The 288,358-nt window shown below is 38.9% G+C and overlaps 8 protein-coding genes and 1 long non-coding RNA gene across 16 annotated transcripts; 3 read left to right on the forward strand and 6 right to left on the reverse strand.

Annotated features, from left to right (window-relative positions):
* The first annotated feature begins 10,384 nt into the window (after positions 1–10,384).
* LOC137089973 (macrophage mannose receptor 1-like) lies at positions 10,385–41,842 on the forward strand. Of its 3 annotated transcripts, none has more exons than XM_067453593.1 (33): positions 10,385–10,727; positions 11,705–11,840; positions 15,434–15,671; positions 15,826–16,209; positions 16,554–16,730; positions 17,472–17,624; positions 17,719–17,832; positions 18,078–18,215; positions 20,518–20,697; positions 20,801–20,958; positions 21,082–21,198; positions 21,314–21,429; positions 22,824–22,972; positions 23,065–23,264; positions 23,392–23,513; positions 27,382–27,454; positions 27,544–27,697; positions 27,796–27,831; positions 27,931–28,097; positions 28,241–28,302; positions 28,379–28,479; positions 28,647–28,789; positions 28,984–29,086; positions 29,306–29,448; positions 29,579–29,623; positions 29,704–29,794; positions 29,903–30,132; positions 30,349–30,514; positions 31,825–31,983; positions 32,078–32,191; positions 32,340–32,528; positions 37,662–37,694; positions 37,879–41,842. In XM_067453593.1, the coding sequence occupies exons 3-33, from the start codon at positions 15,608–15,610 to the stop codon at positions 38,091–38,093; spliced, it is 4,296 nt and encodes a 1,431-aa protein (XP_067309694.1). In that variant the 5' UTR covers positions 10,385–10,727; positions 11,705–11,840; positions 15,434–15,607; the 3' UTR covers positions 38,094–41,842. The 3 variants fall into 3 exon arrangements, with proteins under 3 accessions (XP_067309694.1, XP_067309696.1, XP_067309695.1); XM_067453595.1 differs by having other exon boundaries at positions 15,461–15,671; XM_067453594.1 differs by having other exon boundaries at positions 10,385–10,713.
* cacnb2b (calcium channel, voltage-dependent, beta 2b) lies at positions 40,124–92,828 on the reverse strand. 2 transcript variants are annotated; one of them, XM_067453597.1, is made up of 13 exons: positions 91,237–92,828; positions 67,574–67,651; positions 63,428–63,550; positions 62,699–62,838; positions 61,035–61,096; positions 60,791–60,813; positions 60,600–60,680; positions 53,269–53,327; positions 53,049–53,158; positions 49,715–49,866; positions 47,821–47,916; positions 47,200–47,373; positions 40,124–44,385 (listed from the first exon to the last, which is right to left on the reverse strand). In XM_067453597.1, exons 1-13 carry the CDS (start codon positions 91,282–91,284, stop codon positions 43,717–43,719), a joined length of 1,815 nt encoding a protein of 604 aa, XP_067309698.1. In that variant the 5' UTR covers positions 91,285–92,828; the 3' UTR covers positions 40,124–43,716. The 2 variants fall into 2 exon arrangements, with proteins under 2 accessions (XP_067309698.1, XP_067309699.1); XM_067453598.1 differs by lacking the exon at positions 91,237–92,828 and adding an exon at positions 79,213–79,632.
* An 865-nt stretch (positions 92,829–93,693) lies between these two features.
* Positions 93,694–97,005, reverse strand: tmem236 (transmembrane protein 236). Its single transcript, XM_067453010.1, has 4 exons — positions 96,691–97,005; positions 96,251–96,323; positions 95,231–95,354; positions 93,694–95,147 (listed from the first exon to the last, which is right to left on the reverse strand). The coding sequence occupies exons 1-4, from the start codon at positions 96,936–96,938 to the stop codon at positions 94,537–94,539; spliced, it is 1,056 nt and encodes a 351-aa protein (XP_067309111.1). The 5' UTR covers positions 96,939–97,005; the 3' UTR covers positions 93,694–94,536.
* Positions 97,006–99,739: 2,734 nt separating this feature from the next.
* stam (signal transducing adaptor molecule (SH3 domain and ITAM motif) 1) lies at positions 99,740–111,613 on the reverse strand. Its single transcript, XM_067453602.1, has 14 exons — positions 111,266–111,613; positions 109,349–109,433; positions 109,184–109,259; positions 108,978–109,073; positions 108,746–108,892; positions 107,470–107,560; positions 107,185–107,383; positions 106,117–106,211; positions 104,862–104,950; positions 103,300–103,387; positions 103,144–103,198; positions 102,449–102,602; positions 102,212–102,345; positions 99,740–101,336 (listed from the first exon to the last, which is right to left on the reverse strand). The coding sequence occupies exons 1-14, from the start codon at positions 111,303–111,305 to the stop codon at positions 101,129–101,131; spliced, it is 1,557 nt and encodes a 518-aa protein (XP_067309703.1). The 5' UTR covers positions 111,306–111,613; the 3' UTR covers positions 99,740–101,128.
* Positions 111,614–113,835: 2,222 nt separating this feature from the next.
* colec12 (collectin sub-family member 12) lies at positions 113,836–154,762 on the reverse strand. Of its 2 annotated transcripts, XM_067453601.1 has the most exons (11): positions 154,504–154,762; positions 154,268–154,410; positions 151,361–151,411; positions 128,600–128,722; positions 124,448–124,534; positions 122,605–123,648; positions 117,628–118,119; positions 115,736–115,878; positions 114,910–115,019; positions 114,611–114,753; positions 113,836–114,499 (listed from the first exon to the last, which is right to left on the reverse strand). In XM_067453601.1, the coding sequence occupies exons 2-11, from the start codon at positions 154,272–154,274 to the stop codon at positions 114,480–114,482; spliced, it is 2,220 nt and encodes a 739-aa protein (XP_067309702.1). In that variant the 5' UTR covers positions 154,275–154,410; positions 154,504–154,762; the 3' UTR covers positions 113,836–114,479. The 2 variants fall into 2 exon arrangements, with proteins under 2 accessions (XP_067309702.1, XP_067309700.1); XM_067453599.1 differs by having other exon boundaries at positions 154,268–154,762.
* A 3,581-nt stretch (positions 154,763–158,343) lies between these two features.
* On the forward strand, positions 158,344–191,492 carry clul1 (clusterin-like 1 (retinal)). 2 transcript variants are annotated; one of them, XM_067453604.1, is made up of 9 exons: positions 158,344–158,390; positions 160,635–160,756; positions 160,867–161,015; positions 183,433–183,603; positions 184,609–185,041; positions 186,751–186,873; positions 189,046–189,260; positions 190,084–190,262; positions 191,140–191,492. In XM_067453604.1, exons 2-9 carry the CDS (start codon positions 160,654–160,656, stop codon positions 191,153–191,155), a joined length of 1,389 nt encoding a protein of 462 aa, XP_067309705.1. In that variant the 5' UTR covers positions 158,344–158,390; positions 160,635–160,653; the 3' UTR covers positions 191,156–191,492. The 2 variants fall into 2 exon arrangements, with proteins under 2 accessions (XP_067309705.1, XP_067309704.1); XM_067453603.1 differs by having other exon boundaries at positions 158,351–158,390; positions 160,614–160,756.
* On the reverse strand, positions 179,995–183,018 carry LOC137089981 (uncharacterized). Its single transcript, XR_010907808.1, has 5 exons — positions 182,607–183,018; positions 182,173–182,371; positions 181,453–181,609; positions 181,116–181,305; positions 179,995–180,087 (listed from the first exon to the last, which is right to left on the reverse strand). It is a non-coding gene; the product is annotated as an uncharacterized lncRNA (long non-coding RNA).
* A 264-nt stretch (positions 191,493–191,756) lies between the features above and the next one.
* Positions 191,757–237,306, reverse strand: yes1 (YES proto-oncogene 1, Src family tyrosine kinase). 2 transcript variants are annotated; one of them, XM_067453632.1, is made up of 13 exons: positions 236,890–237,306; positions 218,837–219,124; positions 214,255–214,354; positions 211,980–212,078; positions 210,504–210,607; positions 210,251–210,400; positions 207,315–207,470; positions 206,944–206,979; positions 205,570–205,749; positions 203,870–203,946; positions 202,960–203,113; positions 201,463–201,594; positions 191,757–194,003 (listed from the first exon to the last, which is right to left on the reverse strand). In XM_067453632.1, the coding sequence occupies exons 2-13, from the start codon at positions 219,114–219,116 to the stop codon at positions 193,795–193,797; spliced, it is 1,677 nt and encodes a 558-aa protein (XP_067309733.1). In that variant the 5' UTR covers positions 219,117–219,124; positions 236,890–237,306; the 3' UTR covers positions 191,757–193,794. The 2 variants fall into 2 exon arrangements, with proteins under 2 accessions (XP_067309733.1, XP_067309734.1); XM_067453633.1 differs by lacking the exon at positions 206,944–206,979 and having other exon boundaries at positions 236,890–237,299.
* Positions 237,307–242,344: 5,038 nt separating this feature from the next.
* adcyap1b (adenylate cyclase activating polypeptide 1b) lies at positions 242,345–247,960 on the forward strand. 2 transcript variants are annotated; one of them, XM_067453605.1, is made up of 5 exons: positions 242,345–242,659; positions 243,067–243,171; positions 244,160–244,294; positions 244,707–244,811; positions 245,327–247,960. In XM_067453605.1, the coding sequence occupies exons 2-5, from the start codon at positions 243,068–243,070 to the stop codon at positions 245,508–245,510; spliced, it is 528 nt and encodes a 175-aa protein (XP_067309706.1). In that variant the 5' UTR covers positions 242,345–242,659; position 243,067; the 3' UTR covers positions 245,511–247,960. The 2 variants fall into 2 exon arrangements, with proteins under 2 accessions (XP_067309706.1, XP_067309707.1); XM_067453606.1 differs by lacking the exon at positions 244,707–244,811 and having other exon boundaries at positions 242,358–242,659.
* Positions 247,961–288,358: the final 40,398 nt, after the last annotated feature.

Consider the following 288,358-nt stretch of genomic DNA (forward strand, 5'->3'; position numbering starts at 1 on the left):
AGAAACTGCCTGAAGAGCTCAGAGACCGAATTGTGGCAAAGCACAGATCTGGCCATGGTTACAAAAAAACTTCTAAGATGCACAGTGGCCTCCATAATCCTTAAATGAAATACATTTGGGACGACCAGAACCGTCAAGTACAGGGATATCTTGGACAAAAACCTCCAGAGTGCTCAAGACCCCAGACTGGGCCGAATGTTCACCTTCCAACAATACAATGACCCTATGCACACAGCTAAAATAACGAAGGAGTGGCTTCACAACAACTCTGTGATTGTTCTTGAATGGCCCAGCCAGAGCCCTGACTTAAAGTCCTGTGGGCAAAAATGCCTTGTTGATGCTAGAGGTCATAGGAGAATGGGCCGACTGATTCAACCTGATAGAAGAGCAACTTTGACTGAAATAACCACTCGTTACAACCGAGGTATGCAGCAAAGCATTTGTGAAGCCACAACACGCACAACCTTGAGGCGGATGGGCTACAACAGCAGAAGACCCCACTGGGTACCACACATGTCCACTACAAATGAGGGTACAATTTGCATGAGCTCACCAAAATTGGACAGTTGAAGACTGGAAAATGTTGCCTAGCCTGATGAGTCTGAGACATTCAGTTGGTAGAGTCAGAATTTGGCATAAACAGAATGAGAACATGGATCCATCATGCCTTGTTACCACTGTGCAGGCTGGTGGTGGTGGTGTAAAGGTGTGGGGGATGTTTTCTTGGCACACTTTAGGCCCCTTAGTGCCAATTGGGCTTCGTTTAAATGCCACGGCCTACCTGAGTATTGTTTCTGACCAAGTCTATCCCTTTATGACCTCCATGTACCCATCCTCTGAATGCTGCTTCTAGCAGGATAATGCACCATGTCACAAAGCTCGAATCATTTCAAATTGGTTTCTTGAACATGACAATGAGTTCACTGTACTAAAATGGCCCCCACAGCAGGGTATATACAGCAATCTTTAAGTTAAATTTACTACTTTTTAATACCTTTTTACTACCTTCAGAATATTTTTTAAAACCATCACGACACTGAATTGCAAGTGTTAATCAGTGACCTTTCTATTATTTACATAGATTTTGACATATATAACATAGGGGCCTACAAAAAAGAATAGATTTAGAATCGACACCAGGAGGAAATCAGTAATGCTTCTCCTTAACCAACAGAAAGGTTGGTTAAGGAGAAGCATTACTGCATACACATTTGATTTCAATTGGTAATTCAGCAATTAAATTATTTAGTGTTTTTTTTCCAACAACAAAACCTGAGCCAAATATTACATTTCTATAACTGTGATAAGTTTTTGAATTTAACAAAATACTAAAAACTAGTGCTGTCAATCGATTAAAAACTTTAACTAGATTAATCACACATTTTTTCTGATGAAAATAAATGTTTTTGTACGTTTTTAATATAATAATTTCACAGTTAATCAAATTAATGTAGAAACAATATAAAGACAGTATATTTTAAATACTTGTTTAAATGGCATCTTTTTATGAATGAAGGCCAGATTTATTATTAGGCTTCAAAAATATAACCGTTTTTAATTTTAGTAAACTTAAAACAATGCTAACATAAACCCATAATAAATGCCATGTTTACTCCTGCCCTTCCTGTCTGAACAGTTAGGAAATATACAGAAATTTAATAAAGTTATCAAAGTTATATGCAGTCTGGCCTGCACTGCATAAACTATAAATTAAATAGTTAATCCTTATTAAAGCTACAAAAGTTATTTAGTCAAGAGCAGCGAGTCATTTTCTCTGTTCCCTTTGTTCTTTAACTTTACTGACAGGAAGCTTTATTGGCTGCTGTCCCTTTAAGAGCAGACAGACACGCGGATCTCACTGTTATACTGTCTATGGATCGCGCCTCATTCTCTCACAACTCTTTTTGTTCATTTTAGACTTTATATAAATAATTTAAGATTGCTCTTATGAGGATAGTCGTTGAAGATATGCCTTGAAGCAAGTCTAAAATAAAACGTAAGCCAGCCACTTCTGTTGAGCACGCGCGTAGTGTTCTGAGATGCCGAACGACCACTGAATATGACGTCAGAGACAAAAGATCTTTGATTATGTGCCCAGATATGCTAAAGCCCATATTTAAACAAACTAATGCGAACGCAGATAGAATTTCAATCAGAATAGGACACCTGATAGTCTGAAAAAATAATACCTAATTTGGAAAAAAATAATACCTCTGAGATGACATTTAACACTTTTAATGGCCTTAAATTTGACAATTTGGATTTATCACTTTTTAATACTTTTTAAAACCCCGCGGACACCCTGCCACAGGCACCAGATCTCAACCCAATAGAGCATCTTTGGGATGTGGTGGAACGGGAGCTTTGTCGGCTGGATATGCACCCCACAAATCTCCATCGACTCCAAGATGCTATCCTATCAACATGGGTCAACATTTCTAAAGAATGCTTTCAGCAACTTCAGAAGGCAGTTCTGAAGGCAAAAGGGGGTCAAACACAATATTAGTATGGTGTTCCTAATAATCCTTTAGGTGAGTGTATATTACAGTGCAGCAGTAACTGTACTCAGTTTTATCAATCCAATATCTACAAAGGCATTTATGAGGTATATACAAATGCATAGAATATTTTTTAAGCTAAAGTGTGGTCACAAACTAATGCGTATTTACAGTTTCACAAACTAATGCATGACTACATATTAGTCACTATCTTTTTATCACTTACCATGTTGTTGTACAACAACATGTATTTTCTATAATCATTGTACTTATTTCACTCAAGACATTTGAGTTTGCCTTTTTACTTTATGAACAACATTTTTTTTTTTTTTTACATTTGATATACATACTGTATGTATTTAAACAAACATTTTGAAAATCATACATGCTGCTGGTTGGCTAAAAATGATCACATTGTATATATTATGAATGCGGAAAAACAAAATGTGTTCATAATCATAAACATCAACATTCTTCATTTGCAATAATTTTGCATGAGCAAAGGACATGGCTTGAGAGTTGACTTAACATGACATATGTTAAAGGTCAGCTAAAGGTCTTTGTATTGACACAAACAATCCATTAATAATGAATGAAATTTACTGAATACTTTAGTGATGTCCGGTTCGCGAACGAATCGTTCTTTTTAACAGGATCTTTATAGTGAACCGGTCGAACTAGTTCACCAAATCGAACTGAACCGTTATAAACGGTTCGCGTCTCAAATCAGGGCTGATCCCACAAATACTGTAGATATTAACTTTCTGCCATCAGTGACAGTCACTCAAAATAGAAATAAAACGAATATCTTGAAGTAGATGCTGTAACTCCAATCGTTAGCTGAAGTGAGACATGTTTTGCTGTGAGATCTGATGAACTCATGAGCAGCCGATACTGAGCATGCGCGTGTAACCGAACGTACCGGTTGTCGGATCCTCGGATCAGCAGTACAGAATCAAAAACCGTTTCTGTCGGACACGTTCGATACTGAGAACCGATGAGCTGCGCCTGCGTGTTATTTGTTCAGAGGAACGAAATGCAGGTTAAGTTTATTTAAAACTAATCACGTTTGGAAACATCATAACAAAGCTGTCACTGTATTATTTTAAAGTTTTGGAAACAATGGATTGTAAAATGGTCAAATTAAACATTTATTTGTTTTATCAATAATGCATGATATTTTCAGGAACAGCTTTTATCTTATTTAATTTCTAAGTTGATACAGATTTTAAAATACATGTAATCAAAACAGTAGGTTTGAAATAGACTATTCAGCTTGCAGCAGTTCGCAGCTCAGCACCCTGTGCTCAGCACACACACACACACTGATACAGCGGTTCTCGAGTCAGATCGACCGGTTGCAACGGATCACTGGTACAGAATCGAGAACCGTTTCTATCGGACACGTTCGATTCTGAGAACCGGTGAGCTGAGATACTGAGCATGCGTGATAGCGTCGTAACCGAAGTGTTTCTCTCGGACTGGGACAGCTGATGCTGATAATACATGAGCCCGGGTGAACAATGAGGATTTGTGTAAGTAGGCCTATTATGTCAATGTATGTTTATTTAATCCGTGTAAAACATCAGTGTTTGCACGACAGTGACAGTCTCTCAAACTAGAAATAAAACTAATATCTTGAAGTAGATGTTGTAACAATCGATTCAGTTCGATTTGGTGAACTGTATTTAGTGCTGTCGCAAAACATAAATGAACCAAAAGTTTCCAAGATGATGACGATGTCAATTATAATTATTAATATACTAAGTTTTAATTACAAATACTTTATATGGATGTGTTTGAATGTATTTTCATCCGTCGGGATGATAGAAATGACGTCATTACGTAAAGACGTAAAAGAACCGGTGATCTGTTTTTTTTAACCGGATCATGGAAACGAACTGTCCGAAAGAACCGGTTGGCGGAAAAGAACCGAACTTCCCATCACTAGAATACTTTATGACAATCTACAAAACCTGGACTAGCTAAACACTGAACGTGTAGCCTGGATGCCAGCCGAACTTAGCCCCGCCCACACATTTTTTAGGTCAGGCGGTTCGGTCTGGACTTGATCCATAGAGGAGTAATTATCCCCAAACAGAAACTGTTCAGACCAATGAAATCATCAGGGCGGGCTTTAGACGATGATGGACAGATGATAAACAGTAACGTAATCATGCACGTCATTAAAGGGGCTTGGATTATATTTTTTCGGATCCTAAACGGAGAGCTTGTTTGTATCTGCATTCACCTTCACAATTTCTCTCAAAAATGACCATCATGTTGGGTAAGTACTCTGTGTATTATTCAATTCTTTTTTTTTTTTTTTTACAACACCGGCAAAGGTCGTTTATTCCAGCGCACGTGCAGACAGGGTTGCCAAGTTTTCTCCGGGAAAAAAATGGTGTTTGGGGGCTAAAATGTGTGTTATTTAGGCAAGGTTGCCTGCTAAAATTCGCACTCATGGGTCTATATATCACATAATAGTCGCTTCAGCCCACGGACATAAAAAACAACTGGCGGAAAAAAACGCAGACTTGGCAACACAGTGCAGTTGAGCTCTGATGATATTTGACAATGCGTCGCTTCGTTGCTCTGATTGGTTGTAGGTCTATCCAATTGATGTCTTTCCTGGTTCGGTTGAAACACGCCCCATAATCACAGCCCAATGGAGCAGTTTCAGACTCATATTCTGACTAGAATTGAGTATGACCATGTCAGGCTACTGAACATGTATAGCTAACGTGAAAATGAAATATGAAAATAAAAATATCACAGATTATTCTGTGTCCATCTGAAATCTGTCTGATTATAGAGTTAAATATTGTAATTGCTTTCAGGGAACGTTTTTTTTTTCAAAACGATCCCCGTTCACACGAAATCTGTAAAAATTGTTAAACTTTTTTAAATTGTATAACAAAAAACACTGTTATATATGCCAGGCAAATAGTTGCCAATGTCACTTTGTAAAAAAACACTGCAGGGCTATAGACAACCTAATACGCGCATAACATATTTGTGGTTTTGTTGTTTACACAGAGATGATAATGGCATTGTCTTCAAAAACGTGCACTTTGAAACCCGTTATCAAAAACTTGTTTTCAGGCACCCAAAACAACATTAGTCGCGTCAATTTCACAAAAACTATCATACATTGTTCTGCTGAACTTGTAAAAACATAGTAGTGCCACTGTAGTGAGATGGGCTTTGTAAAGATGTCTTTAGTGCCTTTATGGGTCTTGAGAGAGGAAATTACATTGGTGTCAATGAAGGCCTTTCTGAGCCATCGGATTTCAACAAAAATATCTAAATTTGTGTTCCGAAGATAAACGGAGGTCTTACGGGTGTCAAACGACATTAGGGTAAGTAATTAATGAGAGAATTTTCATTTTTGGGTGAACAAACTCTTGTTTAAATTTATTTTTAAAGATTAAATTTATTTTTACATTTTGTCTTGAAGTGTTTTGGGGGTGCTGGAGCTTTAAGTGCAGGTTGAACTTTGTCACTATTAATTTTCTTCATTTTGAAGGGGATATCCTGAGGCTCATCATCTGATGAGTATATTTTCCTTCTGAGAGTAAAATCAGGGAATTACGAATTACAAATCTGGATTAGATGATTAATACTGCCTTCTGATTTTGATTCTGTTTAGATGATTAATAAAACCTTCTGGTTTTATTCCAACCAGAAGCCCTGGATGAATAGAGAGGTTAGATCTCTCTTAAAAGACCGTAATGCTGCTTTTAGGTCAGGAGACAAAGCCCTCTATAGTGCAGCTAGATCAAACCTTAAAAGAGCTATCAGGAGTGCAAAAGCAGAGTACAAAAGAGAGATTGAGGACCACTTCAACCCCAAGGACCCACGTCGACTATGGCAGGGTATCCAACATCTCACAAACTTCAAAAGCACCAATAACAAAACTATTGATGCTAAATTCGTTGGCAGAACAACTCAACTATTTCTTTGCCCGCTTTGAAATGAATGCAACACAGACGTTCACACCCCCCATACCGGTTCCCAACGGACATGCACCCCCGTTCATAATACAGGAACACAGGGTGAGGAGTATGCTCAGGGGTGTTAAAACTAGGAAGGCGGCGGGACCGGATTGTGACAGGAAGAGTGCTCAGAGAATGCGCAGACCAGCTCTGTGCAGTCTTCACAAAGATCTTCAACCTGTCCCTGTCAACAACCACCATCCCATCTTGTCTGAAAACAACTACAGTTGTCCCAGTACCAAAGAACCGTTATTAGTGATATTAACGACTACCGTCCAGTTGCACTTACCCCAATTATTATGAAGTGTTTTGAAAAGCTGGTCCAGCAGCACATCAAAACCAGCCTCCCGGATACCTTCGACCAACAGCAGTATGCCTACAGAACCAACAGGTCTACTGAAGATGCTATCACTACTGCCCTGCATACAGCATTGTCACATCTGGAGTGCCAAGGCAGCATGTGAGGATGCTTTTTATCGACTATAGTTCTGCGTTCAACACAGTCATCTCAGATAGGTTGGTAGCTTAATTGTTGGATTTAGGCTTTTCCACCTCTATCTGTCTCTGGATTAAGGACTTTCTGACCAACTGCCCACAGAGAGTTAGGTTGGGCCGCCATTCTTCACCCACATTGATTCTCAACACAGGTACTCCACAAGGGTGCGTGCTGAGTCCGCTTCTCTACATTCTTCACACTCACAACTCCACCCCAACCTATCCTGCCAACACTATTATCAAATTCGCAGATGATACAACCATAGTTGGACTCATCTCAGGAGGAGACGAACTGGCGTACCGAGATTAAATACAGAGACCGACAGAATGGTGCGGGATAAACAACCTGGCACTGAATGCATCAAAAACCAAAGAGCTTATCATGGACTTTAGAAAACACCACACGGAACACACACCACTGCACATCGAGGGGGTTTGCGTAGAGATAGTCCCAGCCTTCAGATTCTTGGGTACGACCATATCTAATGATCTCACCTGGAGCACAAACACATCATCATCAGCAGTCAAAAAAGCACAACAGCGACTTTATTTCTTAAGGATTCTCAGGAAGAACAATCTACAATCACAGCTGCTAGTGTCTTTCTACCGATGCTCCATTGAAAGTGTACTAACTTACTGTATCTCCACCTGGTGTGTCTGCTGCTCAGTGGCAGATCGGAAAGCTCTATAGAGGGTCATCAATTCAGCACAAAAAATCATTGGATGCCCTCTGCCTTCCCTTAAGGAACTTTACACCACACGCTGCCTTAGTAGAGCGGAAAACATTTAAAGGACCGGCCCCATCCTGGACATCAACTGTTTGAAATGCTGCCTTCTGGCAAACGCTTTAGGTACATTAAATCACGAACCAACAGACTCAAAAACAGTTTTTACCCCAGTGCAATAAGGGAACTGAACACTGCAAGCGCGCTCTCACACACACACACACACACACACACACACACACACACACACACACACACACACACACACACACCCATACTCATACACATAACCGAATCATGCACTAATCTAATGGGACTTCTTATATTTATACTTATTTTGTGTGTAATATCATGCAGTTCGTACTGCTTACTGTGCAATATCTGTGTGGAATATTGACTATTCGCCTAGCTGCACTGTTTTTGTGTGTATTATTTTATATTGTGTATGCCATATAAATGTTTTAGTTGCACTAATTAAAGGTGATGGCACTGAATGGATGGCACTAAATTTCGCTATACTTGATATAGTGACAATAAAAGAATCTTGAATCTTGATACTAGGGGTGAATTCAAACAAAACAACAACAACAACAACTACATTTCTCTTTGTTACTCGCATAGATAGTATATAGATTTAAAAGATTATGAATATGGTTGTTTTTAAATTACTTTTCAATGTATCTATTTTCAAAATAAAATATGCATTTTGACAACTTACTTGTTAATTTTTTTTTTTCAGGAACTTCAGATCCGGAAATGTCAGAAGTGTAGAATGCCTTTTTCCATTTTCTTTTTTTAAAATAAATATTGTCAAAAGATGCTGAAAGAAACAAAGTATCTTAACTCAATTCATGAAAGCATTAGGCCATGGCATGTGATGTAGTTTTAAGTGAGGTTTTAATGTTTATTTTTTTGTAGTTTAACTTACCTGACTCATGCAGAATTCTTGCCTGATGTTTGGTTCACCCTTTATCTGGCTGTGGTGCCTCCATCGTCCTGACATTCTTCAGCAACTGGTCCAAGTCTTTGAATGGGGGCCACCACAAATAGCCATCTGCGTACCAGGACTTTGCTACAGGTCCAGTTGTCCCTTCTCCCACAAAGTCCACGTGGTTTTATTTGTTTTTAAGCTGCAACAACCTAAAGCCCCATAATGTTGAATGACATTCATTAAATTTCAGTTGTTCATATCCATGATTCAAATACACAAAATATTTGTAACAAAACAAAAAACACATACATTCAAAAAGAAAAAGAATAATTATTGGGTGTGTAAAAGAGGAAATGAAACAAAATAATAGTCATAAGGTACTAAGAAAGCTTTCCTTTCAATGTTGTCCAGCTTGCAGAAATTGGTTGTTCTTGAGGTCATCAACTAGATGAATAGCAAGTGCCAAGGATAAAAGGGGATAGTCAAAAAAAAAAAAAAAAAAAAAAAAAAGTTAATGATTGTTGAAGGTACTGTAGTAGGTCACATACATTTAATCCCTCACTAAAATGATATTTCGCAGCTTTGAAACTTTAGCTCAATGTAAACAAAACTGTTAGCCTGGTCCAGTTTGAGAAGAGCATTTCTTTCTCTGTAGTGTTGTGAAGCTCCATGAAAAGATTTGGGCATACCAGCTTTTCTGAGCAGCTGTGTTTTTTTTCTTTCTTTTTTTCTTCACTTTTTATTTTCTGCAATTTTGCATTTCAGAGAACCTTCTTAATCTGAATTAGTGGACATGTAGGTTTTCACAGGAGTCTCCAGCTTGTGCAGGCGGTACTCATACTTGAAAGCGCTGAAGTTGTCGAGTACGCCATGGTATTTTGAATCTTCTGCGAGATGCACAAGGCAGAAATCATTGTAGGACAGGAATTTGGGGCCGTATAGATCTCCAAACTGTGTGACAAGAAGTGGCAGAATATCATGGGCATAGTCTTTATGATCTCCAATAAGGCTACTGTTCAAGATGAAAATTGCCACAAAAAAACAGTAGAAAGTTTTTGTACACTTCTGTGGTGAGTAGATCTTTTAGCATAACCGGGCAAGTGTACAATAGAACATTTTTATAAATTCAGTCACCTTCCATCGATCTATTTCCCTCAGTGCCCTAGTTTGCCGGCAAATTCCATGGGCATTTTTTTTATGGGCACCAACTAAACTTTCGGTCAGCAAAGATGCGTTTCAGGCAGGTTTTTGAGCCCTTAAGTTCCGACTTCAAACCCCGAATCACGATTTAGTCGCCAAAGTGACCAAACTGACTGAGCTAGTGCAAGGAATCGCGGTAGCTAACTGTTAGATGTAAACAAAAGAGGACCATATGGGGATAATGCTCATTTACAATAATTTCTGTCGCCAAAAGTAAGGGAAACTGTGGAGAGAAAAACGGCGCATTAAGGCAAGATAAGCTGTTAACGTTATACCTTTTATGTTATTTGTATATTTGGACATTTATTAATTTATTATTGCACTCAATGGACTGAAAACTAGAAAGGCTGCTGGTACTGCATTACATTAAAAAAAAAAACAGATAAAAAAAAAAACGTTAGAGCAATACCTTATTTTAATAAACGATTTGTTTTTTTTTGTGATTGATTTCCATAAACACCGCATCCGTACAGTAGGGGCTGCCATTGACCGGTGTTTCGCGGGCTATGTGACGACAAGAACTCGTAACTGGGAGTAATGCTGCCCTCACGTGCTTTCGGAATGATCGTAAATACGAGTTTTCTAGGCAAACATTTCACTTGAACGCCCTCACATTTTGAAACGTGAATGCAATGATCTTGTAATCACGTCTTCAGTAGTCGGAATTATCAAATGTCCGATAGCACGTGAATGCAGTAAAGTTATTACTTTACATCGATCTAGTACGAGTTCACAAGTCACGGGTTTAACGGCCGTTTCAGTCCACTTTCACGGCTATAGGTCAGGAAAACACGGGTTATGGGTTGCCTGGAACAATCCTGACAGCCTGCAGGTGAGAGGACCCAGCCGAAGCCAAGAGCGAAGAGGTAATTTATACCAGGTAGGTTAACGTTAGGTGTGGAGACCAGTTGAAGCTAAACTCTGTAACGTTAGTAACGTTACAGTTAGCCCTGCAGAACCGAGTTTGAGTTTGGACACACATTATCGCATGTTTATATGGTTTGTTTCGTTAGTTTTAGTGTTTATTAATCTTCCAGGCCGCTGCTAAAGTTTATGCTACTTTTCTCAGCAATGGTGGGCTAAACAAATCATAGTTAAGTAGAGCAACGATTAAAATCTTCCCTCCCCGACCTGTGACTAAATGGTGATTATTTAAACAGGACGCTATCAATCAGTCATCGTTTTTTTCGGGGAGAGAATTTCAACATGTTTTGATGTCAAAAAGGCTGATTAATACTTACCAACAAATTGCTGAAAAACAATTAAAGCAGACTTAACCAAATAAAACTTTAAATATGTAACCAAAACCCCCCCGAACATTTAATAAATAACAAACAGGAACGCTATATATACAAATGTTAGTATTTACAGATTACTGAGGTAAATTGCGAACGAAATGTCGAGGGTAACTTTACTGTAGTAAATCCCAACGGTCATCTGATACGAACGAATATAACGGTAATCTGAGACAAACGGCTTTGTGGTCACGTGATTTAATAATGGCGACGTTTAGTCATGTTACTATTTATAATATATGGTTCCTCGCACATCCACTATGCTTTTTGTATTTGTGTAATTTTGGTAGTTTAAAAAAAAAAAATATATATATATATATATATATTTTTTACCTTGGTTAGGTGGGTGTTTTCATCTGTTTTGTATTTTGTAATGTTAACAGACGAAACGTAATTTTTTCATAAGGTTTCATAAGACTGACTTAAATTAGCTTATTTTAAAGGAGGTTCAAATTTCTGCCATGTGTTTTTTTTTTTGGGGGGGGGGGGTAGTAATGTTGTTAAAATAGATAGAGACTTTGCCATCTGTTTAAATAAGGTTAATTCTGCTTACCTGTTTCAGAAATCTGGCCTGATGTTTGGCTGTGGTGTCTTCTTCATCCTGACACTCTTTGAATGGCCATCATGATCGGCCATCTAAGTACCACCGGTTTGTTACAGATCCCCCAAACTCCTAGCCTACCAAACTCCAGTTTCAGGTACCTTTTTTTTTTTTTTTTTTTTTTTTTTACAAAGATAGGTGAGTGAAGTGGATAGTTACAAAAATTGCAATTACAAAAAGTAATTCTTCAGATAAATCTTTGATCTAATTTTATAAAATTTAAACTTCTTAATAAAAAGGTACAAAATGTATAAAATGTTCTTCTAAAATACATTTATGAAGAACAATTTATATTAGATTTATATCAATATATGAATGTAAATAATTAGGCCTACACAAATAGCATAAAACCAGATGTTTATTGTAAATGTAATGTGCAGCTTTTTAATGGGGCAACAAAGATATGATCGATACAAGAGAACAAGATGGGCTTTTAATAAACCCTCAGTGTACAAAACCGCTAATATGAAATGCACAAACTGCTTAAGTGCAAAATTATGTGCTTAAAGCAACATGGAGTCAGAGTGTGTAGCACTCGCTAGTGCGTATTGAAAAGCTCATGGCACAAAGAGTTATTGATAGCCTACTATAAAGTTGATGTCAGTATGGGGCTGGTGGGGAGTGTGTTTTCCGAAATCATGGGATCTGGAACGCACCATTTCAGGAGTGATGTGCTCACATGCATCTGACAGCTGGTTCTCAGTAGGAAAAATAATAGATAGTAATGACATAACAAGAAGTTAGTATAAATGTACAAAGGATGGGTGATAGAAGGCAAATCTGTGAAAAACATATTTTTATGTAGATTTATTATTTATAAAGTAACAGACGGGGTCACAGACAGTGACAGTATTAGTGCCGTATATGTTCTAACATGCTTACAAGCAGAACAAAATTCTTGTGAGGTAAACTGCTGTCATCACAAGTTTTTGCACAGGATGTGCAGGAACATGAGTACAAGGCATAACAGGAAAAGGGGAGCATTCAGATAATACATTTTAAGTATAATTCGTTTTTTCCCTATTGTTGTGTATGCTGACAGGGCAGAACCATTGCTGGGAAAAAGTAATCAATCTCAGTGATTTAGGAGGTGAAGGTTTGTCTTCATCTAGATGTTCTGTGGTGAATTACTGTATATCACCAAAATGATGTGTTCCTCAAATACCCAAACTAAAACTAACCAAAAAGCTAAATAAACTAACTATAGCCCTATAGATACACATTCGCACGGGACTAGTATTATCTAGGGACCTCTGGTGATTTGTAATAGTTGCAGAGAATGTCTGTGATCTTAATCCCGTGCGAATCGGCCATGTCTGTAATTTGTAAAGTAAAAATTCCCCCGCAAATTCCCTACCATATTTCGCCGAACACGAGGTCCTGTGATAATGGTAGTCCCGTGCGAATCGACATCTCTGTGATTTGGCCAGAATTAGGTGAATCGTATATTATTTTTTCCAAGTTTTATTTTTCTGTGAGCATTTCTAACTTTATCCTTCACAAAGAACGTCTGCATTCATAATGCGCACCGTTATGAATTCCTGTGCTGCCGCACGGATTATATTTTGACTTTAGAATGAGTATCAATTTGGGAATAAACTTATTGAATGGTGTGTTTAACCCTCTGGGGTTCTTCATTTATGGGTCACACTCACACAAAAATGTGAGTAAAATCAATGAAAAATATTTTTTTCAATAATATTTTTACTTTTCTTTTTTTGGTGTTTTGACATAATTTTATGATTTATTATTAATCTTTATGCAATAATTATGACCCATTTTTTCCCATTGAAAATAATAGAAAATTTATATTTTTTTTATTAAATTCTTTTTTATTAGTAAAGCTGTATTTCATTTTAGAGGCAAGCCTAGGCCTCATGAAAACATTTTTTTCAATTTTATTGGCAAGCCAGACCCACATCAAGATGTTTGGTCTGGAAACTCACCATTGACAGCTCAATCCGAGAGGCGGATAAACGGTTGTCTTTCAAACTCCCTCTGCACGCGATAGGATAGCGATACAACCAACCAGAGCAACGAAGGTGAAGCATGGCTAGTTAATAAATTAAACATTCGCCGCATCCGGTCGGAAAATATTTGAACACATCTTCCCTTTTTAAGAATGACTTCAGTACCGTTCTTTTCTCAAAGAAAAGCTTAACTCCAAGTCTTCCAGAGTCGCGGTCAAAGCTGATTCGTATGCAAGCACCTTGATGTCTTACAGTCTCATGCTTTTATTGCTGTGTATACCTTCTAGGGCTGTCATTTTTGAAAAAAATCTTATTCGAACAGATATCAAATATCAAGCAATGTATTCGAATATATTCGAATATCTACGACCCACCCCCCATTTAAAAAAAAAAAAACGGACACTGCCGTAACGGAGATTCAATCAAAAATGCATTAACAGTCTGACAAGACTCAGGCCACAGCCTGTATGGAAAAATAAATTGTTAACTTAATGTTTGAAACAGCAGGTTATCAACTTAATTGATATGAAGTGCCACTATGCGATCATCACAGCTTTCAGTTTGTCTACGGCATCAGATGTTGACGCCGTTCGCTCCAGCAGCTGGAATTTGTTTACGGACTTATACGGTTTTATAAAAACTATTTATTTGTTGTAAAGTGTAATAATCATCTCAGAAAAAATACATTCTAATGTCAGGCGCAGTTGAAGTAGTTGATTCTTTGCTTACATGGGTAGGTTTAGGGACAGTGTCATTATACCAACATTATCTTCATAACTTCTTACGAAATTAAAAGTTAATCCCTCAGAAAAATGTAATGTAATCCGGTCAAGTCGTGTACATGGTGAAATGTTTCGTTTGATCGATTCATGAAAAGGTTTATCCCACCCATCTCAAAACGATTACAATTTCATTCAGTTTGGGCATTTTTATTACGATTGAGGTGTTTATATGGAGCATTTTCATTCAGATTGGACTTTTAAACCAATTACAGTGCTCCATGTAAACACACCCGACTGTAAAAAAATTGCGCTACATGGCACTTTAAAAACCAGATAGCTTATTTATAGTTCGATTGCGGATATTTCATGTCATGTTCGAATGCATATTCGAATATCGAATAAAAAGTGACAGCCCTAATACCTTCATATACCAAGTACCAATAAAGTCACCAAGTTTCGGACCATTCCGATGAAGCTACGATTTAAAAAAAAAAAATTAAGCGCTTCGGGTCGTTTTTGACACGAAGAACCCATCAATACTATTCTTAATGAAAAACAGAACAGAACAGTACAATGACAAGCTTGTTATGAGCGCTTTTACATAGCATTGAAACTGAATCTTCCACCGTATTGTCAGCTTCTCACTCGTGATACATGAAATCAGACTCCTGCCGCTGGTCAGTTCATGGTGTCTGTTCTGAACGAAATTATGTTTATTTGTTACTATAAAATTATCAAAACGATTTCAATGCCTGTTTATGATTTCATACAGCCATATCTATAACAAAGTTTTGACATCATATCCAGGAGATAAGTCAGTAAATTTGAGTAAAGTCACAGTCTTTGCTTATATCCCGTGCGAATAAGCCACGCAAAACTCAGATGTGGGGGAGTAATTTCTAAATCACAGAGGTCCTTAGATAGCCTAATACTAATCCCAAGCTAACAGTGCTTAAGGCCATTTTCAATTATTAAGATGATTCCTTCTCCTTTTCCAGTGAAAACTTGTGACAGTGTTTCAACAGTTCTGAAGAAAGAGACGTGACAGGATGTACTTCTGATTGGAACAATCGGACCCGTTTAAAGGGCAGGTCTGCATGAGCAAATCTGACACTGCAGAAACTCAGCCGAAGACTAAACACATGAGCGGCATAAAATAGATTTCAGTCAAGATGAAAACAATAACAGTAGTTATTTTACTTTTATTAGAACTTTCAAACTGCTTTGCACAGTCAGGTATGTATTTTTTTCTTTAATCAATCTGAAAATGTAACAATATTAATCATAATAGTAACATTTAATGTGAAAAAAAAAACACTTTTTTAAAGAGCTTGTCTTTATTGAGTGTGAATAGCTTAACACTACATCATCTCATCCTATTTTTGTGCAGAACGAAACTTTTTAATATATAACGTGGATAATAACAAATGCATGTTAAGCTCCCTGGAACGGCTTACCACCTGTGACTTCTCCAGTAACACACAACAGTTCCGCTGGACTTCAAACAATCGCATTTTGAACACGTACACAAAGAAGTGCCTTGGAGTAGGAAGTATATCAGTGGGCAAAAAACTGCAGTGGCTGAAATGTGAAGATGACAGTGTTTTGCAGAAGTGGGAATGCCACGGTGGTACATTGCTTGGCCTAAAGAATGAGTCTCTGTACCTCGCTGTAAATGATAACGGTGTGCCAGTGATCACTAAAGACACAGGAAAAAAGAGCAAATGGACAATTCATGGAACACAGGACAGCATTTGCTCTCGGCCTTATGAAGGTATGTGTCTCTATTGAACTTTATTGTCATAAAGTGACAATGCTTTCAATGCAAATGTGTGTTATTTCATCAGGGAGTAAAATACAACAGCCTCGTAATAAGCAGGACAATGCATCTTATGCAAGTGATTTCCAACTTAAATTCTATTCCATTTAGCCAATTATATTATATCAACCTACACTCTTTAATATTTAACTGAATGATTTAATTAAAGTAATATCTTTGCTTAAATTAATACATAGTTTTATAGTGTAGTCCATATTTTTGTGCATAATCTGATCATTTCACCAGCACTATAAATCACAGTGTAAACTACTGATCAACTCTGATATTATTTTTAACAGAAATGTACACCATTGATGGTAATGCATTTGGGCGGCCATGCCGGTTTCCTTTTCTTTATGAGAAAAAATGGTATGCAGATTGCACCAAAGATGATAAGGCCGATCAACGTCTATGGTGTTCCATTGAGGCTGACTACAGCGTTAAACAGCTGTGGGGATACTGCCCAACACAAGAAAGTAGGTTTACTTCCTCTCCATTTTATGATTCAAGTGTTACCTGCACAATAATTCATAAATCATTGAGCCTGCAGTTGTTACCTTACCATCATCAAAAATGTAACTAATAATAAATAATGATTGTGAAGACTTGTAAAATGCTACAATGAAATGCAGTTAAATGGTTTAAATTTTCTGTGCTATATATGGTGAATAACTGTACTAGATCTAATCTTACATTTAATTTAGTTTTACAGTAAAATATTGTTAAATTTACAGTTTTTGGAAGTAAAAAAGGTCATTTAAAAAAAAAAAAAAAAAACTAAACATTGCAGAGTATATATGGAATGACACCTTCCATATATTAGTATTGTCCTCCTATAAGCTGCTTGTAAGCTTTGATTCATCATATAACTCATCTACACTGTGAAATATAAATCTTGTATAAATCAAAGGTACATAACTGATATTGGTAATTTAATAGGTGGGTAAGTTTGGTGTCGGTTTAAAAAAAAAAATGTTATTGTCAGTTTTTATAGTACATGTAAGTATAACATTATAAATCTTAAAATTATATACTTTGGAACTTTAAAATAGACAGTAAACTAAGTGCTATCCCGTAAAACCTAACATGTTTCTACTGTATTTTTACTGTACATTTTTACTGTATTTTTCAAAATAATTATTATAGATTTTTTTTTAACATGATGTAACAATTAAACATCGGCTTGCATATATTGATGATTAATTATGCTTTTTCAGCTGCATTTTGGTCCAAACATCCTCTGACAAATGTCTTTTACCAAGTAAATGATCGCTCGGCCCTGACATGGTACCAGGCTAGAAAGAGCTGCCAGCAGCAAGGTGCAGAGCTGCTGAGTGTCTCTGAGCCTCATGAACACACATTTATAGCAGGTACAGTCCCATCAAAGACACACTCTGAGTAGAGCTGGTCATCACTATCCAAAGAATAAAATGTGATTAAAGTGCTCGTTCTCGCTTTGTTTAGGAATAGTTCAGAAGACACAAGTCGCACTATGGACAGGACTAAACAAATTAGATGTGTCCAGTGGATGGCAGTGGAGCAATGGACAACCTTTACGTTATCTGAAATGGCTCAGTGGTAAGACTCTTTCAATCAAAGGATTCAGTCTTGTTGAATCACTGTAGCTCAATTGATGAACCAGATAAAAATTAATTTGTTTTTTAATAAATGTCAATGTTGCATGAATTGAGAAAAGTCCATCATTTATCATATCCTAGATGTTTTTGGCCTGTACTGAATAGCTGAACAAACTAAATAAAACCAGCTTTCACTAGCTAACTGAGCATAATTGACTGAAATGGTCATTTCTGTCTTTGTTGAAGGATTCCCGACCACACAACCAGGCTACAGTTGTGGTGTCCTGAAAAACGATTTGGGTTCTGAATGGTCAAACAAACCTTGTTCTGACAAATATGGGTACATCTGCCAAAGAGGCCATTTTGTTCCTACTATTCCACCAGGTATGCTTTCCAACCACTTTTTTATTCCACATAGCAGCGGTTCTCAAACTTGGAAGTGGATATTAGTGAGTCGAGCAGTGTCAGAATGGTGCTGTGCATGCAGAAAAAAAACATATTCTTTTTATACGAACATAGTTTCAGTTTTTAGACTGAAACTGAAAGGGGACCGTGACTTTGTCAGTGCTGCACCAAAACTTTGGAACAGCTTGCCTGGTTCTATTAGAGCTGCCTCTACATTGCACAAGTTTAAAGCAAACTCAAAACCTATTTTTTTTTCTCTGGCTTTTAATTGTACCTGATTTTAGCTGTGCCCGTTCTGTGTCCTAATTCATGTCTTACATGGTGCTATATTTTGCTGATATTTGATATAATGTACAGCATTACTTGGTCAACAATTGTTGTTTTTTAATGGTGCTATATAAATAAAGAGTTGAGCGTTAAGTATATCTGTGTACTGTGATTAACAAAAAATAATTTTTATGAGTCGTTCTTTTAATTATTTATTCATAAAGGCCCACCCCACACGCTTGGGTGGCTCTCATATACTGCATCCCAATTTGTATAGGCTACTATACACCCTAAATAGTATTCAAAATTTGAATTAAGGGGGGGGGGGGGGTGAAATGCTGTTTCATGCATACTGAGCTTTTTACACTGTTAAAGACTTGGATTCCCATCCTAAACATAGACAAAGTTTCAAAAACTAATGTTGGACGTTTGATGGAGTATTTCTGTGTCAAAAATACTCCTTCCGGTTTCTCACAAGTTTTGGAGAGTTTTTTTCGAGTATGGGTCGGCTTGACGTCGACAGAGCGGAAGGTCCTTGTATGGGGTGTACGGGCTCTTCTCCCGGAAGGGTGCGCGCGCGTGTGACTAGAGTGAGAGAGGAAATGCACACCCATAAACAATCTCTCAGGTGCAGATCCACTCGTCCGTGAACACTTCTATGGTCGCGCCGCACTCCACTTTATTTCTATGGGTGACCACTTTATTCCTATGGATTTGAACGCAGAAATGACAGGAAGCTTCATAACATCACGCTTTAGTTGTCACAAAAGTGGATCTCAATAGTCACTGCTGTCACAAGACTTCACGAAATCAACAGTTACCAAAGAAGTGTGTTTTTGACGGAGCAGTCCCACTCCCAACGATACAGGTTCGGTCCTGCTTTGGAAGCAGGCGGTGAGTAAAAGTGCTTCAAATGTCTGTTGTTGGCTATCGTCGCGTGAGTAAACATCAGTAAACGACACGATCGTGAGCTTTACTTTCATAGAAATTAATTTGAGAATTTAAAACACTTACATTGCTTAGCATTCGTTTAAATGAATGCCTGCAGCTGCGAGCTGTGCTGTGAGTGTGTAACCCATCCCCATGTGTGGGTTGAAAACATGTGGAAATAGCTCTTCTGCTGGCTGTAGTCTTTAGCCTATTCCTCCTCACGGGAGGAATTTGTCTATAAATAAAATGCATAAACGTCTTGTCTCGGGGGATATGAGGTGGGGAAGCACAATCATTCGAATATACTCCAGGGTTTCTACTGATACAAAGCCATATGCTAATCGCTGAAGTAACCCTTTAAGTAGAGAGGTTAAAGGGTTTTGAATGATTCATAATTATTTTCTAACCTCATCTTATTTTCTAAGATGTTATCCACATTATATTTCATCTGCAACAGCATTGAACTTTAATCAAGATTTGGTCATTTTGGTTAATTTTTAAATGCAAACATATGAAGAGTTCTCGGCATGAAAGACCAATGACTGGCAGATCAATGTGGTACTACATTTTGCTATTCTTTCAGATACAGTAAGAAATTAAATGCAAATGACTGGAGGATTTTAACTGTGACAAGATGATTGAAGGCAGTTTAAACAGTGACAGGATGCAAATAACTAAGCGACAGAATAGTCCATTAAAGTCACAATTATACATCTCAAAGCACTTCTGCTACACACTCAAACGTATGTACTTTTTCTTCACAAAAAGAGTACATTTAGATAAATATAAATATAGACGAATTGGGATGTAGCAATATATTTGACTGACTTACTAAACTGCATGTAAAAGCGTCATTAGCATAGACTGTTAAAAAATAGGGTAATTAGTCCACTTCAGTATAGGCTATAATAATTTGATAAGGAAAATCAAAATGTTTTCAAATGCATTTATATCTCATACTGTATTTAACTGTAAATGTTTTTGGTATGTCGTAAGATTGATTAAACCTTTCAAGATGCATGAAACCTCTGCTATTTAGAATAAGTGCTGATAATATGTTCTCTTTGTTTTGTTTTTTGGACAGTGGTAAACACTGGATTTTGCCAAAGCCCCTGGATTCCATATTCAGGCAACTGTTATCTGCTTCATCGCAACAAGAAAACATGGATGGATGCGCGAGATGCGTGTCTGCGGGAAGGAGGAGACCTGCTGAGTATCCTCAACACAGAAGAGCAGAGCTTTGCCATCACACAGCTTGGATACTGTAAGTTTTGATCTTCGGCTTTTAACTGGAATGCATTTGTAGGAAAGACGGAAGTCGCCCCTGTATGAGGCTGCTAGTCCATCATCTGCATCACTATTCTCAGTGAAGACAGACGCGCTGTGGATTGGTTTCAATGACCGCAAAACTCAGATGCTGTTTGAGTGGAGTGACCAGTCTAGTGTCCCGTTTGCCACATGGGAGGTGGGGGAGCCGAGTCACAATGCTGTTCATGCTGAGGACTGTGTGTTAATGAGAGGAGAGGTTAGAACTTCATACTGAAAACATGTTGCACATTATTTGAGAAGTCATCTTAAATTCTTATTGCGTAGTTTTTCTCATAGCATTATCTGTTGCTAAACTGTGTAATGACTGTTTCTCCTTTAGGAGGGAAAGTGGGCCGATGACATTTGTGAGAAGAAGTATGGATTCATCTGCAAGAAGAAGTCCAGCTCTAAAGCCTCGAATAATGACACCGTGATCTCAAGCCCAGGATGCAAACCAGTATGTATATTTGTATAATAAGAAAATAACCTAAAATTGTAGAGTTGTCTTCTATGTTGTTGGACATCAGGTGGTGAAATGTATGTGTTGACAAGTGTCGTATTTTTCAAAACAGGGTTGGAGTAAGTATGGATACTACTGCTACATGGCAGGATCTGAGACAAAGACCTTTGAAGAAGCAAAACAGATGTGTGAAAAAGCTGAGTCTCATCTGGTTGATGTTTCCTCCAGGTTAGATCACTTCTTCATTTACATGCTTTCTGTCCATTCTACATCTGACACTGCATTTGTATTAAAGGGGGGGTGAAACACTCAGTTTCAGTCAATCTCATGTCAATCTTGAGTACCTATAGAGTAGTATTACATCCTTCATATCTCCGAAAAGTCTTTAGTTTTATTATATTTATAAAAGAAATATGGATTGTACCGAGTCTTTCCGGGAAAAAACGAGCGCCTGGAGGCGTATCGTGTGGGCGGAACTAAAGAATGACGATCGCGAACAAAGCGGTGACGTCCTCAAGCGTGGAGAAACTCATGGCTATCTCAGCTAATACAGATAATGATCCACAATCAAATCTGAGGGAGAAATAAATTGAACAGGAAAAACAGCAACATCAGGACGTCCGTCTCTGTGGTATGGACTGTATTTAGTGGCCTTTGTGTGTCTTTACTCCCAGTTTATGAGGACATGATTCGGTTTATGGACTATTGTATGCGACTAGACCTTAGAAGTAGCAAGCAAAACGATTTTGCACGTCAGACTAGTGTAACGTTATACAGAGAACAGCAATGGAGTAACCGTTAGCGCATTTGAATGACGAAGCACACGATCGTGACGTTTACTGATGTTTACTCATGCGGCGGTAGCCAATAGCAGAGAAATTTGTTTTACTCACCAGCTGCTTCCAAAGCAGGACCGAACCTTTATCGCTGGGACCGCTCCGTCAAAAACACACTTCTTTGGTATGATTTGGTGTCCTGTGACAGCAGTGGCGTGTAAATCCACTTTGAGATGCGACTGAAACGATGGTGTGAAGCTTCCCGTCATTTCTGCGTTCAAATCGGTTCAAATGCAGCGCTGCCTTCCCAGAATGCTGTGCTGAAACGTTGAAGTCGCTAGACGTCACCCATAGGAATAAAGTGGAGCGCGGTGCGCGACATAAGTGTTCACGGACGACTGGATCTGCACCTGAGAGAGTGTTTACGGGCGCGCACCCTACCGGGAGAAGAGCCCGTACGGCCCATACAAGGACCTTCCCTTCTATTAACATCAAGTAGACCCACACTCGAAAAAACTCTCAGAAACTTGTGAGAAACCGGAAGGAGTATTTTTGACACAGAAATACGCTATCAACGTCCAACATTAGTTTTTGAAACTTTGTCTATGTTTAGGATGGGAATCCAAGTCTTTAACAGTGTAAAAAGCTCAGTATGCATGAAACAGCATTTCACCCCCCCTTTAAATTGAATAAAACCTTTAAGCAAATTCTTAAATAAAATGACTTTTATAATGTACAACTGAACAGATTTTAGTGTCAACCTCATAAAAAAATAAAACTGCATATATTTAAGGCAGATATCAAGAGCCATTAATACTTAATATTTTCGTCTCTCTCTCCTATTAGAATAGAAAATGCGTTTTTGGTTAGTCTAGTAGGAGCCCGGCCAGAAAAGTACTTCTGGATTGGATTTTCTAATCAGAAGGATCTGCACACTTTTGAATGGACCAACACTAAAAAAGTCCCATTCACTCATTTCAATGCTGGGATGCCAGGTATTATGCCAAAAAGCCCGTCAACTAAATTATTCTGATTGCTTGTAATTATAGTATTATTACATTTTAGAATCACTTTTTTAATCTTTCAGGAAGAAAACAAGGCTGTGTTGCCATGACGACTGGACTTATTGCTGGGCTTTGGGATGTGCTCAGCTGCTCAAATAAGGAAAAATACATCTGCAAGCAGAGAGCTGATGGACTAGTTACAACTCCAGCCCCATCAACCCATCCTCCTCTGGGCTGTCCTGAAGACTGGATGCCACTTGCGTCTAGAGACTTTTGTGTCAAGGTTAAATGGTTTTTTATTGATTTTATGTTGAATTTTGTGGATATTTGCTATTTCAACTAAATCATAGACAGATTGTGCAACATTTCATGACAATATTTCCTTCTTTCTCTTTTCTTTCTTTTGTCAGTATTTTAATGTACCTTCGAGTCAAATGAAGACTTGGGATGAAGCTCTTGAATTCTGCAAAGAGATTGGTGGCGATCTTCTGAGCATCCATCATGAATCTGATATTCCTTGGAAACAAGCAGGGTAACATCTATCATTCCTTGTGCATAATGATAAATGTCTTGCTAAACAATATGTTCCACTATTGTAACAGTGCCACATTATCTATAACGGTATATTAATCCGCTTCAGAGAATTTTCCACCATCTGACCATTAGCAGTCATAATCCTCAATTAATTATCCATAATTAAGCCACAATTCATCCATATATATATATATATATCTCAACTTTTTTTATATAGCGCTTTTACAATCACAATTGTGTCAAAGCAGATTCACAGTGTCAAATAGGACCATATTGCAACAAAATTAGATTAGGCTGTACATCGTCGTTCTGGAGAAAACAGTAATGTTATCAGCTAATTTTAATTTATCATATCGCGACAATGTTGGCAGATCTGTATTATGGTTTATAGAATTAATTAAAACCTAATTCATAATTTTATCTGTATAATTGGTTGAATAAATTTGATCATAATTTTAGTGTCCCCAACTGAGCAAGCCAAGCCAAAGGCGACAGTGGCAAGGAACCAAAACTCCATCAAGGCATGATGGAGAAAAATAAAACTTGGTAGAAACCAGACTCAGTCGGGGTGCCAGTTCTCCTCCTGCCTATTAACGCACCCGCACCGTGTATGATTATTATTCTTGCAACCTTACAGGTCAGAAATCATATTAGATTGGAATATTCAAAATTTCAGGGTATCACGCAAGAGAAGGGTTTATTTAGGATGGTGCGTCGATTACACAAGAGTATGAATACATGAAAGATCGGATTTATTGCGCCGGAGACGGGTTTTTTGAGCATGACGTGCTGGTGAGGCAAATTCAGAGGAGACACCAATTGACACGGTCTCAGCAGACACTCCAGGATGCGTTGGTCATGTCCAGGCACAGTTCCACCATCCGATCCGGACATGGCCCGGATCCAGGATAAACCTCGGGATAAACAGAGAGACTAACATTAGCGTAGATGCCACTCTTTTTATGATGTAACGAGTACATCAGGTGTTATGGGTAGTGCTCCCGGTTCCGGCTGACCTAGTTAATGCAGCCTAACAATCAGTCAATTGATTTGAATAATGAAAGTTAAAAATGTTCTATGTGTATGCCATTGTAAAGAAATGCGTTTTTAGTCTAGATTTAAACTGACAGAGTGTGTCTGCTTCCCGAACAATACTAGGAAGACTATTCCAGAGTTTAGGTGCTAAGTAGGAAAAGGATCGACCGCCTGCAGTTGATTTATGAACTGGCCAGAGTTTTGAGACCGCAATAAACGGGATGGAGTTTGTTTATTAAGCGAGCAGGGCAACCACCCAGTAGAGCATTACAATAATCTGGCCTTGAGCTCATGAACGCATGTACTAACTGTTCAGCATTTTGCATTGAAAGCATGTGCCGTAAACAACTCGGATGTAGAACTCGGATGTAGAACTTCAATTCATAATTTGTTTGTTTATTGGCGGTATGGAAAACGACACTACAACTCTTTGGCATGATTGTCCCGTGTATTTCAATTAGCGCTAAGGCAATGTTTTCCCCACGGGCTAAATTCACATCACGTGACGGAGCGTTCCCGGGGTGTCCTAGACAACCGTCTGTATTTATACCTGAAGGAAGTTGTAACTAGTAGGAATATAGTGTGGCCCCTTTAAGATCTGCACGTTTTCTATTGAACTGCCGGTATTTTTTGTGTGCACGCCGAACTATGCCGCGATTCACGTGAACAGTTTGAGAAACATGGACTCGGGAGCACTCTTGTTCAGAAAAGTAACCTGCGTATTCGTTTTAGCCAATTGTAATGTATTTAGTTCAATAAAACACATGTAGTGTAAGTGGTGATGTGTTAATGATTTACCTCGGATAAAAGTGAGAGCAAGCTTGCAGTGTATTCGTACTCGAACTGCAAAGTATATGCTAAGTGTAAAAACGCACTTTCTTTTGAACTGGAGTCTTATAAGTTAAACAGAAAATATAGTAGCTTATGTAGGCTATAACTGTCCTTCTTTCAGAATAGCAATGTTACTGTTAACACTTTTCTTTTCCTATTACTATTTGCTGCTGCATCCTTTACATTTATCCCAACTACAGGCTACACCACGGATCAAACAGAAAATGTGCGCTGCGTTAATTGCGCATTAATAAAATTAGTGCTGTTAAAATTAATTTGCGTTAACACGTTATTAACTAGTTAATTTTTACAGCCCTAATATATATTTTATAATATATACAGTAATATACCTAATATATTATATACAGTGGGGCAAAAAAGCATTAAGTCTTTAGTCAGCCTGAGAGAGGCCTGTAATTTTCATCATAGGTACACTTAAACTGAAAGACAATCACATGATTTTTAAAGAATTTATTTGCCAATTATAATGGAAAATAAGTATTTGGTCACCTACAAAAAAAAAGCAAGATTTCTGGCTCTCACAGACCTGTAACTTCTTCTTTAAGAGGCTCCTCTATTCTCCACTCATTACCTGTATTAATGGCACCGGTTTGAACTCGTTATCAGTATAAAAGACACCTGTCCATAACCTCAAACAGTCAGACTTCAAACTTCACTATGGCCAAGACCAAAGAGCTGTCAAAGGACACTGATAATCTCCCTCGATCTGGGGCTTCACGCAAGATCTCATCTCGTGGGACCAAAATGATCACAAGAACCGTGAGCAAAATTCCCAGAACGACACGGGGGACCTAGTGAATGACCTGCAGAAAGCTGGGACCAAAGTAACAAAGGCATCAGTAACACACTACGCCACCAGGGACTCAAATCCTGTAGTGCCAGACGTGTCCCCCTGCTTAAGCCAGTACATGTCTGGGCCTGTGTGAAGTTTGCTAGAGAGCATTTGGATGATCCAGAAGAGGATTGGGAGAATGTCATATGGTCAGATGAAACCAAAATATAACTTTTTGTTAAAAGCTCAACTTGTGTTTGGAGGAGACACCATACCTACTATGAAGCATGGGGGTGAAAATATCATGCTTTGGGGCTGTTTTTCTGCAAAGGGACCAGGATGACTGATCTGTGTAAAGGAAAGAATTAATGGGGCCATGTATAGTGATATTTTATGTAAAAACCTCCTTCCATCAGCAAGGGCATTGAAGATGAAACGTGGCTGAGTCTTTCAGCATGACAATGATCCCAAACACACCACCCGGGCAACAAAGAAGTGGCTTCGTAAGAAGCATTTCAAGGTCCTCGATTAGCCTAGCCAGTCTCCAGATCTCAACCCCATGAAAATCTTTGGAAGGAGTTGAAAATCCGTGTTGCCCAGCAACAGCCCCAAAACATCACTGCTCTAGAAGAGATCTGCTTGGAGGAATGGGCCAAACTACTAGCAACAGTGTGTAAAAACCTTTTGGTGACTTACAGAAAACATCTGACCTCTGTCATTGCCAACAAAGGGTATATAATAGTATTGAGATAAACTTTTGTTATTGACCAAATACTTATTTTCCACCATAATTTCATAATTTGCAAATAAATTCTATAAAAATCAGGCAATGTGATTTTCTGGATTTTTTTCTCATTCTGTCACTCATTGTTGAAGTGTACCTATGATGAAAATTACAGACCTCTCATCTTTTTAAGTGGGAGAACTTGCACAATTGGTGGCTGACTAAATACTTTTTTTACCCCTATATATATATATATATATATATATATATATATATATATATATATATATATATATATATATATATATATATATATAATATCTCCACTAATGTTAGATTTGGCTGGGTTTTCTTTTAACACGTATGTTTGTTCACTGATGGTCATAAATACGGTGAATGTGCAGACAGGTCACATGACTGAAACAGATGAATACATAAATGTATGATTAAAAATGTAAAGAAACTGCATGGTTTTGCTTGTAGAGGATATCCAGCATGGATTGGTTATAGAATGTACGATCCCTCGGTGGGTTACGTTTGGAGTGATGGTTCTTCGGTGAGTTCACAAAGAATATGTTAAAAGACAATTAATGCTAGATATTTTGCAACTGATGTTATTTAGGGTTTTTTTCTGCCGTCTTCTAGTCTTCCTATCAAAGCTGGGCCAGTGATGAACCAAATAATTTGAACAACATTGAAAATTGTGTTGAAATGAGAATTTCAATGTGGGACAGGGATGGAATGTGGAATGACGTGAACTGTAATGACAGAAAGGACTGGCACTGTCAGATTCGAAAAGGTACACAATGCCAATTCCAGTTCTGCCATCACTAGATTGGAAAGAAAATTCTATTTTCCATTTTTAATTGACAGCTAACTGCTCTGCCTTCTCTTTAGGAAAGACCCCAAAGGAAGTAAATATTACAGATCTAGGTAAGTCTTCTTTTTCAAGAACTCAAATAAATATTTTTTGGTTACACTGGTGGGGTAAAAGCAAAGTTGAATTTAAAACATGTATTCCTTTTTTTCTAGTCTATAATGAAACAGAGGATGGTTGGATTGAATTCAGAAGTGACCAGTATTATGTGTCTCAGTACTCAGCAATGTCTGTTCACGAGGCACGGGCATTCTGTAAGAAATCACACGGCGATCTTGTGGTAATCAATGATGAGGAAGAGTGGTTGTTCCTCTGGCATAAGGTATGATGGGCTGAGTGACGTTTTCAGCATTTTTGGGGTGCATATCACACAACACTTGTATTAGTGTTATTTTGAGTATGCTTTATATTGCATTTACTTTCTCAGAACTGTCTCACTGAAGTGCTTTTTTCTGTGTGTTGCAGTCTAAATATATGTACAGTGATTTTATCATTGGTTTGACAGTTGATCTGGATGAGTCTTACCAGTAAGTTTAAAGAAAGTACAGTAAATAGCCCACTTACAAATGAACAAAATAAATAAATAATTGTTGCTCTTTATAGGTGGATGGATGGGTCCCCTGTAGTATTTCAAGCTTGGGAAGCAAATCAGCCGGCTTTTAAAAACAGTGAGGAAAGATGTGTGAAGATGACCACCTCTCAAGGTACATCATATCTTCTGATCTATGAAGTCTTTATGTGGAATGTTTTATTGACCGCTGATATATTTGATGAAGGAAATGTTTCTTTGTGAATGATTAAATCACTGTTAATATTACATTTGATATAGTGAATTAAATGATCTAATACAAAATAATTGTAAATGTTACAGGACTCTGGGAAAGCATCAACTGTGGTGATGAATATAATTTTTTTTGTAAGCGAAGTGAGTCTCCACCAGTTAATGCCACGGTGGCCCCTACACAAAAACCAAAAGGAGGCTGTGCTCCTGAGTGGACAAACTTTGAGGGAAAAGTAATTATAATCATATTCTAAAAATATTATAATGCTATATATTAGAAATAGATTGTTCAAATGTTTAAATATAAAATTTTATGGTTATAGTGTTAATGTAGTTTTTGTAGTTTTGCCTCAGCTCAATTACATTAAACTGTTTTAGTGCAAAATTATGTCTCACAAAATAAACAAAGCCTTTACTTATGAAATAGTGTTATAACATGAAGGAAGACATGAAAACATGGAAAGAAGCAAGAGAATACTGCAGAGAGCTTGGTGGAGATCTGTCGTCTATTATGATTAGACAACAACAAGGTAAAAAAAAATTCAGCACTGCTCAAAATGATGACCGTGTAAATATCTTGTCATATTCTGTGCATGGATAGATTAAAAATGTGACATTATTCTAAAGTATTGATCTGCTAAATGTTGATTTGGTCTGTTGTTGTTTTAGCAGTGCCCTTTGATTGACTTGATCATTTTTTATATATTGCATGTTTAATGTATTATATCAAATTCATCCATCTGCTGCAGCCTTTTTAACAACAATGATTAGAGATAAAACCACAGACTTCTGGATCGGATTCAGCAATTTGGCAAATGGGAGGTTCAAGTGGACAGATGGGAGTAATGTTGCATTTACAGACTGGGCCAAAGGGGAACCTCATAACTATAGAGTATGAGCATATTTTTGTCATTTATGAGTGAACATTATAAATCATTTTAACCTGGAGATGTTTTGGCATGACTATGGATTGTTTAGTTTGCTTTTAAATTTATTTTATAATTTAGTTGTTTCTCTTACAGTGGCATTCATACTATTGGACAAAATATCACTATTTAGAAGAACAGGTACTGTGATAAGCTAAGTACAAAAACTTTTTTTTTTTTGATAACAAAGGCTTCAGTCCCTGTGTTTCTTTTTCAAACAGAAATGTGTTGTTATTGGCATTGGTTCATCTGGCAAGTGGGTGGCAAATGACTGTAATTCTACTTACGGTTTCATCTGCAGTCGTGATGTTGGTGAGTTCTGCCAAGTGCTGTGGACTTGTAGAGAGATTGTTTGATCATCTGTAGACTTTTATCATTCATAATATTCTGCTTGAATTGTCTCTTTTTTCACATGTTCAGATCCTGGAATTGCCCCAGTGCCAACTGAACTTCCTAAAACCTTTGTCAAGCTTGGAAATTCATCTTTGAAAGTGATTCAAGAGAACCTAACATGGAGTGAAGCAAACAGTCGCTGTGAGGCAGAAGAGGCTCATCTTGCCAGCATTCGGCACTTGACAACACAAGCTTACCTTGAGCTGCAGGTCTTCAGAGCACAGCAGCCCATGTGGATTGGTCTCAACAGTGAGAAGGTACTGCATCGGAGTGAAAAAGGGAAAATCATAGCGTTACAATTTCAAGGAATAATCACAATATTCAATAAACATTAAACGTGTGTAAATAGCACATATTTTTTTATCTAGATTAGGCTTTTTTAAATGAAATGTGAACCATATTTCCTACTCCTCTGTATGTGTGATATATTGATGACTCAAACCAACTCATTATATATTTGTATTCATGAACAGTCAAATGGACATTTTTTATGGGTGAATAACTGGCCCATGAATATGGAGAAATGGGCTTCTTCTGAACCACGGCCCAACCACCCTTGTGCATACATGGAAATAGAAGGAGATTGGAGAACGACTCTCTGCAATCAAACCTACTACAGTGTCTGTGAGAAAACAACAGGTGGGATACAAAGTGTGTGTGTGCGTGTGTGTGTTCGTGTGTGTAGTATTGCTATTGTGGGCAATTAAAAATTCTGTGAATAACTCTGGATACCTTATTGTCCGAGTTATTTATATTTTTAGAATGCAGTGAATCTCATTAGTTCTCATGTGCTATGTCATGTGCAGATGCGGTAATTCATTCAACCCGCGGCTCTCACAGTGCATTATGGGTATTCTCTAGCTTTTAAGTGTACATCAATTGTGCACTCGTTATTGCAGTGAATTGTGGGAATGAATGAGCACACTCGATAACGTCCACTATGGCTTGGAACACCACTACAAATGTCTGTCCCTTCAAATAGTGCCCCATTTAAAGGGTAAGTTCACCCAAAAATGAAAATTAGACGTTTATCTGCTTACCCCCAGTGCTTCCAACATGTAGGTGTCTTTGTTTCTTCAGTAGAACACAAATTAAGATTTTTAACTCCAACTGTTGCTGTGTGCCAGTCATATAATGGTGTGAATGGGTAACAATTTTTTTTTTACCTCATATCCCGACGAGTCTCCTCAAGTTTTATATATTATTTAGATCACTTATGTGACCGATCCGCATCTATGATCGCGCCAGTTTGACCTTACCAAACGGAAGTAATAGCCAATGGGAAAACTTGATGAGACTCAATGTGTCATCAGGAGCAGCAGGGTTTTTGTGCACGTTGTCTAAGCATGTTTTTTTGTTTGTATGTTTTGCTCTCATAGAATTGTAACCCATTCACACCATTATATGACTGGCACACAGCAACGGTTGGAGTTAAAAATCTTTATTTGTCTTCTACTTTAGAAAAAAATACACCTACATGTTGGATGCACTGGGGGTAAGCAGATAAACATCACATTTTCATTTTTGGGTGAACTAACCCTTTGAGGGTATAGGGGGCGATTTCGGACACAGCAATGGTTTGTTGGTAATTTCCCTTTGATTTCATAGTTACTCATTTGATAATTGATTAACTCCACCTGTTCTTATTTTCTCCCTTTATTTAGTATATAGCCCTCATTTTCAGTTGTTTCTTTGTCCGTTCCTTTCAGTGTATAGCAGGTGGTATTTTTCCTGTATTTGACGTTTTGATCAAATTGTGATTATAAACGTGACTACTGCGATTAGATCCTGCATTGACTCTCCTTTACTGCATCCGGCTGTGACAGCAACATATATCCACGATTCTCATCCAATCATTCCACACTTAATAGATAGTGCTTCTTTTAATGGCTGTACAGTAATCCATCACTTTCTCTTAAACTCACTTTTCCATGTGACATTTTCCCCAGACATTCCCCCGACTCCTCCAGCTCAGCAACCTGGCCATTGTCCCCAGGAAGAGGATGAGGATGATCCTTTAAGGTGGATACCTTTTAAAGACAGTTGCTATACTTTTGTGACTGATACCAAATCATGGAGCAGAGCAGCTAGACTCTGTATGAGATGGGGTAAGGTTACAGATCAATTTTAAAAGCTGTTTACCCAATTGCATGACAGAATCAAGAGTAACAAGGTTTGCACTTCATTTTTCTTTCTCATCAGGAGCTTCTCTTGTCAGCATTAGGGACGAAGCAGAAGAGAAGTTTATAGAGGACAACCTCATGCTTCTTGAAAGTTACAAAGAGTTTTGGATTGGATTTTTCCACACCCAGAAAGGTAATGTGCCAACCTACTCACATACAGGAGTCTCTTCTGTTCAGCTCTTTTCCAGCGCCCCAGAGTCTTCACACAAATAGTGAATGAACTCATTTTTCTAAAAGGGTTTCTTACAAATGAACTCACCCTGGATTATCTAATTACACAGGACACTGGTTATGGTCAGACAACAGCGTGGTAGATTACACTAACTGGGCATCAGAAAACGATTATGAAGATGACTATGAAGACCATTCTTGGAATCCTGACTGCGCTTTAATCTCTACCAAATCTTACAAATGGAAAAAACGACATTGTGATTACACAAACTTACCGTTTATCTGCAAAACCCCCAAAGGTATGTATGGTAAAATTTCACAGTAGCATATTTTGTAACATGAGTAGTTGTGACTAAGAGTAAACGCAGTATCTCAGTAACTAATGTTTTGAGGCAAATGTCCAATCACATGATCCTCTAGTGGTGCTTATCTAGGCTTAAAAATGTAAAATACATTTGCAGTAAATTATCATCATATTTGTGCAGTGAACATTAGGAAACACAATAAAAACAGGCTAACTTAAGACAAGGTATAGTATACAGGAAAAATAAATAAATGTTAAACGGTGTTCTTATAGGATCCTGTATAAGAAATACAAGGGTTTCATTTGTACTGTTTTATTAATGCTAGGCAATCGATTAATCGCATCCAAAATAAAAGTTTGTGTTTACATAATGTGTGTATAATTATAATTATAATTTCAGAAAAATATTATATATATATATATATATATATATATATATATATATATATATATATATATATATATATATATATATATATATATATATATATATATATATAATTATACACAGTAAACACATATATTATGTAAACACAAACTTTTATTTTGGATGTGACTAATAACGATTAATGAATTGTCCAGCACTAAATGCAATAATTTCTGTTAGCTAAAAACAATGGTTGGATATTTCCATTGTTGGGTCTAGCTAGTTACTAAGTAATTACTTACTGTAATTTAATTACTTTTTCTTTGAAAAAATAAAGTAAGGGGTTACTCTTATTTTTGGTGTAATTTAATTACAGTTACTTCACAAGTAATTGAACTAAATACTGGGTAGAGACTGTAGAACAATTATATATAATACAATTAGCGGTATTCACAAACCCAGTATGCTTACAATAAAAACAAGGACAGAGACGTTGCCCGGCATGGCGCAGCTGGGTTGGGGCTCGTATGCGAGCGCCTGGCGGCTGGGCCTCCCCCCATGGGCAACCTCAATCAGCCCAAATGAGAAACGTGGTGCCATCTTCCCATGGGCTCACCACCTGCAGGAGGGATCGTATGGGGTCGGTGTGTAGTGGATCGGGCGACAGTCAAAGGCGAGACCCCAGACGACCCGATCTCTTGAAACTTGTGTTTTTCTGGTTTCACCTTATTCCAGTCTAAACAAATTTTTGGGGGGAATAATTTACTACACATTATCAATATAAATACTCAAAATAAATACATGAAATTACTCTGGATTATTAAAACTAATTCTTATTAACCACTCTTGTTTAAAGGTCCCGTTCTTCGCGATTCCATCTTTCAAACTTTAGTTAGTGTGAAATGTTGCTGTTAGAGCATAAATAATACCTGTAAAATTATAAAGCTTAAAGTTCAATGCCAAGCGAGATATTTTATTTAACCGAAGTCCCCTCTCAAAGCCTACAGCGAACGGCCGGTCTGGACTACAGCAGGAAGTGCAGGGATGTAATGACATCACTAGAACTGTTTGTTGACTAACCCTCCGCCCACAAGAACACGCAAAAATGGGGGCGTGGTCTCGTTGCTCTCCCACGTGGAGAAAAGCGCGCATTCAGCGCTTGCATCGCCCCGTTATAGTAAGAGGCGGGACCTGGCAAAGTGCGCTAAGCTGCTGTCCAATCACAACACGGGAAGCGCTGGCCCAATCTCGTTATGTCTTTCTGAAGGAGGGACTTCATAGAACAAGGAAATCATCAAGCCGTTTTTAGGACAGAGGAAACAGCGCTGTACAGATAAGTAAATTGTGTGAAAAATACTGTTTTTACACGCGAAACAACTCATGTTATATTGCACACTGTAAATATAATTAAAGCTACGAAAACACGCGAAGAACGGGACCTTTAATGGGGTAAACACACTTGCGTTCTCATTTCAGAGCAGTTGTGAGTTAATGATTACACACCAATTCGTGAGTTCAGTGTTGGACAGATCAGATCATTAAAATGAATCGGTTCAAATAAGTCATTAGTCTGCGAATCGGAAAAAAGCAGACGTGTTATGTGTGAACCCAGACTGTTACAATAAAGCAAAAGATTTGTCATCACAGGAAACACTTCATAAGGATATTTTTTCTGTTTATTTGAAAGTATGGTTCATGTCAGCTGCGTATGCAAAACGTCTGTCAAAAGAGGTGCGTTTTTTGAGCACAATTTAAATCCAGCAGTAATTCAGGGAAAATATTGTGCGAACGTGCCACGTGGAACATGGATTCAGTCTTCCGACCTTTTACCATTATGTCAGTTCAGTTGATTTTGATTGATATGTGCGAGTGAGAAAGAGCTCAGACGGTGATCGCTTTGAAGACAGAGAGTGCACGCGCGGGCTCTCTGCTCGTTCTCTGTCACTCAGTTAACATGCGCCCTGTCACTCGCATTAGTCATCTACATCGATTTATAAATAATTATAAATAACTTACAAAAATTGTTTTGGTGGCCGCCAAATAAATTTCAATGTAGGAAAAACCCTGGATAGTGGGGCTAACCTCCACGCACAGCTTTGGCTGTGAAACCACACTAGGCTGGACTCTCTACCACTCTGGAGTTGCCCATGGTGCGAGACAGCGGGCTGGAGTGGGTTTGCTTATAGCCCCACATCTCAACCACCATGTGTTGGAGTTCACCCCGGTGAACAAGAGGGTTGCTTCCCTACACCTTCAGGTAGGGCAGTGGCTCCCAAACCTGTCCTGGGGACCCCCCACCAGTGCACATTTTGTATGTCTCCCTCATTAGACACACCTAATTCAAGTCTTGCAGTCTCTACTAATGAGCTGATAAGTTAAATCGTGTGTTAGATCAGTGGTTCCCAAACCTGTCCTGGTGACCCCCCACCAGTGCACGTTTTGCATGGCTTCCTCATCTAACACACCTGATTCAACTTATTAGCTCATTAGTAGAAACTGCAAGACTTGAATTAGGTTTTTCTAATGAGGGAGACATACAAAATGTGCAGTGGTGAGGGGTCCCCAGGACGTGTTTGAGAACCACTGTGTTAGATGAAGCAGCCATGCAAAATGTGCACTGGTGGTGGGTCCACAGGACAGGTTTGGGAACCACTGGGGTAGGGGATAGGTCTCTCACTGTCGTGTGTGCCTATGGGCTGAATGGCAGTGTGGATTACCCTGCCCTCTTGGGGTCTCTGGGAGGGGTGCTGGAAAGTGCTCCAACTGGAGACTTCATTGTTCTACTGGGGGACTTCAGCATCCATGTGGACAGTGACACCTGGAGGGGTGTGAGTGGGCTGAACAGTCCCCCTGATCTGAACCAGAGCGGTGTTCTGTGATTGGGTTTCTGTGCACGGCTTGTCCATAATGAACACCATGTTCAAGCATAAGGGTGTCCATCAGTGCACGTGGCACCAGGAAACCCTAGACCGGAGGTTGATGCTAGACTTCGTGGTCGTTTTATCTGACCTATGTCTTAGAGACTCATGTGAAGAGAGGGGTGGAGCTGTCAACTGATTACCATCTGGTGGTGAGTTCTGGTGCATCCGATGGCGGTAGAGGAGGCTAGACAGACTCTGGTAACCCAACATACTGTGAGGGTCTGTTGGGAATGTTTGGCCAAGCCCCCTGTCAGAGAGATCTTCATCCTGAGGGAGTCTGGAGATATTGAGTCCGAGTGGACCATGTTCTCCATCTCCATTGTCAACGTGGCTGCTTGGAGCTGTGGCCGTAAGGTCTCCGGTGTCTGTCAAGGCAGAAATCCTAGAATCTGGTGGTAGACACCGGAAGTAAAGGATGCCGTCAAGCTGAAGAAAGAGTCCTATCAGGCCTGGGTGGCTTGTGGGACTCCTGAGTCAGCTAACAGGTACAGGCAGGCCAAGCGGACTGCAGCCCGGGTAGTTGTGGAGGTTAAAAATTAGGCTTGGGAGGAGTTCGGTGAGCCCATGGAGAAAGGTTATCATTTGGCCTTAAAGAGATTCTGGCAAACTGTTCAAAGCCTCAGGAGGGGGGTAGCAGTGCCCCACCAACACTGTCTACAGTGGAGATTGGCAGCTGTTGACCTAAACTGGGGATATCGTCTGATGGTGAAAGGAATACTTCGAGGATCACCTCAATCCCACCAACAGGTCTTCTATTAAGGAAGCAGTGGCTGAGGGCTCAAAGGTGGACTCATCCATCACCTGGGCTGAAGTCTGAAGTACTTAAAAAGCTCCTCGGTGGCAAGGCTCCGGGGGTGGATGATATTCGCCCTGAGGATCTCAAGTCTCTGGATGTTGTGGGGCTGTCTCTGAGAATTCGGCTGATAGTAGAACCTCAGATTCAGGAGGAACAATGGGGTTTTCATCCTGGTCGTGGAACACTGGACCAGCTCTATACCCTTTTCAGGGTGCGAGGGTTCATGGAAGTTTGCCCAACCAATCCACATGTGTTTTGTGAATTTAGATAAGGCATTCGACTGCGTTCCTCGTAGCGTCCTATGGAGGGTGACCTGGGAGTACGGGGACTGGGGCCCTCTGCTTAGAGCTGTTTGGTCCCTTTACGACCGGAGCAGGAGCTTGGTCCGCATTCAGACTTGTTCCCGGGTTGCCCTTTGTCACCAATTCTGTTCATAATTTTATGGACCGAATTTCTAGATGCAGCCAAGGGCAGGAGAGTGTCCGATTTGGGGACCATGCGATTTCATCACTGCTTTTTGCAGTGAGCACCCCCTGCTGGCCTCACTAACATTTCTATCAGCAGCTACCTGGTTTTCCCCAGTTGGTCTTTTCCCCAGGTACTGGCCAGGCTCAGCCCTGCTTAGTGGGAAACCAGTCTTGGGCTGCAGGGTGATATGGCTGCTGGTTATGTTATGTTGTCATGTTGGCCTCCTCAGACCAGGACCTTCAGCGTGCACTGAGATGGTTTGCAGCCCAGTGTGAAGAGGCTGGGATGAGAATCAGCACCTCCAAATCCGAGGCCATGGTTCTCAGTTGGAAAAGGGTGGCTTGCCCACTTCAGCTTGGTGGAGAGTTTCTGCCTCAGATGGAGGAGTTCATGTAAAAGAGCCATTTCATTTCTATCCTTGAATCGCTTAACTCGAGCTTGATATGGGATTTGGAATACATATGATGAATACATATGAATACGTATGCTAATTATGACTGTTTGGAGTAAAAGGGAGATGAAATAAAATTCCCAACATTTTATTACATTATCTATTTATCCTTTTTTTCCCTGCAGTAATAAGTCCAACCACTAAGGTTCCACAAACAGGTAATATGATGACTTATTTCTAATGCCTTTTCTTGTGCATTTTCTGCCAAAAAATATATAAAAATCACATTCCACACAATCACACAGCAGCTTCTCTCAAATGTTTTACTATATGTAATATAGTAAAATTGTAGTTTCATATAAAGTGTATCAGTTTCACGGTTTTTCTTCTCTGTTTTCACAGGTCCTGAACCTCACAGGGTCAAAACCGGTTTGGCTGTGTTCTTCACTATTGCAGTGGTCTGCATATTGGGTGTTCTGGGATACATTTACTACAGAAGTTCAAATAGACGGTTATTGCCTACATTTGAGAATCCCATGTATAATAACACAGAGACTGCTCATTCAGATAGTAAAGATGACAAAACATTGCTCGGCCACATTGAGATTGCTAAATAGACCTGTTTTATAATCTAAAACTTACTACTTGTATGTAAGGGATACTATACATGCTCAGCCGATCATTATCATAAAATAAACAATGACCGAGATCATCAGGTTTATTTTGCGATAATGGCTGTTCTTTATGCTGCTTTGTACATGGCCACTCAGCAAATTTAATTTTATGTGCGGGGAAAAATGCAGCTACGTAGGAATCAGTTGTCAATTATGCAGTTTATCAGTCATTATGCAAAAATAATAAAATAAAAATCGGACTGCATAATAGTGCGTATGACTAATCAGACTCAAATATTTCAACCAACATGAAAGGAAACCACTGATTTAGTATGGCATTGTCCTGTATGGATCCCTGTGATGCTACTTTAAGGCTTTTGTACAAGTTTTCAGAAGTTTTTAAATAAATAAACTGTAATATGTACACTGTAATATGTTTTATTTTGAGCGAACCACCAAATTGGTTGCTAGTATTGAAAAAGAGTGTCATCTTTTGGGATGCAGTGCCAAAAAAAAACAGGATAAGGTCAGCTGACATTGGAGAATTTGGAGTATGTGGACAGTGTTGGACAACAATTTATTTAACCTTTTAAATTTTAAGGTTTAGAAATGTCTGCCCTTTTTTATTGAAATTTCAATTTATATACACACACAGATTAGGCATAACATTATGACCACCTTCCTAATATTGTGTTGGTCCCCTTTTGCTGCCAAAATAGCCCTAACCCGTTGAGGCATGGACTCCACTAGACCGCTGAAGGTGTGCTTTTTTTATTATCTGGCACCAATATGTTAGCAGCAGATCCTTTAAGTCCTGTAAGTTGCGAGGTGGGGCCTCCATGGATTTGACTTGTTTGTTCAGCACATCCCACAGATACTTGATCGGATTGAGATCTGGTGGAATTTTGAGGCCAAGCCAACACTTCAAACTTGTTTTTGTGCTGCTTAAACCATTCCTGAACTATTTTTGCTTTGTGACAGTGCGTTTGATCCTTCTGAAAGAGGCTACAGCCATCAGTTAATACTGTTTCCATGAAAGGGTGTTCATGGTCTGCAACAACGTTTAGGTAGGTGGTACGTGTCAAAGTAACATCCACATGGATGGCAGGACCCAAGGTTTCCCAGCAGAACATTGCCCAAAGCATCACACTGCCTCCGCCGGCTTGCCTTCTTCCCATAGTGCATCCTGGTGCCATGTGTTTCTCAGGTAAGAGACACACACACCGGGGCATCCACATGATGTAAAAGAAAACGTGATTCCTCAGACCAGGCCAACTTCTTCCATTGCTCCGTGGGTCAGTTCTGATGCTCATCATGTGCCACTGTTGGTGCTTTCGGCGGTGGACAGGAGTCAGCATGGGCACCCTGACTGGTCTGCGGCTATGCAGCCCCATACACAACAAATTGATGGACTGTGTATTCTGACACCTTTCTATCAGAACCAGCATTAACTTTTTTGAGCTCCGGTAGCTCGTCTGTTTGATCGGACCACACGGGCCAGCCTTCGCTCCCCACGTGCATCAATGAGCCTTGGCCGCCCATGACCCTGTGGCCGGTTCTCCACTGTTTCTTCCTTGGAGCACTTTTGATAGATACTGACCACTGCAGACCGGGAACAGCCCACAAGAGCTGCAGTTTTGGAGATGCTCTGACCCAGTCGTCTAGCCGTCACAATTTGGCCCTTGTCAAACTCGCTCAAATCCTTACGCTTGCCCATTTTTCCTGCTTCTTTGGGGACATCAACTTTGAGGACAAAATGTTCACTCGCTGCCTAATATATCCCACCCACCAACAAGAGCCGTGATGAAGAGATAATCAGTGCTATTCACTTCACCTGTCAGTGGTCGTAATGCCACTTTATTCAAAGAGGGCATACATTTCTAAAACATTTTTTTTTTTAAAGTTTTATATTCATACTTAATGTATGTTTAAAATAGTCTTTCATAATATCTCACCTTATTAATAATTATTCACCTTATTCTCAGGTGAAAACATGAGCCACATTTGGGAAAACAATGCACAAAATCATGAAATGGTAAATACGACGTGTGTGCATTATTGGTTCAGGAACATTTCAAAAAAGACAATGTACAGTCAGATCAACTGAATACAGATGTACATCTATAATACAGTGCAGCAGTATCTGTACTCAGTTTTATCAATCCAATATCTACAAAGGCATTTATGAGGTATATACAAATGCATAGAAACAATTTTCAAGCTATAGTGTTGTCACAAACTAATGCATAGAGTACTCAGGAAACATAAAGGTATAAAATGTAAATAAAAGTCCAGTTGCATTAAGAATATGTACAGATCTGAGTGCTTATATTAATCATCGCCATCTTTCTCTTTCCATTTTTAACTTAACTGGAAACAACTTTTACCATTCTGTTGTACAACAGGTGTTTTCTATAATCATTGTACTTATTTCACTCAAGACATTTGAGTGTGCCTTTTTACTTTATGAACATGAATGTTAGGATTAAGAAAAAAATGTAATCCATTTGATATACATACTGTATATATTTAAACAAACATTTTGAAAATCATAAATACATGCTGCTGGTTGGCTAAATGGCTAAAAATGATCACATTGTATATATTATAAATATGGAAAAACAAAATGTGTTCATAAACATCAACAGTGTTCATTTGCAATAATTTTGCATGAGCAAAGAACACCGTATGGCTCGAGAGTTGACTTAACGTGACATAACATGTTAAAGGTCAGCTAAAGGTCTTTGTATTATCCTTAAAGAATGAATGAAATTTACTGAATTAATTTTTGTCATGAGAATCTACAAAACCTGGCCTAGCTTAACACTGAACCTGGATACATTAAAGCCAACATGAAATTGAAATATGAAAATAAAAATCTCACACATTATTCTGTGTCGATCTGTAATCTGTCAGATTATAGTTTAAGATTGCAATTGCTCTCAGGGAACGTTTACACAACAACAATGTACTAAAAGCTGAAAAGTTTTTCCTTTGTGTTTCTCGCGTACAGTAGAAAATGTTGTCAAAACGATCCTCGTTCACATGAATCGGTGAAAACGAAAAAAAAAAAAAAAAAAAAAAAAACACTGTTATGCATGCCAGGCCAATAGTTGCCAATGTCACTTTGAAACACTGCAGGCCTATAGACTGAACACTTAATACACATGCACATGACAAATTTTCGTTTTTGTTGTTTACACAGAGACGATAACGGTATTGTCTACTAAAACGTGCACTTTAAAATCTATTATCAAAAACTTGTTTTCAGGCCCCCAAAACAACATTAGTCGCGTCAATTTCGCATAAACTATCAATCATCACAAAAAAGTTTTAACGCTTGCATGAGGTGGATTTTCAGGCAATTCCAAATCTTTTTTCCCCGCATTTACAGGTCACCTGGTGTACGTTAAAGTCGATCATTCTTTAAAGTCGACGCAGTATATTTGGACTGAAGACAAGACCGAGTTATTTATTAAACTCATAAAAGACAATAGAATTACAGGAATACTGGATTCTAAACAACAAAGAAATGCCACAAATGATCATTAAGACATTGAAGCATATATGAGGGAATAATACCCATAAACACCTCATAAGTTGCCGCTCAAGTATAAGGGGCTTCCCTTGCCATTAATGCTTGGATGTCACGCCTGCTTCACCTTCGATTAAAAATAATGGCTAATGCGGTGGCTGGGAAACAAGTAAACCTACCAACATACATTAGCATCATTTTTTTAATGACATTGCGAGAGAGAAAAAAAAAAGCATAACATTGGTAAATGGAAACGCCGTCATTTCGCAATAGTTTTTAATTGACGTTTAGAAAATATCGCAAAAGTTTTGCATAAATATGTAATGGAAACGCAGCTATTGTCGTGTAAATGAACGGCCAAAATGGTATCGTGTAAACGGCCCCTTAGTGTCAGCAAATGGAATTGCACAAATAATGACTTTTCAAACTTCTTGAACACATCACCCCCCACATCTGCCATTGGTCAGAAAAATATCTAGTGCTGCTGCCAAACACGTCATTGGTTGAGTTTATACTTTTCAGTTAAATCAATTTCTTGTTGTCTCTGTTTTAAGTAAGGATCGGAAAAAAGTATTATAACATCAAAAATATAAACTTATTTTTCAATACAAGCTATTTTCTCTGAATGTGCAAGCCTTTCGATTTAATAGCCCCTAGAGGTAAAAAACTGGACTAATAAAAAAAGTGCAGTAAATTTATTTGTGCTATGATTATTATATTAAATTATTTTAAATTTGCAATATCAAGTGTTATATTGTTTTTTTGTATAGCAAAAAATTGGAAGCCTTGCACATTCAAGTAAAAATGTCCCCCAAAAAAAAAAGATGAATAAAAAAAATTATTTGACCTATACTGTCATTGTTATTATGTTGAACTGGCCTTCCAATCATTTGAGATGAGAAGCCCAAGACAACCAGTTTAGTCTTTAGTCTAATTGTAATGCAGCCAATGGCAGCACAAAGTTAACCCATAATTCATTTTCATACAGCTTATTTGTGGGTAAATGCTAATACTTCTTGTTACCATCTTAAAACATTATTTTCTTAATATTTTCATCCCTATCACTAGTGTAGCAGCACATGTCCCTCAAAAGACCCATTTTAAATAAAAAAAGACACAGAAACTAAAAAAAAGTTATCTTTCTCAGGGGTGACAAATAAAGATGGATAAGAGATGGGTACGACAGTTTGCATATGTTCGTTTCATGAAATAATTTGAAAAAAAGGTGTATCTGATCGCTAACAACAGGGGAAATATCAAGCAAGGATGGAACCAAACAATTGGGAATGGAAGGACCAAATGTGCTGAAATTATTTTAAAAAATATGATAATCACAAGCCTGATAGCAAGAGGCACATAAAGCCAAGGAAACAGAATTACACGAAAGAAAGACTCAAAATCAAGGAAAGTTAGATGTCGACCAAAGTAGGCAATAACGCAGCAGAACGGATAAAGAAAGAGAAACCATGTTGTCCTGAGTACACGGTAGTCAGCATTTCACATAGCAGCATTAAAGGGTTAGTTCACCCAAAAATGACAATTCTGTCAATAATTACTTAACCTAATGTCGTTTGACACCTGTAAGACCTTTGTGCGCAAAAACAACAACAACTAAATAACGACTTATATAGTGATGGGCCGATTTCAGAACGTTATGAATCAGTGAATCGATTCATGATTCGGATCGCCAATGTCACGTGATAGCAGTTTGAGACGCGATCCGAATCATGAATCCATTCACTGATTCATAACGTTCGAAACTTTTGAAATCGGCCCATCACTATATAAGTCATTATTTATTTATTTTGCGCACAAAAACTATTCTCGTGTCTTCATATAATGATTGTAGAGCCACTGTAGTGAGATGGGCTTTGTAACGACGTCTTTAGTGCCTTTATGGGTCTTGAGAGAGGAAATGACATTGGTGTCAATGAAGGCCTTTCTGAGCCATCGGATTTCAACAAAAATATCTTCATTTGCGTTCTGAAGATGAATGGAGGTTTTTAGGGATGTCCAACGACATTAGTGTAAGTAATTATTGAGAGAATTTTTCATTTTTGGGTGAACTAACCCTTTAAAACAGCGTCCACCTCAGCGATGAATGTACATGTCTTCAGTCCACTCCTCCGTCTCCACACACCTGTCCCTCTCCCTGTCCCGCTCCCGTCCCTGGTAGTGATAGTGGTTGTGGTGTGGGTGAGCGTAGTGGTGTGATTGTTGGTGCGAGCGCAGCTGAATCGGCTGTCTCTGTTGCCTGTTGTGCTCATTGTGCTCCAGCTCATAGTCCTGCTGCCCGTGGTGGGAATAATCCGGCTGAATGTCCGTGGTTCCTCCGCGACGGTGGTGGTGATGTCGATGGTGATGATTGTGATGGTGGTGGTTATGATCCCTTTGAGTTGTAGTCCTGTTGTGGTAGACCTCGCTTTGGTCCGGCTCGCCCTCGACCGGGAGAGCGCGCCTGCTCCTGGGCTCCGGGTACGAAGCGTCTTTAGTGGGATGCTGGTGTTTGTTTTGGGGCTCGGTTGGTCTGCTAGTGCTGGAGCGGTTGTGATGATGATGATGGTGGTGATGGTGATGGCTGTGTCTCTTTGGCTCGCTACGAAGTAGCCTCTCCTCCTCCTCGGCCTCCTCCTGTACTTCCTCTTCTTCTTCCTCCTCCTCCTCCTCTCGCGTCTCCTGAGCCTGGGGCAGATGCTCCTGCTGATTCTCTTGAAATCCTTTTCTCTTGGTGGCGGCCGTCTTCTTGCTTTTCTGTTCGTCCTGTATATGGGATACAACAAATGAAAATGAGAGCGTTGTGGAGTTTAGACATGCCTGTTAGCTTTGAGGCCATTTAGAAAAGAAACAGACCAAAACATGTTCCATTTATTTTCTCCATAGGGAATTGATTTTTAACGATGACCTTTAAACATACTGACAGACCTACTGTGAGGTTTGAGATGAGGGAATATGCTTTTGTTAAAGCCACCAGTCTGCATTATTTAAACATATTTTTTAAAATATGCATGCTGAACTGTGGAATTCCTGGTGAAAAACTACATTACTGCTGATTTGAAACAAAATGTGTCTTTTTGCAAACGTCTGCTACCATGAAGGAGTCTGATTTTTAAATACTTTTTTGCTTCAAATCAAAGTTTGTAATGTGGTGATTCACCTTATAGCTGGTTGGTTTGGTTTTGATTTTCTCACATCATCACAGTTTATTCGCTATAGTTTAGAAAATGGTCATAAAATATGACAAACTATGTCAGAACAAATTCATCTCGATAATGTCAGATAACTTTGATAGAAAGGGATGTAATAGTCTGGATTACAACCAACCAATTAGCTGTTAAATGTAACTATACAATTGGAGAATACCAATTTAAGTCAACCAATGACCAAGCAATGCTTCATTTTGTTCAGTCTGTGGTGTTAAATGTTCCATAAAAATAAAAAACCTTCAGTCAAACATGCTCAGGTCAAAGTGTCTGAATCATTTTGGTCCCATATTTGTATAAATGTTACTGGTAGTCACTGTATAAAGAAGTTTTGGGTATAATGTTATCTTGCTATCCTCACTTACAGAAATGAACTATAGTGACCTGCACACACTAGTAAAATATATATCTGGTGTCTGAATCATTTTTGGTTTGACTGTAACTACTGCACTCTATATTAAGGATTTTTTTTCTATTTAGATGCTCTCTAGAATTAAAATGTCCTTGATAATGAAGCAACAGATAACAGAATACAGTAGAGCATGAAACTAGCAATGCCTAAGTCATGGGCTTGATTAAATATATACCTTTAATGCAATTCACTGAGGATAGAAGTGTCTACCTAGCAGTGTTGGGGAAAGTTACTATTAAAAGTCAGGCAGCGGCTATTTGCTCTAAGTGGATTCGAACCCGGGTCGATCGCGTCAAAATCTAGATCCGTCAGCCTTACGCTTACTGACTACAGGCCTACCAGTAAACAAATTATTCAGACATTACGACGAATCATTTATTGAAATATGTAGCAGTTTCACAAAATTCCTAGGTAAACCCCCATGTAAAACCAAATAATAGCCTCATAAAAACTACAAGCAACCAACTGCTTGTTTAGTCTTATGCAACTACACTAAACTACAAAAATGGCACTATTCTGCTCGACTATACAGTTTACTTACTACACCTAATAAGCTATCACTAATACGAATCAGTAGAACAAACTAGTAGGTACTGACACTAAAGGCATTTTACCTCAGAGACCACCATCTCACTCACCGAAGGGCCTTTAAGATCAAGTCTTCTTTAAATGTCCAAGAGAGTTTAGTAAGAGGTAGGGAGGGAATTGAAAATGTCACAGAACGAAACACCATTAAGAAATATTTCAAAAAGACTTTATGGAGCCTGCAGATGTTTCCAAGCAGTCATAATTTAGGACTTGCACAGAAGAACCAATGAGTAAACACATTTTTTAAAATATTTAGTGTATGTATATATATAACACAACAAAGTATAGAGCTAAGAACATAGAGCATACTTGGGATAAAATATGTGATGTGTAAGGAAAATAAAGAAAATGGTCTGTAATTTTTAAATGGCATTTGGTAAATTGTAAAAATATTTAATTGTGTGTATTTAGAATACATAAAATGTCAGCAAAGAGATAAGACAAAGGAGTCTGACATTTTATTACAGAACGCTACAGAATGCATAATAGGAGATTGCATATATTTAATATATGTACACAGGGTCCCATGTACAAACTAGCCCAATTGCTACTCAAAACTAACCGAAAACAAGCCCGAACGCTTTTCAGGAGGGGTCCCCCGCATTCTGGGGGGTAAAATCTGCATTGTTCGGCGGGGTTAACCGGCTAAAATTTGCATTCCAGGGGTTAAATATTACATCATTGTGGTCACGTCAGCCCACAGCAACGGTATTTAAGTAGCCCAAATTTTGCTGGAAAACTGAGGACTTGGCAACACGTTCAAAGGTAGTATCCTATGGGTCAGACTCAGCAGTATTTCTTTTTTTAATGAATGCATTCAGCTAGAGCACATTCAATTGATCACAAGTGACAGTAAAGACATTAATGTTACACATTGTTTTTAATAAATTCTTTATAAAAAAATCTGAAATATTTCAGGAGCACCAAATCAGCATATCAGAATAATTTCTGAAGGATCATGTGCCACTGAAGCCTGGGGAATGATGCAGAAAATACAGCTTTACCATCACAGGAATGCGTTAAAATAGAAAACAGTTATTTTAAATTGTAATAACATTTCACAATATTGCTGTATTTTTTTATCAAATAAATGCAGCCTTGGTGAACACGAGACTTTTTTCAAATTTAACGAAAAGTATCAACTCCAAACTTTTAAACACTAGTGTATATATCTACACTGTCCTAAGACAAAAGAAACTAGCGAGAGTGTGAAAGTTTTTTTTTTTTTATAAGGGTCAATTTTGTAAACATCCACAGGGCCAAAAATGTTTTTCTGAGAATGTTGTTTGAATGATTTTCGTCTAGAAATCCGTAGGCTCTATCTGCACATTAAATGCTCAATCTCAGTACTTCATCTCCTGAGTGTGTCCATACCTTAGCAGGTGTGGGGCTGGTGGGGAGTGTGTTTTCTGCCAGTTTCTCCAGCATGGGGTTGGCAGGTTCCATTTCAGGAGGGTGTGTGGCTTTCCAGTAGGTCTCCAGGTATTCAGCGATGTGTTCACAGGCATCTGACAGCTGGTTCTCATCCAAGATGACATCAAACAGCTCCTGTAAGAGAGAGACCAATGGTGACGTCACAACAAGGGTAAGTATGTGTGAAATGAAGCCAACCGCACTGCTGGGAGGCTAATCTATGTCAACAACTGCCTTGCTTTGCAACATTTTGATAATCGGATCAGTTTGTGATTAGGCCCTCCAGCTAGACTTGAAGTATAATAAGGGCAGTGTTTAAAGGAGGCTATCAAATGTGGGTGTTCATATTGATTTTCTAAAAAAAATAGTTTGTTGGAGGTTATATATCAGGAGCATAACAGGGTGACATTTTGTGTTTATGTCAACCTGAAAGTAGAGCTTATCATGAAAGATTTCCAAATCCTTCCTATGGGATATTGTGTAAAGTTAAAAGGGCTTGATTTTACCACAGAGTTAAAGCATTCAAATAGAACACTTTTGAACATCTTTGAATTGTTTTAAGCATACGGATGGCACACTTACATTAGGACACTGGGCCAGTTTGTCTGCGGCCACCATCTGGACATTCAAATGTTTGGTCTGAGATTTGCCCCTGGTCTTTATCAATCTTGTGAGAACCTGAACAGCAGATGAAAAGAGGAAGGAAAAAGGGACAGGAAGGATGAGTGGGAGGCATGGGGAGTGAAAGAACACTGGGTGTTAGGTCACATGAGAAAGGTTAGTGTTTTTGTGCAACTGGACTTCTCTTTTAAATGAGCGTTTTCTATGTGAATGTAATAGCTATACATTCATCGGCTTCTGGCCAGTGAATGAAAACCATGCTTTGTGTAGCCTTGTGACAGACAGACAGATCTTGCTCATATGACAGATGTTTTATCATTTTGAGTGATGTAGTGCACTTTGAAAGGAAATAAATTAAAAAAAAACTTTGCAGCCATCAGAACAACCGCAGGTTTATCAAACAAGCTGACATAATGCCATATCAGATATTGCTGTGCTGACAGAATAATCTTGTTTCTGCCTCCCAGTGGCTTTATACTTGAGCATACTAGCAAACATGGCATTTTTGAGCATTTTCCCAAACTAGGGAAAGGGCAGAGACCAGCTAGAACTGGTTAAAGCTGAATTAAAGTAGAATGAGGTTCTTTCTGATGTCTAGGTATTTAATTGATGACTAAGTGTTGTTGTTATTAACATACATTATGTTAGTACATTATTTATTTCATAATCAGAGTTGAACATAATTCTTCACACTGAATAAGTCTTGTTTTTGGCATTTAACTCTTCAAAACCTAAAATAAAATGTTTTATAAATCATTACCGCAGAATGTAGTGAATCTTCAAGCCAATGAGAACTAAGCACTAATACAACCATATTTATACATATTCATTTATGTTAACATACAAATGAAATTAAATATGCATCTTCATTTAAACATTTAAACAATTGATAATGGAAAATATACTTTCAATCACCTAGATCTTATTAAAAGATCAAAAGTGACAGGAAAGACATTTATAATGTTACAAAAGGTTTCTATTTCATATAAATGCTGTTCTTGTACATTTTCTATTCACCAAAAAATCCAGAAAAATAGTATCACAGATTTAAATATTAAGCAGTGCAACTGTTTTCAACAATGATAAGAAGAAATGAGCACGAGAAGAAGAGAATTCAATAAAACTTTACAATAAGGTTCCATTTGTTTACATTAGGTAACATGAGCTAACAATGAATAATACTTCTACAGCATTTATTAATCTTAGTTGATGTTTATTTTAACATTTATTCATATTTTTTTTAAGTCTAGAATTGTATTTGTTAAAGGGTTAGTTCACCCAAAAATGAAAATTCTGTCATTTAATTCCTCATTCTCATGTGAGTCCAAACCCCTAAGACGTTACTTTGAGAGTTCTCTGACCCCAAAACACAAACAGCAATGCCATTACCACTTTTAAAGACCCAGAAAGGTAGTAAAGAGATCGTTAAAATAGTCCATGTGACTCTAGTGGTTCAACCTTAATTTTATGAAGCTACGACGACAATACTTTTCATATGCAAAAAATGTATTAATCAAAAATAGAGTTATTAATGACAAAATTTCCATTTTTGGGTGAACTAACCCTTTGATGCACCGTGAACTAACATAAACAAACAATGAACAACTCTATTTTTATTAAATAACATCAACAGAGATTAATGAATGTTGTAAGAAATACATAGCTCACTCTTAATTAATACATTAACTAATGTTAACAAATGAGACCTTATTGTTACGAGAATTCTGTCAAACACATTTTTAAAACATCTTACCGACTGCATATTTTAAACAGTAGTGTTTATCTGATCTGTTCCATCGGTAAGCAATTAATTATTCTGAGAATGTTTGAAAGTTCTGTGAATATCATTTCTGACCTTAGGTGAGGAAATCTTGACATACACCAGGATCGGGGCCAAGGAGGTCTTGCTTAGTTGAAGAGGGTGGTTAATGGTGTCGGCATCCAGAACCACAAGCTGTAGGCTGCGGGCCAACTCAAAAATTCTCTCAACCTCCCCTTGGATTTGGGCTGTATGAACAGATAAAGATATAAATGAGGCTAGTCTTTGGGCAACCTAAATATCCTTATATGTGACATCTTCATAAAATATTATTCAACCAATGTACAAATCTGCTGAAACACAGCCAAAAGCACTTAAAATGCAATGAGATGGGAAGCTTTTTTATGTCCTGTTCCACTAATGTGTTAAAAGTTGAGTAAAGAAGAAATAAAGCTTCTTTTGTGCCATTTCATGAAGTTTTAGAACTGAAGAAAGGCGAATAGGTGAAAGTCCTAAACCTTTAAAACAAAAAAACATTCCATACACAGGTCATGCAATAAATCTTTGAAAATAGAGATGATCCGAATATGCTGACAGAACAGTTCCTCATCCACAGGAAGTAACAGAACAATGAGGGTTTAAAACTTGCTCTTTGCTCCGAATTGAGCAAAGCGAGTTTAAAATCAACTTACATTGTGATCATTATCTTTCACAACACACTGCAAAAATCATTTTCTTAATCAGTAGTTTTATATTGTTTCCAGGAAAAAAAATATCAAAAACCCACGTTATATTAGGTGGCCTTAACTACTATGTACTAACATTTAAATTAATAATTTGATATAATGTACTTATTGTGTACATACATGTTTTTACATTGTACTTACATTTTAAAAATTACCTGCATGTAATTATATCTGTAATTAATTTATGTAGTTACATTTATAATTACACAGTTGACACCTGTCTCTAACTTTACCCTTAAACTAACCCACACCACCACACCTGACCCTAACTTTACCCTTAAACTAACCCACACCACCACACCTGACCCTAACTTTACCCTTAAACTACCCCACACCACCTCACCTGTCCCTAACTTTACCCTTAAACTAACCCACACCACCACACCTGTCCCTAACTTTACCCTTAAACTAACCCACACCACCACACCTGTCCCTAACTTTACCCTTAAACTAACCCACACCACCACACCTGTCCCTAACTTTACCCTTAAACTAACCCACACCACCACACCTGACCCTAACTTTATCCTTAAACTAACCCACACCACCACACCTGTCCCTAACTTTACCCTTAAACTAACCCACACCACCTCACCTGTCCCTAACTTTACCCTTAAACTAACCCACACCACCACACCTGACCCTAACTTTACCCTTAAACTAACCCACACCACCACACCTGTCCCTAACTTTACCCTTAAACTAACCCACACCACCTCACCTGTCCCTAACTTTACCCTTAAACTAACCCACACCACCACACCTGACCCTAACTTTACCCTTAAACTGACCCACACCACCACACCTGTCCCTAACTTTACCCTTAAACTAACCCACACCACCACACCTGTCCCTAACTTTACCCTTAAACTAACCCACACCACCACACCTGTCCCTAACTTTACCCTTAAACTAACCCACACCACCACACCTGACCCTAACTTTACCCTTAAACTAACCCACACCACCACACCTGTCCCTAACTTTACCCTTAAACTGACCCACACCACCACACCTGTCCCTAACTTTACCCTTAAACTGACCCACACCACCACACCTGACCCTAACTTTACCCTTAAACTGACCCACACCACCACACCTGACCCTAACTTTACCCTTAAACTGACCCACACCACCACACCTGTCCCTAACTTTACCCTTAAACTAACCCACACCACCACACCTGACCCTAACTTTACCCTTAAACTGACCCACACCACCACACCTGTCCCTAACTTTACCCTTAAACTGACCCACACCACCACACCTGTCCCTAACTTTACCCTTAAACTGACCCACACCACCACACCTGACCCTAACTTTACCCTTAAACTGACCCACACCACCACACCTGTCCCTAACTTTACCCTTAAACTGACCCACACCACCACACCTGTCCCTAACTTTACCTATAACTCACCTCAATATCAGCAAAAGTGTTTTGCAATACAATATGAACACAATGAGTACATTGTACTTATTTTTTGATGTAAGTACATAGTAGTTAAGCCTACCTAATATAAAGTGTGACCAAGATTTTTCTTACTCCACTGAGAGGGGAAAAAAGTAAATCAGGAAGAAAATGATTAATCTTGGTTTAAAGATATTTAGATATTTTTTTCAGAAAAACAATACAAAAATGACTAATTAAGCAGTGCAAAACTTGCTCTTACACATACATTGAATACTTTGGCTTGCATTTGTTTTACCAATAAAATTCTGCACAAATTATGGAGATTTTGTGGTTACTGTGTCTAACACAAGCCGAAGCAGTGACCTTCACTAAAAGTATCAGGGTTCTTTGACACTTATAGTGTTCTCTAATAGGTAAAGCAGTTCTGACACCAACAGGAATGAGTTGGGGAACATAGACAGGCTACGGCTGTAATACATACCCGCGGCGTCTGAGGTAAGACAGCAAAATGAGGGACAGAGTGGAGAGAGCCAATCAGATCCCCTTAACAATGCTAGCTACACACCTCAGATGCACACTTGGTGAGAAAACACACCCACTCATGTTAAACGGCTTCTTAAAACGTTGTGTTGTGAAAATTGCAAGAATTTAAAAGCTGTGGGAGTTTTTCAGTGAGATCATTTTTTTCTAAACATTTTTTTTTATTAATCAGTATGATGTCTCATTTTCCAAATATTAAAAAATAAAACCAAATAAATAAATACTTGATAAAAAAAAAAAGAAAAAGTGTAAGACGTATAAGCACATAATATATCCTGAATTAAGTTTAAATTACCACACTAAATTACAGGTTATGCTTAAAAAAGACAAAACAACTTACCGGTAATATAAACTAAAGTCAAGATATATTCTCTGAAAATAAGTGAATAATATTTTGTGCAGTTTTGCTTATCATGTAATTGCACCTTGTTTTAAAATATGACATTATTACCTCAAATTAGGACAAAAATACAGTTTTTTCCCCGTTTACTATCAAGCTCTGGTCATTTTATCTCAGTGATAAGAAATTGTTGTTAATTATTAATCAGCTTTATCAATACATGAGCTGAAGTCTATGCATTTTTTTGGGTTCAATGACTAATAAATCATTTCTAGACTCTCTGTTTCTGAATAAGACTGATTTAATATCTCAAGTCAATACATTTACAATATATTATGCAATTGGTATGGAATGACATAAAACACTAAGAAAAGACGCAGTACTGCTTACCTAAACTCGAGCGGGTGTTGGAGCGATCCATTATGGCGTGCTTGCTGGGGTTGTTGAGGATCGACCGCTTGGCAAGTGCAATATCTGCCGTCACCCGGGTGATAGTTATTCTAATGATGGATTTATATATTAAAAACAACACTATTTGACTACACACAATTAATAGCAAATATTCCTTTTTCAATATAGTCTATTAACTTCCTAATCATGTGTACCATACCTTCCTTCAAATCTGTGTTTTAAAAAATCAAAGAGAGCTTTTTGCATCATGTCCGTAACCTGTAAATTCAAATACAGAGGAAATATGCAATTCATTCACAACACTTCATAAAAAGAACTACTAAAGTGTAGCTTCAGTTACGTACAGTAGAGGGCAGTACATATTTTTACATAAGTGTGGCATAAGAAAACATTATTCTCAGGTTCTGATAAAAGATTCATTATACAGGTCCTTCTCAAAACATTAGCATATTGTGAAAAAGTTCATTATTTTCCATAATGTAATGATAAAAATGAAAGTTTCATATATTTTAGATTCATTGCACACCAACTGAAATATTTCAGGTCTTTTATTGTTTTAATACTGATGATTTTGGCATACAGTTAATGAAAACCCAAAATTCTCAAAATCTCCATTTGTCCAAAATAAATAAATAAACTCAAAAAATTAGCATATTTCATCCGACCAATAAAAGAATAGTGTTTTATTACAAAAAAAGTCAACCTTCAAATAATTATGTTCAGTTATGCACTCAATACTTGGTCGGGAATCCTTTTGCAGAAATGACTGCTTCAATGCGGCGTGGCATGGAGGCGATCAGCCTGTGGCACTGCTGAGGTGTTATGGAGGCCCAGGATGCTTCGATAGCGGCCGCAAGCTCATCCAGAGAGTCGGGTCTTGCGTCTCAACTTTCTCTTCACAATATCCCACAGATTCTCTATGGGGTTCAGGTCAGGAGAGTTGGCAGGCCAATTGAGCACAGTAATACCATGGTCAGTGAACCATTTACCAGTGGTTTTGGCACTGTGAGCAGGTGCCAGGTCGTGCTGAAAAACGTCTCGGGTTACTATTGTAACCCTTGTTCCCTGAGAGGGAACGAGACACTGCGTCGTCGAGTGACGACACTCTGGGAACGCCCCCAGCGTGACGGCTCTGAAGTATGAATGAAATCAGCCACCAATCCGATTGGTGCAACGTCGTGACGTAACCGGCGACGGCGTACGCGGAAGCTATAAGAAGGCGCCGCCCCAAACAACAGACAGCCTTTGCGATGAAGCGAGCGCTCTACGTGTAGGTGTGGCGACGAGACGCAGTGTCTCGTTCCCTCTCAGGGAACAAGGGTTACAATAGTAACCCGAGACGTTCCCTATATCGAGGGAACTCAACACTGCGTCGTCGAGTGACGACACTCTGGGAACGTCAATACCCACTATGCCACACCGAGACACGCCCATCCTGGTGTGAAGCTGGATCCCAGGCACACTCAGGACGCAAGCACTCTAGCACCCGGCGTAGCCGGGAGGTCCAGCTTATAAAATCTTATAAAGGTGTGTGGATTAGCCCAACCCGCCGCCTCACAAATCTCAATAAGTGAGGCTCCCGAAAGGAGGGCCACCGAGGAGGCCAAGCCCCTCGTAGAGTGAGCCCTCACGGCCATGGGTGAAGGCATATTGCGCACCCGATAAGCCGTGGCTATCGTCTGCACGATCCAGTTACTAATAGTCTGTCTCGCCGCAGGCAACCCTTTCTTAGGGGGGCCAAAGCACACCAGAAGCTGGTCCGATTTCCTCCATTGAGCTGACCTGTCTAGATAGATCCTCAATGCCCTAACCGGGCAGAGCAGGTGCAGCCTAGCTTCCTCTGCCGTCGCGTGAGGCGGAGGATGAAAAGCCTGAAGAAATACCGACCCCATCCCTGAAGAAGGGACCTTGGGCACGTAGCCCGGTCTGGGATGCAAGATAGCCTTCACCCCGCCCGGGGCAAACTCCAAGCAAGTAGGCGTGACCGCCAACGCCTGGAGGTCCCCCACTCTCCTCAGAGAAGTGATGGCGAGGAGAAATGCTACCTTCAGGGTCAGATTTCTCGCCTCAGCCGACTCCAATGGTTCGAAGGGGGCCTCAGCCAACCCCTCCAGAACCACCGCCAGGTCCCAAGCCGGGACTCTGGGATGAGCCGCAGGCCTCAATCTCCTAGCCCCACGGAGAAAACGCACAACCAAGTGGTGTCTACCCAAAGGGCCCCCTTCCAAAGGCGAGTGGAAAGCCCCTATGGCTGCCACATACACCTTCAGAGTGGATGGGGTCAAACCAGCGGAGAAACGGTCTTGGAGGAACTCCAGTACTGAAGCGATTGCGCAGTCAACTGGGTTCACCCCCCTTTCTCTACACCAGCTAGTAAAGACATTCCACTTTAGGCTATACAGTTTCCTCGTAGAGGGAGCCCTAGAGCTGAGAATGGTCTCAACGACCTCTTGTGGCAGACCCTCCTCTAGGTACTGTGCCCCCTCAGAGGCCAGACCCAGAGGTTCCACAACTCTGGCCTGGGGTGGAAAATCACACCCCCTGCCTGAGACAGCAAATCCCTCCTCAGAGGGACCTGCCACGGGGTCCCGTCTAGAAGTGCCACAATGTCGGAGAACCAAGCTCGGGACGGCCACCGGGGTGCCACTAATAGGAGGCTGATGCCCTCCCGGCGGACTCGCTCTAGAACTCCCGGGAGCAGAATGATCGGGGGAAATGCGTACAGACGCTGCCTCGGCCACGTCTGTGTCATGGCATCCAGCCCTAACGGGGCCGGAGGCCTGAGGCTGAACCACAGTGGGCAGTGGGTCGTTTCTACGGAAGCAAACAGATCCACTTCCACTGGGCCGAACCTCTCGCACATGGCCTCCACCACCTCTGGATGGAGCCGCCACTCCCCGGGCCTCAGCCCCTGCCTCGACAGGACATCCGCTCCCTGGTTCTGGTCCCCTGGGACATACATCGCTCTGAGAGACGACAGTTTCCCCTGGGACCACAGGAGGATCTGAAGCGCCAATTTGCATAGTGGGCGTGACCTCAGACCCCCCTGGTGATTGAGATACGATACCACCGACGTATTGTCGGATCGTATCAGGACATGGTGGCCGTGAAGGTCTGGGAGAAAGCTCCTCAAAGCTTTGTAAACCGCCAACATTTCCAAGCAATTTATGTGCCAGGAGGAATGTTGGGGCCCCCACGAACCCCTCATGAACCGGCCTTCCATGACCGCGCCCCAGCCCGTGAGGGAGGCGTCTGTTGAAAGGATCTTCCTGCAACATAACGCTCCTAACACAGGCCCCTGGGACAGGAACCTCGGATCCTTCCATATAACGAGGGAACGAAGGCATCTGCGCGTTACCCTGATCATACGGAAAGGTTTTCCCCTCGAGGAAAACCCCTTGGTTCCTAGCCACCACTGGAGGGGCCTCATGTATAGCAGACCCAAGGGAATTACGTTGGATGCTGCTGCCATGAGTCCCAGCAGTCTCTGAAACTGCTTCACAGTGCGGCTGTGGCCTAGCTTCACCCTTGAGACCTCCGCCAGTATAGAACCCACCCGTGCGGGAGACATGCTCGCTCGCATCGAGGTTGAGTCCCATACCACCCCGAGGAACGTAGTCCTCTGGGCGGGTATCAACACGCTCTTGGCCGTGTTCAGTCTCAGCCCCAAGCACCTGAGATGGGCTAAAACGACATCTCGATGCCGAATCGCCATCTCGCGCGACTTTGCCATAATGAGCCAGTCGTCGATGTAATTCAGCACACGGATGCCCTGCAGCCTCATAGGGGCCAGAGCTGCATCCATGCACTTCGTGAAGGTGCGAGGGGAAAGAGCTAGACCGAAAGGAAGCACCCGATATTGGTACGCTTCGCCCCCGAAAGCGAACCTCAGGAACTTCCTGTGGGCAGGAAGGATGGAGACATGAAAGTATGCGTCCTTTAGATCTATCGTGACGAACCAGTCCTCGAACTGGATCAGATTCACGATCATTTGAATTGTGAGCATCTTGAACCTGAATCTCCTCAGAGACCGATTCAAGTACCTCAGATCTAATATTGGACGTAAGCCTCCACCCTTTTTGGGAACAATGAAATAACGGCTGTAAAAGCCCGACTCCCTGTCTGGCGGAGGGATCTTTTCTATCGCCCCCTTGACCAGCAGAGACTGTACTTCTTGTTCCATAACCTGCCTCTGGGCCGGGGGGACCACAGTCCAGACCACCCCGCTGAACTTCGGTGGTGGAACTCTGAACTGCAATCTGTACCCCCTTCCCACTGTACTCAGGACCCAAGCAGAAATATTCGGGAGCCACATCCATGCGCCGATATATTCTACTAGGGGAACCAGCCTCTCGAGGCTGGTCTCTGGTACCCACCGAACCCCCTGCCCGACCCCCTGAAGCGGCCACCCGGCAGAGCTTAGTCGGGGAGGATTTTCGGTGTGCGCACGCATTCGCTGCCCCGCCGCAGGTCGATTTCGAGGCGGCTGGGACAGCGCACGTACGCGGGAAAACGATGAGGCCCGAAGCGTTGTTAACGGCGGGAACACAACATCGATTTCCCCAGAGCTGCGGGCTCGGAACGACCTCGGTCGTCCGCCCCCGGGAGGGCCAGCTCTGAGCGATCCCGCCGCAGCTAGGACCGCTTGCCAGAAGCCTTCTTCGCCTGAAGGACTTCCCTCAAGTCGCCCTTCGGCTTAGAAGACTTCTGGCGAGAACGTCGCCTCCTTTGCCAGGCTCCCTCGGGAGGGGCGCGGGAAGCGACGCTCTCCTTTTGCGCCTGTCTGTGGGCGCTGGTGGAGGGCCGGGACTGGCCACCAGAGACCTCCCTGCTGGCTACAGGAGGCCCCTGGCGGCGAGGGAGATACTGCCGGAAAGCCGCCGACTGTTTCCTCACCTCCTGGAATCTCTCGACAACGCTATTGACTGCGTCGCCGAAGAGACCCACAGGAGCTATCGGGGAATCCAGAAGGAAGGATTTCTCCTTCTCCTTCATCCCCGACAGGTTTAACCAAAGGTGCCTCTCCACGCACACCATGCCAGCCATAAAGCGGCCGATAGCACGGGCCGTCTCTTTGGTGACGCGGAGAGACAAGTCGGTAGCTTTCCGCAGCTCTGTAATATCGTCCGGAGACGGACCCTCTCCCTCATCGAGCTCTTTGAGGAGCTCAGCTTGGTATGCCTGCAGTACCGCCATGGTGTGCAGGCAACTACCAGCTCTACCGGCCGCTCGATAAGCCCTGCCCACCAGGGACGACGTGTCCCTGCATGGCTTGGTGGGCAGGACAGGGGCTTTCAGGGACGCTGCTGCCTCGGGAGACAGATAGCTCGCTAGTGCCTCCTCGACGCGAGGCAGCGTCCCATAACCAGCCTCAGCCGCACCCACGACACACCCGAAGTCAAGAACTGGGGGTGTCGATAGGCGCGATGAGTATGGTTTTCCCCATGATTTGCACAACTCATTGTGCAAATCCGGGAAAAACGGCAAGCCCCTGCGTGGCGGCTGAGCACGCTTTTTGAAGAAGCGTCCATCCAACCTGCTCACAGGCTGGACTTCCACCTCTTCCTGTGGCCAGTCGATACTGAGTTTGGCCACAGCACGTGTCAGCACGTCCACCAGCTCTTCTTGAGCGGGAGAGTGAAGAGGTGAATTCACCTGCACTCCGCCCGCCTCCAGGCTGAACTGATCTGATCCCTCGGAATCAGACAGCATCAGCACTGGGTTATCGACCTCGTGGGAAGAAGCCGCAGCGCGGGCTTCCTCACGAGGCGGAAGAGCGTCTGAATCATCGGACGAGGATTGGGAAGATGCCTCAGCATGCCCGCCTCCCGTCGCGAGATCCAGTTGTGAGCCCCAGGATCTACGCCGCCGCGCTGCCTCAACAGACGCGGGACCAGACCCACGGGGCTCGCGAGCCTGACCGCCTTCGGTGAAGACGGCCAGCCGTGAGCGCAGCACCCGGAGCGGCAGCCTCTCACACTCGCTGCAGGCGGCACCCTCAAGCGCCGCCTGAGCGTGCTGCGCTCCGAGACACTGCACACACAGCTGGTGTGTGTCCGAGCCCGTAATGAAGCGCGGGCACGGATGAACACACCTTCTAAACTGCTCGCTTGCCATGCTTTCTCAGAGAGGGACTGATAATCAGACAGACAACAGTAAATAGACAAACAATATTCACACAGAGCGCCTCGCTGAAGAGCAAAGACTGTCTGTTGTTTGGGGCGGCGCCTTCTTATAGCTTCCGCGTACGCCGTCGCCGGTTACGTCACGACGTTGCACCAATCGGATTGGTGGCTGATTTCATTCCTACTTCAGAGCCGTCACGCTGGGGGCGTTCCCAGAGTGTCGTCACTCGACGACGCAGTGTTGAGTTCCCTCGATATAGGGAACCAAATCTTCATCTCCATAAAGCTTTTCAGCAGATGGAAGCATGAAGTGCTCCAAAATCTCCTGATAGCGAGCTGCATTGACCCTGCCCTTGATAAAACACAGTGGACCAACACCAGCAGCTGACATGACACCCCAGACCATCACTGACTGTGGGTTCTTGACACTGGACTTCAGGCATTTTGGCATTTCCTTCTCCCCCAGTCCTCCTCCAGACTCTGGCACCTTGATTTCCGAATGACATGCAAAATTTGCTTTCATCCGAAAAAAGTACTTTGGCCCACTGAGCAACAGTCCAGCGCTGCTTCTCTGTAGCCCAAAAGTGGCTTGACCTGGGGAATGCGGCACCTGTAGCCCATTTCCTGCTCACGCCTGTGCACGGTGGCTCTGGATGTTTCTCCTCCAGACTCAGTCCACTGCTTCCGCAGGTCCCCCAAGGTCTGGAATCGGTCCTTCTCCACAATCTTCCTCAGGATCCGGTCACCTCTTCTCGTTGTGCAGCGTTTTTTGCCACACTTTTTCCTTCCCACAGACTTCCCGCTGAGGTGCCTTGATACAGCGCTCTGGGAACAGCCTATTCGTTCAGAAATGTCTTTCTGTGTCTTACCCTCTCGCTTGAGGGTGTCAATGATGGCCTTCTGGACAGCAGTCAGGTCGGCAGTCTTACCCATGATTGCGGTTTTGAGTAATGAACCAGGCTGGGAGTTTTTAAAAGCCTCAGGAATCTTCTGCAGGTGTTTAGAGTTAATTAGTTGATTCAGATGATTAGGTTAATAGCTCGTTTAGAGAACCTTTTCATGATATGCTAATTTTTTGAGATTTCATGTTTCCGAGCTGTATGCCAAAATCATCTGTATTAAAACAATAAAAGACCTGAAATGTTTCAGTTGGTGTGCAATGAATCTAAAATATATGAAAGTTTGATTTTTATCATTACATTATGGAAAATAATGAACTTTATCACACTATGCTAATTTTTTGAGAAGGACCTGTATACCATTTGAGTTGAGAATGACACTTTTCATTTATATTTAAAGAGTGAAATATGTGTATGTCTGCTGAGCCACTGGGTCCTTTAAAGCACTAAAGTTGAAAATCCTTTGGACAGTGGATGGCTGAACATGCACATATGGAAACCCTCACCTCATAGCCCTTGAGCGAAGGCCCCATGAGGACCACGGGACGCATGGAAGGCACAACATCATACGCAGCCAGTTGCTCTCCCTGCATTTAAAAACACTTGGTAAAAATGTGTAAATAAGCAGGGAATCTATAAATATATTAACATTAATGTAGGTGTCGGGTCATAATGTCAGCATTATGTATTTGCTCACCGATTTCTTCTTCACTTGCTGAACTAAAGGTAAACATTTTGAAAAATTTGAATTAAACAGACACATAAAATGATAATATTATGCATGCATTCTAATTAAAAGCACTGATAAAATTCCAATTTAGTGGATGATAACAATTTAGCAATGACAGACACTATAAATTCAGTAATTTGTCTAATTTTAAATAAATACTGAGAATAATAAAACATGCACCTGTAAAGAAAGAAAGAAATATTCAGCGCACCTGTTGGAGGTGGAGCCGCTTTCTTTGTGTTCAAATCATCTTTGGCAGAACTAGCCGCTTTACTGTGATGAGAAAAAAAACACATTTTTTTTTTCATAATGAATGTTGGAGCCATTTATGGCCCTGTCCCAAATGGCACCTTAAACACTCATGGTCCTCCTGCTTTCCTACTACGTCTGCACTTTTGTGACGTAACACCACTTTGACTGTTGGGAAGAAGTCTGTTGCGGAGCTCGCTTCAGTGCGCGCTCGGCAAAAGTGTGCATCGAGGGTGCATATCGACCGCAAAGGGATCGCTTTATCTTAAAATGACAAATGGGACACCCTACGGTCTGGCTTAACGCACACACACGAGGCAGTGCATGTGAAGTGTGCCATTTGGGACCGGGCCTATGTACATTTAAGGGTGCTTTAACACTTGTACTTTTAGTGCACATCCGGGTTCTTCTGACATCAGAGTACGGTTCATTTGGATGATATAAACGCTGTTTTCCAAACTCAAGTGCCATGTACCCGCATAAAAAGAACGGTCTGGAATAAAGTCACGCATAAACGGTTCACGCATTAATGTGAACTCCGGTACGGTTCATTGCTGATATGAACGCAATTTTACTAAATTGCCACGGTGAGCCGCTCTTGCTGACATATGATTTGATAAGATTGTGGGTTACACTTTATTTTGATAGTCCACTTTAGACATTCTACTAACTATAAGTAACTTTGCAACTACATGTCAGCTAACTCTCATTAGAGTATTAGTAGACTGTCAGTAGACTGGTAGGTTATGGTTAGGTGTTAGGGTTCGGGTTAGTAGAATGAGTTGAATTGCAGTTGCCAATTTGCTTATCGTCAGTAGAATGTCTGTTGGGGGACCGACAAAATAAAGTTTTAGTAAATATTAATCAGACAGTCTACAAATACTCTAATGACAGTAAGTTGACATGTAGTTGCAAAGTTGCTTATAGTTAGTAGAATGTCTAAAGTGGACTATCAAAATAAAGTGTTACCAGATTGTGTTTTTAATAGGCTCATTTCAAAGGCTGCTTCCTCCGAAGGTCGCATTTGTGGGCCGTATATGTCATAAAGAATGTCTTATTTCAAAACAGAAACCATCATAAAATTGACCGTTATTCCTACTGAAGCGTAAATTGTTTAAATGTCTTAATGACTTTGGAATATAGAGGTAAGTTTACTAAAATAAATCACCAAGAATGATGCGTGCGGCTGACAAACCCCAGCAAACATTTGGACGTTTAATGACCTTTGAAAAGACGTCCCTCCGACACGCCTCGTCATGGTTGAAAAATAGTTCCAAAATGAAAGTGGAATGGACGTCTGATGTTATCTGCCCGTGAATTCCACGTCTTTTGTCACATTCTGATTTGTGCCATCCTACCGTGACAATTTTTGACAGGGACAGTGTTTTCTGGGATGCGACCCCCAGCTAATGTATATCTCATTTCTGCACACCTTCAGCAGAAATTGATTTACGTGTAGATGGACACAAGTGCCTTTATGTGCTGAATGCTTTGAAAACAACTCGGGTTCATACCAGGCAGTCAAACCAAGTGCGAAAGCTCCCTGAATGTCTGATTCATTCATGCAATTAGAACACAAAGATACTAAATGAAGACCCCATAGTGAATGAAATGAGTTTTGCTTACTTGGCCAGGGCTTTGGCGGCCTTCCTGGCCTGCACCTCTCTCCTGATCAGAATCGTCTCTAGGTTCACTGGGCTGGGGATAAAACCAACCTCTCCACCTTCCTTTACAGGCCGTCCAATCCACCAGTCATTATTAAACTTCTGTTAACAACAGGAACAAAACAATACCATGTTATAAATAAAAATCAGTCAAACCAAAAATGATTCAGACACCAGATATCATTTTTTTACTAGTGGGTGCAGGACACTATTTCTGTAAGTGAGGAGTGCAAAATAAAGTAAACTTTGACATATTATACTCAAAGATTCTTCATACAGTGACTACCAGTAAAATTGATACAAAATTGGGACCAAAATTATTCCAACACTTTAATTGCTAATGCAATCTTTGACACCACAGACTGAACAAAATGAAGCATTGCTTGGTCATTGGTTGGCATAAATTGGTATTCTCCAATTGTGTACGTACATTTACCAGCTGATTGTAATCCGTTACATCCTTTTTATCAAAGTTATCTGACATTTTCAAGATTAATTATTTCTGACACTTTTGAGTTTTCAACTCTAAATTCTTGTCACATTTCATGACCATTTTCAAAACTATAGCGAATAAACTGATAATGTGAGAAAATGCTGAATGTGTCTGAATACATTTTGGTTTATATTGACAATATTATAATTTGATTTATGAAATGTCATGATAGTGCAGGTGATCTGGGAACACACAGACCTCTTTGATATGTAGGAAGTCTTTCGCTTCAAAGGAAACCCCATGCCCTGGTATAGGGACGTTGTCATCATCTGCAGGAGTGTAGGTGAAGTTTGTGCGAACGGCGAAAGCAACAGGCTTATACTGAATAATAGCAACAAAAAGGTAAGACACTACATTTTGATAACACAAAACACATGAATGTGACATTTTCATCAGGATCCTTTGTGAACACATGAACTCCTGGTGTAAACAAAATCTCGCTGTGTAGTTCTACCATGATGGTTGAGAATATTTATAAATCTTTTAATGAGGTTGTGTATGAGTGAGCGTGTGAATGGCAGCAGGCAGATATTTTGAGGAAGGTACTGGAACTAAAACACTGCTGATTTGAGCCGCGGCACATGTGCTGCATTGCCCCAAGCAAGTTACTAATAATAGCTTTCATTCATTTACCTTCAAACCAATTGCAATGTGCACAAATTAATTCTTGAAGAGCTTCATATCAGCCCAGTGAAGGGTAATGCAGCTACATGAGGCTTGGGGACAGTACAGGTTTGAAATCATATGATGAGACTGACTGTACAATGACGTGTCCTTCAAGTGCTGTAAAATTTGCAAGGATAATTTATATGGAGTTCAGCAGGGTTAGCTACATGCGAACATGCAATCAGTTCTGATTCGTCCACATATACATACCTTTACAGTTACAGGACAAAAGGACAATTGTAGAATTGTGTGTTAGCAATTGAGATTTTGGGATACACATTCAGGGTTTTTTTTTGGGTTGTGCACTGCAAAAAATGCTTTTCTTACTTATTTCTTACGTATTTTTGTCTTGTTTCTTGTCCAAACATCTAAAAATTCTTAAAACAAGAAGTATTTACTAGACAAGCAAAAGTAATTGTCTTGTTTTGGGGAAAAATAACTCAAAATGAAGAGAGTTTTTGCTTAAAATAAGCAAAATAATCTGCCAGTGGGGTAAGTAAAATAATACTTTCCCCATTGGCAGATTATTTTGCTTATTTTAAAGGGATCCCCTGGTGTTGAGACTTGTATGGCTTAATATAGCATAAATGATGTCTCTAACTGAAATATGTAGTAGAAACCCCATGAAAGATCTACATTATTTAAAAAATCGATTTTATATTTGGACCATGTGCGGCGCCATTTTGATCTGGGTTGATGACGTAGAATGGTTGCACTCGGCAATCAGCTGGCGTTACCCGTAGCTATTTTTACCACAACGCAACTCGAAAATTGTTTCAGATTGAAACAAAACCAAAGAATTCCTTTGTAATAATACTTAAAACACACTCAAACATACATGTGCACACAAACTCTCTCTCTCACAGACTCACACACACACCAACAGATCGGCGCAAACACACACATACGCACTGCGTGCGCGGATACATCACCCTCATTCACTATCCCTGTGTTGATATCATAGATATACTGTTGATATGCAGTAGATTAACTGTAATGCCTAATGTGACCAGCAGAGGGAACTGTCTAGGTATAGGACCATGGGATAGCGAATGTGAGGAAGAGAGGCAGGATGTTTTGGTGATGTTGGTTGATTCGTGCATTAAAGTTTGAGCACAAGTTCAGTAATTTAAAACCTCAATCTTTAAACTTTCATCTTTAAGACACGAATAACATTCCCTACTTTTGTTCACTAATACAACTTGAAGGAGTGAATGAAGACGAGTGCGTGAAGTCGGACAGCTGTTGTGTGTAATCGGCTGTACACTCGTTATTGCGGTGCAACGTGAGACTGAATGAGTGCACTCGAACATGTCCACTGGTGTCGGACACAACTACAAATGGCCTTCCCTTCAAATAATGCCCTATTTCAGGGTATAGGGGGTCGATTTCGGATTCAGCCCCTGTCGTGGAGACTGAGCAGCCCAACATCTCGATTGAGACAGCTGTCAGTGTGTGCGCGCCTGCCGATCTGTTCGTGACTTTGTGTAGGTGAGTTTGTGTGCACATGTATGTTTGAGTGTGTTTTAAGTACAATTACAAAGCAATTCATTGGTTTTGTTTAACTCTGAAACAATTTTCGAGTTGCGTTGTGGTAAAAATAGCTACGGGCAACGCCAGCTGATTGAGGAGTGCAACCATTCTACGTCATCAACCTAGAACTCAAACAAAATGGCGCCGCCCATGGTCCAAATATAAAATCGATTTTTTAAATAATGTAGATCTTTCATGGGGTTTCTACTACATATTTCAGTAAGAGACATTGTTTATGTTATATTAAGCCATACAAGTCTCAACACCAGGGGATCCCTTTAAGCAAAAACTCTCTTCATTTTGAGTTATTTTTTCCCAAAACAAGACAATAATTTTTACGTGATAGTAAATGTTTCTTAATGTACATTTAGACTAGAAACAAGACAAAAATAGTAAGTAAGAAATGCATTTTTTGCAGTGTGTAAAAACTGTGGGATTTCAGTGTTGCTTTGTTAAAGGGAGAGTTCACCCAAAAAAGAAAATTAGCCCATGATTTACTCACCCTCAAGTCATCCTAGGGGTATACGACATTCTTCTTTCATGAATACAATCAGAGTTGTATTAAAAATGGCCTGGCTATTAATCTAAGCTTTATAATGCCAGTGAATGTCAACCCAAAATTTGAAGCCCAAAAAAGGGTATCAATGCTCTAGGAGCCATAAGGCTATAAATGTTGTTATTTAATGTCATTGATATATGTTACTATATTTCTGTACTCCCTCTGTGGTAAAGAGATGAATTGCACCCATTTTGAGGATTTCCTGTTGGTAGCCATCTTAAACAGGAAGAAGAAGAAGAAGAAGGAAGTGGCAATGATGTTAATGCGCGAAATCGATGCAAATCGCCAAAAAAGGAAGGAAGAAGAAGAAGTAGTAGTGATGTGGCAATGGGAGAGGGAAGGGAGTTTTTTTCTTCCTACATTTTACTACACTGTTTACATGATTCACAGTGTTGTCTTTGTTTTCACCTTTTGTTACAATACAATTTACAAGTCAAGCTTAAACTGGTTCATAGTGTCAAAGATGCTCAAAGATAAGCCTGCAAGCATGTGGTGGGCCGCATTCAAGGCCTGCACTGGGATAAACAAGGCATGAGTGGAATGGATCAACAGCTTTCAAAGGATTCTGAAATTCATCTGATTCGTGAGTAACCATGAGTGAACTTATTTCGAAGAAATGCTGTTGAGAATTTTGGCTTTGATCAAAGCATGATACAAGAAGCTGATGCTTATGTGTATATTGTGGCCCTAAGGATATCTGGATACTTGCTTATTTGAGGATGAGTAAATCATGGGCTAATTTTCATTTTTGGTTGAACTATCCTTTTAAACCTATAAAACAAATTTAAATACGAAAGGATGTCATTTTTTTCATTTATTTTTGTGAATGTCTTAAGAAAATCTGGAATGAATAAAAACATTTCATTGAAGGATTACTTGAGCCTTACTGTAGGTCACAATACATTTACTTTTATCTCTTTAAAAAAACAATGCTCCAATGCCAATGTATTTAAGCCATAACAAAATAATAAATAAATCAAACAAAATATGAATCTGAATATATTATAGTATCATTTGGTATTTAATTTAAAAGGAAGTGAAATGTCAACACAATTGCAGTCTGGCTGTTTATAGCCTGGTTTAAAAAGCTGAATCTCTGTGGGAGATGGCGGTCTGAAGCAGGACGTGATGCTGTCTGCTCAGTACCTTAATTAAAAAGGTCCTCAGGGAGCTCACTCGCACAGGCAGGGGGTTTCATTCAAGCCTAGCAAAAGTGGACTCTGTAAAGAGCCGATGATAAAACACCAAGCATTTGCCGTTGCTCATTCACAATTTCCTTGGATGCTTCTAATCATTTTTTGGACTGTGTAAGAAAACAGGAGAAGTGATGATTGTTGCCATCGTTTGTCAGTTGCGTGTAGACCACTGATTTTGTGGAGTACGAAATTTACCATTGAAGTACTGTTTCAACCAGGACATTTGGTAATTAGCTTTTCGACACAGCTACCTTGTAACTTTGTCAGAGGGAAAAGAGCCGTGCAAAATTTATGAGCACATCTAAAACCGTGATATATTTCGGTCCTTGTGGCCAACGTCACTGGTAGCAGGAAATGTGCAGCCGAGAGAATTATGGAGTTGCAATGTACCTTGGCCTTCTCGAGCTGGACTTGGGCATTCTTCTCCTTCTCCTCAGTGGCCCCTGAGTCCTGACGGTCCGCCGAACCCTACCACAGTCAAACAAGAGCAAGAACTAGCATCATTATTATTATTACACAGACTCGCTCTCTTTAACAAGACATAACTCTCCATTCTGTCTCATTCTGAGCACTTGCCTATGCACAGAGTCGAATGTAACACTCAGAAAAACAGAATTATGCTGAAATTATGCCTATGCTGTCTTTGATGATAAAATAATAAAATGAGGCACATGCTCAGATATGTTATTTTCAATAGAGATCACTCCGCTATCTAATGACAGTGCCATCAAAGTCACAAATGATCCCAAGCTTTCTCCTTCAGGGCTCCTTCATTAAATTTTATTAGCAACTCCTCACAAAGGGCACTGTTCAAAGTCAATGTCAGACCATAAGATATCAAAGTAAAACCGTTTAGCTCTGTCAGATTGAGCTTGTGAATTGATATGAGCATAACACTCCTTCTAATATATGGCAAAGTGCTACCACAAAACAAAGACTATGTTTATAAAATTCTATAAAATAATGTTCATAATGTTTTCAATCCAGTGATGTGAAAAGCAGTTATGATATTAAATATTTTATAAGTCTTGCTGACCACATGGAAGGGTTTGAGATTACATAATATACTACATGGCCTCTTCATGACCTTTTGATGAAAAAAGCTGTAGAAATGTGAATTCATCACATCGCAAAAAAAAAAACCTGTTAAAGGTTTCTGTTTTTGAGGACTCCTACAATAGGTTTACATGCATCAAAGTAAAAAAAAAATTCTACACTGATACAGCAATCAGGCATAACATTATGACCATTGACAGGTGACATGAATTACACTGATTTTCTCTTCATCACGGCTCATGTTAGTGGCTGGGATATATTAGGCAGCAAGTGAACATTTTGTCCTAAAAAGTTGATGTGTAAGAAGCAGGAAAAATGGGATAGTGTAAGGATTTGAGCGAGTCTGACAAGGGCCAAATTGTGATGGCTTGACGACTGGGTCAGAGCATCTCCAAAACTGCAGCTCTTGTGGGCTGTTCCCGGTCTGCAGTGGTCAGTATCTATCAAAAGTGCTCCAAGGAAGGAACAGTGGAGAACCGGCCACAGGGTCATGGACGGCCAAGGCTCACTGATGAACGTGGGGAGTGAAGGCTGGCCCGTGTTGTCCGATCAGACAGATGAGCTACTGTAGCTCAAATTGCTCAAGAAGTTAATGCTGGTTCTGATAGAAAGGTGTCAGAATTCACAGAGCATCACAGTTTGTTGCGTATGGGACTGTAAAATCGCAGACCAGTCAGGGTGTCCATGCTGACCCCTGGCCACCGCCGAAAGCGCCAACAGTGGCACGTGAGCATCAGAACTGACCCACGGAGAAATGAAAGAAGGTGGTCTGGTCTGATGAATCACGTTTTCTTTTACATCACGTGGGTGGCCGGGTGTGTGTGTCACTTACCTGGGGAACACATGGCACCAGGATGCACTATGGGAAGAAGGCAAGCCGTCAGAGGCAGTGTGAAGCTTTGAACTATGTTATTCTGGGAAACCTTGTGTCTGACAATCCAAGTGGATGTTACTTTGACACATACCACCTACATAAGCATTGCTGCAGACCATGCACACCTTCAGAGGTCTAGTGGAGTCCATGCCTTGACAGGTCAGGGCTGTTTTGGCAGAAAAATGGAACCAACACAATATAAGAAAGGTGGTCATAATGTTATGTCTGATCAGTGTACGTTGCACATCACCTCTATCTCACAGTGTTGAAACGGTTCAGTCAAGAATCTAGTCTCTCATTACCCCTCCTTTCTGAGAGCCTACTCTTGTAGGTCAGGTAATCTGATTGGTCAGATAGTCCAGTCTGTTGATTGGTTGGCCTCTTACAGCCTGTGCCAGAAACAAAATGCCCATTACCAAATCTGAATTTCAGCTCCAGAAACTTCCTCTGCACTTGTATTCACAGTGATATGAACAGTAATGAGTCCTCATCCTTTGTATGAGCATGCAAAGGTGATTTGCTTTCGCAGAGCAGAAAACATGTAGAAAACACAAACCAAACTCTTCCAGGCCTCAGCTACAACTGAAGTGTTTGAGGGCGGGTCAATGTAGAGCAGCCAATGAAGACCATAGGCTAGATTGATACAATTTGTTTTTACAATCTTGCGTGGCTTTGTGCAGGAAGTATGACTCGCATTACTGACGACACTTTCAGGCATTCAAAAGGCTATATTACACACTACATGAAAGCTAATATTCGAAAAAGCAATAGGGGCACTTCAATTTTTCCTGGCCTGTTTCTTGCATTCTTCTTGTCCCTAATCATTATTTATATTATGACTATATAAATGTTCAATTTAGCATATTATGTCACTAGATATGTGCAGTTTAAATTTACATTTCTAGTGTAACATCTCAATTTAAGTTGAAAAATGTTTCACAAAGTCAGCAAAAGTCATGAGGACTGAAATGCACCCTCACTCTAACACACTCTCCCAAAGGCACACCTACACATGCTCACATGCACACTAACACGCTGACAGTAATGGCACAGTGACAAGCCCCTCGAGAGACACTGGTGCTACGCAGTCTGACAACATCATATTGACCTTAATATAAGGCTGATAACCTTGCTGACAAGACAAGCACTACTGGTCACCAGCATATGCCATTTGATTTGGGTGCTGGAGTGCTGATAAACAGAATATCTGAAAAAACATCCCTTTACCAGCTAGACCAGCACCAAATCAGCTTGGAAATTCATGCTTTTGAGATCAAAAAGGCAAAATGAGACTGCACATGAAATTATCACATCAAAGCAAAATTTGAATTAATATTGCAAATGGTGTAAGTGTTTCATAAAGTCTGTCAAGAGCATCAATGTGAGCTTGAATGTCATTATTAATGAATATTGTGCTCACGAGTGTTTAAAACAAACAGACTTGGATAAACTGACTCAAGGGCATGCAGCAAACACATGAGCATAACGTAATTTGTGCTAGAAGAAATTAGGCTAATTAACAGAGAAGGTGGTGAAATGAGATTGAGAAAAGGAGTGAATAAAACAAGGAATTGAGGAGACGGGGATAATTGGGTTCCCATAGGCACAGTCATGTAGAGGTGCTCGCTTTTGTTTACTCATGTCCGCCATAGACATCTGTTCACTCAGTGCCGTCTCTCCTGCAAGTCAATGTCACGGAGAGAGCAGTACAAAACGCTGCTGAATTATTAACCAATGCCACGCTCACCAAGATGCTCTTCCAACCACAGGGTTTATTGGGGATTCGGATCATTTATAGGCCTTACATGTATTAATGTGTGATGCCTCTCCATAATCCTAAAAAGGAGTAGCTGATCTGACTGTCTCTCCCCATTCTTTCCTGCATTGTTCAAAGTACTGCCATGTTATGCAAATAAATGACAGGCAACTGCAGAGAAATTAAATGTAGCATTGTTTTTGTCACAAGAACATTTTTGGAGATCAAACTCTAGGGGCCCAAAACATACACCCTGTGCAATGTGGTGTTTTTGCAGTTTCAGGCCGACACGGTTATCATTTTAACGCCCATTAACTGGTCTAAATACGAGGTGTGTTCAGGCGCATTTTTGGTGCAATGCTATTTTGAGGCAACTGAAAACGACTGAGCAATTGACCAACAAAAACCGGGTCTTAAGTCAATAGTGCAGTATTTTTTTGTGTTATTTAAAGGGCACATTAGTAATCTGTGCCTATATGCGTGTGCACAATGCGCTTGTAACACACAAACATGCCAAATATTAAAAATAAAAAGATTATTATTGTGTACATAAAAATAAAATGTCTACATGTCATAATGGATAGTCATTGCATGTATCAAAATGACCTATTTGCAGTATTGTCCACTTATTTAACCAATCATGGCAATAAATACAGGTATATAAACTGGCTCGACAGATGGGGGTGTCTTCATTCCACCATGTAAATAACGAATCCACTATGGTGCGAGTGCATTAGTGATGTTACGTTCGTGAACGAATCGTTCTTTTAGAACTAATCTTTTAGGTGAACGAATACGCCCTTTACTGACCGAGAGGCTTTGAGTCTGACTCTGAACGAGAAATCTTGTTTGTGAATGAATTGGTACATGTCGTTCGTTCGTAACCGAAATGAACCAGTTGTTGAAGGATACTGATACCGAACAGCTCGGTTCGTGGAGGTCGCATTTTTGCAGCAAAGAAAGAAATGCACACTTTACCACTGTAATGAAAACAGTGTAATAATGCGGGTTGATGGTTAAATGATTACTACAGAGTAAAGTAAAGTGTGTTTGTTTTTTATTTTTATGTTTGAACCGTTTTCTTTATTACGTTTGAGTCATGTCATGCACTTCTCTGAAAACTGTAACCCTTAGGACAAACCCTTAGACCGGGCGCCAGGCAAACTGATTTTCCCCTTGTTAAACTAGCAAAAGTGGATTCGGACACTTCCTAAATGCACTTGCGCCATTGCGCTTTAGACCATGCACTTAGATCAATAAAATAGGGCCCTAGACTTCAGTGTCTCTTTATCTTCATAGGTTCATTATAGATGGCCCTGTGAGTGATTGACTTAGTTCAATGAAACCCAAATTAAGAAACAACAAAGTGAGTGACAGCTAGCCAAATTTGAATTCCCTGATCTGACCTACAGTAGATATTCCTCTTTGGAGAACTATTGGTTGCTAATAAACAAATCAAACTATGGTATATTGAACAAAGAGAGCAGGCTCATTTTAATGTTTTATTTTAATGCATTATCTTTGCCATACTGCTTTGAATAAACTGTAAAGTGACAGACTGCAAAGTCTTCAAAAGCTGACTAGGCCAATCCTGATTTTGTGTTTTGGATGATTTTCCAACTGCATCACCCAATTAGGCTTTAGCTTCAGCTCATGCACAGATGGTTAGACAATCTCTTTAAGAAGTGTCTAGAATATTGTAAATTATACAGTTCTTATTAATGCTTCAAAACACACCTACACTAGCAATATGATCTACTGCCAATATGATATTGTTACAGTGGAATGATGTACTCACTTCTCAGGAAGACCTGCATTCCCAGAAAAATTCCATGATTATTTTTCACAGGGCAAGAATGGGTAATTATAATAATGCTCAATAAAAATAGAAAATCTGTGAACTACTTTTCCCACACCACTCTAATATAAAGAAAAGGTATAAAAAAGTTCAGACCAGAAAGAAAGTGTATAATTTGTTGACAAATATTCACAGATTGCAATAAAAAGTATGTCGGTAGTTTTAAGGCAATATCAAAAAATGTCAAGTGCTGCTAAGTGTTTTTTAATTAGTGGGTCAGGTGGTCTTATGTAAAGACCTACTTCTCCTTTTATAATACTGGACTGACAGAACAGGCTTGACAGTCATGTTTGCAGATTGTAACATTTTCGAAGCCAGTCAGTCACTGCATTATATCTTAAATTATATTGTTTTTAACATATTTATTTGTCCGCAGTGTTTGTACACATTACACAACCATTGTGGTAAAAATCCCCCCACTCCATTTGTTATTTTCCCCATAAATCTGAAACAGTAGCTGCGTCCCAATTCAGAGGCTGCATCCTTCAAAAGGCATAATTGAAGGCCAATTGCGTGCGTTACAGCGCCACCATGAAGGCTGTCCCCAATTCGAAGGCTACTTCAAATGTGGCCTTCAAATGCGTCCTTCATTTCCCGAAAAATGAAGAAAACCTCAGATGGATCCTTCGATGCATAGCTTGCCTTCATTTTGCGCCAGAGAAAATGTGGAATTACACTTTTAATCGTAACTTACTCTAATGATACTAATGCTGTTTTCAGACAGTTTAATATAAAGTACAGGAGTGCTAGGCAGTATAACGGTACCGGTGTTTCCCTTGATTATATACCAGTGTATGTTGCTTAAATAATGTTTGGCAGGCGGCACAGTTTGAGAGGGGTCGCCTTTCACAGTTGTACTGTAGTGAGGACAATGCTGAGATCGCATTAGGCCAACACCCCATGGCTGAATCTGTAATTGCCCCCTACACCCTCATTCACTATTCCCACTAATATAGTTCACTTGAGGGAGTGAATGAAAACGAGTGTGTGAAGTCGGACAGCCGTCGACTGTATCCGTTGTGGACCTACACTCATTATTGCGGTGCAACGTGCTACTGAATAAGTGCATTTGGTAACGTCCACTATGGACAAATGGTAAATTGACTGCATTTATATAGTGCTTTAAACAGACCTATGGCCATCTAAAGCACTTTACATCTTGCCTCACATTCACTCATTCATTCATACATGGTTTCACCGATGGAACCTATGGTTTCGGACACCACTACAAATGGCTGTACCTTCAAATGATGGCTTTTTTGAGGGTATAGGGGGCGATTTCAGATTCAGCCCTTGATTACAGCGGAGAATTCGAACAGCACGCGGCGCTGTTTTTTTTTATTTTTTTATGGACATATATTCCAGTGCTGTAAACATGGACCATCAGCATGTATGCTACATAGTCTTCTTAAATGCAAACAAGGGCCGATACATCTGACGACCACGGTGGATTATTCTGCTACACCCAAGACAATGATGTAAGTAACAAAGGGTTACAAAAACAAAAACAATTCAAAGTAGAAAGAGCAAAAAAGTAAATTTGTGTTAAACTTACGTGTAATTTGTTCAGAGACTGTAGTGATTTTAAATGTAATGAAAATATCCGTAGACCTTGTTCTTCTGCGTTTCTCCCTCTTTTTGGCAGTTTGTTATATAGGGTTGGATTTTTTAAATGCTTAAGGTGCCCTCAACTCTGTTTTTCTTCTCTCTTTCCGTGGTCATATTTTAATATTCATGTGTCTGTGTTGAAAGTTTGGTTTTTTATTGGTGGTTGTATCCACACAGCATCATTTTGTGGGGCTTTGCAAACCTGCATAAATTCTAGAGAAGAATGTTTATGTTTCTATAATATTCACTTATTATGACAGTAAATTAGGGCAGTCTAAGTCAATCTACTGCAGTATTACCTCTCTGAATCAGTAGATGTGGTTAACACCCGGTCATGCTGTATGGATTTAAAAAAAACAAAAAACGTCACACCATGAAAAAGTATAATTTTGAAAAACACAGTGATATAAATTTTTGGTCATTCTGTCCAGCACTAAAGTACAGTACAAACGTTATCCCTTCTCAACGGCAGCTGTCACAGTTGATAGGCGAAAATAAAAATCTTCCGTAGGCTAGACCGCCCCATTTAACAAAGCTCTTTCTGACACTTGCCTTCGAAGTCTTGGTGCTTTTCCACTTCATGGTACAGTTCGGTACTCAAAAAGAATTGTCACTACCATTATATGCTTTTGTGACAGTGATATAGCGGTTGAGACCCTAAACACATTGCTAAATACAAGATTATATATTAAGATTACTATTGCTAACATATATATATTGATGATCCATAATATTAACATAACAAAATGTCATAGTTGTTAGGGGCCCACCCCTTGGATCTGTGACCGTGCTACACCCCTGAATATGTGATTTCTTTCCATGCTTTCCCTATTCAAGTTAACTTTGTATGTTTTTGTCATAACCTTAATAGTTACAATAAGCCGCAAAAATACATTTGTTTAATACTCACGCGACACGCAGTCTGACAGACAGCTTTCTGTGCATGTGAGAGTTGAGAAAACCATTCATCAGAAGTTTAAACTGATATGGTTTTTCAACGCATGCAAATAATACAAATTTAGGTTAATGAAGAACTGCAATGTCGTGTGAAATTATAATAAAAACTAAACATATTGGTTAGTTTTTGGCAAAGTATGCAAGGCACGAGCTGTAACGCACAGAACTTTTCTGGATAGGGGGTGGAGAGCTCATTTGCATTTAAAGACACATGCACGAAAATGACATGTTTTTGATTCCACTCAAAATGGGCATTTATTCAAGTATAGGTCTCACTCTCTGCAGGTTAGTAATAGGAGTTAGCATAGCAGTGGGCGAGGCCATAAACGGAAGGCTGTTTTCCGTTACCGTACCTGATTTGGCCAGGTCACAGTGTGGGCAGGGTTTATGGGTGGGGTCGGGTGAAGGGGATCATTTTCATTGTGTGATTTATAAACACCCATCAGTTTTAATACACCCACAAATATAGAAACCTCCACTTTTGTTCCGCAGAGACCTCATACTCCATTTATTTACACAGCGTGGTATAATAAATGATCTGTGGGGTATTTTGAGCTGAAGCTTTACGGACACATTCTGGGGACACCTGAGACTTATATTTAATCTCGTAAAAAGGGCCATAATAAAGGTCCCCTTTAAAGGAAATTCAGTGATTTTCTGAATTGCACATAGTCAAACATGACAAAAAAAATGAGTCCAAACACACTGCTGCAGCAAAGTATAGCTGAAAATATAGATTGAAGGAAAGATTACCGATTATTGCCTCGTTTTATATGAATATTCTTAATTTCCAAACAAGAGTATGACACCTATTTTTTTTTGTTTTTTTACGTTAGTTAAAGCTATAGCTAATTCAATTAGATGAAACATTACATTTAAAACATATACCATAAACGTAATTCGGATTGATGATATTATGAAATACAAGTGAGGCAAAATTATTTATCAATGCATCAGAGAAGTGTGTGTGCGTGTGTGTCTGCATTAAAAGCTGTAAGGTAAAGAGGCGAGAACAGAGGTTGCTATGGAAACCTCAAGAAAAGGAAATGTGCTGGCTATGCAGTAAATTTCTTATGAGGTATATGACTTCTAAATTCTAGGTTTCCCATTAAAGTACAATAAGTAATGAAAAAGTAATAGTTGTAGTTTTTTTTTTAATTCATACACACAACTACATTTATTGTTTTTTTTATTTTTACAATTAGGATAGTTAAAAGATTATGATTTAATAGACACGAGTTTGTCACAGAATCACTGTATTTTTAGTCTAGTGCTATAATGGTTTGAGTCCTGGGCCGCACTCCAACATCCACCTACTGCAACCTGTGTGACTCCTGCTACCGCACCACAGAACATGTCAGAAGATTTGGGTCAGATCCATTTAGTGAGTCAGCACCTTTCACTTCAACGCTGGGAGTCTAGCAGGAGCCACAAAGTTAGTGAAAAATATTCTCTCTGAAAAAAATGACTTCAGACAGTAGCACTACATGATGCTTTTATACAGTGTGATACAAAAAGTGAGCGTTTAATTAACTAGATTTGAGGCTAAGTTTGGCCTGAGGTAAATGTATGGGTGAGGACAAATCCGGATGGTGGAGCAGCACACTTTCTTATTCAAAACCTTCTCCTAATCTAATTAAGACTATAAGATTAAGATTTCCTGACTTTTGCTAAATGAGCTCTGGCAGGTCGCCCAGGTATTCAACTGCTCTCTGTATGCATGGCTATGCCAAATGTCACTGTTTGTACACTATAAACTAATGACTGTATAGATTTTTTTTGTGGTCAATTTATACTTGTGATGTTTAAGCTATCATCTATAAATAGAGAGATATATATGCAAGCACTAAATGTTATATCAATTTTATAATTCTGCTAGAAGTGGCACCTCTCCACTTTAAATAAGGCACAGGATATCATAATACATAAAAGCTCTGCTATTAACTGGCTGGTCTCTATGTTAAATAATTATCACAAATTTATCAGTTCTAATAATTTTGAATTAAGAATTATCAGTTTTAATTATCAGTTTGATAATTTAAGTGTTTTGCCATAAAAACACTGCATATTCCCAAAGCACTGAATAACTCTCACTTCAAAGACAAACATATCAAATGTTACATAAAATAGGGACTCGCTCTAGGGGCTTTTTATTTTTTTACTCAATCCCTGAATAATTTCTTACCCTGGTAGACAAAAACAATGTATTTCAGCCTGTATTTTTATATTATCTCAACACTAGTTATAGTATATTGTATAATGTATAGCCAGTACAGATCGGCCGTTCTGTAGGCCTACTGAACACAAAAACCAGCACACTGAGAACTGTAGGAGAGATGTTGGGCCAAGCTACACTCATGGACAGTATGTCTCTCTTTCTGGCTGTTGCTCCTGGTCATGATTGCTTCTCTGTAAGGAGATTAAGATGGCATGCGTCAATCCAGGATTTGGAGAGAAAGAGACAAATAGAAACTCGACCTGTCCAGCAGACAACACTGCAGACAGAGACCGTTTCACACGTCCTCACCTGCAGCTACAAAACATGGACTTTGCTACTAAATTTAATTTTTTTTTTTTTTTTTTCTGACCGAGCTTCAATTTTTCTAATCAATCTTATGCTCACCTTGTCTGCATTTATTTGATAAAAATACAGAACAAATATTGGGAAATATTATCATTTAAATTAATGGTTTTCTATTTTTCTAAGCTGAGCCAGCCATTCCTCCAGGCTTCAGTGTTCATTATCTTTCAGAAATCATTCTAATATACTGTTTTGATATTCAGTTATTATTAACGATGCTGGAAACAACTGCGCTGCTTCATATTTTTTTTGGAACCTGTGATACTTTTTTTTTCAAGATTCATTGATGAATAAAAAGTTAAAAAATAATAACATGTATTCAAAATAGAAATATTTTCGAACAATCTTATCATTTTTTTTATCAATATAATACATCATTGCTAATTTCTTTCTCCAAAAAATAATTACTGACCCCAAACTTTTGAACGATCGTGTATATTGTTAAAAAAAAAAAGATTTCTATTTTAAATAAATGTTCTTTTCAAACTTTTTATTGATCAAAGGATCCTGAAAAAAGTATCACCGTTATTATGAAAAAATATTAAGCAGCACAACTGTTTCCAACATTAGTAATAATTAATTCAGCATATTATAATTTCTGACGGATCATGTAACACTGAAGACTGGGGGAATGGCTGATGAATATTCAGCTTTGCATCACAGGACTAAATTACATTTAAATGTATATTAAAATAGAAATCCATTATTTTAAATTGTAGTAATATTTCACAATATTACAGTTTTCTTAATGTATTTTTGTTCAAATAAATGCAGGCTTGATGAACATGAGACTTCTTTCAAAAAAATATTAAAAATAGTAGCCTAATGTCTCCAAACTACACACACAATGGTATATATGCATTAGAAACCAACAAAAGGAACTCGTTTTGCCAGGTCGAGTGTGTTTAGGTAGGACAACCAGTTATCCAGGTATTTCCCCCGAGAAATATACACACACCTGTTCTATATTTAGATGTCATTTGAGAAACAGCTGAGTTTTGTAATCCTGACAATTGGAAAAGGATTACGTTCATAACACTGCTCAGCACAATTCCATCACTTTCAGCATTGCAATGATTGCGCAATCACGTGGTGGAGGTTACATTTCAGGACAATTTGACTTTAGACAGCATAGGTAGAGCCCTCGCTCTTTACCTCAGTACTTCTGCACACGCAGTGTATCGTCCATAGTACATTAAAGCAATGCAGAGCAGCTCAAGCTCACATGGATTACAGCTGAAAGCAACAGATGGCACTCTCCTCGAATGGCACTCTCATGTCTAGCTCATCATCACTCCCTCACACACACATAAATGCACTAACACCGAAGATATTTTACCTTTTTCTTGGGTGGCATGCCCACTTGCTCGTTTTTCTTTTCGTTTCTCCACGATTAACAGCTTAAGTAGTGGTCAATGTTGTGTTCTCACAGCCGAGATTGACCAACGACTGAGAAATATCCATGCGCTATCCGCTTTAATCTGTTCCGTCCCAGGACAGCCCGCCAACTTTGTCAGATGAACCCTAAGCAGGTTTACGGCATGTTTTGCGCGTAGTGAAATTTATAACGTCGCGAGGCTCAGGTTTATGTGATAGTCGTCGCAAACGATGCTGACCGAAAGTCTCTCCATGAGTGGACACACAAGCAGAATGAGCGCTGAGTGGAGTTTGTTTGCCACACTGCTCCTCCACCCTCCCTCCCCGCCATGAAAGGGCTTTATTCCACATCGTGGCATCTGTTGCTCCGAGCACGAGCTGCAAACCCGCGAGATTAGCAAAACTGATATTCTGTATAAGGTAAGGACATCTCATAGACATGACGGTTTTTACGCAGAGATAATGATGTTTGCCAACCACAAATCACAACATTTCAACTAAACTTAATCTCACAGGCCTGTTGAGCCTACATTTAAAATGGGGTGAATTCAGGTTAACTAAATCATGTCAGATATGAGCCTTTCAAATAGTGTGGACATCAAGTCGCCATCTTTGACTAGTGAGGACTTAAAAAAGTGTCCCTCAAAAATAAAATGGTTTCAATAAGGCTAGCCTTCAGAATTAAATCCTTCGCACCTCCGAGCCCTACGCGGATAAAGATTCTACTTTATTTACTTAGTTTTGTATTATATAGATCAAACAAGATAGTCTTTGTACAAATTACTTATTTTTTCTTTTACTGTCTATGATTTTTTCTGTCTGTTGAAAGAGAATTTGCACACAAAGTAAACTTAAATTTAGCATTTCTCTATTCTTTTTTCTGTTTGAGCTGCAACTTAGTTACATTTACTCAAAATTTCTATAGCCTACAGGAGTTCCTAAACTAATCCGGTTGACTATGTTATACAGTTACTAATTTAAAGGTGCATTGTGTAGTATTTATGAGAAAACATTGATAGAAATGCAATATACCTAACTATGTTTTCAGTGGTGTATAAAGACTTTACATAATGTAGCGCTATGTTTTTTAAAATTATTATTAGATTGAGGCGTTTCATATACGTACACCGCGGGTCCCTTTGCAGTGAAATCGCCATTTTACGTCGCCATGTTTCTACAGTGGCCCTAAATGGACAAACTTCTCTACAGAGCGCTAGTCACTCTCTTCTCTCTCCGAGGACGATATTTTTGTCCTATGGAGAGGTGAGCAGTGGGTGATTGCAATTCACAACCTCACCACTAAATGCCACTGAAATTTACAAACTTAGCCTTTACGAATACATTGGCTGAGCTCAAAATTGCCTTCTAGAACACTACTTTTACTATTTCTGCCATTTATTCCGATTTCAGCACATGATTATTGATGTAACTTGCTTTCCTAAATTAATCAGATGAGGGAAATGACTAATCTATAGAAAAAGTTACTAATACATGATACTAATAATAATTCAGTCTGTCTGGAAACAGAATGATAAACAGTGAAAAAGCCCTTTGCTCTTGGACCGTAATATCAACACGTTTAGAACGGCGCTTGACCAATCAGATTTGACCAGAACTAACAGTTGTGTAAAACTGTTTATTGTACAAAAGTATCAAAATGTTCTTAAAATCAGATATTTTTTAAATTACCATAAACCACATGGGCCCAATAACATCCAAATTATTCACACAACAAAAAATGACAGAAAATTTTAAATGCATAAACAACAGCAGGAGTATGATTCACACACCAACACATGGGAGCAAACAAAACACGGCCAAATATTACATTAGCATTAGCCATTATACAGTGACAAGTGAATTTGCACCAAAATGCTGCCAGTCTGATTGGACACACACCTGTTGTAAATAATGTAGACTCTATTGTTTTTATATACAATCAATTATAATTACTATAGACTAACACTGTAGCCCACTAAAGACCACTACATCTTTCTAGATGACCTATATATGGCACTAATCAGATGACAGAGTATTAAAGGTGTACACCTGAGTGAGCGATGGGGATCCTGTGTGTGTGTAGAGAGAGAGAGAGAGAGAGAGAGAGAGAGAGAGAGAGAGAGAGAGAGAGAGAGAGAGAGAGAGAGAGAGAGAGAGAGAGAGAGAGAGAGAGAGAGAGAGAGAGAGAGAGAGAGAGAGGAAAGAAACACAATTTCAGGGAAAGAAACACAATTTCACCCTTGGTATGACCAAAATTGATCATGCCACCAACTACACATACCTCGGGTTGAAATTCAATACAAACGGAAACTTCAGCTTGGCCGTGAATGAACTGAAAGAGAAAGCAAGAAGGGCTTTTTATGCCATCAAAAAATCAATCCAATTTGAAATACCAATCAGAATCTGGCTCAAAATATTCCAATCCGTCATAGAACCTATTGCACTATATGGCAGTGAAGTGTGGGGTCCTCTCCTAAACCATGAGTTTGACAAATGGGACAAAAACCCAATAGAAACCCTGCATGCTGAGTTCTGTAAGAGTATCCTGAGAGTACAGAGGAACACGCCGAACAACGCATGCAGGGCCGAATTAGGCCAATACCCTTTACTAATGCACATTGAGAAACGAGCCATCAAATTTTGGAAACATCTAAAAATGAGTGACCCCAACTCTTACCATTTTAAAGCCCTTAAAAACCATGAAGTGAACGCTGAGAAGAGTCCCCTAATTCAGCTAGTCATGAGGCTGCAAAAACAAACTAACACGACTAACAATAATCAGCCTCAGGACACCGACACGCTCATCCACACAATCTGGCCCAACCAAATGATTAAAGCACAAAAAGAAAACTACCTGACCTATTGGACTGAAACAACACAAAAACAAAGTAAACTGGAAAGTTATTTGGCCCTAAACAGAAACTACACAACAGCAGAATACCTGAGCGCAGTGAAAGACAGTGAGCTCAGAAGAAGAATGACGAGGTACAGACTGAGCAATCACACACTGGCCGTAGAGACGGGCAGATACAGACAGAACTGGCTGCCCAGAGAGAGCCGCATCTGCCCGTACTGCACTGCTGGAGAAGTGGAGACAGAGACACACTTCCTCACCAGCTGCCCTAACTATGAACAAATCAGAAACACATTCTATCCTAAATTCGAAATACTTTGCCCTGACTTCATAAAATCAAACAATAAAACACAACTTCTACATGTATTAGGTGAACAAAGAGATTGTATCCTACTTGCAGCAAGATACATTAATGCCTGTCACAAAAAGAGGGAAGAGTCGACCAATCAGTGATGCGCACACACACACACACACACACACACACACACACACACACACACACACACACACACACACACACACACACACATTCAAAATTGTTCCTAGAATTCTAAATGTTTACAGATTGTTCAACTTATTACTATTATTATTATTTATTTTATTTTATATAAATCTTTATTTTATGTATGTATGTATATGCACATGTTTGTTAATGCTTTGGCAATACATTGAAACAATTGTCATGCCAATAAAGCACATTTGAATTGAGAGAGAGAGAGAGAGAGAGAGAAAGACTTCTAGGATGTGTATTTCTCTTCAGTGTTTGCATGTTTCTTTGCTTTGATAGAAGGACTCCAGATAGCATGCTATAAAGAAGTCAAATACAAAAACAATGGGAAAGCAACAACACAGATCTTGCAGGGAAAAAAGTGAGATCAGAGCCATAAATTCAAAACACTAAATACTGTGCTTCCAGTTATTATTTTGACATAATAGTATATTTGGATCATTGTGAATGGATTGCTATTTTAGATGCTATTTTGGATTTATCAAATATATCTGACAATTAAATAGTCATGAAAATAGTTCATTAAAATTAATGTTGAATTCTACAAAGAATTAATATTGATGCATTCTGTGTTCTTATAAAATATAAACTCATGCATAAATAATGAACAAATATTTAATTCAAATGCTTGATTCTTGAGTACTCACTGGAAGTTATTTCACCTGCTTCTTTTAATTTCTTTAGATTTTTACTTTTTTTGTCTAACCTACTAAAAATGACACAAATTGTGTTATTGTCTAAGTAGCCAATATGTTTCTCACTTTTAAATGTCATCAACCCACACAAGCAGTCGTGATCATGAGTACACAGATGCACTTTCTAAATTACTAGGTGACAAATGTTAGCGTGAGACACTACGTCAGCCGCGCTAACTGAATTCGACCATAAAAATGTCTGCTACATTTTCTAAGTATAGATTGCATTAGCCTACATTGAAATCCAAATAGGGACACAGCTCTTATGCCTGTTTCTAAAATTATTTTATAGACTTTGCACATTTAAACATACATAAATATTACACACAAACATGATATATTAATGGGAATGAACATGCTCTGATATGCATGTGAAAGCACATGCAGTTGGATTACGCTTTACACACACACAGAGAGAGAGAGAGAGTGAATCTATAAGCCTCTTACAGAGGGGTGTGTGTAGTGTAAAGCCACGCTCAGTAATACACTGCTCAGAAGGGCACAACTAGGCAGACATGCACTGCTGGAGTTCCAGCTTCAGCACCTCGCTCCTCTGGTCCATTCAACCTCACACACAAAAACACATCCAGCTGGAAGACAAACATCTGTCTGACCTTAAAATCACACCAGAAAGGATCTGCCTTTCGGTGGGACCCTCAAAGCCTAACCATAACCCACTGTTCCTTAGTTCTTGGTGACAAGTGACAGTTCATGCAAATCAATCACTCACCCTCTTAAACGGTTTGATTGTCTTCTTAAAAAAAGAAAAAGAAAAGAAAAAGCATGCGTTTTTTTTAACTGTTTCCATACAATGAAAGTTTGAGGTCTAAAAAATGCCAAAAAAAAGCATAGTTCATAAGATCATATGAACTTTCTGAGGGATTCAATTCGGTTGCTGACTTTAATGATAAATCAAATTTAGTACAGTACCAACTGGAATATCTGCCTCTTTTTTGTACCTAAAAATCTGATTGTCTACTTACAATACTCCAGTCTCTAGAAGAGCTTAATTTGTGTTTCTGGGAGTTTTTTTTTTCCCTCAGTAATCCTTGTTCTTAACAGCATTCAGGTCACTCATTATGCCTGTTTGAAATGCGTCCTGGCATGAAAGCATCTTTCCCTGCACATCTGTTTGGATATGGTATTATAAATCAAACTTATAGGGTCTCCAGGGACCATGAAGCAATTTTTTGTCTCTCTGAGCAGCGTTTTGTGCATTTTCAAACCTCAAACCACTTTCGCAAGATCATTGTGCTAATAATGTCAAGCTAAATTATATTATGCATAAAGAATAATGTTGTGGCATAGGATGGGCTGCTATCTTTATATGCAAATTTTGACAGTCACATAATTTATCCACAAACTGGCCCTCTCTCACACACTACAGATGTCAATAAAGCGCTCATAGAGTTCATCTAAAGCCAAATGTCCCGACGAAATCCATGTGCCTTGAATGACAATTTAGCTCACACACTTACAATGTACTTCAGGGTTTACCCTTTTAGTGTCAGACAGTACTCACCCAAGAGACGTTTTTATTCTTAAGAGTTTTAGGCATTTCTGCAAAGAGGAGAAGGAGAACCGGCGACTGATGCCCTCAAGTTCCAAGTTCACCTCTGAGATCTGTGGCCCATTTGCGCTGGTGTCTGGTCCCACTGAAGTTAAGCTTTGATATGACACACACTGGCCCTCGGCCACCACCTACATTATGTGTACAGCAACTGGCATGACTGGGACATGACGAAAAACACAAAGTTTGGTCTTCTTGTCTCTATCATGTTCTCCCTCCTCAACCCCTCTGACTGGCAATGCATTAAAATACTGCATGAATATGCAACGTAACATCTGGATCATGCTCCGCCCCATAGTGCTGGAGGCAGGAACTCATGAGCGGCCAATCCAGCCCACCCAGCAGCTGGGAGAGGAGATTTAAAATGATAGAAAGAATAAGGTGGAGCACAGGGCACGTCCTGCCCAGAGTTGTCAGACAGATTGTATGTCTCTCTAAAACAGGATGAGCAATGCTCATAATCCCGCGGCACTGTTCAAACGCTCTCTGTCCTGCCTCTGGAATAGGTCAAAGTATACTGAAAAACAGCACAGTATGCATTTCATAACCATCAACTAAAACCTTCAGCCTTCTCTCTGTATATAAAGAGTTTGGTAGTAACGACAAATGAAATAGATCTGACCGAAACTGGAAAAAAACAACAAACAAACTGGTGAAAATACTGTAATGTAGCTTATTTTAATGGGAAAGTATGTGAACATCACTCTGTGCTGCGCCGGGATTTTTTGCGAGCTCCTTTATTCCTAAAGTGTACATTCCACAGTTTCTGCCAGTCTCATGTTAATCCTGAGTATCTATAGAGGAGTATTGCATCCTTCAGATCTCCTAAAAGTCTTTAGTTTGATCAGATTTATAAAAGGCAGATACGCTGTACTGATTCTTTCTGATGTGGTGTGCAGCGGGCTGAGCTAAAGAGACAAGCACGCCCACACACACACACACACACACACAATACATCATGGCATTATCCCTGCATAAATTTTGATTCACTATGTTTGTGTTGTTCACATTATATACACTTACACAGTGACTGCCAACAAAACACATTTAATGCATTTTTATTCACCGTCTGCGGTTTCGACTCATGACCGGGAACAAACACACACACATGCAGAACTCCGGAAAAACCAACACGTTCTCCCTCACAAATCGTCACACATATGGACGTTTGCTCAGGACCCCTCGGCGTCACATTTTGACGCACAGGGTACACCTTTAACGTCATTTTGGGCATATTATCGTAATGAAATTATATATTGGGTTATGATTTTGCCATTATCACATGTTGGAGTATATTTTTATTTACATTAATTTGTATTTACATTTATTTTTATTTACGCTAGTGACGCATTTGAACATGTGACCCAACCCATCCCATCCCTAAACCTACCAATTTGTGTGTTATATGATATAAAACAACGGATATAAAAGGCAGATACAACAATTTATTCAAAAAAGTGTTCCAAGGACAAACGATTGATTTGTGTGAAGAAAATTCCCAAAAGCGATCAGCGTCTCCATCCACCCAAGATCAGGCACACATCAAATTTTTTAAATTTGCCACACGAAGAAACGTTCTGTCAGTTTTCATAGTGAAATTTCATTGGCTCTCACGTCTCGTGAACAATTGCGTCATGCTAAAGAGTCAGGTGTATCATTTGAATGAGATATGAGTGTGTTCATGGAGCAGTGGGATCCTCATTTCAGCAATTAAAACCATTAAGATCAACTCTGTTCTTTACATGGAGATATCATATGACTTCAGAAGACTTGGAATGCAACAAGAGTTAATACTTTAGGTTAGTTGCTCCAAAATATAAAAGTAGCCTATAAATATTCATTAAATCATGTCTACTTTTACAAATGCAAATCTTGATCTGATGCATTAGGCAAACAGTTGAAAAGAATGGATCACCATGCTCATTAAAAACTGACGCTAAAGGGGTACCCCGTGCGTTAAAATGTGACTCCGAGGGGTCCTGACCAAACGTCAATATGTGAGGAGTTGGGAGTGAGAACGTGTTGGAAAAACAAACTGCATCCACTGTTCCCTTAAGGCTGGGTTATTTATGAAGCTGAACAAGGATGAAAAGAAATGCCCATACAAGCATTTCTGCCCTTTATGATGTCATACAGGGCCGTACTCGAAAAGAAAAAAAACTTTCCGAAGCTTATTTGGATCCTGAAGGAGTGTATTTGGCACAGAAATACTCCGTCATACATCCAACTCATATTTTGAAATTCTGACCAGCTTTAGCATGAGAATCAATTCTTTAACAGTGTAAATAAGTCAGAATGCATGAAATGGCATTAGCCTCCCTTAATCTTATGTATCTTGCAACTAATGTAATTTTTTCTCTTAATACTCAATGTTAATATACTTATTGGAGACCTGATTTTTTTTTACAGTGTATTATTAAATATCGACGAAAGCCACTCCTTTTACAATGCCTATGATAAAATATGCAACCTATCTGATTTCCATTGAGAATTTAGTTAAAATGCTTTATGGAAACATCAAACAGCCACATAATCTGAAAAAACTTAAGAGAAAACACCATCTTGCACCAAAATGAATTAGAAGGCTTTTTTTCCATGATCACACTAGAATTTATCACATTTTATTGTAGTTATGGTAGTCAATTTTGTCCACAAAATCAGCAAGTAAACATGTGTAAACACAAGCTTACTTAATTATGTGTGGATGTTAGGTAATCTATAATGCATTAAATAAATAACTCTAACAAGTGGATCCCCAATGTTCAAACCAAATCTACACCCTTGCTGAAGTGTATCTTTGCACTGGTGCTACATTCATTTCCTTAATTCAAAACCTCCTCAGCTTTGTCACTCATGTGACACATCATTCTTCACATAAAACAATAAAATACTCAGCGTTCCAAAGGGTTATGAAATACATGAGGACGTTGCTAAAGTATCATATACATTATTAATAAAAAATGTTGGGGTGTGTCGGTCAACTGTACAAAGTGTTAAAAACACTCTGAGTGAGCAAAACTGGCTTATCAAACAAAATAGAATAGGTTTACTCAACCTTTTCATTTAAATAATGTGGTGTATTGCAATGCCAGAAATTGGCATTAACAGAGTTATGTCCTTCATCCGTTGCCATCCTGTCTCCGGTATTCTGGCAGGATATGACAGAGACAGGTTCTCTTCCATTAGCCACTGCCAATAGCCAGATAAACACTTAATATAATTCAAGTTCACTCAAGATCAATATCTGCCAAAGAGTTGAACGTCGTATTGGAAGAACATTAAAGTCAAAGGTCATGTTTCCAACCCTTCCACTCATATTAAAGCCTTAATACTTCACCTTGTCAAGTTAAGCTGCTAAGTGATAGCATTTCCATTTAATGATTTCTTCTTGAAACTATAACTGATTAAGTCAGGTTCTTCTTCCTCAAAACATCACCCTTATGTGAAGCACATCTAAAAAATGTCACATAAAAAACAAATAGTACCCAAGGTATAACCTTTGATCAAGTTTGCAAATGCCATCACGAAGTCAGAGAATCTTTTTATCAAGGGAAGTGGTAAATGTGTCTACAAGAGGATGAAATCTTTTAGACATAAATACTTGCTGTATAATCCATGTTAGGGGATTAGATACACAACAGAAACCAAGAACACATGACATGGAATTGGGCCGCACTTCCCAAGTGCACTTCAGAGGCTTAACATGAAAGTTCAATCCATTCAACACATCAATATATCACACCGAGCTCTCACACTGTCCTGCTCTATATGTAGAACATCACATCCAATGTCTTGTTAGTCTTTAGTCTTGTTTTCTAATAAAAATATATCTAAAATCATTTCAGTAAACATGAAAATGCATTTGCAACTTGTTGTCCGTATAATGTGATGTAGGTCAGAGTGAAACAGGACATTCAATGCTTATTATAATTGCATACTTTTATTGCCGCAGTATACAGTACAGTGTGTGCAAATTTGCTTTATGCATATAATATTATACTACAAAGTTGTGTGAAATACTGCATCCCACAATGCAACGTACTTCACTTTTGTATGATTTCAGGTATGATTAGACTACCTCAAGTTAGGATATATTTTTTTTACAAAACTAGATTCAAAATACAAAATAACATTTGTGACCTTGGACAACAAAACCACTCATGCGTCTCACGTGTATATTTGTGGCAATAGCCAACAAAACATATTGGTCAAAATTATATATTTTTATTTTATGCCAAAAATCATTAGGATATAAAGTAGAACATGTTACATGAAGATATTTTGTCAATTTGCTACTGTAAATATATATAAAAATTTATTAATGTAGTAATATGCATGGCTAAGGATGTAATTTTGACAACTTTAAAGGTGATTTTCTCAATATTTAGATTTTTTTTTTCACCCTCAGATTCTAGATTTTCAAAAATAGTTGTATCTCGGCCAAATATTGTCCTATCCTAACAAACCACACATCAATGGAAAGCTTAATCAGCATTGCAGTATTTCACCCTTATGACTGGTTTTGTGGTCCAGGGTCACATTTGTTTTTATACCCTAGATGCTAAGACTCCACTTACTGATGATGAGCTCATGTGGCAATAGTCGTGATAAAAATGAAGCTGCTTGAAACATTTATTATGAAATGTTTATTTAAGTGATACACATTTCATAATAAATGTTTCAAGCAGCTTCAAAAAAATAAAAATGGTAGGCCATATACAGTTTGTAGTAGCCTATACAGTTTGCATACAGCAAAATATGCAGTAAGCTTTATAGCATTCCATTCTGAATCACGTTTGTTAAAACAAAGCCTGAATATTTGACTATTTGTAACGTATTATTATTATTACTATTATTATTATTCACATTGTCAGTGGCAAATAAAGATGAGAAACGGAACGAATTGCAGCAGTAATTATTTTAATAATCTCAAACTCAATACAAAAAGTAAAAAATACTCAGAACTAGAAAACCATGAACAGAACAATGACGAGAACAGACAATAAAAGAAACGCAGCTTAAAATCAAAGCAAACTAATTAACAAAATTAACAACAGGTGCAAATTTGATCACATCAATGAAAAGACAATTAATTAAAACAAAATCAATAGAAACTCAAAACTAGGAAACAGAACTAAAACCCACCCAAAACATACATAAACGCGGATTACCTGTAACTAATATTAATGTTATTAACATTACATGACCCAAGTGACGTCAGCTCAAGGAAATTCATTTTTCAGGGCCATTTGCTTCACACAGAGGAAGAACAATTGTTTCAATTCAATATTGCAAAGACAAAAAAAAAAAAAAACAATTCCCCCATTAAAATGACCTGGACAGATGACCTCCCCACATCCCTCCACGATAAAAACAGACAATTCCATTAAGAAAGTAAACAGAGTTGATGTTCATTTCATGTTGACTCTACTTGAGAAATTACTAGATCTACCAATCAAGGTCATTTCTTTGAAAGCAGTGTTAATTTCGTACGCAGTGCTAGAATACACACTGTATTTACTTACACATCACACTGGGAGTTAGTTTGACTACTCATAGCATAAGACATTGATCGTCCTGTGCCGAAAATACCAACGGCACATTTCTGAGGATTTGGAAACATCTGACGCAGCGGTTACAGTAAAAGACGGTGCTTTCATTTTTATGATTCCTTTCTTTGCACTTTGAGGTCTGCGCCTGACACCGCATACGGTGTGAGGCACGATAAGCCTATTTACTACCTGTTTGCTTTGACAGCTTTGGAGCTCAGTGTGCTTCTGTGTGACTGTGATCCCCTTCGCCTGCTCTGGGGGATTTAGGTAAGGCATTCATCATGACACACAGTGACTCACGCGTCTCTCATTCTGTTCTTTTACACACACTCTCATTCACTTTCTCTCCATGCGGCAACACAGGTGGCAGTAAAAACGTGGCTTATAATAACAGCAAGGATATTTTTAGACCTCAAGTTCCCGCTGAAAATACGTACTCGTGCGTAAAACGTTATGAATGATGCCGAGACATAGTCTACTGTGGTAGGTGGGATCTTTTCAGTTCGGACCTCTTAACTCAATGCTACTGAGGGAACAGGTTGCCATTTTAAAATCATTAAAAGTCCAGAACAAAACAGTCAGGACATTATTAATGACATGAACTTCACCTCTGTTTTTTAGCATTATAAAACACAAAAACGCACTCAATGAAAACTTTGAGGCTTAGAATGATAGCCTTATTTCACACTTTGTGATACTTTCTCAAAATTGTATGTTTACAGGTTATATTTTCATGCACAGCTCTGGTTTTCAACACAAAGCATCCTGACAGTGGAAGATCGCATCGAGCATGCTGCAGTTACTCACATAGGTGGACTGTTCTCTCCGCCAGTGTCCCAGACCACAGCAATACATCAAGAGAACATCCAGGGGGGTCCTGATGATGGTGCAGCCAAGTCTAAATCACTCTTTCTGTGACACACAGCCTCTGGTTCCCTTTCTGTAAGGGACAGCCATCACACCAGTGTGATGAGAGACACAGCAGCAGGTAACTGTCTCCGTTCCACGCAGCCTCCGGTCCAGCCCATAGGTTTACAGAGCGTGTAAAAAGAGAACATTCTGCCACAAACAGCGATGAATGCGATACAGGCAGTCAAAGTGAGCGCTTCACATCCTCCTGATGCTCGAGACCAACAGGCTCACAGTCTGCTGGCTCCAGGTGTGTGTGCGATTTGTTTGTTCCGCTCTTCCCCGTTGAGTTCCTCGCCTTATTTATTTATGCCCTCCCCAGACAAACCCACCCCCTCCCCACCCCTCCCACCGCACCCCTTTTTTCAAAGACAGACACAGGCTCAGAGTTTAAAATTGATACACGGTGTAAATGTCATTTTCCTGCCTGACTTTCTCTGCGTCAGCTTTTCCCCGCCTACTCCGGCCAATCAGAATCCAGAAGCGAGCCACGTCTGGGTTGCCTTGTCTCCAGTCCACACAGGCAGAGGAGGCTGGAGTCCACGTCTGCTGTCTCTCCACCCTGCTTTCTGCTGCTTCTCTACCTCCCTCCCCTGTGGATTCAGGCTCTTTTTCGGTCTCTTTTTCCCCTCTATGTCGTCAGGGGCGCTCCTGTGTTACCCCCTCGTGTCCTTTCTGTGGCTGTACTTTGCCATTTTCATTCTCTCCCTGATGCTACGCTGCATGCTAGAGCACAGAGTGGCGCTCGTAACGCAGGAGAAACACACACTGAATTCAAATGCGTTTCCTTCTTCCTCTCTCATTGAATCTCAGCCCCTTTTCGGTATCACGGGCTTTATCAGTCAGTCCACTCCTCTTCTTTATCTATATACTGTATCTAAATGTGTCCTTGCTGTCTCCTCTCCCCCTGTTGTCCCCTGCTGAGGAGGCGAACGAGAGCTCATGCAATTTCATCTGCAGCATCTGCTCACATGCTGACTGTCAAGTTTAAACGGAATGAATTAAAATGAAGCTCTATTCTGAAATCTGTGGGAGGCACACTGAGGCGAACAATTCAGTCACGCTCAGAGATGGCTTTTTAACATCTCCTTTCGAGAGGATAAATTACGCTTCATTGGTTAGATGGGAATAATGCTGAGCTGAGAAATGAGCATTAGACAGATAAAGAAAAATATGATATGATGTTTCATCATGAATAGGTTTGGGATTTCAGAAAAAAGATGGTCATAGACTTCACAAATATTTGGAGTTTAATATAATTTAATTGACTGTATATGTATGCATGTTTGAACGTTTAATAGAAAAATTGAATATTACACTGTAACATTTTTGTTGGTTTAACTTAAAAAAGTAAGTAACCTGGTTGCCTTCAAATTTTGAGTTCATTGAAATTATAAATTTGAGTTGACACAATGAAGGAAATTTGTTTAATAAATAGAAACTCAAAATATTATTGTATCTGAACCACATACAAATTTTGATAAATCATGAAAATAGCACTATTTGGCATTTTTCACTGCGTCATCGGAAATAAAACACACACAATTACCCAATAGGCTTACAAAATCTTTTAATATTATTTTAATAATGGTTGTCGAATCTCAAAAAATTTTCATTGTATTAACTCAAAATTTTAATTTCAATGAACTCAAATTTTTAAGGCAACCAGGTAACTTTTTTTCAGTGTAGAGAAATTTTGTAAAAATCTGTACCTTTACAATATACAGTAAAAAAAAAAAAAAAAAAACATTTAACAGGACAATTCATGCAGTTTATTGCAAAATACTGTAAAAACTTCTAATCTAATCTGCCTGCGAGTGTCGTCTAGGAACTCTCAATCCCCTTCTGAGCTGTAAACGCCAAACTCTTGCCGGGCCAATCACATCGTGTATAGAGTCGGTGGGCGGGGCCATAATGACGACGGCCGTTAGCGTTTGCGTGCTTCTAGTAAACACAGAAACTGGCGAACGGCGGCGGTCTTTCGAATCAGCTTTGACCGCGACTCTGGAAGACTTGGAGTTAAGCTTTTCTCTGAGAAAAGAACAAAGAACGGCACTGAAGTCATTCTTAAGAAGGGAAGATGTGTTCGGAGTTTTGCCGACCGGATACGGTGAATGTTTAATCTATCAACAAGCTCTGCTTCACCTTCGTTGCTCTGGTTGGTTGTAGCGCTATCCTATCGCGTGCAGAGGGAGTTTGAAAGACAACCGTTTATCCGCCCCTCGGATTGAGCCGTCAGTGGTGAGTTTCCAGACCAAACATCTTGATGTGGGTCTGGCTTGTCAGGCTAGTAAAAACTTATTCTGGAAGTAAAACATATTAATTACCATGTAATTTTCTGTTCAAATCTACAAAGACAAAACATGTTCTTTAATAATATTATAATTTGTTTTCTTTTCTAGTAAAAATTACTAATGTACATATCCTTATTATTCAAATTAATTAAAATATTGATATATATTAAAATGTGTTTAATAAATAATATTATCTACGATCTAGTAAAAAGAATATTTTACTATATGAGCTTTGTCACACCACACACTGTCATAGCTTTCAAGGTTACAAATGCAGTACTTGGTATCTTACAACAACAAGTCGAGTGTGCCCATGTATCATGAAATTAAAAAGAACGATGGATGGAATCATGGTTTGCAGAAAAATGAGGTTTCATTTATGAGATGAAAGAGGATTTCTGAACATTATGGAAAATTCAAAAGCTTCTCTGCGTCTTATGATATGCATCAGAGTTGAACCAAAGTATTACTGTTCAGGCTTTTTATGAAAAGCAATCAGTTTTTACATGATCAAAACACGTCCTGCCGTAAGATGAACTTGCATTACTTTAAGTCAATATGAACCATAGCTGCACTCGTATACTGAAATGAAATCCAACAATAAACGTTTGCAATATCAGATGTTCTTAATACAATTTGAAAACATGACATTTGGCATAATGAATTAAAATGTACAGTAATGCATGAATTGTGATGCACAGAAAGCCTTAAAACATGTAATACACTCAAAATATGAACAGAAACAGCATTTACCAATATATTTTTCAATAAATATTAATAGAATGACTAAACATTCAGATGTCTGTCTATAGTTTTGGTCATCTGTAAAAATAACAAATAAACATATTTACAAGTTCAAATACACAGGCTGTAAATCTGTATGGATTTTTTTCCCACAAAGCCTTCAGAACATGCTTCTTTTGTTCAGCAGCTTTAGTTTAGTCATAAAGACAAAGTACACAAAAGATACCACAGCAAGAATGTTCTTTAATATGTACAGCACGGGGGTAACATACCCGAAAACCGCCACCAGGCATATGCGCACCACCAGGAAGGGCAAATCTTGTGAAAGGACACTGGATGAAGCCAGAAGAGGACTGTCTGGAGTTATAACAGCGCGCAGGATGGACAGATATGCCAGTATGTAAATGGGAAACACCCACGCTGAGTAATACACCAAATCGGTCCCAGCCACCCTCACCATTTCCACGGTGTCAAACCAGAACACAAAAGTGGCCACAAAGAGGTCATGCCGAGGGTCTCGTATCCAGGCAAAGCGAAATGGACCCGAGTGAGAATGAGAGGAGTAAAGATACGCCGTGCTGCTGGTGCGAGGCGGGCCACGTGCATCTAAATCTCCCCAACGGCCTGATAGTGTCCCGTTCCCGACCGGAGACCTGGAAGATGTGCTGCCGTCCCGCCCATTAGCCTGAAGCTGTGCGGACACCGATGTCACCTGCTCCAAGTGAGTCAGAACCGGACCCGGCATCTCAAAATCCAGCTCTAATCCACTTGCTTTTTTTAAAAAGAGCATAAAAGCAGAGCACAGCTTAGACAGATCATTTAATTGGCCGTATTTATTGGTTATTATCGCTTACCCTGTCCTGTCAGGCAAAGAGGACGAATTCTCTCCACTATGTCCACACAAATGAGGGAGAACAAGACCAGAGAGACGGGGAGCTCAGTGAAGCGGTCATACCTAACGTCAGCATCAACCTGAACCTGCACAACCAGAAATAGGCCAGAAAGTTACTGAGAGAATGGTGTTAGGAGCAAAGAGCCTTTCATCATCCCAAGAGAACATAGAGGTAGAAGACTAAAAATACATTTTTGGATGATAATAACAAACGATATCAAAACCAATCAAAAACCGCTTTAAAAACTAGTAATGCATTGACAGGTAACACTCATCTGAAGACGACGGGCCTCGTGATTTTAACCAGAGACTAAAGTTGGCTGCAATACAGCTCCATTCACATTCCACAGTATATAATACCCCATCTTTGGGTTAATAGTAAATCTGCCGTTCTACAGTGAGTTACTGAGTACTGAATCTGTTTATGAAAGGTTTCTGTTGTGTTGATGAGCCCTACGGTTTTATTACATACCGAAACTGCCATAATATCTCTTATTCAGTATATATCGCTCCCTATACTTTCATACTGAGGTACAATACAAAGAAACAGCATGGTAGTTGTATATGTTCAAGTGAAAATAGACTTTTATTTAACAAAAATATAGTTCTAGAGTTTTGCAGTCTGATTCCCTTAAGACCCTTATTATTTTCTAGTTCTAGGAAACCATCAAGGTAGTGATGTTTATATCAAACCAATATGTTTAAGAACAAATAACGTAACATTAAACATATTTGAAACAAATTAAAAACCCCGCAGTGACCTTTTGAAGATTAATTTTAATGCACCATTGTTACAATGTAATTACACAAACAAGTACTGAGTAATTGTAACTAAACCAAACCTATATTAAGTACATGTTGTTAGTGTTAGTTGCTTGTAATTATGCATAATTAACTTCCATTAATATAGGAATTACATTAAAATAAAGTGTTGTTGTATGTTCATATAGTATATTCTTGATGAGAGTGAATAATGCATTACCTTTGAGCTGGCTATGATGATTGCAAAGCATGGTAAAGTGCTGAGAATCACATATGCAAGTGTAACAGGTCTCCTGCAGAAGAAATAAGAGTGGTTTCAGTGTTGAACGCCTTTAACATCACAAACTAAGAGGCAGATTGGAGATTAAAGAGCATGATTTCAGATTTTTTTGTATCTGAAGGGGGAAAAAACTGGTCTTATAATGCAGCTTGGTTTATAGCTAGTTGACATTACATTTTATCAGTTGCATGTACTAAGATATGCTATAATTCACTTTGTTAATTTTTATGACTATACTGAATATGTTAAAAATTGATATTATTACACGAGAACCATTTATGAAGGCACAAAAAAGCTGATTATGAATGGTATAATTACAATGTTAAGGTAAACAATGATCGGTCAGAGGACATAAGATGTGCGTTTCCATTTTTACTCACCAGTTAGTGACTTCTGAGAAGCGTTGAGTCTTGAGGATGAAGTACTTCAAAGGAACCCACACACACAGAGTTGTAGACGCCACATAGGCCACAGAGGCGGCCACAACCAGCCAGTAGGCTGTCGTACTCGACATCACAAGGCGAATGACTGAAGCGAAGCGCTCCATGACTACAAACACGGGAATACAGAGACATGCGAACTGCAGGAGCTCATAAAGGATGAGTTTGACAGTCTTCCACGAGGGCATTTTGACAGTATGAGTCTTCAGTAAATCCCCCTAAGAGTGAGCCGTCACTGAATGCATCCAGTGCATCTCCCACAGCACTGAGTGACTGAACGCTCTGGACTCTGTACGCTGGCACTGCTTACACTGCATTCCTACAGGTGCTCTTTTACGGCCACAGTAATGAAGCAGTCATTCTCTTTTTATGGGGTTATGGGAAGAAAAAAATTGTCATTCCAGTATAGCTGAAACTGAAACATTACAGTCATAATGACACGCTGCAATGTAATGGTGTTCTTAGCACAAGAAATGAGGATAAAAGTGTCTAATTTTATTTTATATAATATTTTGCATAAAAAAACTCCTTAACAGTAACTTTTTTTATTTAAAAAAATATCTAAACTCTCTTAAAACCAAATTTACTAAAATTATAAAAAAAACATGCTTCATGAATATAATAAACACTAGACTAAATAAATAATGTCTTCTATATATTTTTGTCCTCAAAGTTGATGTGTTAGAAGCAGGAAAAATGGGCAAGCGTAAGGATTTGAGCGAGTTTGACAAGGGCCAAATTGTGACGGCTAGACGACTGGGTCAGACCATCTCCAAAACTGCAGCTCTTGTGGGCTGTTCCCGGTCTGCAGTGGTCAGTATCTATCAAAAGTGCTCCAAGGAAGGAACAGTGGAGAACCGGCCTCAGGGTCATGGGCGGCCAAGGCTCATTGATGCACGGGAGCGAAGGCTGGCCCGTGCGGTCCGATCAAGAAGGTAGCCTGACTTGATAATCATGTGGATGGCTGGATGCATGTGTCACTTACCTGGGGAACACATGGCACCAGGGTGGATGAATGAATGAATGGTTCCTGCCATCCATGTGGATGTTACTTTGGCATGTACACCCTATCTAAGCACCGTTGTAGACCATCAAGGCAACGGTATTCGCTGATGGCTGTGGCTCTTTCAGCAGGATAATGAGCTCTGCCACAAAGCAAAAAATGATTCAGGAATGGTTTGAGGAGCACTGAGTTTAAGGTGACTTGGCCTCAAAATTCCCCTGATCTCAATCCGATCGAGCATCTGTGGGATGTGCTGAACAAACAAGTCAGATCCATCAAGGCCCCATCTCGCAACTTACAGGACTTAAAGGAGCTGCTGCTAACATCATGGTTCCAGATACCACAGCACACCTTTAGGGGTCTAGTGGTAGTAATAGTCCAGTAAAAAGAAATGCAAAAAAATCAAAAATATACATTTAAATCAGAAGGCATCAAGATCTGTAAGATATCAAACAATACAAAAAAGTAAATCTTGAATATTTTACAAAAAATAGCAATCAATGTTTGTGTTTACATAATATGGGTTTACAAAAAAACATTTTTTGTTGTGTTTATCAAGACAGCTGAGGTGAAAAAACAAAATTGCTCCACTGTACAACAAACGGTTAAGATGGAAAGACATTTTGTCCACTCCGGCAGACGTCAGCTCTGACAGGTTTTATGTCTGACAGAATCGACTTAAATGCTGGAGTTGACAAGTGCTCACAAAACTCTTTATATAGTTATTTAATACATATTTTTGCAAATGGGGAATTATTCTAATGTTATTTCATGATTTTATTTACATAATAATCTGGCCTGATTTACATACTTTATATACATATATTTACATATTAGTTAAAAATAGCCATGTGTTGTCTTGTCAATCATTTGTTGTAACCTCAGTTGGACCGGTCAGCTCTGTCAGTATTTTCTGTTTCTGTTTTTTGAAAGTAACATTTTATTCTTTTTTTACTTATTGTGTTCAAATATGAAAACATCAAATTAACTACATTATTTTATGTCTCAATATTAAAAAAATAATAATATTGTAGAGGATGTATTCCCTTGGCTCATTCACTGAACACAATTATTATTACATAATTAAAGACTTTAAACTGCTGTTGGATGGATTAAATTAAAATAGCATGCCTTTTAGTGCATCTGACGGAGCTGACACAAACTAAGCTGTGAAGTGAATATACATTATTTTTTTGTTTTTATAAAAAACTGTTCCCTTACATGGTTCATTAGCTGAGACCTGTGTCTACAAAAAGATATATTTCTAATACATATTAACATCTAATAAAAAACATGTTTTGTCCCATATCTCAATAAATCAATGAATAATTAATTACCAAGTCTGTATTGTCTTGTTAAATTAGCACACTTACAGGATTAAATCGAAGTTATTTTGGCCCGGTTTCACAGACAGGGTTTAGATCAGGGCTATTCAAATCTTACCCTGGAGGGCCAATGCGGTGCAGAGTTTAGCTCCAACCCGTATCAAACACACCTGAACATGCTAATCAATGTCTTCAGGATCATTAGAAAATCATAGGTGTGTATGATACGGGTTGGAGCGAAACTCTGCACCGCATTGGCCCTCCAGGGTAAGATTTGAATAGCCCTGGTTTAGATTAAATCAGGATTAGGCCTTAGTTTCATTAGGACATTTAAGTGGCTTTTATAAATATGCCTTACTGGAGTGGATCTTCAGACAAAACAACGCCGCTGACATATTTTAATATCCGTCAGTGCGAGTTACTTTCAGTTTAAACAGCTCAAACATGCCTTTTAGTCTGAGACTACCTGAAGCCTTGTCTGAGCAACCAGAGGTTCATTTCTTATTAACATTTCAGCGTGAGACTTCTTATACTACACTAATTGCAGGGAATGTCTTGCTGTGGTAAACCATCTCCTTAAGCAATAAGCCGCTAATAAACCACCTGTCTGCCTGAGCAAAGAACACACTAGTGACGCATAAACATGACACACAACAGGTGCTGTACATTTGGCCTAGTTTTATTGTGAATACTAATAATTAAGATGATTAAAATAGTACATACAAACAACTGGGTACATAGAACTGATACACCAAAAACAGTCATTTTCCCTGTGGATAAGGTTGACGTAAGGATTATCATCTCCGTGTGCAAATGCTAAGGTGTTACATTAGAACTGGCCCGTGGTCCCAATTTCCCAGAATGTTCTCTATGAAACGTTAATAACTACGCTGATAACACTGTAGCTACATCGAGACATATGTGGGGTCCTGCCTTAGTTTAGAGTAGGAGAATCAAATGAACCGAGTCCTCTCTCATTAGTGTCAGTCTCAGCCCTTGCTGACTTATAAAGTTAGTTCAATCATTTATCACGCTAGTGTGCATTTACACATGATCCTTCATTTCCAGGGGATACGTTTGCAACAGCCAAGACAAGTTGCATGAGTATTTCTATCGTCTGTTTTGAAACGGTTTTGGAAAACAGGGAAGGGTTAGAGTGCAGGTTTAATGCCATTCGGGTTCTTCGAGAGCTTAGGAAACGTACGTTTTAAGTGGACACATCTGAAATGAGGGTAATGAAAAAAGGTAAATTAAAAGTGCATGATGTGGAGTAGCATTACTCCTCAACTTCCCATGTGTCCTTTCTACAGAAGCAGCAGCTGCTTTGAACGTTACGCTCTAAAGACAGAGGTGAGCTCTTGTATATACACATCTGCACACAGGCAGAATATTACATCCTTCTATTAATGTACTGTCAATTAAAACAGCAAACGACAATCAAAATATAAATAAAACACACTAAAAAACATTTGATCTTTTTAACACTGAGAAGTGAGCTTACAGACATCGGGGTGATGGGCCACTGTCAAGACAATGGCAGTGTTTTGCCATATGGTTCTGGAGGAGAGATGCGAGATGACTTCTGTCGGCCTGAACACACTTTCTCTCGCACACACACACACACAGGGATGATAAATTAAAATGATGATGCGACCACCCCTTTATGACACACACTGGACTACAGGGGACCTTCATCTGAACAGAAATGCATGTACAACACAAGCATGCTCTCTGTGTTTTTCTGTAAGAAACATCCAGTTAATTATTACTATAATGAAAATACCAAATAAATGATGTAACTTAGTGTTTCTCAATGAGTTTTTATAAAAGAGACCAAAAAAAAGTATCAATCAGAACCGCTCTGTGAGAACACCACCGGTTAGTAGTCAGCAATCGGCACATCCTGTCATGATCAGAATCAGTGTTTGTTTGTGTGTAGTGTGTCTTAAAGAAAAGGAAGAGAAGACAATCTAGGAGATATCTGTGTGTGAGCTGAATGTTCTTTGTTTATGACTGTAAGTGTGTGTGTCTGTATGAGTCTCTAGGGGTCCTATAAGAGGGCTTTCTCAGGGTAAGGGTTCTGTTGGTTGTCTGCAGTAACCGGGTGGTTTTGGGAGGAGGGCACACTGTAGCCTGGGTTCTGGGTCATGGCCGCTGGAGCGCCGGCTTGGGGCTGATAATACTGGACATCAGATGTGGCCATGCTGCCAGGAGAGGGGCTGTAGACTGGAGGCTGAGCCATGTACATGTGGGCGTCACTGATAAACATAAATCACAAAAAACAAAATCACAAAAACAAATCAAGATATTTATAAAACTATGCAAATATGATAATAATATTCAGTATAATAATAATATCATAATCAATGCATTGATACAGTATTTTATTTTTGTTTATTTAATAATAGTTAAAACAAATTAATTTATATAGCTTTTTTGTAAATTCAACAACAACAATAATACTAAATAATAACTAAAATAATTGTATAAATGCATTGATGTTGCTTTTTATGTTAAGTTAATAATAATATCAATTAATTGATAGAGCTTTTTATTTTAAATGATTGTAAACCTAATACGAACAACAATATAACATTTATATAATTAACAATGCATCAATATAGCATTTTTTGTTTATTTAATAATAAAACAAATTAGTTTATATAGCCTTTTATTTTTATAAAGTTAATGATAACAATTATATTTTTTTAAAGCTTTACTTTTTTGTACATTTAACTATGACAATAAGAAATACATTTATTTTATAAATGCATTAATACAACTTTTTATTAAGTTCATAATAATAGCAGCAACGATAACAGCAACACTAATATCAATGAATTAATAGAGCTTATTACTGTAAATGTAACAACAATAAATAAATACAAAAATATAAACAGACTGATAAAGCCTTTATTTTTTATTATTGTAAATTTAATAACTACAATAATAATAATATATTTGTATTAATGCATTGATACAGCCATTTTATTACTGTAAACATAATAACAACAGCAACAATCATCATCAATGAATTGATACAGCCTTTTATGTTTTTAATTATTTTAAATACTAATAATTGAAAAGTATTTTGAATTTCTTTTATTTGTGAAATATAATAGCGTGTGATTACCTGTGAACCGGCTGCCCGGCCATCGGTGTTCCTGTTTGGTTCATTGCAGAGAGCTGCTCTGTTGGAACGTTGTATGCCGGTGCTCCTGTGCTACCCATCGCATACTGCCCTCCAGTGGACTGGCCAGGGTACACCTGAAAATAAAACCATTACCAGAACAATCAACAGCAAGTAGCCATCATAACACACATCTAGCAAACTTCTAAAACACACTTTCATGATTTGACAGACTCTCACCTGTTGTGAAGCGTTTGGGGTCTGCTGCATGTAGTATTGCTGGCTCTGTAGTTTAGCATACATATTGTATACTGGGTCTTCATTCATTAGCTTAGCATAGAGCGACAGTGATTCCATGACCTTCACGTTCAGGTCGGACAGCTCGGAGTGTTTTCTGAAAACAAGCACGACAGATTTATTACATGCGAGATCTATGGGGAATGACGTGTGCATTTGTTTCATTGGATTTCATTCCCTACAAATAGGTTTGTTTACAGGCTAGACTTTTTTGTTTTATTTAAAGGAAGTGTATGTCAGACAAGTGTTAACAAAACTGGAACTGCAATCACTATCCCCTCTCCCTGACTCGAGGTTGCCAGATTGGCTGCAAGATCAGCAGGAACATTTATAGCTGCAGCTGTGGTAACTAGTGCAGATCTGGCAACCCGGATGCGAGAAACTACTGACTTTGTGATTGGTCGATAGGTGGAGGGCGGAGCTTCAGGCCAAAACACATGTCAACATCAACATCAGCTGAGGGCTGCAACAACAACTTTTAAATGACAATATCCTGGCCGGACTACTGTTGGCAGTGATAAAAGTATTTGAAATTAACATGATTTCTTAATGTCTAGTGACAGATCAGGGCAATTTTATGATTAATTGAAATACATTTCTTACATACAGATCCTTTAAATGAGCTAAGATAGGAATACCTGTCAATGTCCTCCAACTTCTGATCAATGAGAGGACCCATCTGGTTGCAAGCAGCTGATTTTGGGAAGAGGAACAACTATGAATCAAAGAATCGATCTCCACAGCACAGAACCAACGTACTCTGTTGGAGCAAGTGGATCTGGTGTTCAACTCACCCTCCAACTGCAGGAGCTCACAGGTGTCTGATTGGTCGTCTGTTGGGTCCGCACTCTGGATCATCTGAAGCAGCTGGTCCATTTTCTCCTGCAGAACATTCCAGTGACATTAAAACCATGCTTGACACTTCTACGAGAGCTAATACTCTCAACACAATTCTCCAACGAGAGCATCAGACACCTTTGGGGCGGGAATAGTGAATAGTGGGTCATTCATTTCACTGCGATTTAATGTGCGTCTATGGTTGAGAGCGGTGTGTATGAAGTAGGGGTGGGCGATAGCTCGATATTTAAAATATATCGATATATTTTTTAAACTCGATGTGGATTTGGACATATCGTATATATATCGATATGTTGTTTATATTTAATTCTGATTCCGCCACTTTGCTTGTTTGCCTTCTCTGTGTTGTGCTCGCGTGCCTCCCGCCTCGTTGCTTTAGTTCCCCCTCCCCTCGCGTTGTCTCATTGAACACGGCGGCGTTCGCAACCAGGTTAGGATTAGTTATCATGTTAACTAGCGCGCGCGTTGTTCAAGACTCAGTTTAGAGACCATGATTTTTCTTCTAACACAACTGCTTGCTAAAATTCATAAAGAAATATTAAATGTTGATCATAGTTCAAATCGCAAGTTTCACCCACAGTCAGGTGATTGACACTATTGGTGCGAGACGCGGTCACAATCATGTCAGTTTATGATTTGTGTCAAACTGATCGCATGGTTTTCGGTTAAAATGTCAAAATGATTGCATATAATTTTTAATTTATTGCAATATCATTATTATTATTATTTTGTCAGCTTTATAACGGGATTATGATGAATAGGTCTATTCCATGTTTTAACCAAGAAGGAAATACAAGACATCCCGGGTGTCCTGAGAGAGGCTCTTCTGTAAGTTGTGCTGTAGCCTAAGCCTATCATATAGCCTACCTTCTAACATTCATATTTGGTTCTGTAACTGGAAAAGAAGTGAATATCGGCTCATGTGTACATGATCCGCATGATGAGGCGCTCAGTCACGCTTTAGTAAAGAGTGCGACATCTACTGTTTGAATTTTGATACAAATTTAGCAGGAAGTGGTGTTATGACAAAAATCAGTTTATTTAAATCTCAGTCATGCCCCCATCTTTCTGCAGAATGCTTACAGTTTACTTTAAGTGTAAAAAAGGAGTCTTTGATTCATCTTTTGAAAGCATGAAATGAATGAAAAGAAGGCTATGTATTATTTATTTTCTTTTACAGTTAAATTATTATTATTTATGTTATCAGGGAGGTTTTTTTTAAATGTGGCAAAAGCACTTTGTTCCTACATGTACTGTCTACCTCTTTGCACTTCAATAAAAAAAAGAATTTGTGGTATTTGGCATATTTGTTTTTGCTGTAGTTTTTAAGGGGGTTATTTTTCCTGTAAAATATCGAGATATATATATATATTGTATATCAAGGGATAGCAAAATATATCAAGATATATTTTTTGCTCCATATCGCCCAGCCCTAGTATAAAGCAAATGAATCAAAAGCAACATGCTGCCAAATACTGTGCGATATATGCAGCCTCACCTCATCAATGTAGACGGGCTCTGGCTCTGGTTCAATCGTCTCTACCTGGACATCTTCACTGAACTGCACAGTCTTCTTCTCGGTTTTCACTGAAGACGGACAAAAATTAAAGATAAAATAATGTAATAAACAGAGAACCAACAGCCAAGACAATATTATTGTGACAATGTACACTGGAGTCCAAAATCAGAGGCCCCATTGAATATATGGGATTCAAAATTTGGAAATAAACTTTTTAATATTAACAAAATGTCTAGGTGACAAAACAAGGACTTTGTGCCACTGGTCATGTGAAATCCTTTATACAGACAGTCAGATGTAATTGCAATGAAGCTCAAGATGCTCTTTTGTTCACTCTGAAATGATACAGGAGAACACATGCTCCTACAATTATCATTTTCTGATCATGATGCTGAAAAGTCATCATGCTGATTTGGTGCTCAAATAACATTTATTTTATCTACACTTAAAACAGTTGTGTTGCACAATATTTTTGTGGAAACCTAGAAACATTTTAATAGAAAGAACAGCATTTATTTAAAATAGAAATTAACATTAACAAAAAGGGCCGTGTGTCCACCAAAGTGTTTTTAGCCAGCTGAAAACTGAAAAATGCTTGAAAGCATTTTGGCAAGCAGCGTTTTTTCTCCTCAGTTGAGACTCTGCTTGTTGTTATGATACGGAAAATCCGCGGAAGTCTTTCTAATTTCACAGGTAGTTTGTTCCTGTATTGATACTATATGAAATTGCAGATACAATGTAAAGAATTTGCTCTGGCTTTTGTTTTAAATCATTTTATTCTGTTATTATTTGCTTGTCATCTGATGCCGTCATGCAGAATGTGGCAGTTGGTCTGTGTTGTGTTTGTCCTGCCCCTCCTCCACTGTGATTGGACAGCTGGGTGAAAAGTGACAGTGATGAGCGCTGCGTTTTCCTCAAAGTTGAACATTCTTCAACTCTCGGCGACCAGTAAAAAACGCTGAGCGCTCAGCGCGTGAGCGTGAAATACTCGTTCAGTGCCTCGGTGCGCTCCAGGCGTTCTAAAAACGCACCGCTCTCATTGAAAACAATTGAAAACGCCAGCCAGCAGCGTGAAAAAACGCTTTGGTGGACACACAGCCTTATTGTAAAGTGTAAAAAAAATACAACAAAAAAAACACGAATAAGAGTGTGAAAAGAGAAACTATTAGAACATACTGTGAGAGAGAAAAGCATTGAGGGGCTGCAAAAAGGTAGATGTGACAGCTTTACTCACTCATCTCAGGCTCTGCTGTCAGGTCCGCTGTCACAAAGTTTGACGGAAAAAGTCCAACACCCTGGTACGTCTCACCCTTCCACCAGTTAGGGTCACTGTGATAGAGAAGAGATGCTTAAGCCACCTCCCACTGAGTTTAAAAGACAAAGAAAAAACCTCTTTGGCTGTTCGGAATCATTCTCTCTACAAAGCGCTAAATGAACAAAGTTTGCCAAAAGATTCGCTTGTGAACTGTAGCCCAGATAGGTCAAAACACATGAGGAGAGGCTTTAGTATAATACAATATCAACAATCGCACACATTTGTATTAGATTTATCAGAAGACCGTAGAGTTTGCAGAAAAATAGGTAATTTGCTTTCCTGGAATTTTTACTGAGGTTGTATGAGAAAAACTCACACATGTCAGATTCAGACAGGACACACATATCTCTAACATTCTCCATGAAAACTAGTCCCATTCGAATAGGGCTAAAGGGAATTATTTTAAAGGGGTGGTTGCATGCGATTTCACTTTTTTTAACTTTAGTAAGTGGTTAATGTTGCTGCTTGAGCATAAACAGTATCTGCAAAGTTACAGCGCTGAAAGTTCAATGCAAACGGAGATATTGTCTTTTAAAGTTAAGGCAGTTTATTGCCTACAAAAACGGCCGGTTTGGACTACAACGAGCTTCTTCCTGGTTTGGTGACATCATAAACCCTTGCTAGTCTCCGCAGATGTGACTTCTGCCCGTAATGGGAAGGGACGTGGCGTTTCCGCAACCTGTGCTTGGCACTTCAGCCAATAAAAATACAGGAAACTACATTTGGCCATCTAACCAATCTAAGACCATTGCGTTTTTCGGAGGGATGAGCTTCATAGAAGCAGGAAGCAAACGAGCCATTCAAAGGACAGTGGAGACAGCAGTGTGGAATAAAGGGAAAATATAAGAAAAATACTGTTTAAAAAAAAGAAAAAAGAAGTATTAAGACGTTATACTGCGCCCCATAAACACAACCAAGCCTAGAAAAAAGCCACGGAACCACCGCTTTAAACACAGCCTGAACCATTCACGAACAGAACCACCTCACCTGTCATCCAGGATGGTTATGATCTCGCCTGATTTAAAGGTGAGCTCGTTGTCCTCAGCCGCCTCAAAGTCATAGATGGCCCTGACCTTTCTGCCATCAGTCTTGTGGGAGGTGAGGAGGCTGCTGGTGCTCGGGTAAAGGCCAGACAGAGAGACCTGAGGCTGCTGATGCCGCTGGTCCTTCAGAGACAGTTCGATCGCTGAGAAAGAGACACACACAGAGAGTTTACCTCTCTTTCTTCAAGGCCATTCTTTGCAGACCTCAGCATTACAGATGTGTGCCCACCTTTAGCAAGGTCTTCTTCCTCCTTCTTGTTTGTTGATGTTGCAGGGTCTTTAGCTACCAGTGCAGGGCTGGCTTTAGCTTGTTCTGCTGCCTGAACAAATAAAATTAAACATCTCATTACTTAAACATTATCAGACACATATTTTCTCCTTTTAAACCTAAAATCATTTACACAAAGTCTGTCACGACAGAACAGAATGTTACAAATATTCAAGTTTTTGTAAAATTGTTTGTTATTCCATTTGAACTGTCCTAAAAAAACAAAAACAAACAAAAACCTAAAAGTGCAGAAACAGTTTGCCTGAGCAGACCATCGCAATGGAAAAAATACTCCCCCACCCCGCAAAAAAGAAATAATAATAGTAATAACAAAGTAAGAATAATAGTAAAACAATTTTTTTTTTTTTTTACATACATACATACCACCGATCAAAAGTTTGGGGTCGTGAGAGTTTTTTTTTATATTTTGAAAGAAGTCTAGTATACTCACCAAGACTGCATTTACAGTAAAAATAAAAAAAGAAAGAAAAAATACAGTTACAACAGTAATATTATAATTTCATATTACAAAAAAAAATGTTTTCTATTTGAATATATTTTAGTCTAATTTATTCCTGTGATGACAAAGCAGATTTATTTTAGCAGCCAGTACTCCACTCTTAAGAGCATGATCCTTCAGAAATGTACATTTATTTATTAAACACAGGCAATAAACAGAAGTGCTACTAATACAAAGTTTCAGACATTGTTCAGAATAGTGAAGCTAAAATAAAACAGGTAAGAAATAGTGAAGGACTTTTTTCCCAGCGTGATGAAATCCCTCTAAAATGCTGATTTGATGCTCAAGAAAAATTTCTTATCATTGTCGATGTTGAAAATAGTTGAGCTGCTTAATATTTTTATGGAAACTGAATATTAAGCAGCTATTAAGCAGAATATTAACCCCCCAGGATTATTTGATGAACAGAAAGTTCAAAAGAACCGCATTTATTTGAGATATAAATCTTTTATAACTATCTTTTCTGTTGTGTTTAATCATTTAACGCATCTTTGCTGAAAAAGGTATTTTCTTTAAAAAAACAACAACTAATTACTGACCCCAAACCTTTGACCGGTATTTCCTTTAAGGTTAAGCATGTTTTTTTCTGTGCTGAAGATTCAGATTTGGTCTTTAAACTGAAACCGCACTCCTGACACACGTTCAATTCCCTACATATTTGTATAACAAGTAACAACAGCATTTCACAGAATCCAGTAAACTGACAGATCCACTCACCTGAGAGCCCACCGCAGGGAAGATGACGCCCTGTTCTCTTAGGTTCTTGATCATGGCCGATATGAGGCTGAGCTGGGGGTCATTACGGAAGTCCTCAGCCCATTCCACCATGAGAGCCTTCAGCTTCTCACACACTTTCGGGTGGCCCTTGAGAAGAAAGGCCTACGCATCAGTCTTGTACAACTGGACAAAACAATGAAGCACAGTATTTCTACAAAACAAAAGTACTTACCTTATTTAACACGTTGCTAACTTCACTAGCAAATTCCCTGGAGCAGACCTCTAAATGGAATATTTTTCCACAGTTTGACACACATGCACCAAGTAGCTATGGAAGCGAAACATGTATTTCATTCTTAACAGCTCATTAATGGCCTCTGATGTTTGCATACTTGATCTGCTCATCCACTAGAAAGCATTAAGAATAGCTCGTCTTACCGTCAACGCTTGCATGGCAACATGGGGATCCTTGTGATTCACTCTCCTCATTATAGATCGCAGGCATTCTTTAGGCCTTCAGAAGATAAGCATTAACATTTAACCTGTTAAACAGCCATTCATCTAAAAGACACTCAAAATCCTTCTGAGTGCTTGTTCACTAACCCAGTGCGAGACTGTCCGATCTTGTCACAAATGTCCAGAATGAGGCCCCAGTCCTCAGCTGTGTTCATCTCACTTGTCGCTTTCTCTGCAAAACAAGTCACTCAAATTTTATCCCTCATAAGGCCAAACTTTTCCTGTGATTTCACAGATTCAGCATAACATTTATATACTTTTCACATGACCATTCATTTGGGCTGGTATTGACACAAATTTCGATTCGATTTAGATTCACAAGTTTGCGATTCGATTCGATCCGCATTCGATTCAATATTGATCATTTTGAATGTATATCAGGAACTATACATGGCAAATTATCTCAAGATATCTGAACTAATGCTGTAGACTATGGGAGTCAGTTGAAGCCAACTATAATATTAAAGGTAAAAATGAACTGATTTGTATACAAACACTTAAATTACACTATGTTTTTTATTATAATAATCAAGTTATAATATTAACTTCACAATGACAATCATATTTCTACTCCAACTAGCTTTTTGAAAAATAAACATTTAAATGGTGGCTGTCATAAATACTTGCCAGATTTATTCATACAAGCATTAAATATTGAAGAACATTATAAATTATAATGAATAGCCTATGAGATATGGTTCATATATTCAGCAAAATGCTCCTCTCTAGAGTATTTTTTTCTTGCTGACAAATTCAATTTCGATTTAATAAATCCTTGCTGAATAAAAAAGTAATAATTTACTTGGAAAAAAAACAGATAGCTGTGTGTTTATATGACATTTAAGAATGCAGTTTTCAAAAACCTCCAGGTTAATGTATTCACTTGAGTGTTAATTGTTATGATATTTAGCAATAAATCATTATTTACAGCAATGTTTGGATTTTATATATATTTTCCTTGATAAAATGGTTAATTTATGATACTTACACTTAGCAATAACCCTGGTACAGAAGGTTAACCAGTGACCTACATTTGTTGTAAGATTCTGTTGATCAATCTAGCAAAGCTGTCAGAGGACAGAGGTTACCCTAAACAAAAACACGCCTGCCACGGTCAGTATCTAAGATCTGGTGCAGAGATTGCACTACAAAATATTAAAAAATAATCATAATTGACAAGGAGATTATAAAGAGAGAATATACTCCTATACCATCAGAGAGCCAATAACATCTGCAGCACCAGAACCTGCCAAAATCTCACATTTCCCACATCACCACGATTTCATCAGCAATGTCTGATCAACTCATATGTATGTATTAACTAGCCAACAAGGGCATGACATAAATACTAAATATAAGTGAATGCACGTATAATGTATCAACATATGCTGGCTGAGGTCTTTTAACGGTGGTCCAAGCAAAACTATAATCAACAGGCTCATAATACATTGATAATATAAACAATACACCAATGAAATCTTTACAATAGCCTATTGTAAAGGATAAAGTAATGCACGGCTAATAACATATAAGAGGAGCAGATGATGGGGACATTTGCAGCGTCACCGTAAGAACCGTTAGCTCGTGTGCGAAAGCTTCAAGTCGGGGCTGAATTAAACCATTAGGAGTGAGATGGCTCAAATGATCTGTAGTGAACTGCAAAGCACCTGTTTTTGCTCAAAAGTGCACTGTCAGTGCCATATAAACAGAGACAATTATATTCTGTTCGCTAACAATCATAGCTTCTTCAGCTACAAACTTGGCTAGCCATCAGGCTAATAACATACTCACTAGCTGTGAGACTGTTGTCATTAATGCCCAGGTTCAAAGTGCCACGGTATAACCGCTGATGGGAATTATTTAATCACCGGAATACCGTCGCGAAAACACCACAAATATTTAAAGTGAAATCGAAAGGAAATAGAAAGCCGGTGGGTTGCCATGAACAACAATAGACGGAGATGGGTCCCGTTAGCTCGCCTGCTAACTGCATGACAAACTTACCAACATCTTGATCAAAGGGATTTGACGTGAAGAGAGGCATGGCCGAGATATACACACACGAAATCAAAGCTCGATCCTCTTCTTGTTCGTCTCCCTGTCAGCACTTGGTTAAAAGTGAATTAATAAACATAATAAAATAGAAACTACAGTCAGTGTTGCTGATGGGATCCACTCCTCACTGACTTACTGGCAGACCTGCAGCAGTGCATTCTGGGTAACAGAGGTCTCGCTGGAGTGAGCACATATTACAGTCTATTGTTAAAACACACGGACAAACAGCTGGGCAATGTGGGCATATCCAAATACACATGAGCGGATGTAGGCAACTCTGCGATATGTATGTTATTCGACTATGGAATTTGTTAATGACTAAGGTTATGGAAAATACAGCTGATAAATCATATGACTTAATCACATGGTCCCTCTGACTCAGCAGTCACGAGATAATATAATTTTTTTTCTTTTTATTTGTTTGTCTTAATGGACACTTGAACATAATTTGTGACTTTTGTGATTGGGAAGACGGTGGAAGCTAGTGCTGTACTCAGTAAAAAAAGGGGTAAAACTGCAATGTTTTCTCTATCAGTGATTTTATGTTGGGTTTAAAGAGTATAATTCATACATATCATGATATTTTTGTTTTAGCTTTTAGGTAAAAAAGTAAACTACTTTTAGACAAGGGACTCCATTAATATATACAAGGGGACCCCATAAACAGTAGGTTTTATCATAAAATGCAACATTTAAATATATAGCTACATATATAAAAATTATGTTTTAGAAAGAAGTCTCTTATGCTTGTGTCTTATGGACTTTCCATAGACATAAGGATTTTTATACTGTACAAACTGTATAGTCTATCCCCTAACCACAACCCGCACAAAAAAACTTTCAGTTTTGGGAATGACCGATCCTTCATAGTGACCAGAGGGACTTCGAGCCATTCCTCTTCCAGAACAGTTCCAGGTCATTGTGATGCTGGTAGAGGAAAATGTTTTCTGACTTGCTCTTCCAAAATACCCCAACGTGGCTCAAACATATTGTGATCTGTTGATGTGCAGGCAATTGGAGATTGTGGTGATATGCCTCTGGATACTATAGCTCCCGATACACCACAAAGGTGTGCTGTTATGGTCACAGATGAGCCAGCGAGATGCGCACCAACAAATCTCTTATTTGTTCTGCCCTTGCAGATGGAATGTAAAATCAGTGAAGACTGGCCACCAGGCTGAGCATACACCAACCAAGCATAACATTATGACAGGTGAAGTGAATAACACTGATTCTCTCTCATCTGTTAGTGGGTGGGATATATTAGGCAGCAAGTGAACATTTTGTCCTTAAAGTTGATGTGTTAGAAGCAGGAAAAATGGGCTAGCGTAAGGATTTGAGCGAGTTTGACAAGAGATAAATTGTGATGGCTAGATGATTGGGTCAGAGCATCTCCAAAACTGCAGCTCTTGTGGGCTGTTCCCAGTCTACAGTGGTCAGTATCTATCAAAAGTGCTCCAAGGAAGGAACAGTGGAGAACCGGCCACAGGGTCATGGACGGCCAAGGCTCATTGATGCACGTGGGGAGCGAAGGCTGGCCCGTGTGGACCGATCAAACAGACGAGCTACCGGAGCTCAAATTGCTCAAGAAGTTAATGCTGGTTCTGATAGAAAGGTGTCAGAATACACAATCCATCTCAGTTTGTTGCGTTAGAGCTGCATAACTGCAGACCAGTCAGGGTGTCCATGCTGGCCTCTGTCCACTGCCAAAAGTGTCAACAGTTTGCACATGAGCATCAGAACTGGACAATGTAGCAATAAAAGAAGGTGGCCTGGTCTGATGAACCACTTTTTCTTTTACATAATGTGTGGCTGGGTACGTGTGTATTGGCTTACCTGGAGAACACATGGCACCAAGATGCACTATGGGAGGAAGACAAGCTGGTGGAGGCAGTGTGATCCTTTGGGCAATGTTCTCCTGGGGTACCTTGGGTCCTGCCATCGATGTGGATGTTACTTTGACACATACTAACTACCTAAGGGTTTTTGCAGACCATGAACACCCTTTCATGGAAATGGTATTCCCTGATGACTGTGGCTTTTTCAGCAGGATAATGAGCTCTGTCACAAAGCACAAATGGATCAGGAATAGGTTGAGGAGCACAACAAGTTTTAGGTGTTGAGTTGGCCTCCAAATTTCTCAGATCTCAATCCAATCGAGCATCTGTGAAATGTTCTAAACAAACAAGCCTGATTCATGAAGGCCCCACATTGCAACTTACAGAACCTAAAGGATCTGCTGCTAACATATTAGTGCCAGAAACCACAGCTCACCTTCAGGGGGAGTCCATGCCTCAAGGGGTCAAGGCTGTTTAGTCAGCAAAAGTGGGACCAAAAAAATATTAGGACATAATGTTATGCCTGATCAGTGGCATGAAAACTCCAACACTATATTGGTCAGTGTTTCAGTTTCATTGTCCAACACACACTCACACAGGCAAGGCAATACAACAGTGGAAACTGATGCAAGTGGGACATTCCATATTCAGACATAAATAAAGATAATGAAAATATTATCATAGAGTTATTGAAAAATATGAACTATATTTTATTTCAGATAAAAACATGGTCTTTCATGATGATTACATACATGTATTCAAATACACAACTATTTTATACATAGCTACTGCTTAATCAAATATTTGAAAAATTCAAAGCGTTAAAGATTTATTCACAAAATCGCATCGATGATGTTCAAGACTTAAGAAGTAAAACTCTGGTGTGAACTAATTTTGGATTATAGTCATCACAACATATCAAAATATTAATTTGTAGCTTTATGGTTGGCTGTTCAAAGCTTTATTTTAATTAAAGCAGCTACAAAGCTTCATTGTATTGCACTGGAGTAATGTGGCATCAGCTTTGTTAATGACACAGGTAAAACAGGTATTTACAATCACATGATTACAATACATTACAGCTTTTTCACTTATCTAAACATTAACATGACTGGTGATCAGTGTATTTAAAATAGTCTGCAGTCTTGACTTGCTCGTGGTTGTCAATGACATTTACTTTTGTGTCCATCACGTACATGTATGCTGCTCTCTGGGCAAAGCGATCGATCGTTCATGCTTTGTGAGAGGATACTGTGACAGAAGTCTTCTGAACTGTCTCTGTGATTGTCATATCCAATATACTCTCTGCTCATTCATAACAGATGCTATAAAACTGGAACTTTGGCTGCGAATAATGGAGAAAATACATCAATGAATTATATGAACTCAAGCAGATAACACATTTCAACAAAAAATAAGCTAGATATATATGCAAGAAACAAGAATTGGAACTTACATTCATTAGTTCGTTCACAAATGAAACCAATACGTTCTGTGCAGAAAAAGTCATTCCAATTGCCCTCGTGTATTAAACCTGCACAGTCTTCCCCATCCTCGTGACCGTGGCTCCAGTTATCAGGCTGTCCAATTTTCCATTTCCTTTCAATTCAAATCAGACAAGACTAATAGGAAATGTATCCTAACACTGCAATCTCTAATCTATAATACTCACTGGGTACACATTATGTAATATGTACACTTATATAGACTTAATGTTTTTTTTATTTTATTTCATGCTTTCAGTTATGTACTCACGTATAGTTGGGCAGACTCCCATCCACCCATCTCCAGATGTTTTCCTCCATGCTGTCTGTGAGGCCCAGCCAAAAGTAGCCCTTTCCAGCAATCTGTCTCTTTATCCATAGCTGTGATATATAATAAAGAGTGCATTGTGCCACACATATTTATATGATATTAGTGATATTAGATCTAAAACTCAAAAGTAATATAGATAATTCTGTTTATTTAAGACTGAAATGGTGAATTCCTAAATCTACTGCCGCTTGAATATACATATACGGTACCTATACATATATATCTCCTAATACATTTTTTTAGAATCAAATCATTAATCTATATTTATCCTCCTATATTATTATAATGATTTTTAAGGATTCTGTCCAGTTATGATAATGATACTGTTACCAGTTATGATATTTAATCAATAGACCCACTGATGGATTTTTTCTTCATATGTTTTCTAAAATTTGTATTTGGTCTCTGAGGAGTGACTGAGGGTCTGGCTTAGGGATGTGTCCTCATTTCTGGACACGTGCATCTGATTAACTGACAATGAGTGGAAATTTACTATGACTACCTATTTTCTCTTAGCCAATCAGAATTATTCCAACTACAGTAATGACGTGGCTAGACCTTAAAAAACTATAACTGTTGAGAAATTGTATGTACGAAAATCTGGTAGAGAGGAAGCGCTGCCTACAAACGCCTTGTGAGACTTGAAGCTGGCTTCTGCTGATGAAACTGCAAACTATTCTTCAGTAAAAAAATAAATAATTAACTTAACTGTTTTTCTCCTAACAAGACTTATTACATATTCAAGAGAATAGAATCCAAGATTCACCTGCTCCTCTTCATCATTGATAATCAGCATAGATGAACTCTTGTTGCTGCATCTTTCCATCGTTTCATTAAAGTTCAGAGTTTCTGTTGGAACTGAGAAGTAGTAACACTTGTCTCTGAAGCTCCTCCAATGAGGTGGGCACCCTTAGATAAAAATACAGAAGAAATATTGTCACATCTTCATTTGTGCTTTAACAACTGGTTATGAATATATTTAGTCTATGTTGAAAAATCAGTATGGAGATGCAAACTGGCATGTGCTATCATCTCTATGTGCAAAGCATCTTTGTAGGTTTTTATGTTTTTGTACTATCCCTATAGAAACTTTATATATATATATATATATATATATATATATATATATATATATATATATATATATATATATATATATATATATATATATATATATATATATTTATACACACACACTTACCTAAAGTATTATTAGGAACACCATACTTATACTGTGTTTGACCCCCTTTCTCCTTCAGAACTGCCTCAATTCTACGTGGCATTGATTCAACAAGGTGCTGAAAGCATTCTTTATAAATGTTGACCCATATTGATAGGAGAGCATCTTGCAGTTGATGGAGATTTGTGGGGTGCACATCCAGGGCACGAAGCTCCTGTTCCACCACATCCCAAAGATGCTCTATTGGGTTGAGATCTGGTGACTGTGGGGGCCGTTTTAGTACAGTGAACTCATTGTCATGTTCAAGAAACCAATTTGAAATGATCTGAGCTTTATGACATGGTGCATTATCCTGCTGGAAGTAGCCATCAGAGGATGGGAACATGGTGGTCATAAAGGGATGGACTTGGTCAGAAACAATGCTCAGGTAGGCCGTGGCATTTAAACAATGCCCAATTGGCACTAAGGGGCCTAAAGTGTCCCAAGAAAACATCCCCCACACCCTTACACCACCACCACCAGCCTGCACAGTGGTAACAAGGCATGAAGGATCCATGTTCTCATTCTGTTTACGCCAAATTCTGACTCTACCATCTGAATGTCTCAACAGAAATCGAGACTCATCAGACCAGGCAACATTTTTCCAGTCTTCAACTGTCCATTTTTGGTGAGCTCGTGCAAACTGTAGCCTCTTTTTCCTATTTGTAGTGGAGATGAGTGGTACCCGGTGGGGTCTTCTGCTGTTGTAGCCCATCCACCTCAAGGTTGTGCGTATTGTGGCTTCACAAATGCTTTGCTGCATACCTCGGTTGTAACGAGTGGTTATTTCAGTCAAAGTTGCTCTTCTATCAGCTTGAATCAGTCGGCCCATTCTCCTCTGACCTCTAGCATCAACAAGGCATTTTCACCCACAGGACTGCTGCATACTGGATGTTTTTCCCTTTTCACACCATTCTTTTTAAACCCTAGAAATGGTTGTGCGTGAAAATCCCAGTAACTGAGCAAGTAACTGTAAAAATACTCAGGCCGGCCCGTCTTGCACCAACAACCATGCCACGCTCAAAATTGCTTAAATCACCTTTCTTTCCCATTCTGACATTCAGTTTGGAGTACAGGAGATTGTCTTGACCAGGACCACACCCCTAAATGCATTGAAGCAACTGCCATGTGATTGGTTGATTAGATAATAGCATTAATGAGAAATTGAACAGGTGTTTCTAAAATCCTTTAGGTGAGTATATATGTGTGTGTGTGTGTGTGTGTGTGTGTGTGTGTGTGTGTGTGTGTGTGTGTGTGTGTGTGTGTATTTGTGTGTGTGTATATATATATATATATATATATATATATATACACACACATAATTATATATCATTTTAAAATCCACATTTATCCACATTACATAAAATTCGAATTACTTATTCTGTATAAACTATAAATTGCCTGTAAACAGTGAAAGAGAATATAAGAAAAGCTTGTACCTGGTGTACTTGTTGGGGGTGGCGCTACCTGGCGGTTGACAAAGCCTTGTGGATCTACCGGGGGCAAAACTACTGGTGCAGGAAGTCCTGGTAGTCCAGGAGGTCCAGGTGGGCCAATGGGGCCAACAGGCCCACGGGCTCCTTCCAGTCCTGCAGGACCAGCTGGCCCTCTGAGTCCCTGGGGCCCTTGTGGCCCAGAAGGACCTGGCTGACCATCTCTTCCAGGCAGACCAGTTGAACCGGGGTCCCCTTTGTCTCCTGAAGGCCCCGCCCTGCCCCCTGATCCTCGTGAACCCTTTGACCCAGGGCTTCCTCTTGATCCAGGTGGCCCTTTCAACCCTGGCACACCAGGAGGCCCTGTGGGACCCCTTTCTCCTTTAGGTCCAGCAATACCAGGTCCTCCTTTTTCACCACTTTCACCTTTCTGGCCAGTTTTGCCAGGCAGCCCCTGGGACCCTTTGTCTCCCCGGGGACCTCTCGGACCAGGAGGACCTGAAATGAACGACAAAGAAATGAACTTTCACTTCATTGTCTAAAAGCACAAAATGTTGGTGGTGAAAATGAGTTATTAGAATAGATTCAGAGATCCTGTCAAATCACTCATAGATTCAGCCTGATGACACGCCACATGATCACAAAGCCATATTTTGGTTGTATATTATAGCTCCAAATATCCTAATAACATTAGCATTAATTTGCTTGTCTAGCTAAGACTAGTATCGAGATCAAATCCTAGATCCTTAAAATCAGAAGTAAGGTGTGGAGTAAAATTACTCTGGTCTATAACGATCAAATCCACATTTTGTTTCGGCCCAAACTAAATCATTTGAGTTTTATCATCATTTAGGTACATATAGTTGTTTATGAGCCAAACTTTTAGTTCATGAAGACAAGCCACCAGTCAGTCTCCTAATGGCAGAGTTATCATTATGTTTTCTTGTAGAGTTGGTATCATCAGCATAGAAAGAGTACGATACACCAAGGTTATTATAGTTTTGCTTTTTGAAATTAGTTTTTATTTGAGTATCGTTTTCAATTTTGCTACAAATTTCAGTTTAGTTTTAGTTAGTTTTACAAATGGTTTTGCTAGTTTTAGTTTAGTTTTTATTTTGCAAATACATTTCTATTTAGTTTTTATTTATTTAGTTTCAGTTTTAGTTTTAGTAATTATAGTTTAGCAGAGTTACCATAATGAAGTGTAGAGACCAAATCAAGGTTTTTAATTTCAGCAAAGTTTAATGTTTGCACAGACTAGAGTTTAATCTTACTAAACATCCTTAAGTGAAATAACTTGATAAACAAGCATTATTGTTTATACTCAGGACGGTCTTACAAAACATGCATAAAGTTGGGTCTTCACCTTTGAGCAAAAAAACTTGAGTCAAACTATGACCTATACAAACAACGATCTGGAGATTAAAAATGAAATAAATTATATTTTGATATTAAAAAATTATATTTGATATTTTTGACATAGGCTAATATTCAGAGGATGTATCTTAAAGAATAAAATCAATACAACGTAAAAAAATATAAAAGTAAAAATTATAAATTCCAGACAAACTCATTCATAACAAAGATGAAATTTTGTTAAACAACTAAAAGCTTATTTTAATTTCTTCAGTAGTACAATGTAGACTAGCAGTGTAAGACCACAGCTAAAGTCATCTGAATACAGCCAACACACACTGTTGTGCTCTGTGTGTTGTGCTATAATTGTAAAGGGGACCAATGTCTTCACTTATCTAGTAAAATATTATGATAACTGACTAGTGAGGACATTTGACTGGTCCTCACTAGTTAAAAAGGCTTATAAATCGGCCAAAACATGTTTTTTTTAAATCTATTGTTTCGCACATTCTTGTGATGGGTAGGCTTAGGGATAGGGGTTGGGTTAGGGGATATAAAATATCATTAACCTGATCACCTGATAAAATCAATGGAAGTCCATGTAATGTCCTCACTTATATAGTGAAACAAACACGTGTGTGTGTGTGTCCTGTATTCCCTACTTTGTGGGGAAATGTCTCTACACAGATAATAATATTAGTAGTAGTAAATGATTATGATAACATCTTTGAGCCTGTCAATATTATGCAAACATGAAATCTCAAATGCACAGTAGCCTAGTACTTGCTACTATAGTTGCTGACTTTTGTGCCTGCATCTCTCGTTGAGTTAAAAGAAGTTAAAAGAAGTTCAACGTGCGTCGCATTACCTTGTGTTATTTCCCATTTCACTGCCACGGACGCATTGATTCTTTGTGAACTGCCGTTTAGGACTGGACTAGCGATGTGTTGCCTGTCTGCACGCGTCCGTCACAGGACAGCGGTTAATCTCCTCCTCAGATCACTTCACGCGCATTAGCGCAATATACAGACACTCCCTCAACCGTCACAGTCAGATTCTCCACCACATTAAAGAGAGCTTATTAATAACGAAAAATATTTATTTTTGCTAATTATTATTTTATTTCAGTTAGTTTTTTAGTAGGAGTAGTTAGTTTCGTTTAGTTTTAGTTTTTTATTTATTCAGATTTTTTAATTTTATTTCAGTTTACGAAAATGTTTTTTGACCAATAGTTTTAGTCTTAGTTTCAGTTTTCGTTTACGAAAATAACCTTGCGATACACCATCTACTATATTTACTCAATAGGTAGTATATAAAAGGAAATTAGTTTCAGTATTATGTATCAGTAAATGTTAAAATTAATTTGTTAGTTCATGTTAACTAATTGAACCTTATTGTAAAGGGTTATCTCTATTTATAACATAAAATAATATTTTAAAATATTTTATACAGACTACTTGATTCTGTATTCAGAATTGTATATATTTTATTAGATTTATTATGAAACCTTCATTAGGTTGTCTTAATCAGTTCGAATCAAATCAAATCCCAACATTTGTACTACAAGAAATTCTGTATGTTTTTGTTTGTATTTGAATATTTAGTAATAAATATGTAATACTGTCATTTATTTGAATAAATAATAATTGTATTGTTGTAATATAATTGTAATAATTGTTTCAATGATAATTGTATCATAGTTATGCTCGATTTTTATTATTAAACAAAAACATTTGAGCTGTTTCAGCAATTTAATTCTTCAAGATGGCAACGTGTTTGAGAAATGCTGTAATACAGCGGTCGCAACACTGAAAAAAATGAATTTTTTACTTAGTATTTTTGTCTCGTTTCTAGTCAAAATTTCTAAAAAAAATTCGTACATTAAGAAACATTTACTAGACAAGTAAAAATTCTTGTATTATTTTGGGAGAAAATTACTCAAAATTAAGAGAGTTTTATCTTAAAATAAGAAATAACATTTTTTAACAAATAAAAGATTATCAGCGGTCGGCAACCTAGGACAGGGGTTTTCAAACCTTACGATGCCAAGGAACCCAAATATGATGCACCTTTATGGGGGACCCCCTTAAATCCATCTATATATTTTTTTGTATGAAAAAACATTTAAACTATTAGATAAATAGTATGACATTTTAAATACAACATTGTTTTCAAATTTAAATTGGATATACTTAATGTTGGACGTATAAACCTGAAGAAGGTGTTCAATTAAAAATTACTTGTATAAGCAACTTTCACAATAAAAATATGTACTGGTAAGCAGCTTGCATACCGCATTAAGAATTCTGCTCTACGAACCCAAGTGAGCATGATAAAGGGGACTATAGTGAGAAAAAATCACTAGCAAGATACAAAGCAAACATACAATTCTGAAAGGTTTGTATATGGCAAACAAGGTGAGAAACGTTTAGAAATTAAACAGTTAGATTGGTCAGTAGACTTTATCCATTTTTGCTTTATCTTTTAATTATCTAAACATTTTCTGAGGACCCCTTAGAACCTTCTGGAGGACCCCTGGGGGTCCCCGGACCCCAGTTTGAAAACCCCTGACCTAGGACATACGGAGGGATAATCCCAGAAGGTCACGTGGATGGTTTGTCGGATCTGCGCGCTAGCTCAGGTTATAATCTGGTTTAATAGTATTTGAAGCTCCTCCTAACTTAATAAAAGGGCTGTGTGACTATGAGGAATGATTACCTCAAAATGTACGTCCGTTTGTAAGTTTGTGTGAAATACATACTCCTCTTTAGCTATTGTCATGTGCCAGTTATTATCTCTCCCTGTGCTAATGTTGGCACATGTGCCATAGGCCAGGGGTTTTCAAACTTTTTGTGTGTGTGGACCACTATTTGTAATCAAAAAATTTTGCGGACCACCTCATAACACATAATAAAATATGTCTACACACAGTCCTGCCTGAATCAATCCGCACCTCTAAATAGGCTTACTAGCACTAAAACTATAACTAGTCATCACATCAGTACAACAGGCTTGTTAAAGTAAAGTTTACTGCACACAACGGCTGCCACATATTTAATTTATTTATTTACTCAAGCGCCCTAATGCTAAATAGCTTTCACGGTATTTTCTCTTCACTCTTCTTTTCTTTGTTTTTTTATGACGAATCTGGCTCATAGATGCACCCGACTCACTGTCAATCTCTTCATTTTTTGTAACTTCCGCCGCTTTCTCTTTTCTCTTCAGAGAACCCGTTGCTATCCACCGATCCATAACGGCACTGAACTTGAACGTCACAGCTGAGCGCCACTAGGCCTTTTTAGTACAATAACACAATAACGCACAATAACTTGACAATTTAATACAAATTTTATATCAGTATAGGCCTAAATATTATTTTTACTTTTTATTTTTTATGGGAATTTCCTGGTAAAATTAAGGTAAAAAAATATTATTTTATTTTATTTAGCCTTTCCACGGACCACCTGCAGTACCCTCATGGACCACTAGTGGTCTGCAGACCACAGTTTGGGAATGACTGCTATAGGCTACTGTTGCCGACCCCTGGTGTAATATTTTGTATAATAATAAGAAAAAAATATACAAAGCAGTTTTTATTAAATGTTAGCCTATCGCCTCAGCTCTTACCCTGGAGGATAGTGAAGTTTGTGATGAGCTGCGAGTGTTTGCTGTCGACCAGTTTCATTTCCTCCATGACTATAGATAGGCTGCCGACCTCTTTGTCGAGCCTGACAGCGAGTTCCTCCTGCTGGGCTTTGAGCTCTGTGCTGTCTGCCTTAGTTTCTGCCACACTGTTGTTCAGCCCCAGAAGGAGGTCCGAATGCCGGGTCACCGTCTCAGCGCAGGTGCGCAGACCATTCAGATCCATGCTGATCGCTCCGAGCAGCTGCGTGGTAAAGCTAACGTTCCCTGTAATGCGGTCCATTTCCCCCTCATTGCGGTCAATACGTGCCTCTAGAGCATCGAACTTCATGGAAGTGGCGTTGTCGTGATCTCGCTGCTGGTCCATAAGTTCACGCAGGCTCTGGTCGTGGCCGTCTGTGATGACCGAGGCGTTCTGTACCTGCTCTGAAAGCGTGTTCAGGTGAGAGTTCATGTCCTCCAGAGAGTCACTGTTAGAGCGAGTCAGTGCAGAATTATTTGCAGCTAAGGCTTGGAGGTTCTGCACTTTCTCCCTCAGCCAGTCGGCATCCGCTTTGGTCTGCCTGGCCACTTGCTGAAGGCTCTGATAGTCATTCTTAAGCTTCTGGACAGCCTGACTAGTGTCCTCAACTGACCTCTGGAGGGTGCTGATGAGGGTCCTCTGCTGGGTCTGGGTGAAGTTTAGAGTGCTGATGCTGTGAGTGTTTCGTCCCTGTTCGTTCGCATGCACCTGAAGATCGGTCTGAAGCCGCACCGTGTCGGTCTTCAGTCTGTCGATCAAGCTGCTGTATGAGTTTAAGGTGCGGTTTACTTTGCTGATGACGTTGGCGTTGCTCTCCAGCAGATCTCGCAGTGAGAGGTGTCCGCTCTGCATGTCCTCGCCGGCTAGCTGTAGCTCATCCAGAACAGCTCTATTGCTAGAAGCCTTCACTGCAACGTCGCTGAGCTGCTTCTGCAAGGACTGAATTGCTGACTTGAATGTGAGGAGCTCACTGGTGGCGTTCTCCGACTTCTCTCCTGTTTGATCATCTGCACATCAAATACAGACATTCATTAGATAAAAAAATTAATTCAGAGCAGCTGAGTCAATGATGTATAAGTGTCCATTATAAATATTTAATGATTCATTTCATTTAATATTTAATGGCTGCTCTTAAGGAATTTTAATGACTGGTAATCATCAAGTAAAAAGTAATACCATCATTTCTTAAAAAAAAAAAAAAAAAAAAAAAAAAAAAAAAAAAATTATATATATATATATATATATATATATATATATATATATATATATATATATATATATATATATATATATATAATATTACATACATAGTTTTCAGTATTTTCAAGATAATTATTTTCCAAATATTATTAATTATTAATTAATAATTAAGTCACACAACATTCAATAATACAACCTATACTAGCATTACCCTGTCATAAAAGGTCCCACCTTGTGACTTTGATTTTTTTGAGAAAAGTTTATCAAATATAAGCAGATTTGAAAAAACTAAAAAATGAAATAATAATAATAAATACATAAATAATAATGGAATATAGTAAACTAACTAAGGTTTTAGTTTAAACAATTTAATTTTGATAATGAGTTTTTTTTTCTTCATTATAATATTAGTGCAGTTGTATCACCATCATTGTTTTTGACATAATATAAAAATAAAAATAAATTAAAAAATCATTTAAAAACACGCCCATTAGAAAATGGTGTATTCAAATCATTGATCGTTCAAAATGCATTAAAATTAGGATGGAAAAATGAAGCCAGTTATGAGATATCTATTGGGCAACCTCTCAGGTCTACTGGACTTACCAAGTTTCTTGAGGTCTGTCTCAACAGCCATGATTTTCCCTCCATAATTCTCCATACCTTCTGTTACATTATCCATCCTTTGGACAACTGTGGGACACACATTACACATGCCAGTCAAACCTTGTCTGTAATATGGACTACAAGTGTACTATAAATCCTGAAGTATGCGCAGGCTGCTTGAGACTAATCTCTGAGGTTTCCTTCAAAATGCTGATCGTTTTGACCCGTCTGGACATGATTCAACATTTTTAACTTGTCCAGTGCACATGCATAAATATACAACATACATTCCACACATAGAGTCATGCAGGAAATACATGACACTTCATTTCCTCTGGAATTTGGAATGGATTGAGGAGTCTTTATCTGAGCATCTTTGAGTCTTGCTGGCACCACTATAGATATTCAAGGACAGATTTTGGTCTTGTACAATAATGAAACCCCAGTGTTGGATGCCTAAGGGCTGAAATGTTAATATAACCTGCCATAACCAGAGCATTTATGTACAGTACTTGATTCTAGAGTGCTCACATGCACCACTAGAGGGCGCTTTGACTATGCATTCTCTTTTAGTAAGAGGTATATGATTAAAATACAAACTGTCACATTCATCTTTCTCTTTCCGTTCCGGTCAGAGTGTGATCTTAGAGTCTATTATGACAAAGTCCCTGAATGGCTTCAAATCCCCCTGTTGATCTCAGTGTTTATCCCATTGAATATCTCACTGGCGGTCAAACATGAATGAAAAAATAAAGTCATCATGTTTGCTCTCCAGTGTATTTGCTATCACTGTTTTCAACTCGTGTTTCATTCAGACATGGAGCACTCAGCTATTCGCTGCCAGCAAACCCAAACACATCAAAGATCTTGGGTGTTAGCATTCCTGACTGTGCTTGTGTAATCAAACACACACAAAAATATATATGCTGTGGGGAAAAACAAAACATGGAGGTCCATTTCAAAGGCTTCTTGGTCATTTTCACACTGGGAGTCTGTCAGCGTGAGGTCAACACTGCCAGTTCCTCCTCTCAGTCTCCTGCCCTCCTTCTCTCTCCCTCTCTTCTTTATTTCTTTCTTGTATGAGCCATGTTATTTTTTTAATGAGGTTTAGTAGAATGGTTAGCTGTATTAGGACTCAATTTAAATATGTACCAAAGACCTTTAAGAACCTAACTGGACTGAATCTGAGCATGCAGTTAAAAACGCTTGTTTATATCAGGCAGACGGTTTAGGAGTGATAGTGAATAAGCATGAAGTGACCAGATTCACTCTGGCACTGCCAACGAAGGAAACATGAACTGTATTCAGAATGCCACAAAGTCCCTGTCAATCAACCTGTGGGTTTCGGGACAACAAATTGCAGCTAAGGCATAAAATCTCGTCTGGAGCAGGTCTGCAGTGAGACACGCTGCTTTACATGGTCTTCTCATCTGGTTGGCATTAGTGCTTTAGAGAACCAGAGGACACATATGGACTTAATGGACACATGATCTGGACAATCAGATCACATTCTTTGAAAGGTAAACAAGCAAGGAGACATTTTCAAGTAGAGAGTTGGGGTGATTTGTAGAAGATACACTCAAAGATATTAGTGAATGAGTGTAAACTATACTGGTAGTCTTATTTTACTATTATTATATGATAATCATTTACATATTAATTGTATCCAAAGCGATAGATCTATCTATCTATCTATCTATCTATCTATCTATCTATCTATCTATCTATCTATCTATCTATCTATCTATCTATCTATCTATCTATCTATCTATCTATCTATCTATCCATCCATCCATCCATCCATCCATCCATCCATCCATCCATCCATCCATCCATCCATCGGTTGGTGTCACAGATTCTTTCTACACAATGTTTAGATATAATACATGCAACACAACACAATTCTACAAAAATAAATGTACTTTATAAACATAAATGAGTAAGTACACATATGTACTGATGTAGCTGCTGCTGTTTAGGATTGTGATGTTCCCTCATGCTCAAAAATGGTGAAAAAACCTGACTCGCAGTCTCCACTCTAATTCAGAGCTGTTCTATCAGGTTGAGCTCAGGACTCTGTGCAGGCCAGTCAAGTTCCTCCACACCCTGTCACTCATTCATGTCTTTCTGGACCTTGCTTTGTGCACTGGTGCGCAGTCATGTTGGAACCAAAGGGGACAATCCCCAAACTGTTCCCACTAAGTTAGGAGCATGAAATTGTCCAAAATGTCTTGGAATGTTGTAGCAATAAGTGTTCCTTTCACTAGAACTAAGGGGCCAAGCATAACCCCTGAAAAACAACCCCCACACCATAACCCCCCTCCACCAAACTTTACACTTGGCTCAATGCAATCAGACAATTACTGTTCTCATGGCAACTGCCAAACCTAGCCTCGTCCATCAGATTGCCAGACAGAGAAGTGTGATTGGTCACTCCAGAGAATACGTCTTCAATTCTCTAGAGTCCATTGGCGGTGTGCTTTACTCCACTGCATCCCACGCTTTGTATTGCACTTGGTGATGTAAGGCTTGGATGAGCTGCTCGGCCATGGAAACCCATTCCATGAAGCTCTCTACACACTGTTCTTGAGCTAATCTGAAGGCCACATGAAGTTTGGAGGTCTGTAGCTATTGACTCTGCATAAAGTTGGTGACTTCTGTGCACTGTGTGCCTAAGCATGCGCTGACCCCGCTCTGTGATTTTACGTGGCCTAACCCTTCGTTGCTCTGTTGTTGCTGTTCCCAAATGCTTCCACTTTTTTGGTATAATACCACTAACAGTTGACAGTGGAATATTTAGTATTGAGGAAATTTCAGGAATGGACTTTTTGCATGTGGCAACCTATCACGGTACCACGCTTGAGTTCTCTGAGCTCCTGAGAGCGACCCATTTTTTCACAAATGTTTGTAGAAGCTACTGCATGCCTAGTGCTTGATTTATACACCTGTGGCCATGAAAGGGATTGAAAACCTGAATTCAAGGATTTGAAGGGGGGCGCCAATACTTTTGGCCATATAGTGTATTTAGCATGTGTGTATGTGTTTGTTGCAATTTAACAAACATTCCAGAATTATTTATACAATATAACATGTCTGACATATTTTGATCACTGAATGGATCATTTTGCATGGGCTCACATGATGAAAGAATTTTAAAAGTTGTGATGAGTTTGACAGTTTCACTGAGAATCAACTCATCAGTTTTGATCAACAAGTGCATTCAGTCATTGTGCACATTCCCATTATTTTATTATTATTTTAATATTTACTAATACATTATTAAAATCAAAAGTTTTCTTTGTCGAAAAGAGGAACTGTTAGTATTAATGCACTATGAACAAACAACGAATGACTGTATTTACTGTAACATTAACAAAGATTGCTCACTGTTAGTTCACGTTAGTTAATACATTAAATAATGTTTAGAGATGATACATTACTGATAAGTGTTGCCAATTAGTTTAACATTAACTCTATTGACTTTAACTTATTTTATAATGCCTTATAATATTATCTCTTTTCTTCTCAAACATTCAATTAAAAAGATGCATACATTTGATCAGTTCATTTACTCTTGGGAAATAAGACCCGTTAGCACAGCTAGCTATATGAATGCTATAATTCTGACTAATATTACTTAAAAAAACAAAACTATATTCAAAAGCTAGATAAATATCTTTAATTTACCATGGCCTTCTGGAAGACAACAGTGTGCATTATCTTATCCTGATTTTTGGCACCAGACAAAATAAACTGTGATTCTCTGTTTCACAGTGCTCAGGTTTTCCCAGCTAATACAGAAAGCAGATGCCACTGCGATAGTCCGACTGACAATATTTGGAAAACTATCTTGTTTCTATGGTGCAATATGGTTGCCTTATGTCAGGACAAATAATAAAGTGAGCCAAAACTGAGTTCAAAACTGAACAGTAGAAATTACGGGGAATGTTAAATTAGGGCGCATTCTTGATACAGATTAGCTGGATATAAAAAAGTATAAACCCAATGAACCTAGATTTTCCAGGTTTCTGGTCTAAGCAACAGACAACATGAATTGTACTGTACTTTTGTTGATTTGCAGTCCTCAGCACATCTCACTCTAAAAGATGAATGGGAAGGTAAAAAAAAAACTTTGATGAGAGGACTTCCTACCTTTGTATCCCAGCACAGCCACAGCTATGGTGAGTAGTGCACAAAGCACATACAGAAGAGCAATTGCCACTCTCAGGGCCCAGTCATTTTTACATTTAGTGCATTCACTTCCCTCCTGGATACCTGCAACACAAAAGAAATGCTTTTCAGCATGATAAATACACACCCCTCAATCCCTCATTCTTAAATAACAACTCAAACTCAGAGAGGAACAATCAGGAAACTGCTTTTGGTTCACTCAAAAGTCATCTTCTTTTACTAACCCTAATGTTGTTCCATTACTTTTTTTTCTGCGTAACACAAAAGAAGATATTTTAAAGAATGTCTCAGTGTTTTTTGCTAATGTTGTTTTCAGAGGTGGATAGTAGTGTATTTTTACTTACTACTCAAGTACATTTTTCAGTTTTCAGTTTTTTAGGAAAACTTTTACTTCATTCCAAAGCATAATTTATAATGTCATACTTTTTACTTCACTATATTTCATAAATAAAAGTTGTTTTACCTTTAACTTTTAATTACATTAAACATATAGAACTTTCTTACTTGTACTCAAGTAGAAGTTTAATGACTTTTACTTTAGTAAAATATACAATACTACATTTTTAATGTAATTAAGTATTAAATGACATAGTTCAGTAAAAAGTAAAATATAATGTTTTGGTTTCCAGAGAAGAAGACTAATAAAGTACATAAACTGGAAAGTAAAAATACTTCACTACTGTCCACCTCTGGTTGTTTAGGACGCCATTGACTTTTACTGTATAAAGATAAATCTTTAAAATATCTTCTTTTGATATTTGCATATAGAAAGTAAATAATGACAGAATCTTTGTCAACAAACTTTTTTCTTGTGTTAGCATATCTTTGTAGTCTTTCTAATCATTACGTTTGAGAAAACATCTGAAACACCGTCAGGAAACTACTTGAAGAAAAAACAAATTCCAAGGGACAAACAACTATTTCAGCGATTTCACGCAAAGCAGCTTTCGAGATCACAGTGTTTCACCACATGATGGTGTGTGCGAATAACTGCGCCGCTGTTTGTTTTCAAGAGTCAAGCTGAAACTACACCATCGGGGGTTACTGCGGCCTGAGACCATGTGTCGTGCTTGTCCTGAACAAGAATGACTGATTTGTGTCAGTCTGGTTCAGATTATCATTGAGCCGAATTGTTTTCCCCTTCGATTTAGAGGGAACAAGCGGTCAACCATAAATAGTGTCCCACTAGGACAAACAGCAATTTTGAACAGTCCACAACCGGCTATGATGTCAGTTTCGCCACACGCTACATGTTTTTGAGTAAAGCGGACCCCTGTTGTGTTTAAGTTGAGGCTTTGCTAATAAACATGTCCACTATCTCCAAAAAAACTCCAGACATTCCACGAGGCTCACATCCTTGTTTGACTTATCAGCATATGGTCGGAGTGGCAGCCATGGCATCCAGGTCAGGCTAAAATGAAAGCCCCAGGAGAGAGCTGGGGGGTGGGCAGGTCGCTGAGGAGCTTGTCCTTAGACCCACACATCTGTGTAAACATCATGGCAGAGCGCCTCAAAGGGCCCTCCGAGCTATGGCCCCGGATGTAGGGGGGTTTACGTCGAGGGTTTGGTGAGGTGGTCTGTGCGGGGGAGATCAGAAGAGGCCTACCCAGCCTCACTCAACTATAATCAAACCGCACCATGTAAACAAGCAACATTACAGCCACTGGCTATGGGTCACTGGGGTGTGCAAAGAGAGAGAGAGAGAGAGAGAGAGAGAGAGAGAGAGAGAGAGAGAGAGAGAGAGAGAGAGAGAGAGAGAGAGAGAGAGAGAGAGAGAGAGAGAGAGAGAGAGAGAAAGAGAGAAGAAAGAAAACAATAAATGCATCACTTTTACATTGCTGTAGAGTGTTTATTGCTGTGTTTCTTTCACCTAATGAAAACTATTAACTAGAGATGGACAAATTGCTCCCGATTTACAGCACTGAAGCTATAGATTAACCACACAGCTTGCTTCTTTTTACACATGCTTTCACAATCAGGAAGGGAAAAGCTCATTTCACCGAATATGCTCTCACAGATAGCTGGAATTCCAAGACGGGACACTTACATGAGTGCGCTGAAACACCAGCATGTTTCATGCTTTTTATTCATTTTTTTATTTTTTATTTAATACATTCTGCAACTAATTTGATGTTTGGTTCTATTAAAGGGATTATTCAGCCAAAAAATAAAATTAGTCCATGCTTTACTTACCCTCAAGTCATCCTAGGTGTATATGACATTCTTCTTTTCAGACGAATACAATTTTATATGAAAAAAGTTTTGGCTAATCCCTGCTTTAAAATGGCAGTAATTTTTGCTTTATTTTTGAAGTCCATAAAAATGCCTCTGTCCATCAAATAACATGTTCCACATGGCTCCGGGGGTTAATAAAGGCCTTCTGAAGTGAACCAATGAGTTTGTGTAAGAAAAATAGATTTCTAAAACTTTTATTAAAAAAAGTTCCAGCCAATCTCCTTCCATGGAAACGTGTTAAAAGTGCCTTCTTGCAGTTCAAAATGCGTCCGCGACGTCTGACGAGCAGAACTGGTAGAGTAAGCCTTTTGAACTGCAGAGGCACTATTAACACCTTTTCCATAACTTGAATACGGAAGGCGAACGGCTGAAAACTTACTTTATAAAGTTTTTAATGGTTATTTGTCTTACACAATTGCATCGATTCACTTCAGAAGTCTTTATTATCCCCCCAGAGCCGTGTGGAGCACATTATTTGATGGACAGATGCATTTTTATGGACTTCAAAAACAGAAACAGCATTTACTGCCATTATAAAGCTTGGACTTCAGAATGTCTCTGAGCTTCTTTTATGCAAATCAAAAGCTTGCAACACAACCAGTGTAGTTCGATTCTGAAGAAATTCATTTTTTTCATTTATGTTTGTAAATATAAATGTTTTATGTTTTTTTATTTATTATTCAAATTATCATATGACAATAGAATTTGATTTTTAACTCAAAATATTTATTTCAGGGATAGTTCGATAGTTCTGTCATAATTTACTCACCCTCAAGTTGTTCCGAGTTTCTTTCTTCTGCTGAACCAAAAATAAGATATTTTGAAGAAGGTTTGTAATCAAACACAGTAGCCATTGACTTCCATAGTGGGAAAAAAGTCAACTGTCTGTTTACAATCATTCATCTAAATTTTTTATTTATTTTTTGTGTTGAATTTTTGGGTGATCTATTAGCCTGGATGCCAGTCGAACTCAGCCCCGCCCTTCTCGGGGGGTTTCTCCGGGAAAAAATGGTGTTTGGGGGGTAAATTGTGTGTTATTTTGGCAAGGTTGCCACTCATGGGTCTATTTATCACATAATAGTCACTTCAACCCGCGGACATAGAAAAACCCCCGCAGACTTGGCAACACAGTGCAGTTGAGTTCTGTTGACATTTGACAACTAACGTTATGCGTCGCTTCGTTGCTCTGATTGGTTGTAGGTCTGTCCAATTGAGGTCTTTCCTGGTTCGGTTGAAACACGCCCCATAATCACAGCCCAATGAGCATCAGACTCATATTCTGACTAGAATTCAGTATGACCACGTCAGGCTAGTGATCTATCCCTTTAAAGGTACAAAAACAATCGTTATTGGATCCTTTAAGGAACTTGTTCTATATAGGAATTTGAATCAGAATCCGTCTTTGTTCAGGATTCCCATGCATCTTTACTTAAAATGTTTTCTAGTTCAAACCTCTTACACATTTGCCAAACATATTAATGTACTCTATGTGGACCGTACATGACAACATTATCTATAAATATTCTGACAATGTTTGCAACTCACACACATGGAAAAACCTATAGGGAAAAGCAAACTGAGGCCCTGGAATAGATGACCATCGCTTCCCCTTTACTACAGGGCTTTAGGGAGGTTCTGGAAAGGGGCTAGTGTCTGTTTAAACAGGCCAGCAGTGACTGGTTCAGGTCCAGGAAATTCCCAATGAGAAGATAACTAGTCAAACAGTCCAAATGAAGTTATGTATAACACACAACAGCCGAATCCTACTGTATGGCAATGTACATTGGATGACTGCGTTCCTAGTCAGCACTTCAGAGTTTGAATTCTAAAGATCTTATGATGGATCATATTAAAAGTTGGAGAACAAAAGTGCTGCTTTAACTTAAACTGTGAGAGATGAGGTTGTTAAGCTGAGGCAGGAGAGAGAGAGAGAGAGAGGGAGAGAGAGAGAGAGAGAGACTGAGGCCTGCATCATGCCTGTGCAACAGCTGTGTTTCATTTAGACTCAGGAAGTCGCTCAAAGAAAATTCCTGTACTTCTCTTTTTTCTGTGTACCTGCTAGAAGACCCACTCACACTTGCCCAATGCAACAGAACACTTGTGATGGAAATTTCCATGGCAACAAAAATACATTTTTCCACACTAGACACAGAAAGTGGTCCATGTTTGAGTTGATTTCTGGGAATAAAATATAAGGGTGATTATTCAATTAGGGGATTTCTGTGCCTCTGAATGATTCAAAACATGCTCTTTCTAGTTGTATCATCCTAGTTTTAGTGTAAATTATATTACGTTTCTCTTTATTGAATTTTTCCTCATTTTTTTAAAGGGGTCCTATAATCCAATACAATAGAAGATGTAAAAGTCTATAATGTCCCCTGTGTGTGTGTGTGTGTGTGTGTGTGTGTGTGTGTGTGTGTGTGTGTGTGTGTGTGTGTGTGTGTGTGTGTGTGTGTGTGTGTGTGTGTGTGTGTGTGTGTGTGTGTGTGTGTGTGTGTGTGTGTGTGTGTGTGAAGTTTTAGCTCAAAATACCCCACAGAATTTTTTTTAGCGTGTTAAAATTGTTACTTTTTGAGGGTGTGTCATTTTTGTGTGTCCCTTTAAATGCAAATGAGCTTCTGCTGCCGGTCCCCTTTCAAAAAAGAGCTTCTGAAAGTTCTCACATCAGAAACTGTTCAGCCTTTCCTGTTTAAACCAGAGTTGGATAATGATGGAGAGACTCAACAGGACGTTTCTGAATGGTTAGTTGATGAATTGATGTACCTGATGTGGAATTAACTATCATTTCAGTCATTGATTAGCATATTCTGTCATGATAGTCTATAAATCACTCAAATGGGAACTGTTGTAAGATGCCTACAGAGCCAGAGAATATACAATGAGCAGGCATAACATTATGACCACCTTCCTAATATTTTGTTCATCCACCTTTTGTTCCCAAAACAGCCCTGAGGCATGGACCCCATTTGGTGCTGTGGCATCTGGCACCAAGATGTTAGCAGCAAAACCTTTAAGTCCTGTTTAAGTTGCGAGGTGGGGTGTCCATGGATCAGACATGTTTGTTTAGCACATCCCACAGATGCTCGATTGGATTGAGATCTGGGGAATTTGGAGGTAGTCAACACCTCAAACTCGCTGTTGTGCTCCTCAAACAATTCCTTAACCATTTTTGCTTTGTAGCAGAGCATTTTATCCTGCTGAAAGAGGCCAAACATTGCTCAAAGTATCACACTGCCTCCGCCAGCTCGCCTTCTTCCCATAGTGCATCCTGGTGCCATGTGTTCCCCAGATAAGCGACACACACTCACCGGGTGTGATGCTACATCCATGTGATGCAAAAGAAAAATTTGTTTAATCTGACCAGGCCACCTTCTTTCATTGCTCCGTGGTTCAGTTCTGATGCTCACGTGCCCACTTTTGACACTTTCAGCGGTGGACAGGGGCCAGTATGGCCACCCTGACTGGTCTCCAGCTATGCAGCCCCATATGCAAAAAACTGCAATGCATTGTGTTTTCTGACACCTTTCTATCAGAATCCTGCATTAACTTCTTGAGCAACTTCTTTGAGCTCCAGTAGCTCGTCTGTTTGATCGGACCACACGGCCAGCCTTCGCTCCCCACGTGCATCAATGAGTTTTGATAGATACTGGTAGATACTGACCACTGCAGACCGGGAACACCCCACAGGAGCTGTAGTTTTGGAGATGCTCTGACTCAGTCGTCTAGCCATCACAATTTGGAAAGTTTGAGCAGACTCCTAAATGTGCTTGACTACAACAACTATTCTTCGTCTCAACATGGCCTTTGTTGCGTGTTCCTGGGGCCAGCGTATATTTTAGGGTTAGTCATGTCACTAACCCGTGATTAAGCTTGATGTAGTTCCTACCTGCATAGCCGTTGTCGTCCTTAAAAATTGGTTTCTTTAAAAGAAAATATCTCCTTTTGCTTTAAACTTTTAGCGTTGTAACTTTGCAGATAGCAACATAATACACAAATGTGTGTAATCATAATCAGCCAACCCTTAAAGTATACTGAAATGCTTAATATGTCATCATTTATCTATTTTTGAGCTGTCCACTACCTAGACTCCCCCCCCCCCCATAAAAGTTATGCATTGTTTCTAAACAACCTAAAAAAATAAGATTCAATATATCTGGTATGTACAGTATGTGTACAGATTGTTTTATCTTACATCAAAAATAGCTAGCTATTATACCTAATAAAGGGATCATTATTGCTATCACACTAAGCATATTGCAAGCACCTATTAAATTTGGAAATTATCACACCCTTATTTTATCTAGAACAATGAGATAAATGTAGTTAAACGAGTATTTAAAAGTGAGAAATCACCCAAGATCTCCGAAGGTTATCTCACATAACAATCTTTTTTTAATAAAAATGTGCTTGCACATTTACTGTGGGTGGCTGATTTATAATTATGTTTAATGATTCCTTCCTTAGCATTCAAATATTTGAGCTATTGCGACCTACAGTTTGAAAGCTAATGAAGAGTTAAAGATATTAACCAAAAATCTGAGGAATGAAATCCTCAGGGTCCAATCAGAGTCCAGGCATTTGAGAAAAACAATTATTTTGTCATTTGATAATAATTATAGCCTTATCTGAATGATCTGCATGCAACAAATGTGCAAAAGCTGTGCTAATAAAATATTTCTTCACATTATTTCACTTAAGCAGTGCCTCTACTGATTTCATGTTGGCCATCGTTTTGTGACCGGACACATCTTAAAGACCAGAAGTACGAAATGTTTAAACAGAATGGATTGGCAGCCCTGAAAGAAACATGGTCAACTAGCAAAAACAGACAGTGAGTCTCTGAAGATGGAGAGGAAACCAACTCTTGCTGTATGTTATTGCGGTTTATTTCAACATAAGAAGAACAATGAGTTTCATTATGTTAAATATATACTGCATCTATGTGGCCACTGCTAACATCTGGAATCATCACTCACAGCAAGACTCCAATAAAATACTATTTGCATGCAATTCTTTTCAGTTGTGTAGCATCAGAAATAGCTAATTTTGTGTATCTGGTGAACATCTCTGGATCCAATCACCAAGCGTCCCTCATTAAAAGCCCCCTCTCTGGAATGTTAACAAGTAAACGCTCTAAAAAGGGGGTATAACTACAGAGACAAATTACTACACCATTATGTTTATAAACCTCTGAACTGTACTGCTCCACACCACTAGCATGCATCAACATTTTTGACAGCAAACAGGTTTATAACACTTTAAATGGGCACAACCATCTGGAGCTTATTAAAGAAAAAAAAGAGGAGGAGGGGGAATCAAAGGGTGCAAGAGAACATTTGATACATCATCCCTCCATGCCAAAGACTGAAGAACAAACATCTAAAATGTCAGCTCAGCTTACAGTTTGGATGCAAGGAATGCTTTCCTCAAAGAACCCTTTATATGACTGATTTTTAAATACATAGGAAGTGAATTGTATTGCATATTTTAGCAATTGTGTTAACTTGAACATACCACAAAATCTGGTGTATCCGTGTGGAACAGGTTTGGAGCAATAGCATTTTAATTGAGCAAGTAGATTCATGAGATCGAGTCTTCATGAAAAATCATGCCTTGAAATGACTAACAATTCAGGTCATAATTCCTCTGTATATTGTTATGCACTTATCACGGTTGGGCTACGACATGAAGCCTTTGTTCACATGTTTACTTGTCTCTGCTCAAATTTATTCAGACACATGCAGTTTTGATACAAACAAATCAACAGCAAGAAATTTAAAGAACGTCTTTGTAAAGTTTCTGGAACAGTTTTTTTTTTTATGACATCAGAAACAAAATAAAGGCAGAAATAGGAATAAATCCTCTCTGGAGTTCAGAGAGAGGCAATAAAGTCTTTCCTAAGACATTGGCAAAGTCACTGGGACACGTGTGGGCTGTTTTCAGCTCCAATTATTTCCTTATGTGATCAAGGCCATGTGCAGTTCTAGAAATCCAGTGAGACTCTGAAAGAATGAGAGCTAGCGATTGTGAAAAGCAGCTTCTCAACGGTCATTCAAGATAAAATAAACATATTTTGTTCTTGCATATTAGAATGGAATTATTGAGAAAAAACTCGATTGGGCATCCATATGTTGAGTCCTGGAAATCATACTGTATTACTGTACAAACACAATGTCGAATAAAGCACAACCTTAAGAGGAAATCATAAAAAAGGATGTATGGAAAATGTGTGGAGACAAAAACAAAGATAATTCACAGCCAGCTAGACAGGCAGATCCCACTCAGAATGGGAGACAGGAAATCAAAATCCGAAGCCAAGAGCCTCTGGCTAATGAGCTAAAAGAGAGATTCTGCTCTTCATATTGGTCTATTGCACTAAATAAATGCAAATATCCATTATTTAAAAAAAAAATTGGTTTAACAGTATTATGCTATTATGCTTATAACATTATATGAAGTTATTCATGATATGCTCTTCTTTTTATGTAATGTAATTTCTGCCTTGGTGATGAAGGCAGAACATTTCATTAAAAAACTATTTGGCTTTAAAGCATGCAGAATGTTGCAACTTTTTCTTGGCAATGACTTGAGTGAAGTGACACAAGGTTATCTTGTTCTTATTCCACACACAATATGTCATTTTTATTGTTGTTGTTTTTAACTGCACAATATAAATGCAAAACAGCTCTTTTAATACAAATGCACCTATGCTTTAAAAATAACTAACATTGTGTACAGTCATTGCATTGAGTACACTCTTACTACTGAGCGGCTAAGTATGGGGTGGGAATCATGGGATACCATCAAAGCCCAATCTTTTAGACTGCGTATATGATCCGTGAGCAGATTCTATCAGCATGTGTCTATAGGCGGTGTAGTCATTTGCTGGCATATCTACAGTAGTTGCTATAGTTTTGACATGAGTGTCAACCAATGCCAAATGAGTTTCAAATAAAATGGCCATATGGAGAGACCTTACAGAAAGGTGAATAGTTGCATGCTTATGTACACTATGGCATCTGGTTTCCTTAAAGCATAAACACAAGCCTCATTATCCCGACATTAGAAACATTAGGCCACAAGGGCACATGCCATTATAATCATAAAGGCTCATTACAGCAGTGCACTTATTAGGAAAACATTTGAGTAATCACATTGAGTCTGAGCTGCTTCCATAAATCTGCTTTACTGAGTACAAGCAGCACTGTAAAAAAAAACAAAAAGTATATACTTGCATACTCACAGTGACATCATAATGCTGTTATGGTATGTACAGTATATATACTCCGATCAGGCATAACATTATGACCTGACCTAACTGACCTGTCGGTCAGAGCTCATTTTCCTTCTGAAAGAGGCTAAAGCCATTAGGGAACACCGTTTCTATGAAAGGGTGTACCTGGTCTGCAACAATCCTTAGGTAGGTGGTACGTGTCAAACATCCACATGGATGGCAGGACCCAAGGTTTCCCAGCAGAACATTGCCCAAAGCATCACACTGCCTCCACCGGCTCGCCTTCTTCCCATAGTGCATCCTGGTGCCATGTGTTCCTCAGGTAATCACTGGACATCCACATGATGTAAAAGAAAATGCGAGTCATCAGACCAGGCCACCTTCTTGATCTGACCCAGTCATTTAGCCATCACAATTTAGCCCTAGTCAAACTTTCTCACTCAAACTCACTCCAATCCTTACGCTTGCCCATTCATTCCTGCCTAATATATCCCACTCACCAACAGGTGCCATGATGAAGAGATAGGCAGTGTTATTAACTTCGCCTGAAAGTAATTTAAAAAATGAAATAAAAAAGATAAAAGCACATAAGTAATGTACTAAAACAAACTAAAATTAAAAACTGAAAAAAACAACCTAACATATATAACTAATTTTTACACTCTTAATGTAACGTTCTATTGTTGCATACTGCATCTGTTTTCTTAAATTATAAATACAATTAAAAATAATTTAATTTTTCATTTTTAACAAAATCCTTAACTTAACTTTAACTTATTTAGATTAAAGCAGAATGTTTTATACAATGTACACTATGCATGTAGTACAAAAGTAAGCAACATAAAGCAGAATTCAAATGTAGTATAACTTAACAACCTCAAGGCTAAAACATTTATTTTAAAGAGTCTTGGGACTCAAACCATAATGACCTCAGTGATAGAAATTATATTACGAAATGAAGGTTTGCTTTCAATCTTTTATGGCTATGGTTTTATAAGGAACTGCGAGGAGAGTACACTGCTGGGGCTAATGAAAGAACACCACCTCCCACAAACGCACTGTTGCCTGAACCGATTTTCAGTACGGCTCATTGCTCTTGACAGTAATGTGATGTCATCTCGATGTATCCACGGAGATTCAAAACAGCCCCTCATTCAGAACAGTGTAATGTTCTGGAATCCGGCCCTGAACTTTCATGACAGAGAAAAGAGGGGGGGGGGTAAAGACCCTCTGAGGTAGTGCAGATTATTTTTGGGTCTGGATAAATGTAGTCATTTAAATGTAGTAACTCTCCTCAGAGACACTTGCTTGAAGGATAATTGAATTGTTATGTACATGTTTCTCTAATAGCACATAATAAGTGAACGATAAGAGGGTGACCACAGAGCCATCGAGTTATATTACACACTGATTTACAATATGATTCTGATGTCAGCTGAAAATCATGACTTAGGGTGAAGAGGGATACTGCTTTTCCTGTTTTCTGCGTGCACAATTACCGGGTGACATTTGTTTCACGTCTTTAGTCTCAGAGGCATGATCTCATTTCGTCAGTGTGTTTGCCAAAGAACATGCTTGGCCACAAAAAGGCAAGAGAGACCCTTGAATACAGTAAATTGCAGCACTAAACAATGATCCTTCAAGGAACTATTGGCATAGTTCAGAGTCAACAATTCCAGCATCCAAATTCAAACAGAGCAAAAACACAACAGGCATTAAAGGGTCAGTTCACCCAAAAATGGAAATTCTGTCATTAATTACTCACCCTCATGTTATTACAAAACCCATAAGATCTTCATTCATCTTTGGATCACAAATGAAGATCTTTTTGATGAAATCTGAGATTTCTGTCCCTCCATTGACAGCTACGCAACTACCACTTTGAGGCTTCAAAAAGTTCATAAAGAGATCGTAAAGCTAATCTATATGAATTGAGCGGTTTAGTCCAAATTTTCTGAAGAGACACGATCACTTTATGTGATGAACAGACTGAATTTAGGCTCTTATTCACATATATAAACATAGCCTGGTTGTCAGCCGAATTTAGCCCCGCCCATAACATTTGAGGTTGGGATGTTCAGTTTGGATTTACAAATTCAAGTAAAATTCAACCCAAGCGCTCTTTGGTGACCTGAACGATTACATTACTGTTGATCATCTGTCCATCATCGTATTAAGCCCACCCTGACATTTTGATTGGTCCGAACAGCTCTGGTTCAGACCAATCAAAATGTCAGGGTGGGCTTTATACGATGATGGACAGATGATTAACAGTAGCGTAATCATTCAGGTAACCAAAGAGCGCTTGGGTTGAATTTGTTTACTAAACTGAAAACTGTTTGCATATATGTATTAACCCTTACTATTTCTCTCAGAATTGATGATCGTGTTTGTACTCTGTCTTCTTAAAATCTTTTAACAACGCCAGCAAAGTTAGTTTACACTCATCTTCTTCTTCTACTTCTTCCAGCGTGCAGTTGTGATGACAACTATGTGTCACTCAACATACGTCCGTTGCTCTGATTGGTTGTAGGTCTACCCGGTTAAGTGCAGAGGCATTTTTTCCCCATAATCACAGCCCAATGCACTCTCAGAAAAAAAGGTACAGTGCTGTCACTGGGGCGGTACCCTAAGGGACAAAAGTGAAAAGGTACATCTTTGTACCTTACCCACCTCTAAAAGGTACATATCAGTACTTTAAGAGTGCAAATGAGTACCTTAAAGGTACATAGTAGAACCTTAAAGGTACATAGTAGAACCTTAAAGGTACATATTAGTACCGTTTCGGTTTTGTACCTTAGGGTACCGCCCCAGTGACAGAAATGTACCTTTTTTTCTGACAGTGTGGAGCAGAATCAGACTCATATTCTGACTAGAATCTGAGTATGAAGACGTCAGGCTGATATAAACATTTATCAACTTACCCATCAGATATGATAAATGGAAGCTCAAGCATGCTCACTTGACGTGCAAGAACCATTAAGGTTAATTTTTGTGTGTTACATACCACGTTTGAGCTTCCTTACAAACCAATGAGGTTTGTTCTTGTCCATCAAGCAGTTACTGTTGAGCTTCAGTTTGTGTTTGCTGTTCATATGTTAATAAGAGTCTAAATTCAATCTGTTCATCACATAAAGCGATCATGTCTCTTCAGAAAATTTGGACTGAACTGCTCAATTCATACACTTTCAGAAAAAAAGGTACAGTGCTGTGTACCCTAAGGTACAAAACTAAAAAGGTACATCTTTGTACCTTATTAAGCCCTATGCAACCCCTAAATGGTACATATCAGTACTTTAAGAGTGTGCATTAGTACCTTAAAGGTACATATTATTACCTTTTCGGTTTTGTACCTTAGGGTACCGCCCCAGTGACAGAAATGGACCTTTTTTTCTGACAGTGTTTAGATTATTTTTACGATCTCTTTATGAACTTTTTGAAGCGTCATAGTGGTAGTTAGAGTTCTCAGATTTCATTAAAAATCTTCATTTGTGATCTGAAGATGAACAAAAGTCTTTGGTTTGGAATGACATGAGAGTAAATGATGACAAAAAATTCTCTTCTCTTCTCTTCTCTTCTCTTCTCTTCTCTTCTCTTCTCTTCTCTTCTCTTCTCTTCTCTTCTCTTCTCTTCTCTTCTCTTCTCTTCTCTTCTCTTCTCTTTTCTTCTCTTCTCAAAGAGATAGTTTATCCAATTGTAAATTGTAAATTATGTCATTATTTACTCTATTTTCCCCTAGGTGTGTGTCACTAAACACATAGCAGAACATGTTGTTGTGTGTTTGGATTTTGTAGGTACACACCCCTAAAACACTAAAGAATTATGGTGAATACTTCTGTACCTCTTACTGAGAGAAAGCACGTTATCAGTATAATTTGGGAAAGTTTCTGGTCAGAACTGGAGCTCTATCAACTCCAACCTTGGAGTGTATCTGTGTATGTGCGCTAGAATTCTGTGTTTACAGATCAGTATTGAAGATGTACAACAGGCATCCTAGGGAGAGTGCCAGGATGTTCTGGACAAGCTGGCGCCTGCTCCAGAACTGGAAGGTCACTACGTGCTTAATTCCAGGGTGAAATTGTCAACAAGTGATCTATGGACAAATAAACCTGATTAAATGACAATGGGTGGAAATTTATGACTACCTATTTTCTCTTAGCCAATCAAAATGATTCCACCTACAGTAATGACGTGGCTAGACCTTAAAAAACTATAACTGTTGAGAAATTGTATGTCCGAAAATCTAGTAGAGAGGAAGCGCTGCCTAAACGCATTGTTAGACTTGAAGCTGGCTTCTGCTGATGAAACTGCAAACTATTCTTCAGTAATTTTTTCTTAAATTAATTGCACTCCTGACTCTTGGTCTTCATTCTTCACAACTGGTCCTAAACTGTTATCCCCCAAACAAAATCAAGAGCACAAAATGTCGTACCATACCTTTAAATTAGATTCAAAGCAATTTATCATGCAAAGCCTTCAAAAAAAATTCATATGGAAACACATGAACAACTTTTATGATACTTTTATGGTGTTTTTGTTCTTTTTGACAGCCGTGGTCACTAAGGACTATGTAAAAAATCCTTTAAAACTCTTTATTGTGTATAGAATATTCTAGCAGAGGCACAGTCATCTGCACTGGGGAAGGAGTGTGGGTCGGGGGTTTGGAGCAGGAAAGGTTCATGCTAGTGGGTGGCCTACCACAAGACCAGGATCCTGACTCAGCAATCAGGCCGTCACAGTGGAAGGCTGTTCGTTACCGCAGCGACTAAGCTTAGCCTGACATAAGCCAGAATAGCCTAAGAGCACTCACAAGCTTCATCACTTTACGCAGCCAATAAAACCACAACCTCTTTAATAAATTTCCACGCCAGGCATGCTTGACACGTAACAGAACAAAGTGCAACAAACACCAGGAAAACGGTGCCACTCCACCCACTGCGTAAGTAACTGAGAAACAAAATATAACACTAATTACACTGGGAGACATAAAAAACAAACTAGAAAATGAAATGGATGTGTTTGCATTATGTTACAACACTCAGTGGAGCCATGTCCAATTAAACTACAGATGTACCATGAAGAAAAATCCCATGTGCCATAGTTCAAAGTGATTACAGTCCAAATGTCAGCCATCAGTGGAAAAGTTCCTATCTTTTATATAATAATTTATAATTTATGTATGCTTATCTGAGTTAAATTATACATTAAAAATGTCAAAAACCGTAACCCGATCAAGAATAATACCATGCGTCAGTTCCCTTGACAGCCAAAGTAATCAAAGTCTCAGAAACAAAGGCACCGTGCCTCTGTCTTGGCCAGTTCCTCAAAACAGATTGCCAGTAAGTAGTACTCTGAGTCGAGCAAAGGAAAATACACATCTTTCTTTCACTCTACCTTTTTTTTTTAGGTCAGGAAGCGCAGAGTTGATTTTGGCTGAGTTGGGAGCCAAAAGACTTTCATTAATATATCAGACGCTGCACTCGGGGCCTGTCTTTTATTGGTAATGCCAAAAGAAAAGAGTTGGTCTCCATCAGTGACATGTATTGTTTTTGAATGAATGCCAGACCCTGTGGTGCAAGAAAAGGCACATAGTCCATCCATCATTTAGGTGTGACACCCTATCATATGACAGCATGTTACAGCGGGCAAGAACATCTCCGAAGACCTTCTGTAAGACTGGACGGATGCTACTCTCCTCACGCGGTAGAGTCCAACAGATGGTTTGTTTTAGAAGCTGAATTTATATCTATTTGTCAAAAGTGGAGAAGGAGAGCTTTGGTTGCATTCCTTGTTTACACGAGGAGACCGCCACTCCTGATCTGTTCCCTCTCATACAAAATAATGGACTACTGAGAAGCAGGAATTTAGTCAAGGCCTTCAACAACAAGTCAATTCAGCATAAACAAGTAAGATTTACTATAAATTCTCACTATGTAAACTACATTGTTCTACAAAGTATTGTTCAGTGGCTGCTTATGTCTCTTTCCAAAGATTCTCCACCACTGAACTCCAGCAAAGGTGCTTTTAAAGAGGCGAATTCAACTGGCCTGACCCAGCGTTGACCCAAGCGCTTTCCAGAATCCTTACAGCCTATGGTATGAACCTCCTGCTGGGAAGCGGCCATTTGTTAAAAAAATCCTGTGCGTGTGCCATTCTCATAATCTAGGTTACACAAGGTTTGAGATAAGGATAAAATCCTCCAGACCCCCCTTACAGCTCAACCCGCAGACCCTTTTGGCTGAAGGACAGATAAATGATCTTTTTCTATCTTCCTCCATCCTCCTGGTCTCTGCACGCATATTGAAAACACACAAGCATGTCACGTTTCAAGCCAGCATTACAGAACACCATGAAGACCCTGGGGGGTGCATTAAGCAAGAACTCATTCTGAAAACATTCTCTTCTACTAATAAAGAACTTGAGCCAAATCAAAAACACTCACTGTAGTACAAACATATACTATATCAAATGATCTTCACTACAAAACATGAAAGAAGATCAAAGACAGATACAAAAAAGTGACAGATTTACTAGAGAAACTAAGATAAGACGCTTATTTTTCAACTAAATTTTTTTCAATTTATGCTTTAAAAGCATAACCCTAAACAACAACAAACAAACAACCAAATATAACATCCTGAAAGATTCTTTATTTTAGGCCATGTACACACTAACACAGCGTTTTTTTCTTCATGAAAACGAACCCTTTTGAAAACACTCCAAAATGGATACATCTGAAAACGTGAAGATGGAGGTATAAGGGGTAAAAACGATGATGTATGTTGATCATGTGACGGATACTGTACCAATAGATATGTAAGTTTGCCAGTTATGTGCTATTCACTTTCACAGTTACTTTGCACACTTCATATCACAGTCCAGCAATGATGACAGAAAATGTTCTCGCATTTGCTGTCCTGCGGCAAACCATGAGAGGAGGAACCTGGACGCATCCGTGATTGGTGTGTTATTTTGCTAAACAAAATTATCCTACCAGAAGATATCTATATCTCAGTGAGCTTTTATGATGTTTTAAGCATGCGCAGTAAGTTGAATTTGGCGTTTACTGACGTTTTCAGTGTGGATGAGAAACTTTTGGCAAATGCTTGAAAACGTTAGTGTGGACAGAGAATGTTTTGAAGTGAAAAAAAAAGGGTTTTAAATCTATCTGGATTAATGTAGACGTAGCCTTATTTATAAAAAGATTTTTGGTTTTGTTTTGTTCTTGAGTTGTCAGAAAAAAATAGAAAAATGTAATTAATTGCTTTTTTTTCAAATTGTAAAGGTTCTTAAAGGTGCACTATGTAGGATTTTTGTAGTAAAATATCCAAAAACCACAATTTTTATATATATATATTTTGTTCAGCTGAGTTCTTACAATATCCCAAATGTTTCCAAATATTTGTATATTGTTAGAAAATTGCTATTTTAACCAAGGAGCCGGGACATCTGAGGGCGTTGCCTGTCAATTGCATCATATCCGCGTTACTCTCGGTTACCCGTTTTATTCTGCAGAAGCGCTTTACTCTTAGCAGTGTAAACAAGTGTCACAGCAGCTGCTGAGTGAACGCACAGAGTAACGTCAGAACATCTTTTTTAACACACTTACATGTATCTAATATGATAAACAGAGCTGCGTTACCTGAGGTAACCGGCGACTGTGCCCCATCATAATAAAAGTCCTGTTGCTCGCGAAGTGTGTTTGCATAACAATCGCTCCAGCGGCCTTGCTCAGCTTCACAACACTCGCTCCTGCTCGGCTTCACACTACAGTAACATTAATAATCGCATCCATTAACATGATTTCTGCACTAGTACTATTCCGGTTCTTACCCACCGGCTGTGAGACGACACATGTCCCAAGATTCTGAGCTCAAACTTGGCATCATCAAACTACGCTTTTGTTTTGAATAGGTTCCCTCTACCCGACGGAAAATGACAGTGCAGCTACAAATAAAAATATATTTTATAAAAAAATATATACATTTAAAAATGTATGTGTGTCTTGTCTTGGTCTATGTTATGGGGACATTTTTTGGTCCCCATAAGGAAAACTTTTTAAAAAAAAGTAATAATTCAAAATATTTTGTGAGGTTTGTGTTTATGGGTTAGGGAATAGAATATATAGTTTGTACATTATAAAAATCATTGTGTCTATGGAATATCCCCACAAAAACGTGTGTGTGAAAACAAGAAAAAAAACTGATACTGATAAATACTGATTAAGAAAATGTTTCATTTTTAGTGTGAACATTTTTCCTCCTCAGATTTTAAAGTGAGTGAGCAATTAAAGGGTTACTTCAGCGATTAGCATATGGCTTTGTATCAGTAGAAACCCTGGAGTATAATAAAATTATCATGCTTCCCCCCCTCATATCCCCCTGAGACAAGAGAATTATGCATTTTATTTCTGGAAAAATTCCTCCGATGACACAAATATCGTCATTTTGTGTCATCGGAGGATTCTTTGGCCAGAGGCTAAAGACTACAGCCAGCAGAGGGAGCCATTTCCGCATGTTTTCAACTCGCGTGTGGGGGATGCAGATCACACTCACAGCACTCGGCTCAGGCAGCTGCAGGCATTCATGTAAACGGAGCAAAGTGAGTGTTTCAACTTTTCAAATCAATTCCTATGAAAGTTAAGCTTCCAAAGGCATTAACTGAAAGCGCGCCAGACTGAACACGCGCTGTGAATGTATGCCGCAGCCGCGCTGTTTCTTAGCTGCTAACTGAACTGATTTTATGAAAATGAACGCGGTAGTGGTGACATTGGGAGTGGCCTCGTAGGGCAGCGAAGCAATTGCATTCTGGGAGATGTTGTCTTTCATCCACATGAGACAAAAATACAATTTCTGCCTTTTCTCAGTCTAGAAGTCTACAAATTCAAAAATAATTCCACATTCCTACTACATTTATGCCCCTGTTTAAATGCAAAGTTTAAGGCTAAATCACTGAAGTAACCCTTGGAGAATAGCTCATGCACTTTACTACTTTAAATTGCATTATTGCTCATTTATCTTCAAATTGATGTAAAATAATTTCTTTCTGAATTGCCTTACATCTACTTCCTTCCCCATCCAGCACTGGCATTGAAAAACATCTGAAAAAAACATATTTTCATGTCAATGGGCTTATAAAACAGCACAAAAAAGGATCCCTTCTGTTGCACTGAAGGATAGAGTAACTTTTGCCAAATATCTGGCAGGACTTTGATATTTTGAGTGAAGGGGAAAATAATCAACTTAATTGTGAAAATGTGTTAAAATCAAACTGTATGACATATCCAAACAGACAGGGTGTATTATCTGGTTTCGCCACAGAGAGAAACGGCTAGAATAGTTTCCATGCTTTCCCACTTTCTGTCTGTGACTGCACTGGTATAGCGAAAAGGGGTGTGTAGTGTAACCACTTGATTTAATAGGACACACACCTCTGCGTGGACCTAAAAAACCACCAGCCCTTCACTCATGCGCTGACTCAGCAGGTACAAATTCTGCTGGATTCCTTCACCTCACTTCCTCACTCGTTCCTCATACCTACCTCACAGCCATCAAGCCAAGAAATGAGCATGAAAAGAAATAGATCAGTGACAAGTGACTAACAGCATTTCTAACCCTTAAAGATCATTTCTGTGTGCTATGGGTCTGCAGTTCTGCTCAAACATACTGCAAAATAATATATTACCCACCACATTTCTTCCATTCATTATTGCCCCATGAAAAGTTAATCCAATCCTAATCCCTAAATTTAAACCTAACTCTGACTTGATCATCATAAAATTACATTTATAAAGGAAACCTAACCCCAAGTGTAGACTATAAACCTCTTAAATCACCTGTATTCAGTCAAATTAACATAACACTTCACTAAAGTACTCAAAACTGATGAGGTGTATGACAAATTGAGCTGGTACCACTCTTCTGCTGTGACAAATGACCTGTGGGCTCGAAGCCAAGCACTTTTAAGAGCTATACTCTTCTTAATGTTCATGCCCTTTATTAACTCATTCCTCTCCCTCAGTGGTCAAACAGCACATTATTATCTGGATGAAATGAAATCTAAGTCAAACTGGGAAATAACTTATGCTGCTTTAATAACTGCTAGATGGATGGTGGTAGCTCAGACAGAAACTGGAAACCTCTTTTTGGACCACCAGACTGCATTTACAAATGCCTTCATTCAAAGGTAATAAACTATCGAATTACAGTTAATGTGATTTGTTGTTGGAGGCATCATCTCTTGTGGGACACAGTGGCGAAATGAAACAAAGCACTTCTTAAAATGAAGAAGGTATGAGATTTCGAGCAGATGTTAAATGTAGATACATCTTCGACATGCATTGCTACAGCAGACAATGCCTTGACATTTTTATAATATTGCCTGTCACTATGGTATGTGAGTTTAGTTTTCAACACTCATGATAGACTGATATTACAATTCTGGATAAATATTTTCATGTTATGGATGATAAAAAAGACGATGTAAATGTCCGATATTAAAAGGGTCTAATGATAAAAAACAAACAAACAAATCAAATGTTCTTTCTATCCCTAAAGGGACACGGTGTAGGAAAAAATAAGAGACGGAGGAAAAATGATTGCATTCACTCACAAATGTGTTGCGTTCCCCTGAGAAACTTTGCGCTTCCTTGCAAAAATGTGTAATTTTCGCTGAGAAACTTTGTCAGGGAACGCAAAAGATTGGCGAGAGAATGCAAAAGCAAATTATTTTTTCCTCCCATTTGATTTTTTTTTCCAACCACCATGTCCCTTTAGGGGCTCCACATGTTTCAAATGAATTTAGGCACAACAACATTATTATGTACAGTATGAAAATGGATATTCATTTTAAGATTAGACTTTTTAACAGTGGTAATAAATAATAAAAGGGATACTTCACACAAATATGAAAATTTGATGTTTATCTGCTTATCCCCAAGGCATTCAAGATGTGTGTTTGTTTCTTCAGTAGAACACAAATGAAGATTTTTAACTCAACTGTTGCTCGTATAATGTCAGTGGGGTTTATAGAGTAAAAAACACACAGACATACGAATCCATATTAAACCCTGCAGCTCGTGACGATACACAACAGTATTTATATCATTTTTTACCTCATATCAGACAAATCTCATCTAGAATTCCCCACGGCCATTACTTCTGTTGAAGAAGGTCAAAAACCAGACGCGATCATATATATATATATATATATATATATATATATATATATATATATATATATATATTCCTCATTAGTGCTTGCCCAGATCGGTCAAATGAGGCATCTATGTAAATAGATGATCATGCCAGGTTTTTGACCTTCTTTAATGAAAGTAATAGCGTTGGGCAATACTATGAGATTCGTCTGATATGAGGTAAAAAATAAAAAACCTAAATACCGTTTGGTTTCTCGCAGAAACCAATCGTTTTGTGTCTTAAGACATCAATGTATCGTCATGAGCCACAGGGTTAAATATGAATTTGTATGTCTGTGTGTTTTACTCTCATAGTGGCTCTCATAAAAAATACACCCCATTGACATGCATTACACGAGCAACAGTTTGAGCTAAAAATCTTCATTTGTGTTCTACTGAACAAACAAACACACCTACATCTTGGATGCCCGGGGGGTCAGCAGATAGACTTAAAATTTTCATTTTTGGGTGAACTCTCCCTTTAACTTCTGATACTATATTATAAATACAGACTTCAACTTTAAAGGCCGTTACAAACCAAGCAAATGTCTAAGAACTAGAGGCGACGAAAGCCAACTGTGTTGTCGTCTCGTGAGTCGTGACGGCTGTGTCTCGGCCAAAAAGCTGCGTTCGAACCAATACAGAACTGACGTAAACTGCAGTTCATCGACTGGCCACTAGGGACAGGCTTCAGAAGGGAGCAGAATCTCATTGAGCCCCATGTTAAAATTCCCAACTTTACAGCAGAATTTTTTTTTCTTTTCTCTTTACAGCCTGGTACAAATTGTGGTTTTGGTCTAAATGGCTAATTTTGCCCTTCATGACGATTGTGAGGGGAGTGGATTTTTTTATAACTCATTCATTTACATTATATAAAGTCTTAAAGTCCAGCACAATTAAGGGCGTGCCCACTTTGAGTGGCAGGTGGATAGCCGTTTGTCTGCTGTCTGTTAGTCATCACGTCACCTCAGCTCCGCCCACGTCCCACCTCTTTGCCCATTTTCAAGATAGCAATGACCAACATTGAGTCTTCAAAACGGCTCTTCAGAAACCTATGGGTGACGTCACGGACACAACATCCATATTTTTCACAGTCTATGGTTCAAACACACCGCAAAGACTACAGCCAACCGCCAACTAGCATATGGGTTCTGCACCTGTGTGTGAGGAAATAACTGTCTACATCAACAAGTATTAATAATCTTCTTATCATTTTGAACATCAATTATACTGATCCCTTTCTGTATTTCAGGCAGCTCATGTTGGTATGAAAATATATTCATATAGAAATGCTCAGGTAAGCATTAGCAAAATTAGAACAGACTGCTGTCTGGTGCCATTTTGACCTTGACTTTCATCCATCGCTTTTATTCTCGTTTGCTAAACTGAACCGCCAATCTTAGGATCTCTCTCAGCAATGACCCCGCTGCTGATTCAACATGCTGAACCGGAGGAACTGCCTGGCTTGGTATGAAGTATCAAACTGAATAATATGACATAGAACTTGACAAAGAAATCCTCTAGGATATTGACTACAGATAAAAAGCAAATCATTCAAACATATTCCACATTTTGAATGATTAAATATAAGACACTCAAATTAAAAAAGCAAAGAAGGGACTGAGGCATCCAGATATTATTCACTAAAACATCCGTCTGATGGGCTAATGATAATAGCACATGTTCAGAGGGGAAAACAACTGCGGTAGACAACAGGCCATGAACAAGTCACCCTTCAAATACTAAAAACATGTCATATATATATATATAGAGAGAGAGAGAGAGAGAGAGAGAGAGAGAGAGAGAGAGAGAGAGAGAGAGAGAGAGAGAGAGAGAGAGAGAGAGAGAGAGAGACAGGGAGAGAGAGACAGGGAGAGAGAGACAGAGAGAGAGACAGAGAGAGAGAGAGAGAGAGAGAGAGAGAGAGAGAGAGAGAGAGAGAGAGAGAGAGAGAGAGAGAGAGAGAGAGAGAGAGAGAGAGGAATGAAGTAAACGATGAAGAACATCTCTATCGGTCATGAACTAACAGCAGATTCATCAGGCACCGTAATACACTTACCAAACCTTTTGTAGCCAAAAGACTGCACTTCCTCTTCATCATTGAAGTCGTCTGCAAAAGTAAAAATGAAAACTATATTAGTATTACAAGAATCAGAACTGATTTCTATTTTAATATACAGAAATCATTTTTATATGCTGATTTGGTGCTCAAGACTTTTCAACTTTTGTTTATCACTGTTGTGCTTCATAATATTTTTTGTGGAATCAGGGACACATTTCGTCTAACATTATTTGAATACGAAGTTCATTACAGCATTTATCTGAATTATAATTCTATTTTTAACATTGTAAATATCTTTACAGTCGCTTTTGATCCATGTGATGTATTCTTACTGAATACATTTATTAACTCAATCTTTCTTATCCCAAACCTTTGAATGGTAGTGTGTATAGCTAAAGTAAAATATTATAAATTAAACTACATAATACATTATAAACCAAACACCAAAGATCAGAGAATGTCACCAAATATATGACAGTATTTTTCCCTATAAACAAGGTCAACATATCATGCTGAGATAATAAATAACATAAACAAATAGATAACATTAGGTTTGGGAGTGATAAAAAGCATGTGGTCTTCATCTGACTCTTGAAATAACACTGGCCAGGATGGTCCATTCATGAGTTAACTAAACGATACCATCTTCTACTTCCTCTTCCTGTCCTGGAGCGCAGTCTGCCTTCGAGCGCTCTCTCATGTGGCTACAATGCTCATGGGAATGGAGAGGGGTGACTCCAGGCGGTTTTATGTGTCATTGTCCAAAGCCAGAGAAAATAAATAAAGAACACATGTTTCTGTAGTTGGAGCCCACTCCCTCTCACTCTGATACTAAACCAGGGGAAGAACCGCAGGTGGGCGGGGGAACAGTCCGCTACGAAAACCCCATAGAGTGCGACCTCAGGTCCTACAATCCAACTGGACAGATATGCACAACCCATAGAAACCTCAGAGTGGAAAACTAGGGAACAAACAGGCTTGGGACAAAGAATTAAGGACTGATGCTGACAGCTATTTCAGTCTTTTTGCTGAAAATAACAACACAACTCTGGGAAATGCACAGGAACAAAGCTCCCACACACCCAAAAACAACATTTGTACAAAGCCACAGCCTGAAACATGACATTGCAAGAGAAATATTGCTTGAAATAAAACCTTCAAGGTTAAAAATGTTATGCATGGAGGAGTATCACAGAAGACCGCGGAGGAACAGCCTTTCACTGTGTGTGGTCTGAACACTCTTATTACGTATTTCCATGTGGCTTTAGCTCTGTTTACTAATCATTAATATGTAAATGTCTTAAGTTGATTCATGGTAAATAAACATTTATCTAACCAAACGATGAACCAAAGACAGCTACAGTTTCTCATTGGTTTGAAGTCTGGCCAAAATCCAGGCAAACCGCAGTTTGTCTCTTTTTGACAAACAACTTGACAACAAATAGGAAACAACATCCTGATTTTAGATACAAATTCAGAAGTGATTTGTATGGAAATTGCACTGCAAATTCCAGTTGAAGCAAAATTCAGTCAATGTTAAAATGTCATAGCCTTCAATCACATGCCTATTGTTTTTAGTTCAGTGTTAATTCAAACAAAAGTTATGTGAAGATTTGAAATTTCCACTAGATGGCAGCATTCTGATTGAAAATGAGATGAACAGTTAAATGTTGCATAACTCAAGTCGTAAGGCACAAAAATGTGATGTGAGACCTTGGTGTTTGTCAGAACATCTGGTCATTGGAAATCCAAAAAGACTCGGAAGGGGAGATGTGGGGGTTGTTTTTACTGTAAGTGGCTCTCTGAGTCACACGTTTTAATTATGCAATCAAGATGGAAAACATCTTGGCTCTTACAGAAGAACAAGAGGACCCTTTCATTTGTTAATTATATAATTCTGACTCTTAATTTTCCACATCTTACTTAGAATGACACTTTTAAAGTTACACTTAGTACATCTGTGTTTGTGTTATTAATCCCAATATTATTATTCACCCCAATGTTGTTAAAGATTATATTTAAACGAGCCAAGATAAAACATTTTTGTTGCTGCTGCTCTTTAACAATGATGCTGTCATTGTTAAAGAGCAGTTTGTTTAACTTTTGGTCTTTTTTGATTTCTCATTTGAATTGTTTTTAATAATTCTTATTTTTGCACTCTTTTTGAGCATTGACTAAAATATAGCTATATGAAGTAAACATTATTTTAATCCAGCCGATCACGTGATCTCGACACGGCCGCATCCATTAGGATGATGGACCCACTTTATGCAGAATCAAAAGGTTTTTAGAAGACTGATATAACTGGAATATTAGTCTTCTGTCATGTATATTATTATAATATTAACATAATATCAACTTTAACATTTCAGATATTTTCCAAAAGTGCTGTTTATTTGTTAGCTAAGTTGCCATAAAAAAAAATAGTGCACCTTTAATAAAATAAATAAATAAATCCAAACTTAACAATGAAAACTCGACATTAACACTTTTAAGTCTCTAAAACTTGGAAAGTTCTCAGAAATTCACAAGTTCTTCAACCCTTAGAGGAATGTCTTCACACCCCGCCAGATGTTTCATTTGTAACGTGGCCATGCGTTTTCTTTTTTAGATAAAGGGAACAATGCCGCTGAACATCCCTCACAATAGCCGGTCAGTGTGTGTAGATCCTTCTATTCAGCTGTCTCATGGCAGTTCAGCCAAACAATCCGCCAACCTAACACACCACGAGCAGATAATCGCAACCAGATGTTTCGTGCACTGGACTAACACACATTCCTCTCACACGAGAAGGAAACGCAGAAAACTGAAGAGCGAAACGCGTGGATAGACTCAAGAGACTTGCATTAAAAAGACACAGCAGTAAAAATGTGTAAGCAGAGGATTATTTGAAATGCATCTTACCCTTCATTGTGGTTAAACTATGCTGCACCGTTCCGTCACGAGCCAAACGTTCACAAACTTCACATCAATCTCATGACAATAGCGCGGACTCGAGATTACTCGCGCTCTTCCACGCTGAAGTCTCACAGATGCGAATATTCCACCTGAAACATGCGTAGTATGTTTATCACCCCTCAATCCCCGTAACTGACGCTTAACTTGTAAAAAACTAAGACACAAAGGTGGGAAAAAATCACCGATGTTCAATCAGTATAGCAAACTTCTCCTCAAGACGCAAACTTTCCCCCTATCTGCTTGAGAATGTTCACGATGGAAATTCAATTGAGGTGAGTGAGGAGGATGCCTGTTGGCTGCAACCCGAGAAGAGAGAAGTTGGGAGTCCGTAGGGTGTCTGCTAGTCCACTTGTTTTCTACATAAACTTAATCTCTTAAAGGAAAACCAGGTAAAAAACAGCGGTAGCAGCAGCAGCCTCCTCCACACCGAAGCTCTGGAAATGCTGCTCCATCGCATCTGGAGTTAAACTTCCTCTTGGCACATGGGAGGGTCTTACACGTAGCACGAGTTGGTTGCTGTCGGGCTTAGAGTGCTGAGGAATCTTAACCTGTAATAACTGTATAGTAAACTTTACTACTCAAACTACTATGCAGTCCTATTGTAGATTTCAACGTTATTCATGTATTTGAATCTGTTATTCATCACTGTAATTATGATGGCTTAAATGGTTTATGAAGTTTAAGCATTATGAGTAGGCCTACCTGAGTGTAAAACACACTTGTTAACAGTATTAAAGGGTTAGTTCACCCAAAAATTAAATTTCTGTCATTAATTCCTCATGTTGGTCCAAACCCGTAAGACCTTTGTTCATCTTCAGAACTCAAAAGAAGATATTTTTGATGAAATCCGAGAGCTCAGACCCCACAGACTGCTATGTAATAACCAGGGGGGTCAGAGAGCTCTCGGATTTCATCAATATTATCTTCATTTGACAGGTCTTACGGGTTTGTAACGACATGAGGGCGAGGAATTAATCACAGAAATTTCATTTTTGGGTGAGTTAACCCTTTAAGCTTCTGTACTGGGGCTTGTTGTCACACAATGAAGTTGATCCTAATGAGCCTAATTTCAGTTACAAAAATTTAATTTTCATTTCTCTTGCAAAAACAGGTTTTGTTTGTTATAATCGTTTGACTTTAAATTTAGCCTGAAAAGCTTAGGCGTAAAATAGGCTGTTTAAAGGGATAATTCACCCCAAAATATTCTCATCATTTACTCACCCTTAAGTTTTCCCAAACATGCACGAGTTTCTTTCTTCTGCTGAACACAAAATAAGATATTTTGAGGAATGTTGGTAACCAGACAGTTGAAATGACTGAGGGTGAGTAAGAATGAGAAAATTGTCATTTATGGGTGACCTATCCCTTTAAAGCAGGTACTATTATAACAACTTACCCCAGAGTGACAATGTCGTGGAATGCATACGCCAAAACTCATTTTGGCGTGTCTATGGCACGCTGTTTTACGCGTGCATATGACACGCATTTTATGGCGTATTATACATACGAACCCCCCACCCCAAACCTACCCCTGAGCGTGTCATATATACGCCATAAAGTGCGTATCATATGCACGCGAAAAACAGCGTATCATATGCACGCCAAAATGAGTTTTGGCGTATACATTCCACGACATTGCACACTTGTACTATTTATATGCATTTATGTGTGATCGGGTTGTAAAAAATATAATGCATTAAAACACATGACCAACACCAAATTCTATTTGTTATAACATTAACATAATAATTAGTGCTGATAAATGGATTAATCACAGCCAAAACAAAAGTTTGTGTTAACATAATATCTGTACATATATAGGCCTATATATATATATATATATAGCACACACATGTATTACGTAAACACAGACTTTTATTTTGGGTGCGATTAATCACGATTAATCGATTTGACAGCACTAATCTAAATAAATGTTTCATATAGAAAGTGTTACTGAATCTTTTTTCAATCAGTTGTGTGCTTTTTTCAAATAAACGCCTTAGGTATGCCAGCGTTTGAGCTCTGAACCCCAAGACTGCCAAGTGTAAAGTCCTTTGCGTGCATTGACTGTTGCTCAAAATGCCTTGCACAATTGTTCCGCTCCCTTCGGGTTTAATAAGCACACAGCTCATTTTGTTCTTTCTTTGCATTTCTCTCTAAATCCCATTGCCACAGGGATCCGCGATTAATTATTTAACATCCCGCTGGATTGTTCAGAATCTGTTGCACCACACAAGTCTAGCGCCGCAATGGCCTGAAATATTTTTCCAACTTAACGAGGCTAAGCACTAATGTAAAAAAAACAACTCTACCGTATTAAAGCTGCACTGCTGGGCTCTAAACCGACTTTATTTGCCCTCTTAAGTATCAGGAAGCGTTTGTGCCAGAGCAGGTGCCTTATCCATTTCTATTTACCTTCCAAATGAACCTCTACTTTCAAACTTACAAAACCTTACCATGGCAAACACAGTTTCCACCAAAATACCACAGTTGCTACAGTTATTGAAATGAAACAAAATGATTCTGAAAGCTTCTTGCAGCATTTGAAGGACAGCCAATATTAATATGGTTTTCCAGAACAAATGGTACATTTTTATTTTCAAGGTATCTGTATCATTTTATACTAAACCAATGTTTTCTTCTCATGTTCTGCCGTTATATGTGTTGCGAGGTTCCAGTAACTCACCCTCGGTCTGCCAGCCGCCAGGTCTTTGGCAGTCGATGAGCGCGACAGGTCCAGATAGGGTTATGAGAAACAGGTGTGTTTAGACTTAGCAGAGATGGACATAGCAGTGGCCCATATTGCTGTTTCTCATTAGAGGTTAGAATACTATTTTCAGGGTCACAAGCCCTGAAGAGAGGGCACTTTTACAAGGACATGGTGCGCTAATGAGAAACGTGAGGGGAATGTGGGCCTACGCCACATCTTTGTTGCAAGTTTCTGCTCTGAGGTTGAAAACGTTTTTTAAACCTTGTTATAGAGATGCAAAAACTAGATAGACTTTGTGATATACCTTGTCAAAGTTATAACAAAATAAAATATATGCTATAGTCAAGGGTTTTCAAACTGGGGTCCTCCAAAAGGTCTTAAGGGGGAGCCACAGAACATTTCAGACAATAAAAAGAGCAAAAATGGTTAAATTTGGTACATTCTAACGGTTTCATTTCTAAATGTCCTTTTCTTCATATATACTGTACATACGTTCCATATATATTTGCTTTGTATCATTCTAGTGAGTTTTTAATCGTCCCCTTCTAAACACAGTTTTGTAAGCTGCTTACATACATTTATTGTGAAAGTTGCTTATACAAATAATTTGTAATTCAACATGTTCTGCAGGTTTATACATCCAACATTAAGTATAGCCAATTTAATTTTAGAAATAATATGTTGTATTTATAATGTCACACTTACTATTTATCTAATGTGTGTTCAGTTTCATACATAAAAATATATAGAGGGATTTTAGGAAGGGGGGCCCTCATAAAATGCTCATTATATTTGGGGGTCCTTAGCATCATAAAGTTTGAAAACCACTGTAATGCAATTAGCATACACTACAGATTTTGTTTAATTAAAAAAAAAAAAAAAAAATATATATATATATATATATATATATATATATATATATATATATATATATATATATTTTTTTTTTTTTTTCTACAACAACACACACATTGTTCAAACATGACAGTAAAGACATGTATAATGTTACAAAAGATTTTTATTTCAAATAAATGCCATTATTTTGACCTTTCTTTTCATCAAAGAATCCAGAACAAATTTGCACAAAAATAGTAAGCAGAACAACTATCTTCAACACTGATAATAATTAATTGTATAATATTTCACAATGTGACTAGATTTATTATGTATATATTTATTTATTTATAACTATTGTGTATGGCAGAAGTCTCTGGATTACATGTTGTACGGTAACAACCTTTAAATGCTTTAATTGGATCGTCTCTGGTTCTACTTATAAATAGAAGCGTCCAGGTAAAGATACACACTTCACCTTCACTCTTCACAGTAAACAGCATCAACACCAGCAGGGTTTTTCTGGTGAGTTCCTCTCCTATCATCTTTATAATGTTAGATAGCTCTGTTTAAGTATCTGTTGAAATGTGTGAAATATGAGCATGGTTTATTTATATTAATATACTTTTATAGATTAAGTATTATAGTTTAATTGGCCAGTATTGTATGATTGCTTATGATTACACATTTGACTGTGGATGGAAATCAAATAGGCTGAACATAATTTGGTATGTTGATGATCTAATAACAAAATGATTAATAATGAACATAAGCAATTAGGCATGCACATTTACTCTACAGATAATGTTAGGAGGTCATAATAGAGTTGTTTTTTAAAGTTAGCTGTGTCCTTTACTCGCAGTAGTTTATTATAAGCAGTGATTCTAAAGCACATCCTCATTTTGACTAATGCAGACACTGTTGTGTAACACTGCTGCTGATCGGACTGACTTGGGCACAGATCTCAATGGCAGAAAAGGATTGTTTTACCAGACATATGATGACATATGATGTGGCAGCTTTACAACATTAGCTTTTGACTTCCACTTGCCAAATGTGGCGGCTCTGTTGTGTTCATTTAAGAGAACAGATGGCCATGAAGTAAAGCTGGTGAACTTGTGAACCTCATTTCAACATGTTTCTTGAATATTTAACTTTGTTTTTCTGGATTACCTCTATGGATTGTTTTATAAAGTGAGAGTCGGTATAGAGAATTTTAACACATCATTTATACATGTTTGCTGATCTTTGGGGGAAAATCCCAAATGTAAAAGGTTAAGTGTTAAGTGAGTTTAACGTAGTCATAAGATAGTTGTATCTCTACAAGATTGCATTCTGTAACGTTTTAAACTCCCCAATATAGACTACTTACATATTCTGTCTCCTTAATCCAAGAAAGAAGCTTCTAGAGATCAGTTGGCTCTCTTGAAGTGCAAGTAGGCCCTATAGATGCAGACATAAACATAGATTAGATAGGATACAAAAAAGATACTAACACAAACCGATCGCATGGACTAAAGAATGACAGAGATTGACCAGTTACACGGAGATGTATTCCCTGAAGGTTATAAAACAGTGATTTTCATCTGAACGGCTTCATTATGAGACGTAGCGCCACACAGCGGAGATTATGCGCATTTCGCGTTTCCATCCAGTGGTTTATGTGCAACATCGCTTAAAAATAGGTAAATGAAGACAGATTGAGGGAAAAGGGTGGGAAAAGATGTTTTACTGTATATTACTTTTTTTTTTTAATAAAGATGTTTTATTATATATCTGCCTCTATCCACCTATTTTAAGCGATTTTTGGGATATTAGCCTAGAAATCTAGACGCACCCTTTGGGATATCGTACTTTGACAAATAGTTGCAGGTCATTTTTGAAAGGAATAGGGAAGAGCGGGGCACAACCTAACGCTTTTTTACTTTCTCAGTTTGTGTAAATCCATGTATGTCTATTATGTGGTTTTGTTTCATTAATGCAGTGTATACTTTTTTCCTTGATTTACCCTGAAGGAATGGAAGTGAAATGTGACAACATGCCCCATAGGTGGGGTAATGACCAAATGACAGATTAAAATGTTACCTGATATAAAAAAAATAAAAAAATAAAATAAAATATTTCGTCAATAAAATACCATAATTTTCATTTTTGCGTTTGACAACAAACACACTGCAAAATACAGCTATACATTGTTGAAAACATAATAAATGAATAATTTCTGAACAGTGACTCAATCATTTTCACATTTTTCTTGTGGTTTCTCGATAGAATTCATAAAATCATTGAATAATAGTAATATCAGTGTTCTAATATAATAATACTAAAAATTATAATGATAATAAAACTCACCTGCAACTATTTTATGAAAGCGTCTGAACCACCAACCATCTCTATGTACACTGTAAATTTTTTATGTTCAATAAGTTATGACAACATATGTTTTTATATTGTTTTAACTCATCAAAATAAGTTACAAAATGTTAAACTTGTTTTTATTAGTTATACAAGATGTAACTCATTTTTTAAAGTCAGTTTAACATAATTTAAGTTGAAATAACTTAAACATCCAAGTCGATTGTACTGCAAAAGTTCAAAATTTGCCTTTTGTGTCACAGTGTAGATAAGAGAAGTAGGCCTATTGGATAATGCCACTTGGAAATATTAATGTTTAGTCCAAAAAAATAAAATGTATACTGACCACATTATCCAGAAAATTAAATAGCCTAATATTTGTTTCTTAAACAGGTATTGTTTTTTTCCGTTGAGGCTATCAAAGTTGCTGAGGATGAGGGCGTTGATCTTTTCTGTGGTGTTACTGGCATCTCTGAGGGCCTTTCACTGCACCCCTGATACGGCCCTTCCTCCGATATCAGACAACACTCTCAAACGTGAGTGCATCCTATGTGCATATCATAGCTATGGTGCTCAAATGAATACACTAAAGCCTGGGAAACAGTCTTATGACATCTAAATGTCCGGAAACATGATGGTCTTACAGGCCTGTCTCTGGAAGGGGAGAAGCTGGTGGATCAGGAGGTCAGCAAGGCACTGTACGGAATCAAACAAATGAAGGAGGTGATGGCCAGGAATGAAGAGAAACATGCAAACCTCATGAAATCTCTCAGGCACAGCGGGGAGAAGAAAAAAGTCAGTACAAATTCAAGAGGCGATTTTTTTTAAAACACACACACACACACACACACACACACACACACACACACACACACACACACACACACACACACACACACACACACACACACACACACATACTTGTTTTTGTGCATTGTGGGGATCACCTGTCAGAATGCTACATAGTGAGGACCACCCTTTCCTATGACTCTACAGACCTAAAAAAAATTAGTTGACAAAAACTAAAAAGCCTGTTTAAAAGTATCACTTCAGATTTTAAATATTTCACTAAAAAAATTATAAACCTGACACAGTGGTCACTTGTGGGGACATTTCAGGTATTGAGTATATCTGGGGTCCAGCAAACACACAACCCGTCTTTATTCAGTGTGGGGACCGAACTCACACACCAAACACCAGTTTTTATTCACTGTGGGGACCAAACTCATACACCAAACGCCAGTCTTTGGTCAGTGTGGGGACCAAACTCACACACCAAACGCCAGTCTTTGGTCAGTGTGGGGACCAAACTCACACACCAAACGCCAGTCTTTGGTCAGTGTGGGGACCAAACTCACACACCAAACGCCAGTCTTTGGTCAGTGTGGGGACCAAACTCACACACCAAACGCCAGTCTTTGGTCACTGTGGGGACCGAACTCACACACCAAACACCAGTCTTTGGTCAGTGTGGGGACCAAACTCACACACCAAACACCAGTCTTTAGTCACTGTGGGGACTGAACTCACACACCAAACGCCAGTCTTTAGTCAGTGTGGGGACCGAACTCACACACCAAACACCCGTCTTTGGTCACTGTGGGGACCAAACTCACACACCAAACGCCAGTCTTTGGTCAGTGTGGGGACCAAACTCACACACCAAACGCCAGTCTTTAGTCAGTGTGGGGACCGAACTCACAGACCAAACACCCGTCTTTGGTCACTGTGGGGACCAAACTCACACACCAAACGCCAGTCTTTGGTCAGTGTGGGGACCAAACTCACACACCAAACGCCAGTCTTTGGTCAGTGTGGGGACCGAACTCACACACCAAACGCCAGTCTTTAGTCACTGTGGGGACCAAACTCACACACCAAACGCCAGTCTTTGGTCAGTGTGGGGACCGAACTCACACACCAAACGCCAGTCTTTGGTCAGTGTGGGGACCGAACTCACAGACCAAACACCCGTCTTTGGTCACTGTGGGGACCAAACTCACACACCAAACGCCAGTCTTTGGTCAGTGTGGGGACCAAACTCACACACCAAACGCCAGTCTTTGGTCAGTGTGGGGACCGAACTCACACACCAAACGCCAGTCTTTAGTCACTGTGGGGACCAAACTCACACACCAAACGCCAGTCTTTGGTCAGTGGGGGGACCAAACTCACACACCAAACGCCAGTCTTTGGTCAGTGTGGGGACCGAACTCACACACCAAACGCCAGTCTTAAGTCACTGTGGGGACCAAACTCACACACCAAACGCCAGTCTTTGGTCAGTGTGGGGACCAAACTCACACACCAAACGCCAGTCTTTAGTCAGTGTGGGGACCGAACTCACACACCAAACACCCGTCTTTGGTCACTGTGGGGACCAAACTCACACACCAAACGCCAGTCTTTAGTCAGTGTGGGGACCGAACTCACACACCAAACGCCAGTCTTTGGTCAGTGTGGGGACCAAACTCACACACCAAACGCCAGTCTTTGGTCAGTGTGGGGACCAAACTCACACACCAAACGCCCGTCTTTAGTCAGTGTGGGGACCGAACTCACACACCAAACACCAGTCTTTAGTCAGTGTGGGGACCGAACTCACACACCAAACACCAGTCTTTAGTCAGTGTGGGGACCGAACTCACACACCAAACGCCAGTCTTTAGTCAGTTTGGGGACCGAACTCACACACCAAACGCCAGTCTTTAGTCAGTGTGGGGACCGAAACTCACACACCAAACGCCAGTCTTTAGTCAGTGTGGGGACCGAACTCACACACCAAACGCCAGTCTTTAGTCAGTGTGGGGACCGAACTCACACACCAAACGCCAGTCTTTAGTCAGTGTGGGGACCGAACTCACACACCAAACACCAGTCTTTAGTCAGTGTGGGGACCGAACTCACACACCAAACACCCGTCTTTAGTCAGTGTGGGGACCGAACTCACACACCAAACGCCAGTCTTTAGTCAGTGTGGGGACCGAACTCACACACCAAACACCAGTCTTTAGTCAGTGTGGGGACCGAACTCACACACCAAACACCAGTCTTTAGTCAGTGTGGGGACCGAACTCACACACCAAACACCAGTCTTTAGTCAGTGTGGGGACCGAACTCACACACCAAACACCCGTCTTTGGTCACTGTGAGGACCGAACTCACACACCAAACGCCAGTCTTTAGTCAGTGTGGGGACCGAACTCACACACCAAACACCCGTCTTTGGTCACTGTGGGGACTGAACTCACACACCAAACGCCAGTCTTTGGTCACTGTGGGGACTGAACTCACACACCAAACGCCAGTCTTTGGTCACTGTGGGGACTGAACTCACACACCAAACGCCAGTCTTTGGTCACTGTGGGGACTGAACTCACACACCAAACACCAGTCTTTGGTCAGTGTGGGGACCGAACTCACACACCAAACGCCAGTCTTTAGTCAGTGTGGGGACCGAACTCACAGACCAAACACCCGTCTTTGGTCACTGTGGGGACCAAACTCACACACCAAACGCCAGTCTTTGGTCAGTGTGGGGACCAAACTCACACACCAAACGCCAGTCTTTGGTCAGTGTGGGGACCGAACTCACACACCAAACGCCAGTCTTTAGTCACTGTGGGGACCAAACTCACACACCAAACGCCAGTCTTTGGTCAGTGTGGGGACCAAACTCACACACCAAACGCCAGTCTTTGGTCAGTGTGGGGACCGAACTCACACACCAAACGCCAGTCTTAAGTCACTGTGGGGACCAAACTCACACACCAAACGCCAGTCTTTGGTCAGTGTGGGGACCAAACTCACACACCAAACGCCAGTCTTTAGTCAGTGTGGGGACCGAACTCACACACCAAACACTCGTCTTTGGTCACTGTGGGGACCAAACTCACACACCAAACGCCAGTCTTTAGTCAGTGTGGGGACCGAACTCACACACCAAACGCCAGTCTTTGGTCAGTGTGGGGACCAAACTCACACACCAAACGCCAGTCTTTGGTCAGTGTGGGGACCAAACTCACACACCAAACACCCGTCTTTGGTCAGTGTGGGGACCAAACTCACACACCAAACACCCGTCTTTAGTCAGTGTGGGGACCGAACTCACACACCAAACACCAGTCTTTAGTCAGTGTGGGGACCGAACTCACACACCAAACACCAGTCTTTAGTCAGTGTGGGGACCGAACTCACACACCAAACGCCAGTCTTTAGTCAGTGTGGGGACCGAACTCACACACCAAACGCCAGTCTTTAGTCAGTGTGGGGACCGAAACTCACACACCAAACGCCAGTCTTTAGTCAGTGTGGGGACCGAACTCACACACCAAACGCCAGTCTTTAGTCAGTGTGGGGACCGAACTCACACACCAAACGCCAGTCTTTAGTCAGTGTGGGGACCGAACTCACACACCAAACACCAGTCTTTAGTCAGTGTGGGGACCGAACTCACACACCAAACACCCGTCTTTAGTCAGTGTGGGGACCGAACTCACACACCAAACGCCAGTCTTTAGTCAGTGTGGGGACCGAACTCACACACCAAACACCAGTCTTTGGTGTGTGAGTTCGGTCCCCACACTGACTAAAGACTGGTGTTTGGTGTGTGAGTTCGGTCCCCACACTGACTAAACACCAGTCTTTAGTCAGTGTGGGGACCAAACTCACACACCAAACACCAGTCTTTAGTCAGTGTGGGGACCGAACTCACACACCAAACACCCGTCTTTGGTCACTGTGAGGACCGAACTCACACACCAAACACCCGTCTTTAGTCACTGTGGGGACTGTGGGGACCGAACTCACACACCAAACACCCGTCTTTGGTCACTGTGGGGACCGAACTCACACACCAAACACCCGTCTTTGGTCACTGTGGGGACTGAACTCACACACCAAACGCCAGTCTTTGGTCACTGTGGGGACCGAACTCACACACCAAACACCCGTCTTTAGTCAGTGTGGGAACCGAACTCACACACCAAACACCCGTCTTTGGTCACTGTGGGGACTGAACTCACACACCAAACGCCAGTCTTTGGTCACTGTGGGGACTGAACTCACACACCAAACGCCAGTCTTTAGTCAGTGTGGGGACCGAACTCACACACCAAACACCCGTCTTTGGTCACTGTGGGGACTGAACTCACACACCAAACACCCGTCTTTGGTCACTGTGGGGACCGAACTCACACACCAAACGCCAGTCTTTGGTCAGTGTGGGGACCGAACTCACACACCAAACACCAGTCTTTAGTCAGTGTGGGGACCGAACTCACACACCAAACACCAGTCTTTAGTCAGTGTGGGGACCGAACTCACACACCAAACACCAGTCTTTAGTCAGTGTGGGGACCGAACTCACACACCAAACACCCGTCTTTAGTCAGTGTGGGGACCGAACTCACACACCAAACGCCAGTCTTTAGTCAGTGTGGGGACCGAACTCACACACCAAACACCAGTCTTTAGTCAGTGTGGGGACCGAACTCACACACCAAACACCAGTCTTTAGTTAGTGTGGGGACCGAACTCACACACCAAACACCAGTCTTTAGTCAGTGTGGGGACCGAACTCACACACCAAACACCCGTCTTTGGTCACTGTGAGGACCGAACTCACACACCAAACACCCGTCTTTGGTCAGTGTGGGGACCGAACTCACACACCAAACACCAGTCTTTAGTCAGTGTGGGGACCGAACTCACACACCAAACACCAGTCTTTAGTCAGTGTGGGGACCGAACTCACACACCAAACACCAGTCTTTAGTCAGTGTGGGAACCGAACTCACACACCAAACACCCGTCTTTGGTCACTGTGGGGACTGAACTCACACACCAAACACCAGTCTTTGGTCACTGTGGGGACCGAACTCACACACCAAACGCCAGTCTTTGGTCACTGTGGGGACCGAACTCACACACCAAACGCCAGTCTTTAGTCAGTGTGGGGACCGAACTCACACACCAAACACCAGTCTTTAGTCAGTGTGGGGACCGAACTCACACACCAAACGCCCGTCTTTGGTCACTGTGGGGACTGAACTCACACACCAAACACCCGTCTTTGGTCACTGTGGGGACTGAACTCACACACCAAACGCCAGTCTTTGGTCACTGTGGGGACCGAACTCACACACTAAACGCCAGTCTTTAGTCACTGTGGGGACTGAACTCACACACCAAACGCCAGTCTTTAGTCAGTGTGGGGACCAAACTCACACACCAAACACCAGTCTTTAGTCAGTGTGGGGACTGAACTCACACACCTAACGCCAGTCTTTAGTCAGTGTGGGGACCAAACTCACACACCAAACACCAGTCTTTAGTCAGTGTGGGGACCGAACTCACACACCAAACGCCAGTCTTTAGTCAGTGTGGGGACCAAACTCACACACCAAACACCAGTCTTTAGTCAGTGTGGGGACTGAACTCACACACCAAACGCCAGTCTTTGGTCACTGTGGGGACCGAACTCACAAACTAAACGCCAGTCTTTGGTCACTGTGGGGACTGAACTCACACACCAAACACCCGTCTTTGGTCACTGTGGGGACCAAACTCACACACCAAACGCCAGTCTTTGGTCACTGTGGGGAATGAACTCACACACTAAACACCAGTCTTTAGTCACTGTGGGGACCGAACTCACACACTAAACGCCAGTCTTTAGTCACTGTGGGGACTGAACTCACACACCAAACACCCGTCTTTGGTCACTGTGGGGACCGAACTCACACACCAAACACCAGTCTTTAGTCAGTGTGAGGACCGAACTCACACACCAAACGCCAGTCTTTAGTCAGTGTGGGGACCGAACTCACACACCAAACACCCGTCTTTAGTCAGTGTGGGGACCGAAACTCACACACCAAACGCCAGTCTTTGGTCACTGTGGGGACCGAACTCACACACCAAACACCCGTCTTTAGTCAGTGTGGGGACCGAACTCACACACCAAACACCAGTCTTTAGTCAGTGTGGGGACCGAACTCACACACCAAACACCCGTCTTTGGTCACTGTGGGGACCGAACTCACACACCAAACACCAGTCTTTAGTCAGTGTGGGGACCGAACTCACACACCAAACACCCGTCTTTGGTCACTGTGGGGACTGAACTCACACACCAAACGCCAGTCTTTGGTCACTGTGGGAACTGAACTCACACACCAAACGCCAGTCTTTGGTCACTGTGGGGACTGAACTCACACACCAAACACCCGTCTTTGGTCACTGTGGGGACTGAACTCACACACCAAACGCCAGTCTTTGGTCACTGTGGGGACTGAACTCACACACCAAACGCCAGTCTTTGGTCACTGTGGGGACTGAACTCACACACCAAACGCCAGTCTTTGGTCAGTGTGGGGACCGAACTCACACACCAAACACCAGTCTTTAGTCAGTGTGGGGACCGAACTCACACACCAAACACCCGTCTTTGGTCACTGTGGGGACTGAACTCACACACCAAACGCCAGTCTTTGGTCAGTGTGGGAACCGAACTCACACACCAAACGCCAGTCTTTAGTCAGTGTGGGGACCGAACTCACACACCAAACACCCGTCTTTGGTCACTGTGGGGACTGAACTCACACACCAAACGCCAGTCTTTAGTCACTGTGGGGACTGAACTCACACACCAAACACCCGAACTCACACACAAAAGACAATCTGCAGTACTTTAGACAAAACAGGAGCTCCAATTTGCTCCATGCTTTAATTGATTTTGTAGATGTTTGTTTTATATGCATAAACAACATTGTTAGTACTTTTCAAGGTTGAGTAAAAAAATGTGTAATACAGTATATGACATTTTCAAAACTCATAACATCAGTACGTCACCATAGCCAAGCCAAGAAACATTAGCTTAAAACATTCATGAAGATGTTCACAGTAAACACTATTCGAGTTTAAAAAAATTATGAGTTACTAAAACCCTTAATGACCAACACTGCATTCTCAAGTAACTTTAGCATTAAAGTCTACCATGCCTGCGTTTATAGAAGAAAAAAAATTATACATTTGAAGCAGATAAGGATTATACAATAATATGGAACTGATGGTCTATTTAGTTATAACCATGTGACTATGGACTAGTGTTGTCAAAAATATCGATATTTCGATATATATCGATACTGGAATATCTGAAACGATACGATTCTCAGTTTTTACAGTATCGATATTAGCTGCGCTCTCCTCTCCGACCGAAAGCGAGTTGACACACACCGGCATATTCTCACTCAGCCCGGTTAACCTCTGAGCACGGCGAACGCGCGTTCTGCTCATGGTTCTGCTGGACTTTTTCCTCATGACAGTGTGTTAGTGTTAGTGTGTGATCGGTCTGAATTTCGCGCGGGATTGCACATAAATTAATTCTAGCCTACTAATGCCCGCAGATTTCGTGCTCCACATCTGAAGCGCACACACACATAGCCTACCCTAATAAAGCCGCCTCTGACATGATACAAGTGCAAACATTTGCTTCCTTTTCCAGCATATTATTGGTCAAATACACTCAAAGAATTATCAGTGCACATCTGGAAGAGTATTAACGTAAACACAGTCGCAAACAGTTCAGGAAGAACGAGTAACAGGAACAGTGTGGATCCATGCGTCTGTTAGTCTTAAAGGGACCGCAGTCATTTGCTATTCAAACTACAAAAAGACAAACGTTCACACTGCTCTTGACTGATCAACTTGTGTAACTTTAATAGTTTCATCTGTACGCTATTGAATTTTTTACAAAGAACATTATCCAATGTTGTTTTAAATGTAATTACTATGCATTTTTTAAATTCAGTTTCTTATCTGAATGTTAGACCTACCTGAAAAAATAAAGCAGTCTTTTTAATTTTTATCTTCTATTCTATTGCATTTATTTGTGCTATTGTTTGTAATCTGTTTATTTGTTATTTTATTACTGTTTACTCGTCTTTTTAAATTGAATTTACCATTCGAAATCAAGCTTTCTTGTGCTGTGTGTAAGCTACTGCAACACAATTACCCTATTGTAAAAAATACATTGAGATGGCAAAAATTTGTGAGATAATTTTAATAGTAATTGATCAATTGATCAATAATTGTTCAAATCAAAATGATGCCCAACCCTAAGGAACATGCTGGCCACATGAATTTTTAGTAAAAAATAACAATGAATAATAAGTTCTGTTGTCATATTAAGCATCTTATCTTATTTATTTATTTATTTTTTTTACTGTGGTATCGATTTAAAGCAGCACTAGGTAACTTTTCAACCTTCATAATATATTTTTTAAGACTCTTGTGATGATAAATCTACTTACAATAGGTTGAATGACACGTCTGCCATAGCCTGATGGGGTCTGTATCGTTTTTAATCGTACTTTTAAACTGCGGGTTTCGGGTAGTAACCCGAGAAAAAGAAAAGAACTACAAAATTCAACTGCTTTACGGCATATACGTCACTTCCACCAACACACACACTTCCTTACATTCGGACGTGCGAGCCCAACTTTGTTCGTCGGATAATATAGTCATGTCCGAAGCAGCAGAGACAAATAAGAAAGAAAAGGTTTTGTTGGAGGAAAGCAATAAGAGGAAATGAAAAAATGATGGGATTAAAGGCAGGACGAGGATCAAAATGTGACCAGGGTTTGCTCGTTGGCGTGAGCTGAAGGAGGCGTGCCCAACCGATGCTGTCCTGCTTGTTACGGTGAGCTACCACTCAAACATTGAACTTACTGAAGTATCATATAGATTCTGTAAAATGGTAACCAATAGACTACTATAATGACGCTGGCTTGTAAACGTGAGCATCGTGATTATTTGGCGTTTAAAAAAAACAAAACCCATGAAATTATATTCATATGACATGCTGAAACATATGCCACTGACTGTAACGTTACCTGGGATGAAGACATTTCACACGCGACGCCAGAAGAACTCCTCTTGCAGTTTTCAGGGGAACTGTTAGTGCTGCACCGACCGCACCGACCCGCGGGACGCTTGAAGTTATTTGGCCCGCACCGCACCACTGTATATATTTTTACAACACCCGCGACCATTAAAGGGTAACTAAACCCTAGAACAACTTTTTTTAGTTAATGATCTGCAAGAATGGAGCTTTATTATTATTGTTCATTGAGTCGAGTAAATGTTTTGACAGTTGGGTTTAAAGTGTTTAAATTCTATAATATATGGTGTAAAAACGTCTTAGTGCTGCCCTCTTAAGGTTGAACGGTGGCTACTGCAGTTGAATTTTCCTATTGGACGTTATGGTACTTCGTTACGTAGGTTTGTACTTCCAACGGCTCACTATCCACGCCCCTGGCACGAGCTCACCACGCCCTGAGAAATGTTTTCCGTGATCACATGATGAGAGCGGCGTCAGGCCAGTATGAGCTCATGTTAAATGAAGTAGAAACATTATGAATGAAACTTTCTCTTCACTTGCTTTCAACATCCTAATTAAGAAAATTCAGATATATAATGCAGTTGTAAGTACATGTTAAGCTTTTCTTCTGATAGTTTTGCCACCTGTCATGTCTACAGATAATTTTCATACCTCAGACGCTTTTAGACAAACCCTGACACGCAAATGGTTGCCGTGGTAACGAACAACAAATCCGTAACGTGCTAGACTGCGGGCGTATGTAGTCTAACTTTTATTTAATGCATGAGGAATATTTAATATGAGGAAATCTGTTGTAATAGGCTATTAGGTTTGAACTTATTGGTCCTGTGATTTTTTTTAGTGGCATTCAGTATAAGGATATGGCTGTTCAGTGTTCATAGATTAGTTAGTGATCTCATTCTCTCTTGCGCTGCTGCTTCGCTAGCATGAATGAATGAATGAATGAAAGCATCGTATGCATCGGGAGTTAAAGCAGTTTGAGCCAACAAACTCTGTGTCTACAGACATTTCACCCTCCTCCACTTCAGGTGAAGGTGGTGGAGAAAAGTCCTCTACTTTAGATGACCGCTCTGTTGCAAAACTACTGTCCTCACTCCAGTCACTATCAATCTTTGCGAGTCTGACAACTGTCAAACAAGTTGTCACTACGGGTCTCAGGTGCACGCCCCCCGCTCAGCGCCGCCCTCGTCTCGTCCCCTCTGTCTCCACTGGGCTCTGCCCACTTTTGCAGCATTTTTCAAATATTGCCAGAGGGCGGAGTTAGGCTGTGAACAGGGGTTTAGTTACCCTTTAAATAGACATACGGGGTCCGCGGGTTATGAGACGAGACTAGTTCAGGGCTATCAGGGTTGTCATGTCAACAAATGCACGCGCGATGGCATCCCCTGTTGTAGGATTACAGAGCTTACGACAGTAGTTGAGGACATAATTTTTTCCAAACTGTAGGGGGACCCCGAGAGCAAAAGTAGCCAAGTGGGGCTTTAATATCGATATATCGATGTTTTAGTCTGATATCGTATCGAAGTCATAATTTTGGTATCGTGACAACACTACTATGGACGCTTGTTTTAAAGCTATAAAAGCTTGTTTCTACCAATGAACAATTTAATCTGCCAGTGTGCCAATTAATGTGTCAGATCTTTTCTGTTTAGAGCGGAGATTTTTGATGTAAAATTTAAGTGTGGACCACTCTCTATTTTTAAGTGCAAGTTCCGCCTCTTTACACCTCATGCAGTCCGCCTTTCCTGGAATTTTGTGGTTGTTAATAAACCTCATCATATGCGCCTCCACAGCCTGTATCTCATGTTTGTTCCAGGCCGTCTTCTTAACGTAACCTGTGGGGGGAACACATTAGCATTTTACTCATGAGAAGCACTTGCATCAACAATGCATCAACCAGTGGTTTTATTTCACTGAGTGGTACAGTTCAGTACAGTACGGTTGGGTAACCCTGATCAGGCTTGTGTTTTCACTGCCAATAGTACCCTTACTTGGTAGGCGGGGTGTATGCTGGAAAGCACGACATTTTTGTTAATGTCAGTTTTAATGAACAATAATATCCATTATAAAAGGTATAAGTACAAAGTATAAGAGTCTTATATAAGAAGAAATAAATAAAGCAAGCAAAGATTTCAGTCAAAGTATGCTACAAAATCAGCGGTGTGCTATCGTAAAATTCAAAATAAATATATAAAGTTAAACATCATTTGTGCTCAGTCAAAACGTCATGACCAGGAACAAATAGATTCATGAGACCACAAATGCATGTTAAAGGGTTAGTTCACCCAAAAATGAAATGTCATTAACTCCTCTCCCTAATGTCGCTCCACACCCGTAAGACCTCTGTTCATCTTCACACACAGTTTAAGATATTTTATATTTAGTCCGAGAGCGTATGCAAGTGTATGCACACTATACTGTCCATGTCCAGAAAGGGAATAAAAACATCATCACAGTAGTCCATATGAGACATCAGTGGGTTAATTAGAGTCTCTTGAAGCATCCGAAATACATTTTGGTCCATAAAATAACAAAAACTACGACTTTATTCAGCATCGTCTTCTCTTCCGCGTTCTTCAAAAAAAGATTCAAACGGCCATGAATCAGTGAATCGATCAATGATTCGAACAAAAACTACGACTTTTTTCAGCATAAATAAAAATATCACTGCTGCTTTGAGTACTGAACTTTTTGATTCTGTTCACAGCTGAACTGCTCCGGACTGGCAAAATCTGTAACTTTTCTTCTTTACCTTTTGGTGAAGCAGTAAAGCTCATGCCACTATCTGATGTGTAACTCTCTGATGTGTCAGGAATGTACTCTTCCTCACTGACAGATAACTCATCTTCACTCGATCCATCTGAGTACTCAGCAATCTTTCCTCTAGCCTTGAAAGACAATGACCATTCAGTTAATTTTATCCTCTGTCATAGGCTATTCTCTATTCTATTCTGTTCTGTTCTGTTCTGTTCTGTTCTGCTCTGTTCAAGCTATTCAAGTAATTAACACTTACTCTTGTGTTTTTTGCTCTTTTGGATGTTGTGGTACAAGCGGAATGTTGTTCACTAATTGCAAATGGTGCACGATTCCTTCTGATGTCATTTTGAATGTCTCTATGGTCATCATCACTGTTTACACTGGAATTTTCAAAGAGATCATCCGAATCATCACGGATCTCTAAAAACAAAAACATCACAATGACAAGTTTTAAATGATCTAAAAAAAGTATGTTTCTCATATAATGAAAAAGAACTGTTGCCTTTTTTACACTTTAAAATGAATGTGTAAAATCTGTATCTTTAAAGTCAACATTTGTTAAACGCTCTATCCATGTCTATCAATTTAAAGGGATAGTTCCCTCAAAAATGAAAATTCTATCATTAACATAACTCATCCTCATGTTGTTCCAAACCCATAAGACCCTTATTCATCTTCAGAAAACAGATTGAAATAATGTTGATGAAATCTGAACTTTTGCCTGTCATTCTAACTCCAGATGGAGAGAAAGAAAGCACTTGGATATCACCAAAAATATCTTGTGGCCAAGAATGTCTTATGGGTGTGAAACGACATGAGGGTGAGCAATTAATTAAAATTAAAATTTTTGGGTGAACTATCCCTTTAACAAAACAGGTCGTGAACCATTACCAAACAATATTAAAAACAAACAATATAGTAACCAAATTAGAAATTATACACCTCTGACTATAACTTAATATTGCAATGAAATTGTATTAGACAATTGTAGATTGTACATCAGAATTATACAGTTAGTTATTAATTGGATTTTTAGCTGTGTTGTATTTTATGCACAATAAACGACTGGAGAATTCCCATGTCACTAGATGAATTTTAATTAAGACCAATCAAAATAAACCGCATATACGAAATTGTTGAATATTCACAATAGCAACTTGCATTTAGAAAACATATTTTAAGGTGGTCCAAAATACTTTTATTTGTCCTTTTAAATGTACTTCACATTATTCAGCTAAAAATAATGCAATTTCGGTATGAGAAGATAAAAACAAATGGAAGTAAATAAAATTAAATAAAAAGACCTTTTTATAAGATGTCATATTTTTAGAACACACAACGCCATCGTCGCTGTCTGAGTAATCAACCAAAGGCTGTTAAGAACAAAAAAGAAATAAAAATATGAAAATGAAGTGGAAAAAAGAAAATCTCTGTCAGACAGAGACACTGAGGCACAGACAGAAAAAGAGGCACAGACAGATAAAGAGGCACAGACAGATAAAGAGGCACAGACACAGACAGACAGATAAAGAGGCACAGACAGATATAGAGGCACAGACAGATAAAGAGGCACAGACACAGACAGACAGATAAAGAGGCACAGACAGATATAGAGGCACAGACAGATAAAGAGGCACAGACAGATACAGACAGATAAAGAGGCACAGACAGATAAAGAGGCACAGACAGATAAAGAGGCACAGACACAGACAGACAGATAAAGAGGCACAGACAGATAAAGAGGCACAGACACAGACAGACAGATAAAGAGGCACAGACAGATAAAGAGGCACAGACAGATAAAGAGGCACAGACAGATAATAAATACACATACCTCAGCTGTGAATCGTGAAGTGCTTGCAGTAGTTACAGAATCCTCAGAGCAGTTCTCTATGGCTGTCATGTTGTCATCATCCTTGCATGGAGGCTGTAATAAAGTTATATAAAAAATAGTTACAAGTCTTTACTTATTAGACAAGGTCCCCACCATGCCAAACCTGTGAAGTGTGTGTACCAAAGGGTTTGAATGGCTTTCCTAAAACTACAGGTCCCCACAATGCACATTACACTGGAAACAGTGTGTAAGACTTTCCCATGTCAAAACCAAATATAAGAAATTAATAGACAGACAGAAAGAGGCACAGACAGATAAAGAGGCACAGACAGATATAGAGGCACCAACAGATAAAGAGGCACAGACAGATAAAGAGGCACAGACAGATAAAGAGGCACAGACAGATATAGAGGCACAGACAGATAAAGAGGCACAGACAGATAAAGAGGCACAGACAGATATAGAGGCACAGACAGATAAAGAGGCACAGACAGATAAAGAGGCACAGACAGATAAAGAGGCACAGACAGATATAGAGGCACAGACAGATAAAGAGGCACAGACAGATATAGAGGCACAGACAGATATAGAGGCACAGACACAGACAGACAGATAAAGAGGCACAGACAGATATAGAGGCACAGACAGATATAGAGGCACAGACAGATATAGAGGCACAGACAGATAAAGAGGCACAGACACAGACAGACAGATAAAGAGGCACAGACACAGACAGACAGATAAAGAGGCACAGACACAGACAGACAGATATAGAGGCACAGACAGATAAAGAGGCACAGACAGAGACAGACAGATAAAGAGGCACAGACAGATAAAGAGGCACAGACAGATAAAGAGGCACAGACACAGACAGACAGATAAAGAGGCACAGACAGATAAAGAGGCACAGACAGATAAAGAGGCACAGACACAGACAGACAGATAAAGAGGCACAGACAGATAAAGAGGCACAGACAGATAATAAATACACATACCTCAGCTGTGAATCGTGAAGTGCTTGTAGTAGTTACAGAATCCTCAGAGCAGTTCTCTATGGCTGTCATGTTGTCATCATCCTTGCATGGAGGCTGTAATAAAGTTATATAAAAAATAGTTACAAGTCTTTACTTATTAGACAAGGTCCCCACCATGCCAAACCTGTGAAGTGTGTGTACCAAAGGGTTTGAATGGCTTTCCTAAAACTACAGGTCCCCACAATGCACATTACACTGGAAACAGTGTGTAAGACTTTCCCATGTCAAAACCAAATATAAGAAATTAATAGACAGACAGAAAGAGGCACAGACAGATAAAGAGGCACAGACAGATATAGAGGCACAGACAGATAAAGAGGCACAGACAGATAAAGAGGCACAGACAGATAAAGAGGCACAGACAGATATAGAGGCACAGACAGATAAAGAGGCACAGACAGATAAAGAGGCACAGACAGATATAGAGGCACAGACAGATAAAGAGGCACAGACAGATAAAGAGGCACAGACAGATAAAGAGGCACAGACAGATATAGAGGCACAGACAGATAAAGAGGCACAGACAGATAAAGAGGCACAGACAGATATAGAGGCACAGACAGATATAGAGGCACAGACACAGACAGACAGATAAAGAGGCACAGACAGAGACAGACAGATAAAGAGGCACAGACAGATAAAGAGGCACAGACACAGACAGACAAATAAAGAGGCACAGACAGAGACAGACAGATAAAGAGGCACAGACACAGACAGACAAATAAAGAGGCACAGACACAGACAGACAGATAAAGAGGCACAGACAGATAAAGAGGCACAGACAGATAAAGAGGCACAGACAGATATAGAGGCACAGACAGATATAGAGGCACAGACAGATATAGAGGCACAGACAGATAAAGAGGCACAGACAGATATAGAGGCACAGACAGATAAAGAGGCACAGACAGATATAGAGGCACAGACAGATAAAGAGGCACAGACACAGACAGACAAAGAGGCACAGACAGATAAAGAGGCACAGACACAGACAGACAGATATAGAGGCACAGACAGATAAAGAGGCACAGACAGAGACAGACAGATAAAGAGGCACAGACAGATAAAGAGGCACAGACAGATAAAGAGGCACAGACACAGACAGACAGATAAAGAGGCACAGACAGATAAAGAGGCACAGACAGATAAAGAGGCACAGACACAGACAGACAGATAAAGAGGCACAGACAGATAAAGAGGCACAGACAGATAAAGAGGCACAGACAGATAATAAATACACATACCTCAGCTGTGAATCGTGAAGTGCCTGCAGTAGTTACAGAATCCTCAGAGCAGTTCTCTATGGCTGTCATGTTGTCATCATCCTTGCATGGAGGCTGTAATAAAGTTATATAAAAAATAGTTACAAGTCTTTACTTATTAGACAAGGTCCCCACCATGCCAAACCTGTGAAGTGTGTGTACCAAAGGGTTTGAATGGCTTTCCTAAAACTACAGGTCCCCACAATGCACATTACACTGGAAACAGTGTGTAAGACTTTCCCATGTCAAAACCAAATATAAGAAATTAATAGACAGACAGAAAGAGGCACAGACAGATAAAGAGGCACAGACAGATAGAGGCACAGACAGATAAAGAGGCACAGACAGATAAAGAGGCACAGACAGATAAAGAGGCACAGACAGATAAAGAGGCACAGACAGATAAAGAGGCACAGACAGATATAGAGGCACAGACAGATAAAGAGGCACAGACAGATAAAGAGGCACAGACAGATAAAGAGGCACAGACAGATATAGAGGCACAGACAGATAAAGAGGCACAGACAGATATAGAGGCACAGACAGATAAAGAGGCACAGACACAGACAGACAGATAAAGAGGCACAGACAGATAAAGAGGCACAGACAGATAAAGAGGCACAGACAGATATAGAGGCACAGACAGATATAGAGGCACAGACAGATAAAGAGGCACAGACAGATAAAGAGGCACAGACAGATAAAGAGGCACAGACAGATATAGAGGCACAGACAGATATAGAGACACAGACACAGACAGACAGATAAAGAGGCACAGACAGATAAAGAGGCACAGACACAGACAGACAAATAAAGAGGCACAGACAGATAAAGAGGCACAGACAGATAAAGAGGCACAGACACAGACAGACAAATAAAGAGGCACAGACACAGACAGACAAATAAAGAGGCACAGACAGAGACAGACAGATAAAGAGGCACAGACAGATAAAGAGGCACAGACACAGACAGACAAATAAAGAGGCACAGACAGAGACAGACAGATAAAGAGGCACAGACAGAGACAGACAGATAAAGAGGCACAGACAGATAAAGAGGCACAGACAGATAAAGAGGCACAGACAGATATAGAGGCACAGACAGATAAAGAGGCACAGACACAGACAGACAAAGAGGCACAGACAGATAAAGAGGCACAGACACAGACAGACAGATATAGAGGCACAGACAGATAAAGAGGCACAGACAGAGACAGACAGATAAAGAGGCACAGACAGATAAAGAGGCACAGACAGATAAAGAGGCACAGACACAGACAGACAGATAAAGAGGCACAGACAGATAAAGAGGCACAGACAGATAAAGAGGCACAGACACAGACAGACAGATAAAGAGGCACAGACAGATAAAGAGGCACAGACAGATAAAGAGGCACAGACAGATAATAAATACACATACCTCAGCTGTGAATCGTGAAGTGCCTGCAGTAGTTACAGAATCCTCAGAGCAGTTCTCTATGGCTGTCATGTTGTCATCATCCTTGCATGGAGGCTGTAATAAAGTTATATAAAAAATAGTTACAAGTCTTTACTTATTAGACAAGGTCCCCACCATGCCAAACCTGTGAAGTGTGTGTACCAAAGGGTTTGAATGGCTTTCCTAAAACTACAGGTCCCCACAATGCACATTACACTGGAAACAGTGTGTAAGACTTTCCCATGTCAAAACCAAATATAAGAAATTAATAGACAGACAGAAAGAGGCACAGACAGATAAAGAGGCACAGACAGATAGAGGCACAGACAGATAAAGAGGCACAGACAGATAAAGAGGCACAGACAGATAAAGAGGCACAGACAGATAAAGAGGCACAGACAGATAAAGAGGCACAGACAGATAAAGAGGCACAGACAGATATAGAGGCACAGACAGATAAAGAGGCACAGACAGATAAAGAGGCACAGACAGATAAAGAGGCACAGACAGATATAGAGGCACAGACAGATAAAGAGGCACAGACAGATATAGAGGCACAGACAGATAAAGAGGCACAGACACAGACAGACAGATAAAGAGGCACAGACAGATAAAGAGGCACAGACAGATAAAGAGGCACAGACAGATATAGAGGCACAGACAGATATAGAGGCACAGACAGATAAAGAGGCACAGACAGATAAAGAGGCACAGACAGATAAAGAGGCACAGACAGATATAGAGGCACAGACAGATATAGAGACACAGACACAGACAGACAGATAAAGAGGCACAGACAGATAAAGAGGCACAGACACAGACAGACAAATAAAGAGGCACAGACAGATAAAGAGGCACAGACAGATAAAGAGGCACAGACACAGACAGACAAATAAAGAGGCACAGACACAGACAGACAAATAAAGAGGCACAGACAGAGACAGACAGATAAAGAGGCACAGACAGATAAAGAGGCACAGACACAGACAGACAAATAAAGAGGCACAGACAGAGACAGACAGATAAAGAGGCACAGACAGAGACAGACAGATAAAGAGGCACAGACAGATAAAGAGGCACAGACACAGACAGACAAATAAAGAGGCACAGACAGATAAAGAGGCACAGACAGATAATAAATACACATACCTCAATTGTGATTCGTGAAGTGCTTGCAGTAGTTACAGAATCCTCAGAGCAGTTCTCTATGGCTGTCATGTTGTCATCATCCTTGCATGGAGGCTGTAATAAAGTTATATAAAAAATAGTTACAAGTCTTTACTTATTAGACAAGGTCCCCACCATGCCAAACCTGTGAAATGTGTGTACCAAAGGGTTTGAATGACTTTCCTAAAACTACAGGTCCCCACAATGCACATTACACTGGAAACAGTGTGTAAGACTTTCCCATGTCAAAACCAAATATAAGAAATTAATAGACAGACAGATAAAGAGGCACAGACAGATAAAGAGGCACAGACACAGACAGACAGATAAAGAGGCACAGACAGATAAAGAGGCACAGACAGATAATAAATACACATACCTCAGCTGTGATTCGTGAAGTGCTTGCAGTAGTTACAGAATCCTCAGAGCTGTTCTCTATGGCTGTCATGTTGTCATCATCCTTGCATGGAGGCTGTAATAAAGTTATATAAAAATTAGTTACAAGTCCTTACTTATTAGACAAGGTCCCCACCATGCCAAACCTGTGAAGTGTGTGTACCAAAGAGTTTGAATGGCTTACATAAGGGGTGTCATGATTCCATGATTACATTAAGGAGTACTTGATTTAAAAAAAATATATGATTACTTGTTTAACTGTCGATTAACTGGCAAAATACCCAAAGTGGTGCATTCTATGGATGAGAATCCATGAAACGCATTAAACCGCTTTTCTACGGCTGCACTATGCATTTAAACCATTTTAAAATCTTACTTTAGCAAAGTGCTATTGTGAATTCACTAAGTCCACTATTCCATTAAATAAAAGATAAATTAAATTAAACCTTCACTAACACAGGACAATATATTATCTTACTAAATATTCTGTTCATTGAAGTTTGCATGTTTTGACGGCCACATATTCTTGTTCAGGAAGTGACAGTAGCCGTAGCAATTCTGTTGTACAGAAATGGCCAAATGTTAATGATCAAGTGAACATTTGAATTAATTGTTGTTTAGTCAGTATTTTTTAAATATTACATATTTTGACATTTTTGTTTAATAAAACCATACAACTTGATTCAAACTTGAAAACCATAAAACAATGCTTCGATACTTGATTTGAACCAAAATTATTATTGCTTCATTGCTATTATATATGTATTTTAAGCAATTTTAAAGGCTTTTATTCCCTCACATACATTTATCACCAAAAAAAAAAAAAAAAAAAAATTATTGTTGTGGTGTCATTGCATCACCTGTTACCAATGCCATACCCGCATAGAAACGTCATAAATTTTATATATGTGCAATGACACCACTACAATGGCTAAAATTTCTTATTTGAATTAGAATTTCTTTGGTTTCAAACATAGTTGGAAACATTCGGGATAATGTATGGAGGTCAACAAAAATATAGAGCATTGTTCTAGTTGTTTATTTATATACTTTATCCATTTCCTCTACTGTACAAATTATAAAAGTTGTCAAATTTTGCCAAACCTTTCTCCAAGGCCAGTGACTTCCTCCGTAGTCATGTGCGAGTTCCTCTCCAGAAATGATATCTCTTGCAGCGAATAGGCACAAACAAGGTTTTCCCTCAACGATAATCATTTTCATTGTACAATTTGGGTTTATGTGATCATCATATATAAGGCGGCCAAGGGAGCCATCCTCATGAGTAGCATCAATGCTTCAGGAAACAAAAAATAATCATTTTGTCTAATAAACCACAGCAAGACAAATTTAAATGTGAACAAAATGAAATTAACTTTTTTACTGTAAATTTTAAAGTGTATTCATTAAACAAACAAACAAAAAACAAAACAAAAAACCCTACCTCCACTTCTTGTTCTGCCAGATGAAGTCAAACATAAAAAAAGTGTCATGATTGGCCTCTCTTCTTTGTTCAGCTTCAATTAAGGTGATCGTTTCTCCCCTATATTCGACAACAAAATCTCCTTTAATAAAAGGAATTAAGGCAAACACTCCAAAACCTGAAAAAAGGGGGGAGTGGGAGAGAGAGAGACAATTGAATTCCTTGCAGACATGTAACTAATACATTTATGGTAAGTAAAATGTAAACAACTTTTAAGCTTTGTAATAGTTTAAGTTAAACTGTTTAACCAATGTATTCAACATGCTTTCACAATGCATGCTTATTTCTTTCATTAAATACAGATACTATCACAAAGAGCAATTTAAACTGCTGAAACAAACAATATTCTTTATATTCCAATGGACCCAAATTCCATAAAATAATCGTGGTTACTTATTTAGTATTTTTAAACCACTTAAATCATAGTTAAAACATATGTTATTAACTTTATATTTAACACTCATGTTACCAATAAGAAACGAGTCCTGCTAGCAATACTAGGCTCTGCTATATCATCATGGTAACAAAAATAAGAAATAGCAGATTCATAATTAATTGGTGGAAGATTTCCTATTCATGGCCATGATATATATTTATATTTCCCGGGCCATGTTGGGAGCGCCGTACTTCTAATCACAATCCAGTCACAACAACAAAGTTCTTTACAAACCTAACAGTTACCTTTATAATCGTTTATGTGTTTGGCCTCCAGTGCGTCGGTCTTGTCGATGCCACGGAGAACATGATCTTCCGCTTCTTTTAATGGTTTTACTCTTCTCGGTCTCATTTCAACAGGCCGTCTCTCGTCGTTCCTCTGGTTCCAGTGATTCAGCGATGTCACGCGGTCGCGCAATCTCCCAACACGCCGCAGTTTATAACACTTACAATACGCAGTAACATGCACATGTAAACACTTCAAATTGTATAATGATGTGAAGTTTTAATTTATCAATAGTTCATTCGACACATTCAATATTATGATTCTGATAAAAAACGTTAACGTTAATTAATCTCATTAGAAAACTCCATTGCATCAACATTCTTAAAAATAATTCGAATTTGTGATGTTTATTTATTGAATTATGTAATTTAATATTTACAAGTAGGTTAATTACCTGTAAGAATGTACTTTCCCCGTTGGCAGACACTGTTTAAAGAGTTTTTTGTCGTTTAATTAAGCGATTCGCGCATGAGCAGTTGAAAAAATGAGTACCTTCATGTATTACGTCATATCGGTGTGTATAGGTGCAGTTCCGCGACCAGGCTACAGGGGCGCTGTAGAGCAGTGCAGCCACACACACTCATACACAAAAGTCCGGTTTTTGTTCATGGAGGGGATCATTAAAAAAAACTGCAGTAGGCATATCAGCACCGCCTCCTGAGCCGATTACAAGCAAAACATTGTGGGGACCGGCGATTTGGTCCCCACTATGTTTTTGGTCCCCACTATGTGAGTGTGCAAACGTGTTGAGGACCCCACTATGTAATAAAAACAAACACACACACACACACACACACACACACACACACACACACACACGTCGTGTTTCCATGTTTTATGGGGACTTTCCATAGGCGTAATGCGTTTCATACTGTACAAACTGTACATACCCCCCTACACTGCTCCTGCCCCTAAACCTACCCATCACAGGAAACATTCTGCATTTTTACTTTGTCAAAAAAACTCCTTCTGTGTGATTTATAAGCTGTTTTCCTCATGGGGACCTAAAAATGTTCCCACAAGGACAAGGATTTCGGATATTGCCATCTTTGTGGGGACATTTTGTCCCCATAACGTAGGGATTACCAGGCCCCCCCCACACACACACACACACACACACACACACACACACACACACACACACACACACACACACACACACACACACACACCATTTGAAGTGCTTGATTGGAACAGCCATTGCTCTCTTACACCATCAGGGGGCAGCAGAGATCGCAGAGGATATAGAGAAGAAGCTGAATGAAGCCGAGCAGCAGTGCAAAGACTCTCTGCAGTCCTCCTGGGAGAAATGTCGGCCTTGTCTTGAGGACACCTGTAAGAACTTCTACACGAACACCTGCCGCCGCGGATTCGCCACCTTCACCAATAAAGTACAGCATTTTCATTCAACTTTACCATTTCAGCGCTGAGTATAACCTCTGAGAGAGATGGCCAGTTTAACTACTGAGTAGAAATACACGGTGACACCTTATTGTACAGTGTCTTTGTTACACGTTATATAGTAGTAACACGCAGTAATAACAGTAGGCCAATAACATGTGACTACACTCTAAAAAAATGCTGGGTTAAAAAACAACTGAAGTTGGGTTGAAAATGAAAAACCCCCAGCGATAATGTTAAATGTTTACCCATCTTGCTGGGTAGTTTGAAATGTTGGGAATTAACATTTATTAATGTTTAATAAATTAACATTTATAAATAAGTTTAATGAATAATAATAAAACAATAAACATTTATAAAATAGCATAATAAATGTTCACCTTTTGATTATTATTGTTGCCATTAGTAATTATGTCTCAATTGTTATTTTTTGGTTAATTTTAAGGCAGCCATATAAAGATTTTTAAACAAAAGTTGGGTTAAATAAGACTGCCCAGCTGGTTGAGCAAACATTTAACCCAACCACTGGGTTACACAACTCAACTGCTGGGTTTGTCCATTTTCAACCCAAATTGGGTTGTTTTTAAATGTTTATTCCAAAAAATGTTTTAGAGTGTGTGTAACATGCTACATGTAACTGACCATAATCATAACCCTATATTATGAACCTGTAGTTAAGTACTCAGTACTTAAATTTATAGTTACACTGTCACACAGACACCTAAAAAATAAAGTTATATATTAAATACTCCATATTCATTTGTGCTTGATACTCGCTCCTACATTTGATATAGATGCTAAACCAGATTATTGGTGTGTTCATACAAAAGTGGTAGTACAATGCACTGAAAGGGCTTTGAAATGAAACATTTACTAATATTTAATTAAAATAATATATTTTAAATAAATAAAATTTGCTTGCATAAATAAGGGATATTTAGGGAGATGCAATGAAATAAATTGCATCAAAGTGCCTATTTTTCTGTTTTCCACAGCTACAGAACTTCTTCCAAAGACTGAGCTCTCGCTTTGGCCCTCGTGATGCTCAGGATGAGGTAGCGTTGAACCAGAGCGCAGAGAATCCTGATTTGGAGGTGGTGAGAATTGAAGACTCCTTCAGCAGCGTCCTCACCAAAGTGGGAACCCTGGTCAATCGCAGTGTAGTGCTGGTCTCCCACTTCCACCATGAGCTGGACCAGGCCCTGCGCAGAGCCTTCAGCCCTGAGCTTCAGGAAGACAAAGAGAGCGAATTGGCCCTCAAGCCTGCCAACAAAGTTCTGGATTCTGCCTTTCTGGAGGGCGTGGGCCTGGACGATGTGCTGGAGTCCTTCTTTGACTTTGGCAGGAGTGTGTTGGAGGAGTTTGGGGCTGTAATCACAAAAGCCTTTAGTGATATGCATGATGCTGTGGAGAAGACGGAGGAGGAAGGTGCTTCAACCGGATACTCGTTAAAATGCTGTCATTTGCGCGCACGCACGCACGCACGCACGCACGCACGCACGCACGCACGCACGCACGCACGCACGCACGCACACACAGTGTTTCCATGTTTTAAGGGGACTTTCCGTAGGCGTTATGGTTTTTATACTGTACAAACCGTATTTTCTACCGCCCATACACTGCTCCTGCCCCTAAACCTACCCATCACAGGAAACATTCTGCATTTTTACTTTCTCAAAAAACTCCTTCTGTATGATTTATAAGATGTTTTCCTCATGGGGACCAAAAAATTTCCCCACAAGGACAAGGATTTTGGATATTGCTATCTTTGTGGCGACATTTTGTCCCCATAACGTAGGGATTTCCAGCCCACACACACACACAATTTGCATATAAACAATATTCTGCCTATTCACTATAAGTGAATGAGAACAGGGGCTGTCAGTTCCAAAATGACAAAAGGGATCATTAAAATGGCCCATATGACTGGTGTTGAGTAAATAATCAGAGAAGTTTGGGTGAACTATTTCTTTAAAGTAACCATGAAATCAGAATTGTCTGTTCTTTTTTTTTAATGGAATATTTCAGTATTTATTATAAATGAGTTATGAGTGCACATCATTTTCTAAAGAGTGTGCCCTCATCACCTTTAATTAAAATAATTTCCCCTCCCACTTGAAATCACAGTTTTTCTCTGATTACATTTTTTTTACAGCAATTGCAAACCACGACAATCTAATCAATTTTCCAAACTGTGAGAATAGGAAAGTCCAGACCTCTGCTATAATGACAAAGAGGAATGATTTTTTAAAAACAGCAAAACATTGACAGCCTTTAAAGCGGCAGACATCATACAGTGATGCAGTGCATGCTGATAATAAACTGAGCATTAAAGGGTTAGTTCACCCAAAAATGAAATTGATGTCATTAACTCCTCGCCCTAATGTCGTTTCACACCCGTAAGACCTCCGTTCATCTTCAGACACAGTGTAAGATATTTTATATTTAGTCCGAGAGCGTATGTAAGTGTATGCACACTATACTGTCCATGTCCAGAAAGGGAATAAAAACATCATCAGAGTAGTCCATATGTGACATCAGTGGGTTAATTAGAATCTCTTGACGCATCGAAAATACATTTTGGTCCAAAAATAACAAAAACTACAACTTTATTCTGCATTGTCTTCTCATCTGGGTTTGTTTTCAATCCTCAAATAAAGATTCAAACGGTTATGAATCAGCGTATTGATTCATGATTCGTATCGCGTGTCAAACTGCTGAAATCACGTGACATTGGTGATCCAAATCATGAATCAATCCACTGATTCATAACTGTTTTAATCTTTATTTGAGGATTGTTATTTTGGGACTAAAATGTATTTTCGATGCTTCAAGAGACTCTAATGAACCCACTGATGTCTCATATGGACTACTCTGATGATGTTTTTATTCCCTTTCTGGACATGGACAGTATAGTGTGCATACACTTGCATACGCTCTCAGACTAAATATAAAATATCTTTATAAAAACTGTGTTCTGAAGATGAATGGAGGTCTTACGGGTGTGGAATGACATCAGTTTAATTTTTGAGTGAACTAACCCTTTAATGTCCATTAAAATGGTTATTGTTGTAGTTGGTGTTGGTGTGGTGTGAACTGACCTTAACTCTCTCTACATGTGTCTGTGTTTACCGCAGAGAAGAAGTTCTTCCCTCAGTTTCTGCAGAACAAGAGACTGTGCAGAGATCTGCGCCGACAGTCCTCCGAGTGCTGGCAGCTGCAGAGCAAGTGTGAGGCCTGTCAGGGAGCCTTGTTTACTGGTAAGAGCACAGCCTCACATCGATTAGTCAGATGGATCGTTCTCCATAAATCCATTCAACCTGTACACACTATGTTCCTGCTTTTTAGAAGTGTTTAAGACATTATTCACTGATAATCTTACTACTAGATCTGAGTCAGTGAGTTGATTTTAAGAACTATGGCAAACCGTTTTAGTTTTTTAATGTTCCCAGCGTTACTTGTCGTAATAAAATTTTTACTCATAACAATTATGATTAGAGAGCTCTCCATTTTCACGAGTAACGATTATGATTAAAGAGTACTACAAATGAATCTTTACTACATGTCTCCGTTGACTTCCATTCATTTTTAATTACACATCTCTACAATTGAATTCCTTTTAGTAATAATTCAAAAACAGAGCTCTCTAAATGATTTTTTACTAGTAAGAATCCCATTTAGAGATCTTGCTGTAAAAAGACAAAAACACATTAAAGATTAAAGAGCTCTCTAAATTATTTCTTACCGAATTAGAGCTCTCGAATTGTAATTCCTAACTTGTAAGAATGTAATTGCAGTATGGCAAACCATTTTAACTTTTATTCATTCACAGGATATGAAACCAACAATTGAGTTTTCACAAGTTTAAATGCTAATTCTTGATATCAACAATTGAATTTCAACTAGTAACAACTCAAATTCTTGATACCAGTAATTGTATTTTCTAGTGAAATGTCACCATAGGCTGCCATTCAAATTCTATTTTTGATATCAACAATTAATTTGATGCAAGTAACAATGTTAATGATATCATGAATGCGATTATTACTAGTAAAAAAGCCATTTTAGACATCTGAAATTGAAACTGATATCAACAATTTAATTCCTGATATTAAGAAATGGATTTGAATGGCAGCCTATGGTGACATTTCACAAGTGAAAATACAATTTACAATTACTGATATCAAGATTTTTTTTACTAGTTGAAATTGAATTGTTGATATCAAGAGTCCTCTAATTGGAGTTCTTACTAGTAAGAATTCAATTGTTGAGCTTTTAAACTGAACAGTTACTATTAAAAATTGAATTACGATGGGTAACGCTGGTAACATTTTAAATTTAAGATAAAACAGCTTATTATAAAGAACCACCCAAACCCTATCATGACTACAGAATTTGGTATGACACCAGAGAACCAGCTCAGAATCCTTCAGCCTGGTTAGTAAACCTGAACCAACAGCTTCATTAATAAGACTCAACTCAGACGATCTCGTCACCGTTGTAATTACACAAAGAAAGACATTACCTAAACTCACACCATGACCATCAGACAGCTAGGCTATCTATCCAACATCACTGGATGTTGCATTGCATAAAGTGTACACAGAATCACTGATTATTATGGGCTCTGTTGATTTGTGTCACGTCACGCTGCTTACATCCAGCATAGACATGTCATACAGGTTTGAAACAACATGGTGTCATTCACGCCAAGAATGATAATTAAAAATACAATAATTACATTGATAATTATATAAGAACCTTGTCTCGCTATCACCAAACCAAGCTCAATCTTTTAAGATTGAACTTTAGTCTGCCCTATATTTTCTACTGCATGAGATGCGTGATCAACGAGCACAGTTCAAATGACTGTATGCAATTGGACAGTCCTTCAACCAATTACACCACCGATCCACGAGATGTACTGTGCAGAGCGGTCGGTAGTAAGGCAAACACATCCTTCTTTTGTAGGAATTGTTCCAGGGCAAGTTTCTGTCCCGTTTTCAAAGAAAACTTGCCTTTGAAATCTTTTAAAACAGCGGCATCAACGGGTTGCTCTGCTTCGGTGGCCACCATGCTGAATGTAAACAAAAAGCTGCTTTCCGTCGCTTCTCTATCGTCATCGTGTTAAACCCGCCAATAGCGCTCCAGGTGGATAAGCCAGTTTGCGATTGGTTCCTGCAGATTTGTAACGGAAGCAGGATAGAACATGTACAGGTTTCCAGCCTGAGCTGCGGGGCGACATCAAATCGCTGGCATCACTGCCATCCTCTGTGATATTGCTATAATCATGGTGTGGACTCTGCTATTCTTCTAAATTTAGAATGATTTTTAAAACTATCTTTATCGTTATAGTAATCGTCTTTGGTGTGAAAGGACCACATAGATTGTGTCAGGTGTATTGATCATGTCAACACTTGTTTGTGTGCCAGAATGCCCAAATGTAAGAGAGCTGCACATCGAGCTGGATGAGGCCTCTCAGCTGTTGGAGGCGTCCCGGCAGCAGTACGAGGAGGTCCTGGGCATCGTGCAACGGCACACTGAAGACACCATCAGCTGGCTCAGCGACATGGCCTCCGATTTTGGTTGGGTGACCGAGCTCGCCAATAACAACACCACACCTGAGCGCATCTTCAGCATTGCCACGGTGAAACACTAACAAAAAAGTACCATGGCATTACCTTTGATTTTTAAAGGAACATTGCACCGTTTTCAGAAATAGGCTTTATGTAACTTCTTTCCTACATTTAGATATGTGGGAAAATGCATTTTTGTCTCAGTGCATGCGTTGTTTTAGTTTGGCTGGGTCACCGTTAGCTTAGCATACTGAATGGAATCCTATGTTGCCAGCTAGCATGTCCCAAGTAAAAGTGATCCAAAAAACACTCCCACCTAATTACTTCTAGTGGCCTGTGTATTCACAATGAGTACAAATAGCGATGCAGATTAAGACTAGGCGATTTCCTTGGCAGATATTGATTTGGGAATATATTAAGAGGAAGCACAGGCGAAGCAGAGGTATCACGGATCTCATCCTCACGTCCTCCGGCTGTTGAGCGATCGCAATGTGTTGCGATATCTCTGGGCCCAAGTAGCAGTGCTTCATTGTGAATACACAGGCCACAAGAATGAATTACGTGTTTTTTAAGATTTTTTTTGATCACTTTTACTCAGGACATGCTAGCTGGCAACATAGGATTACATTCATTATGCTAAGCTAAGCTAGCAGCGACCCTGCTAAACTAAGACAAAAAATGCATTTGCCCAAATATCTAAATGTAGAAAATAAGTTGAATAAGCCTTATTTCTAAAAACGGTGGAGTGTTCCTTTAAGTATGATAGCATGGTATTTTGGACATGTTGCACAGTAACACCATGGTACATTTATATGGTAGTTATTCAGTTGGTGAGAAAACGGGTAAAAAACTAAATAAAAAAAAAACTAAATCTGTTGACCCCTAAACAACAAGGTGGTGGCACAGACTGAGGAGGGCAACAACACTCCAGCAGCAGACACTACAGTGGAAGTGAATATTCTGAACTCCCCAACTCTCACCCTGACTGTTCCTGCGGGTCTCAGGCTGCAGGATCCCGCATTCATCCAGTACGTGGCACAGGAGGCCGTCGGCATGTACAAGCAGATGGCCAGGTGAGAGACACTTTCCAATTAAACAATGTCAGAATACTTCACACTCATTTCACAGGGACAGTTAATATCTCAAAGACAATACCCCACGGTTCAATCACATTAATCAGTTCTCAACCAAGGGGTCATAGGATGACTTAAAAGGATTTAAATGAATAAATTATTAACCCCTTAAAGCCTTATACTGTGTTATATTTAATATATTACAGTGTTCATTCTAATTGTAAGGAATAGTAGAGTCCACACCACAAGTACAACAATAGTTGCGGACAGGAACAATATCATTGGCATCACTTTCAGAGAATCGTTATTTCCAGCTAATGAACTATTAAAACATTGACTGCAGAGAAATCAGAGCATTTAAAGCCACAGATGACAAACTGCAGCGTGCGCTTAGAATTAACAGAATATATATTGTCCGCTGGGGTGGACACCTTTTCTGACTATCACCAGACCAAGCTCAATATAAGATTTAACATTAGTCTGTGGAGTCTGCTCTGTATTTTCTACTGCACAAGAGGCGAGATAAACGAGCATTATTTGAATGGTACTGTATGCAATTGGATAGTCCTTCAACCAATCAGACCACAAGAGGCGTGATCAACCGGCAACGACCCATCGCTTCTCTATCCGTCATCTTGTTAAGTGCGCCAGGTGTATAAGCCAGTCTGTGATTGGGTTCCTGCAAAACTGTAACAGAAGCAGTAGAAATTAATGTACTGGTTTCCAGACTGAGTTGCCGGGTGAAATCAAATCACCGGCAGATCAGGCTGGGTTTACCTAGTCTAGTGGACACTAATATAGTGATCGTTCTTCTTGTCTATGGGCCTTAATGCTCACTTACATGACTAGGCTCTAACAATGTTTTTTATTTTTTTAGGCAAGATGATGTGTAATGAAGCACTAACCAGGGGACAGATGCAAACTCTGGCACAACATTAATGACTAAACTGAAATATACAGTTATATCTCGTGTTTACTTGTATTTTATGCATTGTGCTTAGTTAAAAAAGTTATTGCAAGCATTGTCATTAATTTATGATGTCATTATGACAGGTTCAAATTAGCTGCAATTGATCCTTGCTTGTGTTAATTGACTTAAGCATCAGTATGTCTGAAATGTACTTAACATATTTTAAAATATATATTTACCGCTGTGTGATTGTATTCAGGCATAAAGCAGTCAAAACCATTTGCCTAGTTACTTGCATCAGTAGGTCTGTGTGTGTTCACTTTAAAGCACAATAAATGTTTAATTCAATTATTGGAAATGTTTCTTTGCAATCCTGCTTCTGTCCTCAGAGTAAAAATATTATGACGTAATACAACAAGTCATGAATGATTACCTTTTCCCCTATCACGTAGAAAAGGGGCTTCCATTTATTTCGGTTCAGTCCCAGTCCAAATGTCATCCAACTAAAACTGTTCAACTGATGAAAATTTCACAAATGTCTAAACAGACATCATGATTCGCAAATAACCCACATACACTTCAAATCATTACGTAAAACTTTATTTTTTACTGTACAAATTCTTCAGATTAGTAATCGTAACCATTGTTTCACAACAATTTCATTAAAACTCTGCAGTGGAGACCATCACCTTATATCAGAGTACTTTCTCTTTTTTGACACAAAGAACAAAAATCAATGAAAGAGTTTTGCTCAAACTTGCCTGTAGCCCTTTTAAAACAGGAGGTGATGATGGGAAAGATGTCGATGTCCTGGATAAAGACAGAGGACTCAAAGAAGTCTCTAGGACAAGGAGGACAAACAAGGCATCTCTCTCTATATATGCAAAGCTACACGACAAAAGGGAGAAGAAATCAACAAATTAGCCCTCCGAAAGATATCGTTCTGATTCATCTCAAGTGCATTCAAATCCTTGTCATGGATGAAATGAACCCGTTACAGAAAATACACGGATCATTAAGACTGAATCTGTAATAGTGGTGCAAAAACTGACGTCTACTTCACCCTCTCCATTAGACTTGTACCATTTTTCTTTTTTCCCCATCAAACTTTGGTTGGTAAATGGTCTTAATCTGTAGTACCTGAATATTTCACAGTGATCGATGCCTAAACAGGAAACGCAACGAGTCCACCAGCAGCAAACATGGTACATCATGGTGAACGAGTTAAAAAAGGCTTTATGCAATTCTGATTCCTGTTCAAGAAATTTGCAATAGAGTCAAAAACAAACAGATCTGTGTGAAATCATTTGAGCAAATTCACATTCGTACGTCAGGATGAAGAAACCATGGCTCTCTTGAAATATACTGAAATATCTGTGTTTGAAAATCTCTATAAATCTCTGGTTCATTTATTGGAGTGTACATGAGAGAACAATGAATTTGTACCAAGAGGTTGGCAACACTACAAATGTGTTGGCACGAAAAACACAAACCTGGCAGTGTCGGTGCTGATGTGCGTAAAAAAGAAACGCAGGCATTGCTGAGGTGACATGAAGACGTGTCAGGTCTCAACAGCAGCGTGAGGAATGACGTCTGGACTGCTCAGGTCTGGTGTTCTGTTAATAAAAGATCTCTCTGCTAAATTACTGTTGAATAATTCAAGACAAAAATAAGATTTATTATAATGACTTTTTGCTTGAAAGTTAGCAGCTGGCTGAAATGGCGACTGGTCTTCAAAAATGTTTTGTGAAGGCTTTCCGATATTAATCATCTCCCAGGATATGAATTCAAGCTCTTTTAAAGATTGAGGCCGATTGAAACAGAAATTAAGAGAAAAAAAAAAATCATGATTTGCTATAAAAGTGTTTTAGAGAAAAAAAAAAAATCTGCCCCTGTAATCGCTCGCTCTCAGACTTTAGCTCTCATACATTCAGAACGGCTAATGCCCTCATGCATCTCGCTCTCTCTCACTTTCTGTCTTTTTTTATAACTTCCACAGTCCCGTCCCAGCAATGGCACTAACAGTCTCTTGAAGTGCCAACCGATTCAACCACAGTTATTGGTCACTTTTAATAAACTACTCAAACTACTAAAAAAAAAATAAAAAATAAAAAAATTAAGAAAGACTGGTTTTACAATAGGATTTAGTGTTCAGGTGAAAAGAATACAGGCAAAAGGAAGAGGAAAAAATCAAATGGATAAAAAACAAAGCTAATTTTGTGCAACTGTGAACCAGCCATCAGCACGAAGCTCATCGCTTTTTTCCACAGCTCCCTCTGTCTGCAATGCGGGACATCGCCCCAGCAGAGTTCTGGGAGTGTGACGTGGTCCTGCTTCAAACCCGCTCATACACACGTCGCCCTCATCAACTCCACCGCACACACATCCTCAGCCAGAGAACAGCCTGACGACAGAAGTCATGCTGCGAAAGATGCGTTTTATCCGCTAATCGAGTTTTTACATTTGATTCTTGAGGGGGAAAAGAAAGAAACAAAATCAAAAATCTCTGTAAGGACAAGTGTGCAGGGCAGCTGTTGGGAGGAAGTGCCACAATGGGTTTGAGAACCGTCCTGGTGGCTTATTAGCACGTGGTGGTGAGTCTCTGGGTCCCGTAGAGGGTCTCTACAGGTTGTCTCCGGGCTGGTACTGTGGCTCAGTGGCGGTGAAGTAGTCCTCCAGGAAGGACTGGATGTACTCGAAAGTGGGCCGCTCGTCTGGTTCTTTCTTCCAGCAGAGTCGCATCATTTCGTGTAGCGACTCGGGGCAGCCCTGAGGACACGGCATCCTGTAGCCCCGCTCCACCTGCTCCAACACCTCTCGGTTCACCATGCCTAAAAAACAGTTGATACGGAGTTAGTGTGTCCAACCGCCTGCTGTTCAGCATCCAGACTGTCTTAGACAGGACGTGAGGGGTGTGTAATTACAGCGGACACTACGCTTCGAGCCCACAGAGGACAGGAACGTTGAGGACAGACAGTCTGGTGCTAGCGAGAGAGATGGATGTGTAAAGCGGTTGGCTGTGTCACAGGAATCTTCCACATTCCTAATTATTTAAGGGGTTATCTTTATTAAAAGAAGTGTATGTAAGATTGTGGCCAAAACTAGTACTGCGATCACTTTCAAATGACAGTAGAGGAGTGTATACCCTTTCCCCCACCCCCTGACTCGAGGTTGCCAGATATGCTGCAGAATCAGCAGGAACGTTTGTGGCTGCAGCTCTGGTAACTAGAGCAGATCTGGCAACCCGGATGCGAACCACTACTGGATTTTCGTGATTGGTCGACGTTTTTATTTCCATGTTTTATTGTAATTTTTTTAATCAAATATTATATTGATAAGCATAAAATATTAATTTCAAAAACATAAAATCTTACCAACCACAAACTTTTGAATGGTAGGTGTGCAACCAAAGACAATCTAGGCACCATCGTCTAAGATATTTAGATGAAGGTCTATCTAAAGTTATCTGTAGTACTTCCTGTAGGTGTGACTTCTTGTAGAGCACTTCTCATTCAAATGCTCCCACCAAAGCTCAACACCTCAAACTTGGATTAATCTATCCAAGAATCTTCTTATTTGCCAGTGTTAGAAAGTTTGTTTCTCTTTTTAACTCTGCCTGAAGGCCCAGCCCAGCATCATCTCGGTCTTCTCTTCACCGTTACAAATGAAAGTGTAGTTCAGTGTGCAGCGCTCAATAAAGCTGCCAGCTGAGCACCAGTGAGGGGCTTGTTTCTCAAACTAGAGTCTGATGTACTCCTCGATTCGCTCCAAGCAATGTTTGACGCGGTTTGCTTTCTTCTCTCAAAGACAGTAATATGGTGGAATAGCCTTCAGAGAAAAGTGCTTCTTTTTGGCCTTTTTAAACATTTAACATTTAAACATCTGATTTTACATGTGATGCCAAAGTCCCGCTTTCAGGAGCCGTTACTCCAGTCTGCTAAAAACACCTCGAGTACATTTCTTAAGGAATTTTTCTAATTCAATATTTTGATACTCATTTCTTATTCTTAGCTCAGTTGTGCTACTGAATTTTAAAGTGTTAAAGGAAAAATTCCTTAAGAAATGTACTCGAGGTGTTTTTAGCAGACTGGAGTAACGGCTCCTGAAAGCGGGACTTTGGCATCACATGTAAAATCAGATGTTTAAATGTTTTTGGAGTTGTAATATATATATACAGTCTTGTTCAAAATAATAGCAGTACAATGTGACTAACCAGAATAATCAAGATTTTTAGTATATTTTTTATTGCTACGTGGCAAACAAGTTACCAGTAGGTTCAGTAGATTGTCAGAAAACAAACAAGACCCAGCATTCATGATATGCACGCTCTTAAGGCTGTGCAATTGGGCAATTAGTTGAAAGGGGTGTGTTCAAAAAAATAGCAGTGTCTACCTTTGACTGTACAAACTCAAAACTATTCTGTACAAACATTTTTTTTTCTGGGATTTAGCAATCCTGTGAATCACTAAACTAATATTTAGTTGTATGACCACAGTTTTTTAAAACTGCTTGACATCTGTGTGGCATGGAGTCAACCAACTTGTGGCACCTCTCAGCTGTTATTCCACTCCATGATTCTTTAACAACATTCCACAATTCATTCACATTTCTTGGTTTTGCTTCAGAAACAGCATTTTTGATATCACCCCACAAGTTCTCAATTGGATTAAGGTCTGGAGATTGGGCTGGCCACTCCATAACATTAATTTTGTTGGTTTGGAACCAAGACTTTGCCCGTTTACTAGTGTGTTTTGGGTCATTGTCTTGTTGAAACAACCGTTTCAAGGGCATGTCCTCTTCAGCATAGGGCAACATGACCTCTTCAAGTATTTTAACATATGCAAACTGATCCATGATCCCTGGTATGCGATAAATAGGCCCAACACCATAGTAGGAGAAACATGCCCATATCTTGATGCTTGCACCTCCATGCTTCACTGTCTTCACTGTGTACTGTGGCTTGAATTCAGAGTTTGGGGGTCGTCTCACAAACTGCCTGTGGCCCTTGGACCCAAAAAGAACAATTTTACTCTCATCAGCCCACAAAATGTTCCTCCATTTCTCTTTAGGCCAGTTGATGTGTTCTTTGGCAAATTGTAACCTCTTCTGCACATGCCTTTTTTTTTAACAGAGGGACTTTGCGGGGGATTCTTGAAAATAGATTAGCTTCACACAGACGTCTTCTAACTGTCACAGTACTTACAGGTAACTCCAGACTGTCTTTGATCATCCTGGAGGTGATCATTGGCTGAGCCTTTGCCATTCTGGTTATTCTTCTATCCATTTTGATGGTTGTCTTCCGTTTTCTTCCACGTCTCTCTGGTTTTGCCCTCCATTTTAAGGCATTGGAGATCATTTTAGCTGAACAGCCTATCATTTTTTGCACCTCTTTATAGGTTTTCCCCTCTCTAATCAACTTTTTAATCAAAGTACGCTGTTCTTCTGAACAATGTCTTGAATGACCCATTTTCCTCAGCTTTCAAATGCATGTTCAACAAGTGTTGGCTTCATCCTTAAATAGGGGCCACCTGATTCACACCTGTTTCTTCACAAAATTGATGACCTCAGTGATTGAATGCCACACTGCTATTTTTTTGAACACACCCCTTTCAACTAATTCAACTAATTGCCCAATTGCACAGCCTTAAGAGCGTGCATATCATGAATGCTGGGTCTCATTTGTTTTCTGAGAATCTACTGAACCTACTGGTAACTTGTTTGCCACGTAGCAATAAAAAAATATTCGAAAAACCTTGATTATTCTGGTTAGTCACATTGTACTGCTATTATTTTGAACAAGACTGTATATATATATATATATATATATATATATATATATATATATATATATATATATATATATATATATATATATATATATATATATATATATTTTTTTTTTTTTTTTTAATTTGGGGTGTAGCATTTTAAACAAATATTTGAACTACTGTATGTTGTTTCTACATTAATGTGGGGATTAATATTTACGATAAAAATGTGAATATCATAAAACTGTGATTACCTTCTGCAGCTTTATCAATAATTAAGAAATAGTTTTAATTTAGTTTTTAACCTCTTAACCCTCGCCCTGTGCTGAGAAATAAATAAAAAAATGACATACTCCAAATAAAAATGTCTGCAGCTCTTAAACCCTATGGTCTATATCCATAAATGTGGTCTTATTTTAAACTAGACACTTTAAATTATGTTACCCAAAAGTCATAATAACTCAAATAGTATAGGGACAGATTAAAACAAGGGGAAATATGCATGTAAGTGACTCACGTTTTTATTTTTTTATTATTCCCTTATGGAAAAATATATTAGATTTTAATTTTTATGCCCTGAAAATAACCTAAATATAAAACTGAATGTCTGATCATGCTTTGATTAAAATTTGAGGACGATTCTCTCAAAAATGTAGCTTCTGTAAGCTTTTATGTCAAAAAAGACTGGGCGTCCTTTCAATAAAGTCCAATTATATTAGAACATTTGTGTAATAGTAAAGAGTAGTTTTTATTCAAATAAATCTGCAATAAACTGCTAATTATAATGCATTTGCAGTCCCTGATAACTAAAACAACTATTTACAGAATTTACAAGTGTAAAAAAACTCATTTAGTTGATAAAAACAGTCTCTTATTTAGTCTGCGCGTTGTGTGTAAGTGTGTGCGCTTACACTGGCAGGCGCTGGATACGATGAATGAATACTGTGGAGACGACGCTAAGTAACAGCTAAGTAAGCATGAGGTATTCACCAATGCTTCTTACGACGTCTCTTACAGAAACTACGCAAAATATTGTCTTTTGATTCGTTACTACATCCATCAATCAAATCTATGCTGGCTATGCATTGGCTAGGCATTGAATGGCTTATCCAACTAAAACAACCGGCGAGTTTGACTGACAGATGCATCACCCAGTGACGCGCTCCCTTTCTATTTATGTGTCCTAGTCAGCTTTTGATTGAAGGAGAGAGACCTGGGAGGGTTTAACAAGACCGGAACAGTCCACAGTTCAGGGGAGATTGTCAAAATAAGGCTTACAATCGCTATTTCATTGAAAATGGACATGATTGATTACTCTTAACACAAAACGCTTATGCAAACAACGGAGGATTTTTAGTTTTTTCCCCTTATTTTTTCGTTGTTTTGGATTAAAAGTGGGATGCATTTTGAAGAGTGGACTCTTACACAGACATGTATGCTGTTGTTTCGTGGATTCGTCCGATCTGATCTGAACGTCAGGAGATGAAAGATGAGTACCGCGTTCATTATGCTAATGTTTAAATAGCCACTGCTTTAGCATTTAATTTAACCCTTTCCTCTCTGGTGTATTTATTGCAAAAACGAGTTCAGAACATGAATCTTGAGTGTTTTAGCTTTCAAATGATGCATAGTTTGTGATAGTTGATTGAACAGTTTGTATAAAACAAAAGTAATTATAAGTAGAGACACGCCCACTTGCGTCAGACGCCCCGCCCACGATCCGGTGCGGATTAAGAAGTTAATCATTAGAAAGCTGCATTGGTGGACAGAAGAATCTATTTTTCAGAAACAAAAATGTGATTGTAAACAGTGTAAAGAGTAAATGTACATCATTATGGGCCATACATTACCCTCAAATGGGCCATACATTACCAACTTTCAAGTGAATAAACCCGCAATTATCTGAATAAAATAATTCCAGCCTGTATCGCATAGAGTACGGCAACATCACTTTTATCCAAAGTAAGTGCCTTACAGTACATCTGCTCAAGGTTACTGATCGCTTAAGGTTCTCTATTACTGGGGTTCAAACCTACAAACCTTTGGCAACCAGCCCGGATCTTTAACCACTGAGCCACACTGCCCCGCACTTGAGCAAAGTTGCAGCATTAATCCAGCCTTATCTAGTGCTCTGCATGGAAGCAGATGCCCATCAATAATGGACCGACTCTAATAGTGTACGACTGAATGATTGATGAAAGCCTAAATGGGTTTGTGATGTGCAGCATCAGTGAGATGCTTTAGGTAAAGCCCTACAAAATGACAGACAGGCCGTGTGAGGGACAGACTGGGAACAGACAGATGGTGGTAAATAAGAACTGGTGCCCAGTCAGTCTTTCCTGCCTGCCTCAGCCAGATGGCTCCTTCAGAGTAATAACACACCCAGCAGTCCCTCTCTGCTCCAGTAGGGGGCACAGTGGAATCTGCACCTCTCAGTTTGGAGCTCTACCAACCTACAAGCTTGAGTCCCAACCCTGTTTGAACACACCTGCCATGATTAGCCGGTTCAGGTGTGTCTGGTTGTGTACGATACTAAAGGGATCGTTCACCCAAAAATGAGAATTCTATCATCACTCGCCCTCATGCTGATCGAACCCATAGGACTTTGGTTAATCTTCAAAACACAAATTAAGATTTTTTCCCCCTAATGAAACTGATCATGAGACATTTCATTCCCAACATTAAAAGTCCATTAAAAGGACTTTTAACCAAAGCCTTATGGGTTCATGAGTGAGAGTAAATGATGACAATTTTTATTTTTGGGTAAGCTATCCATTTAAATATGTACATAAAGGCCAATTCACACCACAAATACAAACACGTTTGTTGGGTTTTGTTGGATCATTGCTTTACCCCAGTTGGCGTTGGTCAGAGTCTGTTTTCACCTGACTGAACATGTTCAATCTTTTTTTTTTAGTGTCTGTTTGGGCAGTGTGAATATGACAGCTATTTTTCATAAATTTCTAAAACCAACAGCAAACTCGTTCGTTGGTGTTTGTCTGTGCGGTGTGAATTAGCCATCTTAAGGTGCAGTGTGTAGTATTGATGAGGATCTATTGACAGAAATGGAATATTATATATATATATATATATATATATATATATATATATATATAAAACTATGTTTTCAGTGGAGTATAAATATTCATTCACATAATGAACCGTAATGTTTTGATTACCTTAGAATGTGCCATGTCGATCTACAAACACCGCGGGTCCCTTACAGTGAAATCGTCATTTTGCGCCGTCATGTTTCTACAGTAGCCCTAAACAGACACTAGGGGTGTCCATGGTTAACCGGTTAACTGATTAACCGTTAAAAATTGCGTAACCGAGTGAAACATTTTGTTCGGTTAAGTGGCGTCAATGACGTGCTTTGAATTTAGTTGTAATATATTTTTGCACCCCTAGAGACCACCAGAGCGCTCCCAGACATTTGTAATATCCACAAGAAGAAGTCATGAGCAGCTGTCTAAGCCGGCAATGAAGCGGGCAAAGAAATCGTGCGGGAGCACTTTAAAAATGAGAGTGACGGGGCAAAATGCAAGTATTGCAATGCAGTGCTTACCGCATTTTACAGGCTATAAGTTGCTCCGGAGTATAAGTCGCATCAGTCAAAAAATGCGTCATGAAGAGGAAAATAACGTAAGTCGCACTGGACTATAAGTCGCATTAGGGCAGAAGCAGAGCGTGAGCCGTGTGCGCTGTGCATAACGGATCAGAAGAAAGAAAGTTTGAAGTGAGAAACTTGTGAATGACTAGAGAAAAGCAGAGGTTACTTTAACTGTAATGAAGAAAAGAAGCAAGATGGCCAGAGCTGAAGGGACGAGTCCACAGATGCTTGAACTCTGCCGGGAGAGGCTCAGCCGTGCGAGTCAAACGCTGTGTGAATCATTCTCGGGCTCGGCTGCATATTTTACTACATGCCCTAATCATGCCGGCGCCCTCGCGGCCACTTGCGTTGCTCGTGAACTGGAGCGCATCTCATCCTAATTTAACGAAACTCAGCGTACGCCTCACAGACATGAAATATATCTTAAGAAAGCTTGAAATGTCTTTTAACAATTTAAAACGAAAAGAAATAGGCTACTTTCTGATTATGTAATCCATGATGTGCATTTCTCTCTATAGGCGCGTTCACTACGGAGATGGCGGTCGTCAAATTAATAAACTAAAAATAACCCTGACGCACACTATGGTTAACCGAGTATTAACCGCTAAGGGCCTCGGTTAACGGTTAATGAAAAACTTGAAAACGTGCAGCCCTAACAGACACACTTCTCTACAGAGCGCTAGTCACTCTCTGCTCTCTCAGACGACGACATTGTGTCCTGTGTCGGCCACCGTAGCTTCTCTATGTGCTCTGCAATGGGGGGTGCAATTCACAACCTCACTGCTAGATGTCGCTAAAATCACACACTGCACCTTTAAGTCTACCTCAAGCCAACTTAAAGTGCAATCATGATAAAGGGTGAGAAGAAAAATATGCTTTTACTGCTGAATCAAATGTAATATTTCTCACCTGGATATGGCACTCTGCCCTTGGTCACCAGCTCAGTCAGCAGGATACCGAAGGACCAGACGTCAGATTTGATGGTGAATCGGCCATATAGAGCTGCCTCCGGTGCAGTCCACTTAATGGGAAACTTGGCTCCTAGAGAAACAATGGCACACAATCTCTAAATTACTGCAGTAGAGTCATTGGCTATTACTAAAGCAAAGCAAACGCCAGCATTTTAGAACATCCTGTCCACTTCTACATAACTCAATTTAATGGATATGAGTGGGAAAATGATTACATTTTGTTTTTCTAACCATGTTACTGAGTTTAAGTAGCGACGAGAACATGAAAATCTGTTTTTATAAAAACAAACATTTCCAAACACATGAAAAAAACATGTACAAAGCATAAGGTTCCCTGCGGAGAAACATCATTCAACATTTATGTAGGTAATGGCAAGTCAACTTGCTCTACATAATCACAGTGCATTCTGGGAGATAATGGATTCAGATAGTAATTGAGGAAATTCAGCATGATTAGATGCTGACTGCCTTATAGCTTCCAGCACAGCGGCTTTGTTGCCAGTTGCAGCATTGTTCCAGACAAAAGATTGTTACGTATTTGACCATGCATATAATGTGTACAACCATTTTCTCTAATAAAGGTCTGATTTTGTGGATGCAAAGCTTTCATTTTCAAATCAAGCTTTGGGTTTATATAAATGTTTAAGACCATAAAGGGTTGTGTTACAGATGAACACAATATTTGGTTCATGTCACTTGTGCTTAACACGCATACACCTGTTTATTTGTCTGTGGCGTTTAAACACCTGCAGTGAAATTGGCACATTGATAACACATTATTAGCTGTTTGATAACGTAGTAAAGCCAAGGGCTAATGATATTAATTACCGCTCTTTTGACCACTCGGATACATTGACTTGAAGAGCCTGTATGAGTGAGTGGAGGCGGAGCTCATTTTCATATTAATGGATCCACATATAGAGTTAATGAAGCAAAGGTGTAGAGTTACATTCAAGCTATTTTAAGGCATTAACAAAAAACTATTCTGACTCTTTTGCTGATCAAATGAGATTCAAGGGATAACATTATTGACTACAGGGGGACTTTAATTTACATTGAATTATACAATTAAAAATATATACGTTATGATTTCCATTCAGGGTTTGCAAATAGAAGTCGCACAGGGGTAGAATAATAATAAAAGGGTTTAAATCCTCATTGACTCACTTTCTTCATCCACTATTCATTCACAACCCAGCAGAATATTATTCTAGCAATTTAATTAATATATTTTTGTATAATATTATAACATTATGCACTGCTCACGTAAAATAATACTGCACCGGAAAAAAAGATGTGATTGGAATTTAAAGTGCATATTAATTGTGATTATTTCAAATATGCGCAATCAGTTAAATCATGACCAGGAAATTATGTAATTATTGCTTCGGGCCGAATTAAAGAAAGTGTTAATATTGCATTTCCACCCACATACCTTGTCTAGCAGTGTATTCATTGTCTTCAATCAGTCTAGCCAGGCCAAAGTCAGCGATCTTGCAGACCAGATTGTCTCCCACCAGGATGTTAGCAGCCCTCAGGTCTCTGTGGATGTAGTTCATCCTCTCGATGAAGGCCATGCCATCTGCAATCTAGACAACAGGAAATCAAGCCTCCAGAAATGCTTCTAAAAACCAACCTGTCAGATGCAGTCTTGGAAATCCTATTTTAGGAGCCCCAGAATGCTGTATTTATGGGTTTAGATGTTTGAAGTTTCAGTGCTTAAAAATCTACATTTGAACCAATGTTCAGATGTGAAAACAGCAGCTCCAAAAAGCCGCTAGTGTGTGAAATCTACAAGGCAAGCAAACTGGTTGCTAAACACATGCTTAAAAAAAGAAAACAGGATGAAATATTCTTGAGGGAATTAAACAAACACTCTCTGATTGAAAAACTGTCCAAAAGGTTTTCATAAGCAAGCCGAGATGTGAGAGGGAGATTGAAGCCTCAGCCAAGCAATGCGGCAGTGATGGGAGCTCAGGGAGGCGAGAGAGCGCAGTGGAAGGGAGGAACGCGAGAGAGAAACAGCAAGCTTTTTTAAGCGAACAGAGCAGAATTGAGTAGACACATTAAAGTGAAGTGGCCCCACAGGAGTGGCGGTTAAGTGCTCCAGGCATTAGGCGGGAAATGAGGATCATAGTGCCTGGGAGAGACACACGGGCAGCAGGATGTCATATCAGATATTAAATAAATATGACAGCCAGATGGAGGCTGAAACTGAAACCCTGCCCCACTGGGAGACGCTTCTCGTCCAGGTTCACGGTGGCATGCTTGTGTGTTACTAAATGAGGAAAAGGAAAACAAAGCTGGCTGGTTAACAGTAGACCAGGTTTGGGTTTCTCTCTCACCTGGGCAGCCATGTCCACTAGCTGAGGCAGCTTGAGGTACTTGCCCTCGCCCTCCTTCAAGAAATCCAGCAAACTCCCTGAAAGAGAGAGGCACAGAATAGAGCTTTTTTCTCTTCAAAATTTTAAAGGAAGCGTATGTAAGATTGTGGCCAAAACTGGTACTGCAGGTTTATCCCCCCTCCCACTCCCCCTGACTCGAAGTTGCCAGATTGGCTCCAGAATCAGCAGGAACGTTTGTAGTTCCAGCTGTGGTAACCAGAGCAGATCTGGCAACCCGGATGCAGAAACACTACAGATTTCTGATTGGTCGACAGGTGGAGGGCGGAGCTTCAGGCCAAAACACAACATGTCAACATCAACATCAGCTGAGGGCTGCAACAACAACTTTTACATGACAATATCCTGGCCGGACTACTGTTGGCAGTGATTTGAAATTATCAGGGTCATTTTATGATTCATTGAAATATATCTTACATACAGTTCCTTTAAAGATGGATTAAAAACAGGATATGAACCCACCATATTATAATTGATAGGCATTATAATATAAAATAATGTTCATATAATCACAAATCTACATAATATATTTAATGTAATATGTATTACACAGTTTATTATATATAATGAATAAAAATGTATATAAATGTAATTTATATTTTAAATACATTTTTTAAATAAAAATTTATGTTGCAATCATCATTTTAACGACATTCGAAAACGTGTCTTATATCACTTAATTATATATTTAATAAATAATAAAAATAAATAAATAATATAATGAAGCATACTTACAGGTGGGGTAAGTATTTCAAAACCGTTTTACAAAACGGACCCGGGCCGAGTGCAATAACAAACTTGTAGCCAATCAGCGGGTAAGGGGCGTGTCTAATAATGATGGTGAAAAGAGAACGCTTACTCAGTGTATGTGACACACACAACGGACATTAACCGAGAACTAACATATGCTGGCTTTTACTTGAATATTCTCGTGTGTTATGTTCACTTGTTTGTCCATTTGTGATCACATTGTCATTCACTTCAGCGATGATAAAGACTCGTTCATTCCACACCGTTTGGAGCATCTAAATCTCCTCACTGTCTGTTTAAAGCGTCAGCTCACAAAATGTGTCTGGCAAGTAAGATACTATCCTCCTAATATATGTTTGTTTCCTCTTTTCATGATCTATATAACCCTCAGCTGGTTATAATTGTAATATGTTGTTTGCTGGACTATCGAAATTATGTACTATCAGTTAAAAGTTATGAGTTGTTCATGAGAACGGTTTGTGTTTTTGTGATGGATATTCACTTTTTCATTGAATATTCGACCTGGATTAGTAACACACATATTCTGCAATAGTCGTTGCCTGGGTTACGTATGTGCGGGGCGGAGCTATCGTGTTTGTTTTGGTGATTTGAAATAACAACAACGGTTACCAAAAACCACTTACCCCACCTTTAATGACCTATATATATAAATATATAGAGAGAAATATGGTTGTGCTGACTGTAAAAAAAAAAAAAAAAAATTATATATATATATATATTAGAACAATAGAAAGGTAAAAATAGTTACAAAATTAAATTAATTTATGATTAATGAATATAGGTTAAGATTCTGTTGTCAAAAGTTACAGAAATCCTTTAAATGTCTGAAGCTTAAAAACAAACAAGAAGTGAAGAACAAAAATGCAAGCTACCTTTGCCCATGTACTCAGTGACGATGTAAATGGGTTCCTCAGACACAACGGCATACAGGGGCACCAGCTTGTCGTGCCGAAGCTTCTTCATGATCTGGGCCTCCTGCAGGAAGGCTTCAGGCGACATGGTGCCCGGCTTCAGAGTCTTTATAGCTACTTTAGTCGTGCCATTCCAAGTACCTAGAAAAAATAAAAAGAATGAGTGCAACAAAATGCAAATCAAAATTAAATTACACAACATCTGCAGATAAAAAACAATGTTATTGAAGAGCAAAACCTAAGGTGGCCCAGTAATGCACAACACAATTAATTTTATAACGCATAAGTTCACAACACAAAGAAATCAAGCAACAACACAATGGAAATGCTCCCGACCACTAGGGGGCTCACTGAGTGTGGCAATGTTAGTTTTCCATGTTATTGTTCAATAGATTTGCCAGTCTAAGATATAAACAGTACGATCATTTTTAGGTGTGTACCCCATTAAATATCAATTCAAAATTACCTACAAGCATTATAGCTGCATATTTATACTCGTGAACACTTTTACTTGCTATCACGGCGCCTGATGCCCAAGGGAACGTCTGCCAATTTCACCAAGTGGTTGAAACCTTTCATTTGTATGAATTAAAATGACTTTTTTAATTTAAATGTTCAAATTCCAATGTTGTGCATTACTGAGTAAGTTTTGCCAATACAACCACGCTGTTAAATTTTAACATGTATTTTTTGAAAAAGTAATTTTAATTCATACAAATTATAGGTTTCAACCACTTGGTGGAATTGGTAGACGTTCCCCTGGGCATCAAGCGCCGTGATAGCGAGTAAAAGCGTTCACGAGTATTAATATGCAGCTATAATGCATGTAGGCGATTTTGAATTGATATTTCATGTGGTTGCTACACATTTAAAACTGATCATAGTGTTTATATCTTTGTTAGACTGGCGAATCTATAGAACAATGGCAAGGAAAACTAACATTGCCGCACTCAGAGAGCCCCCTAGTGGTCTGGAGCATTTCCGTTGTGTTGTGGCCTGATTTCTTTGTGTTGTGAACTTATGTTTACTTTTTAAATTTTGTTGTGTTGTGCACTATTGGGCCACCGTTAAAAAAAAAACAAGTAATCCAGTTATTAATCCAGAAGTGGAACTGAAGTGTTAATTCTTTGATTTCACAATAAAATCTAGATACAAAAAAAAAACATAAAACCCCCAAATAAACCCTGAATATTTGTTTACCAGAAAGGACTTTAAAAAATCATCAGTGAAGAAAAGTATGAAAACCTCATTAGTATTAAGAAATGTGGGAACACTGAAATATTAATACCAAAAGCAAATCCTTAAAAAATCTTCCAAAACGGTTGAAGCATGTACCTTTGCCAGTCCTGGACAGACTGTTGAGCAAACCACCTAAACGGCAATAACACAGATTGCCAGCTCATGACAAAACAGTTATGTGGAGCCAATTATGCATGTTGAAACAAACATACACAGACAATAAGTGGAATTCTTGACATGGTTTTCTATTATGTGGCATGTTGGAGCTTGGAGCGAGGCAAGCGTTAAGAGTGGTGACGAAAGACACGTGTACCTAATAACCCACTTTCACACCTCCCTCTAGTGCATGTGGTGCATTCGCAAAAACAACAGACGAAAGTGACATTCACAGTAGATGAGAGTGGGGTGAAGTGTGCCAGGTGCTTTGGGGAATGAGTTTCTCTGCATTGTATGTGCATTTGTCTTACCCATCCAGACCTCGCCGAAGCAGCCCTGACCCAGCTTGAGCTCCAGACGCAGTGACTCTCGTGGGATTTCCCATGCGTCCTTGGCCAGACCCTGAGTCTGGGGCTTCACAGTCGGACACACTGCGGTCAGTCGGTAGCACAACCCATCTGCGTGCTCTACACACACACACACACACACACACACACGAGAGAGATTTCAGAGAGAACACAACGGTCATAAACCCTATGCAGATGAGATGAGTTTTCCCTGAGGTAAATTACGCCTGTGACGCCCATATCCAGACAATAGACACTCCCTAATAATAATACTGGGATCTCAATACAGTCTAGATCAGTACATAATTACCCATGTTAAACACTAACTCAAACGTCATTTAAAAACAAATGGCATAGTGAGTGAGAGAAGTGCTAAGCAAAATGAACAGATGCCAGTCTGAATTAAACAAAGCGTGTGACATTTTTTTCAAATTTCAAACGACAGGAGACCATAAAAACAAGACTACAAAATGACCTAGGTGAGGGCAAGACATTTATCTTTTTCCAGCCATAAAGCCAATTAATCACTGTCTTTCAGCAAAATGATTAATAACTTTACAAAGCAGATCTCACAGAGAGAGCCAGACAAAGACTGATGGCCTTTCATTAAGCCTTGACATTCTTCAGATGAGATGAATCTGAACAGCAGATTTGTTTCTTTCACAGGCCCTCAGGTCTGTGACAGGTTGTATGAAACGCCTGACAGAAAACAATTAAATCCACTTCTCGGTGGGAATTTAAACATTAAACATGAACATTAATGCGGAGTTAGTCCACCCTTACAGCATCCACTCTTTGAGAGACTTCCTCTTCCTCTTCGAGGAACTTTGGAGACAGTTCTTGTGAATTTGGTATTATTTAAAGAATCTTACAAAAAAAAAATGCATCACAGTTTCCACAGAAATATTAAGCAATATATGATTTTTAATAGAACAAAATGTGTTCAATCAAAAGTATATTTTTAAAACAACAGAAACCGCGTTGGGCTTGTGTAGGCTTGTTCCAGACCAAATGCAGAAGACCATTTCTATATGCACTTCTCTTTGTACATGTTCATTGTTAGGCTGGAACAGAATATGCACACCCTGTTCTACTGTAAATGTTAGTTTAAGGAGATTGTATGGCTTTATGATTGATTTTATGGACCTGCTAGCAATGAGTGTAGCTAAAGAGCCAAACCCTTTGATTAGAAGGCTGTCCACATACGTTTTGTCATGTAGTTGATGTCAATTAATTCTGCTTTGAGAGTTAAACCTCTGAGGTAAACAAAACGCTGGCTTGACAAAAAACACAATTAGGAGAATCTGAAGGGTTTGCTTTTGTGGGCACTGACGTCAGCTGCAACAACAGCGCTGCGGAGGACACTCACGTAACGTCTCAAGATCAAAGAGGTGTCGATGTCAAAAGCTCTCTCAGACGTTCTCCTGTGAAAACTAAGCCAAGATGAACTGACAGTCTGGGTGAGCGGGGAGATGTTTCTCATACAGACGTCAGGCACCTGTTAGCACCAGTCACACACATCTCCACATGCCTGATATTCAGAGCTTCTCATACTCCACACAAAGTTTCTGGCTGTGTCAAGTTTTGCTCAAAACCTTTAAATGTCCATTTGAATTGAAAGAAGATACAATAAACAATATTTTTCCTTCAGGGTTTTCTACACTACATAAAAGTTTGGGGCCAGTAAGATTTTTTTTAAATATAAAATGTATTCTTTTATTCAGCAAGGATGCATTAAAATGAAAAAGTGACAGTAAAGACAAAAAATATTTTTATTTCCAAAAAATGCTTTTCTTCTTTTAACTTATCAATTATGCTTTCCACAAAAAATATTAAAGGGTTAGTTCACCTAAAAATGAAAATTCTGTCAATAATTACTTACCGTAATGTCATTCAACACCCGTAAGACCTCCGTTCATCTTCAGACACAAATGAAGATATTAGTGTTGAAATCCGATGGCTCAGAAAGGCCTTCATTGACACCAATGTCATTTCCTCTCTCAAAACCCATAAAGGCACTAAAGACGTCGCTACAAAGCCCATCTCACTACAGCGGCTCTACAATCATTTTATGAAGAGACGAGAATAGTTTTTGTGCGCCAAAAAAACCTAAATAATGACTTATATAGTGATAGGCCAATTTCATAAAGATTCGAACGGTTATGGATCAGTTTATCGATTCATGTTTCGGATCGGCAATGTCACGTGATTTCAGCAGTTTGGCAGATTGACACGCGATCCGAATCATGAATTGATACGCTGATTCATAACGGTTCGAAACTTTGTTTTGAAATCAGTCTATCACTATATAAGTCGTTATTTAGGGTTTTTTTTGCGCACAAAAACTATTCTCGTCACTTCATAAATTGATTGTAGAGCCGCTGTGGTGAGATGGGCTTTGTAACGACGTCTTTAGTGCCTTTATGGGTCTTGAGAGAGGAAATGACATTAGTGTCAATGAAGGCCTTTCTGAACCATCGGATTTCAACAAAAATATCTTCATCTGTGTTCTGAAGATGAACGATGAGGTCTTACGGGTGTTGAACGACATTAGGGTAAGTAATTAATGACAGATTTTTCATTTGTGGGTGAACTCATCCTTTAAGCAGCACAACTTTCAGATACTAAGAAGAAATGTTTAATCAAAATATTATTATTAAATGAACATCAAATCAGCGTCAATGATTTCTGAAGGATCGTGTGACACTGAAGACTGGAGTAATGATGCTGAAAATACAGCTTTCCATCTCCAGAAAAGATTACATTTTAAAATTATTTTAAATTAGAAAACAGTTAAAACACATAACAAAAATATTACAGGCCACAAACTTTTGAATGGTAGTGTAGACATCATATAACTTCGGTGGGACTCAAAAGTTGACCCAAGTGACTGTGCTAACCTGTGTAATGTTTCACCAGTTTCTGTAGTGTGTCAAACTGAGCTCTTGTGGTGATGTAATAGCCTCCGTTGTCAAGCTTTCGGATTTTGTAGTGTTTCACATTGTCTCCCTTCATCTCATCCCAGTCCCGTATTGAGAGCGAGTAAGCCCCTGTCAGGACGAGAGGATGGCATGGATTAAAAATATTTTTACTCTGGTTTGGTTTTGAGTACCAGTGCTGTACGCATCTAAAGATAGATAGCAATTCACCTACCTTTAGTGGTCTCACTTTCTCTGACCAGAAATGTGCCCCGCTGGTTTCCAGGAACCAGTAGCAGACGCTCAGCATCTTTACGACCCATTTTTCCAAAGTACCATCTGTGAAATGGAAATAAATGAAAATAAATCACTTGACCAGCCATGTTAACGTGGAGTTTGGAATGCTATGGAACATATAAAAGGCAGTCTGGTGAAAAATAAACTAGTATTAAAAAAAAAAAAATCTGACAAAGATTGGGCATTTCACTGAAAAGTTCTGAATAGGTCCTGAATGAATTTGTCAGTGTCCAGATAACTGGAAAAATAAGAAATAGATTAAATTTTAAAATATAATGGATAAAACAAACAAATAAAAGAAAAAAAACAACAAAAACAAAAATGTATTTCAGTAAACAATACCATTCAAAAAATTGGGTCAGTAAGAAGTTTTAATGATTTTAAACAAAGTCTCTTATGTTCACCAAAACTGCATTTATTTGATCAAAAATACAGTAAAATAATTATATTATGAAATATTATTAGAGTTTAAATGAACTGTTTTCTATTTTAATACATTTTAAAATGTAATTTATTCCTGTGATGGCAAAAGTGAATGTTAAAAATAGATAACCATGACTTTTTCCCCAGGATATTTTGATGAATATAAAATTCAAAAGAACAGCATTTATTCAAAATTAGAAATCTTTTGCAACATTATGAATGTCATTACTGTCACTTTTTATCAATTTAATGAATTGAATAAAAATTATACTATAAAGTGACACCAAACATTAGTGTATCTTGAAGCCTATATGAAAAGGTTCAAATCAGATATTTTGATAAGTGTTGATTTACAGTATTCTTGATGATTTGTTATAAACCAATAATAAACAAAAAACATCAAGGCATATTTCAACTTTTTTTTTTATATACAGTACAATGCACAATGATATTTAATCATGTTAATTCATATAATGATATGTTTATTGGCTCATATAAATTACAAATTTACAATAAAGCCACAAGGCCTCTTTAAAGACGGTAACAAACAAATCAGAATCGATTCACTGAAATAGACAGGTTGAACCAATTTTCAGAAATGAACTGAAGTGAGAGACGATATAAAAAAGAAGAAAGAATATGATCATGATGAAAACTGTCTACATTTAAATGACATTTTAAAGACAAAAACTGACTTAAACCCCTCGGTAATATAAGTGGTTAAAACAGTGAAAAATAGCAAAGAATGAAAGCAAAGCTTTTACAGAGAAGTTCAACAGAAAAAAAACAAGCGAAATGTTATGGGTGAAGAAGGGAGTAACACTGAAAGAGACTCAAAAAGAGAGTCTTTTGTCTCGCAGTCATGCGTTTGTTGGTGTGTTTGTCAGCACCAGGGCTCTGGGCGTACGTGTGACCGGCCATCACGCTCTCTTAATTACGGCATGAAGGGACGAGATGATTGGATAAGCACGGGAGGAGAGGAGTTACTTACTCTTCTGCTTGGATTGAGTCTGCAGGGGCCACGTAATTGCTGGGAATGTAGCCCTTCTGCCCCGTGTTGATGGAGCGAGCCTCCCACCAGTCTCCCTCTCTATGGGCCAAAGCAAAAGACACAACCGAGTTATCAGGCTCAATGTCCTTCACCACAAACAGAAAACTATTTAGCAACAAGCCTGTGTCTGCAGGCTGTTATCAACAGTAAAAATGTGGGAAATGAAGGAATTTGAAGTGTGTGATTAAAATGTCAGGGTCATTACAGAGGGGAAAAATTTGAGCAGTGAGCATTTACTGAACGCTAAAACTGGCTGGTGGTTGAACAGATGGCCCATTATGGAAACACATTAAGACAGACAGATTTCGCCCTCCACGAGCTTGGAATACAATTATGGATTAAAAAATAATAATAATAAAATACTATAATAAATAATATTCCACGTTTGTATGACTATCTTTGATATTCATTGATTTAATGCAGACCCTAACCCCTTAATTTAGCCCCTGAAGCTAACCCTAAGACTAAATGTTAAAAACCCACACTCAGCCCCTTAAAGTGGTGTCAGAAAATGAGGGCCTGCCAAATGGTTCTTACTTAAAGGGTTAGTTCACCCAAAAATAAAATGTATGTCATTAATGACTCACCCTAATGTTGTTCCACACTCGTAAGACCTCCGTTCATCTTCTGAACACAGTTTAAGATATTTTGTCAGAGAGTGTATCTAAGTGTATGCACACTATACTGTCCATGTCCAGAAAGGGAAAAAAACATCATCAAAGTAGTCCATATGAGACATCAGTGGGTTAATTAGAATCTCTTGAAGCATCGAAAATACATTTTGGTGCAAAAATAACAAAAACTATGACTTTATTCAGCATTGTCTTCTCTTCCCTTTTTGTTTTCAATCCTCAAATAAAGATTCAAACGGTTATGAATCAGCGTATTGATTCATGATTTGGATCGCTTGTCAAACTGCTGAAATCACGTGACATTGGCAATCCGAATCATGAATCAATACGCTGATTCATAACCGTTTGAATCTTTATTTGAGGATTGAAAACAAAAAGGGAAGAGAAGACAATGCTGAATAAAGTCGTAGTTTTTGTTATTTTTGGACCAAAATGTATTTTTGATGCTTCAAGAGACTCTAATTAACCCACTGATGTCACATATGGACGACTTTGATGATGTTTTTATTCCCTTTCTGGACATGGACAGTATAGTGTGCATACACTTGCATACGCTGTCGGACTAAATATAAAATATCTTAAACTGTGTTCCGATGATGAACAAAGGTCTTACGGGTGTGGAACGACATTAGGGTGGATCATTAATGACGTTAATTTCATTTTTGGGTGAACTAACCTTTTCACTAATTTTGCCCTAACTTCGATGGGCTAAAACTCAAATTGGTCTTCACAAAGGATAACTAATCAAGTATACAAACAAAATTTTCCAATATGTACCTAACTTAAGTTTACCTGGGGCATCTCCAGTCCACACTTAAAAGGGTTTAGTTCACCCAAAAATTTAAATTCTGTCATTAATTCCTCACCCTCATGTCGTTCCACACCCGTAAGACCTTCGTTCATCTTCAGAACACAAGGGGGCCTGAAAGCTCTCGGATTTCCTCAAAAATATCTTCATTTGTGTTCTGAAGATGAACGATGGTCTTACGGGTTTGAAATGACATGAGGATGAGGAATTAATGACAGAAATTTCATTTTTTGTTGTACTAGCCCTTTAATTTCCCCTTTTGTTATACTCAGATATCATATGACTCAGACACACACTGACTTTAGCTCAAGTGTCGGGGACATTTAGGTTTCAAAAGCACATAAATGTTAATCCTGCAAGAAAAATAAACGTTAGTCATGTTATAAATTCAGTAACACTTAAGAATAATGGTCATTAATTAACATTAGTTAACATGAACTAATAATGAACTGCACATAAGCATTTATTTATCTTTGTGCATGTTAATTTCAACATTTACTAATACATTATTAAAATTTTGTTTACATTAATTAATGCACTGTGAACTAACATGAACAAACCACTAAAGTTAACAAAGATGAACAAATACAGTAACACATGTACTGCTCATGGTTAGTTCATGTTAGTTAACATTATTAACTAATCTAAAGTGTTACCAAAAATCACAGTGTGTATGCATCTATTGATCTATATCTATACACACACAAACTTATTTACTTCATCTTTACTGCAGCGCGAGTGGACGTGATCATACGAGCAGAGGAAAGTAACTCACGTGTTGTTGATGATCTGAAATCTATCGCCTTTCTTGAAGGAGAGGTCATCTGACGTTCTGGCTTCATAATCATATAAGGCCACAAAGAAAGTTACGCCGCCTGGAAGAAAAATCAATGTAGTTTGAATGTTTAAAGGTTGTGTAACGATGCAAATCACAGGCTCAGACAAGCTATACAATAATAGTATGCTAATAGCTAGTTAGCTGCTCGCAAGTAACTCAATTTTTCACTCGAAATTACAGCATTAGATGCCATTTCAGCCACATAATAGAGTTTAGTTAAGCATTTATAGACATGCTGAATGACGTGTTCATTGATTTTTGTTCCTCGTCTCTATAGTCGGTTATCATTAGCCGGCGGGGGCTTTGTCTTGGCTACATAAACAATGGGATTTTCACAAGCATGGTTTATGGATGGCCCAGTTGGACACACAGAAGAAAGACAGCAGATCAGAGATGGTTTCAAGTGTGAGGGAGGACAAAAGGAATGGTTTGGCTTAAACCGAAACAGGCCCCTAGAGACCAGATTATCCATTAGTGAAGAACAGAGGGCCGACCCGCTGATTATGTCCGCTATGCCACACACAGACAAGCATACACAGATCTGCCAAGTCAAGAAGCCTAGATGTGAACATGGGTGCTGTCGTTTTTTCCCTGTTTGGCTATTAAATTGGATCAGGTTTGAACCTGCAAACAGTGTGTTGATAATGATGAGTAATTAGGGTTGTCATTCTTGTCACAATAGATACCGCTACCAGGGAAATTTCTTCATTACAACGGTGTTACACAGCAAAAACTATACAAATTATAATAAATTAATAAATGCGCATGGTAATTGCAAATATAATATATTGATTACACACACACACAGCAAAACCAAAAGTGATTCAGACACCTGATATGTTTTACTAGTGGGTGCAGGACACTATACTTCATTTCTGTGAGGGAGGAGAGCAAAATATAGCAAACTGTGACATTATACCAAAAAATTCTTCATACAGTGATTCACAATGATTCAGGCACTTTGACCTGAGCATGTTTTGCTGAAGTGTTTTTTTCTTTAATTGCTAATGCGACCTTTGACACCACAGACTGAACAAAATGAAGCATTGCTTGGTCACTGGCTGAGCTGAATTAGTATTATCTTATTTTGTACATAAATTTAACAGCTGATTGGTTGATTGTAATCTATTACATCCCTTTCTATCTGAAATATTTTTTCTCAGATCATAACATCATGTATCCCTCAAGTACTTCTCAGTTAAGTAAACATTACTGCATTTATTTTCAAGTAATTATTGACGTAAACAGCCAATAATAAACAACAAAGAAATAATCAGAATAAGCACTTTCATTTATTGTGTCAATCTTGTTGATTAAAGGTGCAGTGTGTATTATTTATGAGGATCTATTGACAGAAATGCAATATAATATACATACAATATTCAGAGGAGTAAAAAGATCTTACATGAAATCACCATATTGTGCCGTCATGTTTCTACAGTAGCCCTAAACGGACAAACTTCTACAGAGGTCTAGTCACTCTCCACTCTCTCAGACAATATTTTTGTCCTGTGTCGGCCACCGTAGCTTCTCTATGTGCTCCGAAAGGGAGGGGTGAGCGGTGGACGGTTGCAATTCACAACCTCACCACTAGATGCTAAAATGTACACACTGCACCTTGAATTAACAACATACTAGATAATATTAGAGAGCTATAATACAATGTTTGAATAAAAACATATTTGGTTGAATGTAAATCGCAAAGACTAATGAAGACATCTGATATTTTGACACAGTGTGTGTTTATATCAAGCGGCAACCTCCCGCGATCTCTCTTGAAGACAATATGGATGTAAACTGCAATGCCAAATTCTCAACTTTACAGCAGAAAAAAACATGTTTACAGCCTGGTACAAATTGTGGTTTTGACCTATAAGGCTAATTTTGTTCTTCATGACAACTGTGAGGGGGGTGAATTTTTCTTTTTATAGCTCATTCGTTTACATTATATAAAGCCTTAAAGTTTTGCATAATTAAGGGCGTGGTTACAGGTGGATAGCCATTTATCCGCCATCTATAGTCATTGCGTCACCTCAGCTCCGCGCACATCCCACCTTTTTGTCCATTTTCTGTTATCCGGGAGAGACATGCAATGACTCGCTCGCAAGATGGCGATGCCCAGCTCGACCCTACTTTAAGCTTCAGAACGGCTTATCGGAATCCTATGGGTGACGTCACGAACACTACGTCCATATTTTTTTTACAGTCTATGGTTTATATTCATTTCTGTGTTTATATTAATATAAAGCAGGACAGGCATTTTGAGTAAGTCGTGAACATTCACATGCTGGTTAACCTGGTTGATTGTGAGGTTCGAGGCACTCAGCACAGAATACTTGGTACTACCGGTACTGTAGAAAGACTAGTTGCAGTTTATTTTAGTACTGACATTTGACATCCCAGAATTATAACAGCCACGTGAACATAGTGTGTAACCAGCCCACCCACATAAAATATATTCTTTCTGGCATCTGTCTTCTGCCTGCTTACTGACATTGACAAGATCTTAAACTCTCCCGGTTTTCTCTGGAGATGATTTCCATCAGACCACACTGGATTTAGCAGCTAAGCAAAGACTATCAGATCAGATGCCGCCTGAATAAGCAGATCCGTGAACAGCGCTTTCCCTGTGACAAGACATGATGTGATAATTACACTATTCATAGCCGGACTGAATAAAAACTGTGCCATTTACAGAGAACACACAAAGATCTAATTATTTCAGTTTTCTGCTGTAGACACACATCACATTTATACCCAGTCTCTTAAAGAGTCAGGGAGAGCAAGACTTGGTATCAAGAGATCTCTTCACAGCACTGCCTGAAGCAGAACAGAGAAATTATCACTGAACAAAGAGGAATAAATCACATTAGTTCCCCTCTCTTTTATTTAGGCCTACTACAAGTGCAGTTTGTAATTCTAATTTAATGAAATATACTGGATTTATTGTTTTAGTGGTCTCATTTACATAACATCTGGCTTCCATGAACTCTGATTTTATAAAAGTGCATCCATACACAAAGACAATCTTTATCCTCATGGTGACCCTGCACTTTTGAACGAGCTATGCTGCTATAGATGACAGATTTAATTTGAAATGAATAAAAATGAGACTGCGAGGGATATATAAATATTGAAATTGTTCAAACAAATTGTTATTAAATATTGTTAAAATCAGTCACACCTATAATAATAATGACTTTATTTAATCAATTAGTGACAAATCAAATGAAACAGGAAGTGGGTTATAACTTCGGCTTACATTAACTTATATTGATGAAACTTCAGCTGTATGTTGTTCATTGAAGGATGTCGAGTGTTACTGTAAGTCAAAGTCATAGCGCCACCGACTGATTATGGTGGTGGTCCAATTAATTATATAGGAAGAGTATATCAAATCCCAGAGCATGCGTTTTTCAAACCACCCATTACAGGCAACTTCCTGTTGGGATACAACTTAGAGCAGGGGTTTTCAAGCTGGGGTCCTCCAGAAGGTTCTAAGGGGTCCCCAGAAATTTTCAGAGAATAAAAAGACAAAGCAAAAACGGTTAAAGTCTACCAAACATCCTAACTGTTTTCGTTGTAAATGTTTCATTTCTTGTCGTATATATACTTTCCAGAATTGTATGCATTTGCTTTGTATCTTTAGTGAGTTTTTTCTCACCATAGTCCCCTTTATCTCGCTCATTGGGGTTGTAAGGCAGTATTCTTACACAGTATGTGAAAGTTGCTTATACAAATTATTCATCATTGAAAAAGGTTGCTCTTCAGGTTTAACACTGAGTATAGCCAATTTATGGTTGGAAACAATATGTTGTATTTATAATGTCACATTTGGATTGGATTTTAGGAAGGGGGTCCCTCATAACAGGTTCGTCATATTTGGGGGTCCTTGGAATCATAAAGTTTAAAATCCCCTGACTCAGAGCATGAAAGTTGTTCGGTTCGATCAATATGTGTTTTCTGTAAAATGCAATTTTTTGAGATTAATTCATGACACTAAACAACATTCTCCTCTGAATTATACACAAGACACGGGCAAAGCCTGGGCTCAGTAGTGCCAACTTTTGACAAAAGTGTGGGGGGAGTTCGTTAGTTATATCAATTTCAGTGATGTAAATCATTAAAAGCAGTTCAAATGCTGCTCAATTATATTAATGCACACTGTTGTCTATTTATCTTTTCATAATGTTGAATTTACAGCATTACTGATTTATAAAGCGGCAAAAAGATTGTAGGCATGATCTGAAGTTGGCATACACAGACAAATTCATGTCAGTTTCTGCCTTCTAAATCCTGATTTGTACCTCATTTTGATTTAGAATAAAATCCATTCCATTTAAGATCAAATCAATCATTCAGTTTTTATTTTTATTTTTATAAATGAGGCCTTTGGAATAGAGGAACGTCCAAACCCATGATGCCAGACATTTGATATGGTTTCTTAGGAATTCCTGTTTCCTTAGACAAAGCTACTTCACAGAGGTTCAGGTAGAGTTCTTATCACACATCCACTCACCTGTGACGGCACCAGGGAAGGGGCTGCTCACAGCAACAGTAGAGAAGGAAGAGGAGGCTCCACCGAAGGGTGTGATGACAGAGGAGGAGCCTCCGAATGGTGTGAGGCCAGTTGTACGGCTGTTGTAGTTGTTGGTGGGGCCCTTCAAGGCAGGTGACTGGCCCATCTGGGTGGGGTCTGGTCCGTAGAGACCCATGTGCGACCCAGGGGTAGGATTGGTGGGATCTGGTCGGTACTTCTGTGTACTACCCTTGTCCTCTTTACTCTTGACACAGCCCATAGTCAAGCCTGTGAAAAGAGGAGTTGATATTTACCAGCTATCAATGTATTCTTGCAAAGGAATACCTACCATACCACCTTGAGCCATCATAGCAATTGCAACCATTTATGGCTGCAATCAAAATAATGTTAAAGAAAGTATATATATATATATATATATATATATATATATATATATATATATATATATATATATATATATATATATATAAAATATATAAAAAATATATATATATAAAACTGCAATCACTTTCAAATGACTGCAGAGCGACGTATCCCCCCTTCCCCTGACTTGAGGTTGCCAGATTGGCTGCAGGATCAGCAGGAACGTTTATAGCTGCAGCTGTGTTCAAGTTCAAGTTCAAGTTCAAGAGTTTTATTTGTCACATACACAGTTATACAGAATACAACCGGCAGTGAAATGTAAACAGGTCCGCTCCATGGACAGCAAATAACAATTAACAAAAAAAGCACAATAAATTATAAAATAGGGATAGGATAAAATAGGAATAGGATAAGGTGCTATATATATATACATATGTAGAATTATGAATAAATCAAGTAAAAGAAATAAGAGATGTGGAATAAAATAAGTGAGATAAAGTAAACTGGAGACTATAAAAATAAATCTGTGGATAACAGAAGTGCAGGAGTGTAATGTGCAAACAGCATTATAATGAGTAGTTACATGAAACACAAGAATAAAGTGCAGTGCAATATCAGTATGTGAGTTTGTTAATACTGAAGTGAGGTGAAGTCACATGTTGTTAAGTGACAGCGTTCAGGAGTCTGATGGCCTGTGGGAAGAAACTCCTCCTGAGTCTCTCAGTTTTGGCCATCAGGCTACGGAAGCGCTTACCAGAAGGCAGCCGGGTGAAGTGGGGGTTGGCCGGGTGATTAATGTCCATGATGATTTTTGTAGCTCTGCCTCTGCATCGTTTGATGTAGATGTCCTGCAGAGACGGGAGAGCTGACCCTGAGATGCGCTCGGACAAGCGCACCACTCTTTGCAGGGCTTTGCAGTCGTGACTGGTGCTGTTACCATACCACGCTGTGATGCACTGAGTTAGTAAACTTTCTATCGCCCCTGAATAGAAAGTTTTCAGGATAGCTGGTGAGACCCGGAATTTCCTCAGCTGGCGCAGGTGGTACAGTCTTTGCCTGGCCTTTTTCACCTGAGACTGGATATGTGCAGTCCAGGTCAGGTCCTCGGAGAGGTTGACACCCAGGTATTTGAAGCTGCTCACTCTCTCTACTGGTGTCCCGCTGATCATGAGAGGGGAATATGACCGCTGCTGTCTCTTCCTGAAGTCCACAATCAGTTCTTTGGTCTTGTTCACATTCAGAAGGAGACAGTTGTCTTGGCACCATGATGTCAGTTGCTCCACCTCATCCAAGTATGCGGTCTCATTGTTGTTGGAAATGAGGCCCAGGACAACAGTATCATCCGCAAACTTGATGACAGAGGTGGAGCTGTGTGTGGACAAACAGTCATGCGTGTAGAGAGAGTAGAGCAGGGGACTGAGGACACAGCCCTGTGGAGCTCCCACACTCACGGTGATGGAGGTGGAGGTGAACTGTCCTACTCTCACCACCTGAGGTCTGCCAGTGAGGAAATCTTCAATCCAGTGACAGAGAGAAGAGTTCAGTCCGAGATCCAGGAACATCTAGCTTAGATTACATCTAGCATCTAACATTAGCTGTGGTAATTAGAGCAGATCTGGCAACCCCGATGCAGAAACACTACTGACTTTGTGATTGGTCGATAGGTGGAGGGCGGAGCTTCAGGCCAAAACACAACATGTCAACATCAACATCAGCTGAGGGCTTTTACATGACAATATCCTGGCCGGACTACTGTTGTCAGTGCTAAAAGTATTTGAAATTAAAATTATTTCTTAATGTCTAGTGACATATCAGGGCCATTTTATAATGAATTGAGATATATTTCTTACATACAGATCCTTTAAACATACCACACATCTGACTGTTGATTCCCTGAGAAAGGGAGAATGTTGGAAATCCACACACACACAAAAATGTACACTGGTATTCAAAGGTTTCAAGAAGTCCTGGCAGCAGCCTGTAGAACGATGACGCACTGGATCAGATCCAACACGTAGTCGACGCGCATGCGCGGTGGTTTTATTCACAATTTGATGACGTCATATACGCATGCGCAGTAGAGTTTTGGGGACATCATTGAATGCACAGAAGAGTTTTGCTGGACAGATAAATACTCAAACCGCTCGCGCAAAAATAATGATTAATAACATCCTCACGCCATCAGGACACGTTTGGCATTTTCCCTTGAATGTGTAGGCTACTGGTATTTTAAAGGACAACTCCGGTGAGAAATGAACCTAGGGGTAATTAACAGATGGTTACCGAGTAGATCGTTCTCTGGGATGCGTTTTCATGGAAATCGAATGTAAAGAGTTTTATCTCTAAAAACAGATTAGCTTATAACGCTTGTCTATGGGGCACAGGGTAGACACAGGGTGGTAAAATTAAATCGCTAGTTAATACCACTAACAAGGCTCAAAATAGCCTCACACTAACACAGTAGCATAATGAGGGTCCCTACATGCAAACCGAAGCATTGAGAACTTTGTAAGTGTACAAACAGTTTAATAAGAAGATAATTTATAAACATAGTGCCTTACGCGTTCACGGACAGGCACCATCTTGGAAAACAGTCTCGACTCATCGATCCACGAGCGCTGTTCTAAGTGAGCTGGTCGATAGGAATTAAGTTTGTGAAATGTAATTACATGGACATTTTTAGTTTTATTTATTTATTTTCTCTGTTGTGTTCAGTGTTTTCTTCCGGAAACAACGGACCATATGAGATTCCAAGTCACAGTTCATCACTTAGCACAGCGCTTGTGGCTCGATGAGACTGTTTTCCAAGATGGCGCCTGTCCGTGAACGCGTAATGTACTATGTTTTTAAAGTGTCTTTTTATTAAACTGTTTGTACTCTTACAAAGTTCTCAATGCTTCGGTTTGCATGTAGGGACCCTCATTATGCTACTGTGTTAGTGTGAGGCTATTTTGAGCCTTGTTAGTGGTATTAACTAGCGATTTAATTTCACTACTGTGTGCCCCATAGACTAGTGTTATAAGCTAATCTTTTTTTAAAGATAAAACTCTTTACATTCGATTTCCATGAAAACGCATCCCAGAGAACGATCTACTCTGTAACCATCTGTTAATTACCCCTAGGGTCATTTCTCACCGGAGTTGTCCTTTAAGTTCTTTACAGATCGTGTTGCATTGTACCTTGAGGATTAAAATTACAGAGACAATTACTTGAATCATTTTTCCTTCCCCTCAACAGCAAGTATGATCAGAATATAAAATTGTAACTGTTACAGCGAAATCACTCCGTCCTCTCTAAAATTATTAAATAATTTTAGTAACTGAAATGTGTACGTACTTGGCATTAAATTGATGACAAACTAGCTGTGATAGAGTTTCTAATACAACGGCCGATGGAGTGCCAGCAAATTGGACAACTTTCTCCTTTTTTCCCCTGGAACTTTTATGTCAGAATTTTAATTTTAGGGTGAACTATCCTTTTAAGTTTTACCCATAACTATAAGCATGAGCAGAAGCACCACAACTAATTTTACTGTTGTTTGCTTAACATTACACATGAATGAAATTGGATGAAATGCAGAATGAAAGTGGGCATAAAAAGATGACAAACATGGAAAATGTTTTCACAATGGAGAAAACCCCAAATCAGACCTCAGCTTGAGCATCTGCTTCCTGTTACTTTCCAAATCAAAACGGCTTTCAACAGCCTTGCCGTCATTCCACAGCAATGCACATGTCAGAGTTAATCACACGGGCGTCTTTTGAGCAGCGCTGGGTCACAGATCCATGTCCCTAACAACCCACACAAACTTGTCAGGATGTGTTGACTGCTCCGTGTGGTCAATGCGATATGGGGGCTTTACCCTCAGAGGCAAAGCTCGAGAGAGATGACAGAATAATCTCCATGCGTCCCATCTCTGCTTGTGTTTCTGCCAGGCCTCTTTGTCTTTTATGCACTCGGCACGGCGTGGACACGCATGTGCTGGGGAATGGAGAATGCGAGCGTGGCCTTGAAGGAACAGGTGGCCCTGAGAGGAGACACAACAGGGCCGCCACACATGGAACACAGATAGCTGGGAGAAACAGAAGACAGTCAACAAGAAATTGCAACAGTGTTACAGAAGTAAAAAAAAAAATCCCAATCATTTTCTCCTGAACTGATTTTGAATGAAAACTTAAAGGGGTGGTTCCGTGTTTTTTTTCTAGGCTTGGTTGTGTTTATGGGGCACAGTATAACATGTCTTAATACTTATTTTTTTCTTAAAAACGCCTTATTTTTCTTATAATTTACCTTTATTCCACACCGCTGTCTCCACTGTCCTTTGAACGGCTCGTTTGCTTCCTGCTTCTATGAAGCCCATCCCTCCGAAAAACGCAATGGTCTTAGATGGCCGAATGTAGTTTCCTGTATTTTTATTGGCTGAAGTGCCAAGCACAGGTTGCCGGAAACGCCACGCCCCTTCCCATTACGGGCAGAAGTCACATCTGCGGAGACTAGCAAGAGTTTATGATCTCACCAAACCAGGAAGAAGCTCGTTGTAGTCCAATCCGGCCGTTTTTGTAGGCAATAAACTTTGTAGCCGTAACTTTAAAATACAATATCTCCGCGTGCATTGAACTTTCAGTGCTGTAACTTTGCAGATACTGTTTATGCTCAAGCAGCCTTTAAAGACAGAACTACTATGAGCTACAACGTTGAAGGAATATGCTTTTGAAGCGATCTACCCTAATTGTTTGTGATGTTGATTCATCTCATTGCTGGCAGGTTTGGTTCTTAGCTTAAAGGAACTGTATGTAAAAAAGTATTTCAATTAATCATAAAATTGCCCTGATCTGTCACTAGACATTAAGAAATCATGTTAATTTCAAATACTTATATCACTGACAACAGTAGTCCGGCCAGGATATTGTCATTTAAAAGTTGTTGTTGCAGCCCTCAGCTGATGTTGATGTTGACATGTTGTGTTTTGGCCTGAAGCTCCGCCCTCCACCCAATCGACCAATCACGAAGTCAGTAGTGTTTCTGCATCCGGGTTGCCAGATCTGCTCCAGTTACCACTGCTGCAGATCTACAAACGTTCCTGCTGATCCTGCAGCCAATCTGGCAACCTCGAGTCAGGGGGAGGGGGAGAGGGGATACACCTGCAGTACCAGTTTTGGCCACAATCTTACATACACTTCCTTTAACTCTCAAACTAAGACGTTTTTGAAAAAAATAAGAAAACAATGGGAACAATACTTCCGTAGAAAAGGCCACTGAAAATGTGGCAGGCACTCTATAGAGGAGACTGCTTTACATTTTGAAAAGGGAAAAATTCAGTGGTTGAGCTTGAAGTGGTTGAGCTTGAAGTGGGCTGAACATGTTCTGACACCTCTCGACCTCTGAGGAAACCGCTAGAAAGGTTTCACCTCCTCAGGACAGGATAAACCAATGACGGGTGCTAGTAAACACGCCAGCGTGGGCCTTAATCAGTCCCAGCTCTGAGAAGCAGTGGACAGGAAGCAACTTGAAGAAAGATCTGACCTGATGGAGTCATATAAATCTCAGTACTACATCATCTGCTTCTTTAATACCCATAATGCAATTACAAAGGCCAGGCCTGGGGATCAGCAGCATCCTTTCAATGAAGAAAAACATTTATACGAACCCCATATATAGGAGACACATAAATGTGTGTATGTGATCGTTCAAGCCCAATTAGGGCATGTTCACACACTTGGCGTCTTTTTTTTAAAGCTGTCAGCATCTGTTTTACATTATAATCCTATGGAGTAAACAGTGTCTTCAAAAAAGTGCTTTTTTTTAAAACACCACCGCCTTTGTCTTTTTCTGCATCTCTGAGCGTCTTGTTGAATAAAGTTCAACTTTACTGGAAAAAAAACTCACTCTACATAAAGCACCTTTTTGACAGCTGACAAGTGAGTAGCAAGACCTGTCGTTTCCATAACAACAAGAAAAAAAATGAAGAAGGAGCCGGTAAATGGACTTAGTCCATCCACTTAGTTACTAGTGTCGGAGCACAAGGAGTTATATGACAGGAGCTGATGAGCACAAAAAAAGGCTGTTAGCTACAGATTGGATGGACCCTTGGTTGTTCAGATAACTATCTTCTATTACTTGTCATCAACAAAACTATCTGTTAACGTTAGCTAACATTAATGTTCGCTCAGCAACAGTTATGAATACCATATTCAGTGGAAAACAGTAATACTGTAGCAGCTGTTGTTATAGCAACAACAGATGCCCTTGGCTGCTATTTGGAACTAAACGTTGCCAGCTTTTTTTGCCAGTGCCCATGTCAACTTTTTCTTGTCAAAAAAGACGTCCTTAGGTGGCAAAAATAACTCACTGGCTCTATGAGCAGTGGCTTCATGTGCACACATCTCAACGCACACTATTAAACAAAATGAGTTCTCTTTTGCCGCTATTTGCACTGCAACGGTTTTAAATAACTTTAAACAGCAACGCTTGAAACACTTTTATGATGGCGCAGCACGGCATGAGACTGTAACCAGCAGTCCAAACTCTCTACCAATTGACAAATTTATACTGATTAATCGTGTCTACCGGAATAATCTCCTACTCCTGAAAGATGACATTCAATCAGTCAATACAACCTGAAACTCTGCTAGAATCTTCAAGCTTAAGAATCATTTACAGCCGTAAATAAACACCAGTCATGATGCCAATAACACATCACTCCCATTATTAGTGACACCATGTGCCTGCAGTGGACGCTGATTTGCTGATTATGATGGAAGTGATTTAGATTTGTAGCACCACTCTCGCTCACAGAGTGGACAGTATATAATGACAATGCTTTTGGACTACATGTACTAAAAACAGAGCACCAAGCATGAGCACAATCTGGCTTTGTAAGAGCCAGGCACACAGAACTGATAGGGCTGAGAGAAGGATTGTCACGAGACCAAAACATCAGTAGTCAATACCAGCCGTGTTTAGATTTTTAGCATACCATGATTTCTGAATGATCACTGAAGTCTGAAGTAATGGCAGCTTTCCCATCACAATAATAAATTATGATTAATATAATTATTTTGTTTTGTTTTTTATGTTTTGTTGATCAAATGAATGCAGCGATAGTGGTCACAGGGTCAACGACTAGTCTTTAAGGCTGCATTTACACTGCAATGCCTTAATACACAAGTCTAATATTCTGACATTTCTGTTTTTGTCCCACCAGCTTACAATTACATAAGACTCTCCATAGACTACCAATACCGTAGAAACAAGGGTATTAATTTTAATTAATTAATTTTATTTAGTATTGACTTGGTACCAAATAACTATATATACTAAGCTCAGAAACAATAGGGTCTGACGCAGAGGAGGAACCTTTTCATAGTTCCTGGTACTAATAGCAGAATTACTGCTTCATCAAAAAAGAAATGTGGCTTACATCACTTCACAGTTCCTAGTGCAAATACAACCAGGAAAACGGCCAAAGGGAAACATTTAAGCCTAGTTCAGACTGCACGATTTTCAAACTTGTCGGGTCACAGCTCTATTCACACTGCATGACTATCTGGTGTATCATTCAGTCACTGCTGTGTTCACACTGCACGATGGTTTGACGACAGAGGAGTTCACACTGCATGACTGAACAAGAGGAAGAATCGCCGACAACTCTCTCGCTCTCCGGTGTGCAAACTACGTTTCCCAACTACACGTGCGATGTGACAAGTAAACAACGCGAGATCACACGTGCGTCAGACCGGAGTTCTCGCGCGAGACTTGGAATTGTTATTAAAAATGACAAACTGCACAAAGTTTGCTTCAAATTGTATGTGCGCTGATTTGTGGAGAAAAAGAAAAAAGATTATGGCGGAAGAAATTGTTGGAGAGACAGAGGGAGCCAGGATTTTGTTCTGCAAAGACAGTTTGAGGTAAATAAATAATTATTTAATGTGCTGCTGCTGTGGCTGGATGTCCAAATGTTTGGCCTTTGTTTCTGTTTGATAGAATTGTAAATATATCTATTAAAATACTGAAATTCTGCTTTATAACTCCTCCCTGAACCTCCTGCGGCCCTATATCTCACTCTCTCATTGGCTGTCGGTGTAATTTTCAGTCAGAACGCTGTTCACACAGCAGGAGTTTCAATCGCCGACAGCTCCAGATATTTAGCATGCCAAATATCTCACCGGCGTCGGCGACTCGTCGGCGATTCTCTCTGATCGCGTCTTTGATAATTCATACTGCGTGATTGTCACTCGCGTGCACGAGCACCGATTTGCCTGTGATCTCGGGCATTTGTCGGCGATTTCACAAAACCTGTCGGCGACTCTAAATCGGGGCAAAAATCGGGCAGTGTGAACTAGGCTTAAGTTGTCAGGGAACCAACCTGGTGGTAGCTCCTATAACCAAGTTCCAAGAACTACTAGATGTTCTCCTAACCTTGTTAATGGCTCAACTCTCTCACATTGTGTTCTTCTGGAGATGATCATATTTTAAAAGCACAGAACACCCCCACAAGTACTTGTTTAGGATCTTTTAAGAAAGCTCTTTATTTTAAAAAGAGCATGAGTGATGGGGAAATTGACAAGAGTTAAAGCAAATGGATGAAAGAGACAGGGGATTGGAAGAGTGAAGGCAGAGAGAGACAGAACGATGTTTGCAAATGTGAGGATTATTGGCAAACAATGAGAAGTCTGTTCCTATAGAGGGTTGAAAGAGCATTAACAGTGTGTACACAGTGATATGGATGGATGGGCCCTATTTTCTTTGCTCAGATGAACTCTGCACTGTATATCCACACATGTACATCTTCACAAACAAGGTGCAAGCTGGGTCATACATACAAAACCAAGTCACTACAACTTGCTCAGCAGCCAGGGTTGGAACTCAGAAAAACTATTAGTCTAGTATTTAAGAGAAAGCGAGGAGGTCAAAGAACATCTTATCTTCTTATCACCCTTTAGTCATTTCCTCTATGTTCCCATCACTAGCACAGGATGGACGCTTAGGCTCATTATGAGCTTTAAGGGCCATTTAGTGCTCTGTTTAGGCTAACCAAAATGCATAAGACCAGGAATCAGGCCCCAGCGAGAGGGTGTGTGGGACTCCTCATTTTAAATCCCCTGATCTGAGTCCTGAAGGTCTTTAATCCCTCCAGTTCCAATGTCTAATCTTTTAGAGGACAGCGTGGGCCTCGATGGCACTGACATAGATCTAGACCACACAAGGTCACTGATGCATGAGGACATCACAAAAAACTTCATAAAAGAATGATGGCAGCACAAGGCAAAATAGGTTTACTGAAAGAAACATTACATCAGAAACATGAAAAAGGCACATGGTCAAGCATGTATATAGCCTAGAAATCTAGACGCACCCTAGTGGCAGCAAATCTAATATGCCGCGAGCGTCGTCAAGCAACTCTCAAGACACGACTGAGAAAACCAAAAACCTGTACAAACCAAACTCTGGTCAGGCCAATCACATTGTGTATAGAGTTGGTGGGCGGGCTTAACATAATGACGGCAGGGAAGATGTGTTTTGAGTTTTGCTGACCAGATACAGCGAAAGTTTAATCTATCAACTATCTCCGCTTCACGTTGCTCTGGTTGGTTGTAGCGCTATCCTATCGCGTGCAGAGGGAGTTTGAAAGACAACCGTTTTCCCGCCTCTCGGATTGAGCTGTCTATGGTGAGTTTCCAGACCAAACATCTTGATGCGGGTTTGGCTTGTCAGGCTATAGCATGTACACTCATCTGCTCTCCAATTCTCAAATCTACACTCTCAACTCAAAATCTGATCCTTCAAGTTTTGCACAATATCAAATAGATACATTATGACACAAACAAGGCTGCCCTCACCTCTGATAGTAAGAGAAACTTCTTGTACCACAATGATATCACATCTTGTAATAATACTTTGTTGTCTGTGCCAGTGAAAAGAAGCAGTGCTTCAGGGTTTATCCTTTATAGTTATCCATTACAAAGACCTTTTAACTGAGTCAATGAGGTCATTCAAAGGGTCATAAATCTCACTGGGCATGCCCAGTTGTTATAGGTCACACATCTGTTGGGCAGTGTAAATCAACCCAAACTGGTTAGCAGGTTGGCCGCTTGAGGTCTACGAACTGAACAGCTGAACAACCGAACAAGTGGCCAAGATATATTAAAGGAATATCAGATGACCCTCAGGATTACTCCAATATAAATAGCTGCTGAACTATGTGACTAGTTGATCTGATCGATAAACTACAGCAGAACATCATAAACTCTTCCAGGGTAACGGGAATCGGAAACAAACTGAATCAAATTCAATGAGGTTGGATTACACAAGGTCCCTGAAGCATTTTGTCATACATCATCGGATCTTGTCAAGGGTGGGGGCAAATGTACACTAGCATTTAACAGGTTTGAGGTCAAAACATTTTTATTAATCATTTTTAAATAATTTATTTTTGATCAAAATGACAATAAAGGCACTTGTTTAAAAAATAAATTTAAAAAATGATGTTTTCAACTTTCTAAAAGATTCCTAAAAATTTTTTTATCAGGATTTCCACAAAAATATTAAGTAGTTTAAACCAGTTTTCAATATTGGTAAGAAATATTGAGCACAAAATCAGCATATTTGACTGATTTTTTGAAGAATCATATGACACTGAAGACTGGAATAATTGCTGCTGAAAATTCAGCTTTTCGATTACAAGAATAAACTACATTTAAAAAAATAAAAGTTTATTTTAAATTGTAATAATATTTCACAATATTACTGGTTTTATAAATGCAGCCTTGGTAAGCATAAGAGTCTTCTTTCAAAAACATAAAACACAAACCTAAATTATAGTGTACAACAGCAGATTCTATGGACAACTCATTCATGCCTTTCCCCTTTATTAGTGACATCATGCAATGACGCGTCCGCTCCGCCATGGCTAAATCATATTATGCACCAATCATTTGACCCACATTCTAATCAAATACTCAGATATAAAGTTTAATCATGAGACGTCATTATCCCCTCAGTGCTGATAAGAGCCTCGAAGTGTACTCCCGAGCTGACACGGCCATTGTGCCTAACTCATGGCAGTGGTTATTGACCGTCAGGTACATTTGCAAACAGGCCTGATGAAAAAGTAAGAGCAAAAATATGTCACATAATATGAGACACAGGGCCTCATGCCAGCACTAGTCAGATCAAATGGATTAAGGGCAACAAATCAACAGCTCCACAGAGATTCATGCCTGTTGTTTGAACATATAGCCGTTTCTCACCACAGGAACTTTCTCCAAGGAGCTTTGGGCTGGCATTCGGTGTCTTTCGACCAAGCGGCAACCTCCCACGGTCTCTCTTGAAGGCAACGCGGAAACTGCAATTCATCGACTGGCCGCTAGAGACAGGCTCCAAAAGGGAATCAAAACTTTATCTCCCCCATGTTAAAATGCCCAACTTTACATCAGAAAGACAGAAGTTTACAGCCTGGTACAAAAAGTGGTTTTGGTCTATACAGCTAATTTAGCCCATCATGACTACTGTGTGGGGGTGATTTTGTTTAAATACTCATCCGTTTAAATTATATTATTCCTTAAAGTTCAGCATTACTAAAGGCGTGGACACTTTTTAGCAACCAGGCACCTCATCTCCACCCACGACCCTCCTCTTCACCCATTTTCAGTTACCCGGAAGCGATGCGTGATGACATCCAACTTTAGGTTCCAAAAATGCTCAAAAATGTTTCCCTCAGAAAGTCCCTGCTCAGGAAGTAGTACTTTTTCAAAGTTCAGGAACTTATGCTATTTGTTTGAGTTAAGACAGCATTTTATTTCAACAACCTTTTTTTTTTTTTTCTCTCTTTCTCTCTTTTTCTCTCTTTTCTCTCTCTCTTTTGAAAAAAAATATGCCCGATGGACCGATGACAAGGTTCAGGCTTTATTAAAGGGTTAGTTCACCCAAAAATGAAAATTGGCTCAGAAAGGCCTCCACAATGTCATTTCCTCTGTCTAGACCCATAAAGGCACTAAAGACGTCGTAAAAAAGCCCATCTCACTACAGTGGCTCTACAATCATTTTATGAAGTGACTAGAGTAGTTATTTTGCACAAAAAATCCCAACTAAATAATGACTTATAGAGTATTGGCCGATTTTAAAACATGCTTCGAACCGTTATGAATCAGTGTATTGACTTTCCGGTTTGGATCGCCAAAGTCACGTGATTTCAGCAGTTTGGCTTTTTGACACACGATCCGAATCATGAATTGATACACTAAATCATTAAGTTCTGATGCTTTCAGGAAGCAGGGTTTTAAAACAGGCCATCACTGTTAAAACGGAGTTATTTCGTTTTTTTAGCACAACAACTATTCACGTCGCTTCATAAAATGATTGTAGAGCCACTGTAGTGAGATGGACTTTGAACGTCTTTAGTGCCTTTATGGGTCTTGAGAGAGGAAATACATTGTGGCCAAAGGAGGCCTTTCTGAGCCATCGGATACCAACAAAAATCTTAATTTGTGTTCTGAAGATGAACGATTAGATCCTACAGGTGTCGAATGACATGAGGGTGAGTAATTAATGACAATTTTAATTTTTGGGTGAACTAACCCTTTAAGCTTATGTGCAGAGGACGAACTCCAGGGTGAACCGGAAAGTAAAGCCCTGCATTTATGCCCGAGCCCAACGGGCCCCGACTTTTTTACGCCCCTAGGGCCGGGCTTCGGGACAATTTTCACGTCATACCTAAAACTTCGGGCCTTTTTAAGGCTTCTCCTTCGTTTTATATTTATTTTATCAATTAAAAGGAACAATGAGATGTTCTGCGCTGGTGGAAACAACATGAGACCATAATAGCTAATGCGACTGTCAAGATGTCTCGCACAGTGTTCAGAGCATAGGTTCAGAGTCCGCGCCAACAGCAGCAGCGCGCGTTTCTTCAGCGCAGCTGCTAGAGTTAAGGCCGGAGACACACTGCAAGCGCGGTGTGAGCGTGGCATTTCTGTTGCGTGTCATCCGCGGGGCGTCTGCTGCTATTAATGTACAGGGAAGCCCTATACTTCATGTTAAATATAAATATATTGCCTACTGATACAGCAAAGACAACGTCGGCAGTAGCCGGCCCTTACCATATCCATGGTAGGCTATTGACGGCAAAAGGCTACAGAATATTTTGTTCTGTATTGACTGGTTTAATATTTCAAAATCGATAATTATGTTGTTTTTTATTATTACAATTAGGCCTATATCTGCATTTATGTTAACCTACAGACTTCCAAACACGAAAATGTCATTATGTGTCACAATGTGTCATGGGTGATATGTTGTAGTCAGATAGATATGATGGCGCTGCAACACGCATCGCAGCAAATGACTAATGCAAGCCAACGCAAATGGCCGTAAATGAAACTTAAAATAAGTCTTAGATGCTCAAAAACACCATCATCTTCAATAAAAATGAATGGGACTAAATGATCTTACCAGTGCGCCTAGGTCGCGCTCTCTTATGTGGTCTTTGAATTTGAAATAAGCTGCTGAATAAAATGCATCTTGAATCTTTTGCTTCCGTTGCTGTAAACTCCGTTAAATGAGCATATACCCCGGGAATTGAAGATCGGATTTATATTCATTTGTGTAGGTGTAAGGTAGGCTATAAGACAACCTGCATGTTCTTTTTTTATTTTTATTTGTTTTTAGATAGTTTAGCTCCGTTTGCGAGAGCCGCGAGCAGAATCAGCCTGCCTCAGCTCGTCAAAAATGCCTTTTAGGCTACTGGTGGTAATAGTTGGCGAAATTAAATAACATTGTGATGCTTGAAGTGTATATGGATTATTCAAATTATATCTATGGATTTTATTATAGGCAAGACAAGTCAAGAGTTGATTTGAGAGACTAAATCGATTAAATATGCGGTTCTCCAACACGATCTCATGGTCATGCGTATAAATAGTACGAGTTTGCAATCTCGTGGAATGTATACGCCAAAATGAGTTTTGGCGTGCGTATGGTACGCACTTTATGGCGTGCATATGACACGCTCTTGGGTAGGTTTAGGGTGGTGGGGTGGGGGGTTCGTATGTATAATACGCCATAAAGTGCGTATCATATGCACGCGAAAAACCTCGTACCATAAGCACCACGAGATTGCAAACTCGTACTATTTATTCGCATTTATTTATCCGTCTCGGTTAACTCACTGTCGGCCGCTGGTCACTTAAAAAAAATTAAAACTTTAATTTAACAAACAAAAAATGCTCTAAACATTTTTCTAAATTAACTTAATAAAGAAACGAAACGAAATATAACTAATTTGATATTAAAAACAAAACAGAACTATTTTAATGGCTGCAACAATTAAAAAAAAAAAAACACGGGCTCCAGTCGGACTCGGGCCGAGAATTTTGATAAGCTGTCGGACACGGGCCGGGCTAGGGCCTCAGCGTCTCTGGCCGGGGCCGGGCTAGGGCCTAGATTTGAGGCCAGTCATGCACAGTCCTACGTACACTGTAAAAAATTATACGTTCAATAAGTTATGACAACATATGTTTTTACATTGTTTTAACTCATCAAAATAAGTTAAGCAATGTTAAACTTGTTTTTATTAGTTATACAAGATGTAACTCATTTTTTAAAGTCAGTTTAACATAATTTAAGTTGAAATAACTTAAACATCCAAGTCGATTGTACTGCAAAAGTTCAAAATTTGCCTTTTTTTTACAGTGTAACTGAACTTATTTGCTCAAATCACACTACTTAGACTGCGATGGAAAAGCAGATAGCAACAGGTCTGGGGGGGAAAAGCTTCTAGGACAAATTGTTCCTGGTAATTTCGGTAGAAATCTGTGTACTCCAGTGCCTGCACTGGTACATGTCCCAAGTATTTATCTATACATTATATTATTAACACCGACTAGGATTTAATATTGGATCACCTGAAACATGAGTACTGCTGAAGGTGATACTTTCTCCATCTAAACTATATAAGGAACTGGGTTAAAGGGATAGTTCACCCCACTATTTTTTTTTCTTTCTGTGGACACAAAGGCATTTTGAAGGTTTCTTGTAACTGTTTTTGTATATACAATCAAGTTCAATGGGGTTAAAACCACAAAGAACCCATTGCATGGGCAATGCGTTTAGCAGAAGAATGAAAGTCAGGTTGAACGACAGGGCTGATGACAATGCCAATTTTTATTTTTGCATGGCACTGTTTAACAAATAGACACACATTTCCTTTATCATTATAATCAAGCCAACACTGAAACGGGAAGGTAGTGTTCTGATTTCTGGCAGCGAGCAGGCAGGTGGGCTGATATTCCCATCTGAATTGAATCAGATCTCTTACGTCATAGCTCCTTCAATGCAGGCCATCTCAGCACTGAGGTTACAAAACCAACCATACAAGTCTGATCCTGAACAGTTCTATTGTATTCCATGTCAACCACAAACAACTTGAATTTAAAAGTGAAACCTTTTTTTATGAAGATGGCACAAAGTCTGCCAGTTCTAACCTATAAAATTATAAATCTGTGGATGTCCTGGAAGAAAGTTTTGAAGGACCTGAAAGACTTTTTTTTTTTTTACACTTTTTTGCTGACCACGTCACTGCTGAAGTTCTTGATCCAATCCCAAACAATCTCTGAATCTCAGCTCTAATCCTCATCCTAAACTAGCACGTTCTGGATTTCAGTGAAAACGCTGTGTTAGTAAATATAGAGCTTGGCTGAGCTGGCTGCTGAACATTAAGTGTAACGCTGTAGTTGCTCTGGCACACTCACAGCACTGCGGAATGGCCTAATCACCATGGCATTCTGCTGCTGCTGCCAATCAGAGCCAAGCAAGGAGGGGGACAAACTTCCTTCCGAGTCCATTCATACCACAAAAGCCACCTGCTGTGCCTGTCAAAGGCTGGAGCAAGGGGCGAGGGAGGACAGAAGAAGATGGACATGAGGGATGTATAGACCCATAATCCCCATAGTCATCAACTGTATACCTTCAGCACCCACAAGCATGAATATTCATTAGCATAGCTTTGGTATAGGCACAGAGATTTAATCAATCGATTTATATGCAATACTACTTTTGTCCTTTTCATAATAACATTTGCACACTACATTAGCAAACAGAAGTGCCTTCAGAAAGACATCACAGTCATGAGGCTAAAATCCCTTAACTGATAATATTTACATGGCCTTCCAAGTAAGCTATGGTTCCTCAATGCTCTTCAGCTTCAGTGTACGCAGATTAAACAACTATTTAAAACAGTCATATTAATTTAAGAGATTTCTTTTTCAATAAAAAAACAAAACAAAAACCTTGATGCATTATTAATAATAACAAGCACTTTCAGTTCTCACATTATTACAACATTTTGGTTTAATTATAAACATTTAATTATCAATTACTGTCGGCGCAGAGTTAACTTTTTTGCATTATTTTATTCATTTGTAAATTTATTTTACAATTTACACTGGTTCAAACTACGCTCCTGTACTGTATATGTTGAATTTAAATTAAACATTTGAAGTGCTTGGGACATTGCTTTTAAGGGTGAGATGTTAAGCATAACCAGGCTTTCAAAATTATATTTAAAAAATTTATTTTAGGTTTATCAGCCAATATATACTTCCATATATATATATATATATATATATATATATATATATATATATATATATATATATATATATATATATGAGTGTTTGATAGGAAGAGTTACAAGGTTGAAATCCTCTGAATTATATCAACTCAACACACAAAAGGGGCCATAATCTGGACGAGTCAGTGGTAGTAACGTCATGTATACAAGTAGACAGGATCAAAAGAAACATCCGAGAGCTGAAGATGGCATCATTCCCTTCACTCAAAGTCAAGTCAGCATCAGCCAGTGGGGCAGAGGTTGAGCTCACAGAAGGATTACTGAAGGAGGATTATTCTGGCGCTTGCGCACGCATGAACTCGGCTTTGTTATGACATCCTTTCGTTAATTATTCAATGTAAACAACCGAAAATTATATAAAAACCACGGATGTTGTGAGTATAAATTGGAGTGGATGGTAACTGGAAAAGTGTAGACTGAAAAATAAGTCTATTGTTAAGATTTCATAGTCCCGTCATTCAAAACTGAAACTGTAACGTTAGCCTATCAGCTCAATCGCGGAAGGTTAGGCTACATATTTACTGGCTGAGAATAAAAGTTACAATATATCAAAGCGACCCGTTCGCACACTGGTCCAAAGAATGAATCGCCCCATGTTCCCTGTGGCGTCAGGCCTGCATTGTGTACATTTGTCCACAAAGTCCTCATAAACAGATACAAATGCGCGGATAGACCAGTTTTGAAGTACTGACTTTCCCCAAGAATGCCCGATTAATCCCGAAAGAGACGTGTACGGCGTTTCCACATAAATCTACAGTTCAGGTGGGAACTTTGAGGAGCCACGTTTCACGTTTCTCGGTCTCTGTCGAAGCGAACAAGGTAGTCGGACGGTTTCGAAACTTCTTTCGAGAAATACAACTAGTTTCGGGACAACAAAAGCGTCTGCCGCGGAGATTTGTATTCGGGTTAGAAGAAAACACAGAACTAGGCGCCCACTGTTGTTTCCGAGCACTACCACACTGGTTTCACACTAAATCAAAGGCGAGAGGAGAGAGTAGGCCATTTGACTAGACTTTCTCGAAAGGAACCGAATCTGATTTCTTACCTTTGCCGAATCGGTTCTCTTTTCTTGAGGTTACATACGCCTTCCGACCGCTTCGTCCTCAGTAAATGTTTCGGTGTTGTAGCCTACTCAAAGTGGTATTGTTGCATTCAACTTGAAAATCACAGTCTGTCCCATTCCTTTCCCATGTAACACCTCACAGACGTGATAAATAAATGCTGTGCCCAATAGTAGGAAAATCCGTGACAGATATTATTAATCCAGTCACGTTACTTGGTTTTGTTCTTGTGTTGCAGTAAAAGGAAAAGAGTAACAGTGACCAGTCCTGGCAAACAAAAACCTTTAAACCGGAACCGGTAGAGATTGTGTGGCTATGCTACATGACAAAAGACAGCTCTAGGAATAGTGGATGGACTCCCGCAGATGTTCCCCCTCCCTCCGCTCTGAATTGGTTTAACTTGCAGCAATGCATCCCACAATATGGCCGCCACAGGGAATAGTGAATGGAAAGAAATCAGTTTCTCAGTTAACAACTCGAGTATAGACCACGAGCCGGTGATATTTGAAGCATTATACTACAGTAGTTCGTCTTTGTATTATGTCAACATAAGTAGTAACAGCAGCCGGCTCTTGGCGCACAATGTTTAGATCAGTCTAATGGCGCCCCCTGCATGTGGGTTTACATCAATGCAGCTTTCTAGCATTCGTTTAAGTTCAGTAGTGGGCCTACAGCCGATATTATCTGCCTGCAATGCCGGAGGCTGCAGTTTCAGGACTGCATTTCTAGGACCCAGTCTTTTTTTTTTGTGTGACAGCGCCATCTAGACAACTGTAGCTACTCCAACAGAGGATACCTGATTCAAACTATTTTCACCTTATTTTTTTAACAAAACAGCAGGCACGGAAATTTTAAAACTAATTACTTAAATTAGTTTAAATATTGAAACAGGGTTACCAATGAGTAGGTTTAGGGGTAGAGTTAGAGAAATATATCAATTAAACTTCATAAATTAAAGAACCAAATCATTGCTAGGGTCCTAGAAATGCAGTCTCCATGTTTGCAGGCAGATACTACATCCCATAATAACTATTTGGTACATTTCACGATTACAGTTTTTATTTTAAAGCATTTGATGCACACATTTTCTTTTCTCTAGTGAATTCATAAAATGTCTCCCGAATTGGATTGAGATCTGGGGAATTTGGAGGCCAGAGCAGGCCTTGAAATCTTCATTATGTTCTTCAAACACAATTTCTGAACAATGTTGACCAATGAGTGACAAAATGAAACAACAGAGAATGACACCAATGAGTGCCTTGGTGAAATCACTTCCCTCAGGAAAACGGCGCACACGTACACAGCCGTCTGTGTGATGTAAAAGAAAGCGGGACTCATCGGACCGAGTAACCTTCCACTGCTCTAAGGTCCAATTCCGACGCTCACATGACCATTGTAGGCTCTTACGGTACCATTGGCTCGCTCCGTTTAACGGTGGATAGGGTTCAACATTGACTGGTCTGCAGTTACAGTCTCATATGCAGCAGTGTGTGATGCACTGTGTGTTTTGACATATCCCTCTGAAAACATCATTAAAATGTTGTGTGGAACAGTAGACCTTCTGTTGGCTTGGACCAGGCAGGATAGCCTTTGTTGCCCTCATGCATCGATGAGCCTTGGGCACCCATCACCCTGTCGCCAGTTTGTGGTTTGTCCCTCTTAGGACCACTGCTGGTAAATTCTTACTATTGCTAAATGGGAGCAACCCACAAGCCTTTCCGTTTTAAAGAAACTCTGACTCACTAACTCAGTTGCCTTGCCATAACAATTTGGCCCTTGTCTTTATTCCTAATTCCTGGTAATTTATTCTGCATCCAACATGTTGATCACAAGAACTTTTGCTTACCATTTAATCTATTAAGACGTGTGTGTGTGTGTGTGTGTGTGTGTGTGTGTGTGTGTTTTGTTTAATGTTAGTTATGTTTAACTGTATTTACAATATGAACATAAATGTGTTGCACATCGAGATGAATACAAATTACATGATGAAAATATAATCAAACTACCTTTGGATTACTTGTAAATCTTCTTGTATATTTTAAAATACAAAAATGCTATTTGAAGGAACTGCAGGGGGTTTGTAATATTATATTAAAAAAAATATTTTAACAAATAAAATAAAATAAAACATTACTAAAATAGATGAAATGTGGCCAGTTATACTGTGGCCTCTCAATTTTCTGTGTAGCAACCTTGTGGTTAGTGTGTGTGATTCCACAAAACTGAAATACTTTATACGTATAAGCAACAGGCCTTCTTTTAGAAAGGGAAAAAAATAGGGAGAATCAATGTTTTATGAAAAACGTACAACCATCTCGTTAAATATTAAGTAATCATGTAATCATTAATTAAGTGTGTGTGTGTGTGTGTGTGTGTGTGTGTGTCTGTGTTCCTTGTTTGGCAATGCTTGTTAGGACACAAATGTCCTATAGTCCTATATATAGTAAAACATGAAAACAACCCACTAGTGAGGACATTGGACTGGTCCTCACTAGTTAAAAAGGCTTATAAATCGGCCAAAACATGTTTTTATTTAAATCTGTTGATCTGCACATGTTTCTGTGATGGGTAGGTTTAGGGATAGGGGTTGGGTTAGGGGATAGAAAATATCATTGACCTGATATAAAATGAATGGAAATCTATGTAATGTCCTTACTAATATAGTGAAACAAACCTGTGTGTGTGTGTGTGTGTGTGTGTGTGTGTGTGTGTGTGTGTGTGTGTGTGTGTGTGTGTGTGTGTGTGTGTGTGTGTGTGTGTGTGTGTTTCTGTTCTGGTGGGGACTTCAACCTAAATGCACACAGACTCACGGGGACCCGTGTCACAGTGGAGACCTAAATTGAGGTCCTCACAAGGAAACTACTTGATAGCAATATCCTTATTCTTGTGGGGACATTTTTGGTCTCCATGAGGGACAAAAAAAAGCTTATAAATCATACTAAGTTATGTTTTTTGAAAATGTACAAATGTGGTCAGTTAGGGGATAGAATATAGGCCTACAGTTTGTACATAATAAAAAAAAAATATGTCAGTGGAAAGACCCCATTAAACACGAACACCACGCCCCCCCCTCTCTGTGTGTGTGTGTGTGTGTGTGTGTGTGTGTGTGTGTGTCTGTGTGTGTGTGTGTGTGTGTGTGTGTGTTTACATGTTAGGCTACTACTAATAGTTAACAATCACTCCACTAGTAAATACTGGCATCAAGTGGAGGTTGATCGCATTACAGATTTATTCTACAAAAGTAAAACGAATAGGCTCTGCAAAACTGTTGCGTTTGACTGACACATTTTTTTGTCTTAATGCCAGTTAAAAAAAAAACCCGTGGCCATACTTAGCCTACACGCAACACTACGCTCTAGGCATACACAGCATATTCATACGACAACCAACATAGATATTGCATATCGTCACCTTCATAAATGAATTACCCAAGTGCCTTGGAAGGTGACGATATGCTGCTTAACACCTGCACGGTAGTCTAGTTCCTGAATACATCGTCTTATAGTCTCATAATAAATTGTGATTGAGCTGTATAATATATAGGCTAGGCCTATATATAAACTCCGATGTTGTTTGTGATTATGAGACGCAACAGCAGCGGCATTTTAAGCTGTTTGAGGCGAGGTTTCTTGTATGCTGGAGGCTATGCATGCGTCATAGAGAGGTCATGTTCTTCCTCTGGGAAACCATAAACCACCAGTTGGAAATTTAAATGACCACAATGTGCAGAGACACAGGAGACGAATATGTGACGAAACAGCGACTTCCTCCCGCTGTAATTAAGGACATCAATACTTGCACTCAACTTGACCGTAATATCATTGGTTAGTACATCAGGATACCCAGAGGAAGCAACTTAATAGCTTTACTGTAAATAATTCTCTCTCTTGAGTCACACACTGTCAGTAAAAGCACGTGTTCCAGTATCTTTCATTCAATTAATTTACAGTATTTTGTGTAAATGCAAGAAATTATGGCTTAGGAACAATTACGCTCAGAAAGTCTAGTTTTGGATAGCCAAAGGAGCAAAAGAAAGAAAAGTTAAAACGTCAACCAAAATCCCTTTAGTATTGTCTTTGCTTTAACTGAAGCAATACATGTAGGCTAGGCCGAGGCTATTATTTATGCAGCCTATTATTTTGCAAATAGGCCTATATATACAATAGTATGTAGCCTATAAACAGTTCATCACAGTTTCAGTGACCAAAAAGTTCAACAGCGTTTTCAACCGTGTCAGTAATCACAAACAAGTTAGGTTTAAACCCTGTGTGTGTGTGTGTCGTAATAGCAGCAGTAGGCTACGTTCCTGAGAATTATAAAAAAATATATAATTATTTATCTCTTTATTTCAGCGTGTTTATTTATATAAAACGTCTAAAACTGTAAGTCTATAAGACAACCACAGGTGATTGTCCATCTCTGAAACCCAACTTTTGCTTAATACGTTTCAAATCCGAAACACATGGTGGCAGTGTTGAGGTAAAAACCGACTAGAGGTCCTATAGGGAACCAAGGCGCGGATTTATTGTTCAACTAAATCATTCTCTGTGTACGGACAGAGCGAGTATACATACCAAGCGGTGACTTATAGTTTCGTCATACGACGTCAGAGTTCACTAATCGTAAGCATGAATTAATTCATACCAAATCCATCGGCGGTGCACGACTCTGGACTTCGTCATCTGTGTGCGGACAGGCCAGTCAATGCACGAGGGATCGTTTGCTCATATAGCGTCATAACAAAATCACCTATTCTTCTTGAATAAATAACTTTTTTTGCTTATGTGGGCATGACGTAACGAAAACGTTACATGTGGAACATATACATGCTTAAAAGCTAACAATTCAGAACATTTCATATACGCAAAAATATATGGCTCACCAAAGAAAGGCCATGACGCATGTGAGATTAAAATAGACTAATAAGTCTTTAATTAATTGTTTCTTAAAAAATAAAAATAATTTAAAAAGTGATATTTCATTTGGTAGGCCTATAATAGAATGATAAATATAGCGCAAGTAAAAAATAAATCGCGCTATTTTAATTCACGAAGATATTTCAGAACCACTCTGGTGGACAGCGGTCAGCCCGTGACCCCGTGACAAATGTGGCGTTTTTGAACATGGCTCCTTTTGTTATCGTGTCCACCCTCTATTGTCTCATCAGTGGTCAGCCCGACAGTGCGTGTGTCTTTATGGAGTGACTGATGTGGTTTGGGACCTCGAGACTACCCACGGACCGGTGATCCTAATTGGCAGCCACATTGTCATGTCAAGTTGAAAAAAAGTTGCAAATTGTCCTTTCTCCCGAAATTACATTTAGAGGAAAGTTCCATTTGAGGTGTATGTGTGTGTGACTCGTTCATCGATGAGGAAGGAACTGTACTATTATATCCCGGGAGGAAGGGTTGATGACGTCTGTGGCATACTTAATGTGACTTATTGAAAAAAAGCAAGACTCCCTATTCATGGATAAAAATCCGAGGTAATCGGAGCACAGCAGAAAAAGTTTTGTAAAAGGATATGTAGACAAACGAGTGCTGCTGATTTCACCGAGGTTTTGTTTGCACGAGTGATTTTGTGTTTACTGGTTATTGTATAAAAGTGCAGGGGTTGAACCGACGAGCACACAAGCAAAGGACGGTGGCGCTTCAGGGAAGAGGTGCTGTGAGGAAGATCTCTATCTCTCTCACACAACCACAGCCGCACCCGAGTCGCATCTGACAGCATTTCTATCTACCTACTCCGCAATAGGTAGGTTATACTCCGACAAAGGCGCTTTTATTCGGTTTAAGCCAAGGAATTATGATACGAAGACGCTCGGGAAACTGGATTTTCCTTTTCTAAAAGATAATCTACCGGTTTTATTGTTTGCCTCATCGGGAGAAGGATTCTGTTGCGCATGCATGGCATTCTTTAAACTTTTCACATCATCTTACGAGCGAAAATAAAAGTAAAAAGCCGCACCTGTTTTGTCTTTTTGGATTTGTACTATAGGCTTTCTTAACAAAAGTTCTACTTCTATCGAATAGAATAAGACCCATCCTAGGCGTCAAATAAACCAATGAGTGTGTAGATTCACCTGGACCGTATCGTGGCTAGACTACTCTGTGTGTTTGATATTTTCGAGTTATTAATTGAACTTTCTTGTGTCTTTACAGCATGGCCAGATCTAGTAAAGCGACTTTAGCGTTGCTCATCTACGGAATCATGATGCACTACAGCGCCTACTGCACGCCTATTGGGATGGCTTTTCCTAAGATGAGGTATGTATATGCTTTTCTGCTCCACGTTTTGGGGTTTTCTTTCATGTTGAAACGGACAATGCTCTTTATTTTATAGTCTAAACACTCCAGGATTAAATCACCTTGTCAAGGCGCAAAAAGGATTTTATATTAGCCTATTTTTTTTATTTTATTTTTTGGCTACTACATTTTCTAGAGTGGTCTTTGTTGTATTATTCTGTAGACTTCAAACAGTGACAGCCCAGGGAGATTTTTCTCCGAGAGTTTACGCAGGGCTGCTGTGCAAGCGCTTAAGATCTGCTCGCAAATGTGGGAGGGCGTTCGCATGGCTAAGAAGGACATTCTCCATCGGGACAGGCAGATGCGGTGTAGCTTGTATGAAAATGAGAAACCAATGAATGTAACGGGCGGCCCGTACGATGACGGTACAGTGGCGTCACTGTACAAACCGAAGTGGAAAAAAAAAAAAAAAACACGAATGAGATTGTTCAGTGCGGGACCTTTTGTTGTGTGATTTTATATTGATGATTATAAGATTATAATGTCAGGAGTATTTGGGTTATCATACCTAGTGCGCATAGTAGCCTACCTTCACAAGTCACCATCAAATCTAATTTTTGGCTAATTTGACCAAACATTACCAACCTTTATCATGTGTCATTTATTGCATCATTTATGCTTTTTTAAAACTGCTAAAGGACATCTCCAAATATATTATTATTCTCTCATTAAGCCTACCCTATGAAGATAACAATATTAATACGGTTTGTATGACCGCGTCATTGAACTAATTATTTAAAATCAATTCGATCCCTTGTCGCATTGTAGCCTATCATCTCACTTTTAAAAAAAAGCTTCTTCTTTTTTCTTTTTTTTTCGTTAAACAACTGGCTGGAATTAATTTAGCGATTTTTTGGGCTTTATTTAAAAGGCTGTTTTATATGGACATCTTTGTGATTAAACTGTGATTTATTAAATGCATCAATCATTATTTTTTTATTTATTCCAGACTAGACAACGATGTATTTGACGAAGACGGAAACTCGTTAAGCGACCTGGCTTTTGGCACTGATCAAATTGCTATACGAAGTCCTCCATCTCTCACGGACGACCTATACACGCTATACTATCCTCCAGAGAAAAGGTATTTCACATCACCTCGCTGTATGTCATATCTTATGAGAATCGATGTCATTATGTTTAGTTTATGTTGTTTCGCTATGTCTGTTCCTTTTGTTTCCCAGCTTTTTTCCTTTGCTTTATTTCTGTTATTGTTGCTGTTGATATTTGCATTAAGTGACTATTTAATATAGATAGATAGATAGATAGATAGATAGATAGATAGATAGATAGATAGATAGATGGAGAGATAGAGAGATAGATGGAGAGAGAGATAGACGGATCGATCGACAGATTTAGCTACTAGGGAATCGAAAGTAACATTATTACGCGTTTAGTCGAGAAAAGAATACTACTGAATCAGGCTGATTACTTTGCAACAAACGTGTTCTGTGGTATTTCATCACTGATATTATGTGTTTGGCGTTTTATCTCAGAACGGAAAGGCATGCAGATGGATTATTAGATAGAGCCTTGAGGGACATCCTGGTTCAGTTATCAGCACGAAAATATCTGCATTCTCTGATGGCAGTTCGCGTAGGGTAAGGGCATTTTTAAGCGTTTACCTGCCGTCATCTTTGTTTTCCCCCCTCTTGATTTCAGTGGAGATTATTTCTCGTTGTCTTGTCCTGACTTTTTGCCTTTATTTCCCCCGAGTTCTTGTGTCTTTGTCTGTGGGCTCGCATGGGCGTGGAATTTCATAGGGAACTATTCGTAGATGAACCACGATAAATTAAAAGTTATTTTTATAATTGTCTGTGCTCACACGATCAATATGTGTAGCCTATATTGTCAGAGAAAAAATACCGAGAGCCAATGCGTCAGAATACATAATTCCCAACATGCATAATTTATGAGGATTGTCTGCTCTTATTTCGATTTATTATCCAATTCGTTGTAATGTTAACGAAAAAATGCTCACGATAATTTTTTTCATTGAACAATAGAATTAAAAAAATATATGCTTGGATCACCGACAGCGTTTAAGCTGTTTCTGAAACCTGTTAACACATTTCTGTGCCAGCCGGTAGCCTAATAATAGTTCATATATTTGCAGCGGAGGAAGCAGCGAGGAGGACGAATCGGAACCATTATCAAAAAGGCATTCGGACGGGATCTTCACCGACATTTACAGTCGCTACCGAAAACAGATGGCCGTCAAGAAGTATTTAGCAGCCGTCCTGGGAAGAAGGTACAGACAGAGAATTAAAAACAAAGGACGTCGATTTGCTTATTTGTAGCGCTGACAAAACTGCCCCAACTGCCCCTCCATGTGTACATTCAGTCCTAAGATCAAAGTCATTCTGATATAACTGATTAATCAGTGGATCGCGCCTGTGTTCTTTAAACATGTATTTATGTATGAAGTAAAGCCATTAAAATGAATATTTTACTAATAACATTGTTTTTCTTTTTGTACAAAAGCACTTGAAACGCACAGTTATACTTTGTGGACCAACCTTTCAGTTTCATGTATATAGCTATATATGTTGAAGACAAAAGAGAACAAAAAAAAAAAAAACATCAGGAGAAAAAAAAAAGATGAAAAAAAAAAAAATTGTGCACCTTGAACGTTATGCGCCTGATATCTTTTCAAATTCATCATCATATGCAGAAAATAAATAGATTTTAAAAAGACAATCAAAGTTTTGAATGTTATACTTATTTTTGTAATCTGCTAAAAGAATAGAGTCTTATTTTATCCAAAGTCTGCCCAGGGATGTATGGGACATACTCTGTAAAGTACAGGGCTGTTTCAACTGTTGTGACTCCCCTCTAAATGGAGGAGTGGGAGAGGGATATAAAGTAGCTGGCACGAAGCCCACTTATTTGTGAACTGTACTTCAAATCATCTGTCTTCTGCAGATGGAATGTGATTGTCCTGCCTGTGTTTGTGATTGGAGTAACCAGTATGCCTGACTGGAAAAAATATGACAGTGGAGTATTGATATAGTTCATGTATTTTTTTCTTTCTTTTGTGTCTTTTTTCTTCATCATCATCATCTATATGCATGATATACATGCATGTCCTTTGTTTCCCATCCAGTTCAATGTTTCCATGCTCACTGAATGGGTCCCTCCATCGGAAACGACACTAGATCCGCCCCTGAATCGAACTCAACGAGCCCCTAACATTCAAATGCGAGCTCCTAAAACGTTTTGTGGAATTGGCTCTCTCGCAGTTCTTTGCATGTTTTCAATGCCTTCGTGGATGGCTTTGCGTCATTTCTGACCGAATTTGGTTCGTAAGCCTTATTGTAACGCAGAAGCTGTGAATGCTTTAGTATGTGCTCTCTCCGATTTAGAGTAGCAAGTCATTGAATGACATGATCTTTTGACGTCACCACAATTGTATAATTATATGTGCCAGTGAAGAAATGAATGCGGTGGATGGTCCCCTATAGTGAAACCTTCTTCAGTGGCGCGGTCGCTCTTTAATGCTGCTGAGATAAGACGAAGTATGCTTAACAGTTTCATTCATCACCTCATCGTAGATCTAGAAGAAAATAAAAAAAAATCAATTGTGTTAATGCTTATCTGTAATTGGTGCTGATGACTGAGGGAATGTGAGGCTGAGAGAATGGGGAGGCCAACGAAAGAGAAGGGGGAGGTCCTTGTGAACTTCAGCGTGACCATTGTCATATTCATATTGCCAGATAGTGCTTTTGCATGTTGAAGATAGTCTTTCTCTTGTACGTACAGATTAGGTACACTACACCCATCGCCCAAAATCATCTATTTGTCGTTTTTTTTCTTCTTTTTATCATAATTTTTGGTTAAGCCTGTATTGAATTCAGTATATTTCTCCTGATATGGAAATCAGGTCTTCTTCATCCACTAATTCAATATGTAAACCGTTGTCCCAGGCATGAAATCAATCTTTCTTCAATTTGGCATTGTCCCCCAGGCTTTATGTGAGTATGGATGCGGCTCTGATAGTGTTATGCGAGGAGCGTGTGTGTGTGTGTGCGTGTAGGACGGACGGGAGGTGGGTGGGTGGTAGAGCGAATGCGTGCGTGAACGTAATGATGTTATGAAAGATGATATGGGTTTTGGCTTAGGTGCCTTGTGACAACTTATGATAAAAAAATCGCCACTTATCACGGATGGCAATTTTAGTGGCCCTACAATGCTGCAAACTATTAGGTTCCATTTCACAGAGTCCATCTTTACTTTTCCTCTCCTTTTCTTTTCGAAACTTGGTTTCAAACCTAATTCTTTAATTAGAGCTGAAAAGCATGGCCAGCATATATTGTGATCAAATCTATTACTGAAGTGGTGTACATGGTAAAAGTATTAATTGTCTGGATTGTTTACGCTGATGAATGTGTGTAAATGTGGCAAGCACGTGTTTCTGTTTAGCTCTTCTCATTGTAGCTCAAGGTCCATGAAGCCTATAGATAGGTTTTGTGTTGTTTCTTGTTGCATAGCTTGAGGGTTTTTTGACACCGATTGGAAAACCTGACAGAACCCAGGCCACAGCACAGCCTGTTGTGTACATTTCTGAAAAAGCGCCGAAAGCCTTAATGTGAACGTTTTATCTATACCTGAAACATTATATATGTGACAAGTGAATATTAGCAAGTGACATCATCCTATATTAACACATATAGCTCCTTAGGGGGTGGCATTTTTAAATGTTAAAAAGTGTTGTAAGATTTGTATGAATAAATTTTTGTAAACAACACAATTTCTAATCCATGTCTACTCTTTGGAGCGCTCCACCGTAGCCCGTGTTAACGCACAGTTTGTGCGTTTCTCCATTAGGCTACTTTTATCCACACAAGCACACGAGGAAGGCTCACGCTGTGACACTAATGATAGACCAAAACCCACTGCTGTTCAAGATGTGTAATCGCTATAATTCAGATCTCCATATATCACTGTAGGTGAGCTGAATGGTTGTGACAGCTTTGATTTATACTCACAACAATCAGAAAATTAACATCAAGTCAGCGATCCGGGGCGGCCAGGTCAAGAGTGACCCTCTACGAACCGCCCACTTCAACACTGACAACAAGACAAGATTTTTACTCATACTGTAAGCAAAGATAAAGACAACAATATTCCACATAAAAATGAACACCTATATAACTATGAACAACACGAAATTATGTGTTGTCCAGCATTAAAAGTGACTCAAGATGCCTAATACAATCAATTCGCTCTTGATGTGGTTCTGGACGTCCCTGTCGACTACAGAGGTAAGTCAAACGTCCCATTGCTTGGGACTGTGAAATTATAAAATGAATGTCACAATTCAAGTTTTCAATCACTATTAAACAAGTTAGGCAAAACAAAAAATGAAACTAAAGCTTCAAAAGCACTATTTAAAGAGGACGGGAACATCATTAGATGTCCAATTTTACTTCAAAACAGTGCGTGGCACCAACAACACCAAAGGCCATGGGTTTGATTCTCAAGGATAGCTTGAACTGATTAAATGTACACTTTCAATGCAGTCATTTGGCATGCCTTCAACATATGCTAATACTCTTGCTCCAGTCTGTCCTGGAAGAAAAGCATGTTTTGGGACGAGGATGCTCCATCTGAGCCAGTAGAGACTTCGCAACACGGTCCTGGGTCCCTCTTGACCCTCAGTCAAGCTTATCTTGAAGTGTGGTGTGAGTGGGGGCAAAGTGTCACTTGTTGTTTATTTCATAATGTTCAGTGCACTGGTTATATAGCCATTGAAACTCCTCCTTAAAAGGAGCCTGGAGACAAGTGCTAATGGAATAGCTTCTAACCCAGCTAGATGAAGATGGAAACACTACTTATACCACACTAAACGACACAAAAGGACTATTTGAACGATGCATCATGTATTAAAAATACAAGCCTAAAGGAGCATTACAATAAATCTGAACACATTCCAATGGGTGGAACAAACAACACTCAAGAAAACACTTCAGTCTTCCCGGGGATGTTTCCGCATTCAACAGCGTGAGATGTCCATGATCCCTCTCAAGCTACCGTGTATAAAAATAGATGTCCCTGTTGCACAATAGTGTTGCCCTGGTACACATTCTCTCTGGCTGAGAGACAAAGGCTGGGAAGGGAACTCGACCCGCGGGACCGGGGCTGAGGCTGAGGGTGTGGCTTCAGATCCATTAGTGTGATCTGATCCGGTGGTCCGTGCAGAAGGCGGATCCTTGCTCCCATAGTCAGCTAACTTAATCAGAGAAAGTGTTGCTGAGCAACAGGCCACAAAGGAAAGCATATTTGTAGGTGAGTATGCATATACACGTGGTGTTTGATGGTAGCTTGAAGAAAACTTTTTGCTATGGCTATTTGACATGTGATGTTTCCTGTGGAATATAGCAGTTTTCAAAGTTGGTCGCGGAGGCTGCAAAGGGGTGAAAAGAGGGCTGTGAATATGAGGATTTTTTTTAAAGTTAAAACTGTCTCCCCCTCATGTTCTTCTAAATCTGTACCTAAGACATTATAAAATATTATTAAAGAAATCTTAGAGATTTCTGTCCCTCCTTTGACAGTCCATGCAACTAGCAGTTTGATGCTTCAAAAAGTTTATAAAGAGATTCACTGAGAGGTTTAGTTACATTTTTCTGAAGAGCAGATTAGGCTTTTATTCACATACACTCACCTAAAGGATTTTAGGAACACCTGTTCAATTTCTCATTAATGCAATTATCTAATCAACCAATCACATGGCAGTTGCATTAATGCAGTTAGAGGTGTGGTCCTGGTCAAGACAATCTCCTGAACTCCAAACTGAATGTCAGAATGGGAAAGAAATGTGATTTAAGCAATTTTGAGTGTGGCATGGTTATTGGTGCCAGACGGGCCGGTCTGAGTATTTCACAGTCTGCTCAGTTACTGGGATTTTCACGCACAACCATTTCTAGGGTTTAAAAAGAATGGTGTGAAAAGGGAAGAACATCCAGTATGCAGCAGTCCTGTGGGTGAAAATGCCTTGTTGATGCTAGAGGTCAGAGGAGAATGGGCCGACTGAATCAAGCTGATAGAAGAGCAACTTTAACTGAAATAACCACTCGTTACAACCGAGGTATGCAGCAAAGCATTTGTGAAGCCACAACACACACAACCTTGAGGCGGATGGGCTACAACAGCAGAAGATCCCACCGGGTACCACTCATCTCTACTACAAATAGGAAAAAGAGGCTACAATTTGCACAAGCTCACATAAATTGGACAGTTGAAGACTGGAAAAAGGTTGCCTGGTCTGATGAGTCTCGATTTCTGTTGAGACATTCAGATGGTAGAGTCAGAATTTGTCGTAAACAGAATGAGAACATGGATCCATCATGCCTTGTTACCACTGTGCAGGCTGGTGGTGGTGGTGTAATGGTGTGGGGGATGTTTTCTTGGCACACTTTAGGCCCCTTAGTGCCGAATGGGCATTGTTTAAATGCCACGGCCTACCTGAGCATTGTTTCTGACCATGTCCATCCCTTTTATGACCAGCATGTACCCATCCTCTGATGGCTACTTCCAGCAGGATAATGCACCATGTCAAGAAGCTTGATTATTTCGAATTGGTTTCTTGAACATGACTTCACTGAACTAAAATGGCCCCCACAGTCACCAGATGTGGTGTAACGGGAGCTTCATGGCCTGGATGTGCATCCCACAAATCTCCATCAACTGCAAGATGCTATCCTATCAATTTGGGCCAACATTTCTAAAGAATGCTTTCAGCACCTTGTTGAATCAATGCCACGTAGAATTAAGGCAGTTCTGAAGGCGAAATGGGGTCAAACACAGTATTAGTGTGGGGTTCCTTATAATCCTTCAGGTGAGTGTATAAACATTCATTAACTCACACATCAGATACGGTAAACAGAAGCTCAAGGATGTTCGCCTGATGTGCGAGAACCAATGAGGTTCATTCTCGTTTGTTAAAAACCAATGAGGTTTGTTCTTGTGCATCAAGCAAGTACGGTTGATCTTCTCTTTCTGTTTCCTGATCAATGTTTATATGTGAATAAAATACTAAATTCAATCTGTTCATATAAAGATATTGAGACTCTTCAAAAAAAATTGGACTACACCTCTCAATTCATCTCATATACTTTTTGAAGCGTCAATTTGGTAGTTGCATAGACTCAATGGAGGGACAGAATTTACATTTTTTGATGAACTATCCCTCAAATTATCACGTGACACTGAAAACTAGCGTAATGGCTGCTGCATATTCAGCTTTGCCGTCACAGGAACAAATAAAAAAAAAAAATCGAAGTGGTTCTTTTAAATCGTTTTATAAAAATCAAATAAGCATCCTGGGTAAGCAAAAGAGACTTCAAAAACATACAAAAATAGTATCAACAATCTAAAACCAGTCAATAAAATCCATAATGCTTGAGCTAAAACTAAAGAGCCTTTCAAAGTCTGTTTGTCGCACAAAATCCTATGTAAACATCACATTTATTGTTTCATGGTTCAGCTTCAGCTCCAAGAATAGCCTATGTTCACCAAGCTGTTTGTATAAGGCTCGAAGGAAGCAACAAACCCTTCTTCCTTCAATTAAAGCTGTGAAAACAGCAGCCAGGCAGGAATCATGCTGGGAGCCTCCATCTTAGCCATGTACTTGCTCCCCGCTGCATCTCCTTTACACCATACCCCCTTGCCACACTCCTAAGGTGCAAAGGCTGCTGGGTAGATGGGTGTGAAGTGGGGGGTTTTCCAAAAGGGAGACTTCATTGAGATCAGCACACACACCCAGCTCACAGTAGACCTTTCTATTATGTGCCCCCAACAGTGAAGTATGACTTATATGCATTTACACGTGTGTGTGTGTGTGTGTACTTGAACACGCTCCCTTAGGGAGTAATTTGCAGTCGCACAACAATATGTCAAAGGTAAATCTGTGGCCTTGGTGATTGGGGAGGTGGGGGGCTGGTGCCTGAGACGACTTTTTTTTATTTTTATAGGACTCTTGCTTTATTTCCAGCTCAGATAAAGTGGCGTCATGTGTAGTCGCTGAGCACTGAAACAGATTTCCTGGTTCAATTCTAGTTTATGCGCTCTCAATCCTGTTTTGATTCTGATTCATTTGGGCATTTTTCTGTTATAATGTCCATTTTACTTATATGAAAAACGTACTTTCTCAGCTCATGCTGTAAAATATCAGGGAACCTTCTATCTTGGTACATTACTACTAATATAATTATGTGTGAATTAAAAAAAAAATAGTTAACATCAGGGCAAAGTAAGTAAACTTCTATACGTACTATTCAGTTCAATCAAAAAACTGTTCTGTGGCATCTAGTCTTGCATTTTTTTTGTGTCAAATTGTAGTTCATTTAAAATCCAAGTCCAATTAAAGAGAGTACAGAAAGGCCTTGAATACATGCAGTTGTGGTCAGAATTATTGGTAAATATGATCAAAGATGGCTGTAAAAATACATTCCTCCAGATCTTTTAGATCCATATTGGATCTTCTTCTCTTCAGTTCATTTCCTATTCCGGTCAAGGAACTGGGATGGCCATGGCAGAAGCTTCATTCTGTGCTCAGTGACACATTTGTGTGTTGATTTTGATGTTTGTTTTGGATCGCTGTCCTGATGGAAGATCTAACCATGGCCCATTATAGATTTCTAGCAGAGATTGCCAGGTTTTTATTTTCTTATCTGTTGGTATTTGCTATAATCCATGACACCATGTGTCTGAACAAGATGTCCAGACCTCCAGCAAAAAAACTAAAAACTAAAAATAGGCTCACAACATTAAAGATCCAGTGGTATATTTAACCGTGGGCATGGGGTACTTTTTATCCCTGTTTGCACCAAACACATCTGGTGAGTCTCTTTTTATAGTTTCATCTGACCACAGAATCCCGTCCCTTTTGAATTTCCAGTCATCTTTGAATATGCTGGAGTTTGTTTTTAGATGAGCAAGAAGGATTTTTCTTGATTCCCTCTCAAAAAACATATGGTGATGTAGGGGCTTTTTGGGGGGCTTTCTAACCCCAAGACTCAACGAATCTCTGCGATTCTGCATCAGTGACCCTTGAGAGTGTTTGTCCACTCAAACTCTCCTCCTCTCCGTTGATTTGGATGATCCTCTTCCAGGCAGATTCGTAACATCTTTAGTTGATTGGAACTTCTTAATTATGGCCCTGATGGTGGAAATGGGAATTTTCAATACGTTGTCTATTTCCTTAAAGCTACTTTGTATTTTGTGAAGCTCAATTCTTTCAGAACTATATTCTTTGGTTTTACTCATTATGATGAATGATTAAGGGAATTTGGCCTTTGTGTTTCCTCTTTTTTATACTCCTGTGGAACAAGAAGTCATAGACAACTTCAAATCACCTGGTGTGCTACATTTGTTTAGATATATTTGACTGAATTGCAGAGGCGGACAGTATTGAAATATTTTTACTTTCCAAGTAATTTTGTTTTTTAAGTGTATGTATTTTATACATAAAAGTTATTCTTTGGAAAACTTTTACTTCACAACTTTCCAAAACATAATATTGTACTTTTTACTGCAATACATTTCATATTGAATATCATTTAATACTAAATTACATTAAAAATGTAGTACTGTATACTTTTACTCAAGTAAAAGTAATTCAAAGTTTTACTTGAGTAAGTTTTACAAGTAAAAACGTACAACATTTTAATGTAATTAAGTATTAAAGGTATGAAAACAACAACTTTTATGTATGAAATGTAAAAAGTATGACATTATTGCTCTGGAATGCAGTGAAGTAAATGTTTTCCAAAGAAAAGCACTGATAAAGTATACTTGAGTAGAAAGTAAAAATACTCCACTACTGTCCGCCTCTGCTAAATTGCCAATAATTGTGGCCAATGAGAAAAACATTTATTTCATAATAGGATTACCCCCCTAATTTTCAATTCTTTTACTTCAATGAAAGGTGAAAAACATTAAAAAGATTTTCATGACTGATAAAGATATTAATTCAGTATGTATTCAGGGAGTTCATTCAGAACAGATTAATCAAACCGATTCAATCAGTCTTTTTGAACGATTCATAACTGATTTCAATTCTTGGAAACTGAATTTGAATGTGATTGTATAATTATGCAGTATTGGCCCTTGTACAGCACTGTGGTCAACTTTTGTTGTATTAGTATGTGCTTTATAAATACACTGAATGTTGATTTGTAAGAGTAATTCAAAAACAAAAGAGTGTTCCTGTCCAAAACTAAATTACTGAATGCACTTTTGATTCACTGAAAAGGATAGACTCAAAAGGGTCATTTTGTCCTGAATCGAACTGCACTGGTTGCACTATATGCTTTTGATTCCCTATAATAAGAAACATTTTAAAATAATAATTTGCCTGTGAATCAGGCTCCAAACAGTATCACTCTGTGTGTAGCCTATGAGGTCAACTCAACAGAAAGATTCTTGCCATTAATTTATGGTACACAGCCATTTTTCTTATCTCCTTCATCACAGACAGTCAACTTTGACAAAGCGTGGCTTCTTTTGGTAGTTTGGCTGCAGGAAGGAGACACTGCTAAAAAAAAGCATTGCTCTTGAGATTTTAAGAATGGATATCGGGTTCATATAAACATCACAATTCGTGGCAAAATCGATATTTTACACAGATTCACCCCACTTTTTGAGGGTCAGACAGTTGACACTAGGACAGAGACACTCTTGCAAGTCACTCAGTGTAACATTACCTCAAGATAATACAGCCATCACCCCTCTATATGAATCATTCAGTAGTGTCCACTAAAAGGCCAAGGGGCCGGTCTTCCTCCACCCCTGCCTGGAGCAAACCAGCTCAGTCTTCCAAAAGCTCCTCTTAGTGAGCCAGAGCTGCTGTCAAAACTGCCAAAGAGCACAAAGCTGGCTATGACACACTGCCTTTCTCAAGGGAATTGGGGGCACTTATACAGAAGAGAGAGCGCTGAGATATAACTCACACTGACACTGACTGGTGATCATCCCTAAACGCAATGTTTATCTCGAAATGGAAGCACTTAGCCTGGATTTCACTCCTTTTTATCAATCAGTACATTATGTTCATTACGTGTGAACGGTGTGCTGCGGTACTGTTGGCTGTGATGTATAGGGCCAGAGCGCTGCTTCTCGTGTGTATTTGTTGATGATACCAAGAAATTCAGTGTTGCTAAGCCACGGGAGTTTGATGGATACTGTGCAAGAATCAAACAGTGAGGAACTGGGGAAAACTAAAGCCTGTGGGGAAGAACCAAAGACGTCAAAACAGTGAGTGGCAGGAGCTCCTAGTTTACCTGAAACAACAGACTGAGTTGTTTGGAGACCACAGATGAATCATGCTCTCTATATTAAAAATGCACTTCTGACGGATGCAGATTGAAACAAACCTGCAGAGGAGCAGAAGCAGTGAAAATAAAGCATGCCGTCTGAGGTGCTGTCCATGGTGTTGATCCTGGGCGAGGGGTCAAGATTGTCCTGCTTAGCCGGACCACATTTGCCCCTTCTGGTAGACGTTGGAATCACACCCTCTGCTGCCAACAGCTATTCAAAACCCCCATACATATATTTAAAAGTTCAAGGCCGGTAAGATTTTTTGGAAGAAGTCTTCTATGCGCAAAAAGGCTACATTTATTTGACGAAACTACAGTAAAAACAGTAATATTGTTAAATATTATTACAATTTAAAATAATAATGGTTTTCCATTTTAATATATCTTAAAACATAATGTATTCCTGTGATGGTAAAGCTGTATTATCAGCATCATTACTCCAGTCTTCAGTGTCACATGATCCTTCAGAAATCATTCTGATATGATGATTTGGTGCTCAAGAAACATTTATTATTGAAAATGTTGCTGCTTAATATTTTTCTAGAATTATTTTTTAAGGATTCGTTGATGAATAAAAAAAAGAGAAGAATGTAATGCATCCCTACCTTATAAAATAATTAATTTCATTTAAAAAAAGAGGAAAAGAACTGAGCTCAAATTTTGAATATGATATTTTATTATTGATTATAATATATTATAAATATTATATATTTATTGTCACAATTCACCAGTGTGAGTGACATTTATAGTGCTGAGCAATTTGATTAATCGTATCCAAAATAAAATGTTGTGTTTACATGATATATTTGTGTGTACTGTGTATAATTATTGTGCATATATATATATATATATATATATATATATATATATATATATATATATATATATATATATATATATATACACACACACATCAAGTATATATTTAAGAAAAATATTATTATTAAAAAGACTAGACTGTAAATCGATTAATCATGATTAATTGCCAAAAGAAAAAATTGTGTTTATATATATATATATATATATATATATATATATATATATATATATATATATATATATATATATATATATATATATATATATATATATATATATATATATATATATATTAATCGATTTACACACTGTTAAAAAAAAAGTCCGTAAAAACAGGGCACAATGTACTGTATAAATATGAATGAATTTTCGGCATTTTTATTTTTTATTTTTTTTTAACAGGTGTTTTACCAGTATTTTGAATTACACATTGCATTAGTTTGTGTTTTAAGGGTTAACAAAAAATTCTGTAAAATGACTTGCTAATGTACTGTTTTTATTTTTTAGAGTGCATATTAATCTCTCAGTCTCATATACAGTAGCTTATATTTTCAATGCAAATTATTAAACTAAAAAGATCATAACAGTAATTCATAATTTCTATTATGTAATTTGGGGAAACCTCAATGAGCTGAACAAGACATTCCCCTTTTTTGTTCTGATAAGTCTGTAAAATAAAGCCATTTCGAAGAGCAATGTTTCCACTTGCTGTCGTCTAAGTATATGCCAACTTTCTCCCATGACATTAAATCTTCTGGTGCTTATGAAACTACCATAAATGACAAACCTTCTGTGTCTGCAACTTATTGCTCTAGGAGATGAAACAATGTAGTTTGTCTTTTTTCTCTCCCAGATACCACCCCAACAAATATAAGCTGAGCGTTACTGCCATCTTCCTGCAGAAAAGCTTCTTTTTGACAGGGATAAAGGTAGGCTGCTCTGTGGGTGGGTTGCCAAAAACAGAGACATCCAAAGACAGTTGGCTTATTGAGTTCCAGAAGGCTTGGAGATGTGTCGGCAACATTACTGTCTACGTCTGGATTTTGAAGAGAGGTAAAATACGCAGGTACTTGGCACATCTCCCACAAAAAGGGATTGGGAAGTGACTCCGCATTCCTTCAGGGAAGTGGAGACTTCCTTCCATGAGGAGCATCTGTCCTCAATTTCCCTGTTTGAGTGAAACAATCCAAACTCACATTTCTTGGCCATCCACCCACTCATCTCATCTGGTTCTGTGCAGCATAATATTTTGATTTTGTGTGTAGGAAATTGTGATAATGAATGAAAGTCTAAATTGACACAGCAAATAAACTCAACCTGTCATTAATTTCTCATTTACAGGAGAATATGAAGAGAAGGCACATTAGTAGAGCCCAAAAATAACCTCTGCTTGTCAAGCATAACTGTCAGCCATATGTCCAGGGCAAAGGTCAAGGTTAAACAATTACTGCTAGAATTAAGTTATTGTTGTGATAAAAATAACTTTTCATGCATTTGACAGATCACATATACATAGCAATTATTATTCCATCTAAGTGCAATATGTACTCCACTTCAGGGTCACTGGTCTAAGTTTTTCTTTACTTTTCAGGGTTAATTATTTAAATGTCTTGCATACAAATGAATGATTTAAAGATAATTGTGATGATATCCTGAACCAGTGTTATTATCGTTAACTAATACTTTAAAAAACATTGTTGACTGAAACGGAACAGAAATATTAGTTGAAAAATGTGCATTTAAATTAGAAACTTTCTCCTGGGAATAAACTGACAAGCTGAAGCAGAAAAAATATTAAGTGGAAATAAATGTTGAAATAAAATAAATTAAACTTAAAGCACTATATATATATATATATATATATATATATATATATATATATATATATATATATATAATAAAATGACAAAAGCACAACAAAATGGCTAGAAAATAAACAATGAATGAACTAGGGCTGTACTAGAATAATCGAATATTCGAATATTCGTTCGGTGAGGTGGCATTCGATTTTCAGTTTTGAGATTCGAATATTCGTTTTTTTTTTTTTCAACACGTGACTTCCGTCACGGACTCATTCTCACTCATGCTTGAAATAATAATAATAAATTAAAAAAAACACCGCAACATGCTTTCAATAAAAGCATCGCGCATTTTAAAGATTTAAATTAACAAAAAGTCAGAATAAGACAAAATAAATCCCTTATATAGAATAAAACTAATTGTAATATATATTACATTTTGTGTCATTTTAAAAACAATTCATTTATTCTTATTCAACTGTTTATAAGCATGCTACTGTGTTCTTTATTTATTACAGTTCATTGAAATCACTGTGTGTTACTAATTTAATTTCTGTTTTGGGATTCATTTGTTTTAAAGAAAGGTTCGTTATTAATACCTTATTAAAGTTCTTGCTCTCAACAGACTTTGTGTTTTGTATCACTTGTGCACTGTCCGTTTTCGGAGCATAAACCTGCCTGTGTAATGCGTACCGGAAACTGTTCTATTTAAAAGATTATTAAATGTTTATTAATATTTAAAGAATGTGTGCCACCTGATCATATTGCACCAAATGCAACACTGCACTCCACTGGGTCTGCCGCAACACATTTACGATGCCGAAGAGTGAAACGTGAAGTCGTGAAAGATGATACAAATGCAAACCGACACTATTATTATATATTTAGCCCCACCCACCGAAGCTTCGAATATTCGATATTGATTGCCACCTAAGCTTCGAAGCTCAAAAAATGGCATTCGAAACAGCCCTAGAATGAACATATAAAATATAAAAATAAAAGCTAATTCAAGATATTAATAAAGCAATAATTAACCTACTATAACACTGTCCTGAACAGGCTATTTTTATATGTGATTCTTTCCTCTAAACAATATGAGGAAAAAAAGTCCATCAGCCATACCCTGTCAGACAAACAGATGCTTTTTAACTAGAGGAAGCTAAGCAGCTAAGTCTTTCCTTTAAAAAATGAGTGAAAAAAGATGCTCAACAGAATGAGAAATTGACGAAGAAGGGGCAACACACCATAAGGTTTCTCATTCACACCGGTGAAAGACAGACCGTATTCCCAAAGGAGTCCACGCAGCCCAACAGCAGGACATGTTTCTGCTTGTGCTATATGATGTGGCTTCTGTCATCTCTCTTCTACTCCCCCTCTGTTCTCTGTTGTCTGTCTTTCCTTCTGTAGCCCTTTCCCAGAATCTCCACTGCTGAATTCTACACCATTACTCCACTCACGTGTGTGGAAAAACAAGAATGGTGCTCCAAGCCATCTTGCTCCAAGCGGGGTCAGCTTGTGGGTTTTGTGGGGCCCTCTGGGCAAGATCATGGAAATGGGCCTCATTGATGTCAAAACCATGAATATATGATATTCATAAATGCACTGCAGTTTAATCATAAAAAAATAATAAGAAAAAAAATCAAAGAAAAAAATTAAAATTTACACTGCACATTGTGAAAAGAGAACGTGATCAGCTATGAAAAGACGCTATAGCTGGCCCCTAAATTTTTTTTTTTTTTGCTGATGTCACTTAATATAGCCAGATTGATCCAGTCATGTCAAATGCTAGTTTTTATATCTCCATATTAGAGATTAAAGGGTCAGAAAGTGACTTCTGAGAATCACTGTTATTTGAAATCAAACCAAACACACACACTTCATCGCTCCACCCTCAAAATGCATAAACGCAATGCAAGTGTGGATGTCTCTTTATTATAGCTAAAACGAAGCAAAATAATGCTTTGAAAAAATAAAAGAGATGGGAAACGGATGAAAAGAAAGAACAAAAAAAAAGGTACATACTGGTGGGGACCATGTAGAAGTCAGCAGTTCATGGGACCAGGGTGGCACCGGCAACTCAGGAGAGACCAGCTTTTATGGCCTTGCCCAGGAAGCCTGGCTTGTTTGGCCACTATATGGAAATTGGGGTTATGTGATCAAGTTATCTTGACCTGGTAAGAACTCTAGTCGCTGCATTTTTGACTAACTGCTTCTTTACTGAGCATGAAGGATACGCAGTCGTGCATTAGAGTAATCCAGAGGTCACCAATGCATGAACCAGCTATTCTGCATTAGACACTTAGGAACGTTTCTGAGGGGGAAGAAGGCTGTTTTCGTAACATAAAATGATTTGTGGAAGACAAGTTGCTGTCTAATAACACCCAGGTCTTTAATTGTAGGGGATGAAGTAACAGTTCATATTTCATTTGCAAATTATATTCTAAGATATCCTGTGTGCATGCTTTTGGTCTAATAAGTAATACATCAGTATTATCCAAATTTAATACAAGAAAATTACAGGTCAAATTGGATAATTAAGAGATTTCATCAGGACGATTTTCTAATAATATTACCAAGGGGCAGAATGTTGAAAATAGCAGAGGGCCTAAAATAGACCCTTGTGGCACTCCATAATTTACTGATGTTAACTTGGATAATTCCCGGTTTAAATACTCAAAATGTTAATGGTCAGATAGGTACAATCTGAACTTTTGTAATGCATGTCTCTGAATGCCAGTGTAATTTTTTTTATCAATCTAAGAGAATGTCATAATCTACAGTGGTGAAATCCCAGTTTGAGCACCAGATGAGCCACGAGTCCTTTCTGTGCAGAGTTTGCATGTTCAGCGTGGGTTTCCCCCGGTGCTCCAGTTTCCCTCACACAGTCCAAAGACATGCAGGTTAGGTGGATTGGACATGCCAAACTGGCTGTAGGAGAGTGTTAGAGTGAGTGTGTCCCAGCACTCGGGTTTGCGTCATGAAGGGCATCCGGTTTAAAAACCTGTGCCAAATTCAATGCGTGTGCGTAGATCATATATATATATATATATATATATATATATATATATATATATATATATATATATATATATATAGAGAGAGAGAGAGAGAGAGAGAGAGAGAGAGAGAGAGAGAGAGAGAGTCTGTTTCGTCTATATATACTTATCAGGCATAACATTATGACCGGAAGTGAATTACACTGATTATCTCTTTATCACAGCTCCTGTTAGTGGCTGGGATATATTAGGCAGCAAGTGAACATTTTGTCCTCAAAGTTGATGTATTATAAGCAGGAAAAATGGGCAAGCGTAAGGATTTGAGCGAGCTTGACAAGGGCCAAATAGTGATGGCTAGACGACTGGGTCAGAGCATCTCCAAAACTGCAGCTCTTGTGGGCTGTTCCCGGTCTGCAGTGGTCAGTATCTATCAAAAGTGCTCCAAGAGGAACAGTGGAGAACCGGCCACAGGGTCATGGGCGGCCAAGGCTCATTGATGCACATAGGGAGCGAAGGCTGGCCCGTGCGGTCCGATCAAACAGACGAGCTACTGTAGCTCAGGTTGCTCAAGAAGTTAATGCTGGTTGTGATAGAAAGTTGTCAGAATTCACAATGCATCGCAGTTTGTTGCGTTAGAGCTGCATAGACGCAGACCAGTCAGGGTACCCATGCTGACCACTGTCCACCGCCGAAAGCACCAACAGTGGCACGTGAGCATCAGAACTGAACTATGGACCAGTGGAAAAAGGTGGCCTGGTCTGATGAATTAAATTTTCAGGGGTCTAGAGGGGTCCATGCCTCGACAGGTTAGGGCTGTTTTGGCAGCAATAGGGGGACAAACACAATATGGTGATAATGTTTTGCCTGATCGGTGTATATACATGCACCTGCAATTGTTCTTGAAGGGTGATAATTGAGGCTGAATCATCAAATGCTGCCATAGCTTGTACATCTACAATTGTATTACGGATGCTTTCGATTTTCTCAGTGAAGAAATTCATAGATTCATTACAGCTTTTAGAACCTTTTTATAGCGGGCCAGTCTTTCCACGTGATTTTAAAGACCTCTAAATGAGTTTGTTTCCATTTGCACTCTGGGTTATGAGTTTCTCTCTTGAGAGCACAAGTAATACTGTTGTACCATAATGCAGTACTTTTCTCTCTAATCTGTTTTAATCTGATGGGTGCAAGTTTCTAATGTAGAGAAGATAGTGCCCATATATACTGTTAGTCACTTCATTAAGTTCATTTGTGTGTGTGGGTACTGAGCAGATCGGGCAGGTTATTTGTTATTTGTGATCTTTAGTGGTTGGGATAATTGTTCTGCCTGGTCGATAAAATGGAGTGATATGGAAAATGTCAGCAGTACGCAGAGCGCACATTATAAGGTAGTGATCAGTGATATCATCACTTTGCGGTAGATTATCTATATCAGTAAGTTATATGCAATATAAATAAATCTAGTGTATGATTAAAACAATGAGTGAGTCTTTTGCTTGACCACAAAATAATTTAGTCTGTAAATGCAAATCCTAAGGCATAATTTTAGTTTTTTTTTTTTATGTGAATATTATCATTTGACCTCACTATTTGGGGAACAGGCACAGTGTCTATAAAATAGATTACAAATGCACGCTATCATTTATTTTTATCAATTTAATGTGTGGTACAAAAAAAGCTGTGATGAGGTTTGACAAAAGAGCAAAAATACTCAAAAGTGTACTAGTCTTCAGCACCTGAAAAACAAGAAACTGATGATTTATGATAATCACAATTATTTATTTAAACCTAAATAAAATCAAATAATGGTCAAATGCAATAATGGGCAACACAACAGTCTCTTAAACGTCTACAAACACTCAAGTGCTCAGAAAGCGCATAAGTAAACCAATATCCTTCAAAAATGTCTCTTCAATATAATGGATCAATTAAAATAAATGAAGATCAATTAAATAGTCAAAGTCTGCTTGCACTGGATGTGCTAATGGGCTAAAGGTATTCTTAGATGTTCGGTTAAAACTAGTGATATCAAAGCGTTATTCTGATTGTTTTTTATATAGAATACTATTGGGATATGTTCACCCGCAGTAGAAAGAGTGAGTGATAGGTTATAAAATTGATTTTAAGATGAAACAGAGGATTGAGAATCAACTTGGCGCAGCTCTAAATTTAAACCACGTGGTAGAATCAAACAGGTTTACCCAGCACTGTTAGATCAAGCTCATCCATTGATTCTAATGGCAACAATTTAGTTTTTGGTACTGAGTAGTACATTTTTTCACACTGTTTTGTGATCTATGCCTCTTTATAGGCAATCTGTGCCATGGGACCACCTATTGAAGACCAGCTCTGATTCCAAGTAGGCTATCTTGCTAGAGGAATTTTACAATAACTTTATTTCAACTAAAGGAACAGAGTGGATCATTTGATGGAAACTAAAATGTTCCTTTAAGCTTATGCTTTCAGCTTCGTCCATCATAACTTATAGCCTTTGCTAATTCACACTGACAATCATGAATGATGTTGTAACATACCATAAATCCATTTCCGGTAACACTTTATTTCAATGTGACATAATTACACATATAATTACACTTTATTATATACATATATATATATTTAAATAAAGTATATATATATATACACACACACACACACACACACACACACATACACGTCTATATTACCAAGAGGGGACTATCACTCTACACTATCCAAGAGGGGACCTGTGTTTCTAGTCATTTTGAAGAAACAAAAATTACATACAAAATTTTCTTTTAAGGTCCTTATTCATAAAATAACTTCAAATAAGCATTTTTTTATTTTTTTAAAAACATGCCAAGAGGGGACCTGAACGATGTCTACCTATCCAACAGGGGACCTCCATAGACTCTAATGGAGCTGTGTGTGTGAACGATGTCTACCTATCCAACAGGGGACCTCCATAGACTAGTGTGTGTGTGAATGTGAAGTGAGCTGGCAGTCAAGTCTGTCTTCATTATTTATATATATATATATATATATATATATATATATATATATATATATATATATATATATATATATATATATATATATATATATATGCCATCTCCACCATTACATGTCTTTACAAATAAATAACATTGTTTTTTAAATGATTATAAATGCAGTTAAGCTTCGTACAGACTGTATAATGTCTCAAGTAATAATATGTCTTTTTATAATAACTATGTTCTTTTGAATGTACTGATAAGTATTTATTTGTAACCTAAAATATACTTTAATGCCATTTATTTTGAAGCTTATTTTTAAATATATTTATTACACAGTCGCAATAAAGTTACAAGATGTAACATCAAGTAACACACTACACTTAGTTAGTCCACAAGTCTTCTTGTGCTTTAGTATGTTAGTCAACACATTAAAATAAGTTAACTTGTTTACACAAGCATCTGGTATCACAATAGGCACACACACACAATATACCTTAGACATAACACCTAATACATTACAGAAAAGTCATTTCTTTAAGAAATTCATTCTCTGTTGTGTCTTCATAATTACAGTATATGATCAGTCCACATCTCTCATTTAAGATTATTGTCAGGTACACCAATGCATTTACATTTGTGCCCGATTGTATTAGCTGCCTATTCAAATATAGTTTCTGCTCTCTAAAATCCCCCCAAAATACTTTGTTCTTGAGATTTTAAGAGTGAGATTTGATTTCTTGCACCATTTACAAAAATAAAATAAATCAAGGACTGGACAAGCAGAAATTGTTCTTTAGGGTTATAAGGTCCCCTGTTAGATAAATCACGACGCCTGTGTGTTTGCTGTGACATTTCTTATTATCACAAACACACTGCAAAGATTTAGAGTATTTACAGCAATAACTGAGTTTAAAGGGTTAAATCAAGTAGAAATAGCTCTCTAATGTATTAATTGCAGGTCATTATTGAATAGTGATTATGTTACACACACACACTGACTCAGGTCCCCTGTTAGATAGTAAATCACGACGCCTGTGTGTTTGCTGTGACATTTCTTGCTGTCATAAACACACTGCAAAGATTTAGAGTTTTTACAGCAATATCTGAGTTTAAAGAGTTAAATCAAGCAGAAATAGCTCTCTAATGTATTAATTGCAGGTCATTATTGAATAGTGATTACGTTACACACACACACTGACTCAGGTCCCCTGTTAGATAGTAAATCACGACGCCTGTGTGTTTGCTCTGTCATTTCTTATCATCACAAACACACTGCAAAGATTTAGAGTTTTTACAGCAATATCTGAGTTTAAAGAGTTAAATCAAGCAGAAATAGCTCTCTACTGTATTGATTGCAGGTCATTGTTGAATAGTGATTATGTTACACACACACTGACTCAGGTCCCCTGTTAGATAGTAAATCACGACGCCTGTGTGTTTGCTGTGACATTTCTTATCATCACAAGCACACTGAAAAGATTTAGAGGTTTTACAGCAATAACTGAGTTTAAAGGGTGAAATCAAGCAGAAATAGCTCTCTAATGTATTAATTCCAGGTCATTATTGAATAGTGATTACGTTACACACACACTGACTCGGGTCCCCAGTTAGATAGTAAATCACGACGCCTGTGTGTTTGCTGTGACATTTCTTATCATCATAAACACACTGTAAAGATTGAGTTTTTACAGCAATAACTGAGTTTAAAGGGTTAAATCAAGCAGAAATAGCTCTCTAATGTATTAATTGCAGGTCATTATTGAATAGTGATTATGTTACACACACACTGACTCAGGTCCCCTGTTAGATAGTAAATCACGACACCTGTGTGTTTGCTGTGACATTTCTTATCATCACAAACACACTGTAAAGATTTAGAGTTTTTACTGCAATATCTGAGTTTAAAGGGTTAAATCAAGCAGGAATAGCTCTCTAATGTATTAATTGCAGGTCATTATTGAATAGTGATTATGTTACACACACACTGACTCAGGTCCCCTGTTAGATAGTAAATCACGACGCCTGTGTGTTTGCTCTGTCATTTCTTATCATCATAAACACACTGCAAAGATTTAGAGTTTTTACAGCAATACCTGAGTTTAAAGGGTTAAATCAAGCAGAAATAGCTCTCTAATGTATTAATTGCAGGTCATTATTGAATAGTGATTACGTTACACACACACACTGACTCAGGTCCCCTGTTAGATAGTAAATCACGACGCCTGTGTGTTTGCTCTGTCATTTCTTATCATCACAAACACACTGCAAAGATTTAGAGTTTTTACAGCAATACCTGGGTTTAAAGGGTTAAATCAAGCAGAAATAGCTCTCTACTGTATTGATTGCAGGTCATTGTTGAATAGTGATTATGTTACACACACACTGACTCAGGTCCCCTGTTAGATAGTAAATCACGACGCCTGTGTGTTTGCTGTGACATTTCTTATCATCATAAACACACTGTAAAGATTGAGTTTTTACAGCAATACCTGAGTTTAAAGGGTTAAATCAAGCAGAAATAGCTCTCTAATGTATTAATTGCAGGTCATTATTGAATAGTGATTATGTTACACACACACTGACTCAGGTCCCCTGTTAGATAGTAAATCACGACGCCTGTGTGTTTGCTGTGACATTTCTTATCATCACAAGCACACTGAAAAGATTTAGAGGTTTTACAGCAATAACTGAGTTTAAAGGGTGAAATCAAGCAGAAATAGCTCTCTAATGTATTAATTCCAGGTCATTATTGAATAGTGATTACGTTACACACACACTGACTCGGGTCCCCAGTTAGATAGTAAATCACGACGCCTGTGTGTTTGCTGTGACATTTCTTATCATCATAAACACACTGTAAAGATTGAGTTTTTACAGCAATAACTGAGTTTAAAGGGTTAAATCAAGCAGAAATAGCTCTCTAATGTATTAATTGCAGGTCATTATTGAATAGTGATTATGTTACACACACACACTGACTCAGGTCCCCTGTTAGATAGTAAATCACGACACCTGTGTGTTTGCTGTGACATTTCTTATCATCACAAACACACTGTAAAGATTTAGAGTTTTTACTGCAATATCTGAGTTTAAAGGGTTAAATCAAGCAGGAATAGCTCTCTAATGTATTAATTGCAGGTCATTATTGAATAGTGATTATGTTACACACACACTGACTCAGGTCCCCTGTTAGATAGTAAATCACGACGCCTGTGTGTTTGCTCTGTCATTTCTTATCATCATAAACACACTGCAAAGATTTAGAGGTTTTACAGCAATAACTGAGTTTAAAGAGTTAAATCAAGCAGAAATAGCTCTCTAATGTATTAATTCCAGGTCATTATTGAATAGTGATTACATTACACACACACTGACTCAGGTCCCCTGTTAGATAGTAAATCACGACGCCTGTGTGTTTGCTCTGTCATTTCTTATCATCATAAACACACTGCAAAGATTTAGAGTTTTTACAGCAATACCTGGGTTTAAAGGGTTAAATCAAGCAGAAATAGCTCTCTAATGTATTAATTGCAGGTTATTATTGAATAGTGATTACGTTACACACACACTGACTCAGGTCCCCTGTTAGATAGTAAATCACGACGCCTGTGTGTTTTGCTGTGACATTTCTTATCATCATAAACACACTGTAAAGATTGAGTTTTTACAGCAATAACTGAGTTTAAAGGGTTAAATCAAGCAGAAATAGCTCTCTAATGTATTAATTGCAGGTCATTATTGAATAGTGATTACGTTACACACACACTGACTCAGGTCCCCTGTTAGATAGTAAATCACGACACCTGTGTGTTTGCTGTGACATTTCTTATCATCACAAACACACTGTAAAGATTTAGAGTTTTTACTGCAATACCTGAGTTTAAAGGGTTAAATCAAGCAGAAATAGCTCTCTAATGTATTAATTGCAGGTCATTATTGAATAGTGATTACGTTACACACACACTGACTCAGGTCCCCTGTTAGATAGTAAATCACGACGCCTGTGTGTTTGCTCTGTCATTTCTTATCATCATAAACACACTGCAAAGATTTAGAGTTTTTACAGCAATACCTGAGTTTAAAGGGTTAAATCAAGCAGAAATAGCTCTCTAATGTATTAATTGCAGGTCATTATTGAATAGTGATTACGTTACACACACACTGACTCAGGTCCCCTGTTAGATAGTAAATAACGACGCCTGTGTGTTTGCTGTGACATTTCTTATCATCACAAACACACTGAAAAGATTTAGAGGTTTTACAGCAATAACTGAGTTTTAAGGGTTAAATCAAGCAGAAATAGCTCTCTAATGTATTAATTGCAGGTCATTATTGAATAAAGATTACGTTACACACACACTGACTCAGGTCCCCTGTTAGATAGTAAATCACGACGCCTGTGTGTTTGCTGTGACATTTCTTATAATCACAAACACACTGCAAAGATTTAGAGTTTTTACAGCAATACCTGAGTTTAAAGGGTTAAATCAAGCAGAAATAGCTCTCTAATGTATTAATTGCAGGTCATTATTGAATAGTGAATATGTTACACACACACTGACTCAGGTCCCCTGTTAGATAGTAAATCACGACGCCTGTGTGTTTCTCTCCTCAACCCCCACAACCCCCCACTCACAATTTACATTTCAATAAGGGAAGACTTGAAAAACCAGTTTGTGAACCACAGGCCAATAGAGCTCAAACTACAAATGTGGCAGAACCCTTCTCAAATAAACTAGAGAAGATGCTGGGATTTGCCCTGCCAAATTAAACTAAATTACATTTTTTACAATCGCTAGGCCACATTTCTCAATACTTTGGTCATTTTCAAAATCCTTCACACAGTTCTCCAAACCAACTTTCTGCTTCACAGCAGTTATTTCACATTCAACATCCACAAAAACTAACAAAACACTTAATTCATGTCTCAAATCAAGTGCCAATGATCCACAGTTTAGCTTGCACAGACTGAAGTTGTGATCACTGTGTGAAGAGTTTTGAAAAAGTGTGTTTATTATTAAAAATGTTTTGTAAAAGAAAATTTTATATCACAGCTTAACTGTGGATCAACATTGCTTTAGCACAACATGCATTCAATGGCAACATCTTTCAATTTACCTGAAATCTTTTCTCACTTTGACACAAACACAATCAAATCTTTGTTCTACACTGGCCAATTTGCACATCCTTACATGCTGTTATCCAAAGTGTTAAACTTATGGACAAAACAATAACATAATACAAAACTGAATGAGACAGCAATTTACAACATGTATACAGTAATATTGTAATGCAATTTATCCTGCTAAAAAAATCAAACACTATCAAAGCAACTTTTATGAAACTGAACACCAACACAAGTGTTAGTCCATTACCATCCATTCAAAAGAGGAAACTTAGGAATAATGTTGTACTGTAATGTAAGTATGCAGTGAATTATAAGCAGTAGAGAGTGTCATTCTAGTTTTGTAAAGACATTTTAATTGTATAATGTTCCTGATGTTAGTGTTGGATAAACCTGTGCCGTGCTCTGTAAGAATGAGTTGATTTGTAAATGTAAAATTAACTGCTGTGAAGCTGAAAGTTGGTTAACAAATTTATAAACTCCTCACTCAGTTCTCCTAAAGATTGGGAAATGTGTTCTAGCGATTGTAATTTAATTTCATCATGTAATTTCAATTTATTTTTGGCCGTGTATTTGGTCTAGGACATAGGTAACAGTAGTGAGGTTCTGTGTCTCACCTGTGAGAGTCTTCATGCATTGAAATGTAAATTACTGGTGGGGGGTTGAGCAGCAAACTCAACACACACTATTCTCTATTCCAATTTCAAGAGCACATCTAAAACCACTAGCCCAAACACATTACAAGTGAAAGCACAAATAAATACAAAAGATATGATACAAATGAAATAAACAGTGCTTTTCAGGATGGTCTCTCAGTAGTTGTAATATAACAGTGTATTGTCCTCACTGTAAAAAAAAAAAAATATATATATATATATATATATATATATATATATATTTTTTTTATAAGTTAATAATTTTAAAGTTACTTTTTCTCAAAGTGTATGTTCACTTAACTGAACCAACTATGACATAAGCAACTATGTTTACTGGGATACTTCCTATTTTTTTTAAATAATTTTGTATTCATTTGTCCACTTAAGAGTAAAAAGTCTTGAAAGAGAGCTCAGTTTAGCATTCGTGGACTGTCATAGATACAGCTTTCGGGGCGTGTGCTTCAGGTGTTCACGCATATAGCACGTGAGTAATGATGAGCCTTCTGAAGCAAAGTGGCACGTTTGTGTAAGAACAATGTCCATATTTTAAACTTTATAGACTAAACGAACTATGTTTATTGAAAGAAATTGTGTTTTAGTGTTATTATGAAAAGAGTAACCCCTGACGCTAAGTTTTGTTTAGCTCTATCTTCTCTTTTCAGTGTTTGTCAGTGCACATACGTCAAATATTCATGGGTGAAGAAGGGTTACTCTTTAAAGGACAACTCCGGTGAGAAATGACCCTATAGGGGTAATTAACAGATGGTGGTTACCGAGTAGATCTTTCTGTGGGATGCGTTTTCATGGAAATCAAGTGTAAAGAGTTTTATCTCTAAAAACAGATTTGAGTGACGAACGCTGTGCTAAGTGATGAACTGTGACTTGGAATCTCATATGGGCCATTGTTTCCGGAAGAAAGCACTGAACGCAGTAGAGAAAAAAAAAAAAAAAAAGTCCATGTAATTAGATTTCACAAACTTAATTCCTATCGACCAGCTCACTTAGCACAGCGTTCATGGCTCGAGTCGTCGAGACTGTTTTCCAAGATGGCTGCAGTCTGTAAACGTGTAATGTACTGTCTTTATAAAGTACCTTCTTATTAAACCGTTTGTACTCTAACAAGTTCTCAATGCTTCGGTTTGCATGTAGGGACCCTCATTATGCTGCCTTGTTAGTGGTATTAACTAGCGATTTAATTTTACTTATTCCATGCCCCATAGACATTATAAGCTAATCTGTGTTTAGAGATAAAACTCTTTAAATTCGATTTTCATGAAACCGCATCCCAGAGAACGATCTACTCGGTAACCATCTGTTAATTACCCCTATGGTCATTTCTCACCGGAGTTGTCCTTTAAGCTCAATGTGATTCGTGTGGCACTGAAAACCGAGAGCTAGTATTTTAGTCTATGGATCAGTTACTGTGTGGATCAGTTATATGATGGTTAGATGCACTTTTATGGACCGACAAGGCACTGGCATTTTAAAGCTGGGAAGAGCCAGGACTTTTTTAATATAAATTTAAATAACTCAGATTTTATTCATTTAAAAAAAGAATGTCATATACACTTGGGATGACTTGAGGGTGAGTAAATCATGGGCTAATTTTCATTTGTAGGTGAACTAACTGCTGTAAACTGGGCCCACAAACACAGTAGATCCACACAACCCCCCCCCCCCCCCACACACACACACACACACACACACCAGCCTGGTCTCACCCTTAATACGTAGGTATTAATACGTTACTTTCAAAGAGACTAAACGTACGTCTTAGTACGTTTGGAGAAGTGCTAAAATGTAAAATATAGACGTATTTGCAACATTTAAACGTAGTATTATTACATTTTTACAGCTAAAAAACGTAAAATATTTACGAATCCATCATGAAATCTTTTTTTTTGAGAATACAAAACTTTATTCTGGTAAAAACATTTTTTTTGTTTTGTTATATCATAAAGATATCTATATAATTTCCCTTTGACCATTTTATTGATTAATCTACGATCCCTTAACACTACCCAAAACCTAAACCTACCAATTTAATACAGAATATAAAGAAAATAAAAGGTAAAACGTTGGAAAATGACGATTTTGGTAACAATATAGCATTAAAAAAAATATTTTGAACGGCTAATCCTACACTTACCCCTAAACCTACCCATTAGCATTTATTAAAACAACGTACTGTTATAAATCAAAGCATAACAGACAGACCAGTGTACTCACAATAATTTATTTATTGCAAAAATGTCAAAAGCGGTACCAAAAGTAGTTCAAATGAAGATGTATTGCAGTCGCAGTCCTCTCTGGTGGTATATCACGTTAATAGTTTTGTATGAGGTACAGAGCAGAATGTTAGCTTAGCTATTAATCAATGAAAATATTAATCCGGCTTCTCTCCGTGAAGTTGCGCGCTTCCCATTTCAAATACAAATCGACTGAAACACGACATGTCAAAATCTGTGACGAAGCAGGCGAGAGCCAATGAGCGTTCGATGCCACTGCCGTAAATCATGTCGTAACGCTTCATGAGGGCGCGTTTTTTAAATTTGAATTTACGAGCGCGAGATTTGATGTTTGCCGTCGCGTTACTGAGAGGAGATGAAGACTAATGGAGATGAAGATCACCGGGCTCAATTTTAGATTTGTTTCTCGCAAACATATGGATTCTAACGATTTGGATTACAGCAAACGAATAAAGTGTTGCGTTTTGTGAATTGATGTTGTGTTTTGGTGTATCTTGTGATCGCCAGTTGCTGAATAGGAGAAAATGCCTTTTTATGTCTCACAGCAAACAACAAGCTAAATACTACAAAATGGTTGGCAAGAATGTTATTCATCTGACGGTTTTAAAATTCAGTCTTCTTTTAACATCACCCGAAATGAGTTTGTAGTGATGTCACGAGAGCAAAATGTTATTTTATATTTCTGTTATTTTATATTAGGTTGATTAACTTAGTAAAATGCATTTAATAAATGTGACTGAAAACATGTATTGATGTGACTATTGGATATAAAATAAACAATATTAATGCCACGATTTATGGGAGCCGGTGGCTGGCTGCTTACACGTTAACGTCGATAATTTACATTTTAGTGCTGTCAATACGTCAATATTGTACATTTTAGTGCTGTTAATAAGTCAGTATTGTACGTTTTATTGTGTGTGAAAACGTTAGTAAATGTACGTGTAGTAGAATCACACTTTACGTAAAAATACTCACGTATTTTCATGAGATCACGTTGCACACACACACACACACACACACACACACACACACACACACACACACACACACAATTTACATTTTAATAATAATAAATAAGGGAAGAATTGAAAACCTAGGGCCCTATAATTTCCGCGATCACGGAATCGCGGACGGATTCGCGGAATTGGCATATTAACGCGGAATCTGGTGTTAACGCAGATTTCCCCGGAATTTTACATATTTGTAATGAAATTCTGTGTCGTGTGGGTTAAGAACGTATGTCTGAGGAAAGTGCAGACCGGGGGAAGCGACACAACCCCTCCCGTCATTTCAGCTCGCCCGTCAAAACAATGAAAGCACAGCGAAGTTGGTCTCCACGGCTCTGCTTTCGGCAGCGAAAAAGTTAAGAAACTCGACGCTAACGGCGGTTTCACACTGCACGCGCAGGCGGCGCAGAAGCTTTGCGTATGGAGAGCGGGAGCCGCGCTCGTGTATTGCACATACAGACAAATATTGTCCATTCTGTCAGATTTTCCGGTGTTCTGCTCGACCCCTGTCATCTCGTGCTTTGATTTATAATGTGCATATTAGGCAGCAATACATATCTGCTGCAAATGCAACCATTTTCCCCTCTGTTCCAAACATGCATTTAACATGCTGTATATGGGTAGTTTACATGATAAGTAACCTTAAAGTTAAAATTAAGCATCTAGTTTTAATCATTTAAAGGGGCCTTTGAAGTTGGGGGAAAAAAACTTCAGGCAGTGTTGTGTTTTCGTGTATTTTTATTTTTCACAGCTCTGGATATCATAATGGTGATTGTTAAACACACAGAACAATTCACTACATGATTTCATGGTGAAATGTGTTTTTTTATGTTAATTTTCAAATTTAAATGTTTTACTTAAGAGTACTTAAGAGTACTGTAAAAGATGATTCTTATGATTTTTTTATTTTTTTAGTTCTTTTAAAAAAATGTACTTGAAAGAAAAAGCTAATGGAGCACTTTCATTTTAACTTATATAAACTATTATAATTTATTTTACCGGAAATTTTAAAGCTAATAACCATTAATATTTGAAGTATTTGAAGTGCAGTGTTATGTTAAATATCATATTTGTCCTAAAAAGTAAATGTGATGTTTGTTACCTCGATATATTTAAGGTCATTCCTATTTTTTGTTTTATGTTGTATTATATTAACATTAAAAGCACACTCTTTTTTCACCAAAATAACAGTAAAGGGTAAAAAAAACGGAACTACCAAACATTTTAACGGAAAAAAAGAATCTGCAAAAATTAAAACGGAAAAAACGGAATTTGCAAAAATTTAAACGGAAAAAACGGAATTTGGGAAAAAATAAAACGGATTTTATAGGGCCCTAAAAACCCAGTTTGTGAACCAAAGGCCAACCTAGAGGAAAGGAAAATCAAACCTGAGATCTTCTCAACTCACATCTTTCTCCTAGACAGAAATGACATCAAGTGAATCAAATTGAGACATAAGGCTAAGTCTCCTGCTTCTCACATGTTTATCCTGAGACAAAAAATGACATTCTCTCATGTTTATCTCCACTAAAGTTTCATAAGAGATCTCAACAACATCACATACTATGTTCTGATTTGTCTCCTTGGCTAGAGAGACTGGATTGCTCATATGTGTCTCCTCTAAAGTTTCAGAAGGGATCTCAACAGCATCACACGCTGTGCTCAGAATTTTTTCTTCAGCTCGATACTCTGGAACTCTCACTTTTGTCACCTCTAAAAAGTTTCATAAAAGATCTCAATAACATCACACACTGTGCTCAGAATATTCTCCTTAGTCAAAGTCTCTGGCACTCTCAAATTTGTCAAACAAATGTTGGTCACTTTTTCAAAACTCTTCACACAGTGATCACAACTTCAGTCTGTGCAAGCTAAACTGTGGATCATTGGCACTTGATTTGAGACATGAATTAAGTGTTTTGTTAGTTTTTGTGGATTTTGAATGTGAAATAACTGCTGTGAAGCAGAAAGTTGGTTTGGAGAACAAGTTTTGAAAATGACCAAAGTATTGAGAAATGTGGCCTAGCGATTGTAAAAACTGTAATTTAGTTTAATTTGGCAGGGCAAATCCCAGCATCTTCTCTAGTTTATTTGAGAAGGGTTCTGCCACATTTGTAGTTTGAGCTCTATTGGCCTGTGGTTCACAAACTGGTTTTTCAAGTCTTCCCTTATTGAAATGTAAATTGTGAGTGGGGGGTTGTGGGGGTTGAGGAGAGAAACACACAGGCGTCGTGATTTACTATCTAACAGGGGACCTGAGTCAGTGTGTGTGTAACATATTCACTATTCAACAATGACCTGCAATTAATACATTAGAGAGCTATTTCTGCTTGATTTAACTCTTTAAACTCAGGTATTGCTGTAAAAACTCTAAATCTTTGCAGTGTGTTTGTGATGATAAGAAATGTCACAGCAAACACACAGGCGTCGTGATTTACCATCTAACAGGGGACCTGAGTCAGTGTGTGTGTAACGTAATCACTATTCAATAATGACCTGCAATTAATACATTAGAGAGCTATTTCTGCTTGATTTAACCCTTTAAACTCAGGTATTGCTGTAAAAACTCTAAATCTTTGCAGTGTGTTTGTGATGATAAGAAATGTCACAGCAAACACACAGGCGTCGTGATTTACTATCTAACAGGGGACCTGAGTCAGTGTGTGTGTAACATAATCACTATTCAATAATGACCTGCAATTAATACATTAGAGAGCTATTTCTACTTGATTTAACCCTTTAAACTCAGGTATTGCTGTAAAAACTCTAAATTTTTGCAGTGTTTGTGATGATAAGAAATGTCACAGCAAATACACAGGCGTCGTGATTTACTATCTAACTGGGGACCTGAGTCAGTGTGTGTGTAACGTAATCACTATTCAATAATGACCTGCAATTAATACATTAGAGAGCTATTTCTGCTTGATTTAACCCTTTAAACTCAGGTATTGCTGTAAAAACTCTAAATCTTTGCAGTGTGTTTGTGATGATAAGAAATGTCACAGCAAACACAGGCGTCGTGATTTACTATCTAACAGGGGACCTGAGTCAGTGTGTGTGTAACATAATCACTATTCAATAATGACCTGCAATTAATACATTAGAGAGCTATTTCTACTTGATTTAACCCTTTAAACTCAGGTATTGCTGTAAAAACTCTAAATCTTTACAGTGTGTTTGTGATGATAAGAAATGTCACAGCAAATACACAGGCGTCGTGATTTACTATCTAACTGGGGACCTGAGTCAGTGTGTGTGTAACGTAATCACTATTCAATAATTACCTGCAATTAATACATTAGAGAGCTATTTCAACTTGATTTAACCCTTTAAACTCAGGTATTGCTGTAAAAACTCTAAATCTTTGCAGTGTGTTTGTGATGATAAGAAATGTCACAGCAAACACACAGGCGTCGTGATTTACTATCTAACAGGGGACTTGAGTCAGTGTGTGTGTAACGTAATCACTATTCAATAATGACCTGCAATTAATACATTAGAGAGCTATTTCTACTTGATTTAACCCTTTAAACTCAGGTATTGCTGTAAAAACTCTAAATTTTTGCAGTGTTTGTGATGATAAATAATGTCACAGCAAATACACAGGCGTCGTGATTTACTATCTAACTGGGGACCTGAGTCAGTGTGTGTGTAACGTAATCACTATTCAATAATTACCAGCAATTAATACATTAGAGAGCTATTTCAACTTGATTTAACCCTTTAAACTCAGGTATTGCTGTAAAAACTCTAAATCTTTGCAGTGTGTTTGTGATGATAAGAAATGTCACAGCAAACACACAGGCGTCGTGATTTACTATCTAACAGGGGACCTGAGTCAGTGTGTGTGTAACGTAATCACTATTCAATAATGACCTGCAATTAATACATTAGAGAGCTATTTCTGCTTGATTTAACCCTTTAAACTCAGGTATTGCTGTAAAAACTCTAAATCTTTGCAGTGTGTTTATGATGATAAGAAATGTCACAGCAAACACACAGGCGTCGTGATTTACTATCTAACAGGGGACCTGAGTCAGTGTGTGTGTGTAACGTAATCACTATTCAATAATGACCTGCAATTAATACATTAGAGATCTATTTCAACTTGATTTAACCCTTTAAACTCAGGTATTGGTGTAAAAACTCAATCTTTGCAGTGTGTTTGTGATGATAAGAAATGTCACAGCAAACACACAGGCGTCGTGATTTACTATCTAACAGGGGACCTGATTCATTTTGTTAAACAAAAATAAATCAAAAGTGGTTAGTTTAAAAAGCTCATAAATGTATAAGGTGGTAAGATGGGCCTTTTATATGGGCCAAAAGTCACACATTATTTTTACAAATACTTGGCTAAAATAAAATGTTTTTAATAATGTCTATGTTAACACTTGTTTAAAAGAACTTTAGATGTAAAGTTTGTCCCATTTACCGTACCTTTTTTTTTTGATAAATAAAATAATGCATTATTTTTCAATAATTATAGGCCACTGTCATTAAAATGTTATTATTAAAATTATGTTATCATTAATATATATATATATATATACACAGAAACAAAAAATATTTACAAAAGCATTGAATGAGATCCCTTTATAATTTAATAAAGTTTTTTTAATCGTTTTTTCTTGGATCCTGTAGTATTTAATTTTAAAGTAATGCAAAGTTTGAAACTAGTCAGGGTGTTTAGTAAAGAGATATAATCTATATAATGTTTGTTCCTTTAGTAAGCAGTCTGTTAAACAGCAGCTCTAGAGTCAGAGGACAGCAGGCCATTCAAACAATAGAGGAGTGTGTGTGTGTGTGTGTGTGTGAACGACGTGTGTTTAAGGGCTATTACAGTTCCTGCTCCAGCCTACAGGGGAGCTGCTGAGCATGGCCTTAAACACTCACACACTCTTAGGTCCCCTCTTGGTCAAAATTTTTAAAAATTCACCAGAGTGTTGTTTCTTGATTTTAACATGATTTAAACACACACACCTGTAGGTCCTTACTTGGTCAAACATTTAAAAAATCACCAGAGCATTTCTTTAGTGTTTTACTTCCTTTTCACATGATTTAAAGCATGACCAACAGGGGACTTGAAAAATGTCCCCTCTTGGCTCAGAGGTCCCCTGTTGGTGAGTGTGTAACGACGCCAAGGTCCCCTGTTAGATAGGTAGACAAGTACACACACACACACACACACACACACACACACACACACACACACACACACACACACACACACATATGTGAAAAAATACTCCCACAGATGAACACACACACACACACACACCCATCAGGCATAAAATTATTCCTAATATTGTGTTGGTCCCCTTTTGCTGCCAAAACAGCTCTGACCCGTTGAAGCATGGACTCCACTAGATCCCTAAAGGTGTGCTGTGGTATCTGGCACCAAGATGTTAGCAGCAGATCCTTTAAGTCCTGTAAGTTGCGAGATGGGGCCTCCATGAATCGGGCTTGTTTGTTCAGCACATCCCACAGATGCTCGATTGGATTGAAATCTGGGGAATTTGGAGGTCAAGTCAACACCTCAAACTCGTTGTGCTCCTCAAACCATTCCTGAATTATGTTTGTTTTGTGGCAGAGCTCATTATCCTTCTGAAAGAGCCACAGCCACCAGTGAATACCGTTTCCATGAAACTGTGTATATGGTCTGCAACAATGCTTAGGTAGGTGGTGCATGTCAAAGTGCCACATGGATGGAGGACCCAAGGTTCCCCAGCAGAACATTGCCCAAAGCATCACACGGTAGTCCTTCTTCCCATAGTGCATCCTGGTGCCATGTGTTCCCCAGGTAAGTGACACAAATCACCTGATGTAAAAAAAAAAAAAACATGATTCCTCTGACCAGGCCACCTTCTTCCATTGCTCTGTGGTCCAGTTCTGATGCTTACATGCTCACTTGTTGTCACTTTCGGTGGTGGACAGGAGTCAGCATGGGCACTCTGACTGGTCAGCGGCTATGCCGCCCCATAATCAACAAACTGTGATGCATTGTGTATTCTGACACCTTTCTATCAGAACCTATAGCCTAGAAATCTAGACGCACCCTAGCGGCAGCAAATCTTATCTGCCGCAAGTGTCGTCTAGCAACTCTCAATACCCTTCTGAGCTGTAGAAACCAGGCCAATCACATTGTGTATAGAGTCGGTGGGCGGGGCTTAACATAATGACGGCAGAGTTGCGTTTGCGTGTTACCAGTAAACACAGAAACTGGCGAATGGCGGTCTTTCGAATCAGCTTTGACTGTGACTCAGGAAGACTTGGAGTTAAGCTTTTCTCTGAGAAAAGAACAAAGAACAGCAATGAAGTCATTCTTAAAAAGGGAAGATGTGTTCGGAGTTTTGCCGACCGGATACGGCGAAAGTTTAATCTATCAACGAGCTCCGCTTCACCTTCGTTGCTCTGGTTGGTGTAGCGCTATCCTATCGTGTGCAGAGGGAGTTTGAAAGACAACCGTTTATCCCACCCCTCGGACTGAGCCCTGTCTATGGTGAGTTTCCAGACCAAACATCTTGATGTGGGTCTGGCTTGTTAGGCTAATCAGAACCAGCATTAACTTCTTGAGCAATTTGAGCTCCAGTAGCTCGTCTGTTTGATCGGACCACACGGGCCAGCCTTCGCTCCCCACGTGCATCAATGAGCCTTGGCCGCCCATGACCCTGTGGCCGGTTTTCCACTGTTCCTTCCTTAGAGCACTTTTAATAGATACTGACCACTGCAGACTGGGAACAGCCCACAAGAGCTGCAGTTTTGGAGATGCTCTGAGCACATCAACTCTGAGGACAAAACGTTCACTTGCTGCCTAATATATCCAACAGTTGCCCTGATGAAGAGATAATCAGTGCTATTCACTTTATACCTGTTTATAATGTTACCATTTTAATCAGTCAGATGTTTAATTGGAAATTATGTATTTTGATAGCTTTTTCCTAGTGTTTGTTTTTACTGTATGTCAATTAGCCCTTTATAAATGACCCCAACATCCCATAATCTATGAGGATTTATACAAAGCCACTCTCCGTTTTCAGAATAAAGATCTAAAGGTTCTCTTTGAATGACTTTGAATGAGTTAATACATTGGCAGACAGGGTTAAACAATTTGAACCACAAAGACAAATGCCCCTGCTTTAAAGCAGGGGAAGAAATATTGATCCATTGCTCATAAACACCCTTTGTCAGCAAAGTTCTATTTTAATACATGCTGTGCCACAGAGTTCAAACAAGTCATGAGGAACCCTCATTTCAGTCCTATTATTGAATCACAAGAGTTTGTTTCTTTTTTTGGCTGGGATACACAACCCTACATTAACTATTTATGTTTGATTCATACATAGAATGCATGAAATCCAAATTAAGTAAGTGCTCCGCACGCGTCCAGCACCAAATAAGGAGGGGATTGTCATGTTGCATGGGAGGTTGTTTCATATGAGTGGTAATAGCCCAGTCCTCGGGGACAGCCTCCACAGCAGACCTCCTCTCACGTGTGACGGATCACTTATACACCGACACCGAGAGATTTCTTAATGACCGGAGGAGGAGATCAACTCAGTCACATTAACAATTAATACATTTATTGTTGCTTTTAGGCAAAACGTGTTACTGATTTTCCAGCATGCTTCATAATACTTTACATTTACTTTAAAGGGCTAGTAAACCGTGTTGTTTCACTCCTGTATTTATAGGTTTTCGTACAATCTGTTTAGTGCTTAAGCATGTTCAGGGGTGGGGTTGCATGCTTCATTTTCTAATAATTGTATTTTTTTTTGTACAATTTACATTGTACGAATTCATATGAAATTGCCACATTGTAGCAGTCGTCCTTTTACTGTCCTTTTAAAATGACAGTAGACTGGGAGTGGATGTCTGACTGTTTTTGAAAAAAATGATCATGCAAACCAAACAGCTTAATTAAGATATCAATGCGTTGTTTAATATGCTGTAAATATTTTCAACTACCCAGAAAACGTAATGCCTCCAGAAGTATGAAAAACAGAAATCCACGGCTGATGATTTCAGACAACGTGTTTTTGGTACTTACATGTTAGGGGCCCAGAACATCCACATATAAATGAGGGGTCAATCCCTCCCTAAAAGTTAATTAAATCAGGCTTTCATGTTCACACCTGGGGCCTGTGCCAGTCAGAATCTGGCATTCGGTCACATGATCACACCCACTTGCTCATGCATACATAGGAAGTCCCCCCTCATATGTTCGGATGCGATCCTTTGTTGTGTCAGAGAGCAGATGCGGCCCTTCAGTAAATCTAATAGAGACGTGGTCCAGAGCTGGGGGGCTGGGTGTGTGTATGTGTGTGTATAGGGGTGGTTCCGGCTGTCACCACGCTTGTCTTGAGAGGTGTGTGTGCTCTCTACTCCCCTTATTAGCGGGCTCCATGTGTCACTGGTGTCAGTGGTTAATCCCACTCCCCCCAGGGAATCCCACCCTCCTAAAACCAGTCGCCCCACTTCGACAGATGGGACCTTCTTCTGCATACTAATGACGGATGGATTCCAAAGGCGTGATTTTTTCTGTAGTTTTGCCTGTAGAGGATGATGGAGAAGAGTGATGATGCAAAATGTGTATTGCATTTGTGTGTGTGTGTGTGTGTGTATATATATATATATATATATATATATATATATATATATATATATATATATATATATATATATATATATATATATATATATATATATATATACACACACACACACACAAATGCAATACACATTTTGCATCATTACTCTTTTCCCTCATCCTCCATATATATATATATATATATATATATATATATATATATATATATATATATATATATATATATATATATATATATATATATATATATATATAAATGGGTTCCTTCACATTATATATAAAATTATTTTAAATTAAATATTTATTAACCATTTAGTATGAATGTTGTGAAGTTGTGTCTGGAGTGTAAAACTAACGTATACGTGTTTCATGTTCCAGTTGTATAATTTGTCATGATGCAATAAAATATACCAATTTATGTGTACATCATTATTAGTCAAGTGGTCATACAAGGCTTGCGCTCATTTCCCCCAGCCTATAATTCAATAAATCCCTATGTGGCGAGTATTAGCTATGTTATTTTGTGGGGTCTAGTAAAAATGACCAGATGGAAGGAGCTGTCTTCTGCAACCTGGGAGGATATTGTTAAAATGGCTAAATCTGGTCAATCACTTTTGGATATTGCTCATGTGCCGGTCAGGATGTGACTGGTCACAATGTCCACAGAATTATTTGAAAGCAGCATGAGACCACTATAAGCCGTGGATGGTCAAGGAAGACTAGTGAGCATTTTTGATAGAAGGATGAAAATCACCAGAATGTGGGACCACCACAAAACAGCTTTTAAAAACCTGGATCAGACCTCCAGGCTCCATTTTTATCTTGAACTATAAGATACCGGCTCTAAGAGGCTGGATTGAGAGGTTGTTTACCAGGAAATAAACCATTTATTAGTTTGATCAACTACAGGAAGCACCTTGCATTTGCCAAAGAATATAAGGATTGGAGGACCGGAGTGTTTAAAGGGGTCCTTTTATCCCCTTTTATATGAAGGGGTCCTATTATACGAAGTCTTGATTTTGTTTTTGGGCTGTTTTAGAATATGCTTTCATGCTTGATCATTGAAAAATCAGACTATTTTTCACTCTCTCCCCAGGCAGCCTGGCCCGAATGCACCATTTTCGATGAAGCCGACGTTTGAAATGTGCTGTGATTGGTTAGCTGGCCTATAGTGTGTTGTGATTGACAACGCTTACCGTGTGTTTGGGAAATGTCATGCCCCTTACCAAAACTGCGAGCTCTACTCAGATGTAAATATTAAAGATGGTGGCAATATCAAACCAATTCAAGCCTGATTCAGACAAACAAGATCTTAAAAAACAAGAGGATTGTCCAGAACGGATTTCATGCACGAAACAAACTGACGCAGACGAGAAGAAATTGTTGAATAAAGTTGTTATTGATATTTTTCTAACAAAAACCCACTGATTCGCTTCAGAAAGGCTTTATTAACTCCCGGAGCCGTGTGGAGAACTTTTATAATGGGTGGATGTACTTTATTGGGCTTTAAATTTTGGTCTTCCGTTTACTGCCATTATAAAGCTAGGAAGAGCAAGGATATATATTTTTTTAATATAACTCCGATTGTGTTCGTCTGAAAGAAGAAAGTCATATACACCTAGGATGGCTTGAGGGTGAGGAAATCATGGGCTAATTTTCATTTTTGGGTGAACTAACCCTTTAAGGCCTTGAATGTGTTCATTAAATAGCTGTCTGGAGGGGCCTGAGAGCATTCGGATTTGATTAAAAATATCTTCATTTGTGTTCTGAAGATGAAAGATGGTCTTACGGGTTTGGAACGACATGTGGGCGAGTAATTAATGACATTTTTTTTTTTAAATTTTCGGGTGAACTATCCCTTTAAAGAGGATTGGAAAGAAGTTAAACATGACGTGTTTAGTGCATCAAGTTCAGTTTAGTGTATCAATACCCAGCCTGTTGTAAGAAAAAACAAAAGAGAACCAACAAAATATTAATAACTGAATACAGTGTAGTCAATCGATGCTTTATTTCCAGTGAGCTTTTGTTTTTCTATGCCTTTTTTCATATAAAACAATAAAACCCATTCATTATTTGCTGTTTTAAGTTTGCCAAATAATTTTTTTCATTTAAATTCCTTAACCAAGTTTAGTGTATTCTTCTAACTAATATAACATACTGCTCAAATTTGGATTGTTTAATAGAAATGTCATTGAAAGAAAATGACTACAGGTAACTATAACCTGTCAACTATAAGGAGCTACAAGAGCATCTGTCATATTAATAAATAACGAACATCAAAACAATGTGATAAATATTTATGCTCCTTCATGGTGTTCTCCTTTCTCCCATAAGCCACACAGGAAAGTAAAACTTCTCAGTCATGAGCTCACACGCAATAAAAAGTTTTTTTTCTGTACTTTTTCTCCTCTTTATTTTGAAGGATGGAGTATTTTCAGTGCTCAAGTGCATCAAGTGAGTTCTAATTATAGGGAGAAGTCTTTAGATATCCCACTCACTGCCTACATAACAAACATACCCAGGCCTGAGTCTAAAAACTGACACAGAGGAAACCGGTATCAAAGGGAATTCACTTTACTTCGGAAATACGGAGTCAAATGTGCTGGCGGCTGCAGTTACTGTAAGCAAATTATGCTTTTATATAGCAATGGTTAGATGCCTTCAAATGTACTGGAAAATATATTCGTAATGCTCTAGAGGTAGGCAGAACAATTATTTACAGCAAAGAATGACTAATTTAAAACTTTTTCCCCACACATGTGATCACTTCAGTAAACCAAGTAAAACAACATAAGATTAGCCACAGACAGTGTGTCATTAAATAATAATTGAGCAACTTTAACAGTGAGCACAGAAACATGGACCACAATATGAAGGGATAAGTATAATCTTTAAATGTCATGCTGTTTTTGCTTTCTATCCACTCTGGGTCCTTAAAACACCAGGCTTATTTACTGTGAGTGACAAATATTTCGGTGCCAGTTCCTAAATGACTTCCTAAAGGGTCTTAGCAGGGGAATAAACACTGTATACACTGAGAGGGACACGTTCTTTAGGCATTCATTCGGATTGTCAAGGTTTTTCAAAGGCTTTCAGTCAGAAGCATTGTTGCATCATTGACCTTTCTGGGCTTGTGACTGAAAAGTGTGACAACTTAAAATTCTGTCAGGAAAGCTTTGTGAGGTCAGATATCATCTCTCGCAGATATGTTCGATTCGAGAACAAATGTTGTTTAAAGGGTTAGTTCACACATGAAATGATATTTAACCCATGATTTTCTCACCCTCAAGTCATCCTCGGTGTATATGACATTCTTCTTTTAGACAAATAAAATTGGGAGTTATATAAAACAAAGTCCTGGATCTTCCAAGCTTTATAATGGCAGTGACTTTTGGGTCACTTTTGAAGTCCATAAAAGTGCATCTATCCATCATAAAAGTTCATCTATCCATCATAAAAGTTCATCTATCCATCCTAAAAGTGCATCTATCCATCATAAAAGTGCATCTATCAATTATAAAAGTCCATCTATCCATCATAAAAGTGCATCTATCAATTATAAAAGTCCATCTATCCATCATAAAAGTGAATCTATCAATTATAAAAGTGCATCTATCCATCATTAAAGTGCATCTATCCATCATAAAAGTGCATCTGTCCATCATAAAAGTGCATCCGTCCATCATAAAAGTGCATCTGTCCATCATAAAAGTGCATCTGTCCATCATAAAAGTGCATCCGTCCATCATAAAAGTGCATCTGTCCATCATAAAAGTGCATCTGTCCATCATAAAAGTGCATCTGTCCATCATAAAAGTACATCTGTCCATCATAAAAGTGCATCTATCAATCATAAAAGTGCATCCGTCCATCATAAAAGTGCATCTGTCCATCATAAAAGTGCATCCGTCCATCATAAAAGTGCATCTGTCCATCATAAAAGTGCATCTGTCAATCATAAAAGTGCATCTGTCAATCATAAAAGTGCATCTATCCATCATAAAAGTGCATCTATCAATCATAAAAGTGCATCTATCCATCATAAAAGTGCATCTGTCCATCATAAAAGTGCATCTGTCAATCATAAAAGTGCATCTATCCATCATAAAAGTGCATCTGTCCATCATAAAAGTGCATCCGTCCATCATAAAAGTGCATCTATCCATCATAAAAGTGCATCCGTCCATCATAAAAGTGCATCTGTCAATCATAAAAGTGCATCTATCCATCATAAAAGTGCATCTGTCCATCATAAAAGTGCATCCGTCCATCATAAAAGTGCATCTATCCATCATAAAAGTGCATCCGTCCATCATAAAAGTGCATCTATCCATCATAAAAGTGCATCTGTCCATCATAAAAGTGCATCTATCCATCATAAAAGTGCATCTGTCCATCATAAAAGTGCATCTGTCCATCATAAAAGTGCATCTGTCCATCATAAAAGTGCATCTGTCCATCATAAAAGTGCATCTATCCATCATAAAAGTGCATCTGTCCATCATAAAAGTGCATCTATCCATCATAAAAGTGCATCTGTCCATCATAAAAGTGCATCTATCCATCATAAAAGTGCATCTATCCATCATAAAAGTGCATCTGTCCATCATAAAAGTGCATCTATCCATCATAAAAGTGCATCCGTCCATCATAAAAGTGCATCTATCCATCATAAAAGTGCATCTGTCCATCATAAAAGTGCATCTATCCATCATAAAAGTGCATCTGTCCATCATAAAAGTGCATCTATCCATCATAAAAGTGCATCTGTCCATCATAAAAGTGCATCTATCCATCATAAAAGTGCATCTATCCATCATAAAAGTGCATCTGTCCATCATAAAAGTCCATCTATGTCCATTTTGAAAGGAACTTAAGGAAGTTACTGTGATGTAGTCTATAATTTAGGTTTGTGATTCTGCAAGGAAATCTCCACCAGGTAAAGAACTGAAACACGGCAAAATAACCATTTAATGCCCATGAAGCACCGTGAATGAGTCAGTCTCTCTACGCGCTCAGATTACTTAATTATTTGTTTTGAAGCCGTCTTGTACTTTTGTACTTTTGTCTTTTTATCCAATTTTCAAATACTTTTTTGCTTAAAATCAGTACAAGTTCATGTTGTGATTCACCTCAAATGTTTTGGTTTGGTTCGTGGCTTTTAACCCTTTAATAAAAACGTAAAAATAAATAAATATGGTTCACTTTTAGGTCAAATACATTAATTCAAATCATTAATGTCACTTATAAATAAATATGGGTCACTTTCAGGTCATATACGTACTTCCGGAACTTTTTAAAAGTTGAAACATTCATTTTTTTTCAAACAGGCAGAAATATCTTTAAAAAAAGAGAGATATTTATGACACATACAACAACAATCACTCAGATTTAAACACCCCAAATTATTCAACTATAAAAAACACTTATCGTAGCCTATATTCTATAAAATATCTCTTTATCACAGAATATAGCACCAGCTGTTGTTAAAAGCTAAAGTAAGAAACCCTCTGTACAACTGCTTTTATTGAGCAATTCTATACAACTAATTTAGCTGCAAATGATTTAACATTGTCAGATGCAAACAGGACAGTGCATTTGAATTGCTCTCCTCACAAAGATTTGGACTTATTTTCAGCAGCAAGGCGGCTACTTTATAATGAATAAGACACGCAACAGCACAATAGGACAAGTGTGGAAACAATCTGCTCATTAGTAAGATCATCAACTGGCAGATGAAGAAAGCCATATTGAGAGCGGCCACAGAGCTCTCTGCGTCACTTTCATTAACGCTGAATATTTGCGGAAATGCACAACATCTCCGAGGGGCCGAATGGCAAAAAAGGACATTTGTATGCATAAATATTACATTTTTTCTTCTGCTCCAATGTAAATAATTGATCAGGATGCACTTAGGAAAGCGGCATCTCCGAGGCACTTTACCAACATGTGTCCTTCAAATCCACAAGGGCTCCATCTCATGAAGTAGGAGAAATTACAACCCCTCTCCATGCCCCCTCAACCCCAACAAACAAAACAGAGATGTTTGATCTCTGAAACAATCACCATCATTGTCAAGGGAACTTTTGAAGCTCCTGGACGAGGTCTTGCGTGTGGAGCTTTCATGTAAGGTCATTTTGAAACTGCATGAGGTTCATGTCTGCAGCATACCTCTCCTCATTTACCGCAGCTTTAGCGCTACAGAGGAATTCCCCCCGCGTGATCTGAGAGGGGCTCTGACTGCACGCTCAACAGATGGCCGTGAGGTAGCGTTGCTAAGCGACTGGTCATCACTGATCCCACAGCTCGCTCCGGAGAAATCTCTCCTGCATTAGGAACTTATTAACAACAATAACACTTTTCATTTGAATAATCACTCTGTGACTGGAGCATTAAAAGACGAATACGCAGAGGAGATACGCATCTCCTTTAGTTAGGAGGTCTAGCCCAATTAGATGAGCGCAAACGTCACAAACTTCAGTTTACTTTGATGCACTAATGCAGTCCAAAAAATGGAGCTTTTGTTAGCAGTAATTCAACTATAGAGTGCAACAGTCCGGAAGTAAAAAGTAAAAATTGGGAAATTGATTTTGA

The sequence above is a fragment of the Pseudorasbora parva genome, chromosome 9, assembly GCF_024679245.1.
Source record: "Pseudorasbora parva isolate DD20220531a chromosome 9, ASM2467924v1, whole genome shotgun sequence".
Taxonomy (NCBI): domain Eukaryota; kingdom Metazoa; phylum Chordata; class Actinopteri; order Cypriniformes; family Gobionidae; genus Pseudorasbora; species Pseudorasbora parva.

Coding starts and splice junctions, on each gene's coding strand:
- clul1 (XM_067453604.1), top strand. CDS start 160,654: ATGAGGGCGTTGATCTTTTCTGTGGTGTTACTGGCATCTCTGAGGGCC. Junction 161,016..183,432: donor ACAGCGGGGAGAAGAAAAAA/GTCAGTACAAAT, acceptor TTACACCATCAG/GGGGCAGCAGAGATCGCAGA. Junction 185,042..186,750: donor GGAGAAGACGGAGGAGGAAG/GTGCTTCAACCG, acceptor TGTTTACCGCAG/AGAAGAAGTTCTTCCCTCAG.
- stam (XM_067453602.1), bottom strand. CDS start 111,305: ATGCCTCTCTTCACGTCAAATCCCTTTGATCAAGATGTTG. Junction 109,074..109,183: donor TTGCCATGCAAGCGTTGACG/GTAAGACGAGCT, acceptor TCGCTTCCATAG/CTACTTGGTGCATGTGTGTC. Junction 106,212..107,184: donor ATAACCATCCTGGATGACAG/GTGAGGTGGTTC, acceptor TCTCTATCACAG/TGACCCTAACTGGTGGAAGG.
- colec12 (XM_067453601.1), bottom strand. Junction 124,535..128,599: donor GGCTGTGCTGGGATACAAAG/GTAGGAAGTCCT, acceptor TGTGTCCCACAG/TTGTCCAAAGGATGGATAAT. Junction 114,754..114,909: donor GGGAGTCTGCCCAACTATAC/GTGAGTACATAA, acceptor TTGAATTGAAAG/GAAATGGAAAATTGGACAGC.
- cacnb2b (XM_067453597.1), bottom strand. CDS start 91,284: ATGTATTGCTGTGGTCTGGGACACTGGCGGAGAGAACAGTCCACCTAT. Junction 63,551..67,573: donor TCCAGCTCGAGAAGGCCAAG/GTACATTGCAAC, acceptor GCTATTATTCAG/TATAAGCCTGTTGCTTTCGC. Junction 49,867..53,048: donor CAACACCCGCTCGAGTTTAG/GTAAGCAGTACT, acceptor CTGTTCATACAG/CCCAAATCCAAGGGGAGGTT.
- adcyap1b (XM_067453605.1), top strand. CDS start 243,068: ATGGCCAGATCTAGTAAAGCGACTTTAGCGTTGCTCATCTACGGAATC. Junction 244,295..244,706: donor TACTATCCTCCAGAGAAAAG/GTATTTCACATC, acceptor GTTTTATCTCAG/AACGGAAAGGCATGCAGATG. Junction 244,812..245,326: donor CTGATGGCAGTTCGCGTAGG/GTAAGGGCATTT, acceptor ATATATTTGCAG/CGGAGGAAGCAGCGAGGAGG.
- tmem236 (XM_067453010.1), bottom strand. CDS start 96,938: ATGCCCTCGTGGAAGACTGTCAAACTCATCCTTTATGAGCTCCTGCAG. Junction 96,324..96,690: donor TTCTCAGAAGTCACTAACTG/GTGAGTAAAAAT, acceptor TTTCTTCTGCAG/GAGACCTGTTACACTTGCAT. Junction 95,355..96,250: donor TCATCATAGCCAGCTCAAAG/GTAATGCATTAT, acceptor CTGGTTGTGCAG/GTTCAGGTTGATGCTGACGT.
- LOC137089973 (XM_067453593.1), top strand. CDS start 15,608: ATGAAAACAATAACAGTAGTTATTTTACTTTTATTAGAACTTTCAAAC. Junction 20,959..21,081: donor GTGTGTTAATGAGAGGAGAG/GTTAGAACTTCA, acceptor TTTCTCCTTTAG/GAGGGAAAGTGGGCCGATGA. Junction 21,199..21,313: donor CAAGCCCAGGATGCAAACCA/GTATGTATATTT, acceptor TTTTCAAAACAG/GGTTGGAGTAAGTATGGATA.
- yes1 (XM_067453632.1), bottom strand. CDS start 219,116: ATGGGCTGTGTCAAGAGTAAAGAGGACAAGGGTAGTACACAGAAGTAC. Junction 212,079..214,254: donor TTTCAGATCATCAACAACAC/GTGAGTTACTTT, acceptor TTTGGCCCATAG/AGAGGGAGACTGGTGGGAGG. Junction 203,947..205,569: donor CACTGAGTACATGGGCAAAG/GTAGCTTGCATT, acceptor TCTCTCTTTCAG/GGAGTTTGCTGGATTTCTTG.